The 246,470-nt window shown below is 47.3% G+C and overlaps 4 protein-coding genes across 13 annotated transcripts; 3 read left to right on the plus strand and 1 right to left on the minus strand.

Moving 5' to 3' along the window:
- Positions 1–119,928: 119,928 nt before the first annotated feature.
- GDPD2 (glycerophosphodiester phosphodiesterase domain containing 2) lies at positions 119,929–131,273 on the plus strand. The gene is made up of 16 exons (XM_030967543.1): positions 119,929–120,140; positions 122,582–122,730; positions 123,799–123,902; positions 123,975–124,068; positions 124,353–124,412; positions 124,755–124,853; positions 125,200–125,293; positions 125,701–125,846; positions 126,332–126,414; positions 126,938–127,088; positions 127,607–127,822; positions 128,726–128,877; positions 129,208–129,355; positions 129,572–129,654; positions 130,086–130,114; positions 130,427–131,273. Exons 2-16 carry the CDS (start codon positions 122,617–122,619, stop codon positions 130,477–130,479), a joined length of 1,626 nt encoding a protein of 541 aa, XP_030823403.1. The 5' UTR covers positions 119,929–120,140; positions 122,582–122,616; the 3' UTR covers positions 130,480–131,273.
- Positions 131,274–131,653: 380 nt separating this feature from the next.
- On the plus strand, positions 131,654–207,925 carry DLG3 (discs large MAGUK scaffold protein 3). 10 transcript variants are annotated; one of them, XM_030967411.1, is made up of 24 exons: positions 131,655–131,731; positions 133,780–133,911; positions 141,422–141,570; positions 143,518–143,667; positions 170,854–170,907; positions 178,976–179,026; positions 182,241–182,365; positions 182,823–182,992; positions 183,396–183,532; positions 183,837–183,981; positions 184,113–184,272; positions 188,015–188,171; positions 188,525–188,627; positions 193,840–193,954; positions 197,585–197,761; positions 198,410–198,485; positions 199,060–199,159; positions 201,807–201,848; positions 202,536–202,586; positions 203,358–203,459; positions 203,627–203,799; positions 204,349–204,458; positions 205,016–205,107; positions 206,746–207,925. In XM_030967411.1, the coding sequence occupies exons 1-24, from the start codon at positions 131,716–131,718 to the stop codon at positions 206,850–206,852; spliced, it is 2,694 nt and encodes an 897-aa protein (XP_030823271.1). In that variant the 5' UTR covers positions 131,655–131,715; the 3' UTR covers positions 206,853–207,925. The 10 variants fall into 10 exon arrangements, with proteins under 10 accessions (XP_030823275.1, XP_030823271.1, XP_030823273.1 ...); XM_030967413.1 differs by lacking the exon at positions 199,060–199,159 and adding an exon at positions 200,807–200,852; XM_030967415.1 differs by lacking the exon at positions 133,780–133,911 and having other exon boundaries at positions 131,654–131,731.
- A 5,714-nt stretch (positions 207,926–213,639) lies between these two features.
- Positions 213,640–240,446, minus strand: TEX11 (testis expressed 11). The gene is given in 30 exon segments (XM_030967614.1): positions 213,640–213,822; positions 214,861–215,025; positions 215,386–215,506; positions 216,394–216,502; positions 217,499–217,648; positions 218,016–218,088; positions 218,919–219,035; positions 219,583–219,653; positions 220,735–220,821; positions 221,401–221,441; positions 221,891–221,944; positions 222,074–222,159; positions 222,920–223,044; positions 223,798–223,929; positions 224,100–224,202; positions 224,490–224,627; positions 225,533–225,618; positions 226,333–226,484; positions 227,164–227,242; positions 228,921–229,002; positions 230,415–230,510; positions 231,275–231,332; positions 232,625–232,710; positions 234,924–235,004; positions 235,923–236,042; positions 236,125–236,205; positions 236,753–236,832; positions 238,014–238,098; positions 240,086–240,273; positions 240,364–240,446. Coding segments are annotated over 30 exon segments (2,949 nt in total). The 5' UTR covers positions 240,395–240,446; the 3' UTR covers positions 213,640–213,750.
- Positions 240,447–240,599: 153 nt separating this feature from the next.
- On the plus strand, positions 240,600–243,428 carry LOC115914708 (nuclear cap-binding protein subunit 2). Its single transcript, XM_030967382.1, has 4 exons — positions 240,600–240,759; positions 240,924–241,105; positions 241,858–241,996; positions 242,658–243,428. Exons 1-4 carry the CDS (start codon positions 240,673–240,675, stop codon positions 242,754–242,756), a joined length of 507 nt encoding a protein of 168 aa, XP_030823242.1. The 5' UTR covers positions 240,600–240,672; the 3' UTR covers positions 242,757–243,428.
- Positions 243,429–246,470: the final 3,042 nt, after the last annotated feature.

Below are 246,470 nucleotides of genomic sequence, written 5' to 3' on the forward strand. Positions count from 1 at the left end.
CAAACTCCTTCTGTGCTAACATTATCCCCCAAAAATGGAGCAAAGAGGACAAACTGAAAGTGAGCACTTTCTATCTTTCTCTGAGGAAGTCCTAAGTGATTTTATAAAACTTGTTTTCAGCCAAAATAAAGACTTTTTCAGCTCTCAAAGAATATCTGATTAGCACATTTCAGCTGTTCTATTTTCCAGCTGAATACAATAAGCAAAGACAAGAAAAAATCAGTTTAATTAAATATGAAACAGTTATTGCTGAGCAATCTGAAATTAAAATAATTTGTCTAGTAAACAAGATGCACAACAACTAAACAAAATGCTAATAAGTTATAGGTCATGTCAATATATCCCTCATTAGCAATCAAAAAAAAAACCCCAAACTTAAGTTATTTAAGAGTTATTGCACTATTTCAAAGATAGCATCAGCTCCTCAGCTAACATTTTTTGCTGTGCATAGCCATACACCTCAGCATCACTTTAACTTGACAGAATTTCCCCAAAATGTAGATTTCTCACAAGCAAAGCCAAGCACTTTTGTAGCAGACTAGAAAGAAAGACATAAGCAACTGAAAATCAGCATTTGATAAACTGCTAACTTTATTCCCCAAGCTCTTTCTGCAGAATAAGATGGAAAGAGATTCCTCAGCATACCACAGAAAGTGACACATTTTAAACAGAGAAAAGATAAAGCATTCCAAGAATTTATGACCCCACAGAAGGTGGCTTACTGTTTCATTTTTCACCTAAAAAATAGCATTCCTGTGATCAGTATGTATTCAGTGCAGTGCTGGATGCAGTTGTCTATATTCATTGGATTTTTCAATGCATTACAATGTTGGGAGAGAAAGAGAACCTTGGGAAAGAAAGGAGGTATAAAATACATTTTAAAATAGATAGTAGACATTCCAAGCTGGGGTTTTTTTCCTTTTATTAGTGTGCTAATTTATATTAATATCAAGAAGGGGAAACTCCTCACCAAGGAATTTAATAAGAAAGTAATGATCTGAGAAATAATAGAGTGAAATACATACAGATTCTGTACTGTACTTTCTGATGGTTGGGGTGCCACCAGTCATGGAGCAAAAACCACTGAAAACACTGCAACCCCAGATTATCAGGGATTTTCATTATTTCAGTCAGTTCCATCACAGATGAGCCATGACTGCCAGAACCTCCACATGAAGCAGTGTGGCACAGTGCAGCTACTAAAGAAAAAGCAAAATGTGTCCCCAGTGTGATGAAGGCAGGACCCTGCCTGTGGCTGCAGGAAAACTGAAGCTACTGTTCATACTCTAAACCACACTGGCAGCTCCTTTTACTGTGAGTGGGAAACAAGTATTCCCCAAAGACTGGCAGGCCACTAACACAAGATCTGAACAAAGAAAAAGGAAATGTGGAAAGGGGATACCAATAAAATTCAGGTCTCATAACCATTGGAAAGAATTTCTCTTATACATCCTGCATATTGGAATCTGTTTTTTTCAATCTTCCACACACAGATTTTAATCATGGAGCAAAAGTGCAAGGACTATCTGAACAAAAAAAAAAATCCTGGTAGAAGAATACACAAAGAATGGCACACAGTTATTCCACTGACATTTAAGGAAGGAAAGCATTTAACATGATATGCTGAGAATGAAACCTTTGCACTACATAAAAGAACTGGACTCAGCAGTCTCTTGCGGCTCAGTCCTGAGCTGACCATGTTTGGATGATGTTCAGTCTGGTTGGAGGCAGGGCTGTGCTCCTTTCCCTGACTCCTGAGTGCCCCCAGGCTCATCTTTCTCACGCCCAGCTGGTCCTGCAGCTCTGCACATTTGTTGGCTATCCGACACTGGAAATGTAGATTTGACACAGACCTGGCGTCCCACACACGCTGTAGAAGGAAGAGCCCTGCCCCATTTTTCGATGTGCCTGTGTTCATTCCATCATTTCCATTTCTTGGCCAAACCCATCTCATTTCATTGTTGTGGGGCAGTCTGAGCCTGGCTCAGCACTCAAACATTGAAAAGCACGTGGATTCAAACATCACCTCCAGCCTGGTACAATTCCCTCCTACACAAATCTGATCACCAGCCACTGAAACCAACTCCCAAACAGGCTCCAAATTCTCCTAATGCTGACATTTCCAAATACAGCCCTCAAAGACAGAACACCTCCAATACTCTAAGAAATGATACAAATAGAGAGAGTGGACCCTTTTTAGCCTTATAGGCTGATTGCTAAATGTTCATTTTACCCTGGTAGTCTTAATCCTATGGGTCTGCAAGCTTTTGTAATGCTGCTGCTACCAATTCAGAGCAACTTTCATGGGAAATGAATACATTTTGCACAATATCTTCAACAAATTTAAGCTAGCACTTGAAGTGGATATTATGATTGCATCAGTTCTACTCAGGTTCAAGGCTTATATCCTTTTATAGTTTAACTTTAGATAAGAGAATGAACTTCATACAAGTATATGCCAGTATTTATTACACACTAATTTTTAAAAGGCTTAAATAATTTATCAAGGTTTCCTCCCTAAAGAGATGTGTAATTTCATTTTTAAACTGGTCATCACAAAGAATCCAAACACACATTTTCACAGAGATTATCAAAGCATTCTGCAACATGGAAATATCTTGCAGGAGGATCTATAAATGTTTATCTTCTGTAAGCATGGGAAAATAAAGGATTTTGGTGCTGGAGGCATGGACATATTCTTAGGCATATAAACATTTTTGTGCTGAAAAGATTAGGGCTTAAAACAGCAACAGATGAACTGCACTGATACATTTTGGATGTCATTATTTCCCTTCTTAAAAACATAACTCCAACTAAAAATCAGTTCCAATGTAGATTAATTATAATCTGATTTTTAATGGATAAGTGAATACCAGAGTGGATAAAACTTCATACTTAGAGCTCAACTCCTCCATACCCAGCCCTGGCAGCACACAGTGCCCAGCACTGGCACACCAGATAAATTTAGTCATCAGTGGGAGAAGTCCTAGCAAGTTTTACCACTCTGTCATGAAGATTACTTCTATTACGGGGTTTAGCTGTGTTTTTTATTGCTCTAGCAGTTATAAAAGATTGGCTTATACAGGTTTATGTCCAGCATTCAGAGGTTGTTTTGGAGCCCTGGTTGTACCAAATTAGTCTGGGGACTGAGAGGTGAAGCATATTTCAAATATCAGTATAACTTTTTTTGTGGCAGCTGTATTACCCCTATTTAGGGAACAGCTTTACATGACAAAGCTATCAAAAGTGAGAGCACAAAAAGAACAGTTATCTTGGAGATGACAATAGATTTAAAACTGTTACAAATACAAAGTATTTCATTGATAATAAATACCATGGACCTCAAAAATGAGAGGTTAGCTTATATTGTTCTCAGGGAATATTTAAGCCACGCACATGAGAAGCACACAGCCCAAAAGTTTCAAAATGAGCAGGGAAGGCCCAGGATCAAAAGTTTGCACACCAACAACAGGACCCCACTGACAGCTACAAATATTTACTCTCTGCTTCTTCCTTTGAAGCAAACAAAGCTTTAGCGTGTTGAGGAGCAGCTGTCTCTCTGACACACACAGAGCACAGAAGAATTTCACTTCAAGATGAACAAAGGATTACAGGATTTGGCTTTTCTTTTTAAGTTGCTTTTATTACAGAACAAAAAAATCTATAGGTTGGTCTGCAGCTGATGCTGGATGTACAGATGTGTACCAGAGTTATTACTACTGGGATTCAGTGTTCTGCAGCAGATTACATTTCCTTATCTAAATGAAATTAAGAAGTAGTGGATAATACACACAAAGAAGGATTGCATCTTAATTCCCATACTAAGATTCCTTTGGGGTTTTATGCCATTTACAACAGACCTTGGAGATGCAAAACTTGTTTGCAGTCTTTTACATTGAAAATGTCCTGGTTTCCACAAGTAACCAAACAGATTGAGGAACCAATTGCTTTGAAACCAGCAAAACATGATTTTATTAAAAATATTTAAGGAGAACTTCAAATATACCTCTACAGACATTTCATCCACCTCCGCCATGAATGAAAAATATGATAATGCATTACTGCCTGTATAATTCAGCATCATCTGCTTGCTTTGCTTCTTCCCACTGACAGCCAAAAACCACAGATCTCTGAGTAACAGCAAGGCTGTGGAAGGGACAAACCTGTATTTGAACCTCTCAGTTGTGTACTTCAACATCACCCGCTCCCAGTCAAGCCCAGGAGAATTCAAGATGCTCATCAAGCCTACTCTCCAGGAATTCATTTCCATCTATCTCCTTCTGGAACCAGCTAATGCCAAGCTAGCAGCAGTCTTTTCAATGATCCTCCACCACCTTCCCACTTCATCCTACTCTGCTCACAGACTGGAGGACAAGAGAAGCCACCTTAGCAACGCTGGCACCAAAGCTCAACTTCCCTTGGCTTTCACCACACCCTGACAATATGTTCAGGGTCACAGATTTTAAAATTATGACACCTCCACTAAGAGTGCGATCCCTGGTGGGTTTTGGTGGTCCAGGGCCACATCTACAGCCCCAGCTGAGCTGTACCTCAGCCCACACCAATGAGTGTGCAAAGCCCACACCAGCACAGCTCCTGGGGAGAAGAGGGGATGTTTGGCCACCTTTGTCACCTCCCAGCCTGCTCAATCCTCATGACAAATATTGATGAAGCTCTCTTTCCACCAAAAGGAGGGGCTTGCTGCCAAGAGATGGAGAATACAAAACAGAAACCCGGAATACCACTAATACAGGCTGCAGTGACTGCATTGAAAAAACCTCAAAGATAAAGGCAAATAAATCAGGTTTGTGAATAGGACCTGAGAGACAAGCAAGCAGGACAGGCATCTGCAAAGGAAGGATAAAAGTCGGCCTCAGGGAGAGCATGGGAAAGCCTCCAAACAGCTTCTTGGCAGGTCCTGCCTCTCCTGGGAGGAATGCTAGCCAGCAAACCTGGGAGGGAAGAGGAGAGGAAAATTGTGTGGGGCTGTGAGATATTTCTTTTTTCCAAGAAACTGGACCCAGATGCTTCAACTTAGTGACTTCTGAAGCAGACGCTGAGGAAGTCACATTCTAAAGGGGCAGCTTTCAGTGCCTGGTTAAAAGGGAAATGATCTTACAGAGGGACCATTAACTCCTAAATGTTCTTTATCTGCTGTAGAGATGTTCCCTTAGGAAACAAAAAGAAATGCAAAAGCAGTTGGGCTCAGAAAAAAATGCCTGCCTGTAATTTACTGTCTGTCAGGATTATCAGCTACCTTTTTATTCTTTTGTCAATAAAAACTAAGAGTGAGGCCACATCCACAGAACATTCATAGGTACTTGGTTTTCACTGTCCTTCACACTTATTCTTACCTACCACTGAGCAAGACAAATGACAATTTTCATAAGACTTCTAAGTACCTAGCAAGTCCAAAATGTCTTATAATTAAAAAGTCAATTAAGTGCAAGCATGTCATATGTTTGGCAACATTATGATGACAAACTGACAGCCTTACCCCTCAGAAGAGCATTTGGCAGCAGCTTTGCCCTCCTGCTGTATTGTGGGGTGAGAACATCTTCAGGGAATCCAGCTCAGAGCCACGGGCCAGCCCATAAATGCAGTGCTTCAATGTCTGCCTCACAATCTGCTATGCACCATTCTCCAGCTCCCCAGACATGTATTTCATAAAAAGTAAACTACAATTTTAATAAAAACTCAACATTAAGACTACTTTGAGCAGAAAATTCACCCATTTTTAGAGTTGCTAGCTTAAAATTAACACCTTCCCAAAGAAACAGCTAATTCCAAGGAAAGCAGCAAACACAAAAGTCAGCAGCAAATTCGAAACTCAGTTTTGTCACATTTTCCATGCAGAAATAGCTATTTTGTCAATGTCATGAGAATTTGACATTGATGAGTGAGAGTTTGACAGGACACATTTCATGCAATTTTTGCCTTTAAAATGCACTTTTTTTTTCCTAGTTATAAATAGACTCAAAACCTCAGAAATTATTTCTGTTATTCCACATCCTTGGCAAGTTTTTGCCAGAGCCTCAGTCCAGTGAATGCAGCAGCACCAGGGGCCAGTGCCCAGGTCCAGGGTGGCCTCCACACCCCCTGTGCCCCAGCCATGCTGGCAGGGACAGCCAGAAATTCAGCTGTTCACCAGGAGCTGGGGTTCATGTTGTTTAAAGACAAAAACAAAAAACAAGCAGCAGTGTTACACATTGATTATCCAGCAATTAAGTCCCACAACAGCAGGTGATTTGCTCAAATCAATATAAGGAATCATTTGAGAGATTATCAGTTAAAGAACATCTCAATAAGAATAAAACAGAATGCCAGCAAGACAGTAATGGTTTGGGAAATCACACTTTTCTTCCCTTTGCAAAGACTTGAGGTTAGGCCCAGACTGTGCTGCCTAGGACAGCACTCTTCAGATGTATTTTAATTGTATTTATAGGAAATGGCCATTTGAACATTGACTCTCATACCCTTCCAAAAAATTACAAGCCCATAAGTCAATGGTACTGCATCCAGTGTGATGATAATAATGCCAGACACAATAGATTTGTCACCTGAAAAACTTCTGTTTCTAAGAAAAAGGCTTTCAAAATAGTGGTGTCCTGTATCTTTAATTATTAACATTCATAATCAAGAAACTTTTCCCTTCTCATTTGCAAAACACACTGCCTGAAGTCAAAGCACACTAGCACAGCAAATTTCACCCCAGAGTGACAACTCCAACTGCTGTATTCTCTACTTCCAGGAACAAGGCAAACTACATCAGTGACTGAGGGCAGGAAGACCTTATTTACTAACAGTGGAAATTCACTTTGTCTTCCAGTCCCTTGGACAAAACAGCAGGCAAAGAACAGCAGCTGCACAAAGTCTGCAGGCTAAGAAATGCCCCACGCTCTGGTAAAAACAAAACATGAAGGACAAATAAAATCTGTGGACTCAGTAAGAACAAAATATACAGTGGAAGGATATTGCACAAACCCTCACACTGCTCTCTCCTGCAGCCAACACTTCTCACAGGTGCTTTGCGCACAAAAATTTCAGCAAAAGAACAATATACACATTAGCAATAAACTACATAAATATACACTACAATAATATAAACTACATAAATGTTTGCTTAGTGCCTGCAGTACAGATAACCCTAGAGATTAAGCACCACGCAGCCCTACAGAGGCACCCCAAATCTAAGGGATTTCTGTTTGAAGTGGAGCTGAAATTTGCTAGGAATCACATATTATCAATTGTAGGCACACAACCATTACCTTCCCAGAAGGCTGTGCCAGCTTTGTGAAGTAGAAAAAGATAGAATTTCATTGAGGAAAAAGCAACCAAAATTCTGTATTTTAGACACTTCAAATGTTAAGTTATTAAAATCTTGGAAAAGCCAGATTTCAAAGACAACCTGATAAATGGCAGCTGATATTTGCAGAAGCTACCATTACCTCCCAAAATCTCAAGAAAAAAAACTGCTCCCAAGATTTTAGCACATAAAGTGCAGACAAGCTTTAGAAGGAGCTCTTCAGCATCAAAAGAATTCCCAAACAACACAACCCCTGAAGTGCACCTGCAACAAATACTCGGAAAAGAACAGCATGAGTGATAACCACAACAAAACAAACACAAGGAACAAACCTTGGTCAAGGAAAGAGCAGGTTTTACCCAAACATAATAAAAAGTTTAGGGATGGAAACTGGAAAGGAAAATAGCCCTGCTCACTGGTTCATTCCCAGTTTGGGTGCTCTCAGGGGCCACTCTGCTGCTCAGGACACCCCAAGAACCCATGGCTCTGTTTCAGATCTACACTGGTTGGGGTGCAGCTTCACCAGCACCATCACCTCCTAACATTCAATTCTGTTTGTCATGTTCTTTTAAACACACAGACTCCTTTATTCCCACTTAATTTTATTTCTTGTATCTGCTTCATTCCCTGGAAGCATCTCTGGGGCAGTTTCTCTGCAAGGACTGGTGCGGCTGATTGCACATTGTGCTTTTGTTATCTGACAAGCTGCTTTGCTTCTTCATTCCTTCTCATTTCTGGCTTGTTAGGTTCTTTTTTCCCCCAGCAGGAGGGGGCACATTAAGCCAGTTTAGTTAAATTTATATTATTCTTACTCCTATAATACCCATGTGCTGCACTTCAAGAGCCATTACTGTTGTTAAAAGTACTGGCCTTCAATATTAATAGCATCAGCCACACCAGGTCTTCCCAAGGTTTTGTTAAGGCAAATGAAACATTTTAAAGCAGATCAAGCAGGGTAGAATACTGTTATTATTATTTTCCTCAAGTACAATTCTGTTTGGCATTAAAATGTCATCAGTTTGCATTTTGTGACACTGCTGAACTGACCCACACCCTTTGCTCCTGCTGAAGCTTAAGTTTTTTAGTAAATTTTAAAATCTCCAAGGCAAGAATTCAGCCTACCTCTTCTCAAGGCAAGTCTGCCTCGTGAGTATTGTATTTCAAAAATCAAAATCACTTTCTGCTTTCCAAAGCATGTGATTTACAAGCAATTAAGGAAGATGCAGGACACAAACTGCTGCCACGTGGTCATGGGCAGAAATCTGTCTGTGAGGAGCTGGGAGGAGGCTCTTACAGGGGTGATGCTTTCAGCTGAGCATGGTATTGACAGAACTCTGACATGGAGAGTGCTTCCCAAAGGGCATTGATGCACAGGACATTCATTCAGTTTTACCTGAATAAATGCTGTATTAAAAATAAATTAGCTCCAATCTCAGAACTGTGACCTTAATATAAAATCCTGCTTGCAACACACACAGTGACCTGTAAATCTGATGACAGTTGTTTAAAGGAAAGTAAAATCTGGGAAAAAGAAATCCTCTTTGTTATTTTATACCTATTAAAACTGTGAGCAACATCTAAGATCCCTACAGCTGAGAGTTGTGAATGAAAAAAAATATTCATTGATTCTTCCTTTCTTCACTTACTTAATATGTACATTTCAAAGGGTTTCTTTAAAGACAGTTTCATTACTTGCCCAGAATATTTAGCTACAGATTTTGCACTTGGGATAAAACATTCATAAGCATCAGTGAGATAATTTTATATATAGTTAAAAACATTACATCTAAAACTTCTCCAGCAAAGATATATGCTAAGAAATATCAGTTTAAAGTTATTAACAAAAACAATAAATCAGACTAGCAAAGAAAAATAATTATTTTTTTAAATCATTGGATGCTGGAGCAATCCTGGCTGGTAGAGTCTGGATCCATATGGAAAATATCACCTAACAGTGTGATGAGCCCTCTGCAACCATCGAGTCCAACATAAATCCAGCACTGCCAAGCCCACCACAGAACCACCCACCCAGGTGCCATTTCTAAGGATTCCAGAGACACTCTACCACTTCCCCAGACAGCCTTTTCAAGTGCTTGACAGCTCTTTCTGTGAAGAGATCTTTTTCCTAATATTCAATCTAAAACTTTGGAAGGATTTTCTCCAAAGCTCCCTCACATTAGTGACTGCCAAGTGCTTTGATTTTAAGGCCAAGAGTAGGGAGTCTAAATATTTAATGAGGTCTTACACATAGTATAACCCAGAAATCTTTAATCAGAGTCTCCTGCAGCTACCCTGGAAGTCAGTAATGTGCTGACCTTCAAAATGGATATATTCCTAAGGACTTCTAGTGATAAAGACCCACTCTGTCCTTATGTAGGATTTTTTCCGGGGTTACACTTCTTCCAACAAGTACTGGCTTAATTTTAGTTTCCAGCCACTGATTTATATAGTTCCACTTTTGCCTATTAGTTTAAAAAGCCTCCTGCAGCCATAAATCTCCTGCTGCAGTGTTTATACAGTTCCAATAAGTATCCTCTTAACCTTATTTTAACTAGACTGAGCCTCTCGTTAAAAATGAATGTTTTACAGACACCCAGTCATTTTTGCAGAACTTTCCTAAGCCCTTTACGAATTTCTATAATCATTTTTTAAAACGTGTTGACATCAGAGAGGGGCTGAATGTCTGAGCAGTTGCCATCAGCAGGGTGCATGTGAGCAACAATCCCTCCCCCACAGGTACAGCCAAGGGCCACATCCAGCCTCACAAAGCTGGAGCTCACACGTGGCTGGGTTTCAGCCTGACATCCAAGACCCTTTCAAACATCATGGCACTCCAAGATTGAATCCTCCCACCCTGCAGATGCAAGCAATTTTCTTCGTTCCTAAATGCATGACCATTGATTTGGCTGCATTAGAATGCACAGGATACTACACCAATTACAATGGGCTTTGAATCAGACTTCAAAAGAAAATGTGCTGTGAAAAATGGGCCTTTTCGAGGAGCAGAAGACAGGCATGTTAAGAGCTTATTCCAGCAGCATCCTGCAGCAGGAGGTGCTTATGGAGGTCAAAATGCTGGTGTGCACCAGGAGCCAGCAGGAGCATTCACACCCCAGCCAGGAGAGAAGCAGTCAGGAACGGTGAGCTGCCACCTTTGTGCTGACAAGGAGTATCTGCACCTGTTAGTACAGCCCTGTGGAGGCCTGCCAGTTTCTGGCAGTGTTCATGCACAAAGTACATCCTATCTCATCTATTTTAATCATTGCAATAAGCTAACGAGAAACAAAAAGCCAGCAGAGCTGAATGGAGAGATTCCATCCTGCTCTGGAAGGGCAGTGCACAGATAGAGTTTTACAGAATAGAAAATGGAAACCCGTTTTACTTGGGATGTGAAACCCATTCTAAGATGCAGAGTTGTGGGTATTTTCACGAGTTCCAGAAAAGATTACTATTCTTGTACCATATAAGCAGAAAATCAGCAAGTCCATGGTCTGATCGCCCCACTCCACACTGCAGAAGCTCCTGCTGCTCCCACCTTCCAGGCTGCAGGCCTTGGAGGCCCAATTCTCCTATTTGAACATGACACAAGCCACAATGAATGATGAGTCCCTTTCCTTGAGTTCAGGGGGCTCTGTGGCAGTCCTCAGGCTATGGCTGTGTGATTGACAACATAAAAAGGAGTTTCTGAGACCAAAATGTTGTGTTCCTAAAGCTGCAGATTTAAAGAGTAGCTGCAGATTTATGTGAAAGAACTTCCTGACACTGATCTCTTTCCAAATTGATGATTTTCTTTTAGGGTTTTTCAAATGTAAAGTAACAGCCATTTAAAAAAAAAAGTGCTCTGCATCTCTGCTCTCCTCCCTCTTCCAGCTCCTCGTTTTCACTGGATGGAGAAATTCTCTCCCCTCTGCTAAGACAAGGTTTTCCTCTTCCTCTGAACATCTTAGCATCCATCAGAGACACCAAACAAGATGTCCCCACAGCCTTCTCCACCTTGACAGTTCTTGAATTCCTGTACTGTTTGCCAGCAAACAAGTAAACTTCAGCTTTTTAAATAGCAATAAATTCTTCACTTCTCCCTGTCCTCTAAAATACCATGTACATTCACATCTCTCTCAAAGCAGTAATTGTGCAAGCTAGTAATTCTTAATAATTACAATGAAGATGCCTAGACTATTCCTGGCTACCAAAATTGAAGTTCTTATAGAGATGCAAATATATTATTTTTAGAGATGCAGAGCCACATTTTATCTCACAGTCTAATGGCTTTTCCTTAAAGGGTTGCAAATTTTCTTGTGCACTGTGTTTTGTCCTGCTAATGTGGCACTTAGAAAATGGGGTTCCCAATATAACAGCATCTGTAAAATTTCTCAGGGGAAAGGGTAAACTGTTATTTAGGTACTTTTGCCTCCACAAAAGTAAGCTTTTTTCTTATACTGATGTTCTTCAAAGAAAACTGTAGGGATGGGGCTGAGAGAAGGAAGATATTGCCATGAGCAGGTTCCAGGGTGCAAATAGAATGAGAAATATTGATCTAATCAGCCACTCTTCTTCATCGCAGCAAAGAAAAATTGCCTCACATACTTCCATGCTCAGTGATAGAAGTCAGCCCTTTGCTCCAAGGTACAGTTTGTAGTTAACCTGATTTTCCTGGAAACAACATCTTTTCTGTTTAACTTCTTTTGCTGCTGTTGTGAATCTATTCTTTTCAATATGAATTTTGCAGACAGGCTTTTACACACAGCCCAAGCTAGTTCTTTTGAAAAAGGCAAAATATCCCTCCTTTCCTATGAACAGAATTGCTGTGGGCACAACAGCCTTAAGGAACACCAGCCAAAGGAAACTCCTCTCCAGGGGTGCAACAGCTGGCTTCAGCAGCTCTTCCAAAGCCTTCAGGCTGCCATCAAGTGTTGGTGACCATGTGGCCTCTCCTGACACCACATTGAGTGTCTAGCAGGACACATGATGAGCAAACATTCAGAGCTGAGGATGCTCTTTAATGACAGCATTGTTCATGCACCTGACAGTATTATAACTTGAGTTAGGCTGGGGAGTTTCCATGGAAACAAAACATGACACTAAGAAATAAAGCAGAAAACAGATTTGGAAAGAGGGTCCCAGGCTGTAGCCCACTGACAGTCTGGAGGAACTCCAGCACTTGTCACAGCAACTAGAGGAGGAAAATAGGAATAAAAGAATTCCTTATGAAATGGTTTCATCCTGTCACGTTTCAGAGCTGTTTTATTGGTGATGAGCAGTTTGGGCAGAAGCAGGACAGCCTGTACAATGGGCAAAGGAGGAAGCAGTGCTCAGAGCTCAGCCACAATCAGCAAGACTCAGCCCTCCCAGGTCACAATCAAACACCTTAAAACATGTTCAAATGCTCAAACAGTTCCAACTACCCCTCTCCAGTGTGGTTCAGGAGCTGTGATCTCAGATGTCCTGCTGGCAGCCTGTTGAGAAACTGGCTTTGCTCAGGCTGTGTGTCCCAGATGAACAAGTTCAGTAACCCTTGTGTGGAACCACCAGCCATCACTTCAAGGCATAGGTGCAAGATGACTGATAATCACTGCCACCACTGCCATCATCTGCTAGTTCACCACAGAGCCAGAATTTTCATTTGACCCAAACACTTCACCCTGACAGAGGAAAAGGTTCACTGAAAGGCAGCAGTTAAGAGAGAAATGTTGAGCTCTAATGCTTCCATTACAGCCAAAAGCAAGTGAAGCAGCATTCTCTTTCTTTTCAAACACCTCTACCACCTAAAAACTATTTCCAGGAGGAGCTGCATGTTGTTAGGATTAACCTCATTGCAGTCTGGATAGAAAAATGGGAGCTCTAGCCCATTTTTGCTAGAAACCCTATGTATAAGGCATCAGGCACATTGAGTCAGCGTGCAGTGAAATTGTATTTCCCCCAGCATTAAACAATGTCAGGCTGGGACAGAGCTGAGCAGCCTCCTCCTGCTCCCCAGCTCAACACAGACATCACACTGACAGAGCACAACCCTGTGCTGCATCACCAGCCCCTAAGTCAGCTGCAAAAAAGCTATTTTCAAACCAGCACAGCTCGTGTTTGCCTGGGTTTTGTAGCTTCACTCCTGAAAGCTGCATGGCCATGGAGTCCTTCAGTCTTCTGCATTCTGAGCAAAGACAGGCACACTTTGACCCTTATCCAGAGAGCAATGCAGAACTCAACAAGTCAGCATGAGATTTTTCTTAGAAGCCTGATAAAGGACAAAAAGTTCAAAAAGGAAAGAAGAAGAAGGTCCTGACTTTAGACTCATTCCACCTACAGCAAAACTTTCACTTGAATGGTTATATGTACTGTTTTCTTGCACTTGTCTGACAAGTTACTCCTCCTTGTGCAACAAATTCTTCTTCGAAAATAACACTGCCAACAGTTTCTAAGAAATATCTGCACAAGACAATACACCCTTAATTTCTGAGCTCTTTGTAACTTCTTACTCAACTCCTGTTGAGACATGATCATGGCTCAAGTGTGACAGGTCTGCAGAAGGAAGGTTCTTGCAGAAAAAGCCTGGATTGCTACACAGAGAACTCGGTGATTTCTCAGCTCTGCCTAGGTGCCCATCCCAGGCATGTTGTGTGTCTCAGTGCTGTGCATGCCTCAGTTCTGCAGGGGCAAAAGGAGATCAAAGCCAATGTTACCAGCAGACCTCCCCGAGGCATGGCAAGATGACAGGCCCCTGGGATAGCCTTGCTTGTACTCACCCTTGGCCTTTCTCATTCTCTTTGATTGTAAAAGCTCCTCTCTGGATATGGTACTTAGCACAACAAGGGATGTCACAGCGTGTGTGATGTGTGTGACATACAAGAAAAAAACACAATGAAGTCAAAGACACTTCAAAAAAAAAAATCACATCCCATTAGATTTCTTCATAAATACCAACTAACACATCCTACAAAAATCACTGGGTTTTCAGTTCTGTTTTGAACTGGAACAATCCATTCCAGTTTAACTTTCACTTTTGCTAATGCCACCTGAACCTCCATGGACCCCAGCCTAGTCTTCCTCCCAACCCCTCCACCTGGACCACACATTTCCCTCTCTTTGGTCCAGCCAGCACTGAGAGTCATATTCAGGGGATTGTTTACATTATTCACATCATCCAAACTGCACTGCAGGACATTAACCACATCCTTGGCTAACAGCTGCCTCCCTTGCAGGAAAAGCAACAGTTGTGGGGAGGGCAAAGAGGAGAGCTCCCTGATTAGGAGCACCACAAAAGGAGTTTAAATCCACAGGATCCAAAGAACTTTGCACACCTGTAAGGCCTAGGCCCAGCACTGATCAGGCCCCTGACCATCCTCTAGCAGCTCACAATATAACACATTCAGATTATGGTTGAACAACAAGTACCACATCCCTGTTTAAGAGATGCATGAATTATTGATGATGTTCAGGAGCCCTATTAAACTGTCTAGTGGGCCAGCAAGAACATTCAGTAGTTCAGACGCATCAAAATGAATAATAAAGCTTTCTATTTTGAAGTTTGGCCATTAGAGAAAAGAACCCTGGCAAATATATAATTTTGTGTAATTTCACTTGGATGCTCACTGTAATAGCCGTAGTATTTATGACACCATGAGTCATAACCATACACTCTTTGGATAGCAAAGACACCATTATCCACACTATTTAAAATCAGAAATGCAGGAAAATATTCTACTAAAGGCAAGGCCTGCTTATTTGCCTTAAACTATAGGCTTAGCTTATAAATATGTACTATTTCTCTATGTACATCTGTGGTAACCATGATAGGCGTGTAAATACGTGTTATAAAAGGAGAGTTGTAAACATTATGAGAAACACCTTCCAGTAATTCTTTAGATCCTGCCTGTAAAATAGAAAATCCAATTAAATTGCCTTCTTCTTCTTCTTCAAACAAACCCTTGTCATACAATAATTAAATCATAAAATAAAGCCTCTCAGGAAAAAAAGACTATTGCACATTCAGAACATGATACCCACTCGCATTCTGGCAGCATTTGTGTGTTTCACTGAGTGCAACGACAAGACAGAAAACAAAGTTATCTCTTTCTTTTGAATGAGGGGCAGTGTGGGCTAAAGCTGTTTTGAGGGACATTTTCAGCAAATTTGAGACAAAGGAGATTTTCCTCCATTCAGCTCTGGCAGATATTCAGCTGCAAGCTGGAGAAGTTCCTGCACCGAGGGTCAGCATCTCTCTTTCCTTCCTCCTCTTCACCTAAAGCGTGGGAGACTGTGGTTCCTGAGGATGCACCCCTTGCTGATTGCCAGCAGAGTTTTCACAGCTGCCAGGGACCTCTCCTGGGTATGATACTGCACACGGCCTCTGGGATTTCACACATTTATTCAGTGCTGTTGAGAAGCACTCAGGGTAAACCTGAGCAGTAAAATATTTATTCTGAAAGACCCAGTGTCTGGATTCAAGGAACCTTCCAGCAGTTTGAGACTCAGAGTCCACCTCAACCACTGCAGTTACAGCAAAACAGTAATTGATATTTGGAGAGATGTTGTTACATGATATTCAAAGGCATTTAACAGGATGTAGCTGCTATGTAAATATTGCATCATTTTTCTTCGCAATATGCTTATAAAACTTCTCTTTTTAATGTCCTTCCCCGTTTGCTTGCAATCACCGTCCACATAAAAGTCACTAACTTGGGAAAACGTTTAATCTAGAGTTGTTATATTCTATGTCAGGCCTCAGAGATTACACAGAAATGAACCACACCATCCCAAAAGTCAACTCTTTGCCTCTGCAGAACTCTACCCTGAGCAGCAACTGCCCCAAACTCCAGAAAACAGATTACTGAATCTGTAAACACAGGACACTCTCAAAAGCTTTCCTGATAGTGAAGCAATTGTTAACAGGCAATTTTGCCTTAGAAGACACTAAAAGCTGAATGCATTTCCAGAATTACACGTGCCCCAACACTGCCATTGCAAAGCATTTTTATATAGCAGTGCAGCACAGCTATTATAAAAGATGACATCGACTGCTCCAGGCAATATTTTGTCCTTGGATCTTCATCTTTTCCAGAGTCAGCATCCACATTTGAGCAAAACAAGAAAAGGATAACAGGGTCTGTTGTACAAAAAGAGCTACCTGTTTCTATCATTGTTACAAAATAAACCCCTCATTTCTTATATTTCATCTCCGATCAAAAATCTGTCATCCTGACAAAAACTGAACTATCTTAGAAAATTATATCAAGATTTTCAAGCTTGACCTCTTAGCTACCAATCACCCAAGAAACTACTGCCATTATGACATACATCCAAGCCCCTTAGGATGCTTTTCATACTATTAGGAAGTCTAGTGTTCAATTTCAGCATTTTCTCATTTTTCCTCAATCAGCCAGAAGCAAAAAAAGTCCCTGAGCGACACAGAGCAAAAGAGAAAATTCTATCTCAGTATCCACTTTTCTCACAGAGATCTCAAAAAGAAATCAGAGGTGAATATAGCTCTATAATTATTATTCACAAAGTGTTTCCAGTGAGCTTTTTCCTCATCTCTGGGAGATGCAGTGTTCTGCATCAATGTCAGACGACATGGCAAACTCACTTACAAACTCTATAAAGGGTTGTGAATTCATCATTGCTTGGGGCAGTGATGTGGCTGGTAGTCATTTCCTGATCAAAATTATCTTCTGGAATAGCCCAGGACATAGAATATACAATAAAATACTGATGCAGCTGTCGAGTAACACTTCTTAGAGATTAAGAAGAGATTGGGGGTTGTTTCTTTACTTGTTTATGACAGATGCACTGAGAGTCTTTCATTTAGGGTCTGGAGTTAGTTCTTCCTTCAACCACAGCTGATAGTCAGATGACAGAGCATTAAAGCTACAAGCTTGTAAAGTTTTAAAAAGAGATCCATAAAGCACTCCACAAAAATTTAAATATTTCCTTGTCGTACAGGCAGGTAATGTAATTTATTTTGGCTTCATCCCTGTCAGGGGGAGCTGAGGAAAGTGAAATCCAGAAACATGAAACAGGTTCAGTTTTCCATCATGCCAGTTTATGTGTGCCCATGCTATAGCCAAGGGATTCTTGTGATGGACCTCACTGGTTAGGAAATTTCATTCAGAAAAACACATGCCCAAGTGCCATCCAACAGGCAGCAGATCTGAAGGAAATGCAGAGACTCCCCAAGACCTGCCACCAGAATAATGAGCTTGGCTGCATAGCATGAGACACAGGTCTCTTTTTCCCTATAAAATGTCAGTACTGTAGAAGCAGTAAACACCCTGTGAGATTAATGCAGTCATTTCACATTGCTCTGCAAGCCACAACATGAGTTAGATGTCAAGGCCGAAACTTGTATTGATTAGTGAAATATGAGCTTTCCTAATATTTTGTAAAAATTGTGATATTTTAAAAATGTGAAAATACCTGTAGAGATTTGTACTTGGAAATTTAATAAAACCTAGGAAGTTAAACACCTTGTACCCTCAGGAAGAGTGGCAATGTTAAGCAGCCCACTGTAGAAACAGCCCCTAAAGTTTGGATAGGTTTAAAAATATCTGGTTAGAAAACAAATCCAAAATGTATGATTCCACTTATGAAAACATAGGAATTCCCTCAGTCTGGTTATCTGTGTCCTGGCACCTTTTCATTGCCTGGGACAACAGCAAAATTGCCTCTCCCCCTGCTGCACACACCCATCCTTCAGCTGGGTCACTCCTGGCTCAGCACTGGGGACAACTTCATGGGTGACCTTAGCGAGGGCATTGAGGGCACCCTCAGCCAGGTGACCCCAGTTTGAGTGGGAGTGCTGTGCTGCAGGGCAGGAAGGCTCTGCAGAGGATCTGGCCAGGCTGCCTCCATGGGCTGAGGTCAGCCAGTCCTGTCCTGGGTCACAACAACCCCTGCAGCTCCAGGCTGGGGCAGAGGGGCTGGAAAGGGCCTGGTGGGAAAGGCCCTGGGAATGCTGCTCACCAGCAGCTCAACAGGAGCCAGGTGTGCCCAGGTGGGCAAGAGGCCAATGGCACCTGGCCTGTCCCAGCCATGGTGGGGCCAGCAGGACCAGGACAGTGATTGTCCCCTGCCTGGGCACTGCTGAGGCCACTCCTCAAATCCTGTGTCCAGCTCTGGGCCCCTCACATCAAGAAAGACGCTGAGGGGCTGGAGCGTGTCCAGAGAAGGGAACGGAGCTGGGGAAGGGTCTGGAACACAATTCTGATGGGGAGCAGCTGAGGGAGCTGGGTTGGCCTGGACAAAAGGAGGCTCAGGGGGACCTTCTCACTCTCTACCACTCCCTGGAAGTTGCAGGCAGGGGAAGGTTGGCCTCTTCTCCCAGGCAATCTGCAACAGGACAAGAGGAAGTGGCCTCAAGCTGCATCAGGGGATGTTCAGGTTGGACATCAGGTAGAATTTCTCCACAGAAGGGGTTGCTGGAAGGGGCTGCCCAGGGAGGAGGTGGAGTCACCGTCCCTGAAGATGTTCAGGAAATTACTGGACTTGGCACTTAGTTCCATGGTCTAGCTGACAAGGTCATTCAAAGATTGGACTTTATGATCTTGGAGGTCTTTTCTGACCTAGAGAATTCTGTGGTTCTGTGATCATATGCATTTAATGAAGAGTTTAAATGGTAGAACAATAAAACAATCACTGTAAGTCATCTTCACCTACTAAGATAAGCATTTTAAAAAAATGAATTTTAAAGCCATGATTTCTGAGCTGTGAGGACAGATAGAGACATGTGAGCCCAAGCAGCCCAAACCACAACAGAAGAGACACCTGTAAGCACACAGTGCTTGCTGCTTCAGCAGGAGGGAGACAACATGTCCTCCTGGCTATCTCTCCTCCCAAATTAGCATCATTAACACAGTATTCACACCTTCTGTTTCCCAGCCCACAGGAGATTTCACTCAAGTGCTGCAGGCAGCCATAATATTTGCCCTGACACCAATGAAAGAGACAGGGGGAAGCCCTACCTTATCCATTGCAACTCTTTAGAAAATTACTTGGAAGTCCAAGTCTCTCCAGCCTACTCTGACAGGCTAAAGCAACCCAAACCATACAACACAAATTGGAGAAATAAAAAGAGAACTATCATAAAGTCTGCAGCCAGCAGCAGACAGGGACAAAGTTTAAATGTCCAGTTAATAGCACCTATTACTTTCAGGGCTCACCACAGACTAAAGAATTTCATCTCACTTTGAAAAAAAGTACTGTTCCTCAGGCTGAGGACTTCATCAAGCACTCCCATGGCCTGATGAAGTCAGGGTCTGTCTGTCCTTTCAGCTGCCACTCCTGAGTTCACAGTGGCACCACCCCAGTCAGTCCCTGCTGGGACCAAAGCCCCTCAGCAGTGGCAGCTCCAGTCACCCACCAGGTCCCTGCTTCTCTCCCTGCACACCCCACACACACAGACAGGTTTCCCTCACTGGCTCAACCCCAGGTGTCCCATAAAAGAGCCCCAGATACCTGAGATCATGTAAATCATTTAATCGTGGTACAGGATATGGTAACTGGAACTGGTGCCTCCAGGGAGGGACCCCAACAAAGGAATCCCTGGGCTTTTCTGCCCTCACACTGAGCACCCATCCCAAGGTGGCATTTAGTCTGGGGTCTTGCTGCTCTTCACCAGCTCCCGCAGGGTCTCAGAGTGCCAGGCCACCCCCAGCCAGCAGCAGAGGTGTCCTTTGTCAGTGAAGGGTCAATGGTGGTTCCCAGCCCCTTGTCTGGAGCTCCGGCCATCTCCCCACCCAGGGCACAGCCTGTAGCTCTCACTGCAGCTGCTCAGGGAGCTCCCTGCACCAGGAGTGTTCCTCAACTGTCAGCACAGCATCCTCTTATCATAACCATGCTCCAACCCAAATTCCAAGAATCTCACATTAAAAAATGCACACCTATCTTTTAATATTTATAAATGAGTACTTCAAGACAGTAAGACTTGTTTGTTCTAATTTTTGCACCACAAACTAGAAAGCATCTGCACTGTGAGATAGCAGCAATAACTCTGATTTAAGCAAATTTTGTTTGCAAGTAGCAAAAGGTTATCAATTCAGCAAAGGATTTTGCAGCATGCCCCCATAGTGAATAAATTCCAGAGAAAGAAAGAGTGGGGGCAATAAACACCTCCTAGGTAAAATGTCTATTATCTTTAGCATATTTATAATTTGGCTTAATGTAGAATTTGGAGATTTATTTTTGCAACATTTATTTTTATTCAGCTTTTACAAAGACTCACACTCTTTTTCTCTGCACCCTATCAGCATTAACAATCATTAAAGTATTATCAGCCTAACTTGCAGCCTGGTCTGACTTGGCAGTGTGATGAGCAGTGCTCCTCTGTGCTTTCCATTGTGTTTAGGGGTAAAGGCTGCTGGGCTGCAATTTGCATACATTAGATGAGCACAGGTGTCCCTACTGCTAAGGTACCAATAAAATATTCTTTTAAGAACAAAATGAATCCACTCAACCTAAAAAGGAGTCTAAAACGTTCTTAAATAATCATGGCATCTTCATTTTGGGAAAAAAAACCCCACTAACCAACTTTTAAGCATCCATGGCTTAAATATTATTAAGATTTCTAGAAGAAATATTCTTCAGCCCCAACATAGCCCATGTTTTATTTAAATTAGCATTACACCTAAGAGCTTTAGCACATATTTTCTTCTCAGGCAGTCCTTATTACTTTGTGACTGTTTCGTATCACTCCTAAATAACAGTGTCACCAGCTAAATGAATGGAGTGAGCCACACTTACAGATGATTTATACAGAACTAAAACATGTATCAGGAGGCATATTTCCACCCTGAGCCTCCGGATACAGCTCCCTGTGGCAGCAAAGGAGCTCTGTGCCTTTCTGCCCTGAATTCCTAACGAGATAATTTGCATACGTGCACACTCCTGAGCTCTGGCACGCACAACTTTGCACAAAGTTGGAAAGCTCCATCTGGGAAAGGCACACTATGTGCCTCACCCTGTTCTGAACATCCTCTGCAGCCTTCACTTGGCACACCAGAGGACTCCTCTGCTTCTGCAAGGAGAGGGGAGAAATCAGACAGGAAGAATGGTGCCCAGTCTTATTCAACAATCACACGGCAAGCATGGGAGCACTTAGAGCTGTGGGGACTTGTGGCCTCACCTCCATGGACAGAAGAACCCATTTCCTTACTGGTGTGGTCAAACAGTGAAGGGCTGGGTGCTGATGACCAGTCATACCAACTTCCCTTTGATCCTTCACATGTTATCCTAAAGAAGTCCCAAGGACTCCAAAAATTTTGTGGATAACGTACAAAGTAATAACCAAAAAAGAAAACATGTGAAGAAAATAAGCCTCTGAAAATAATTCTTTCGGGTGACGATAAATCAAACTGTGGTGCTGGATGCTGGAGTGTTGGAACCCTGGCTGCTGAGATTTTTGACTTTCTGGGCAGACAGACACTGACTCCCAAAAGAACACTACATTTGACCTGAAGCCATGGAGAAAGTTCTATCATTCAACTCTGGAAGCTAAGATTATGGGTGTGCAGTTTGATTAAAAGTGTATAATTTCACATGGTAAAAAACTTGGAGTTGAAGGTTTTAGAATATCGTAAAACATATAAAGCGAGATAGAGGTTTTAAAGCAGAGGCTGGTCCTTCTTCTTTACCTTCTTCATAAGTTTAAGTGGTGTTGTGGAGCAGTGATGGCAACAGAGGAAGCATCAGATGAAGGACTAGGAGCCAAAGGTCTAACACCTGCAGCATCACTCATTTAGCTGCTCAGTACCCTGGATAATATATTCTATATACTAACAGAGGTATTTTTAAATGCAACTCCAAACCCAGCATTTGTGAAATTGAAGTGCATTTTTCTACCTCCTTCACACAGTTCAGACCTTGTTTCAGAGTTGAAGGAACAATCTGTAAATAAAGAACCCCAAAGCAACCATGAAGATACAGAGAGAAAAGCCTCCCAAGCATTCCATATAACTTCCCCTACTGCTTTGGGTCTCTCCCTCCCCGGTGTGGCCATGATTTTCACAGATTTTCAGCATCACACTTATCAGATTTTATTGCAATCAGCTTGAACACCACAGGAATCTGTCAAGCAGCACAATCATATGAGGGCTCATAACCAAACACAAGGACTTTTCCCTTCATCTTGCCACACTGCAACCATCTCAAGGAGGCAGGAGGGAGAGAACACAAGCTCCTACTCCATCAGGTACAAGGAGTTGTGTGAGTAAACCTCAGCACTGGCTCAGAAGCAACAGTGTGGCTGTTTGTGCTAAGCTAAGCAAAGCAGTGGCACGAGGAAAGGCCAGCACACAAAATTTGCCATCTTGTAAAATTGTCCTTTCCTCACCCACATGGTGTTAGGCACAGCCCCCACTGGGCTGTGCTTAAACACACTCACAACAGTCAGGCAGACGTGACGTTGATCACTGCTGCCAGGATATATTAGGATTATTATATTCTCACCCTGCTTTTTACATTATTCTCTAAGCATCTGCTATTTGCCACTGTTGGAGACAGGATTCCAGGCTGTCAGTAATTGTCAGTGTCAAGGAAACAAATGGACTGCTCAAGAAAAAAACTGTGAAAAAAATGAAGGTGGCAAAAAGAAAGAGGAAGAAGTAATCAAGGTGGAATCATAGAGTCTCAGAGATGAGGTCAAGGGGTGCTAAATAAATAATAAATACCAGGGTGAGCACTGAGGGGATGGGAAATAGAAAACAACACTCCAGTGATTGGAAGAGGAAAAATTTTACTCTGCATTCCTGCTAGAAGGGAAGCACCTCAAGGGCAGAACAAGAGAAAAAGATGATCAAGCTAAGGAAAAGACACAGATGAGGCGAGGAGCTGGACAGGAGCATTTTGGATGGGCGACAAATATTAGTGCAGCATTTGTAAGTGGTGACCTGGACATGAGACCCAAAGCAGCATTACAGAGCAATTGCTAGAGGACTGACCTCCTAAGGAACAAGCAAAACCAAAATGTATTTAAACACCAGCAGAAGCCTCAGAACCAATGAAAACTATGGCAAAACAAGAGTGCTCAAAAACCAATTTTGTAATTTGCTTTATCTCCGTCATGGATTTTATGAATACCTCAACAGCAACCTGCTCAGTCTCTCCTGGAAACCATCACCCAGCGGCCACCAGGAAGCTGAACCTGAAAGCAGCAGAAATCATTGTGACTGCAGGGCCTCCTGAACCTGCATGTGATGGGAGCCTCCAGCAGCTGAATAATCCTGAATTTTTTTAATCTACTTAATAAAAGAGGGGATGGGGGCGAGGGGCTAGCAGCTGTGCCAGCACTGCAAACTTGTTTTTTGCAAACAGCTCAGTGACACATCACACACTGACTGTAAGAATATCATTACCTGAAATTACCACAGCACACTTTAAAGATCACTGATAATTGACGAGATGTAATTTTAATGAGGAACCATCAGTGAATACAAGTGCTTTTAACTGGGCCTACAGAGACAACTCTCATAGCCCAATGCAACTCAGAACTGGCTTAAGTGATAAACATTGCCAAACTTAGACAAGCAGAGTCAAACAACTCAGTCCTCTCTGTGTGCCCAGCCCCATCAGAGATCAGGCACTGTAACAGAGAAAAACACAAATCTACTTGTCTAGGATCAAAGAATGCAGTGGGGAAGAATCTACCCCACTTAGAGAAGCAGGAACTGTTATGTTGATAGTTGGAGAATTGAAAATATATATGGGAGTCAGAGCAGAAAAATGGAACACAAGGTCCCAGGGCCATGCTGGAGCTACAAGATCTAATGACACTGAAAACCACAGAGAAATGCATGGAATTGAAGTGCCTGAAAACAGATTGCATGGAAAGGGTTTTAATTATATGATGTCTTCAGCAAAAAGAAAGCTGAAAAATGATTTGTCCACATCATGGGAAATGATTTGCATTACCAGCAGGCTCCTTAATTAAGCAAACAAAGGATGAAGATGATTCAGCTTATGGAACAAGAAAATAAACAGATTGGATTTATTATTTTATAAATCTCCAGAAATAATTACTCACCAAAACAACCACCCTGAGGATACCTTTGAGAACCAGTTATCTGTACTCTTTAAATAAGCCTGAATATTCTTCTGAAAGGCAGGGAGAAGTTGCTGGGTGAAATTTCCTATAGCCTGTGTCACCAGGATGATCCCAAGGATCATGCAATAATTGCAGAACTGAGGACTGCCAGAGAATATTTGCCATATTCACACTACAGTGCTCAGACCTACTTACTTACATGAGGTTTTATATTTGCACACAGGTTTAGAAAATAGAGAATGAGATGATTAACATTTAAAAGCAGTTAAGTTATCAAGACAAGAGAGCTGTTTGGTACATTTATTCCAGCATTCAGCTATTTTATTGTTGTAAGCAGAGTACGTAGCACTGGGTACCATAAAATATAAAAAATCAGGCTTTTTCAAAGGGAGTATATATTAAATTTAATCCATAACTATAAGAGTTCCAGTAGATGCATGATAGCCCCCATTAGGAACATTAATATTACAGTCTTCCAAATAACAATGTCCACAATAACTGTGTGCAAACCACTATATATATTAAAGTCCAGATAATTAATATGCTTCTGCATTTTATTATTTTTTCCCTTTAAAAGCAATAGCTGTTCTAAAACCATATGTCTGCCTAGAGCTTCCTGAATGTCACAAAAAGAAAAACTGTGGTCAAATGCTGCAACTCTTGGCACGAAAGCACACTCAAAATTCCACATTTTGGCTGAAACAAGCCTGCTGGGTAAATCTCAAACATAAAATTCTTTATGGCACAAATCCCATTCTGCTGGTCTTCTCTCTGCAGCAGTAACTGCCTGCATGCAATCAAGGTGTTGGGAAGTGGGCAGGAGCAGAAGATCCACAACACCCACCGACACAAACGTGTATTTTCAGTCTGTAACTGACACAGATTTACCACCTTGGTTTCACCGTCAGCCTGGAACATACAAGTCTGGTAGCTAAAACTGCTATTGAACAGGAAGCATGACCAGCAGTGCCAATCAAAGAGATGGTTTATAGACTCAAGTAGCAATATCAGGTCCCAGTGAGCAGAAAAGGAACAGCACCTGCTCTTGGGATGCTCAGGAGCAAACAGCAGCACACGCTCCACAGCCCCACTCCATCACAAAGGCACTCAATTCAGCAAGGCAGGGTTCAACCTGCAGGGTCAGATCCTCCACCAAACCCTCCAAAGGAGCCTGGAGCATCCCAGGTGGGGCTGGTGGTTTGCTGAATGTGGCCTGAGAGCAGCTGCTGTTGTGGGAGGTTCATCTCTCCCAGCCCTGAGCCAGCCATGCGGGCTCCAGCCTGCAATTCACCTCATCTTACTGTGGACAGGGGTAGTGGTTCCCTCAGAGGGCTTTTTTCTCTGCTGCAAAGAAAACCTAAACATGAAGTTCCAACACCAATGCTTGCAGTGTCAGATTAATGCTCTTGTGTCTGTCAGAGCCAGGTAATTATATCTGTAATGACCAGTGAGATCTTCCACACTGTCACACCTAACAAATAAAGCTGGGACAGAGTAGAGAGAACAACTTTGCCACTGCTTGAGCTGGAATCAGAATATATTACTTGTTATCCAATATCTGTGGAGGAAAAAAAAAAATCAAAATACAGAAATCTGTAATAAAGGAACCAATTGCTCATAAAGGAACCAGAATGTGTCCTGCTGTCCAGAAGACCGAAGTGATGATCAGAGTGTGTCCTGGCTGTAGAGCAAATTAGCTGAAGTAGTCACTGTGCAACTTGAAGGCATGGACTGTGGCCCAGGAATGGAAAAACCTTGGTTGGCAGTGGAGTTGCTCTGTATCATGTCCTGGCTCACCACTAAAGCGCAGCTTTGCTGTGCAACCACCTCCCACCTCTCTGTTTTCCTCTTTATTGATTGTGCAGAATTCATAGAATATTTATAGCACAGGAGGAGCATCACAGTGATGGGGGGGGTGATGCCATTTCGCTAATGTTTGTTGACTTATGGCTAGAATGTGCAATTCACCAGCTGGGGAATGTATCATTCCTATTCATGCTGCACTGCTCAGAAGTGCTCACATTTCAGCCCATGTCAGCTGAACAAAGGTAGCCAGATCCTTGGACACTTGCCACTGCAGCTATGTAGTAGAATTATGGTGCCTTGAACATTTTATGATCTCTGATGATAGCAGCATTTACACTGGGCTGATGGTTCAAATTAATCTGATTTTCAGAAGTTACAGCATTTAATTAGGATTGGTAATAAAAATTACAGCATTGAAGGAGCATTATGACAGCATCTGTCCTGATCCGGGGGTGGGGGGAACCAGTCAGGATTTTTTTAAAAAGCAATAAATTAAATTTGGTTAGTCACAACCGAAGGAAATGACCTTCTGGAACAATAAACAATAGATAGCAACTGCCTCATCTTTGGGGTGGAAAGACACTTGATAATTTTGCACCTCAAAACATTTCTTTGATGTGTTGTAAAACCCACTCAACAATACAGATCCCTTTCTGCACATTTTCTAAGCATTTACATCCTAGAACTCCATTTTTACTTTTATTGCCTTTCAGACTGGTGAGAGCAATATAATGATTCATCATTAAAGTACTCCTTAAGCAGCTTTGTTCCTATTTGTTGCTATATATATTAAATAGAAATTGCTCTTTGAATTCACCTCTAAAGTCAGACTCAGTTTTTTATCTAACAAGAATGATCTCCAGTCATCATCTGAATCTAGCAAAGTGAGAAAACCTTTTGCATAATATAAATATCTGCATTCACTAAGAGGAGACTGATGCCACCACCTACCGTGAATGCATTTTATAAGTGGTACAAAGCCAGATAGATTTCAAATGCAGTCTCTTAAAGACACTCCAGGCACTCTCAGAAAGAAACAGTTTTATCTCCAACTCAACAGTTCCTGGACCACAGGCTTTACTCACCTGTAGCTGGTTTACAAGCAGCATACAAACCATAAAAAATGCAGTGGTTGCTGAAAGAGTGCAGGTACCTAAAGACAGGCCCTTGTTTAAATCCCTACAGAAACCAGGGAATCACTCCCAAGCACGTAGTTATTTCTTTGGCCTGTCTGTTGCCCATCTCCTGGCCACCTGTGGCTGACAAGCAGCACATGACTCACCAGCTGTTCCAGCATGGCTGGGCAGGCACAGCATCTAATGGATAAGGGCAGGCAGAATCTCCCAAAGAGCAAACCTGCAGAGATCCCAGCATCTCTGCTGCCAGGTCAGCTTTGGGCCCATAGGAACATCAAATTTAGCCCATTGCTGCAGAGGGGCGCAGGGGGAGCCCCTGCCCTCGGCCTCCAGGGTGGGCAGAATGTCACTGCCAGGCAGGGGAAGGTGACCAGTACAGCATGTGTGACACAAAACGCCAGCCAGTTCCCATTCAATAAATTATAATTTTTGAATTACCATTATTAACTCTAACAAATAGCTCTCAACTTCCACATAGTTAGAGTTTAATGCAGAACTTTAGTGCTGACTAGACAGGCTGCTCAGAAATAATCAGTGGTTCAAATACACCGGTTTGATTCCCTGAACAGATACAAGTAAGGCTGTAAGGAAGATATTCCCATCCACTTATTCAGAACACAACACATGGAAATATGCCCCAACATTTTGCTGTTCTTGTAAAAGGACCTTCTGAAAAAGACACTTGCTGGAATAGAGGCACAAAGATGACCAAAATAATTGCTGGCCAGCAAGTGCCCAATCCAATTTTGAAGTCTTGTTTAAGAACCATTTTGCTTTGATTCAAGCAGTTCTAATCACCATTCTGTCTGTGTGCAAACAGCAGTAAATGGGATGACTAATACATATTCTTTTCTAATGTCTCCTGCACAGACAATGGTGTTACTTAATGCCCACCACCTTTATAAGTGCTGTTTTTAGACAGAAGTCATTCAGATGACCTTATACCAATTCCGCACTGGTGAGACTCCACTGAGTGTTCATACATTTGTGTTTTCACCACTCCAAGTGAAGCCAGGAGATTTTTCTCCTCTTTGTGGGAGAAATAGGAGTTGCTATGGAGCACTGGATATCACCTAGTGTGTGGGCAAGAAGGGATCCTCTTCCTCAGGACAGAGAGCAGCTGCTTCCCAGGTATCATCACAGCCCCCATCCCTGGCAGGGATTGTGGCTTCTTGATTCATGCACAACAACAAATCCACCAGACCCACTTCCGCACCTCCAACAGAGAGGTCTTGCAGAGCAGAGAGGTTTTCTCTACAGGATCCCAGAGAAGGACCCACAAAAGTGTCCTGTTCTAGCAAAAGGAGAAGGAAACATGTTCTTAACTGCATTTAGGGCCAAATTTTAGAAAAAAAAACAGGAAGAAAAAAAGGCAGGGAGATTCTACTCCAGACTCTCACCTATGAGATATGTCAGTGCTGAGTCAAACACAGCACAGCCCTGGGGAAACTGAGGAGGCAATCACAAATGCTCTGACAAAAATGCTCAGGTAGCCACACATTCCAGCTAAGAGAGTGTTGCTACCTGAGCAAAGAAAACAAAAGTGACTGAAGAGACTTACAGTGCAGATGACAGTGCTGCTCTTTCTCCTGAAGAGTGCAGTCATGAATGACACATTTGTGCTGCCAGGGTGCCACAGAAACACTTCTGGAACTGTTACACAGCAATGGCACTGTTGGCTGTGCTGTATCAATAGCTCTGCAAGGCCAGGAGCAAACATAAACCACTCTCCATGGGATGCAGGTGTGTAACCCAGGCAGCACCTTCCCCTTCTGCACAGCCAGGCTTCCTTGGCAAGGTCTGCACTCAGGAGCCAACAGGCAAACCTACATATGTGGGTCAACCAGGCCAACAAAATCAGAGGTATCCAATGCCCAACACTCTGATTTTCCAGAAAACTGTACACTTTCCTTTCAGCTGAATCTTTACAGAATAAAACTCCCACTGGAGGTCTCAAGACAAACCAGAAAAAGCATGCCCTGATGGTGAGAAGGTAACAGTATTAGCTGCTGTTGATTTTGTTAGGGATTTCTCAAGAAGGCAACTTTCAAAACAAGCCTAAGTAAATTTCATGGCACTGACAGATTTTTTTCTCCCAGGTATTGGTGCAAAAAATCCTCAAGCAAAGATCCTGGGTGGTAAAGTAGTTAGAGTTGAACAAAACTCCTCTCCACAGGGCTGGGAAAGCAAAACACAAATCCCAGACTCATACACTGCTGCTTCTAAAACAAATTTCCTTCTCCACTTACGAACACCAAGATCAACCCTTAAGGACCTCAAGGTTCCCTCTTCCTCAGGGAAGATCATCACCTTTTTTCTTCCACTTAGTGTAATTTCACTCCTCAAAAAAACACCAGCTCCCTGTCAGCCGCATTTTCCCTCTCTGTGAGGGTGCCCTCTGTCCTCCCCACGTCCACAGGAGCAGAATGAAGGGACCTGTAGAGTGCACTGTGTCCCAGCTTCTGAACCAGAGCATAACCCAGCATACTGCAGCCAACCTCATGGAAAGGTCATACAGCAGGAAGAAGTAAAAGCTCCCAGGTGCATTTCACTGAGACAGAGGGTAGTTTGTTCCAATTAAGCGCAACAACTTTATTGCCAATCAGAAAAGGTATCACTCAGGTATCCTTTGCCCTCTCCTCCCTGCTGCACACAAAGAAACCACACACGTATTTTCTATCTGACATTATAGATTACAAATTAAGCCCTGTTCCCATGGAAAAAATTTAAAAATTGTATACCCCAGACCGAGGAGAGGACTGTATCCCCAGAATAGATCACGGCATAGAGCACAGGCAGCAGCACCTACCTCCGTGAGCCGACAGAGCCAGCAAGTCAACATAATTCCTCCTGGCTGGAGACATTTACCCCAGCTCAGACAGCCGGGGCTCTGCTGCCATGCCTGGAGCTTCGGACACACCAAGAAAGCATCTTCTGTGAGCAGCACGGCTCCTCTCACAGCCCCAACTGCAGCAGCGGCAGCCTGGCAGAGCAGCAGCAGTTGAATTGCTGCACATGTATCTCTGCAGATTATTTCCTGCTCAAACACTTGGCGTAAAAGCAGATGCTCTTAACCCTCTGGAGGCCTCTGCCTTTGTCCCCCCTCGGCAGAAGAAAGCTAGCAACTCCAAATATTCTGCGCTGAGGCCGGAGAGGAATGACCGGAGACACGCAGGGCATCTTCCGAGAAGTAGTCCCAAGCTCGTGTTAGTTGCAGTCACTTTGTGCTCGGGGAGCCAGGCATTCCCAGAGCAGCCCCCAGCATGCCCAGGCAGGCACCACACTGCATCACCCACTGCAGATCCCCAGGCTCCAGCCGAGCACCGCTCGGAGCTCCCGCAGGAGCCCCGGCAGGGTGGGGCGGTCAGGGGTCTGACCCTGCGGCTGGAGGCCACGGCCGGGCAGATGAGGGACCCGAGAGGAGCAGGAGTGATGTGCGAGCCCTGCAGGGTCAGGCACGCCGGGCTGCTGCTGGTGGCTCAGCGCTCTGCGGCCCCGGGCGCTGCCCCATCACCCGCCCGGCACAGGGCACGGCGCTGCCCGCTGGCACCGGCTGGAGAGCGGCAGCGCTGCTCCCTCTCACAGCCTGCGAATGTGACTGGAAAGCATGGCTGAAAACATGCTACAATTAACAGGAGGGAGGGAGATACTATTGCTCTCCTGCTAGTCTTAAAGGCACATTGCTCACATGTGCCTGTTGAGGATGCGAGCGCCCGCAGCTTCGGTCCCGGCTCTCACCCTTCCGCGGGCGGCCAAGAAACCCAGGCAGGAGCCCCGTCCGGGGGTGGGGAGGGAGAGCACCCCAGGAGTCACAAAGTGAAGGGGCAGGTATCAGGAGTGTCTCCATCAGGGGCTGGGAGTGAGGCCTGACACACCTTCACCGCTGTGCTGGACATCCAACCAAGCCCCTGCCACCCAGCCCGACTGCTCATCCCTGGCACTGGCACCTCCACCAGCATCCCAGCCCGACTGCTCACCCCTGGCACCCCCAGCAGCATCCAGTCAGACATGGGGCACACTGGCCACTGCCCCCCAAATCCCACATGGCACCAGCCATTGTCTCCAGCAGGCAAGGAGGGTCTGGTACCCCCCAGGAGCACGGTGTCCCTCTCTGGTCCTGGCAGGAGAGTCAGGTTAGTGGCACTGCTCCCACTGGCCCCAGCAGCAGGTGCAGTTTTGCACCTTGGTTTACACAGCAAGGATATCCCTTCTGCACAGCCAGAAGCTGAGGCACTGAAACCCAATGTGCCACACATCCTAAAGCTGTGATGAGTTCTGCAGGTCTTAGACTGCCTGTAGCATCTGGGGCCACAGCCCCAGGGCTGGGGCCAGCAGGCTGTGCACCAGCTGAATGCCACATATTGTCTCTTTGCTTCTCCTCATCCCCTCTTCCAAGTGCCTTGGGATACTCTGGTTTGTCCTTCACCGTGTCACAGCACAGATACAACAATAACAATGCCAGTAAGTCCAGCCCACATCAAGCTTTTCCCTCCCTTGCCCCTCAACAGCTGGCATCTGAAACTCAGAAATCTGCAAAGCAGGTGATTTACCCTATTAAAAATCCCCACTTTTTTCCCAGTAGCAGTTGTTGCCATAGATAAGATGCTTTTCTGAGCAGGACAAACTGGTGTGAAGCCCTGAACCTTGTTAAGCCTCTTTGCGTCACACAGCAACCCGTTAGCACCTTTGATTCTCCAAAGCCATGGAGACACCAAAATTAACCTGATCAATACCTGCCTCCATCACTGTTAGCAGTGGGGATATTTTAGCCTGAACACACAAAGCCAAAATAAATTACTATGGTGAAAAGTAAGTTAAGCACCCTGTAACTTTGTTCCTGAAAAATAGTCTGAAAGGGAAGGTACCCTTAACACAAAACCAGCAAATACTGATGCAAGAATGCATCACAGCAAATACTTTCTTTCCTGTAGTGCTAGTACAGAGGGGCTATTAAACATGATCCCCTGATGAAATGAGTGCAATGCATGTTTCACTGCTTCTAGGCCATGCAGCTTTGTGCAAAAATACCACAGTGAGTTAATTCAAAATTCTCTTTATTAAGCATTGCATATCTTAAAGAAAGGCTTTTTAACACCAGACCTACAAAACATGTATAAGTAGCAATCAAAATGCTAGGCAGAGACACTTCAGGCTTTATGCTCCTGAAGTTTCTCCCCTGAGTATCAAAGATCAAATTTGTTCTCCAGAAGATAGCTGAGGATTTCTTGAGTTTAATGCTTCCTGAGCTCATTGATTAGATGCAAACACAGCACAGTGACTACCAGCACATCACTACAAGTATCTGTCCTGAAAGAAGGCAGTCCTCTGCAGCACACTCAATAGAGAAATTCTGTGTACAGGCACTATTACTTCTTTAAACACAAGACCTGATGGATCAACCAACTTTAAATTCAGGGGAAATGAGTGCCTATTAAATTCATAAGATCAAATGCTCCTTTGAGTTATTCCATCCTGTACAACAGAGTGCTCTGGTGTGATAAACTCAGGTCAGCAAGGTCATATCTTTCTCTCAGATACCAGGTCTACCACTAAAAATTATGCACATACTTGCAAGGGTAGATTTTTTTTTTATTTGATTTAGTGTAATATGAGACTTCATTCTAAAAAATATTTGCATGTAAGGAAGACATCATATTGGGAAACGTCACACTACAGAAAGCTGAATCATTAAAGATGTCTGCAAACAACTGCAAGACCCAAAATCCACACCACAATTATACTAAACTGCATATTCCACCAAATATATGTATTCTAATTAGATAGACTGCACTGCAAATCATTCTCAAAGACTTTAAATGCATAACAAATAATTGTAAGCTTAAGAAATACAGACATCATTAGAGTGGGGGTTTAAAATAAAAAAAAAAAAAAAAAAACTTTGGAAGTCAGAAACCTGACTATAACTATTCCCAACTATCAGATACGTGTTTCCAAGTGTATTGCTACGTGATACCTGAGAAATAGCAACTGTAAAACCTTTTTGAAGCTCAGAGCTCCCAGCTGGTGGACGTGCCCATGCACACAAAACAAGCAACTACCCAAGAGACAGCAGGCACATTCAAGAGCATCCAGCACACTGACCCTACTGGGACTTATAAAAATAACAGCCTAGTTTAAATGGCTACTTTGGAATAAAAAAAAAAAACAAGCAGGAGCAAGAGAGATGGAGGCCTGGCAGGATGAAACTGTACCCACTTGCAGGGGTTCTGTAAATATTGTGGCTCTCTCTGCTCAGAAATCCCAGAATACTGACCTCAGCCTTCATGTTACAGAATTCTCATGCTCTACTGCTGACACTCAACATCTGACCTCTATAATTATTCTTTTACTGCACTCATATAGTGCATGAAGACTAATTCATCTTGAAATAAGTTGTTTGTGCCCTGCTCTTACCAAGTTGCAAAAAGATCATGGTTGGTTTGTGGCAGGTAAGTAAACAATTCATACATCATGTAAACAATTCATGTGCCTATTGTCAGCTCATCCTTCAGGTCACATGGAAAAACCCTTACAAGTGGGAGGAAAGGGCTCTGTACAGTGTGAAAAGCAATGTCAGCACAATCATTTCAGCCTTCTGGAGAGTGATGGGGGTGGCTGGAGTTTCACTTGGGCACTTCATGGGCACTTCATTTTAGTTTCACTAAAGCACTGCACTGGCCACCCCCTAAGGCAAGCACCTGAACTCCTGCAGGTAACAATGGCAAGAGCAGCACTGGAAGAAGCCAGGACACCCTGGGTAAACAACAGGAGGGAGAGGGTCCCTCCTGAGCCTGGCAGCCACCTTTCTTACACACAGTAGGAACCATACTCAGTACAGCGAATAGCTCCTCTACAGACCACGAACTGAAAATTTTGACCAAGTTAAAAAATTTGGAAAGTGGCGAAAGCTTCTCTAAGAAGGACATTTCACACACACGTCCAAAATCTGTAAAGGGTACGTGTCACAGCACATGCCATAGTCAAGATGGCCACAATACAGAATCTCAACATGCAATTTCAGAAAGCTTTAAGCATCCCCATACAAAATCACACCTTACCACATCAGGAGGCTTCAGGCATCTGCCCACACAGAGTAGCATGATCTCACCTCAGAAGGCTGCAAGCAACTGCCCTTCCTGTTCTTTAGCCCAGCCTTTTATCCCCTCATGTTGATGCATTGCACCTGTGTGCCCTCTGCTCCCTTTGATGATTGGTCAGTGGCCCTGGGCACTCCATGGCTCGTTGTGTAAATGCTGCTCACCTGCTGCTCACAGCTGTAGCCCATTGGGGGTGAGGTTCAGTCACAGCCCCATCCCAATCACCACAAACTGTGTGCCTACAGGTAATGCCTGATTCTGTACTCCCTACAAACTCTTAGCTACAAACGAATTTGCTACAAACTCTGGCACATGCCAAACCTTCCACCCCAGGGTTCTCTGAACTTGTTCTCCAGGCTGCCTAACAGAGCAGCTCCCAACATTTTGTACCACCAATCACTCTGCAGTTTTTTTATCAGCCCCCACCAATAACCAGCTACTGAGCACCTGCCATGACCCCATGGATGTCTGGAGTTCAGAACCACTGGATTGAGAGTCAGGGGGTTCCAGCCAGAAGAGAAGTGCAATAGCAGATACCAGAGCATAGAGTTTGGGAAGAAACAGCACTGAGCTTTAATACCCAGCTTGCTCAGAAACTACCTCCCAGCCAAACTAACAAAAAGGAGCAACCAAAGCATTTACAGTTTTGAACATTAGCCTGGTGAGCCATCAGTCCCGAGGTTTATTTATATTGGAAAAACTTCAGACGTTCAAACAAGGCATCAGCATCCAAGCAAGCCACACTGCCAGGCTGCAGCACCTCACTGGGACACATCACAGGACCAGTGTGCAGTGTTTACCCAAGGAGATGCACGGTGACTAGAATGGGAGTTCACTGCAGGGAAAAGCTAAGGACATCAGAGACCAAATATCCTTTCAAACACCCTATTTGCAAGACAAAAACCCACACTTTTGACTTGGCCTATTTAGAAGCAGATATTCCTGATTATGAATCTTTAAGATATCAGCATCATATTGTGGTCTTTTGCAAGGTTTTTTTTGTTTTGCTTTAAATCAGTATTTATGTTTTGCTTGAAAATATTCTGTTGTATTTAGATATTAGAATTCCACAGCCCTCCTTGTATCTGCGATTTAGAAATGGAACTATTTGCACTGTGAGTAAGGTTTGCAGAATTCATGAATGTGTTGGCAAAGAGTCAAAAGAGCATGTTTGGACAGCCTGGGGTTTATAAGGTCCCCCCAGCTGCCTTTTACAAGCTAGCTGGTTTACCTTTATCAAGGCTTCCTATTTGAACTACTTTTGAGAAGTCAGCCTTGATTTCTCTGAAATTCTCAAATGTATTTGAGAAATTAAACACTAAAATAGGACCACAGGAATAGTTCATCAGACAATAATCTTATATCTACTGAATGCCCTTTGTAGTCAGAGACAACTGGGCCGAACCCTATAGCCAAAATCAACTCTGGTGTCTACAAGTACAAATCAATGTATTCAGAATGAAGCTCTCAAAGATAAATCATCATTCAGAAATGGGGGGCCATGGCTCTGGCTGGTGGTGCTTCTTTCTGATTCAGTAATGAAAGAAAGGTAGCAGCCATGAATATAAACCCCAAAATGTGCCAAAGAGAAAACAGGTTGTAGCAAAGTGACCACCTGGATATTGAAAGACAAACTCTCCTGAGAGTCAAATGCAGCAAGAATGATTAAACATGGATACAGAGTCCAAACTACAGGAAGTAGATCCTCTGTTTCTTGGCGCAGGCAAAGCGGAGCTTAGAAGTATTTTAGGAAGGTGAGCACTGGTAATAGCTTTACTGTAGGACAACTAGGTTAAATTGAGCTGGGATAAAAAGGAGTGAGACTGAATTATTTAAGCTTCCTTTCTGGCCATATGTGCTGTGAACAGCTGATAAGTTGTAGGAAGAACATGCTACTTTTAGATCTCTTGACTTTCCTGTGCCAGGGTCCTTGTCTCTCTGCTGAGCAAACAGGGAACCAATGCTACTGCAACTGGGAAGCTGGGAAACATGGGTTCTCCCTCTGCCTCTGGTGCTGGCTGATGAGTTATTTTGGGCTAACCAAGTTCATAACCCATTCTTCAAAATGACCCCAAGATTCCATTCATATCTGGGAGGTGCTTTGAAAAATGCCAGTGCAGCTTATTCCCCATCAGCTCCTGCCTGCACCAACAAAGGCTCCAAAACCAGGAAGATCTGTCCAGGCAACTGTGATGAGCAAGCTCTGTGTTCAACTGGGATACACAAAGACCAGGGCAATATTGTGAGGAGAGGTCTTGAAGAAACACTGTACTAGTTAATGCCAAATGAGGAGCTCATGTGCCATCAGCTTCAGAGAAGAGCTGCACAGGCTTGGGCCCAAGAGCCAGGGGAGCACCCCAGCACCCAGTGGCACAGGGGGACACAGCAAAGCCATTGGACAGCTTCTGGCACCCTCCCCACCTCATCTTCCTTATGGGGATTTTATTTGTAATGAAATTTTTCCTTTCATCAAACATTTCACAAGATTTTATGGCCAAGTTCAATTTTTTATTTATATCTGTCTTACTTTTATACAGTTTTGGAAGAATTCTAAAAGGCTGTCACCCCATACCTTTGCCAGAATTTGATAAATATTGTTTCTGTTCAAAAGTCCACGGGAAGCAACACAGAACAAACCTGTCAAGCCCATGCTGGGACCAGCAGATTCACACCTCCAACTTCCTGTTCCACTTCTGGAGACCATATCTCTGATATGCAGCCAGAGGAAAATCCCCACCTTTCCTTTGCCTTGCTGTTCCTTTGCCTTGCTGTCCCAAATACCAGTTAAAAGGCATCTCCATGTGCAGGGTATAACATGTTAGCACTGATGACCTCATGAAAAGGGAACCAATTTCAGCACCAAAAAGCAGTTGGCAGACTGTGGAAGCAGTGAGGCTTCCCTTCACCCAGAACAGCATTGGGAACCTGCCTGCTAGGGGTGTCCCTCTGTCTCTCAGCTGCAGCATGAGCTTGTCCATGCTTTGGGCAGCACATGATGGAGTCAGAGCATTAAAGAGTCAGTTATTTAAACCTGCAAGGTCCAAAAACCCCGGCTGAGAAAGTGAGAGAATTAGATATCACAACTGACACCACAGCAGAGGAGGGAGACCTGCTCATGCTGGCTGAAGAGGGGATTTCTCATAGAGCAGCTGTCAAAACCTTGTTCTGAAATGGCTCAGCAAGCTCCACCTCAGCCTTGTCCTAGCCTGGACAGCTGGGGACAGCCCTGAACAATCTTCATTTTCCCCAGGAATTCCAAGAGCTCCTGTGCCCCCAGGGATCCTGCTGGAGCACAGGGAGATGACACCGTCCCCTTCTGCACCCATGACACGCGTTGAGGCCCTTGAGTTCCCTTTTTTGGGTTTTGAGTTGTTGCTGAAATGGCTTTTGAGGTATTAAAAGGTTTTTTTTCTAGCCCGGCACTCAAGGAAGAAGTTGAGTTTTTTTGTTTTGGTTTTTAAGGTTGTTTATTTTCTCTTTTTTTTTTTGGACTTGCAGAGGTCTGTCTGGCAGGTCAGGTTGAGGCACAGTGACTGCCCTCGTGGTAGTGTTATTTTTTTATACTAAAAACTACATGTCTTTTATTTACAATATTTTTTTACTACTTATCACTTATGTTAGACAGTTTGTTTCTATTTTAAACTAATCTAGAAGTGCTACTATTACAGCAGAAGATGGAGGACAAGAAGAAGAAGAAGGAGAAAGACTGGATATACTTAGATTTTTCTATTTTGTTTTTTGAACTCTTATTTTAAAATCTCTAAAATTTTACTTTTTGGCTTTGTGATAAATTCACTATTATTTTATTTAAACCTTTGTGGCTTGTATTTCTTCGCACAAAGTTGGTAATTGTTTTCACAGGTTCAAATAGAAGGCACAGGTGGTTTTGACTCCGTGCCAAGGTCCTTGAGCTCCCTGTAGTATAACCCCTTGGCAGGACACTCGCTGGGGAGCTGTGATTGCTCAGCCTGAGCACATTAACCCAGGAGCACTGCAAAGGTTTATCTGAACCGGGGCTAAAAAGAAAATTACAAAGAAGCTTTGGCAGAAGGGTGAAACCTATCATTAATTTTAGTAGTGAATGATCTAAAATATATAAACACATTGTCCTTTTATAGCAGGACTGGGTTTCTCTATTGCTGCCTTAAAAATGTCATGCTAGCTCCACCTAGCACACGGAATGCTTGTACTAGCACAGGGGAATTATTCAGGATTAAGTATGGCCACTTTTGTTCTGTTTGATCAACTGGTTATTTTTTACAATTCAGACTAATGCTTCCATTTAATTCCTTTCATCATCTCCCACAGGAAAAATATGGGCTTCAGCTAACCTCTCAAGGGTACATTTACTAAGAATGCAAAAGATTTTACAAATAAATGAGGGGGAAGGCTACACTTCGCTGTACATCACATATATTTTAAAAGTCCATTAGAGTCCTCTAGATTAATCATGCTACCAGAGCTCAGATGGGTATTTAATACAAGAAAAATTTTGTAGGTCAATGCAGAAACCTAAATGACTGATGCAAAATTGCCTGGACAATAAAAGTGTTCAGGCCACCCTTTGCAAATACTGCCCAACAACTCACACTTTCCAAGCCCTGCTGGTCCCAACTGGAGCAGTGTTATCTCATTTAAAGTTTCTGCTCAGTCGCTAAGCAGTACAACCACTAAAACAGGATTTCTGGAATATTAATGCCAAAGGAAGACAATCAAACATAATGCTGCTACTACATCCCACCTAATTTTTTTGTGATTGGCTCTCTACTAAATTTAACAAAAGAAATTGGCAATCAACAAACTATATTTTGACAATAGACAGAAAAGTTTTGGAGAGGGGGCAGTCCTTGAAGGAAGACATGCACTTCCCTACAGAAATCCAGGAGGGGTTACTGTGCCATCTAATGGGACAATTTCCCTTCTGAACAATGTGAGAAACCAAAAAATAAATCATTCAGGGGATATTTTCCAGTGTTCTGTTCACAAGTTTAATGAGAAGCTTTGCTGCCATTCCAATGGCTGGTCCCATGGGCCAGACTGAGCTGTCTGGGGCAAATTCTTTTTTGGCTTCTCCCTGAAGTCAGAAAAGGCTGGGAAGATTTGAGGGGGTCACGTGAAATTTAAGGTTTGCACACCCCTCCAATAGACTCAGGACTCTGTCATTCAAGTGATTTATAGCTCATGTCCGTGGGCTTTCTCATGAGAAGGATCATTACACTTTTTCTGCACAGAATGACAAACACACCCACAGCTGTGGCACTTCAGATGGGGCTGGAATGGCCCTTTACAGGAGACAGGGCATTCCCAGAACACCCTGAGCCTCTGCAAACCCACTCTGCCAGCCTGGACAGCTCTGAGCTCAAACACTCCTGGTTAGGGGCCATTCCCAGGGTCTAGGAACACAGAATTTGCTGAGAAAGCTGCAGACAAAGGGAGAATGATGGGCACGAGTTACTTGGATTTGTGAAAAAGACGACCTAAAGCAGATTGCCTTTTACAATTACACAGCCACAGGGAGACAGCACAGCAACAAAGACGTGGCAGAAACACAACAAAAGCCATCACACATCCTCAGTATAGTGCATTACCCACAGGAAGCAGGCTCCTCTGTACGTACACTAGCAATCAGACTCTCAATACTTTCATTTTCAAAGAAAACTAACAACATAGAGAAAACATTTTGAAGATTAGGCCTTCTGCAGAGATAAGAAAAAGAGCTGATATAGACCTTAGTCACAGCACTGAATAACAGCAAAAAGAGTCAGGGAAACACAGATCAGAGCACACTCCACCCACAGGGATTCGAATGGTGAGTCCATGCCTGAGAGTTGCACTATCTGTCCTCTGTGGGAACCCTGCTCCTGTTTTACAAATGCACAGCCCTGCTGCACACACGAGGAGCAGCCTGAGCCCATCTGCCTGGGGGGCTTTGGGCCCACACCAAGACACAGTGCCACCAGGGCAGGAGATGGGGAGTGGCTCTGCCTGCAGATGGGGAGGGTGTGTGCTGCTGTTCACAGGGGTCCCAGGACGAGGGAAGAGAGGAGAATCTTGACTCCATGTTTCAGAAGGCTGATTTATTATTTTATTATATATATTATATTAAAAGAAAATGATATATTAAAACTATACTAAAAGAATAGAAGAAAGGATTTCATCAGAAGGCTAGCAAGGAAAGGAATGGAATGATAATAAAATCTTGTGACTGACCAGAGAGTCTGAGACAGCTGGACTGTGATTGGCCATTAATTAAAAACAACCACATGAGACCAATCAAAGATGCACCTGTTGCGTTCCACAGCAGCAGATAACCATTGTTTACGTTTCGTTTCTGAGGCGTCTCAGCTTCTCAGGAGAAAAGATCCTAGCAAAAGGATTTTTCAGAAAATATCATGGCAACAGGGCGTGTCATGAAATGAGTGCCAGCTCCTTGGCAGGAGCTGCTGGGCTGCTGGGGTGATGCCACGTTGATAGCAGATGCTGCTAACACCTGTTGATGTGTACAGCCCTCTCTTTTTAAAAGCAGTCAGCCATGGGAGCCAGGGAAGCATGGGCCTTGTAGCACACATAATTGTTTTCCAGGTGCCAGTAAACAAAAGAAAACCTGTGCTGCAAGGTTACAGAGTCAGGCAGGACACAAAGGAATTTGCATCCAACAACAGCACCAGTCCTCAAGGAAAAGAAGCACCAGTCTGAAGCTGTAGGACCCAGAGCAATGAACTTGATTGCTTCCTGTAGAGCAGCAGCAGAGCAGAAAACATAAACCCAGTAAAGCTTCACAGGGAGCTGGGTCTAGCACAGAGACCAGACTTCATTCAAAGATTCATTCAAAGAATTTTAGCTCTTCCTTTTCCACATCACATTCTTGAATACTCCCTTTGCTCACTCTGCTTTAGAAACTCATTCTTTACTAAATCACTTTAAAGGAATATTATTTTTCCTAGACTGGTCCATTCAAATGGAATACTGAACATGGTATTGAGGTAGAAAGGGAACTGTGGCTTCCAGACAATAAAGCTTTCCTCTCCAGAGGCAGTGTCAAAAATAATCTCCAGACCTGGGCTATTGCTGCAAAGAACTCTTGCACCAAACAAGAGCTGTAGCTTGTCAGTCTACTTTGTATGTTAAGGCAGTCAGGATTCAGTTTGCAGTGGGCAAAATAAAGCTTGAAACAAATTTGTGTTAGGGAGTCCTCACTGTGCACCTCATTTCCTTGCTTCTTGCTGTATTCATGTTAATGTACTCTTCCTCCACTGCCAGTTTCTTTTTAAATACCCACTTGGAGCTGCTGTGATAAGGGGTGTTATCATTACAGATTCTCAATTATTCTTAAATTACGAAAACATCCAGATTTCAAATAAGCACTTTTTTCTTTTCCTTCAAGATTCTATCAAATAGTGTCCCAGCTAATTATTGTCTCCTGACTGAGTTTCAAAACTCAGCTTGTTTGATGCCACAAAAGCATAAATCCCAAGAAAAGAAAAAATCCCTGAAAATGCAGTCCTTTGCTTCTTTTATTTTAAATTGGTTTTGTGCCATCAATGAAATCATCCTGTGGAAAAAAAAAATTACATTCCAGCCTTTGGGGAGAGACTGAACAGAAAAACTTTTAATATGCAAAGTTCAAAAAGCAACAACAGAAAAGAGGCTTTTGGAAGGAGCACCTCTGGCTGGCCCTAACAATAGCTTTTGTCATTCCCGGGCTCCAGCAGCACAGTCGGCCAGCTGGCTGCATAATTTAACATATCATATCTTATGCATCTTGATCTTATCAGAACACTTTACAGAGGCTAATGGAAACGGTAGAATAGGCTTTGGAGACCTTCTACAGCACTTGATTTAAACTGCCTGGGTTTACACAGCATCCAGTCAATTACCTAATCCCATCTACAGACATCTACTGTCAAATGAAGCAGAAAGTAAAAGGCATTTCATAAAAGCATGGATGGAACAGACATCAGCTGACCATGAGCAGCACATGACTGTTCAGTCATTCATACAGTGATTTATTTAACAGCCTCAGAGTTCATATTTCAGAAGTCCTTTTTTCCCTAGGTTTGCTCCTTCTTCTAAGGCTTGCTATTGTAAAGATGACAGCACATTTTGCTAGCAAATAACTGTGAAACACATTCTACTTCAAAAGTTTACTACAGAAAAAGTTCTTGTATTTTGCCATAACTAACAAAGAACAGAAAAGTGCCATTTGTTTGTCTTTGGCTTTTATCTGTTAAAGCCAGACAGAAAGAATTGAAGGCTCTGAAAATAAAGCATTCATACTGCATACAAGCAGTGCTGGAATTACATCTTTTCATGGCTGCTTTTTTGACTCAAGCAGCAGTCTGGCAGGGCAGACATCATGCCCAGAAAGTTGTTTTTCCCAGGGTGAGAACAAACCCTTACACTCTAGCTGTTCTGACCTTGCAGCTTTCCCACACACACGGAAGTTTGATTGCATGATTTGTAGAACATCTCAAGTTGGATTTTTTTTTCCCCACCCAAAGTCAATCCCTGTGCCAAAAATAGATCAATGTGAATCAGCTGAATCTAGGAAAACAGAGAAAACAGGTCTGTTGCTAAGCACAATAACTTCAAGAAAACTGCACTCATTGTAACCCCATAATTATCGCCCCAGCTGTGCAGAAAATAATTATTTCTGCTAAGATGTGGCAACCTTTTGCAAAGATGAGACAGATACTTCCACTTTCAATCACCCAATGCAATACCTGCATTTATATCAAGATATTAGGGGACAGGTAAAAATTACTTGATTAACTTTGTGCATTCTTTTTATATGACTTTTTATATGACTTTTTATGTCCTTTACTGCATCTTGGCTTCCATATATGCCATAAATCAGCAAAAGGAGAGAGCAATAAAAATAGAGGGACACTGAAAAGATGAAGAGCTAATATTCAAATCCTCCCACAGAAGGCAGACAAACCTCCAAGGAAATGTGGGCAGATTCTTCTTGGTAGGAGGAGAATGAGAACATGAAAAATATCAGGCAACCAAAATAATGGAAAAAACCAAAAACATACATACATATGGATGGCCCTGGGAAACTGGCAGGGACCTCTCTGCAGGAGTAGTGTCTGGGGAAAAGATGTCTCAGGGCTTTTAAGTCAGACCATCCAGCCTTGAGGTACCACAGCCTGTCAACATCCAAAGCTAGCACAATGATCATAAAAGGGAAACAGGAACTAGGACACACTGATAAAAGCACTAAAATCGCCTTGAAAACACAAGAGCTAGGAGATTAGCAAGCTAAACAATACTTTTTCCTCCACGCTGTCATGGTTGATTGTTTAAAGCCTGTCAAAAGCTCCTCTGGGAAACCCTTCATAGATATACTGAGAGCAGTGGGAGAGTAGGGAATCAGTCAATATTTAATAACTTTATTACTCAGACAGTACCATACGCAATTAATTGAAAATTACAATGGCTTTTGGGGAAAAAGCGCTTTTCTTTTGCAATAACAGCCAAGGAGTTTGTAGTATTTTGAAAGGATTTTTTTTCTTTTTATTATTTGAAAGAGGCATACACATTTGCTAAAGCCATAGCAGAATCTTGAGGGCACCTCAACTACCAGAGAATTTCCAGCAATAACTTCTGTCACCAATGCTGGAAGTTTTCTCTTTGCCATCTCACTTTCTTTCCAAATCATGAGCAAATATGAGACTGCACTGAAATCATTAGCACCGCCCACCAGGCAGATCTGCTGTCACTGCACATTGCCTCTCTCCAAGACAGACAGCTGGAGGCTGGATCTGGACACCAGGCAAGAGCCTGGCAGAGCACTTGCAGCTCCAAATTCATGGGCTGCCTCAAGTTCCTTTCTCAAGGAAAAGAGACAACTTCTAAAGGAAGCCCATGAGCACATTCAGCTCCTACATCACGCTAATGGAACTACTTTTGGAATGCTGAGCACGTATCAGAAGTTCACAATTCTAAAAGAAAGATGGAACAGAGGAGAAAAAAAAAAAGAATAACATGGAAGCAGCCAAAAAGCATTTGGGAGGTAGACACTGTGCTGCACAGCAAGACATCCAAAGAAAAACTTACAGAAAAATGAATACCAAGCAGTGACATGTAGAAGAGCATGAAAAAGTGCCTTGGAAAATATGCATGTGCCTAACTAGTGACACAGACAGCTTCTGGAACTCAGTAGAGAAAGAAAAGGGGGAATAAACCCCAGCACCATATAGTAAAAATTACTGAATCTGGTATTAAAGTCTACCAATCAATGTAGTCACAGTACTCTCAAATACCACATCTCCTGAAGGTCTGGGAGCACATCTTTCACTGCTCTTCTGTATCTGTCTTCCTCCAGCAAACAACTGAAGAAAGTAATTTTATACCTTCTCTCCTCAGGCACCAAACTCTGAATTACAATATGAATTTAGGTCTTACCTGCTTCTGCTTGTCCCCATCATTTTCCAATGAGAAAGCAAAGCACTATCACTCTCACAAGCTCCTTTGATTGGCAAGTACTTGAGGTTTTCTACTGATCTTTAAATGCACTATGAATCTAATAAAACCCTCAATATCAGTACTGGAATATTTCATACACTGCAGTTTTATTTAATTTCTTGCTTATCTGACTACTGCCAAACAAGAGGATATTCCATGAAAGCTAATACAGCTAAATGAGACATGAACCATTCTCAGAACACCCTGTGTGTATTTTCTTGCACACATGAGTCCACAAATCCTACTGCTAGTTCTCAATGAAGATGTTTCGTTTGCTTTAAGTAATCTGACTGGAGACATTCTGCTTCAGAAATACCTCTATAAATACACCCAGGAGGAAATTTGACATATACAGTATAATTGCTTTGCTATCTAGACTTAATCCTGCATAGAAACCATCTGCTGCATTAAAAAAAAAAAAAAACCCCACAAACACAAAAGCTGAGTCAGATTCTTTTTGTACACAGCTTACTGTTTCTGCAATTTGTATTTTACACTGTGCACGTGTAACACATCACAAAGTGTTGATGTGTTACAAGTATTAGAAGTATTGTTAGAAGTGTTAGAAATATTGGTGTTACAATACTGCTTAAAAAAACCCAGACAAGCATGTCAAGGAGCAAAGAGAAACCAGGTGTGTAGAGAAATCCTTTCATTCTGCTCTGCTCAGGAAAGAACCAGAACCAAGAAAAGAATTCAGAGGAAACAGCCAGAAACATAAAATATTTACCTTACTAGGAAGAATGAAAACAGTGGGCTGCTGCACTGGGAGAGAAGACAAGGGAAGAGGAGGTGCTAAAATGGCCTTGCTCGATGAGAGAGCACAAAATATTCTGGCTGGAAGGAACAGCTCAGAGGGTCAAGGGCTGCTCCCTTCCCCAGTAATCCTTTGCCTTTCCAGAGGTGTTCAACTTGACCTTCACCAGTGAAGGCTCTAAATTTCCCTGGGCAGTAAATTCTGATGCTTTACTACTTTTCTTTAGCTTCACCCAGCATCTAAACTCTGTCTTCCTTGTCACAAGGAATATTTAAGTACTATCAGGCACCCCTGGAAACTCCCCCAGGAGGTTTTTAGGCTAGAAAAACTTCTGTTTGAACCTAATTACATGTGACCCTGCTCAGGTGCTGACTTACTGAGAGCCTTTGGTACTTACCTGGGGGGATGTGAAAGCCAGGAGTATTTCTCCATTCACACATTCCTCTCCCACCTGCTGGTGACAGGCTGCTGCACCCAAGTGTGACAGCAAACACCATGAGCACCAACAGAGCTTCAGGGAGCTTGGGGATGAGCAGGAGTCCTGGCTTTCCTGCCCTAAAGCACCCCCAGCTTCCTCTGAAAGGGGAATCACTTCCCAGGAGGGTGGACAGTGGGGGAGTGAGGAGCTGGGTGCTGTTCCCAGGGAGCACTGAACCATCTCTGCAGAGGCAGAGCCCTTGTGCTTCCACATCATTCCCCACTCCTCACCCTGCTCTTGTTCCTCCAGGTCTCAGCCAGAATTTAGCTTCTCTTCCTAGAAACTGCTCCTTCCCACAGATTGATGGGTTTTGTCTTGATCCCTAATCTTCCAAACAAAGGCTCCATGCTTCACTCCAAATGCAAGGCTCCATATATTAACAACTTACAAAAGCCATACAAAAACCTTTATCCTGCTGGAAGCAATAACCTATTGATTTAACATTTTGCTCACTGCTACCAACTAATAACAGGATGAAAGCAAGGCACTATATCACACATTGTCACCAGCAGCTCAGAACAAATCAGGTCCTTTTTGGATCAACAGAAGCATGATGCACAGGCTCAAATCACTTCTCCTCATCAGCTTTGAGCCCCATCCCACTGCCATCACCTGCATGTGACCAAGAGCACTCAGAGCAGGACTAATGGCAGATGGCATAATTAAAAGGCTTTGAGTCACACATCCATGAGTGTCTGAGTGCTAGGCTGTGGCAATTAGCATACTCACAAACAGAAGGTTTTGAAAGACAATCTAAATTACAGCACAAGATCTCCAAATTCAGTTCTGAAGCTTCAGAATAACCTTCCTGTCATTCCCAGATACCAAACAGCCATGCCCAAAGCTGGATGTATGTTCCCTCTTTCATCAACATATCTCTGCTCCTGCCTTGTCCTAATGGATGCCTTACCTTGAATTGTCACAGCTGATTACACACAGGATGTGACATAGGAGGAGAGGAATAATGTGCCCCCCTTTGATCTGAAGAAATCCATTCGTTTGGCTTTGGAGAAGAACAGGAAAACACAAATGGACTGAGCAGAAGTTTACTTGAATCATTTAGCATAATTATTGTTATTATTATTATTACTGTTACTACTATTATGATGATGTTTATGTTTACTTCCCCTCTCACTGAAGTAGCAAAAACAGCCCAAGTTAAAAAGAAAATTATTTCCTTACAGAAAGCATTTGGGAAAGCTTCCATAGGTCTTTATTTCCAAATTCTACAAAAATAAAATGGGTCAATTCAGTATTAGTTGGCATTGAACTATCAGTTACCACATGCTTTTCATCTTTCTTTTCAGAAATTAAGGACATGAGGAAGATCTTTGCTGCTTGGTTTTTGACTAAGCAGACTTTCCCCCCATATTGTTCTACAAACTGGATATACACAGATACCAGAATTATTTTTAAATCAAAGAGCCAAAAAAGGTAATTAAATCCCTTGTTAATTAAAATCTGAGCTAGTGAGCTTCCTGCTTACTCATGAGGAGGAGTAAGAACAGCACTTGGAGCATCACAGCTTCCTGAGGATTGTTCACCCTGGCCAGCAATCTCCCAGGGCCAGCAGATGTAAGAGTGGGGTGCATTCATCTCTTTTTGGGCACGAGCACATTCCCTCACTCTTCCAGCAGTAAAAGTTACACAAATTCTCCTGTAGATCTCTGGGTTGTGCTTCACACTCATTCCCATTTCTGCATTCCCACCAGGGTTCGTGGCACCACACACAGCTCAGCCAAGGAAGGAATCCAGCCCTCTGCTTTTATTTTTACCCGTTGTGCTTTCATCAGAGCTGGGTGAGTGAGGAACCATCTGCTTCCTTGGGATGAAAAGGCAAGAGAGGGAGCTACAGTTTCCAGAGGAGAGCATCTCTCAAAATACAGCATCTGTCCTTTCTGTTCCTCCTGATTTATAGGGATTTTGGTTTGGGCCAAATTCACAGCTACATTAGGAATGAGAAGAGCCTAATGTGCCACTGTACCCAGAATGAATTTGGCTCAGTGACTTCAGCTCATTCATTCTCAGGGATGATATTTCGGAGCACTTGATCCATGATGAATAGTAGGCAAATTTACACTGGTGCAGTAGGCGACTTTCTAATTTCATTTATGCTCAGACCATCCTGTTGCCTGGTATTAAAGAAGAGGTTTTAGCTGAAGCTATTTAGTTTGAAGGATTAGATAATAAGGAAATGTAACTTTGCTAATCAGAATTATGTTGTGTTAAGATTTTGTACATGAACTTTTGTAGTGCAGCACAGAATCACTGGACATCCAATCTGATAATCCTTCACATTTGAAGGCAACAGGAGCTACAGCACCTAATGTAGAGACAAATATTGACAGAAAGAATGATGTGAGGAAGCAGTCAGAACTAAAAATCTAATCTTTCTGACACATATGAATTTCAAGGATTTTTCATCTTGAACACTGATAGTGGGATTCCAGACACATGTGTAAGACTGAAAGGTTTTCCATATCACAAATATAGTCACTGTAAATGCAGTTCAAATAACAGCCTTGATCTTCTAACTCTCTACATTGTCTAAAATTTGAAATCATCTTCTTAAAGCTTCTTGGAGATCTTCCTCAACTTTCTTACTGAAAATGATCTGACAAAGCCTAATGAACAAATGAACCAACTTGCTATTTTCTTTTCATTTATTTCTGTGGTAATCAATTTCCAGATTTATTTATAATTGTGTTTCACATACATTTTTGCCTTTGCAGAGGAATGTGTATTATCTTCAACACTGATCTGCCCAAATTTTCAATCCTACATTCTTCCTGAGGTGATACCAGGAATGCTGTGAACAATGAACTTGTTTGGGGTGATGGAGGAGACAGTCAAGGTTGTCCACTTGCTGCTGGGCAGATGGCCCTGGAACCCCCTGACCCTGCTCCCCTTGCAGCTCTGCAAGATTCTGGACAGGAAAGTGCTAGTCCTGCCCTAGCTAATACAAAAAAGATATTTCTACTTACTGACTACTTATTCTGTTCTGAAATACCTACACTTAGAACAAAAAAGGCAGCACAAATAAATCTTAAGAGACAGTGCAGTGAAAGAAGAACTGGAGATGAGCAGAAGGGAGATTTGTTGTGACAGAGGCAGAATGTGTGCAGCTTGGGAGCAGATTTCAGACCCTGGCAGTATCATCTAGACCAGGATTGAACCCAAGTGTATTAGTAACAATCTTAATCCAGGCCCTTTCAGCAGGTGACAATGTTGATTCCAGCTAAACTGTGCCACTCACAGCTTCCAAAGGGAAGGCAGAGAGCCAGCAACCCCACCAACATAATCCACATGCTTGGGTCAAACCGTGGGCAAAATTCAAACACCTTGTCCAGCACTGGAGAACACTTCCTACAGTATTCAAGATCTCTGCATAGAGCTTGCAGGAAACAAGACCTGCCAAAGACCTGCAGCCAGCCCAAGCAGCAGCTGTTAGCCAGGACACGTGCCAGGAATGAGAGCCACAGGAGTCCTGAGCTGCACATCTGGGTCATCTTCCTCCAGAGCTACCAGAACTTTTAGAAAATTATTTTGCCAACAAAACTTTCTGTACATATTTTAAAAACTGCTTAGCAGGTGTTATGTGCAGTCCTGTCTTGAAGCATTAGTGTCCACAATTAACCCTCCTGGCCCGGCCGAGCCTCTGGAGTCAAGTCCCCGCCACACTTTTATCACCTCATTACTTAACTCCCCTTACTGCCAAGGGGATAAGTACTGCCTTTGCCTTTGTGAGGAGTGATGGAGGAAGCACAGCCCTGCAGCTGCCAAGAGAGCTTGCTGAGGTACTTTTATTGGCAGGACATCCAGGCATAAGTCTTACATGAGTACTGCAGGGAGGGCTGTATAGAGCACTCCTTACAACTTTAGGACACAGCAACCTGGAAACTACAAATCTGTACAAAACTGGGCTCCAGCACAATCATATTCATGATGCAGTGGTGGTTGGACTTTGCAAAATTACTTCATTTTAAAAAGCCCTAGAAGAATTCCAGTAAGTATATTTATTCCTGTCATTCATTAATATACCTGCTGGCTAAAAATGCCAAGGGACTTGCAGCATGGCAAATATGTTCTTAGGTATGGAAGAATCAAGAATTGCTGTATTCACTTTTGAAAGGTCTTGTCTAGCATGGTTGGAGCACAGCTGTCTGTGTTCCTTACTCTCTGGTAATTAATGCCACTGAGAAGTGACATCAATCCCACACACTGACAGAAAGCAAAGGAGCAAGACTGGCACTTGTGCCCTTCTCTGCTTCAAGGGGGACAGCTTTGAGTCTGACTTGATTCAAGAGGGCTGAGATAATAACAGGACTTGGGAAGGTGATTCTCTCTTGGGAAGGTGTCTGAACTGAGAAATTAAAAATAAAATTCCAAAGCAGACCTACAGCAAAAACATTAAATTTGTCCATTCTCAGTGATGGTAAGAATGGCAGTCTGGCACCTAAATTTACCTGTGCACTGCTTCTTGGTTCTGAGATAGTCTCCTCCTAAACAGGTGTGTCTGAAATAAGAGAAGTGCTTTCCCTGGACAGGCTTTTCCCCACCTCACTGCATCATCCTCTCCAGGAGCAGCACAGCCACCCTCCCAGGGAGGGCTGCAATGGACACCACAAGCCTGCAGCTGAGGGCACAGGGTGGAAAGTGCTGCTGAAGAGTCCACCCAGTGAGAAATGGCACTGGGAGCTCTGAGAGCTGTGCTCAGGGAGAGGCTGTGAGAAGGTCAAAGCACCAGAGAACCAGGGCACTGCAGCATCCTCAGCCAGAAACACAGAACCACCAACCTCCCACACCCAGAGGCATGCAAGAAATGGACAAAGTGCTTTCAGTCTTCCTGTAAGCCAGTGTTCTTTCTGAGCAGGTGAAAACACTGCTTACTAGAGATTAATAATTAGTCCATTTTAGAAGCACTAAGCAATTAGAATAATTTTGCACTAAAGCCATTCCAAATCTCATCTCCCAAAGACCCCCAGTTGCTTGGATTCCCACAAAGCACATTGTGGCTATAAAGCAATGCTGTTTGTCATGCACAGTAAGTCACACCACATTTTCAACCCTCCCTGCAAGCATCAGCTAGAAAATAACTGTGGGCAAACCCTCTGCAGTTCTGATTTTGGAAGTTTTAACTCCACAAAAGTAAATATCCCCCCCATTTAGGTGCAGACCCACTTGCCAAGCATGAGCTCAGCTGGTGTCAGACCCACTTGCTGTCTCTGGGGCAGACCAAGAGCCAAGGAGCTGCTGTGTGATGTCATTCCATGTTTGTCTGCAGTAAAGGCACTCACCCTGCTCCTGTCAGGAACATTCACTCAGCAGGTCTGCATGAAGGAAAGCCAGAAGATGAATTTGCCAATCTAAACCGAGTGATGCTTCTTGAGAATTTCCAACAGGCTTGCAAAAAAAAAAAAAAAAGGTTGGTCTTAGCCCTAATGGATGCTCAAGGTGTCCTGTGCTCCCTCAGTGTCACCAAGGGGGTGCTCAGAGAGCAGCTCCACACCAAGTGGCTTCCCATGCACTGTTCACACAGTGAGTTGTGTGTCCATGCCTGAAAATGAACTGTTAGGCAGCTGCAGAACAACTTTCCATCTCTGCCTCTCAGTGCCTTATGTCAGGTGGTCCACAAATTCTCACCTCTTCAGACAGCAGCTAGGAAATGAGCTTTTCCATCCTATTGATTTCTAAACTGCATTAAAAAGAACACATTTGAAAACCTTCCGTGTCCAGTAGTGATGACAAAAGCCATGCACTGCCCTACAGCTGTCCATCAGTTCTGAACTGGCCCTCCAGACACACACCTGTGTGGGTTTGCATTTACAGGAAACAATAATATATCCAGCTAAAAGATAAAGCTAAGAGAAAGATTTGACCTCACTGCTTATAGACAGTCAGGATGCAAATCACCATGGAAATCTCAGCAGCTCGTTATGAAGGGTGCTAGCTGAGGGGAAGCAGAACAGCCAAGAGTGATAAATAGATTCCACTGCAGCTCATGTGATCTGTACATTGTGAGTTTTTGTTGATACAGCTGTAGATGATACTGTAAGAGCTTTTTAAAACCCCATTCCCTGTAGTCATCTCTGGCTTTCACTATGAAAGGGAGTAAGAAATTCTGGAGAATCTCATTTTCAGAAACTAGCCAGGTCCCAGGAGAGCAGAGAGGTGTTCAAGACAAACAGCTGTGCCACTGGCCAGAGGATTTGCCATATAATTATTTTGGATTCAATAAGAAGTAGAGCAATTTATGTTAACCTTTTACTCCAGTTCAGTTTTGGCACCCTGAGGCCCCTCTCCAGGATCAGCAGTGATGTCACATCCAGTTGAATGTATTTGCTGTGTGAATACAGCACTATCTAAGGTGCATAAAATCAGAATTTCTCTAGCTCTAGTAGTGTACACCTAAATATAAATGACCAAGACTGAAAGTCTAGAGGAATTCTTGGGCTGTTCCCAGAGTAAAAGGAACTCAAGGTGCAGAAAAAGCACTGTCTATCTCCACCAGTCAGTGTTCTTTAATTCTGGCTTTCAGGAGTGATATCAAACACCTCAATGAAAAGGCTACAAGGAGAAATTGCTACTTTATGCAGTGAACTGCTGACATGCTTTAAAAAAAATATCCCAGCTTCATCAGCAGAGACACAATCTGGAAGTGCAGTTCAGCCCTTAAGGAATTTTTTATTATATACACAGGATGCTTCACAGTCTAAGAAATAAAATATTTTTACAGGATTCTCTTCTCTCTACAGTTAAGATTGGCAGGTGGGAAGGGCACCAGAGGACAGGTTTTAAGAACACGTTTTTCAAGGTTCTGTTCAAATTCTAAGCCATTCCTACCTCCCAAAGCAGATACATCATATTGAATCATCTTCTTTATAAAATGCACATGTAGTTCCAGAAAATGAAGAGTACAACAAACCTTCATTCTCAATGATACTCTGCTGTGAACAGGAATATTTTAACATACCTTAAACTGATTTAAGTGTTCTTAGATCTCTTCTTAAAAAATGCCTCTGAAAAATTTCTGTTTGCCAAGTCTTGATATTAATAAGTTGAAAACTGTCTTAAGACTATGATAAAGAAGAGAAAAAAAAACACAAAAGAAAACACACAAACAAAACCAAAAACTTGATTTTTTCCTATATTTATTTATTAGGTTATTAGCATTTGAAAGGCTCGTTCATCCTTTACCAGTTGACAGTGATGGACTCAAAACAATTATTAATGTTTTTTTAACTAAAACATGGGTCAAATCAACCCTGGGATCACTGTGAAGTGAACAGAACTACGTCAGACTTGAATCTCAGCTTGGTCTGCAGCTGGGAAGCTGAGAAAACAATGGATGTAATTCACAACTGGAGCAAAACAATTTCATGTCTCCTGGACTCCCCTTCAAAGTTATTCTAATTAAATTGACACCTCTTTCAGAGAGGCAACAAGTGCTGAGAAAAACACCTGTGATGCCTACAATTCACTGTCTCTTTCCCAGATCTCTCATTATATGGAAGACAACCACGAGCAAATATTTCCTTTTCTTCCTTTCTCAAAGGTCAATGGTTCCAAGCTAACTCACTTTATTTCATGCAAATATATAAAAGATCCTCCTTTTTTTTTTATTTCAGAGACTCCCCAAAGCTAGATTAAATAAAAAAGCACGGCTTTTTAAAGATACAGTGCAGTTTAGGGAACATTTCTTCCATAAATTCCAGAAGAGGTATGAAACTGGCTCAACAATAAAAACATCTCATCCATTTCCTTTGTCTTTCAACCATATTTAAGAGAAAAAAAAACTATTATAAAAAACAACTGACAGTTTTGTTTCAGTTAAATAGACAACTAAAACATCTGACCCTCTCTGGTGCTGTTTACATAAGAGACATATTTCAGTGTAAAATGGCATTTCTATCAGAAGTTACTTCCAGGACCAGGAACTCTTGGCACCAAAACCTGCTCTTCTAGAACACCTCATTTTAGAGTGCCCTTCAACAGCATCATATATAAACCCACCACTCACAGCAACCAATGGAGAAGCACTTCAGGGAATGGAAAATATATTATTATTAGCTAATCTACATTAATTTCATCCCAATACTGGGACACTTATTAGCAATCGCTATAAAGATCCTACTTGCAACTTCCCAAGGCATGCATTCCTTCACAAGTAGATCATTGTACATAATGAAGAGCACTTAATTTGCATCCCTTAATATCTCAGTAATTAGGTAATAGCAAGCACACATGACCAGACAGAAAGCTGCATCCTTCTGTTTCAGAATTTGTGGTATATTTCCTTTTCCCTTTCAGGTAAAGGGTCTGATAGCTGTTATTTTGCCGAGATAATAAAGCTTGTTTCCACTCTGAAATCTGGCAGCCCTAAGTCTAACATTCACCTTATTAAGAGCAAAAAGGCTTAAATCAGACACAGACATGGGATTCACCTAGGAATTGCTGAGACACTCCTGGAAAAGAAGCTTTCTATCAGAAAGCCAAAAAGGCAGCAAGCCCCAGTCTGTGTGCACCATCCTCCACTCAGCACGTGCACTTCCATGACAAGTGCTGCATGGAGGAGCCTGCCCTCCTTTTACCCTTTGAAAAGAACTCTCCCATTAATCTATTTTTACTGATCATCATCAAAAGCAAATCATCTTTCCTGAAACATTTAGCTGGGTAGCAGCAGCAGCCCAAGGTAACAGGATACAGATTGTTCATACAAAATACTCTTGTAATTATTGCCTCTGATAGTCAGCAGTGAATACAAGAGCTATTCTCATTTTAAACTAATTAACCGTGAAAAAATGTCAGGCTCTTATTATCAATCTCCATCACTCAGCAGGAGCAATCCTTACAGATAAGGTCAGAATTTACTTCCATTGTCAAAAGACAATGTCAAAGACATAGCATGCTATGGCATGGACCAGAGGAGACATGTCTGCAGAGCTAATTCCCAAATTCAGCTTCCTTGGGTGCCCTTGCTGGCATAAAAAGCACTGGCAGCTGCAGCCACACTGGCTCTATGAAGTTTCATGTGCTGGCAAAATACTGCAACTTTCTGGGATATTCATGTAGATTTTCAAGTAACCTACAGCTCCTGACAAGTTTGAAAAACCCCTACCTGAAGGAAAACTAGGATGCTCCTCCCTTTGAGACCAGCAAGTGGTGAAATCACATCCTTTCACTTCTGACACGGGCAGGGAAGTTCTGTCTGTGCTGCAGCACTCCCAAATATCTGTATTTGTCTTTCTGGTGCAAGCAAAGAGCCATGGATTAGCTTTAAGCACAGGCATGAGATGTCTGAGCATATTTGTGGGCTGTGCCCACTCTGAATTCTGAGCATCTCAGAGTCATAGATTACTTGGAGCCCCATACACCCAAAATCCAACATGTGGAAGTCTGAGAAAAGACTAAACTGAGACTCAGAGGTCACAGGCACTAAAGAGAGCAGTCACCATGCCAAGAGCTTTTGATGGCACATTAAAAAAGCAAGCCAGCATGGCAGTGGGCTGAAAAATTAAAGGTTGGATTCCCATGCAGTGGTATAACTCTGAGCACTGCCAGGTCCCCTTAGACAGTTTCTGCCTCTGGTTTTCCTGGATGTGGCCTTTGCTGCCTACAAACTTTTCAAAAAGTAGTTCAGGGTTATTTGCACATGGAACAAAACATTTCTGTGCCGCTCCAAATGATTTTCACTGCCGTCCCCAAGCACAACTGGTAGTCAGTCTACTGGTTTCAATAGAAGTGCAAGAATATTAACCAGTTGTAATATTTACTCTGGTTTATAAGTTAAATAAAATATCATACCCAGTAGGTATGTATCTAAAACCCAAAAGAGTCTCAACAAATTTGTAATTTCCGTCTACACTGATTTTTTTAAACTTCTCCAGGACAGATTAAATATCTCTGCCCTTCCATAGCCAGAAATAAAGTATCATTGAACACTTATTTTGTGTCACAATGAAATGTCAGAGAAAGCAGATGAAGTTTACTTACTTATTATCATGATTTGGATGGTTATTAAAACAAAATGCTCTGTGGAGAACTCTTTAATGGAAAAGCCCAAGTACAATGAACACAGTTTTATTAGATGTACTGCAGCTCACAGCCTGGATCCCCTGCTACAAATAGTTTAAAAGGACTAAGTTTTTTTATTACAATGGCCTGGTGCTAAAGTGACCTGCAAGTCACTGCATTTCAAGGACTAATTTGCTATGCAATCCCCTCCCTCTCTTGCAGTCTTGTTCTCAGGGTAGAGCAGAAACTGGAACCCACCCAAAGCAAACACTATAGATCTTTTTTGGCAGTTTTTATAGCACAAGTTTTATATGGAGACTACATGCTAGATGCTGATGCAAGCATTCTGCAGTACATGCAGTCTCCAAGACCTTCAGTTCTTGCAGACACTTATGCACACACATAAATGAAAGTAATTTCATTAAAAGCGGATGTACTGTTCTGATGAAAAACACTCTGTCTGTCCCTAAACACTGCAAGATTTGCAAGCCTACCATTCTGTGAAAATCTGGGTCAGACCTCAGGAACTAAATGACCTTCATGTACTTCAAGAAAAGAAACTGTGCTCTCTATGGGAGCCCCCCTTAAGTTCCAACTTCACTATTAATGAGGGAGAAATTCTCACGGCCCCTAGAAAACCTCAGAGTTGTTTAATGGCCATGCTGGCCAGACCTGCCTGGGCCATTAATAGCACCATCAATGGTCACTGATGATAACTTGTTCTCCTCAGCTGCTGAAGATGCTGGAGCACTCAGCAAGGCCAAGCTCAGCAGCATGGGCTGATTATCAGGAAGGCTGGAGCAGGGGCAGAGCCTCTACTGACAGGGTGCTGGAGGCTGGATGCTCCCACACTTGTGGAAGTCAGCTGTCAGAGAGCCACCTCAGCATGCCCTGTGACAGGCCAGGCCCTGCAGGGAGTGCAGGAGCTGTACTGCCAGTGAAAACAGACAAGGAAAGAGAAAAGTCCCATCAAGTGCCCGTGGTTGAAACATCCCTTGCATCTACCAACACTGTCTCACTCAGTGAGACACTGGGCTGTGCCAGTGAAGGGGTTTGCCAAGGGTCAGGCTTTGGGGAGAGCCGTGGCAGCATCCCCCTGCAGCCACACCCATTTAGTCACTCCCTACTAGGATATTTCTCAGGAAATGAAACCCCCACACATAAGGAAGCTAAATATTAATAACAGCCAGGCAGCAGACAGGTATCACCACATTATTACTCACATTTCAATGCTGAGAATGCAGGTGGCTGCCTCTGAATCCCCCGAAACATATGTTATGTCTGGAAGAATGAATCTCTGCTAGCACTTACCCAGTGAATGAAAAGCAGACTGTCCCTGCTGCCAGCAATGCCAGGTTGGACACGCTGCTAAAGCACAGGAGAAAGTTTTGGTCCCTCATGGCTTAGAAATGGCTTCTCCATTAATCTCCAGGGCTAAATAACAAGAAATCAGACAAGCTGCTTCTGGTCTCCACACCAGCTGCTTTCCACAAGGAGAAGCTGGTGCTCACCTGAAACATCCGCTCATTTCCACAGCTCCCACCTGAGGATTTTGGCGCCTCTTGCAAGCAGGCTCATAGGAGCTGGCCATCAGAGCTCAGCTGTGGTACAGACACCACTGTGAACTCCTAATGTTACTGCCATGATTGCAGCATTGGAAGCTGCCAGAACAACCAAAATGAGAATCTATTCCAAAGAGGGTCCACAGAAAGGCAGAAAGGTTTGTAAAGCAGTTACGACGAGATTGCTTCATTCCTGTCCTTCAAGGATGTGGTGAGAAGTTTTCATAGTTTTCATCGTTTTTTAACTATGAAAATTCACTTTTAAAAGCTGGAAATGAAGCTACTGAATTCCTTATGTGATTTTAGTCTCACAAATTTCAGTAGACTTTGGTAAATAGCATATCTCTACCAGGGAAGAAAATGTGATAATTTATAGCCCTGAACTACACGGTGAACATTAAATAAGCACAGTATCTGCAAACTCAAAAGGTCAAACAATCAGAGAATTTGCCTGCAATTAAATTATTTCAACTCTGTAGAATACATTTTTCTATAGTAGCAACAAGCTTTTACTCACAATGAAAAATTAATCTTAGAATCATTTAGGTTGGGAAAAACCTTAAGGCCATGGAGTCCAACTGCAAACCTAACACTGCCAGGGATATTATTAAAGTTAAGAAGTGGGCAAGTGTTGAATGCAAATCAACTGAAGACTTATAATTTTAGCACTGGAAACCACATATATTGGAACCAGAATACTGGAAGTGACAAAATGAGTGACAGAAGACACAACACATTAAAAATCACAGAAAACAATGTGATTCTAAATAAAGCTATAGACATGAGAATAAAATAAGAGAGAGACAATCTCTAAAATTTAGGAAAACAGTTTAAGAAATTCACTGAACTTGAGTCACAAAAATATTTATTTTCAGCATCTTAGTTAAAGGTGCCAGTAGACCATGATTAAAAAGAAACTGTAAAGTCTCTACTTCTAGCTGTGAGTCACTGAGTTCTAGAAGAGTAATTCCCAGGCAGTGACATTCACTCATTTCTGCTGTTTTCATACCAAATTACATCATGAACTGTTGAGATATTATTTTATATATTTGAAAGATTTCATTCAAAGGGAACAGGAATCTAATTTTGTAACACTTAGGAAAAGAATTTTCTGGTAAATTTGCATCATTTCTACAGACCTTGTAAAAACTGTGAAGTCTCTTGTTCTCAGTCAAGGTGAGTTAAGAAATCTCAGTGCTGATAGTTATTATTAATGAATTTTCAGCCTAGGGGACAAAAAAAAAAAAAAGGAAAATTCTATTTATATGAAAAATAGCGTGGAGTCCTTGTAATGTTTCAGTTCTATTGAAGTAGGAAATATATGTTAAGCAGCCCAAAGCCTGCATGGGCATCCATTTATTTTACTGGAAATATGTACACATTTGAGACTACCAAAGGTCAGAACAAAGTAATCAGGTTTCTTACTGCCACTGGACTGAACTCCATCGGGAATAATTTACATAACATTTACATTTTTCCCCAGGATATCAATAAGCCAATGCTAAAGACAGAATAGCTGCTGGTGAGTCCCACCTGCCCTCCTCAAGGATGTGAGCATCACCAGAAGTCCACTTCTGAATAAATGGAAACACAAACATCAGCTCCATTCACTGCAGCAGAAACTTAATTCTTTCAGAAATACTTCTTAATATAGATGTCAAGGGGTACAAAGACTTCTTTTTGTGCTGAAGTTCCTCCTAGCTAATTACAAGATCTGACAGCAACATCTTGTCTGATATTTGCCAAAGAAATGCAGATTCCCATCAAGGCTCCTTTTTCCTAAATTATGCAATTCTTTAGCTCTAAACACTCAACATCCCATAGAACAATTAAAAAAAAAGTTCAGTGGAGGGGATAGGAATAGATAAATCCATTGCAACACACCCCAGATAATCTTGCCATGCAAATTCCACAGTGTCACCATGCATTAGAGAAGCTACATGAAATTCTACTTTTCCCCTTAATGGGCTAGATATAGAGCTAAAATTCATGTTTAAGTTATGAGATACATCACTAGAAATGACAGCAGAACCCACACGTGTTCTGGTATGGGATCAGTAATGTGTTTTTCTGGATTTATGCACTCCATGAACTGAGGGGTTTGGTACACACAAGGGATAGGGGCAGCTCAAAGGGATGTATTTCAGTTTGTCCTCTATTTTTGAAAATCCAGTATTTCAGCTTAACTCTTGCCCTTCCCAAGTGATCTTTCTGGAAAGATCAGAGTGAGGAAACAAAGCAGCTTTTACAAAGCAGCTAAGTACATCTTTTCTTAATGTCACATTGCAAACAAAGTCATTAGAAAAGACTCTGTAAGTGGAAACGGAAAAAAAAAGATTGATTTATTCTGTGAAGTTTTAATGCAGTGAATCCAATCCTCAGAAAAACAAAATCAATACAAACACAATCATGTTTGGAACTTTCTACTTATGTAATGAGATTAAGTACTCTGGAATTGAAATTGTATTCATTTTGAATGTGGTGACAGGTTCAGATAAAAGTGTTTCAGAGATATATGAAATATGTTTTTAAAGTGAAATATCTTTAACACTTGGATGCATACTGTCTGAATTAAAGCCTTGCTGCAAAATGTACATCTATATTTCAGAATATATTTTTATATTAACAGGTCTGAGTTTCAAATTTTGTGTAACAGGTATGTAGGAATTTCACCCCTGAGAACCAAATATCTCCAACTGTCCTTTAAGCATTTAGAAGTACAAACAGTTCACATCATAGTACTAGAAATTATAACCAAATAATATAAATGTGTTTTTCCCAGAAACAGCTGTGACAGGAAAGACATTTCTCTAGCTAGACAACAATAACAAAAAGAAAATAACATTCTAATTCCCTACACCAACACAATACATTAGGTTTTCTCCTTTCACAGATGATTTACAATCAGAAATAGATAATAAAGAGCAGAGCCATGATTTCAACAATTCTATCAGGCAAAGGAGAGAGCAGGTGACTATATAAACTAACAGCTGTGTCATCTCAGCATCCTGCTGCAAGTAGGGGGATTTTCCTCTGAGCAATAGGTCTGCATTAAAGTTTCATAAGCTTATTTTAAGCTAGTCAGAATGACAATGCACATTTCTACATGGCCACATGGCTTTTGGACATGAATGCAGCCAGTTATTATTGACAGTGGGATTTTTGAATTGCTATAGAGACTTCATTGAATCACTGGTCATCAGCAATCAGTGATGGTGGCAGCCTAAGCAAGAGAAAAGAGTAAAAATCTGTGTACAGGCCTGATCAGACCATGAGAAACAGCTTTTATGAGGACTGGGGAAGAAATACTATGAAATACTTTTCTGGTTTATTTAGGACATTTCCCAGCATTATGGCACATGTGCATGAACACTGAAAAGGTGTGGTTAAATAGCACAAGCATGGGGTATTGGGTGGAACTGCAGCTCAGATTAAAGGCATTCAAGATCCTCCCTTTTCCTCTGTAATTCCACAGTCACTGATGCCTTGAGCAACGGAGCCAGGATCAGCAGCCACAGGTGCAGCCAAACCCCAGTTCAGCCCCAGATGAAATCCCTGATTGCTGAGCAAGGAGGGAGGCACTGCCACAGCAGGAGATCACCCAGCCAGAGCTGTATCCTAATGCACATGCACAAGGGGGAGGCATTGACCAGATTTATGTGCTGGAATTAGGCACCTTGAGGCTCGTCCTTCACCACCGAGCTCTGGGGGCAGCACATCGGGCTTCACACGGCTCAGGAGCTGTGAAATCACCTCCAGGGCCTGAGCCCAAAGCCAGGGGGGCTGGCATGGCAGGATGTGCTGTGGCACTGAGCCCACCCTGAGGGCAGCACCCCTGCCCAGGGCTGTCTCACACGCACAACAGAAACCTCCAGCAGCTCTGGGTCTCTGCAATAAAAGGGGAGCAAAATCTCTTCTGAACAAAGTCCCTCAAGAACCAGACTCTTTCAGAAAGAACCAGACCAAAGTCCCTCAAGAACCAGACTCTGTTTCAGAAAAGTACTTTTAAAAACACACACAAGAGAACCCATCATAGACCCCCATTACAAAAATTCATTTTTTTCTCTTATTCTATACTGCTCCTAACCACATTAGAGTTTTGGGAGATTTGCAGTAAAGCTGCTTTTAGGGTCCCCTCAATGACTGCAGACTGTGACAGCTCAGAACTGTGTTTCTAGAGCGTGTGAAATCCTGTGCCCAGGCAGGTGTCAGCTCTCTGTACCTTCAGGACAGCAATGACAATAAATTGGTTTCTGGATAGGTGTGCTCTTGAATTACATAAATTTCAGAAACAAAATCCATAGATTGAGGTGACAGAATTGTTAATTAGTGGGAAGAAATGGCCTGTCAAGCTTTCTGAAGGAAGTTTCAGAGCTGATGAGGCTCATGTTGCAGATATCACACACACAAAAAAAAAATCTAAAAATAAAAAAAGTATTTTAAAAGTAAGCACTTTATGCAGGCAGGTTAGGAGCAAAATACACGACAATGGGGAATTCTTCTTCTTCATGGGAAATTCTCTTTCCCCACCTGCTTGGTACCCATGTTGCCACCATGGCTTGTGTTAAAATAATCACCCTGAGAGAAGGAATCTCAGCATCACAACAGTTTGCTATTTCTCCATGAGCCTGTGTTCACTTCAAACTACAAAAATGACTTGGGTTAAGTTTAATCCATTCTTCTATGCTACCATGCTTCAGAAGAGAAGGGAATGACAACTCCTCACAGGCAGTGTAAAATCTAGAAAAGAATCAAACTCAAGGGTGCTAATAGCTATTTGACATTAAAAAAAAAAAAAAAGGCACCAAACAAAAAAACCCTAAACTAATTGTCATAAAAATCTCCCCATGTTTATGGCATGTTAAAGATCAACAGACTAAGAGATTTATATCCATGCTTATTTTTTGTTCCTTCACAATTGTTACCTAGATGCAAAAGAGAAAGAACTATTACCAGAAGTCAGGAGACCTATGATTAACATAATTACTTAATAAAACCCCCAAAAAGGAGAGTTTTAGGTTAGGGTTTGAGATACTTTCATGAACTAAAGCCTTTTGTCTTCAAAACCGTGCAAAGAACATAAATTAAGGGATTATAAATTTAAAACGAACAGCTTCCACTTTTATACTTTTTTTTTTGTCTTTGGCACCTGGACATGAAAACAGCAGAAAACTGGCCCTGCTTCATTCAGTAATCAGGCTGGTAAAAGAAAATTAAAAAAAAAAAAAACAAACAAACAAAGCAGAAGCAGAGTGTTTCAACTTCCCACTCTCTGATTTTCCACAGGAGCTGCAATTCCACTGATGCCAGAGCAGCCAAGATCAATTGATGCCACTGAAGCAGGGGACAGGTACTGGATGCTGGAAGATGCTTTCATATTCTATCCCAGGGGCACCACTGTACTATCATCAGTCCAAATAATTAGAAGTATTCTGATGCTGGCTAAAGCATTACCTGCATAATTTCAAATAAAGTAAATTTTCCTAGATAGCACTTCAGAAGGTGACTAATTCCTGCACCCGTGGAGATTTGACTTCCTGACTTCTAGATGATCTTAGCAGATTTAAACTATTTTTGGGCTTCTATCTTCTGTTCCTCAGGTCCCAGGGCTCAAGAAAAATGTGACATTCACTCAAAGTGAATTACTAACTTGATAAACAAAAATCTGGCTTTACACAGTGCAATTAAATTGTGAAACTCATTATCACAAGTTAGCACTTAGATGAGAAGCTTAAAAATAAATAAAGAAACAGGGCACTGCAAGGATCACCAGAACAGCAAGATTTAAAACAGTGAATGTTGATCAGTTTGGGAAAATATCTCCCAGGCTCCAAGGCCTCTTTATCTACAGTTGTTCTAGAAAGAGACACTCTGACCAGGTGGATTCCAGGAGATATGGTCTGATACTGGCTAAAATTCACCTTTTGAGACTCTGCCTTCTCAAAAGAAAAGGCAATATTCAGATGTAGCTCTCTGCAGCACAGCCAAGACTGCCTTTATCAACAAGAACCACACCAGTAAAATAAAGGCATGCATGTGAACATTTCTGGAAACTCTTTAGAGAGGTTTAATCACTAAACATAATTCTGCAAAAGGCTCCTCTTTTTTTTTTCTGTGGCAGTAAAGACCATCATCTTGCTCTTACACCATAATATACTCCACAACTGAAGAAAACTATGGCTTCTGATAAAATTTTATACCTATGGTCAAGGAAACATGAATCAGATCAGCAAAGCTGCAATCCCAGCTCCACACAGCATCTTCAAAGCTCCCCCCTTTGGTTTGCCAAAACAGCCCAGCAGTGAGCTGTGCCCAGAAATGCAGCCTGGCACCTCCCTGGGCTCTGCTCCACCCCCTGCCACCTGAACAATTTGCAGGTTTTTATCAAGAAACTTGTTTCTAGGACTGGTACACACTTTGACAATCCTCAGGCGTTAGCTGCTGTTCCACCAGCGAGGTTGGGCATCCTAATTACAGGAACTAATTTATTTTTGACATCTCCTTGCTGGGACCCAGCTGAAGACAGCTCAATGGGGTTGGGAGCAGCACAGAAATATAACGAGACTCACTTCAAACAGCAGCACTGAAACCACACACTGCAAGGACAGGTGCTCCTCCTCTCTGCTACCCAGTATTTGCCAGATAAAGTGGATCTTTGCTGCTCTGTCAGAAATGTAATTTTACAGACACTTCAAAGACCTTTAAAATGCAGCAGCCTCACTGCCCAAGTTTCACTGAAGTGTTCTGGAAAAGCATAGGTGCTGGAGGATGCTGGTTTGGGGCAGTGTGGAATGAAAACACAAGCTGATTTATTTCATTGGGAGAGAGGGGAAAAAGAAAAAGAATGAGATATAACAAAAGGGAAGGAATTATAAGGACTAATTTAAATTTTGAATTTTTTTTAAATAATCAAGCTATAATCCATATCATAAACAGGCATGGACATAACTGACCCTCCTGGCTGCCAGGACACGCTGATCCTCATATTTTACTATAATAATTCAAAAATAATGGTGTAAAACAAGTAGTTGGTCTAGAAATACAAATCTTAACTTCCAAACTAGTTTTGTTTGTTTTCCTTCAAACAGTTAATTGCAACAAGAAAATATGAGTTGCTTGCAGAACTAACAGTACTGGTAGGTTTGTGGCTCCATAATGTGTAACACATTGCTGGCACTAATGGAACCTTTGTTATATGTGGGATATTTCATATAAATTCCATGAAGAACTCAAGTGCTAAGCACATGATGAAACATTTCCCTTATGGACACTAACTGGGTTGCTTTCCTTTAATTAGCCATCTGCTTCCATGGAATTCCTCCAGATATTGTAAGCTGAATATCCATCTCTCTGTCAGGTTTTACAGTGATCTGACAACAGGTTAAAAAGTTACTGGGTGAACACAGAGGGACAGACTGACAATGTCTCCAAAAAAATTGAATTGCCTCAGGAAACAAGGCTAAAATAGATGCATAATTTATAGTTGCTTCTGAAGATGGGGCCACTGTCAAGCTATAATGAAGAGCTCATGAGTTAATTTGATTATTAAAAAAATACATAAATACATCAGCAGAAATGTATCAATGCTTCCAACATTTGTGGATTTTTGAGGTGCAGGCAAAGCAAATACTGCTCCCACAGATGAGAAGGGCTACTTCTGGGTGGACAGATGAGTTAGGGGGTGGTAGGTCAGATGTTTTAGTCCTTAAAAAAGTTTAGTAGAAGTTTGATGAAATGCTCAAATAAAACACATCCTGAACTCATCTCTACTTCACTTAGCCCACACTGAGATTCTTTGCTAACCCCCAGTAAGCTCAAAACAGCCATTAAAATTTGAGAGCAATCTTGCACAGTGCAGAGGATACTATTATTATCTGTGGTAACCCACACTAAGAAATGCTAAAAAAACCCTGCAGTTCATAATAGTTTAGACTATGGCACCATTGACGCACATTTTTCTTTTTTTTTCCCCCAGCAAAATTAGAATTCTGATAGGCAACAAGAGACCTCTTGCAGCTGAATGGAGATGCTGGAGAGAAACACAGTGCTTCTACCAGCTGGCAGGTCAGGCAAGTGTTCTGTGATCACCTGACTTTATCTTTCTGCAAAAATGTACTTAACTATTTCCATGCAGCTGCACTGGGGGTTTTAACCCCAAGAAACACACATGGGCTGTGGGACACAGCAGTGACCCAGCCTACACCACCCTTTGCTTTAAAATATGCCGTGTATTTTGACTTTCATAAATCCAAGCCAATCTATAGGATCATTGCAGCTTTGTCATGTGGTGAAAGGGGGAAAAAAATAAAAGAAATAACAGGGGAAAGAGGCATTTGTACCCACTGATCACCTCAGAGAACCACTGCACAGTTGTCACTCTGAAAAAATTAGTTCTGTCCTGCACAGGAGGAGAAATGCCAGAGTTTCTCTGTGAGTTCTGGTGGCTCAGCAGTTTGGTGTCAGTGCCTGGCTGGCTGCACTCTCAGCACAAACAGGTTACACAAAGCAGCAGTGCCAGTACAACCAAAAAACCCCTGCACAGCCATAAAAGGGGCTGAACACAGAGTCCATCAGCCCAGGGCTCCTCTGCCCCACAGCTGGGTTTGTGCCTGCTCTGCCTGCTGAGACTGCTCCAGTGCCTAAAGCCCCTCACACCTGATCAACCTGCAGGGACAGTCTCTCTCCTGTATTAACCTTGTAGAGATGATGACTAAATCCTCATTTGTAAGGCAGACCACATCTCTTCCATAAAGAGATCACTGCCAGACAGCAATACCACATACCCAGTTAATTATGATTTTTATAATTTGGGCTCTTAATGGTTTCTTAGTCAGAAAGCAGTTATGAAAAAGCTTTGGAACATAAATACTGCATAAATTTTCATAACTTAAGACAAAAAGTTGGTCGATGTTCTCTAAAGCTGACAAACTGCACGCTACAGTAGTTAGGAAGAGACCAGAGTTTATGTACAACCTGCATGCAAACTCCTATTGCTCCTATCCACTTCTTACAAATTGGCAATCACAGATGGTCTCATAACAGACTTGGAACAGAAAATAGATCTTTGCATTTGGAATGTGCAAGTTACACTTCTACATTAACAGATTTGTAATTCACAGCGTGACATTCAATGAAGGAAGACATGGTAAGGGTGTTGTACATTTTAACATACTTACATAATGAGCAATTATGTTGAATATATTCAAAAATAGAATTTATGTAGGTTGGGAGAAGTCCACAATTAGTAATAGCTTTCCCTTCTAGAAGTTCTGATACCTTGAATGGCTTACATGGATTTTTTGGTGCATTGATGCAAAACAATTTTCATATAACAAACACAGAACCCAACCTGAAAAAGTAACAATTTTATTTTGGAAATGGCATCATGAAATATTGTGATTCCACAATATTTGACAGAAGCATTGCTAAGAAGTGCTTTATGATAGCACATTGTTTTATTTTTCCAGTCATCTCAAAACTTCCAATTTTTTTCTTGTTGTCAGGAACAAAAATAAGGATCTGTTCCTTTTTCCTTGTTAGAAAGAAAAAAAAAAATAAAAGGACACAAGTTCCACTACTCTTGAAATCCTGCTGTGGTAGGGAGATGAGATGGCCTGAAGAAAAGAGGAGCTGCTCAGAGGGACACAGGAATGGACAACCTGGTGCTCCAGTGCCCTGGCCCCTCACCCCCTGTTACATTCTGCAATGCCACTGTCACCTGCCCAACAGCCACAGCAGCAACACCCAGGTTTAGAGTCAATATTTGAGATGTTGTTCAATTTTAAAATTGTTTTCTCCAGCTCTGGGCCACCCACATGCACTAGCCAAGCAGAGGAACAAGGGAGGGTGTGATTTTGCTGATGGAAATGAACAAGCTGCCTTTAACTTTGCTACTCTTTGGTGTCAATCATTCCACCTCCAAAAGTCTCACCACGCTGCATCTCAGGGATGGAGGACTGTATGGAAAATTTGTAATTAATCCAAAGCAATGTCACATGGAGACAAAGTGACCTTATTCCAATCAGTGAGAAAGGCAATATAAAACCCACCTGCATCTGCAGTCCCTTGCACAAGCTACTTACACCATAAATCATTTAGTCAATAATGATTCATAACAAAGAGAGCTTATTTTGGTTTTGTTACTTACAGCTTGAGCTTGTAAAATCAGGCACATGGCAGACAACTTCCTTGAAGCAGCTTTGGATACTGGAGTGAGACATTTTGTAATTTAACCAGATAGAACTGAAAAAGAATTCATCATTGCTAGTTAACCACAGTAATTATATGGAAACTGGACATGTTACATTCCTGGAAGGGACCACATCCTGCTGCACATCCCCTCCCCTCAGTGTTTTGCTCCTTGGCTTTGGGTGTACCTGCAGTGCCTGCAGCCTCTTTCAGTCCCCATCCTCCTGCTCTGCCCATCACTGCAGCTGCCAGCACCTTGGTTTAGGGGTTATTTTAACCACAACAAAGCAGCTTTGCTGCTTCTGTTTCCATGCTTAAGTGATTTTTATGAGCAACCCTTTAAAATACTAATACTTTGATAGATTTTTTGTTTGTTTGATTCTGTTCTTTACTGCACAATTGAGTGCAATGACTGCCAAGGTCCTCACAGGACCTGTGACCTGCACCAAAACCTGAAGTGATGTCAGGGCAGCTTATTTCCATGCCATGGTAGCTGTCAATCATCCCAGAAAATGGGATTGGTTATTTAACCAAGACTGGGCCTTTCTTATTTCAGGAGTAGAAGCACTGTGAAACCACTCTGGACTGGCAGCAATGCTACTTCTTTACGCTGAGGAGCTTATAAGCCACACAGCCACCAGCCATTTGTCATTTTCTCAGGTCAGAAGACTGCTTTGCACACAGGATTTAGCCCATGAGTCACTATTTGGCCTTCTGTTCTCTAGAAAAATCAATTATCAGTTCAAACTGCCTTTCCTCTGCGACTCCAAAGCCATAAGGGAAGCACCTTGGATGCCCTTTCTTTCAGAGCAGGAAAAAAGAGAGAACTACAGCAGCATTATTGCCCTCTTCCACCCTTTCCTCTTTATCAAGTTCTCCAGTTCCAAAGTGCAAAGAGCAAGAAGACCTTGGCCCTTGCAGCAATGGTCAGCATTTATTGCCAGGGCCTCTTCAACACGGATGATTACCTCAGAAGAGATAAAACCATATATAAACAATTATGTTTGGCTTCTGTGCAAGCAGCAGCTTTTGCCTGGGAAGCAAGAATTAAGTAATGTACCTCAAAATAATCCACATGAATAACACTTCGGAAGACTACTGGAAGCATATTAGGGGTACTCAGCACAGCTGGGAAATTCTTCCTCTCAAAGTTGAGTATATCCCTCAGTCCATTCAAAAGTGTCCCAAAACAATGAAGGGGTTGCACAATCAGGCCTTAATGTCCCCTCCCACCAGAGATGCACATGGAAGTCACATGTAGAAATGTTTTTCAAGTTAGCCACCAGTAATATCACAGAGTCTTCTTTAGCCACATTCTTCATAGCTGTGGTTACATTAGTAAACTTAAAATGTACTTTCCTAAGTTAAGCCAACTAATTTAGGACTGACAAATTGAATGACTCATTTCACAAATGTTTCACATTCATTTCTCAGCAAAATTAATCCTGAAGAAGGAAAGCTGCTTCTATAGTAGGTATTAATATATTTAGTATCATACTTCTTTCTCCATGCTTTGCCTCCTCAGTTTTATGTATTTTCCAAACCAAGGAACCACAATAAAATGTTGGTGTCAGTTTAAGCCTCAGTTTGGAGCACTGGGGAGTTTTCAGCAAAACTCCAGTCTGGTTAGAGATTTCCCCCATGTCCTTGGTGTCCTGAATTCACTGCTGACATCCCAGAATACTTTGTTCTCTACAACCTCAAAGACTTGTGGATTTTCACAGATAGAAAACAGACATTACATGCACTCTTACCATAGGAAACAATTGTGGGGGGACCCATCAGCCATCCCTGCTGCCCAGAGGCAGCAGATGAAGTGTCCCCAGGGGCATAGAAGACTCAATTAATCACCACAATTATACAGCAGGCAAATACAATTAGAGACAAATACTTCAGCCTGATTTCTCTGCTGAGTGTTTAAGCTCAGGGAAGCTGGGCAGGCAGTAAATACAGAACTCCACGTGTTTGATTTTATCAGAGATGGTAGAACATCATCAAACAGCTCACTTCCCAGTGAGTCTAACACATTTGCGCTGCAGGGTGGGTACCAGCCATGCTGCAGGGTTTTATGTGCATTTTGAATTGTCACTGCCAGGAACTTGCAGTCAGGAGTAGCAACAAGGAATTTTTGTGGAGCAGAGTCAGACTTCCATGCCTCAGGCACTGCTTTGTCTCCAGTCCTGCTCCCACATTCCTTGAAAGCTGAGACCATGGCACAACTCAAACACCAGCAGTTTCCCCTTTGTGTGCAGTAAAATTCACAGAACCTGGCTCCTAGGAGACCCTGGGCACACAGAAACTGAGACTTGTTTGCCTCATTCACTTTTAATCAAATTCTGCTGTATAATAATAATAATTATTATTATTACTATTACTACTACTACTATCACTACTACTATATTTCCATCATTGTAAACTTAATTTCTCAAAAAATATATATATTTTGTATGGGAAATTTCCCAAAATGCAAGACTTAGGGTCACCTTGTCCACCAGAAATCCTTGGTCAGAAGTTAAAAGTGCAGTCACCTTTGAAGCAGGTGCTCATGGCTTCTGCTGTGCCATGGCAGAGATTTCTGCTCCAGCATAACTCTGGCACTTACTATCTGTGCCATTAATAACAGTAAATTCAAGTATTGCCTGAACTGGACAGAAATGTGTTCTTGACTCCCTTTTGCAAACTGTTTTATCATTGCCTATTTTGGGAATAATTTTGAGTTCACTGCACATGTGGATCACAACACTAAGATGATGGTAAAGGTTCCTTTTAAAATCTAGACAGCATTAAGAAAAGGGAAATTTGTTTTAAAACAATACAATAACTTTGAGACAAATTCACTCATCCACAGTCAAATACAATTTCTCTTTGTTTAACATGCTCTCGCCTTGCCCTCCAGAATATCAAAAACCTCACTTTCAGGTGCATGTCTGCATGTTAGAAAAAAAAGACACACTTTTGTACTAAATTTAAAATGCTTTCCATGCACTTGGGAAATAGGAAAAATGAAAATGTACTAAAATACTTTGATGCAAAAAAAAAACAACCAACAGAACCAAACAAAAATTATTTTTAGCAACCTCTTCACTTAAACAGAAACAATTTTTCTCCTTCTGAGTGTCCTTCTGGACTCAGTACCATGAGATGAAGAAAACAAGTAATTTCAGAAAGATGGGATGATTCCTGCATCCCAAGTGTGTTTCCCTGGCTGGTGTTTGACTGCCAAGGAATTCTCTGCAAACATCCATACAGCTGCAGCTCTCCAATAGGAAACACAGATGGAGCTGGAGCAGGCAAGGCAAAAATAAAACCCCTACAAATCTCCCTGCACTCAGCGCTGGGGAATTTGTGCAGCACCTCCTGTGGTGCTGCTGTACACAGGCACGGGGGAGCAGAGAGAGGCAAGCACTGAATTAATGAGCACAGGCTGCTTTTCCTGGTCTCTCACAGAGCTTTACCCCTGCATGTTCAGGCCACTGACCCCAGCATGAGACCTCTTGCCACTGGAGGTACTACAGAAAAAAGCATTAACCAGACCAATCAATCCACCCATACAGACTTTAAAACAGGAGAGGGAAAACTGTCAAGTGATTTCAAAGACTAGAGTGAGTTTTGATTTGGTTTTTGTCAACAGTTCAGCTTGGAAACAGTTACCAAGGAAGGAAATGTTCGTGAGAACAAGGAACTGCATTTTTTGCATTTAGAGCTTTTCCTTTTAAAAAGTAAATCAGAGAAAATTTTCAGGACAGAGCCCCTCTTGTGCTTCCATCACCCCTTATAACCTTTCTCAAGGATTTTACATCAGATTGAGCCATTCCTTTATTGCACTGATTCTCCCTCAAACCATGCCCTAACCAGCCTACCTCTGCAAGGCCAAAACAGTAGGAAGGTGCTTTTTATGACAACATCAGTTTGCACAAAGCCGTTATCCTGTGACAAGCACAAAGCCAGCAAAGTGCTGATTGGAAAGAACTACTGCAAAGTTATCCATTTTAAAGGCAATATTTTATATAATAGTAAGATTAAAAATCAAGTCATATATCCAGCTCAAAGCTATGCCAAATGCAGAGAGATAAAGCATACAGACAAATATGACTGGCTTCCACACAAAGCTGGTAAGTTTTTTCTGAGAGCAATTCTGATATTTGAAAATATTTCTGAATCAGAATAAAGCCTTATTTCCTGCAGGAGCAAAATTGTAAGTAATAATCTTCTGGAAACTGTAGGGGCTTTTTTAAATAAATGAAGCACTTTGCTCTCCCAGGAACAGGAGCATCCTTCACGTCCCAGTTCTGCTGTGTCCAGAGCTCTGACTGCATTTCACTGCATCAGGATCTGCACCTTGCCCACAGTGGTGTCAACAGTGACCCACAGCCCCAGCAGACAACCTGAAGTAATTCTGCCAAGGTTTCATGGGAAGCAAAAGAATTTTTCTGCTGAAGACCTTTAGAGATGAATAAACCTTTAATAAAAATAATAATTTGAAAAAAAAAGCTTTAAAGCATTTTCTTGAGAAATTCATGAGAATTCAGATTTGAAACTTGCTTTCAAGTCTGGTGAATATAAAGTTCTTGGATCTTCTGAAATACTGCAGAACCAAAACTGCTCTAAAGGAAGCCACCAATCAAGCATATATCCCAATTTTTTCAAATACAAACCACTGAAAACCATTTGCTACAGTCCTGACAAGGAATGTCAGCCTTTTTGCACAAAAACCTCGAAGGTTTGTCCAGAGACACTTTCATCTATCAGTGTCCATTTGAGAAGATTAGTCAATCAATCCCCTCTGTAACAGAATCTAACGTTAAATGCTTCTTAATTTTAACGGATTTCTTCCCCCGCTTTCTTCCCCTTCATGCCCAGAAGAGAAGCACAGACAGATATTTCTTGTTACTGTTACTAAGCCCATTTCTTTATCCCTGTGGTTTTCTTTTCCTCATTCCCTTTTCCACTTTGTTTCAAAGCTTGAATACCTCTCTATTTACCCTGTGTGTCCACAGTGCTCCTCAGCAGGGCTGTGTTTGAGTCCTTTACCTTGTTATTGCAAGAGTGACACTTGCTTGCACTCACTACAACAAAATTGCACTTTAATCAATAAGGTTGTTCCTTTTGCAGCCCTGGCACATTATCAGGACGGGCCCCTGTGAACAGCAGAAAATATTCCTTATTTGTCCCTGAGATGAGGTGTTCTCAGGGCTCAACAGCCTTATATTAAAAGCTTTCCCTCACTGTTAACTGAATAAACTAATAATCTTTCTCAGGTAAGAGACATTTGTTTGGATTTATGAAGATATAAATATCTGCATATGACAGGGCTATCCTCAGTACAAACATTTTGTATGGATTTTTGTCTTTTGCTGTGTCTCATTTCAAGTCCTTCCTCCTCTTCCTTTCTGATTCAATCCAAGATTCAGCTCTAGATTCCTTCCACCAAAACAGTAACTGCTCTTTCCAGATTGGAAAAAAAATAAAAGAAACAGTGTGATGAAGTCAAGAAAATAATTTTGGCTAAAATCTTTTCCACACAGAGGAATCATGTGCCTCTAACAGGAGAAAGTGAATGCAGGGATACTGAACAAGTAATTCATAGTTCAGAGCCCAACCTGCAACTCTATTTTGCAAAGGGGCCTCCAAACAAGATTTTTCAAGCACAGAGAGTAGAAGTACAGCAAAGTTCTAAAAATTTTATAGCAGTCCTGTGGGCAAAACTAGTTCTGCTTGTCCTTCATGTTGCCCATCAGGAAAGTTATCAAATGGTGGGAAAAGGCTTTAATGTTCATGTAATAGCTGAAGGCATCACACAAATCTAGTAAGTCTGACTGCAGAAGTGAGAACAAAGAGTGCTATCACATTCTGCAGTCAGGTCACTCCACTACTCCAGATAATCACACTTCTTTCAGGTTCAGGTTTCTTACAACTGAAATACAGTCAGAGGTGTGATCTGCAGTGACAATTTGCTGCTAGACACAAAAGCATCAAGAATGGAACAAAATAAAACAAGAGAAAAAATATCTCATTTTTCCTTTCTTATTTTGGAGGTAGCCAGGATTATTATTGCTTTATCAATTTATTACTGCTTCTTCCTTTCTTACCACTGCTGCCAATGAATCACCAATTGCAATTTGTTTGCTCTAAGACACATATTCAGCAGAAGAGTTGTCAAACACTGGCACTGGCTGCCCAGAGAAATGGTTGAGTCACCACTCCTGGAGGGCTTTAAAAGAGATGTAGATGTGGCCCTCGGGCTCATGGTTTAGTGGTGGGCTGGGCAGCTCCAGGTTAATGGTTGGACTTGATGAGCTGGGAGGTTTTTTTCCACATAAACGACTCTATAATCCTATATCTACAACTTTGAAAATGGATTGTCCTCAACTCCAGGTAACTAGGAAGGCTTTGTGGCTGGATCTACTCTCAAATATGACACAATGTAGGTCTCAAAGGACTGCATCAAAGGCAGAAATAGGGGAGCAGGTGTGGTATTCACATTCTCTGAACAGAGAGAGACACAATTTTCTCTCCCAGGATTTTTCCTGGGGAAGGCAGTGAGAGGCTCAGAGAAGAAGAGAAAACAATTCTTACCTCTATTCACTGCTCCTGTTTTTTTGCACATGTGGAATGTGTTATGGAGATTGTTTACCCAAAGTGATTTGGTTATTGGACACCAGTGAAAGTTGTTTTGTTTCCTTGGCCAATTGGGTCAAAGCTGTGTCCTGGCTGTCTCAGACAGTCATGGGTTTTTCTTTAGTATTCCTTAGTATAGTATGTCTTTAGTATGTAATTTAGTATAGCATTAGTGTCATATAGAATAGCTTAATAAAGCAAATTCAGCCTTCTGAATCATGGAGTCAGAGCACATTATTCCCTGCACTGGGGGCAGGCACAAAAGCAGCCCCTAGAGAAGGGATGAGAGCATGCTGCAAGCAGCAGAGAGCTCTGCACACCTGGCTTTACCATCACACACATCACAGCCTCATCTCATGCCAGGAGCAGCACTCAGTTCCTCACTGCAGCGTACACAGAGCAGAACATGGCTTGTCATCCACCTGCATCCTCCAGGCTGGGAGATTTTAGGCTCTACAACTTTCCCTATTGGCTTTGTTGTGCTGGCCAGTTCTCTGAAACCCAGTCTGCAGATCAGAAAACAGCTGCCCAAAAGAGTTCCCAGATTTTTCTCAGCTGCCCAAAAGAGTTCCCAGGTTTTTGTCAGAACTCTTACAGACAGAACTCTTTCAAATAGGCTCAGGTTATTGCAAGGTGCCAACATGATCTCAGGAACAAGGATGGGCTCCTGGCAGTGACAACTCCACAAGATTCTATAGCCTACCACAGAGCTATCACAGCTCTCCAACACTCTTCACTTCCTCTGTATTTGCATATCTTGCATATATTTCCATATCCTTATTTCCCTTTTTTATAGTAGGAGAAGCCTTTAAACCAATATTTGGGGTTATATTGATCTAACAATAAAACAGGCAAGAGAGCTCTTAGTATGTGTTTGGTAGTAAAAAGATACACAGATCATTTTCACATGCAGGATAGCAATCTAAAGAAAGCAATCCATAAAATAAAAGCACTTTTCTAAACATTAGTCCCATATCACATTAAATTCAAAACTTAATGTAAAGTAACAAATGCTGTGTCTGATAAGTAACATTTTTTCCATGAAAGCACTTGTTTCAGAGTTTAACATTTGGTAAAAGTAGTACATCAAATTCAGAAGTCTTAATTAGCTAGTCATGAGATATTGAATTTAACACTGTATATCCTCCTTTCAGCTCTTTCTAGGCAAGGTCCTGGGTGAGATTTGCTTATACAGCAGAGCAGAATTGAATTAATGGATTACAAATTCTAAAGAGGAAATAGATTTTTAACGGGAATCCTGAGGCTGGACAAGAGAAGCAGAGCAAATTGCTTTGGGAAGACAACCTGGAAGACTTAAAATGTGATCAAACTGGTTCATCCTTGCATCCTGTAACTGGTAAACAAACCCACAGTTACTAAAGGGACTAAGAGAAGTCCCTGAAATGGGAATATAAATTATGGATCCATGTAGAAGAAAAACCCTTGGGAAAATTAAACTATGATTTCTCTTCCCTTGTAATTTCCCAAGCCTATAACATTCCTGACAGGCATCATCGAGTTTCTACTTTAGGAAAAAGTTCTGTTGACAGATTCTTTTTGATATCCTTTTTACAGAGATGGGATCAGTACAAGGCACAGTATTCAGGATGCAGGTACACCAAAATCACGGGGCTTTTATTTTCTCTCTCCTTATAAATCCTAGTATTCCATTTGCTTCTTTTTGAGAGCTGCTGACACCTTCATATTTCTATTCATTATTAATTAATCATAAATAATATCAAACTTTAGCATTAATAGCTAATCCATCCATGCTAATAACAGAACCAAATATTCTCTGTTGTAAAGCCAAATAGCAAAACAATGGGAAAAAGCATTTTTCCTCTATGTGCTTTCTCAATAATGCTTCAAGACTATTTAAGTTTTCAGTGCAAACTTGAGAGGTGGGCACTGGAAGCTGCTCTCATCCCTTTTTGTTAATTTGAAAGAGGAGAGATTTACTAATCCTAATTTTGTCTGCTCCCAGCTGCTTCAGCACAGAGGAAAAAGCTGAACAAACTCATGTGCTGGGATGAAGCTTCATCCCTCTCAAGTTTAAATTCACGAGTTCTTGACACCAGCTCTCACACATATGCATAGCATCTATCATCTCCTCTCACATACTGGGAATATGTATATTGAATATTAATTTCACTACTTTTTCCTCTCTCCTTCTGTGAAAATGATGTACTTTGACCCCAACAGCACTCAGAAACAGAAAACAGAAAATATAAATTAGCCAGGACTCTCAATTCCCAAAGTTTAAAGCACTCTGGCACCTTGTATTAACTGGAAGACTTTCAGGAACCCAATTACTGGGGTGGCAGATTGCTGCAGATGATTCCTCTGCCTTAAACAGATTCTGTCTGCAAGAATTGATGAAACCCCACTCAATCTCACCTCTACCTCCTCCTTCCAACATGTCAGGACCTCCCAAATTCTCCAGCTACATGAATATTTGTTCCTCTTCATTTGGTTTTATTTGTCCATCTACATCCCTGAGGCATCTCTGTCTGACAAAGGCATTTGCATGGTTGCTGAATAGAAAGGAAGAAATGGTTTAAATTCCAAATAGTCTCTGCTTTTGTAGCAATGAATAGCCATGATTTTCTTCTACACCCTAAAATGCTCCAAAATATGGCTTTGCCCTGCCTGGGGTAGAAATAGTTCACACACCATCTGCCTACATGTTTCACATCTTCACCTGCCTTTAACTTCACTCATATCTCCTGACCACAACAAATCTGCAATCAGATTTCATGACAGCAAACAGAAATTGAAGTTCTTTGAGGCCACATCTATCCTCTGAGCCAGCAGGACAGGAGCCTGCCCCAAGCTAGAATATGTTTTGCCCCACTAGCCCGAGCTCATCTGCCTGGTGACACCCAGTAAAAAAAAATTTAAAATAAAATTAAATTTAAAAAATAAATAAATAAATATAAATAAAATGAAAATTAAAAATAAAAATAAACAGTATTTCCTGTGGCAGAACACCACCTTCACATGGTTTTGAGGCACAAGGAATACCGTGGGGGGATCTGGGGCCGTGCATTGTTGGACCCTTCTCAGCAAAACCACGGAATACAATTAAACGTTCCAGAGACTTATGAAAAAAACATTGCTTTCCAATAATTAACAGCACAAAACACTAAGAAGGATTGTTAAACACACTCTGGGTTGGGTTTTTTTTAATAAAAATAAGATAAAAAATAAATGGGGGGAAAACCAAAATTGGAAGAGTAATGCAAGCATGCATTAAAGACAGACATTAAGTTTCTGTTTCCAAGGACAAATCCATTGGTATCAGCAAGCCACAAGTGATCTGTACCAGGCATTGCTAGAAATTTTCCACTGCTGTCCAAAGTTCTGGAGCATCCCTGAGTCCCTGGGGTGTAACAAAGCTGTAATCAGGAGAGCAGAACCAGAGCAGCTGGCAGTGCTGCATCACAGGGTGCTTGCTGGGGAGCTGTTTGGGAGGCACAGGATTCCCAGGGCAGAGGGATTTCAGGATACATTGCAGATGGAGCTGCTCTACCAGTCATGCTCTAAAAGATCTTATCCAATTTGTTAAAACTAAGAGAGTGCTGGAACAAACAAGAAACCCCGAGGCATATTGTAGCAATTGGCACAGAAGTTGCAAACACTTGATCAATTCTAGTCCTGACCTCCACACTCAGAAGTGAAAATAACATTCCCAGTTTTCTCTGGAGTAAAATGTCCGGCATTACTACAACAAAAATTAAAATATTAAACCATGTAAATATTATGAAGTTAATGTCTTCCTCTGATGACAAGAGGAAAAAACATCTTCAGGCAATGCTTACAAATGTGACATTGACCCAGCAATCATCTATTAAATTAGAAAAATACTGCAATTGATTGAGAACACTTGGACTGCACTTCCACAGAAAAATCTCATAGGATAAAATATCTTCTCATCAGAAAGGACAGGCTTTTGGAAAGATGGTTTATTCTTAACAGAAACTTAGTGAATTATCAGGCTCTTGAGAAGATGATTTATTCTAAACAGGAACTTTGTGAATTTTTTCACTTCATTGATCAAATTTATCAAGAAAAAAAATCCAGTTATTATTGATTTATTGGCAGGTCCTGGAGACCAGTAAAAGTATTATTTTGTATCTTCCAGACCAGGAAGATTCACAGCTTGAAAAAGCAACCTTCTGTCACAGAGCAAGTAATAGATTAAATATGAGAAGAGCAATATGTTTTTGTCATCAGAACTTGCTGCAATGCTACATTCAGGCATCTGAAGCATTTTTCAGCACTGCAGAGCATATTAAGAGATTAATTCATGTCACTACACACTGTATGACATTCAGGGTAAGTAATTTGCAGTAGATACCAAGTTTCCTACTTTTTTTGCACAAAGTTAGCAAACTGAGCTTGTAGCAGGGACTACAATGAGTCAGAAATGTTCTGGGTTTTGGAAGAAAATGTCAATCCAGTGAAATGGATGTTTAAAGGGCCATTTGTTCCTCCCCAAATTTGAGGTCATGCCCCTCTCCCCACTGTGCTTCAGGGCAAAGGAGGACTCACAGGAGGCAGCGCAGGTGTTTCTCTGGCTCCAGGTGCTTCCTGTACTGGAAGAACAAGAATTCCTGGATCTCTGTGCACTGGTATCATGGTTTAACCCCATTCTGAAACTCAGCCCCACACTGCCACTTGCTCAATCCCACACCAGAGAATGAGAAGAGTGAGAAAACATAACAAACCAGAAAATCAAACCTGCAGGGTCCATCATGCCATACCTGTAAGTTTACCAGGAGCTGCATCAAAGCTCTGGGGCAAATTCAGTGGATGAAGAACTCACACTTCAGAGGATTTTATCTCTGCTAAACACAGTGTACACTTGCTTGGAAGGGGGTACATTTCTCCTTGATTTACCCATGTCAGTTAAATGTCACTGATATCTTTGGCTGCCAGAAGTGGTAAATAAATGTGATAAAAAACATGTACAGCCCAGTCAAATGTAGCCTCATTGCAATGAATCAAGGGAAATATTATGAAAAATGTTTGAAATCAAGCCAAGGATATCAACCCATTACATTTTAGTAAATACTGTTATTTTACATATTGGCACCATTTCATCCATATTATAGCATTTTACTGATGATTTTTGTCACAACAGGTTTCCTTTATGTAAAATTACACATTTCCCAGTGATTTGATCTCTGACATGTTTTGTATTTGAAAATTTCCATTTGTTTTGGATAACAGAAATAGAGCCAAATTAACCTGGGCAAAAACTTGGCAAAAGGCAGAAACTATTATTGTCAAGTCCAGGTAATCCACATCTGAAAGCTGCTAATCAAAACTGCACAAGCACAGCAAAAATATTGACTGTTCTTCCTATTACCTCGCAAAAATAAACAGATTTGTAGCTCTGCTGAGATCTTTGCTCATTAATTCCCTGAGAGAGTTAAATTTGATAACTGAATGTTCTAGTCATACATTATTTTGCCATGTTATAAAATTCCCAAGTGAATTAATCTAATCATGAAAAAATCCTGACCAATAGAGGTTAAAAGGAAAAGCCATGTTTCACAATCCTGTAGAAAATCTAGTAAATATTTTTTTTTAAATCTGCTTGTAAAAAGGTTGTAAGCTAAATATTTGTCCCTTGTTCACCCTCCCAAATCTAAAAGCTTTGATGTATTTACATTAGAGATATCAATTTTCAAAGCATATCCAAAGACATATTTAAAGAAAATGAAGGATAAGTATTTCTTATAAAGATCTCATATCTGGGATTGAATAGGGCTGAGCCCTAAATTAAAATACCAGAGACAGCTGGTTAAAGAACAGCTCCTGAAGCTCTGAGGCAACAAATTCCTGAGTCTCCCTTGCATCACCAGGATTCTCTCTCAGGCAGGAGCACAAATTACCCAGCATCACCCAACCTCTCCAGGAAATCTGGACATGGGAAGGCAAGTGGGGTGGCACTGCCACTCCTGAAACTCCAAATGAATTGTCTAGGGCTGACCCAAAAGTGCACATGAACTCCTGAAGGAGCTTGGACTAAAGGAGAAACTGAAAAGCTAAAAAGCTTTTCTGGAAGAAAAAGAGGAAAAAAAAAAAAGAACATATCACAGAGATGTAGAAAATACTACAAGCTGCACACTATGGGCAAAAAAAATTGGATTCAAAAGACAAGACAAACAACTTTGTGCCACTGACTTCTTTCTCATCTTAAAAGCAAAACCTCCCTCTGCAGAGTTAATGAATGGAGAATCAACTGACAGTTGTTCTAGTTGTTCTGCACAAGGCTTTACAACACGACCTTTCTGAAGCCATGTAGCTCCAAGACACTCTTTTAATTGAGCACAAAAAGAAAGAGTTCCTGATTAAGAAAAAAAAGTCAAGAGGTTGTTAAATTCTGTGTCCAAATGTGAAAAAAAGGTCAAAACATGATCAGAGCATTTTTTTGTGTCTTGTAACAGCACTCTCTGTTCAACAGGCTTTTCTGATCAACTTTTTCTCCTTTAGAAAAGTCCACGCTTTATTAATTGCATGGCATGTAAGATAAAAGAAAGTAATGATGTATGTGCTCTGAACAAGCTGAAAACCATGAGTCAAGGTTTCTCTGAGACAGAAATCAATTTTGTGTAAGTCAAGCCATCACACCTGGTTTGATCAGGCAGGGTCTTCTTTGATGGTAGGAAACACCAGAGTATCGATGTGCACACAATCAGTCTCAATGATGAGGTTCCCTGTTAAGCACAGACCTTGAACTTCTGTGGGTGGCACCTCACCAAATTCCCCACCAATTAAATAGAAAGAGTCTATCTATTAAAGTACCACAAATCTCTAGGGACAGGGAAGGCATCCTTGAGGATGTCCCATTACACCATTGCCCCGGTTTTAGACTCTTTCCCAAGCATCCTTTTTTGTCTGCCATCAAATAAACATGGGATATTGGGCTAGACCAACCTCCAGCTCAGAATTGACACAATTGTGTGGTCAATTCTTATGTGATTAAATAAGACCTATTTTTTAAGTCTTAATCCATACACTATTTAATTTACATGAAACCAAAAAGTCTCCTCTTTGACGTGCATTAGAGACATTTGAAGATCCCTTCCAACCCAAACTATTCCATGACTCTGTGACACTGCAGGTGCAGAGTGGAACCCACACAGAATATATAACAGGCTGCAGCAATGTGGAAACTGGCCCATCCCCAGGCAGCTGCTGGCTCACTGGCAGACAGGCAGCCAGTGCCACACAGGAGGGGTCTGCAGACAGCAGGGAGGAGGAACAGAGATGATCAGCACGTTCCCATGGCTCACAGGAGATGGTCTGTGCAAAGAGGAGCAGCATCCTGGCAGACAGAGGGCAGGGAGCTCCTGTTGAACACCACAGTGGAGAACACTGAGTTATGCATTGTTTACTTCTTCTCACTTTCACCACTGGGTTCCCATCAGCACCCTCTAAGGCATAAAAATGACAAGTCTTAATCATACCTTGGTCATCTTTCATTGGATTTATCAGTGAAACTGAGCCTTTACATACACAGGGGATTCAGTTCACCTTGGGAATATAAAGCATCACATAATTATCTTTTCCTTGCAGGGCACTAATAACCAGCTATGCCCATGAAGAAGAGCTATTGCACTGCACACAGACTGAGCTGCAAGCTGTCCCCTGCTTGTGAGAATGCCCCATGTTGTGTTCTCAAGCAGAGCCATGTGGAAAACAAGGGCAGGAATTTTTGTTCTGATGTTCTAGATTGAGCCCCACAAGATAAAGGAAGAACTTCAACTTCCATATATCAAGAGCTACCACTAAACCAACAGAATAGTGCAAGTATCTTAGAAACTAGACAACCTATAAAAAGTATATATAAACCCCATTTATATGTAGATTTAAGAGCCCAACTTTATCACCCACCTTAAAAGTGCTGGCTTCTTATCAAATCAGTAGCTGTTCTTCAGCAGAAGCAGAGACATTGCATGAAACATGTTGTGATTTGCTATGCTCTGTAAATATAAACTAAAAAGGTATAAAAAACATGCTTATGAAAAATACATAGCCAAAAAAAAGGAAGAAAAGTACACATAAACAAAACAAGTGAGATATAAATGCAAATGATGCTGCAGAATTTAGGACATTATATATAATAAATAGATTTAACCATTTATACGGGATACTAAGAAAAACCTCACATTCTATTGTTGACAGATGAAGAGGATTTAATTAACAGCAGGGGAAGTGGAGGGCAAATTATCACCAGTTTGATGAGAAAAAATTATTTTTAGTCAAAAGATTTAAAACTTCGATGAGTGTAAATTCTCCTGCTTCATGTCTTTATTCAGCTTCTCACAGATGGAAGGAGGAAATAAAATGCTCTGGGGGAAGCTCTTCTTTTATTGCTCCAGCAATCCTTCTCATGTCCTTCCTTCAAAAACTGGTCCAGACTTACCAGAGACAGAGTGCAGATATAGGAGAACCTTGCTTTTATCTCATATGGGAAGTCCTATATCAAAAAATCCTAAAAATGAGAAATCCCGAGACCTACAAAATCTTTGTATACTCGAGTGTAGGAATCCAAATGCAACAGGAAGAATTAACAGAATTCTTTTTTTATTGATTTCTGTGGACATTACATGGGACCCCTGAGACCACAGCACAAATGAGAACTGTAAAATATATTCACAGTCCTGTCAAAACCTGAAGACTAATGACCTAATATGAAGTCGTTAAGTCGGTGATACAAAGATATCCATCAAAATTTTATTCAGACGTGTGAACACTTCAAGTGACATCAGGGTAATTTGAGCTTGTAAGGCAGTAAAAGGAGGTGTTCCCTTTTGCTTTTCAAGTCCACGTGAACATTGTCATCTTCTACAGGCAAGTTATGATGATGGGGAGGAAATTCAATTCACAACTGAGAAAAATGTGTAAATCCACTGGAAAGTGAAGCAGAGAGAAAATTCTGAAATTCTGCAGGAGCCTTGGGCACAGCTGCTGCCCATGGTGCCACTGCTCTGCTCTCAGGGTCCCACAGCAAGTCCAAAGGATGGGGTAAAAGTGGTGACTGGGGGAAAATGTGCCTGTAAAATTTCAAATGGCATAAAAAAATAAAACATACAAGAGTGGCCTAAAACAGGCTTTAGAGTAAGTGGATGAAACCATTCATTCTACAAAATTACTTTGCTGTCCTTTGGTTTGGGGCATTTTTGTTGAAGTCACTTTGTAGCAAACAAAGATCAGAAATCTCAGTTCAGTTTTGACTTTCTGCCCCTAAGGTAAAACCACCAACCAAGAATTTACAGTTATAACAAAATTCCCCTTATTATGTTGTTTTAACATAGGATTTGAACTCCAACCTTATTTTTATAGCATGATTCATTAACTCTTATGAAGTTCCCAGGGAAAGTCTATTTTCCATCCTTGAATTTTCCAGAACTAATTTAAAAAACTTGAATTTACCACCTCAGAACTAAAACCAGAATGATTACACTAAGGTATACACAGAAACCTTCCCAGATATTCAGATTTCTCTGTACCTGCTCATCTGCCAATGCAGAGACCTCCAGGTCTGATCTAGACATCATTTCAACTCAGATTGCATTGTGGAGATTTCATGGTGTTATGCTGACACCTGACCTGAAATCACACCACAGAAACACTCAAACTCAGATGCACTTAAGGAAAAAAAATCACAAGTCATTCATTTTAAAGTCCTAGACAGTTGGGTTTTTTTCTTCAAAAAATTGCACTATATCATTATTAAGATAGCTGACAGGTTTGGGTATATTCTGTAATGATTCCTGTACATGCTCTCTTATCCCCCACCATGGGATGTTTGTTACAAGAAGAGTTTGCCTTAGCAGAGCTTCATTTGAAGAAGCAAGGAGGACAAAAATCAGGTTCAAGTTAAACCAGTCCTTAACAATTAACTTTTAAAGACTAATGCCAGCATCATAATTTAAAAAAAATACCTTTCTGAGTTTGATTTAAGCTCAGAAACAGGAACAAAGAAGATCTGTTGCCAGATTTTAAGGGACTTTTTATGATCAAGAAAAATTTGGCAGAAGTGTGAGAAAAGGTGAAACTGGCACAGAATTGCAGTGTGAGTATCTAAGAACCTCAGTTTGCAAGGGATCATCAGGCAAGGTTTCAGAAATAAAATCATCATATGTTACTCATAATTCTTAAAAGGTAATGAAAAATCCACAATATCTTGCATATGGCTTTTGAAAGGGTCAGATATTCTCTACTGGTCAAAATCTTTTCAAAATTTATAAGCAGAGGAGGCAAGATTTGGCTAATCTACAACATGGGCTATCAATGTCCTTGGCTCACACTAATGGCAATTTTTAAATCCTATCTGTAGGGAAAAAGGCACAAGAACTAAACCTGGGGACCAAACACTGAGACAGAGGAAAAATTAGAGGGAAATGTAATTTTGTCTGCAATGTTGGGCCTCAAACAGCAGTTCCAGAGTCTGAAGGCAACTCACACAGGCTTTGAGAACTGATTTTTAGCCCCATCAGGAGCAGAGTCAATAGCAATGAATCCTCTCTCTGAACAGGGAACACAGGCAGGTTTTCAGAAACTGTTTTGGGCTCTTATGGAAACTAACAGAATATTTTCTTTTCAACCAAACTTCACACAGTGGGGACAGTTGGCAGTGCTCCCTTTTGTGAAACTGGGTAAAGTTAAAAGCAGGTTTTGCAGACACTGTTGTAGTTCTTCAACATTTAAGCTACTTCACATATAAAAGTCAGTGGAAGCTCTTGCTTTCCTGTGAAATATTGCTCCAGAGAACATGACTGCATGTGTCAGTGGTTCCCTCCTGTTTCCAGGACTGAATAAACTATTAAAGTTTCAGTGCTGGCATAAAAGCTCTCTGAAAACATTTTTATCACTCAACATGTAGAATATCAATTCCCCTGAGGAGCCCAATTACAACTCACTAAGTTAAGCCAAAGCCCAGCAACAAGATGTTCACTTAAAATATCAAAAATAAGTTTTGCTCAGTAAACAAAGTGCAGTTGTGGACTGGTTCTGTTTCTGCTTTGTTTCCAAGTTACAGAAACAGGTTCAGCAGCAGCAGTTCTGTCTCACAGTCAGTCACAGCACTCAGAAAGGCTTCTGACTCTCTGATGTGATTCAAACAAGTTCAGTGACAACTGAAGTCTCTGACAGGTCTTCTCTCAGATTAGGGTGAATGAATTTTGCAGCTGCTTTAATGGCTGGTTCTGCATTCAGATTTTTCAATAGGCTCTATCACAGATCCCAACACGCTCATTCTTACCCAAAGAAACAATGAGTTTTTATCTCAGCTGTAAAATAAACTGAGAACAAATCTACTCAATATTGTGTAGAAACGGATTAAGTGAGGTCAGAATTAAATGATTAACATCTGCAAGACAGACAAAAAGCAAAAATAAAATAAATATTGTCTGTAAAAAAGAAAAGTTGATAATGTAAAAAGGAAGTCATTCTTTCCATTAAAAAAACTCAGCAGGAGATCTAAGTGTATCATCTAGACAGCTGTACTGTTCTGTAAAACAGATTCTCATGATGATAAGAAAAGCCTGACAATAATTCTCTGTTTTAGACAGGAATAACAATTCTTTTGTTCCACTTGCTCTTCAGCTGATGCCTTTTAAGTAGGGAACAGTAATTCCAGTTTTCAGGGGAAGCCAAAAGAGATTTACCTGATTTTCATCTCCTAATCAAAGCTGGCCAGTTTGCAGTGCAATCTCTATTTGAATCTCATTTGCCTAGGTGAAGATGCTTCATATGCATTTAGCTTCAGTTATTGTGTATTACTAAAAACCAAACAAAGCAGAACCATATTCTGCTTCCTTGAAAGCAAATGCAATCTCTTGCTTTGATTTTGGAGATAACAGCATCAGTTCCTGAATGCAGACAGGAGGTATTAATAACAAAAAACTCACTTTGGCTCCCTAAGGCACAGGGAGACACCACACAGACTTTTAAAGCCATTGACTGCTCTGACAAACCTACAGAAGAGCTCTAGGAAGAGTTTCAGAAGTGAATAAGAAAACCCAACCCAAACCAGCCAAACATCAGTGCACCCTCCTCAGCTGACTCCCATCAGAGAAGGAATGAACAAACACTTCTCTCCTGCACTTTGCCCAATAAATGTGGGATGTGGTGCAACCAAATGTAATTTTCCTTGCACCCATTACAGCCTGCCACTTCTAGCAAATCTTCATCTTACCTGAATTCTCTGATGTAAAAGTGTAAGTGCTACCATTTATCTGCTTCTTAATCATCACAGCATTTTTTAAATAACCCATTAGGTAAACTCACTATCATAACCAAGTATTTCCTTAGATACTTAGCTTTCTTGCACATAATAGAAAAGAAACTCTGGTTCTTTACTCACTGTAAAGTATACAAAACACTTTAACAAGTGTACAAACACTTTTGGATGATTATGCTTAAGGATTGTTTTAGGATAAACTAGAAGAAAATTAGGCTGGAACACTGCTTGCTATAACTCTATGTTTTACCACACAGGTCTTTTCCTCCATAACTACATAAATTCTTGACCACTAAGAGGAATTACTCATTCAAACCCAGAAGCACCTACACTGGCTTTAGAACTGGGGCTGAATTCAAATATTTCTTTCTCTTCACTTCAAATTTCACTGACATAATTCAGCTGAAGATAGACAAGTAGTAAACATTATGTGGCAAAATACCATATATGTGCTATTCATTAAGCAAATATTTTTTAGTTCAGTGCTGTTGTCTACAGCACAGCAGATCAAATCTAAGCAGTTCTGGCAGTGATCTTCACTATTCCACAGAAGTTTGTATACTACCACCAGCACCACAGTAATTTCAATGGAGAGGAAAGCCACGATAAGCAGGTGGCTAATCAGCAAATTCTATTAAATTATTTGGCCATTTCTGTCTAGTCCTGGGTGGATAATCATGCTTGTCAAAAAAGCTGCCAGTATGGCTGAGCATCCAGTTGGCAGGCTAGACCAATTAAGGAATAAGAAGATGAAGGCACAAGAGATATCTTAGATTAAATTCTGATTCCTGGCACATTTTATAGGAGATAACAGGAACACAAGGCAAAAGAACCCAGTCCTCAGAGGCTTTTACTCACACAGTAACTGTGTACTCACTTTGCTGCAGTAGCTTAACATATGGGGAAGAAAGAGAGTGGCCAGAGTCACCGTTTCAGCAGAGCAGAGGCAGAGCCAGGGGCAGCTCTGCATCCTTCACTCACCTCCTGCTCAGGCTCAAACTCACCTCTGCCTGCCTGGCTTTAAGTGTTAATCCCAACTCTTACCACTAGCACTGAACGTGTCTTCCTTTTAACTAAGAAACAAAATACACAGGAAGAAAGAGGTGCTGCAAACAGAGCTGGACTTCAGTGTTGATATCTCTGCTGGGAACTTGGAAAATCACCTCATGAGTAATGAATCAAGTGCACTGCTGGCTGCTCTCAGCAAGAAGGGAAGGGATCACTTTGATATGATCACATAAATATTCAGCAAACAAATGGTTTTTTATTTTCTGCAGAGCACTGACTACACAGATCAACTTTTAGTCTGATTGCTCCAACCACTGTACTTTTCCTCTTAGCATAATTTATATCACAACACAAGGATTTTAGCAATAAATTGTGCTACCTCCAAACAGACAATGATTAAATATGCTAAAAAGCTTTTAGGAAGTATAGGTTGAGAGAGTCATTCATTGCATTTACAGCATTGTGCTACAAAGCAAACTTAAAATGAAAAGTACAGTATGTCAAATAGAAGAAAACAATCTGTCATTTTATACATACTTAGGCAGAAGCTGAAATGCTTGCTCAAAAACTGACATCAAAAGTTCATTGCTTTCCAATGAGTATTCCTTGTTTCATGTTATGCTATTGCTTTGCAAAAGAATATTTTGAGAGGTATTTGGTTGTAGCATGAATTGCTTTTTGAATAACAGCTCCACATTATTTCAAGCAATTCTTGTGGTTTACACCAGCATGATTGAAGTGACTGGGTGCAAGATGAACACTGGGGTGCCTCTGTGCTGCTCTCTGCGAGTGCTTTGCCAGCTCAGTGAATCTGTCAATTTACAGATGATGCCTTAACCCTTCAAGAAGGACTTTGTTTGCAGAAACAATCTCGTTTTAAAAAGGTATACTCGAATTACAAACATGTAGCCATGTAGCACTCTTTGTGAGTCATTATCTCAGAAACTTAGACAGTTGTGAAGGGAGATGTGTCAGAGTGTGACCAACATTTCTGTAATAGCATTTTTCATGACAGCATCATCTATTTGAAAGAGCAGAGCAGATGTTTTCCTGTTTGCCCCTTGCCAAGCACAGAACCTCCAACTCCTTTCCAAAGTCTTGGGAAGGCAGGAGTTACAAAAGTAAGACTCAGCAACCCACCAGTGGGTTACTCCTCACTTGCCCTGAATGAATACACAGAGCAGAATACAGAAAAATGGGAGAATGGGACATGGGAAACTTCCAGCAGCTTCTCACAGGAGCCACCCTGTAACCCCTCCACTACCCAAAAACCTGGCCACACAAACACAATACACAAATATATCAGCAGCTGAGGACAAGGAGCAGAGCTCTCAGTCTGGGGTGTTAAGTGCCATCAGAGGACAAACCACACCACCATTATTTCCCCATTTCCATGAGATTTTAGTTAACCACTTCTCTGAATCCTACTATCCCTGCACAAACCACTGCTCTGCTGCTCAGGTTTCTGCCCAGCAGCTGCATCTGCTCAGAATGTCAGATTTCCTGCTGAAGCTAAAAGGGACCAGAGGAGAGACCTTGGCCCCACAGTCATTGCTGCCTGACCTTGGCCAGCAGTGAGGCAACAGAGGCCCAGCTCAGGATGAAAACACTTGGCACTGAGTCAGCCAAGTAGATCTATATGGTATTTTACTTCAAGGGTGTATGTGTTTTGAAAAACTGAAGCCTTTCAAGACTTTTCCTACCTAAAAGTTGAATATTAACACAAGGCAGGACAAGGGGCAGCAGGGCACTGAAACATCTGCTTGTGAAAGGTGTTCATTGAAGTCACAGCAATAGAACTTGTCAAAAAAAAGCTTCACTAAATATTTCTCCATACATTTTGCTAAGGCTTACAGGCAGGTACATGTTTAGATATTTTAAGAGTACTGGGAATGTTTTTATTAAACCCAAAACACACATCCTGTTCACTGTCATCAGCTGTTCTGATCAAACTTGCCTTGCTCTTCAATGGAGTCATCTGTCCTACAGCCAGAAAATTGCTTTCCTAAAGAATAAGAATAAACTAAATCCAAATGTAACATCCTTCCTAACCCAAAAAACGGCCAAAATAATTCTGCAAATTCATAATTCTCACTTCCTTGAGTTACAATCATTGAGGTTTCTCTGGGAAATCTCCACATCCCAGATGTAACTAAGCCCTAATTCTTAAAAGATCTGCAGCACCTTCCTTGGAGCACACAGTGAGTGACATGACTTTGTGAGCCTTGCCACAAAGCCCCAGAAGCACAAGGAGACTAAGCCTCTGCCTTGGGTCCCTGGCTCAGCAGTTCTGTTCCCTATAAATGCAGGAACCCCTGCCTGGGGCCAGCAAAGCCACAGAGCAGCAGGACTGAAGGGTAGCAGAGAGGGATGGATGTCTGGGGAATCACACATGTCCCGGAGCATAATCTGCACCAGGTCACCTCCACAGCACACAAAGCTTGGATTTCACTTTCTCATGCAAAATGCAGAGTTCATTTGGGGGCAGAGCATTAACTTGAGGCAGCTTAAAAGGTACATCAGCATCACTAAAAGCTGCTTGCATTTAAAGTCTGTGATACAATTCTTTTAGAGCAAATACTATTCCAGGGTTTGTTTCAAAAAGATTAAATTGAAAAATATCACAAGAAGTGATTATTATGCTAATAGTCATTCAAAATGCAACATGATTCTTTCCACACAAGGGAACTGGTTTGATTTCCCTTTCTAGCAGCAGAATTAATATATTGTTTTAAACATAGATATGCTTAATTTTAGAACATATGGACTCTGCCATGTGGTTGTTTACTTAAATGGGGTGCTTTAATTTGCTTGGCACTTTCTAATGTTTAGGGTGTCTTTCAGGATAAGGAAGAGATGTCTGGACACATTGTGGGCTAAACCAGAATATAATTAGAAAGCAAAAGCTTTAGGGGATCCTTCTTTATTATATCCACAACACTTGAACACATTATCTAGCTCTGTGCTCTATAATAGAACACTCAACATATACTAAGAGACAAACCAAGAATAAAAATAGCATCATGAACAGCCCTCCATATGTGTTTTCAGTGAGAAGCACCAGGCAAATGCAAAGAAGCTACAAAAAAACTGACTGCATATTTTTCATACATAAATTCTGTCCTATCTGTTCAGAAAAAACAGTTAACAGATCCCTTAGGAGCTCCCAAGAATCCATGAAAAAAGAATCTATGCTAAATATAGCATTTATAAAACTGTTTATTCACTTATATAGGTATCTAGACTATTTTACTCAAGGATTCCCCTAAAAAAATGTTTAGATTTAAGCATGATAGAGTAAAATCAGCCACAATCAAGGCCTGCAGAATGCAGGTCATCTCTGTGTACCCTGGGACTATGAATGCTGTGGAAGAATCCAGAACCACACTGGTCACCTGTTTAACAAGTATAGACACAGTCTGACTTAGAGAAAACAAGATTAAATCCCTGATATTGCTAGACTAACAAGAAATTTGTTCAGATAACTTCTACACTGTGGAATTTGTATCCAATTATAAGACATGAGTAGCAGAAGTCACAGCTTCTGTGCAGAGAGGAGCTGGATGGAATTGTAATTGTAATTCAAAGTCCTTCCCAAAGAGGAAGGTAATAGTGTTAATGAAAATCAGCATATCAAAGTGTGTTTGCATATCAAAAGATAACTCAGCCCCAGATAAACAATGTTCATTTGCATTCTTACAAATTCCCAGAATTAATCAAGGCACAATATAAGATTTCCCTAACTTAATTAGCATGAACAAAAGGGAAGTGAAAGTCCCTACATACTTCTTTGAAGACTCATTAGTGCTCACCAGCATCCTGATAACGTTCAAGTGCAATTAGAGAGGGGTACCAGAGCAGAATACATTTTAAAGAGCCCCAAAAGCAGAGGACTGATGCTGCCAGAAGGCACTGCAGAGAAACACAATGTGAGGTAACAGCTTCATGACAGGCATACTCTCTGCAGAACAGCTGCTTTTGTTTGATGCTTTTTTTCCCCCTGTAAATTTATTCTAGTTTTGTAACCACTTCACTAAAATAAAATTTACCGCCCTGGTTTTTAAATTGTCAGCAAGAGGACCTCCTACTTACTTTTTACTTCTTTGAAATTACTGATATAGAGATGCAAGGACATCCTGTAGCAGCCTGAAACTTGAGACAAGTTTGGAAAGTTGAAGAGATAAAGTGCATGTCCCACTAAACTGAAGTGCTCAGTTTGAGAACTGGGATTGCCCAGTGGTATCTCCAAGACTTCACTGTGAGATATCTCATAATAGATTCAGTGCATGAACTGTGACAGCTGTGAAAGCTGTACCATCAAAACAGGACAAAAAGTTTAAACAAGAAAAATATTTATCAGTAAAATCTTTTCAGAAGTCCATGACTAAGCAAGTCTGAAAGGCAAAAGAGCATCCCTGACTCAGAGCCCTGTCCTCAGAAGATTCTCCCTTTCATCAAGGGTGCAGGAAGCACCAGTCATGTGCCCTGTTATTTATGGATGAACAGTGCTTCTTTGGACTTCATTCAAGCCCTTTAATTTATGGATAAGAAGTTTTCTATTCAATAAAGCATTTTGGATTTTTCATATTTGGGTTAGGATTATGTGATGTAGTCAATTTAAAACATTTGCAAACCTCTGAGAATATTGATAGTTTCAGCCTCCAATTCTTCAGTAAGATATTCTATATCTATCCCATCACTTCCCTCAATGAAGAAGTAGAAATAAAAATTGGTACTACAGTAACTGGAGAGTGACCTCCCTGTCTTTACCTTGACCCATGAGCTGCTCCATCTGCATTTCTCCCCCTGCCCTGTTGAGGAGGGTGAGGGAGAAAGCGGCTGGGAGTGTCTGGCAGCCACTTAAGGCTGAACCAGCACATGGCCAGAGCCCAGATCTCACAATTACAGCAGGATGGCAGCTCTGGTGGTGAACTATAGGCATGAGCCAGTCTTGCATTGAGAACTCCAAGGCCAATTTATTGCACTATTGCCACTGCCTGCCTCTTGCAGTTCTCACACATTCCTGAAGGCAAGAACTCATTTGCTACTGAAAAGGAAACAAGAAATAACATTTGTGTAAAGGATCCATTGAATCCTCAGTTATATACTCACACAATTACTCTGCCTGTGAATAATGCATTCCTTGGTGTAAGGCTGGGAGCTGAGGTGTATTATAAAAGAATGGTGGATGTGATGCTGCATAGGAGTAGGCCTGAGGACAACATATATACAAGATATTTAGAAAGCATATATGGTTTTAAGCAGATTAATTACTGTGACTTTAGAATACAAACTGGGGGATCTTTAATCCAACAACCAGACATTATATTCCTGCAATTTGGTTTCATGAACTCAACAATAAAAATACAAAAAATAAATGCAAACTCCAATTTAACTAGGACCTGACAGAAAAAGCTTCAGAGTAGTCTCAGTACTTCACAGTAATTGCCATACAGAGGTACTAGAGATACCTACTGTAGCCTGAGAAATTATCCTGGTAATCATGCACACTGCAGCAGTGCCAAGGAACTTTACTGGGAACACCTTTGTGCTTCATTGGACACAGGAGTGCACTTCTGCACTCAACCTCACCAACACCCCTCTCCAGAGTGCTCTAATACACACTGTAGCATCTCAGAGCATGGGAACTGAATCTCTTCCAGCTGCACATGGCCTAGAAATTCCCTCCAGCTGCACCACAAACCCAGGCTAGAGCTAATCAGAAGTTTAAAAAAAAAATACAACCAAAAAAACCCCACACAATCTGAAATGCCCATAGCACAGACATCCAAATGCTCATAGCACGGACATCGAGCCCTGAGCAGTTATTATTCCACACTCTCTGTTCTGCACACTGCAAAAGCAGTCTGCCCACGATGCCCAGTGCTCCCACGGGACTCTCCTGCCCATTCCACACCAAGTGGCTACTCCTCATGGGTCCACAGGGGCCCCCATCACCTTTCCAAGTCTGTGCCAGGCATCTCCCCGATGCAATGCCATGAATTTACCCACTGATCCATGACACCACACACAGCCCACCCAGGGAAACCCACAGTGCCCAGGTGTGGGGTCCCAGCACGCTCACAGGTGCATTTCTGGACACAGCAAGCCCTGCAGGTGGGACTGCCCAGTACCTTGCTGCAGCCAGGAGAATTAAAGGAGTGACCCATTTCCCAGAGGAAAAGCTGCTCTGCAGTGGAGTGACTGGCAGGCAGCTGGAGCAGAGGGCATCCCTGAGCAGCCAGCCTGGCAGAAGAAAAGGCAACAGAAATTTCAGCTTGTCAAGACAGAAAGAATCATATTCACAGTGTGGGAACAGGGCAAAAGGCTCACTCTAAGACATTTAAGTCAGCAATTATTCAAAGTATCCTGTCTTGAGCCACAGGCCACGGAATGACCACTGTATCACAGAGAAGAGAGTGTTTTGTACCGTATCAAATGTTGTACAAATGGTGCCAGCATTCAGCTGTAACTTGAAGCCACTAACTGGCTTTTCAGCAATAATGGCTCCAAGCTATTTATCTAGACTTGCTAACAAAAACAGTCAAGACAAAACCTTATGAGATAATTTAGTCTCTTTCTTTATCAAGTTTATCCATGCTGACAGCAACAAATCCTAATTACTTCAGCTAAGCCATTTTAATTGAAAGCACAATCCTAGCCTGCTGGATTAGTAAAAGAAAAAATAAATCATATGTCAGTGTGGAAGAGAAATTTTTTTGAGGACAGCTGAGTGGTTTTGTTGTGGATATCCAGTATTTTTCTGCAGTGCATTAATAGTCATTTATTTATCATAAAAAGACATAACAAAAATAGCAAATGGGTTAGAAAGCCATGAACACAATGTAAAGAGAGAAACTGGCAACTCAATCTTTCTGCCAGAGAATGTTAAAATGGCAAAGAAAACATAAAACCCATTAAGTATAATGGAACAGGAAAACCAGCAGTACCAAACAAGAATTAAGAGTTCAAAGATGTATGATCAATAGAAGGATTTAAAAGGAAAGAAATAAAAGCAAACCAATAAGATATCAATAGCCAATATGGTTAGAGAAAATAAAAGTGGTGCATTTAAGGGAAATGAAGCATTTTAAAATATAGTGAGAACAAAATTAAAGTAAGACAGATTATTGTCAAATAAATAAATGCAGTTGATAAAATCCTAAACAAGGATATAGACTAAGGAAAGGTACAGTAGATAATTGTGGACTCCTTTTTTAAGCAGACATGTGTGTCCTGCCTCTCACACACACAGTACAAAGATTACTGTCTGTGACAGAAGGAGGAACCCATTTAGACTCTGCATTTTCCAACTGGCACATCCAAAAGATTTGCATCTATGAATCTGTAAAGCACCACTCAGATAAACAGAGAAGGCCTCTAAATTGAATATGAGTCAGCAGTGCCCTGGCAGCCAGGAGGGACATCCCTGTCCTGGGGTGCACCAGGCACAGCCAAGGGGGCGACTGTCCTGCTCTGCTCTCATGGGGGTGGCCTCACCTCAAGTGCTGGGGCGGTTTGGGGTGCCACAATACAAAAAAGACATTAAGCCATCAGAGAGCATCCAAAGGAGGCCATAAGGATGGTGAAGGGCAGCAGCTGAGGTCACCTGGCTTGTTCAGCTGGAAGAGACTGAGCACAGACTCACTGCATTACAGCTTGCTGATGAGGAGGGGCAGACCCTGATCCCTCTCTGTGCTGACCCGTCACAGGCCCCGAGGGAATGGCTGAAGCTGTGTCAGGGGAGGATCAGTTGTGTATTAGGGACAGGTTCTTGCCCCAGAGGGTGCTGGGGCACTGCAACAGCTCCCAGGGCAGCGCTCACAGCAGCTCTGGCAGAGCTCACGGAGCCTTTGGACAATGAATGCTCTGGGGCACAGGCTGCGACTGTAGGGTGTCCTGGGCACGGCCTGGAGCTGGCCTCGATAGTCTTTGTGAGCCCCTTCCACCCCAGCATATTCTGCGATTCTGTGAAATTCCAGTGTTTAATAAATCCAATAAACCATTGAATTTCACAAGGCTTGAAGGACTCCCTGGGTAGTTTTAAGATGTAAAACTGGCAAGGACACCCATGGAGTTACAGTCTGTATAACACATTAGTCTACAGAACAGTAACTGTGAATCTCATCACAAAAAAGAATCAGAAGCTAAAGTGTAATTAATGACAGTCAACATGGTTTCATAATCTTTCCACACCTTTCTAAATCTTCTCAAACAAACCTGTAAAGCTGACAAGATAACTCATCTGGTAGATCAAGCTATCTTGACATATACTTGAATTTTTTCAAACTGTTAGATTTAATTCCATATAATGTTGGCACCAGACACAGTCTGAGAGGTATCAGGAAGGATTACAGAGCTCTGGGAGGAGCAGTAAATGACTCTGGAGTGCAGGTGACCTTTTCATCACTCCTCCCAGTGAAAGGGAAGTGGTTTGAAAGGACAGTCCAATCTGCCAAGACAAAAAATGGTCACAGGACAGGCGCCAGAGCCAGGGCTTCAGCTTCTTCTTCACCCAGAGGATGGGTGGGCACTGGAACAGGCTTGACCAAGTGCTGCTGAATATTTTTATGAGTAATATAAAATCTTTGCTAATAAAGTTGGCAGCTAACACAAAGTTCAATACTGTAAAAATGAAGACAGGTAATAAAAGATACAAGACCATGTGAATTGCCAACAGACTAGTCAGAATCCATCTAAACCTGCTGTAATACAGCCAAGCTCCAGGTAGTGGTGGCAGGATTACAGCAGACAGACACAGTAACTTGCTCAGACTGACCTCAGGGCATGTCTGGAGCACCCTTCATAAAATGCAGAATAACTGTTAAAATCTGGGTAATGGCAGTAATTATATATATAACCCTAGTAAAACGTTGCTGGAAAACTACATCCCTTCAGAAAATGAGTTGCACAAAGGGCAGAATAACACAGGAATGAATTCAAAGAACAGATATAAGAATAACCTGGAAAAGCAAACTTTACAATGAGGGGCATAAAAGCTTAAGGCATATAAAAAAGATATGTGACTGCCCTATGGTAATTTCACAATGAAGTAAATATGATGGTGGGGAATTTTTCCTTCTGATGCAAATAATAATAAAATCCAATGGCTTAAAGTTTAAACTTGTAAAATTCAGCATGACCAATAAGATGTAATTTACCAATGTAGGTGAGCAGCAGCATATATAAATGGAAAATGCATTGAGGAAATTATATCAGTTCAGACCATTGAAGCAGTTTGTTTGAATTGATCTTTAGAGGTGTGAATTAATGAAGCAAACTGGTGTTTGAGCTGGAATCCTGAACACAGACTGTGAATGTAAGGGAGTACCCCAAGCAGCAGGAGACAGAATGGTCAGTAGATGAGTCCCTGCCATGCTGCTTTATAAATTCCTCTCATTTTGTAAAATCCTGCACCTACTCATATCCAGAGCAGCATCATTAGGACTCACTATCACAGGCAAGTAACTAATATTTGGTGAGTTTTATATTGCTGTAAAAAGGATAATCACAGCTGAGAGGAACAAAGCACGTAACATCTGATCCATCCAAATAAAAATCTTTGAGCAGTTCATTTAGATACAAATGAATTGCTGCAGAAATGCTGCCACCCAGCTGTAAAAATGCACAGGGAGAGACTCAGCTCCCAGAACAACTCAGCTAAGTGGAAAGCTACTCTAGTTCACTGAGTTTTTAGTTATTTGAGCCTTTTCTTTGCAAAGTTCAGTTAAAATCTATTCTGCTACAAAAAGGCAAGTATGTGTATTTGCTTACAATATACAAACTAGGTAATCTTACAGACTCTCTAAAAACTTCTGAGCACATTAAAAATGTACATCTGATGCATTTCCTATTTGTTTTTGCACAAGAAGGCCCTTTTCATCTAGCCATTATATTAAAAAATAATTATTACAAGCCAGTGTAATTTAGACAGTGGCAATGCACCTCACTTGAAAGAAATTGAAGGGTCCTTTTTAAAGGGGGGAAAATAAAAAGAAAGTTCAGGCCCAATTTTCAAATGTAATGATATTTAGCGCACAGTAAAACCAATCTCATTAGCATTATTTTAAAAAGTTCTATTGAGAAGGCAATTTCTAGATGAAATTAATAACTCACAGATGACTATGAATGCCTGAGCAGTGAATAGAGTCAGATGTTTTACTTCCATGTCTCTCCTACATAATGCAGAGAACAAATAACTAAGCCTCTAACACATTTAAATACTAATTCTGAATTACTGTATTCAAACCTGACATTTAAGACCAAGAAGATTTTTGGGGTTTGTGCTCTTGACTCATTTAAAATAAAGATCAGAAGTCAACAAATGAATAGTGAGACCTGAATTTTAATTTACTTCGCTCTGCTGAGTAAATCATAGAATCATAGAATGGCCTGGGTTGGAAGGGACCTGAAGAATCATCCAGTTCCAACCCCCCTGCCTTGGGCAGGACCCCTTCCACTAGACCAGGTTGCTCAAAGCCCCACCCAACCTGGCCTTAACCTGATAGAGAAATGACAGGGGCACTAGTCCAGCCACAGCAAAATACTGAAATTCAGAAGATATTAAGACCATGAAACAGGGATTAAAGGCAACCTTTGTACAGCTCTCCCACAAGAGCTTTCCTGGAACTGCAAACATTAAACTGCTCATTTTAGCAAATCTTGCCACGTAAATCCAATATACTTCCCCCTCTAAATTTATTAGGGAACAAGCACAAGGAAAGGGATTGTAGTGGTTAAGTGTTCTGATCATGTACAGCACAGAAGACAACACCCTAGCCAGATTTAACCTAACAGTGGCAGAGTTGTCCAGACAGGTAAGGGGGGAGTGCCAAAGGACCAGAGTTCCTCCACAGCAACACACACCTTCTACCAAGCAGTTTTGCAGAACAGAACCACTGCAGAAGGTCTAAAACTCAGTAATCCAAGAGATCTCTTCTAGTCTAGTGCTCCTGCAACACTTGAGCTTAATTTAATAAGAAATAACCTATTAGTGCACAAGTGCCTGCTCCTCTTCAGGCTCTTTAACAGGCTGCAGGCACCAAGGGGAAAACACTGCAGATCACAGAGAATAAATGCAATTCCAGCAGTCATTCACACACTAACTCAAAGGGGTCAGGTTTCAGGCACAGTTCCCTCCATGTCATGCTCAATTCATGAAATTCTTATTTCACATGGTCACTGCAATTGTGTACAGCAAAGCTTTGTTCCCTTCTGCTAGAAGGATTCCAATTGCAATGCTCATTAACTGGTCACCAGTGAAGTAAGTTTTATCTAAAGTTTTGTCTCTTCCTAACAAATGGAGTGATTAGCAATAGGATAATAGACTAATGTCACTCAAGAACATAAAGGGCTGTTTGTACATCTAAGTAGAGATAATTACTCACAGTAACAGGACTATTCAGGCTGTTAGTGCACCTACTCAATTGTTACCTTTCACAGGAGGGTTTAGGCACATGGCTGTATCCAGGCAGAATCACAGAATGGCCGAGGTACCTCTGGATCCTCCACACAGAGCAGTGGCAGAGCAGATGGATCACTTTGTTCAGATGAATTTTGAATAGCTCCAAGAATGGACATTCTACAGCCTCTTTGAGTCACCACCTCCAGTGTTCAATCACCCTCAGAGAAAAAAAAAGTCATATGTTTAATATCCTATATTTCAGTTTGTGCTTACTGCTTCTTGTTTCATTGCTTATTGCCTTGTGTTTATTGCCTCACTGAGCACCAATGAGAAGAGTCTGCCTCCATCATCTTTACTTCTCCCACCACCAGGCATTCATTATGCACATGGGTAAGCCCCTTCTTTTGCAGGCTGAATAGTCCCAGCTTTCCCAGTGTGTAAGATGCTTCAACCCCTTCCCCTCCCTGGCTCTGCACTGGACTCACACCAGGGTGTCTCTTGTACTGGGGAGCCCAGCCCTGGACACAGTGCTCCAGATGCAAACTCACCAGGGCTGGGCAAACAGGAAGGGTCACCTCCCTTGGTGGGCTCTCAGCGCCCTTCCCAAAGCAGCCCAGGAGGCTGCTGCCCTTCTTTCCAACACCTGGTTGCTCACAGTTAGCTTGGCATGCGCCAGGATGTGTCTTTTATCTGCAAAGCTGCTTTCCAGCTGCTGCTGGTACACGAGGTTACTCCTGCCCAGGTGCAGGACTTTGCATTTTCCATTGCTGAATTTCATGAGATTCCTGTCAGCCCATTTCTCAGCCTGTCCCAGTCCCTCTGAATGGCAGTGAAACACCTGGTGCACCAGTCACTCCTCTCAGCTTTGCATCCTTTGCAAAACTGCCCAGGGGTCACTCTGTGACGTTATCCAGGTGAGGAATGAAGAGCACTCCTGGCCCCATCACTGACCCCGGGTGCACCACGAGTCACTGGCCTCCAGCTGCACTTCCTGCTGTACATCACCACTCTCCCAGACCAGATCACACTGTGCTGTGAATCATTTTGCTTTCTGAAAGGCAGCACATTTTCAGCAAGGCAGATGACAAGTGAGTTTCACCTTTTTGTACTCTAACCTGACAAGTGGTGAGTCAAGGCAATGTCATTAATTACAGTTCTGTTGACATTTCCATTGCTTCCCACCATTTTAGAAGCAACCCATAAGCATCACACACATCTCTAAGATCTTTGTTTTGCACAAAAACTTGCATTATCCATTTCACCAAAACAGCAGGTATTTATCAGTGGTGACAGCTTCCATCCCATGAACATAATTATCTACAACGCAGCAGTTCAGTGGGATATTAAAGACACATAATGACACCTGTACACAGCATTCAAAAGATGGACTCTGCCCCCCAGAAACAGTATGACTGCTCTGGACTCAACAGCACTCCAAAGAACAGGTGAAAAATTCCACAGCAGCTTTTTATGGACAGGAAAGAGCATATCCAGAGGCAATGCAGCCTCTGCAGATGTGTCTGTGGGATTACACCATTTTGTCTCATACACTATTTCCCCTGACTGAAAACCACAAGATTTTTCTCCAGGAAAAGATGCTTTCCGGCTAGGCAAAACTGATTGGCAGAACTTATCCAGCTATTTAGGAGTTCAGAGCTAAGCAGTTCCTTTTGGAGTCTTAAATCATTAATACAGCATCGGGGTTTGGAGTTTTCTTTTACAACAAGGATCACTTTGATAGAAAAGTGGAATGAAGTAGGTTAAAAACAGACAGAAAAGAAGCATTTTAGTTTTAAAAAACAATGCAACTTCTAAACCCAGGAAAATCTGCCTATTTTCTACTATTCCTACAGTTCAGGAGATAAGCCACAGCTCCATCACATTTCACACTTGTGGCTTTGGGCAGTCAGCAACTTGTGTACTCAATTACAGAACTTTTGGGAGCTCTAGAACTTCTGTTTGAACTACAGAATCCCATAATAGAAATATCTTGGATAACCTAAAACATGGATTTTAAACATAGGGTGCTGTTCAACCCTTTTGCCCACATATAATTCAAGTTACTTAACAGAGTATTTCTTTATGCACCTATAACCCAAATTTCCATGTATATGAAGCAGAAAAACGTAGCCATATAAAAGAAGGTATTCCAAAATACACAGATACTATTACAGAAATGCTTCAGAGATGAAACAAGAACCTTGTTGATTTTTTTTTAACCAAAGCTGTGTTGCAATCTGATCTATTTTCTGAACTTGTTTTCATTAGTACAGATCCTATTTAGCCGAAGGAAATAAAGGTCAAGTGACATATGGTCCCACATGGCACAGTCCAAATGAGCTAGAAGGAAAGACATCTTTTTCACTTCATTTGTTGATCCCATTTCCTTTGACACAAGCAATGCTTTTAACCACTACCAGCTATGTTGAAATAGTGCTCCCACAAAGACAGAGGAGCAGAGATCTGCAACTTATGCAAGCTCAGAGTTAAGGCAGAACTGCTGCTTTTAGCAGCCCTGTAGTACAGTATCTTAATCTTTTTAAGCAATAAAAACCCTCCAGCACACTGATCAAAAACCACCACATTATGCTGCTACTGAAGCTGCTTTATTAAATCAGAAGATATCCAATAACAGTTGGAAAAACCCCCATCCACTGCCCATGGGGTGTATCATTACTGGGAGCTATGACAGAGCACCATGTAACAGCAGGGCCTTCCACAGCTCACACCTGGCAGCCCAAAGCACCAGGATCTATTTAACCAAATGAATCCAGCCCTTTGTTCTGCAGCTCAAAGCTTCTGAAACACCCTGTCTCACACAAACCCCATGAAAATATTCTTTTCACTCACATTTAAGCTATTACCTTAGTCTGTCACAACTTTCAGGCCAAAAATCACACATCTTTCATTAACAGGTTTTTCAGATTTTCATTTACATGGGTGGCAACAATCCAAAAGAATCCATCCATTTCTACCTACAGTTCTGTTCATAAATCCTGCAATTGTGGTGCATAATTTTTGTTTCTTGTTATTTCGTGCTTTTTTTTTTTTCTAACAGATCTGTAAAGTTGTTTTGCACATCTGGAGAGTTACATTAGACTCCCACAGTCTGTGTGCCTGTTCCAAGGTGATATTTAGACAGGGGTCTTCCCACTCTTCTCTGGTAGCAAAATTTTATTTATCAAGATATCATCCCCATTCACTCTGTGTTTGTTTGAACAGGTTTCATGATGGTGCTTAGGCTGTAAAATGGATAAGGTGTATGAATATATTTAATTTTTTAATAGCAGTCTTGAAGATAAGACTGTAATCAGAGAACCTGCATGTTTGCAGATCAAAACCAGTTCATTAATAAAGTAGGACCTGCTGTTTTAAAAGCAACTAATGGCTGAGATGTACTTGAGCTATAAAACCCAGAAATGTCCTCACACACATGCCCTTGATTGCTAGCTTTATAGAATTAAGTAATTGAATCAAAAATGCATCCATAAGTAGATTTAAAACATTTCTAAGTCTTCCATTAAAAAATAAATAACTCATCTCCCAAAATCAGCAAGACCAGGAGATGAAAAATGTTCTGCTCTAAGACCATGCAGTGCATTCTGTGAAGGCACATTCCCGGTGTCCACACCCTGCAGAAGTCACTGCTGGGACCAGAGGAACGCTTTTTAATTTTTACATTGATAATATTTCTTCCCACTGCAAAGCCCCCACTTTTTAATTAGGAACCTTAGCCAGCCAAGTTCTTTGTAGTTTTCTTTTTATCACAGAGTAACCAGGAGCCATCTTAAGCACCATGTCCTAGCCAACTTCTGCTGGGTAATTGAGGTGCTGTGCTGCACCCCACAGCCATCTCCCAATGCTCCTGCACTCCTGCCAGCACACCTACAGACTAAACTGAACTTAAGCACAGCAAGCCACTTCAGGATGAAGCTGCTTCTCCACTTGAGACCATGGGATCAGGCCAAATGATTCTTCTCATCAGCAAGTAGAATCCTTTATAAGGTTTGCTAGCTCATAGAGTAATGCTTCCCTTTCACTTTTAAATTACTTCCCACTTGACATCTTCAAGCACCTCTGTCCCGGCTTGATTTTTGTTGTTTAAGGAAATTCAGAGATCTGGGCTAGGACTGAGAGTCTTTGTCTTCCAGACAACAAGTTAGACAGCAGCAAACATGGCTAAAAGGTGACTCCTGTAGAAACAACCTGGAAATTCCCAATGAAGGATGCCCCCTGCAAGTGCTTATTTGTCTAAATGCCACAGCATGTAGAGGTAGGGAGCACCAAAAACCTCTCTTAAGGAAGTGCAGTTTCCTCATCCTGGCTGATGCAAGCTAAATTTCCCAACATTTCATCTCTCCCTGCAGAAGGCCATGTTCTTGGAGAGCACAGCCACATTGGTCAGAAGCCACTGGAGCTTTCACCCTCAACACACTGCCCCAAGAAAACATCATCAGCCACAGCCAGTCCAGAATCAGCCACTTCAATCCAGAGCTGCTGACACCTTGGCCTCTGTGCACATTGAGCCGATTTCCACCAATGAACACTCCAGGCCTGCCTTTCCTGCATGCACTAGAACCAAAGCTTTTATGGGATCATCTCAACACCCAACCATTAAATCTAGGGGACAACACCTCACTTAAGAGGCCATCTCCAATGTCAGAGCTCATGAGCAATCAAAGGCAGCACAGTGGTGCCAGGCTGCAATAAACACACCTGGCCAGGTCACTGCAATCCCCTTCCTTCACAGCCCCCATGGTGCTGGTCCTGGGGAGCATCCCAGGATCTGTGTGTCTCATGCCAAGACTTTGGAAAAGGACACCACACAACAGGACTTACTGTTCCCAAAGCAACTCTTCAGTTGGTTTCAGCTGGGCTTAAAGGGAGAGGAATTGTGCAGTTTTATTGAGTAGTGTTATTCTGTGTTGGTATTTTCAAAAAATTACTGGCAATGGGACAGATATTAGCATCCCCCACAGTTGCTGTTGCCAGATGTGGCTGACAATCTTTTGCTGCCTGTTTTAATAGTAACTGAAGCATTTGCAAGGCACTTATATTTTCACATTTTTCTCCCAGCCTCCACTAAGGGGTTTAATTCAGTTCTGATTCAAAGACCAAGAGAGAACATTCCAGCTTAAATATCTCCACCAGATACTGGCTGTCACAATAAAGAGTTGCAGAATTTCCCAGCCCTTGAGAATGAGCCCCCAGCACTGCAGGCACCAAATCATACCCTCCTGTTCATGAACTGTCCAAACATCATTGCAAAGGCAGTTAATACTTGTGCCTCCTTTGCCTTTAGTAGAAGACTTTTACAGACCTTCTTGGGGCAACCTATTTTTAGGTTGATTTTTAACTGATTTAACAATGCCTTATTTATTTGTACCCACCTGTACTCATGGAAATGCTGTCTTCCAATGTGACTTTTTCCTTTCTTTCTGGTACTTAACTCCTTGCTGTACCAAAGAAAGCAACCAAACTCCTCACCTTTTTTGGTAAGTTTTACAGGCCAGGATTTTCCAGTTGCTCATGAAACAGGCAATTCACTCCCTTGGTCATCTTTCTCTGCACCTGTTAAAATTAAGAGTTCATTACCCTTATGTACAGTGTAGAGGAAATACCCCACTTGAAGGACTGCAGCTGCAGCCACTTCACATTAAATAAAGAAATTTTGATATTGATAAATGCACCCAGACCTCACTCTCCTGTTCAGGACATCACTCAGGGAATTTCCATAGGTGCAAGGAGCTGCTGAGCATTCTGTGCTCTCATCTTTTGAAATGTTTTCCCTCAGGCACATATCATGCTAAATAGAAATGGAGATATGCACATGGCCAGCTCAAAGCACAGGCTCAATTTGAGGAATTCCTTGATTTGAGAAATAATCCATGTCCCCAGTTTTACAACAGGTTTCAATAAGAAAAAGATCTGGCTGTGAATGTCTCATTGTGAGGCCACATGGTTGCTACTATTAACTTAAGAACTGAGCAATTAAAAAATTTAAATTGACACCAGCTCTGTGCTTGAATGAAGAGTCAAGAGTCTTGTCCTTCTCAGCTTCCCTAGGCAGGGAAAAAAACAGACACAGTAAGGAACTGCTACTTTTCATGAGACCAGATCCTCCGAGACACAAAGTTTCTGCCAAGTCCACATCCAGATGGAGCTCTAAGCCCGAGGCAGAGAATTGCTTAATAGCCATTTGTTGGCGTTAAACCTTCTGAGAAGCAGAGCTTGGTCAGTAGTGCCTGCAAGGCTTTAAGAAGGAGCAGCTCTGGCCTCCAGCACGACTGTCCCCCAGTGTGACTACTCAGCATGACACGGCACAGCGGATCTCAGGTGCCCTGAGGGTCAGGAACCTGACTGCTCACCCACTGGAGCAAAGCACTTGGAAGCAGCAGAGCACAGGCTAACTGCTTGCAGAGGATGCTACACAGGCCACAGCTGCTCCTGCTCTGACCTCCTTATCCAGCCACTCTCCACTCCAGTTTTTCATTAAGTAGAATTTATACAAGTAGAAAGACCAGGATAAACAAGGGCAAGAACGTCTGTCTCCCCTGCACAGCCCGGGAAGTGCCATTTCCCTGCAGTGTCGTGTGAGCAGCTCCTGACTCAGCCATTCCCTGAAGAACCTCTGGGTTTGTGGCATGAGAACACATCGTGCTGCACGCTAGGCCATGCCACACTCCACTGTTCCCAGCCTCAGACACTCACTTCAAAAACTCCATCCTTGCACGTGACAATGAGGTGGGGAAGGTTTTCATTAGCAAGAATTTATTTAGAGAAAAAAAATATTAATAGGACAGAATTTGTTTATCCTGAGATGTATCTTGAACTGCCAGAAGATGCTTCCAAGTAACAACAAACTCTGAAGAGCAACGTTTCAAATACAAATAAAACGCACACTTGAAGTCCCTCCTCATCCAGTGCAGCGTCTCTTTCAGGGAAGGCACATTCCCTACCATGTCTGGCTTCTCAATGCAGAGCTATGATCAAACATGATAATCCATCACCGTGCTCTCAGGGTACCTACTCCAAGTTATAGATTTGCTCTAGGACGAAAACAAAAACCTACACAACTTTCCAAACTTCCCTGGCAAGAAACTGTTAATTTTACATGCTATTCATCTTTGGAAGATTTAGTCTGAAATAAAAACAACAGCTGGCCTGATGCTGAAAACTGTCATACAGCTCAGTACCATGGGGACCACCCAGTCAGTGATAAAATGTTTTATTATACCAGCTAGAGCTGAGAAATGTAAAAGCAGTTCTGTAAATTTAATCACTGGTTGTTGGAAGAGCTGAAGAAAACTTCTCCATTTGTCATCTATGTTTCAAGAGGAAAAAAAGGCTGGCTTATAAATGATGGGCTGCAAACACTGTAACGAGTTCTGTAAATTCAGCACCTTTCATGAAATTTCCATTTTAATTTCATGACTCAGAGCCACTCAGCATCTCAGGTGGGATTAGTCCAGTGCCTAATGCAATGACAGTTCTAGCAAAAAGTAATACATTATGTTTTTACTCACTTTGGGATTTTTGAATTAGCACAGCATGGTGCAGCACAAACATACAATAAAGTACAAATAAGTAAACGCTCCCAAATCTCCTGCTAATATTAATAAAAATATCAAAGCAGCACATAGTTATGTTGTTTTATTCAACAGTCCAATACCACCGTGTAAGAATGCAATTTATTCAGCGATTTACTCAAGAGACTCCTGAAAGAATAATACATTCAGAAACTCCCAAGATACACTCACCAGTGGTGTTTGAAGATTGTCTATTTATATTTTACAATGTCTTCACAGAAGAGAGGTTAAAATGCCTGGCTGTGTCTCCCCTGCCTTGCAAACAGGGAAAAACACATCAATACTGCTCTGAATCTGGCTCCCCCACTGCAAGTCAGAGAGCAACTTGCCCTGATGAAAGCTAAGAAACAACACAGGAGTTGAGCTGAACAATTTCAACATAAAATATCTCGCTCTTGGGGTAAATTGAACAGCAGTTTAGCAACTGTGCATAATGGCAGGCGTAATGTGCAAGGTTAAGAGGCAAATCAAGTAAAAGACAAAAAAAAAGTAAAATAAAACAGTGGGGATCTCAGACAGGCCTGATATTTCTGGCAAAACAGTTCCAGCCCTGGTGCTTCATCACAAACCTGACAGCAAATCCAAGGAGAGAAACAAGTAAGGACTGCTCCTTTTGCTTTTTATTACATTTCTGCTGCTGCCTCTTTATGAACTCCAGGATATTGCAGGTACTTTTGATCTTTATACTATCACCACATTAACACACAGTGTATCACACCCCGATGTCCTGACCCTGGAGTAACACAGAAACTGTTGCCCTGGGTCCATGGCTCAGCTCAGCTAGTTTCAAAGTAATTTATATCATTAATAATTCACATACATCTTCTGTGAGCAGCAGGTACAGCACATGCTCCAGGAATGGGGCTCCTTGCAGGAAAAGTCATGCATGGGTGATTTGCCTACTTTGTAGGCTCAAGAAATATACTGGGAACTTAGGGACATGAGAGGTACTCCTAACCTCAACACTGTCATATTTATACAGAAAACAATGATACTTGTTGCATAACAGGTGAATTTTCAGCATGAAAGCAGTGCTGCCAGTTATCTGCACTTTAGGGAACAATAAATGATCTTAAGGACCTCTGCTCACCCAAAGGCAAACAGGTCAGGTACAAAGCCCTGTTCCTGGGGATGTGCTGCCTACAGGAACCAGGAAATGGAAGAGACAGCTAAGGAGAGAAATGGAGCAAAACAGGAACACTCAGCCACCCTCAAGACAGCACGCCTGCCAGCTTCCATTCCTGGCCCTGTGTCCTCACATTCCCCAGATTTTAGGGAAACTTTCCTGTGTGACCCTTCAGGTGCCACTCCTGGGGTCACAGTGTCACCACCCCAGACTGTCCCTGCTGGGACTGAAGCCCCTTGGCAGTGGCAGCTCCAGGGACCCAGTGGGTCCCCACCTGGCTCCCTGCACACCCCACACTCACACAGGATTCCTCACTGCCTCATGGCACAGTAACACAAATCCAGCTCGAGCTGGTGCTTCCAGGGGGGAAGCCTGAACAAAGGAATCCCTTGGCTTTTATACTCTCACAGTTTTTGAGTAATCTGGGCTCCTCCTGCTGAAGCAGCAGCTCCTGCTGTGTCTGAGTGCCCAGTGACCACCAGCAGCACAGGTGCCTGTCCCAGCACATGCAGAAGAGTAGGCTGCACACTGCCAAGGGCTCAGCACTCGCAGAGTGCTGCAGTGCTCAGCTAGACTGGCACTCTGCAACATTCAGCTGACACCTGGTTCTGGCCCATCTGGATTCTCATGCTCACATCAGTGCTGTGAGAGGAAAAAAAAGAATGGCATCACTTGACAAGGAGAATAGAATCAAGAAGAGCCATGATAAAAGAATGATCATGAGGAAGGAACACAGTACTGTGTGAGAAGCAGAACCCAATGATTAGACTAAGATACCAAAAGGTGCTGATCTCATTGCTTTCAGTGACTAAGAAATTCATACTGTTCTTAAGTGCATTTTCTCTGATCTTTAGGTGTTTAAACAGATTCAAAGATCAGGTGCTTGGTCATTTACTGGCACATAAATCCCAGATAATGCCTGCATCCTGAACAGTTACTTCAAGTGCTGAAGTGAATCACAACCATCTGCCCACTGCAGCAGGGCCCTTGGCTGCACCTGCCAGTATCATTCTTCCCAAAAAGCCACCCCCTGGCACTGCAGCTCCATATGGACACACCACCAGCAGTAGCTTGTGCTCCCAGGCAGGTCCTTGTAGCCCCCAGAGACTGCCTGCACTCTTGTTTAATTACATGTTGCTGAGGCTTAACTCACCTGAATTCTTTATCATAGAATGGTTTGGGTTGTAGGAGACCTTAAAGATCACCTTGCTCCAGCTCTCAGGAAAAACCACACACTGAATTGGCATTGATACCAGACTCCAGAACAGAAAAATTGCTTGATCTTCAGGCAAAAATTGCCAGGTCTTCAACACAACATCTCCCTACCACAAAACCTATTTCAAGTTCAGAGATCCTTTCATTGAAACTCTTCAGTCTTAAGGCACTGTGATTATTTTCAAGAATTATGAGAGTTAGATCCCCAGCGTGATGATGCTCCATGAATCAAAAGAGATTGCCTCTCTCAAAGTTGCTTACAAATGCTCAGAGCACCCAGGAGCACAAAATCAGCTGGAGTTGGACTGCACAAGAATCCATCTGAGCCTGCAGCCAGTGCTGTCCTGTGCTCTGAACTTGGCTCAGAGCTCCTTCTCTGCCTCCCCAGCCCTGGAGTGCCAGTCAGACAATCTCATTCTTACCCTTTTCCCCAGGAGCCTTCTCTTTCCTGCATGAAGGCCACTCCAGCATTTTGGAGAACAGTTTCAGCCTTTTTTTCTCTCCAGCAGCATCAGCTGGGACACAGAGATATCAGAGTTTAGCAGTGCCTCCCCCCAGGCCCAGCCTGCTGCTCCAGTGGCACAACACATCCACCCACAGGGATGGCACAGGAAGGCAAAGGAACACTTTGAAACTTGTGTGAGAAAACTACCAAATACCTCTGCAATTACTACCAAATACCTCTGCAATTACTCAGACACACTTCTTTCAAAAAAAAGCTACACCAGCCTATCACAGATTGTGTGGGAAAATATAAGATTGGTTTTAATTTTAAATACTGAGTTTCTTAACAGATTAAAAACAGAGATGAGCAAATATACTGCTTAGTGTGTAGGATTTTAAATGGTTTCATCCTGGTAATTTCCAGGCAAGTACAATCAAGTAATAATACAAGAAATAATGCAAGCCGCTCCTTGAAGTTCTGGATAAGAAAAACTTCATTTCGTCCTTAAGAGCAAATGCTTTCTCAAAGCCATCAGTATGATTTGCCTTTTGATGCAGAATAAGTATCTCAGTCTGGTTTTTAAGACCCTGGCAGCTTTCCAAGATTACTTATACTTCTTTCTAGTTACATATGTCTGAAATTTTGTACTCAGGCTTGTTTTGAGGGTTTCTATTCAAGCAGAGTGGTCTCAGGTTACAACTTCCTTCAAATAGGGGCTTGATTCATTGATTTTATTGCTTAATGATGAATTGAAAAATAAATAACCCAAGAAAAAATTTTTGTCAATACTTGAGATGTTGGCCCCTGCCTCTGGTAGTGACAGATTAGGCTGGAATCTACTATTTGTCCATGAATATCCTATTAGTGTAAGAGGATGCATTATAAGTCTTTCTGTTCATTGTTGACTTTCACTGCAAGAAGTGTTATTTATTTTGCTAGAATCTATGAGAGTATCTCTTGTGCCATCTGGCAACCTCATTTGCATGCTTCACATTGATTATAGAAACACCATTAAGTATCTGTTTAAGTCTCCTCAACACAATGCTTTATATTTATTATCAGAAACTGTTCTGATCACCAGCAGTAAATCCATATTCTTCCCAGCTAAACATCATTTCACATTCCATTTAATCTCAGATGAGTTTCTTCCTATACACTCAGAATACAATTTAGGAGGCAGGGGATTTTTAGGGCCCTGGCTTTCAAGCACACACACAGCTTCATTCACAAAAGTCAAAACCAACTACCTGAGAGATGTGAGGTTCCTGCTGCACAAGGGAGCCCCACAGGATCCACACCACACACTTCAAGAGGCAGCAAGGGAAGTTTATTGCATTCATTGCCACCACACATTGGCAAAACCAGGAATGGCCTGTGCTCTTCTACCAAAAAAACCCACCTTTGTTCTCAGCAACCCCACCTGCACTGCTCAAGGATTCCCCATGGTCTATAAAAGGGATAATAGGCACTTGTCTAAAGGGAACAGGAAAGGACAGCCCTGGAACTTCATCAACACAAGACACTGGGGTAGGAAATTAAAGAGCCAGAAAGAACCACCTGGGTTACCAGTCCCCTGCCATTTAGGGAGCTACTCCAAATGCTTCATCCCTCTGTGACTGAATGCAGCCACGTTCCTGAAGTGACAAAATCACCTAATTTAGTATTTGCAGTCAGGCTGTTACCTGCCACCTCTGCTTAAGTCTCAACAGATTTTGAGTAAGTTTGGGTTTCCTGTGTTTGTGTTTTGGCATTTGGTGGGGGTGTTTGTTTTGTCATGTGTTTACATGTGTTTTACAGAAACAGAACACACAACACTTATCTAGGCTTCACACAACAGAAAAAAAACCTTCAGAAAAAAGTAATTAGAATATTTCACAGAAATATTAATGGTCACATAACCTAGCTCTGTTAACCAAGTGACTAACACCCAGGGAGACTCATTCAGAATTTAACATAATATAAAACACCTACATCATGCACACAAAGTAGTGAAACATGCATTATTACTTAAGTAAATCCTTCTAAACTGCTGACTATATGTTCATTAGCCAAGAGCCTGGACCTGAGAAGTTAAAACACTCTTGGCAAACACCCCCAACACACCAGTACCACACAACTCCATGTGGTCACAAGTCCCCAACAACATCCATCTAAGCTTTGCAGCTTTATTCCTGATATCTCATCACACAGCTAAATCCTCCAGCAAACTTTCAGTCACTGCTGCATCCCTGTTGGGGTTTGTTCATTTCAGATTCATCCTGAATGCATTCCCCTATGTTCTCCCTACCTACCATTTTTTAATTTGTTTTGCCAACCAGCATGTTGCTTCCTTCCATGCCAGACTTCACATGTAAGGGCTGTCTCAAGTACTTGCTCTAGTTCTGTATAACCCTGGAGAAGCCACAAACAAAGCCTGACAGTAACAAAACAGCCCAAGTGCCAAGACAAGCCCTCCATGCTGAGCCAGGCATATTCTCAGCTCCTCACAGCCATCTGTCAGTAACTGCACCTGATAAGGCAAACAAGTACCTGAGGCAACAATCGCCTTCCTCCCATAGCTGCACATTTCCTACAGCTCTAATGCAATGAGGTACAAGCTGTGGTACCTTCAGTGACAGCTGCAAGTTTATGAGTGGCATTTTTCATCTCAACAACCATTTCAGCCATTGAAGGTCCTCCAGGGCTTGCTGCATAACACTTTTTCCCAGGTGTGCTTCTTCTGCTCACAGTGCTGGAGTTCAGGATTTCAGGCAACAAACTCTCTCATTTCAGCATCACCCTGCAGTGATCAAGAAGGGAGATCAGCCTCTACATCAGCTTCACCAATTCCAAACCCATCACACCTTTGGTAAGGCACAGACCAGCCCAGTTCTGCCAAAGAAGAACAGAAATTCTTCTGGGCACTCAAGCACCTTCTTCAGATAAGGTAAGCTCCAGAAACAGCCCTTAGATCCCTGTGTAAGTATCTAACCCAGAGAACACTGCACAGGGATGCCTACAGGTGCTCAGAGAGTATTAGTGCATGTGTGCTGCAACATAGGAGACAAGAACTACAAGTCTGGTTTTACTTCCTAATGCAAAATACATTCTGTTCTGGACACAGGATCAAATACTTCCTTGGGTTTTGGAGCAAAACTCAAAAAGAACTTGGAAAAATGCATAAAGGGGTATTTTATCACAAGCTATGTTGTGAGGGAAAGCAGTTGGCACATTTTTTTAAGTGCACAAGCTGTAACTGCATGAATTTGAATTATAATGAAGCTGAGAAAAAAAGGATTAAAGACACACACATGCTGTTTTAAGTACACTACCTCCAAAGTTACTCTTTAACTGGTCTTAATAACATCTGAATAGGCGAAGCTTTTACTGACTCAAAAGCAAAGCTACCTAGAAGCATGATATAATTACTCTATTACTTCAAATCATTAATTAGAACTTTATAGGAATAAGCTGGTGCGATACCAGAAAACCAACTACAAAAAAAAAAAGTTTTATGCTGTATTTTCTGGTGCTAACTCTTCATCAGAACAGCTCAGACACAATGCCAAGCCTCTCCATGCTATCAACCTTTACACCTGAAAAAGCAGCAAGAATCGCTTGCAGTGCAGTTTTCAGAGGATACAAACCATAAAAGGTTAAACTTGAAAATGCTATCCTCAAAACTGCACAAACCCCTTCAGCTGCCTGAGGCAGACACCTTTACCCCTCAAAATAAGTATTTTGGCAATAAATACTGCATATTGGAAACTACAGGCAGCCAAAAGCTAAGCCCCAGAGATACTGATTACACAGTAGCTCTGAAAAAAATATAAAGAAAAATAATAGAAATACAGACCACTAGCTAGAAATCCCCCACAGCCCTTTGCACTAGTTAAAGGGTCAGAAGAAAATTCACAGGGTATTAGCTAAAAGAGAGCAATTACAGAAATTCACAGCAGGCATCTATAACAGTTAAGTAAGAAAATGCATGCTAGTCAGTACTAAAGCCTTTCTTCTTTAAGAACTGCAATATTTTACCTATATTAAATAAATCAGAAGAACTTGTACCTAAAGATACTTACAGCCAGAAAAAACCTTAAAGAGGTATAAGACAATAAATCATATATTAAACCATCAAGGAAACTATACTTAAAGTAGATAAATAACATTTAACTAAGTATTCTAGACCCAAAATATTAGCTTTATAAATAAGAACTACCTCTCTTTCAGCAACAGTACATATTGACTTCACTATGACACAGCTACAGCACCAGCCACCTAAGGACATACAAATCCCACACCTCCACCACATTGCTGGCCACTCCCTAGCCAGGGCCCTTATATAAACCCACCCTTAGCACACTTCTGGAGGCTGCTCCTATAAATTTGGCAATGGCAAACAGCTGTTGCTTCCATACAGTAGAGAGTGAAACAAGGAGTTGCTTCTGCCTGGTAAGTGGTGCTGTTTGGGGCCTTTTCTTTATCTGGGGGCTTCTTTTTGCGGTTGTTTTTGGAGGTTTTTTTGGCTGTAGTTTTAATTTAGTTGTTTGCAGTTACTACAAAGCACAGAATATAGCTACATGTGTGAGGAACTGGCTTTTATGGAAGCATCTAATATAATTAATTGTTTCTCTGAAGGCTGCAGAACAGGCTGTAATAGCTCTGCCAAGCTGTCTAATAGCAACAGCTTCTGGATATTAAGAGAAAAAGCATAGTAGCACTGCAAGTACAGTGGGAGTATTAATGACTGCAGCACTTTGTGACTCACAGAACTTCTACTCACCCTCAAATGAGCTTGCTGAGAACAAGTGATAGTAAAATAAGTGTGCAAGAGGGCTTTGTGCTCTGTGCCTGGATTTGCAGAGAGAATGGAATCCCAGGAGTGGTAAGGCTCATAAGGGATCTGAAGGGACACTCCTTGGGCAAAGGACTGACCTCAGCCAGGGTTTGTGGCAATACTTTTAATGCAAAGTAAGTAACCAACGTATTCTGTAGCTTGGGCTGTATCCTGACTGGTCCTCCTTATAGCTTGAGAGTTGAACTCCTTGTCAAGCACTTCAGCTCACTTTTGACACAAATGCTGCTGCAGGGTTTTATTCTGTCAGACAGCTGCTGGGTCCCCACTAATGCTGTAACAAAGTTTGTGGCTTCACAGTAACATCAGTGAGTGGTAATGACTTCATGGGAGGCTTCTGAAACCATAAGGAGAGAAAGGCAGCTCAAGCAACAAATCAATTTTGTGTTCCACAGCATGACCTAACACAGTGATCTTGCAGCTGCTTTTACATGCTGAAAGGGGGGAAAATGCTGTTCTACAGTAACTATAACTCTGAGCAGAAATTAGATGCGTGGCAGGAGCAAACACTCCACAGTAAAGGCTTATGCCAGTGCAAAAATAATGGTATGTCTTAAAACTTACTAAGTAAGCAAGCATTAAAAACCCTAACTGCAAATGTTTTTGTAGTAGAGCAATGGCAGTAAGTGGCACATAAGCTGTTTTATTGACAGAGTAAATATTATATTTTTTCCTGGAAAAAAAACCACAAATATTGATCATAAAATAACACAGACCACTAGTCAAGTGCTTTTCCATGCAGAGCAGGTGAAACCAGATCTACAGAATATCAGTGTTGCCACATTCAGTAATTTATGCCTACAATTTAACTTCCAGTAAAGTTAATTATCCATATAAAGGAAATGGACTTACCAGAAAAAAACAGTTGTGCTATAATTACATTAGTTGACTTCCTTTGTATAGATTACACAAAACACAAAGATATGCAGTTAAGATGCAAAATTGCATGTGAGTATAGCCTGAGCATATCTTCTGCTGCATCCTAAGTTTAATACCTAAGATTTGCCAAGTTTGCTATTCTGTGACTTTAGTTAAGTATGCAATAAGGCAATTAGGAAATGACAAATGATAAACATCTTCAAATTCTAAACTAGTTCAAGTTCCAAAAAAAAAGAGCTGCATGTGAACAAAACCAAATATTTTGGTCCTTGAAATCATGAATGAAGCATGGCATGTGTTACAAGATATAACTATCAGAATCTGATAACTGATTTTTTTATTTTAATGAAATCAGGAGTTGCCTGTTTGAATTATTTTTGTTTTTCTCTTTAGCTATGACATTAAACTGCCTAAAAATTATTTCTGAACTATATTTTTTAGTATAAAATTTATTGAACATTTTAACTGTTGCTTATCCTGACAAGAAGGTTGAGAGGCTGGACAGGACCCAGGCATGTGCACTCACAGCCCAGAAAGCCAAGAGTGTCCTGGGCTGCCCAAAAAGCAGCAGGACCAGCAGGTCAAGGGAGAGGATTCTGCCCCTCTGCTCCACTCTGGTCAGACCCCACCTGCAGTGCTGCCTCCAGCTCTGGGCTCCTCAGCACAAGAAGGGCATGGAGCTGTTGGAGCGAGTCCAGAGGAGGCCACCAAGTTGATTAGAGGGATGGAACACCTCTCCTAGGAGGAAAGCTGAGAGAATTGGGATTTTTCAGCCTAGAGAAAAGAAGCCATCTGGGTGACCTTATTGTGGCTTTCCAGTACCTGAAGGGAGCCCACAAGAAACATGGAGAGGGGCTTTTCACAGGATCCTGGAGTGCCTGGGCCAGGGTGAATGGCTTCAGACTGAAAGACAGGAGGTTTAGATTAGATGTCAGGAACAATTTCTTCACTGTGAGGGTGGTGAGGCACTGGCAGGTTGCCCAGAGAAGCTGTGGCTGCCCCATCCCTGGAAGAACTTGTCAGGTAAGATGGGGCTCTGAGCAACCTGGTCCAGTGGAAGGTGTCCCTGCCCCTGGCAGGAGGGTTGGAACTGGATGGTCTTTAAGGTCACTTCCAACTCAGGCCATTCTATGATTCTATGGTCCACTGTGGTCTTGTGTTCTCTGTAACTTAATAAATCTCCATAAACCCTTGAGAGGTGTTGGATTCCTACCAAAACAGTGGGGCTAAACACTGCACTGGTGCAGTGCCCAAGCTGAGATCTGCTGTTACCCTGTGGCTTGAACTCTTAACACGCCTTAGCATTTGATTCTCAGGGCTCCTATCACTCATCTCAATTACAACAGTTAGTGATTAGCACTCCTGAAAATCTGCTCCATGCTGTTTTCAAGTACACAGGAAATTAAACCTTTAAGGACCACCCATGAAAATTTTGGGTCAAGTGATTTGCCTTGTATCATACAAACTCAGTGATAAGAGCTGAAATAAGTACAGTCATCCACAGAGATTTTTTCCTCAAGATCAATAATACTCTCACAATCTGCATTCCTGAGCTCCTTAACTAAGCCCACTTCTGGAGGGAAAAAAAATCTAATTCAAAGCCTGCTCACCACAGACTTTAATTCTTTCTAAGCTTCTGGCCTTTAGGAAAAAAATTATTGAGACTACTGCCATGATCATACACCCTCCCCTTAAGCAGGCAATTTATTGTCTGATTAGTTCTTTCAAACAACTTAATTTCTTAATGTGCCCGTGCAGGACAGCTTCAGTGTGTAGCAAAATCTATATTAGTGCAGATTGACTTTAGATTAATGATGGAGATTGTTGCCTTGGTCTATCAATTTTTGTAGATCTGCTACTAGCTGAGGTGGGAACACAGTCTGTTTCACTGGCTTTTTAAGTGTTAAAAGCAGAGAAATGGTGAAACTCTGAGTTTTTGTTGTCTATTACAAGCTGAAAGAGTGTGAAATAATGTTAAACAAACCTGTATTGCCTTCTCCTTTTATTCCTGGTCCTGGGTCCTAAAGGAGGTTACGTGAAGGGAAAACATTCCCTAAAACAGTCCATCTTTAAAAGGAGTATTTCTGTAGACTGTGTGCAGTGTACAGCAAACCAGAAGTAACTGAAATAATGGCTTGCCTTTTTTTCCTGAAAAAAATAGTTTGTGACCAGTTCAGTGGACAAACAGGAACCTAACAGGAAGCTGTTAAGTCACTCACATGTGCTGAAAATACCTGTTCTACCCCCCAAGTTTAGAGTCTAGGGAGATAACATCATCTGCACTAATAAACTAACAACTTTCTCTGCTTATTTAGGCCATTCCTCTCCATGTTTCTGTCTGTTTGCCATAATCTAAAAGAACACTCACAGATTAACTTTCTCAAGTGAAGGCAGGACACAAACTCCATTTACATCAATGCAACACTTGATGTTGTACCTGAGCTCATCCAACTGTATTGAATTTTCTGTCTTTTTCACAACTAATTCTGATGCCTCTGACTTTTTAGTGAGACAGGTAGAGCTCAGCAGCTTGATTATACACTCTGGTTGTTAGCTTTAACTGTTCATCTGTGACTTGTCTCCTGGAGATCAGTCTCAGCTGGCAGGAAAGCAGATGCCTGTGTTTATGTCAGTCTGCTGGGTGCGGGGCTGCGACCCCGAGTGCAGCTCTGTCCTCTGGGTGTCAAATCTGAGCTCGGCTTTGTGCTTTGGGTGGCATCCCTGGGCTCAGCCCTGTCCTTTGGGTCACACCCAGAAACTCAGTTCTGTCCATAGGATCACACCCCTGGGTTCAGCCCTGTCCTTTTGGGTCACACCCATAATCTCAGCCCTGTCCTTTGGGTCACACACCTCGGCACAGCCCTGTCCTTTGGGTCACATCCCTGTCCTTTGGGCTCAGCTCTGCCCTTTTGCACAGGCCGATCCTCAGGCGCTCCCGCAGCAGCAGCGCGGGCCGAGGTCGCCGTCTGGCGGCCAGGCAGCGGCAGTGCCCGCGCGGCTCTGGCAGTGGCCAGCATGGCTCCCGGCCCTCACAGGCAGCGCTACGAGGCCGCTGCCCGGGCCCGGCAGGGCTGCGTCCCGTGGGGGATCAGGACCCGGCTCCGCTCGGCCCCAGCGCCGCTCCCGTCCCCTCAGCCCCGTGCCGGGCGGGAGGGCCCGCGCTGCCGCCCTCGTGTGGGCAGAGGCGGCGCTGCAGGCGCGCCCGGCGCTGCCCGGGGCCGGGGCTCCCTCGGCGGCGCCGGCCGGGAACGGCTCGGCTGCCCCGGGGCCGGGGCTCCCTCGGCGGCGCCGGCCGGGAACGGCTCGGCTGCCCCGGGGCCGGGGCTCCCTCCCGGCGCCGTCAGACGGATGCCCCCGCCTGTCCCGCTGCTCTGTCTGCCCGGGATGCCTCTTCCATAAGCTTTGCCTCACGCCACTAAAATCCACAACTTTTTCATCTCCCGGAGCTCTGCATCAACCTCCCCGCCTCCCGTACCTCTTTGGTCTCTTTATTCATACTCGGTTTTCCCCTACATGCTGCCTAAGGTGTTTTTTTGGCTTGAGTGATCCTTCACCTCACTTCAGCGCTCACTAATTCATGTCCTCAAAACCTGCAATCCAATCCCTGACAGCCAACTTTCTGTCCCATAAAATGGGCTCTGTGCATCCCAAGGACTTTCCTGGGGCACAGGTCTGCTGGGACGGCTTATGCCCACAGCTTTGGTCTTCGTGTAAGCCATGCGGCTGATCTGTGCCAGAGTCAGCAGAACACACGATGTAGGAGGTGAACCTCACTGCCAAACTGCTCACATCTCACAAAATCTGGGTCTGCAGGGCTGCTCGCTTGTCTGGGGGATATTCCTGGCCATTGCAATGCTTTCAGCTTACTCCTTTGGGTGCAGAGCAATGGGTGTTTCTGCACAAACCCTCCTGCAGTGCCCCAGACCCTCCACTGATAAGGCCTTAATCAGCACATTCCATGGAGCGGCCCAAGGAGTTGTGCCGGAGCTGTTAACAGCAGTGCGGAACAGGATCAGCCGAGGGCCGAGTGCTGAGGCTTCTGCCTAAATTGGCAGTTGCTATGTCACTGCAGAATGCCATCACCTCCCTGTAAATCAGCTTTCTCAGGTCCTCTGCAAGTGGCAGAAGATCAGAGGGGTCCCCTGAGATCACAGGCAATGATGGATCAATTCAGTGACGCAGAAAAGTCTGAGTGCCCATCGTGCAGCCTGGCTCACCAGGAGCAGAGAGCTGGAGCAGAGGCTGGAGGGGACAGCTATGCTGTGCCACAGGGAGGGAGGGGGAAGGTGGAAGGCATCAGCACATCCATCTTCAGCTGGCATCAGGCCTGTCTGGAGCCTCCTTTCATCTGCTGCTTTAGCAAAGTTCAGATGCACTCATTCGGAAGGATTTCTCTCGGCTCAAGGCAAGAAAAGCACTTTTACTTCTGTGCTTCTGCCTTCAAAGCATGCCCCGGTGTGTCCGCCGGGCCAGCCGCGGTGACCTGGGCTGTGTCTGTTCAGGCTTCCTCTGCCGGGAAGAGAAAAGTCCCCTTTTGTCCGAGGGGCTCCCGCAGCCCCTCTCTCAAAGGCGCGGCGATGCACGAAGCTCTGCCTCCATCTCCCGGGAGCTCTCCCTGGAGTCTGGCCCTGCCTGGACGTGGCCTGCCTGCAAACTCCTCCGCGCTGCGACGCGTGACGGCCCCGGGGCCCCTTCCCCCTCTGCTCGGGGCCCGCCCTGACCCCAGCCCGGCCCCCCGCTCCGCTCGGCTCCGCTCGCAGTCTGCCCGCCTCTGCCGGCCTGTGCGGACCTGCCGGGCCGGGCACACCCAGCGGGGTGTGAGCGCAGCAGCGGGAGCCGAGTGCTGGCACGCATGGGCCCGGGAGAGCCCAGCCCCGCGCTCACCTGGCCCGGCTGCGGGAGCGCGACATCCGCGGGGAGCAGGTACTTGGGGCTCCCCCGCCCTGGGGATGCTGTCCTGGGCTGGCAGGCGGCACGGGGAGGGCGTGATGGTCCCGGGAAGGTGAGGGGGGAAGGAAGGGGATGGCCCGTGTTGTTCCCACGCTCTGGAGAGCAGGGACGGGGAGCGCAGGACTGGCTGCCCGGGCATGAGACTGAGAGTGGGGGATCTGGGCCAGGCTGTGCTGCTATTGATGTTTTGGGGTCATCTTCTGCTCCGTGTTGAGCCCGTGTTCTGTCCTCCATCCTACGAGGAAAGGCAGCAGCGGGGTTAGGCACCAGCTCCTGCCCGGTGGCACACAGCCTGGGCTGGCTCAGCTCGGCTCCTCCAGGACAAGGGAATCCCGATCTGCATATGGCCACCAGGTTGTCCTGTGCCAGCACAGAGGTGCTTGTGAGGCTACCAGCACACGCTGCCGTGTCGGTGACTGTGGCAATGGGTTTGTCAGCCCTTCAGATTCCCTGTGCCTCGCACACAAGGGCTGAGTGTGCAGTGGGGGTTGTTTGGGGGGAGCTAAAGGAGGGTGCTTCCAGCCATGATGGAGCCCCAGCTCCCACTCTGCTGCTCTCCCACTGCAGCTGGAGCAGAAGCTGAGCAGGGTCTGTTGTGTGCCTATCCCTGCTCCGTCTGGGATGTGTGCCCTGCCATAACCACTGATGCTGCTGCTGCTGCTGCTGCAGTCACACTCTGAGCTGGAGAACAGGGTGGCATTTCTCCTCCAAACCCTCCGGACAGCACCATTGGGGCAGATTTGTGACCAGTCCTGTGCCACTCTCTGCCAAGCTCCAGTCTTGGCAGCAGCAGTCCCTTGGAGCAGCTGAGTTGCAGCTGGTGCCCACAGCCACTCCTCCTGTACTGTGTACCCTGCGTGGGAGCCTGCCAGGAGCTGCTGACACCAGTGCCCTGCCCATGTGAGCGGTGACAGGGGACAGGGTGACTCCAAGGGAAGGCTGTCTGAGCCCACTGGTGGAAGTGGTGACTGTTTCTGGTGACAGCAGAGGTATGAGCCTGCAGCCAGAGACCCGTGGCATCCCTTGTGTTAAGGCTGACTCCCTCAGTGCCATCACTGAGCAGGTCACAGCTGCTGGTCTGGTGCCTGGAAGGTGGAGGGGGTGGAAGATTTGGGACTCTGTTTTGATGCTCATCACCCTCTGTGCCTTGGCTGGCTGGACTTGCTGATGGCAGCCCCCAGACATGCCCCAGCCTGCAGAAGCTGCCTGGCCAGGGATGGGGTCCTGCTCTCAGGGTGCTGCCTGCCTGTGTGTGCCCCTGTGCTCTGTGTGGGTGCTGGGGCAGGCTCTGCACCCCGGCCCTGGAGGCCCCCATGGGATGGTATTTAGGAGCAAGATGACAGGCTGGGTGCTACCCTGTTCCAGGGGCAGACCAGCTAGGGCATGGCAGAGGTGCTCTGGTCTGGCTGGCTGGGCCAGGGAGGAGCTGGGCTAGCTCTGCTCCCTCTCTCCACAGCCCAGCCTGGAATGGGACACAGCTCTGTGAGGCACTCCAGCACTGGAGAGGATGTGGCTGGGAGGATGTGGTCAGCTGGCTCTCATGCCTGGCTCAGTGGTCACAGTGAAATGAGAGCCAGGCTTAATCTGCAGGGTGATAGTGTTGCATAGTGAGCCTGGCCTCTTGGGGAGGTTGGGGCGAGGAGGAGCAGCTCCACAGCAGCACAAGCAATAGTAAAGATGGGATTTCTCTGGATGGATCAAGGAAGATCTTGTTTTGGGCTCTCTGCTTCTTCCAGCCAAGCACCAGGAATTTGGGGATCACAGCAAAGCATCCTGGCTCTGTCCCCTTGCCAGCCTTGGGAACTCAGTGGTGGCCCTGCCCTGGAGGATCTCTGTGACTGTAGAAATTGGTTCCCCCACAAGCACTTGGACCAAAGCCATCCAGTGCCTGCTCAGCTGCGGCTTCTCCAGCCACATTTGGGATTCCTTGGTGTGCAGGTTGAGCTCAGGGGCTGCCAGGATGGTGCTGCAGCAGCAAGGACCTGGACCTAGGGATCAGAACAGGAACTTCCCAGGCCATGGCATGGCACTGGACAGTCCTTGCAGGTGGGGAGGCCTGGGTGCAGTGGTGCTGTCACGCTGGCTGGCTTGCACAGTGGTCCTGGCTCCCAGGCAGAGTGCTGAGCCCTGGGCTGGGGAGCAGGCCCTGCTCCCTGCCAGCTCCAGGCTTGTTCCAGCTTGTTGGGTGAAGGGTCCCAGCACAGCCTGCTGAACAGGTTGGGCTGCACCCTGAGCTGCTTCTTCCCCTGGCACCAAGCCTTGTCTGGGGACACAGCCAGCAGCCCCACTATGTCCCAGCACTCTGGGCCACCTGCCAGGGTACCTGGACACAAAATGCCTCAGTGCTCAGTGCACGGGGTGGGGGCAGTGTGCTGGGAGGTCTGTGCCAACACACTGTGTCTGTATCCCCACAGGACACCTGACCTTGGCTCTGGGACAGTCTGCTGCCATGGCAGACCCCCCTGGATGCTGCTCTACCTGTGCCACCTGCCTGCTCTGCCCCTACAGCTGCCAGTGGATCACTGCCAAGAAGGAGAAGAGGAAGGGCCTGAGAACCACCAAGGTGATACCTGAGTGATGCTGAGCTGGGGCTTGCCAACCCCTTTGTGGGAGTCTTAGAGTGCTGGCTGGGGTGGGGAAGGGCTCTGGCTGGGATGCTGAGCCCAGACACTGAGCTGCTGACCTCTTGCTGCTGCTCCTGCTTCCCAGGGCCGAGCCCCAGGAAAGCTGGGGTGCTGGCACCCTCGCTGCCCAGGAACTGTCCTGGCCTGGAGCAGTGGGAGGATGATCTGTGCTCCTGCTGGGTGACGAGAGGGGTAGAGCAGCATTAGCGTGCTCTGCAGTGGGGCTTGCACGTGCCTGGGGCAGAGCAGAGCCCTAGGGCTGGGCTGGCAAGCAGGTCCCGGGGCACCTGGCCAGGCACGTGGGAGACACAGTTCCTGGGCTGGGTGTGGCCCCACCAGGAGGGTGTCCCCAGCAATTTGTAACCTGGGAGTGGTGAGGCCCTGGGATCCTCTGAGGTCTCCGACTCCCATGGGTGTGGCTCTGCTGCGGCTTGTCCTGTCTTGCCTGGAATGTACGAATAAGTCCGGGTTGCTAGGTGTCCCTCTGGCACCTGTGGCACCCCTCACCTCCCCCACACACCTGGCACTAGTGGCTGTGGACAGTGTAGCTGGACCCAGCCTGCAGACTCACCACTACAAGGGCAGTTCTGAGGCCCTGCACTGCTCTCTGCCCAGCTCACAGATCATGCAGCTAGAAGGGAATGGGACCTGGCTGCCCACCCCTTCTTGTGTCCAAAGTCCCAGCCTGTTCCCATGGAGTGCTGCATGGGAAAGGAGGCAGTCTTGCCACAGGGGCCATCCTCCCCAGCCTAGCAGAGGCAGATTTTTAGTTTGTTGTAGGACATGCTGATCCATCTTTCTGTAGTGTAGGTCCAGCCAAAAGAGCCAGCCAGGGTACCTCTGGTCCCTGTCCATGGCACAGCTCAGTGCCTGGACCCCTGGGCCATTCCTGCTGTGACCCCCTGTGCTCCCTGCTGCTGGCTGGGTGATACCCAGGGGTCTCAGCAACCTGCCCAGGGGCTAGGAGCCCTGAGGGTACGTGTATAACTCTCATCTCTGGCTTTCAGTATGACTGCAGCTGGTTCCTTTTCCTCTTCTGCGTCTTCCTCTTCACCCTGGTGTGGCTCTACTTCGCTATCATCATCCTCAATGATTTCCACAACTTCAACGAGTGAGTAGAATCTACATCCAGCCTTGTTCCCCACGTCACCCCTGCCCCTCTGACCTTCCCCTTTGCTGGCAGATTCATCTTCAGGCAGAAGAAGCTGTGGCTAGACTGGTCCCTGGTGCTGCTCATAGCTACAGCTGTGCTGATCAGCTACTCGTCTGTGCTGCTGGTGAGCCCTCCTGACCCTGCTGGGCTGGGGGAACGGGGCTGTGCTGAGCCCAGGCTGCCCTGAGCTGGGGGAATGGGGCTGTGCTGAGCTGGAGGAATTGGGCTGTGCTGAGCACAGGCTGCCCTGAGCTGGGAGGAGCCTGCAGCATCTGGGGCCGGGTCAGCCTGAGCACGGGCAGAGCCCCTGCCTGTGCAGGGAGCCCGAGCTTCTCTGGGTGAGTCCCATGCTGTGTGAGGGCTGAGGTGTGGGGCACAGCCCAGTCTGACAGCTCCTTGCCCTTGCAGGTCCTCGCTCTGTGCTTGCAGCTCTGCGGCCAGCCCTTGAAGCTACACTGGGTGCACAAGGTGAGAGACTGGAGGTGCAGGGAGATGGTGCCTGCCCTGGCTGCCCTTGCACCTTCAGAAGCTGTGCCAGCCTGCTGGGGCTGTGCATGGCTGCTGTGACCCCACGGAGTGGCTGTGTGTCCCTGCTGACCAGGGCTGCAGCTGTCAGTTCCTCAGCCACACGTGTCTGGGATGGGAATATTCCCAGTGCTCAGAGCATGGAGCACAGAGCTCAGCTACAAACCCAGATGGGGAAAATGGGTATCAGGGCTTGCAGGGGTTCTTAAGGAAGGGATGAGGAGGACTCTGCCTGGCCTGCAAGATGCTGTGTGCTCCCCTAACTGCCCTGTGCATGCCCCACAGGTCCTGCTGATCCTGACTGCCCTGGTGGTGGCTGCAGCCTTCACAGGGCTGGGAATAAAGTGGGCAGAGGAGTGGAAAAGTGCATGGATCTCCCTGCAGGTGAGTCACCTCCATAGCAGGGACTCTCCCACTGTACCCATAGCCTGACCTGTGGCCTTGAGCTCAAGGGAGCTGACTGAAGTCCCCAGCATGGCTTGTGTGCACTGGGGGTGAAGTCCCTTCTGCCCCTGCAGTCCTGTCTGGAGCAGCTGCCACCAGACTGATGAATGGTGGCTGGACCAGAGCAGGGAGTGTGTTCTGTCCCCCAGGAGCCTGTCCCTCCCTCCCAGCGCTGTGGATCTTCGAGCAGTCCTGGCTGCAGGGGCAGATCCCTGGCATTGGGGCATGTGTATTTTGGAAACAGGCACTGGTGCTGGCTGACACCTTGTGTTTTTTGCCTTCCCAGGCAACAGGTCCCTTCCTGCACATTGGAGCTGTGGGGGGAATGACACTCCTTGCCTGGCCCCTGGCCAGCTTCATCTACCGCACCCGCAGCACAGGTAACCCCTCTGAGCTCTGCACTTGTCCCCTTGGCTGGTGCCCTTTGTCCTGCCACCCAGCTGAGCAGCACTGGTGGCAGAGTGGTGCTCAGGGAGCAGTGCAGTAGTGGGAACAGGTCTCCAGTGTGGCAGTAATGCCTGCTCCTGGTGGTTTGTCATGAGCAGCCCTTGTTGCAGCTTCAGCCCCCCCTGCTTTGCAGCTGAACGAGGCTACAGGTGGCAGAGTGCTGCAGAAGTGCTGAGTTGGGCAAGGGCCAGCAATAAATCCTCAGTGTTCCTGAGGCTGAGGGTGCAATGTTTGACCTAAGGCAATGACAGGTTAATGCCAGGTGAAGCAGCCTTGGCTTATTCCTAGTGACCTGCAAAATACTTCCTCTGTACCTCATAATTTCTGTGTGTGCCTGCAGGTCTCAGGGTGTTTGTGCTGCTTGTGTACTGTGCAGCAATGATTGCCCTCTACCTGGCTCCCTTGGGAATCACCTCCCCTTGCATCATGGAGGAGAATCAGCTGCCCCCCAAGCCAGCCCTAGTTGGCCATCGAGGAGCACCCATGGTGAGTGACCAGCACCTAGCAGTGGTCAGGGTGCATGGCCAGGCTGCTCCACTAGGAGAAGCCAGGCTGTGCCTGGCTGTGGGGCACAGATCCTTGTGGCCACAGGCCTGGACAAGCTGTGGCCAGACAAGGACTGTGCTATCCCCACAGCAGCAGGGCAGGTGAGGCTTGGAGGCTGGGTGAGCACAGGGTGAGGAGGGGATGCAGCAGCTGCAGGACAGAGCTGCTGCCTGAGCACTGCTGGACCAGGAGCGTGCAACTCCCAGCAGAAAGCCTGGCTGTGTAGTGTGGGCTGGGGAGCAGGGACCAGGCAGGCTCTGTCTGTCTACCCCCAGTCCTTTTCCACCCCCCCACCATGCCCAGGTCACCCCAGGCTCATTGTGGCTGCCCTAGAGCCCGGCCAAGCTGCTGGATGCCTCCAGGCAGGATGAGTGCCTGCCCCATGCTGCCCATGCTCCCTGCACTAACACCATTCCTTTTTCCAGCTGGCCCCCGAGAACACCCTCATGTCACTGCACAAGGCAGTGGACTGTGATGTGCAAGTCTTTGAGACAGACGTCATGGTGAGGTAAAGGGGCTCAGAGGGAGGAAGGGGGCTGTGTATCCTGGGATGTCACCTCGCACAGGGGGCATTCTGGAAGACACCTGGAGGACTGATAATAGCCTGCATTTGCAGGCAGCCCTGTTCAAAGGGCTCTGCCACTCCCACCTTCCCAGTATGGGACAGGCTCCAGCTTGGTGTCCCAATGATCTGGGAGAGGTTGATTCTGCTACTGGGTTTCTGTGCTTCCCATGCAGATTGCCTTCTGGGGAGGGAGGCTCCATCAGGGGAGGGGTACTGCTTGGAACACAGACCCTGGCTCCAGTTCATCCCATGCAATCCTGTTATTGGGACAGCCCTTTCAGAGAGCAAGGAACTACTGGGTTGGTGGCTTGGTCTCTAGGTGCACATTTTTGTGTAAAAAAAGGGCCACAAGTAGAATAAGGGTGGGGGTTACTCTGGCAGGTGGCTGGGAGGGGTAGAAATGCCAGGGCAGGGTAGGAGACAAACAGCTTACAACACATGGCTTTCTTCTGTGCTCCTTTGCCAGTGCTGACGGGGTCCCATTCCTCATGCATGACGAGGAACTCACCAGGACCACCAACGTGCAAGCTGTGTTCCCTGAGAGGGCTGCCCTGAACAGCACTGCCTTCAACTGGACAGACCTCCAGCAGCTGGATGCTGGCAGCTGGTTTCTGGAGGTCAGGAATGTCCTTAGGGTGGCTGGTGAGGAATGGATGCATTTTTGGGTGAAGCATTAGCCCTGCCCTAGGGCTCCAGAACCTTTCCTGGTCCTAGCAGACACCTGGACAGGGTGCAGAAGCCTGCACAAATCCCTTGGGTGCAGTTATGCCCCAAGCTGGAGTTTGTTCTGACTCCTCGGCTGAGCATGGAGGAGGCTGCTTTCAGAGGGGATGGCTCATGTTTGCTCTGAGGTGCACAGCCTGCCTGGTCTTGAAGGCAGCTGTGGCCAGGCTCTTCCCAAAAGGTGACTAACTACTGCTGAGCAGCTTTGAATGCCCACAGGCGTTGGGGCTGCTTGAATTCTGTTGTTAGTGGGGAGAAGGGTACAGGTGCCCGTGGATGTGCACAGGGAGGTTCCCTGTGCCTGTGAGCACTGGAGAGCACATGGAGAGGCCAGTGTAGGAAACTGAGAGAGACAGGCACCAGTTTGGATGTGGAAGCTGACAGGTGGTCTGCTCCCCTCTCACCCTTGCAGCGGAGGCCATTTCCCACTGTGCAGAGTCTTTCTCCCAGTGATCGCCAGGAGGCAGCTGAACAGAGGATCCCGTCCCTGGAACAGGCTCTAGAGGCAGCCAAGCACAGCAACCTCTCCATCATGTTTGACCTTCGGCCTGAGAACCACAGTGACTACCAGAACTTTGTCAATGTCACCCTGGGAGTGATTTTACAGTCAGGCATCCCGCTGCAGCAGGTGAGCTGGTCACCACCCCAGCCCTGCCAGGCCCTGCTGTCACACCCCTGCCGTGGTGGGAGGTGCCCTGCCAGCCACACTGACCATCCCTGACACCCCATACACCCTGTCCCTATATGTGATCCCTGCTGGGCAGCCCTGCCCATGTGTGGGGTTCTCTAGATGGGAGAAGTTACCAATAATTAGGGTGGGAGAAGTTACCAATAATTAGGGTTTAATGCCTACAGCTTCAGACCCCTCCAAATACTTCAGACCCCTGCAAATACTTTGGTTTCCCAGCACTGGCCACCCTGGTGTGTAAACAATGACTCAGGCTAGGGAGGAGACCAGCGCTGCCAGCATGAGCAGGAGTACAATGCTGAGGGTTTCACCTCCCCACACTCCACCACACCTCTCCCTGCAGCTCTGGGACTCCTGCTGCACCCTCCTGTGCTCCCTTTATGCTTCCTCCAACCCCTGCAGCACAGGATATGTGCTGCCCTCAGGGGACAAATCAGCACTCAAATCATGTTGCTTGGCTTTTTGGGAATGCAGAGCAGGAGGGGACATAGAAAAGACTTGTGCTATAATGGTGATCCGAGGTGCATTCTTGCTGCAGAGCTGGGGATAAATGGATTCACTTCTTGAGCCATTCAAAGACCCAGAAAGGACTTAACTGTTGCAGATTTCCTTGGCTGGAACTGCTTTCTCCCTTCAGTGGGACCTGTGCTTATTGCTTGGCTGGGGCAAGCTCTTAGGAGACTGTCCTGGCTGAGATCCTCATGGAAGAGCTGAGTGTGCAGACGGGGCAGGAAGCAGCTGTCTAAGCAGGCCAGGTGGGCCTGGACCTGCGAGGGAATATTGGAAGAGAGCAAACTCTCTGGAGCACCTCTCCTCTGCACGTGCTCTCTGGCTCTTGCCTAGGTCCTCTGGCTTCCAGATGGGTTCAGGGAAGATGTCAAACAGCAGGCCCCAGGTGTCCAGCACGTCTATGGCCGGAAGAGGGTCGAGAATGAGAAGGAGCCAGTGCTGCATGTCAATCTGCCCTACCAGGACATGAGCTCTGAGGAGATTAGGTGAGAATGCTTTGTCCAAGTACCTGGCAGCTCTGGGGGTCTGGGGACTGTCCCACGGGCCAGCAGAGGTGAGGGTGCTGAGTTACTGGTGTGCTTCTGGGAAGAGCTGGGAGTGTGCCTTGTGAACAAGTGTCCCTCTCAGGCAGGGCTGGTGCAGAGGATGGAGCTGGCTTCAGTCCTCTGCTCTGCTAGCAAATCTGGATCTCCAGACAGTTGCTCCATGTGGCTGCAAATGCTGAATCATTTCCCAAATGTACAGCCCCCTCTGGCTGTGCAGAGTGTGGTGGCACCCTGCTGTCTGCTACTCTCACCATGGCTGTCCCCACACAGGCAGTACCGCCGGGACAACATCTCTGTCAACTTGTACGTGGTGAACCAGCCCTGGCTCTTCTCTGTGCTGTGGTGCTCAGGGGTGAGCTCTGTCACCACCAACGCCTGCCAGGTGCTGAAGGAGATGGAACACCCCATCTGGCTGCTGGCAAGTGACCCCTCCATCCTTCACCCTGCCCCACAGCCCTGTGTCCCAGGCGCTTGTGGGTCCTGTGCAGCTGCCTAGAGGGTGACTTGTGCTCACTGCTGTACTGGCATGGGAGCATGTGACCCTATAGAAGGGACTGGTGGCACAGCAATCAGGGCTGTGCCACGGCACACCACCCCTAGCTGGTGTTCAGTGGTTTGTCTCGTTGCGTTGCAGCCCAGCAGCACATACTTCATGATCTGGATCGTTGTGGACTGTGTTTCCTTCCTTATCATCATCTGGGCCTTCGTCCTGATGAAGTAGGTTTGATCCCTTTTCCCTCCCGAGGCAGCTCTGTTGGTGGAGGCTGTAGTGTGCCTTGGGTGGCTGGTGCAGACCCAAACCTGCTGCCACTCCTCTCTGGACTCTGATCCTGGGGGGGTCCTCTCCTGTCTGGTTAAGTAACACAGAAGTGTGTGGGGGCAACTTTCATCTCCAAGCTGCAGCTAAAAGTCTGCCCTGGCCCTGCCTCAAGCTGCTGTATGCCTTAGTTCACACTTGTTAACCCACTCTGCACCCCAGGGCTTGGTGGGCTGAGGCTGGGGGCTCCTGTCCTTTTTCCCAGTGCTGCAGGCACTGAGAGCAGTTCCCTCTGGGACTGCGGGGCCCCAGAGCCTCCAGCTGGCAGCTCAGGGGAGGGCACGGTGGGACCAGACTTGCATGCTAACATCGATCCTGTTCCATCTCCTAGGAAATGTTCCCACAGGAGACGGCCAGCGGGTGAGTGCGCACGGAACGGGAGCTTCCCTCCCTCGGAGCCAGGCTTTGCCTCTGGGACTCTCCCTGACAGGCAGGCAGCTTTCCCAGCCAAACGTGACGGAGTGGTTTGGGATGGCTGGGGGAGGGAAGGGAATCCCAGCCCAGGGAGTTCCTCCTGTCCTGCCGTTAACAAGGTTAACAAGCAGCCCTGTGGGACAGCACTAGGGAATCCCACATTTCCCGAATATCCTCAAACCTGCTTTTCAGGCTGCTCCGCCTGTCGCTGCGGGACTGTGGCTGCCCACAATGAATGCTTTTTCTGTGTCTCCTCAGAGTCTGAGACGGATGTGCTGCTCACAAAGATCAACAGCTTGATGCAAGAGTGACGCCTGTGTCAGCTGTGGGGAAGGGCAGCCAGAGCCCTGCACAGCTCAGGCGGGAGGCGCTCCTCAGGCCAGCTTCGGGGCTCCTTTCCTCCGAGCCTCCCTTCCACCGTGGCCTTCCTGGCTCCTTTCATGGTGCACAGCTGCCCTCAGCTGAAAAGACTTGGAACTGAGTTCTCATTGCCCACTAGCAGGGAGGAACTAAAGCTTTGCAGGGGTGGCCTAGGGGCAGAATATTTATCCAGCAGTGCTGGAGCTGAGACCTCTCCCTTGGGGTTTGGACAGGAGCGGGGATTTGGGTCACTGTTTGGTGCAGGGGAAGGGCTGTCTCTGCCTGTTGTCAGCAGCTCTGCAGCCAGGGATGGGACACCTGGTTTAAGGGCTGTTCCCCTGGGGGCTGCCCTGTCCCATGGCTTCAGGAATAGGAAGGGGGATGTGGAGTGGCTTTTCAAAAGACAAAGGGAAAGCCGAGCTCTTCACCCTCCCATCCTGGACACAAATCGTATCCCTGCTGCTGCTGGTTTCATCTTCACGGGACAGGGTCCTGGCACTCCGTGCAGCAGTTAATGCCTGTTGCTCGGGGAAGAGAAGGAGCAGGGCTGGGGGTGGTGGGTGTCAGGGGCTGGCAGGACCGCGCTCACGCTCCTGCTGCTGCTCCAGGGCAGCAGGGGGAGCGGTGGAACTCGGCATCGGTCACGTTGCAGCAGGGCCTTGAACAGGGAGAGGGGTACCGTGTCACTTTGACTTGTTGCTGTCTATTTATGTCAATAAAGCAGAGGAGCGGCAGACAGAGCCCGAAGGGGTGCGGCGGGCACGCCTGCGTCCTCCCTTCCGCGCCTTTCCCTGCCGGCGGCGCTGCCGGCCCGGTAGAAGGAGCCGGCGCAGCCCGGACGGTACCGGCCCGGGGCGGGCTCGCTCCGCGGCGCCTCCGTGCCACCCACCGCCGGCGCGGGGAACGGGCTGGGCCCTCCGCAGCGGGCGGCGAGGGAGGCCGAGCGGGGCGCGGCTCCCGGGGCTCAGGCCGAGCCTGCCCGGGGCTCGGAGCGGCGGTGGCGGGGCGCTCCCCGAGGCGGTGCCCGGGGCTCGGAGCGGCGGTGGCGGGGCGCTCCCGGAGGCGGTGCCCGCGGCCGGGGGGCGGCCCCGGCCGGCCCGGGCTGGGCGGGGCAGGGCGGGGCGGGCGGCGGCTCGGCCGCTCGCGGGCTGGCGCGGAGCGGAGCGGCCGTCGGCCACGGCGGAGCGATGATCCGCCGGGAAGGTAAGGAGCGCACTGCCCGGCCCTGCCCGCCGCGCCGGGGCACCGCGGCCCCGCGCTCAACAAGTGTCTGCCCCGCTGGGACCGCGCCCGGTGCTCCGCGTCCTGCCCGGCACCTCCGCCCTCGCTCCCCAGCACAGGCGGCCGAGCGAGGCAGGGGTTAAACCCGAGGACTGGGCGCTCTCGCTCCACGCCCTGCTCGGGCCGTGGACACGTTGTGCTGCCGTGGCTCAGAGTGGGTGGCCGTGGGATGCTCTGCTTGCAGATCCCTTGCGTGCTGCGGGGAGGAAGGAGAGCGGCTGGGGGGATTTGGGCTCTGCCAGAAGGGATTTCCTGTACGTGGGACCTGCATGCACCTTGAGGCACGTGGAGATGGGCCCTGGACACCATGTGCTATTTCTTGGGAGCTGTAGGAAGGGTTCTGTGGTCTCCCTGCCTGGCTGGGTGCACAGCACTTGCCCAGATCGGGAGGCAGCAGTGCCCTGCTGTAGCTGGCTGTGACCCGCTATGGGTGGCCAGCAGTGCCCTGCTGCAGCTGGCTGTCACCCGGCACGGGTGGCCGGCAGCACAGGGGTCAGCGCGGTGCCTGCCGCTCTTGCTGCACAGCCTGGGCTGTGGTGGGAAGTTCACACCAGGTTCACAGTCTTTGTGTCCTGGTGTAGTGGCCCCAGCTCTCCATGAGCTCCTTTAGTTCTGCTGATAAGGTCAGGAATGACCAGGCAGTGACATCTCAACCCTGCTCATGGTATGCTGGGCAGTGTTTGAAGCCACTGTTTAATCTTGCAGAAAAGGAAGCTCTTAGTAATAGCACAGGGTTAGGATTGCCACAAAGCTCAGGGAAGTCTCTGCTTTTCCTGGAGCAGGTGTGGAGCCCAGCTCCAAGTCAAAGCTGTTCACACTTCCCCAGACTCCTTTCCCTGTTCTGCTCCCACGATGAGTCAGTGTGGTCTGGTGACACAGGCAGGAGGACCCCCTTTCCCTTTCAGCCGAGGAGGAGCTGGAAGGCTGGGCGAGCTGGGACACCAGGTGGCACGTACCCGAGCAGACACTGGCCCCCTTGTCTGATGACCTGAATTCTCGAGAGCCCTGTGATGAGCAAGGTCATCCTTTCTGCATGAGTTCCTGGCTTAAAAGATGAGTCTCCAGCAGTGGCGGGACAGCTTCCCTGCCTTCACACACAGACACTCTTTGTCTTCAGTCTGCCTGGGTGACAAAGGGAAACATCCACTGGTGGGGCAGGGATGGTCTGAAGGTCCACAGGAGCTCACCACCTGCCTGAGACATGGGTCACATCTGAGGTCGGGGCTGCACTGGCAGCTCTGGCTGGCTGCCCAGAGAAGTGTGGAGGTGTCCAGGCAGGGAGATCACAGCTCCACTATTTTAGGTCCAGGGTTTTCTCATAGCTATGTCTAGCCCAGTCAGTGACCAAAATGTTGCTTCATGGCAGCCTCCAGCTCCCCTCCTCACCAGCATCTCCCCTGACCCCAAGGCATCGTGTTCCTGTCCCACTTGTCTCCTGCTGACCCACGGCTGTTTGCTGCTTTGAGCAATTCTTGTGCTTCACCCTGTAGCAACCCAAGTTTTGCCTCTCCTGTAGCTGAGCTGTTTGCACTACGTGAATGGGCCTACGCTCAGCTTTGCTGCAGCCATCTGGCCCTATGTGGGAGGCTGCAGCTCTGCAGTAGTATTCATAGCCCTGTGCAACCAGAATGTGTCCAGCTCCTGAACAGCTTCTGTGCCTGGGAAGTGGAAGAGGTGTTCAGCCTGCCCAGTGCCACAGAGTTCAGAGTCAATCTGATTGTAGCCCCTGATTTTCAGGGTTGGTGGCAGAACTACCTCTCCTCCTGCCCAGGTCTCTGCTGTGGGCCCTCAGTGGCTCTCAGCAGGGTTAGCTTTCCCAGGTGTGTGTAAGGAAGGCTGCTTTTGTTGCTGTGTGACTTTTTAAAATCCAGACTGGAAGGCAGCTTGAGGCATTATCCCAGACTGCACTCAAGCCTTTCCATAGCATCCTACAATGCTAATGCCTTGTTACTCCTGTGTCATCTCTGCAGACACTGAACGGGCAGTGGAAATTCTGACCAGATACCAAAGCACCCTGCAGTCCCCGGAGGAGCAGGAGTTAAAAGCTTCCATTGGAAAAGTTTCGCACATCTTCCAAAGTGAACTCTTCCAGGCTCTGCTGGGTAAGCCCCTGCCTTGCAGTCCCTTGCAGTCCTTGTGTTTAGTGGGGTTTCCTGGGAGCCTGATCCCACACTGGTGCCTGGCACTGAGCAGTGCATTCTGTGGAAACACATGGCATGCAATGCCAGGGAGCTGGGCTGTCTTTCCCCTCCAGGGCTTAGGCAGGAGATACCAGGGCTGCAATCACTGGGTGTTTGTAGAGAACAGCATTCCTCAGTCTGATTGAGGACAAGGGGTAACACCTCCTTGATCAGGCCATGCCTGTTCTATCCAGCACCTGCTAAGGGATCCTGCCCTGCTGTGAGTGCTCTCTGTGCGGTACAGCCCAGGTGTGTCCAGGAAGGAAAACTAGATTTTTCTGTCTTTAAGAGAGAGCCCACATGTACCCAGGCTCCTTTGGGGCACTCGGTCCTTTCTTGTGCTTAGACCCACCAGCACTTGTGAGAAACACACTGTTCCAGCAGTTCCATTTCACACACGACTTAACAGCAAGGCTTTTCTTGGGGCTGGACACCAGAAAATGGCATTTTGAGCACTGTATAAAGTTCTCCATGTGGAATGAGACAAATGGAGCTGAAGTCTTTCTGGACTAAGAAGCTTCTCTGTGCAATACAGCTATCTTGCTATTCTCCTTAAGTTCTGTTCTCTGCGGGCCTTGGGAAATGCGTGCAGCCCTGGTGGTTTCTGTTCCTGGATCTCCTGGGAAAGAAGCTGAGTTTCCCTGGTGGGATGGAAGGGAAAGCACCCCAGAGGCTCCCCACTCTTAGAAGAAGACCCAGGCCCCAGGGTGCAGAGCTCCACATGTGCTCTGTGGCTCACTCTCAGTGCATTTTGACCCAAGGCTGTCTCAGCCCTGGTGCTCCCCCTCGCTGTTCTCTTGGCAGCTCTCACCTTTTCTTCACACCTCTGCAGCCTGAGTTCCACTTCTGTGCCTGCAGAGATGAGTTGCCAGCAGCTCCTCTGTGCATCAGGTTTTCCATTGAAGATGAAGTAATGCTGTGTCCTGAGTAATTTTATTCTATCCTTTTTTCTCAAATGCTGTTGGAGCATCACCTGGAGACTTCCAGTCAGTCCCAGCATGTCCTTTTAAAGGTCTTGTGCTGGAATGTCTGTGCCAGCAGCAGCACAGGCATGTGCCAAGGGTGCACTCCCCAGGACAGATGGGCCCCATACTGGCGGACCCAGTGTACATCTCCTTTCTTATCTCTTCATTTATACAGCCTTCTCTCTAAATGATCCCCAGCCTGGAGGCAGGGATCCCCAGCAGGGCTGTGACCTTGACCAACCTGACATTAGCCCAACACCCCTGGCTGCTTTTGTGTGCTGGCCAGTCCTCCCTGGGGCTGTGTGAAGGCAGCAAAGCAGCTTTCCCAAGGCCCAGGGCTGCTGCTGTTAGTGCAGAAGTGCTGTGGAGGGAGTGTAGCTGCAGAGAACACGAGCTGGCTGCAGCTGCAGGCTGGCAGGCGGATGCTGCAGCGTCCCTGCTCCCTGCTCTCAGCCGTTTGTCTTGGTGTCCTATCAGCCCTGGCACGAGGGAGTGCTGGGAGTGTCTCCTGTTTACTGGTGACCTTTTCAACTGGTTTAACAGGATATTAATTCCCCGTGCCAGAGCGAGCCTTTCTCTGGATGTGTTTACCTAAACTAGGAATTTGCATTAATTACTTCCGCCCCCCCTCCTCAGCTCCCTCCCTCTGTTTCCCCTTGGAGTGTGGGTTTGTGATTGTCTCTGTCCCAGCATGGACATTGTGTCTGGCTGTGTGCTCACTGTGGCCACACACAGCTGGCACACACTGGGTTGCCTCATGTCCATATCTGTACCCACTGGAGCACAGTAACAGCACTGCAAGGATGATGGAACATTTCTATTTTCATTTTTATTTTCACCCCTCCTTTTCCCAGTGGGCCACTGTGTCTCTGTCTGAGGTCTGCTCCGAGTCACAGGGCTGGCTTGGTGTGGGAGGAGGATTTGCAGGAGAGTACAGACACTGCTCAGTGCAGAGCTCCCATCTCTCTGCCCCACACCATGCCAGAAGCTTCTGGCTCTGGAGAGGCTTTAGCTGCAGAGCTCCCTCCTCTTGCAGCCTTTCAGCAGCACAGCCCTGCTTTTTTCAGCCCCTGGGGAAGATGAATGTGTGAGCATGGTCCATCCCTGTCCTCAGGCCACCTGCTCCTGCAGGTAGTGCTCTCCTAGAGCACACACTGGCTGGTTGGAGTTAGAACATCAAAATGCATCAGGCCATAGTAGAGCTACCAGCAGTGCCAAACATCATGGAGTTTGCCAAGTTAGTCCACGTGAAAAATGCCAGGGATATGACTTTCTGTATGCTTTTTTATTTTAAAGAACAAGCTGGTTTGGGGTCTCCAGAGGCCCCAGCCTCTGCTGTGTCCAGGATGCGTCAGTGTTGTGTTGGATGGGTCAGTCACTGTGATCATACCCAGCACTGCTCTGCACATGCACCATGCTCTGCCAGACTCCTCTGAGCATGGCCCAGCCCTTTAAATCCTTGTGGCCACCTCCCTGTCCCTGGCTCTGCCTGTGCCGGGGGCACACTGCCCGTGCCAGGACAGCTCCTGTCCCAGCGGTGCCGCGGCTGGCTCGGCACGGCCCCGGCGCTGCGGGAGCTGCTCTGCTGGAATGTGCCAAACCCTGCTCAGCACAAAAGAAATTCCTTGGCTGTGCAGAGGGAAAACAGGCTGTGCTGGCTCCCTTCTGCTGGCCCCTCTCTCCGTGTCTGAGGCTGCGGAGCCAAGTGCGTGACTTGCAAGGAAACAGCCCAGCAGAGGGGTGCTCCCGGAGCCTGGGCTGGGGCGATGGTGACCCCGTTTTCCCTTTGCTCCGTGGAGCCCCTCAGGGAGGTGCTTGGTGCTGCTGGGGAGGATGGGGCTTGCACACAAAAGCAGCTCCCTGACCTTTCCTTCCCAGAGCCTGAAAGCAGCCGTTGTGCCCTTTGCAGTGGGAGAAGCTGGACAGGCAGGGTTTGTGTGTGTCCAGCTGTCCCAGCTCCCAGCAGCTCCTCCCAAAAATCCTCTGGGACTCAGCTTCTCTTCTGTGCCTGAGCACTGGCCAGTGTAGACCTCTGTAGGTCCTGTCAGCTCTTGGGGCTCCCAGTCCTCCCCTGCAGCTCCTTTTACCCTGCAAAAGATTCCTCATGAGCATCCTGATGTGGTGAAGGCAGAAGGAGTGGCAGGCAGTGCTTCCCTGGGTGCAAAACCCCAGCAAGACCTGCCTGCTAACAGCACAGCTGGCGATGGTGTAATGGCTTCACCGGGTGGCTGCAGGAGCCAGCGTGGAAAACTGGAGGAATCTGGAGGCTGCCCAACCCTGAGGACTCCTCCTCTTGCAGATTGGCCCGTAGCAAGGATGGAAACTTGCCGCTTGCTTGGAAAAGATCAGCTGTGGCAGCCATGGGTGTGAATGGCAATGGGTCTGCTGCAAGGCTGGGGTTTCTGCTTGGGGTAAATCTGTGGTGCTGCAGCTGCTGACAGTGCACACATTGGGGAAGAAATGTCATTTTCTGGAAGTGCATGTGCTGGCTGGCACAAGGGCACTGCTTTAGTGCACAGATGCTATAGAAATATTTAATGACATTTATTTGATGTGTTAACCCCAGGAAAAAATTATTCGAAAAATTCTAATATCTGTAAATCTTGAGTTACTTTTTCTTATTAGATCCAGAACAAATTTGCATGTCATCAGACAGAAACTGGGCTGTGAGACAGAACATGCAGCTTCATCTTTTGCTACCACAACATCCTCTTATGGAGGTTTTTCAGGTAGTGCTGCTCTTAAAGTGCACAGGTGAGGCAGACTTACTTGTGATGCTCATAAGAAGTGAGAGAAACCAGCATGTATTTATATTATCTTAATGCCACGTGCATGTGTCCTAAAATGTACTTCTGTCCTTTGCTGCCTGAACCCTGTCCACCAATCCTGAAACTCCTCTAATCCCTGGTGCCAGCAACAATTCTCTCTTCTGGCAAGCACCTAAACTGGGCTGAGGGTTTTGGAGGTGGAGAGTGGCTGCTTCAGGGGACAAGTTTCGTGCCCTTCAGGCTCCTTGCCAGCTGGGCTGCCCCAGGCTGTGTTCCTGCAGCAGATGGATGACAAACGGGGGTGCCAGCAGCAGCACACCCCCACAATGGAGCCCTTCAAATCCTGTTTTCATTCTTGCAAAGTTTTGTGTGCTCCCAGCGTAATCCGTGCAGCCAGAAGCTGCTGCTATCCTGTTACGCAATTATTATTTTTATAACCAGAGGGAGAGATGTTTTAGCACGAAAACAAAGTCCAGTGTCTCTGGCTGTGAAGTGAGGGCTCGCTGTGACCTCGTGTCTGGTTTGGGAGGTTTTCAGGGGCAGCCTGGGGGCTATAGAAGGGGTGTCCCAGGTGCAGTTGGTACATCTGGGGACTCCCCCTCCTCCCATCATTGCCAGCTGTCTCCCAGGGCACAGGGCAGAGCCTGGCAGCACAAAACAGCATTTCCAAAAGTGGCACTGATGCCAGGCAGTGGCACGGTGCTCCCTGCACTGGGGCAGCCACAGAGCCTGGCTGGGCTGCCCTTGGGCGCCCAGCTGCTGTTCTGCCAGTGAGTGAGATCTGTATCAGCTTTGCCCCTACAGCTGGGAGCTCACACACCAGGCAGCCCCTGGGAGCTCAAGATGGGGGTTGAAGCTGTTCTTGTCCCATCAGCATCAGGGATGTGCTGCTGCAGTGCATGGGCACGTGGTTAAACACTGGGAGAGAGGATGGGGAATTGTGCCTGGGCGTGCAGCCCTGCTCTGCTCTGCAGGGTGGGAGCTCCAGACAAAGTTTATTATAAAAACCCTCCTGTTGAGTCACAAGGTGAAGAAAGGACACCCTTCCTTTCTAAACTCACCCTCAGAGAGGAGCCTGGGTGCAGCTGGATCCAATTTAGCCCCAGACTTTGTCAGTGGTATATGTCTAAAGGATTATACAGGTGTAATTGAACCTTTATACAACTTTGTCTGACAGGATTAAGGATGATAATCCCAATGTATTTATACAAATATATCAAATTATTTGTTTAAATTTATTACAATAATGATAAGGATTAGAGAAAAAAAGAGCTTAATCAGAATTATTTACTAAACAGTATGGGTAGCTATAATTACTAGTGTAGTGCACTGTTTTTGAAGCAATATTAAAGCAATTATATTAGAGCTAGCTAAACAATTACTAAGTAGAGATTGATGTCACTCACCCACACCAATGACCAAGGGCAAATCTCTGACTCAGCCTCGAGGGGTGTCCCCACCCAAGGGAAGGATCTTCACACACCTCAGGGAGGTATGATGGAAGTTCTCACTGGCCTTTTGTAGTATAAAGTGATTGACTGTCAGTCATGTGCATTTTTTAGATTATTAGTCAACAAAATGTGCTTTGTGCTCAAAAAGGTGCGAGCAGCTCTTTCATTTCTTCTTCTCACCACTCCTGACTCTCACTTCCATATCAGAGTGCACATTCTCGCTGCTCCCAGCTCCAGTCAGGGAGCATGGCTTGCCTGTCCTCGTGGTGAGGTCTGACAGTTTGGTCAAGCTGGTCTCAGTATTTTTCAGCACTGAGAACAGCAGACCCTCCTCACTTGATCTTATCCCTGCTCAGCAGACCCTCCTCTCTCAGCCTTTCACTGATGAACCTGTGAGACAAATTTGCAGCTGCTGTGTCCCTGCTTAGGCAGAGCACCCTGCTGCAGCCAGGGACCAGCCTCAGGCAGTGGCCAGCGTGTCCCTGCTTGCAGTGCCAGTGCTCACCAGATTTCCTGTTGAAGTCTTTGTGATGTGGGTGTTTAATACCTCATGATGCCATGCTGTGGCATAGTTTCAGGTGAGAAATCACAGACTGGAGGGCAAGTGCAGGTGCTTCATCCCTGCGCTCCCAGGGAGTGCCATGGGAGTGGCCACATCCCCCTCAAGCTGAGCGCCACAGCTTGCCCCTGGGGTCACTCACAGAAGTGGAGCTCTCCAGCTTCCTCCAGAGCAGATGCAGGTACAGAAAATAATCTCAGGTTCCTGCTGTGTCTTTTCCTGCTTCAAGTGCTCATTTATGCTGCCTTGACTTTTTGGCCCTGCAGGCTCTGCCAGGCTTCCTGTTTCCCAGGTGCTTGAAGGGATTTATGACTTTTTTTATGGCTTTTGGAAGGCGTTTACCAAACTCTTTTGGCTGACCTCTTGGAGCTTTACCTTTAACCTGACAGCATTTACCATCCATTCTGGTTTTCTCATTTAGATGCAGCTTCAGCAGTTTAGATGAATGTCTTCTCATTTTCAATAGCCTCTTTTCCTCTGCAGTCAAGCCTAGCTTTCCTCCCTCTTGCCTTTACAGTATTCTCCAGCCAGACACTCCATGTCTGTTCTCATGTCCCAGTGGGTCTCTCTAAATAGGCTCAGAGCCTCCCACAAGTTTTTGTTACCCCTTTCAGTTTCTTCATAAAAACAGGTTCTCACTTTTGATGTAGTTTCCTTTTTGAAATTAAAACCCTTCTGCAGTGGATATGTTGACCACTCTGGAGGTGCTGGCTGTGGAGATAACTGGGGGCTGCCGGGGGCCAGCAGCTGCCTGAGTGTGCAGCAGTGGGAGCTTCCTTAGGGAGGAACTCTGAGCGCACTGCAGAACTTCTGCTCCCTGGAATCCTCTGTGTGTGACCTGGAGAGGGTAAAACCCTCCTGGCTGGGCTGGGAGAGGGGCTGGGCTCTCAGAGCTCCTCTGGAACTATACCTGGGCAGCTGCTCTCAGGCCCCAGTCTTGCCCCATAAGTGTCTCTGGAGCAGTGAGAGCTGGTATACCCCATTTTCATGGCTCTCTCTAGAGCCACTGTGGTTTACAGCAGCAGACTCAGGTCCTTGGAGCCCAGAATGAGGGTGCCTTGATACCTGTTGTGGCAGTGTGCAGGTGGAAAAGGGGAGATACCAGGGAGGGAGCTGGGGTTAACAGAGCTGTAGTCATCAGCTTTAGGGCTTGTACACTGAGTGCCCTGTGGCTTCTCTGCCTGTCCCCCTGGTAAGGGAGCCCCTCCACAGGGTGGTGGGGGGCTGTGATGGGGAGGGAATAGCCCATCAGAGTCAGGGCAGGCAGGGGCTGCCTGGTACAAGAGGCTTGTCAGAGCAGCAGGGACAGGGACCATGCCTGGGGCTGGCACAGCCTGGAGGAGAGCAGGATGGGCTGGGTGTTGGATTGATGCTGCTGAGCAGAGTTTGCTCTTAGTCAATGTGGACTGTATGGTCACTGCTCTGTGGACATTCCTATGCCTTCCAGAGCCACGGGCACTGCACAGTGAGCCAGGCACCCCACTACACCTCCTGCCTTGCACAGGGGGAGTGGTGGGACACACAGCAAGCACAGGGGGCCAGCAGAGCCCTCTCCCAGGGTGCCAGCCTCTCACAGAGGGCTCAGGGCCTGGGGGCAGAGTGGAGGTCACAGGTGCTGCACCCCACAGGCTGCTGTCAGGCATCAGGCTGCCCCCTGGTCCTGAGGATGTTTCTCCTGCTGTTTTGCAGATATCCATGAATTCTACGATTTCACGCTGCGCTCTGCACCCGAGCAGTCTCCGAGCCTGGATGCACGTCATGGCACGGCCAGGGAACAGCTTGGCGACAGTGAGCCCAGCTCCACAGTCACACCCAGAGAGCCCCAAAACCTGCCTGAGGTAAGACCCAGCCTTGTGGTGCTGCAGGGCCAGACCCTGCACACTCCTACGCTAAGAGGGACTCAAGGGGCACATGGGCTGCTGGCCACCACCCCCTGCCCAGCTCAGATCCCGGCTGTTCCCACACATTCTCTGTGATAGCTTGTCTCATTAATGAGGCAACCTCTCTGGTTCACAAGTGTTAATTGAATTACTTGTAATGTGAACAGCTCCAGCTCCAGCTCTGGCTCCTGCTCTGCAGTTGCAGCTGGATTATTTGCTCCTGTCTGACACTGTCTCCCATGGAGGCATTTCAGCTCTCTGATCCAGCCACTTTTGATAAGTGAAGTAGGTTGAGTCTTTCAAGTTTCCCTTTTCAGGATTTTTTCCCAGCTTTCAGATAGCTTGTGTCTCTCTTATTTGCATTCTCCTCAATTTTCAACAGCATTCTAAAAGATACAGCACCAGGTGGAGAGGCAGGAATTGAGCAGTAGGGTCTCAGTTATCAGAAAGGCACCAAGGTAAATAAAATTGCCTCGTGTCTTTGCAGGCTTTCTTTCCATCCCCCACTTACTGCCTCCATCCCCCACTCACTGCCCTGCCATGGGATGCTGTAGGATCCCCCTAATCTAGTGCAGAAATGCAAAAATTCAGGGATTCCTCCTTTCAGTGAAATAACCCTATGAGATAAACACCATTTTCTGCCTCAGAGATTGAACTGGCTTCCCATCATATACCTGGGGGTACTCCAAATTTAAGTGTCACACAGGGAAGATGGAGCTGAATGATATCATCTAAGGAAGAATACTTTAAAGGAGTTTGGGGATAAAGAACAAGGAGGACAAAACAGCCCACAATCACTGCAGGAGATATTTGTGTTCCTCTGACTCAGGAGCCACTTTAGTCACATTTTGTCTTGACCCCCTTCACATTGCCAGTCCCTCTAGTTAAAGTCAAACCTGCAACTCTAGGATGTGTTTAAGAACAAATTTTTAGTGCTGTTATGCCATAAGCAGTGGGATCCTGCTTTGGTTTTTTTGGGTGTCCTGCAGCTTTGATCTGCCCAACAGTGAACTCTGCTGGCAATAGCCACCAGTCTCTGTGGCCAGGCCAGTCAATGAATCCCCAAGACTGAACAAGGACATTGAAAAATCAACGTGGAAACAAGCAGGGAAGCAACTGTGGGCCTTGCACAGCTGGTGTGAGCAGTGCCCCTGCTCCTTCCACTGTGCCCTGTCTGTAAGGGGGATGAAAAAAGCATCCAGTCGCAGGGCTTCCAAGCCACTGACACCATCCAATCCCTCCTTCTTTCCCTAAAACAATGTGTTTGAGATGTCTTGTGTTGATGAAACGTGAAATGCAACCCAGCAATGGCACAGTCGCAGAGTCTGGGGCCAGCAAACCTCCACCACTGCTTGCAGTGATCCAACCAGGCAGGCTGACATGAGAGGAGGGGATGCCCATCAAAGGCAGCATTCCCCTTGCATGGGCAAAAGCTCCTTTTGGCCCTTCCAGAAGCAGTGGAGAGCCTGGAGGCAGCTTGTGGTATTCACATGCCCTCTGAACAGAGAGAAGCAGAGAAGAAGGCAAACACGATTCTTATCTCACTTGCTGTGCCTGTGTTGTGCTAAAGTAAAATGCAATATGGAGATTGTTTACCCAAAGTGAGGATGTTTTGTTCCTTTGGCCTGTCAGGGCCAAGAAGTGTGTGTGTGTCAGGACTATCACAGGACAGTCAGGAGAGAATCAGAGATGAGTGCAGTTCTGGGCAGTTGTGAGCAAGAGTGAGTGCAGGCAGATTCAGTTTAGATACAATGTACACAGTATAGTATAATAGAGTAATTCTTTAGCCTTCTGATGATGGAGTCAGGTGCATCATTCTCTACCCCCTTGGTCGGAGTCACCTTTGATTTACAAAAGCAGCTGCCCTGCCCTACCCACGTGTCCCCCCACTCTGTCTCGTTTCAGGGCTGCTCCTGGGACCGTGAGCAGAGGCTCACCACAGGGGACAGCGCTGCGGGGACAGCGCCACGGCTGGTGCGGGTGACAGCCCGGCGGACAGAGGCACCAGCCAGTGTCTGCAGCCTGGTGCTCAGCTCTCACAGCACCCTGCCCCAGGTGAGCCTCCGTGCGCCCCACGCCAGCTCCCGCCCTGCCTGGCACTGAGGGCACAGCGCCGGAGCCGCGCGCTCCCGGCACCGCGGGCGCGGCGCGTCCCTCCCCTGGGGCTGGCACGGTGTCCTCCTGGCTGCTCTGCTGATGCTCACACCAGAAAATCGAGCGGTCACTTGTGCCAGGGGCTGGACAGCGCTGAAATCATCCCCTTGCCTTAGCAGTGGTGTCAGCCCTCAGGGCTGGGAGGGCAGGTGGATGTGGCGCAGGAATAACGAGGCTGCTGGAGCTGGAAATCCTCCCAGGCCCGTCCCTCTCGCCCCCGGCGCTGGCACGCTCCCACGTTGCAGATTTCCATATTTTTTTCTCCGAGCTCTTAAATGGCAGGTCCGTTCCTCAGCTTCCCGGGAGCTTTTCTCTGCTGTCTTATTTACTTGGAAACACCATTTATTTGGATGTGCATCGTAAAGCTCAGCCTCCACCTGGTGCAAGAAAATCCTTTGGGCTACGCATTTGAGGGGAGTTTTAGGGATGAGTGAAGGGCAAAATGCACTTTTGGGAAGGATGAAGTGGCCAGGAAGAATGGAGCTCACCACAGATTTAAAATTATACGAAAATGTTGTTTTTCTTGGCAAAGTTTGAAATAATGCTTGTTTGCTAAGTCTAAGTATTCTTCCAAAGTATTTTAAATACAAAAATTGCACTGCCTCTCTTCTGTCCTTTTTTAAATGTTTCCCTTCTTTTTCTGAACTGCAATAAAATGGGTAACACCCCATTTTTTCTCTTACTGTTTAATTTCTCCTTTTCTCTTGTTTCTCTCTGCATTTTCAATCATTCACCATATCTTTAGCAGTTTTTGAAGGGCGAGACAGTGGTTTTCTGAATATGACAAGAAGATGAGCTTGGCTGCTGATTTCCATTTGCCAGTGGGTGGGAAACACCGCCACAGGGGAATCACAGGGCAAAACCCATGAGGGGGTGAGAGCCTGAGCAATTGGGAACAGATTCTGTTGTGATTTTAAGGGATTTTCTTCCTAGCTGTCCCAGGCCATGAAGTACAGCAGCTCTTGCATCTAGCCCCAAATGTCTGGCTGAGTTGCAATGTCTCCTTTAGCAGCAGACACCTAGTTTTGATTTTAAGGCTTCATGCAATGGGGAATCTGCTCGGTCCCTGGCCTGGCTGGCCTGCTGATTATTTATCCTTCACATTAAAAATCTGTATTTTACTGTTAGCCTGTATTTCTCTTGGTTTAGCTCCCAGCAGCAAGGAAATTTTGCTGCCTTTGTTTGCTAGGATGAAGGACCTTGGCAATCAGAATGTTCCCAACATGTAGGTATTTATAGATGCATCTAAGTTCCCTCTTAACTTTCCCTTAGATAAACTAAACAGATTGGCTTCTTCACTCGCTCGCTGTTGAGGCAGGTTGTTCCAGACCTGAAATAATTCCTGTCATTCTTTCCAGCCTCCTTCTTTCCTAGCCTGTGTCAGCATGGGGCCAGTCCTTGGTGCCAGGTGCTGGAGCTTGAGGGGTCACCCATTTGCAGGGGCTGCAGCCGCCAGCCCTGAGGAGGGGCCACCGCCCTGAGATGGAGGAACAGTGGGGACCTGGGTGGGCAGACTGGGACTCTGGGAGCACTGTGCTCTGGCAGGGCTCTCATCTGCAACCTCATCCATCCCAGAGGATGGTCATTTCACAGCATGGCTGCAGGCAGAGCAGGGAGCTGGAGGTGAAAAGCTGTGAGGATGGTAGTGTTCAGTGCCATGCCTGTAGTCCTGCCTGAAACTTGGCTTTCTGCAGAAACCCAGCAGCTTTCCTGCAGACTGGAGCCAAGCAGTGCTGGAGAGCTGCAGGCTCGTGCAGAGCTCCTCTGCAGCAGCCCCTGTGCTGGGATGCAGAGTTCTTCATCACAGTGGTGAGCCTTTCCCAGGATGTCACCTTCACTGCTGAATACAGGCCTGGCCCTGACAGAGGGAAGCATTTCCAGCAGTTCCCCAGCAGACAGGATCAGGTGTCTGGGGCAGGCTGTGCTGCTGGACCACAGCACAGGCCCTGTTTCTCCTCCTTCACTCCTGCATGAAGGCTCTGAGGACACCTCAGCTCCTGCCAGCATCAAATCCCGTGTCAGTTCTCAACAGCAACAGCATGCAGGACAGCACCAGGGCTGCACAACGCCTACACACCCAGCTCCTGCCCTGCTCCATGGGGACTTACTGCTTTCCAGCCTTCAGGGTGTGCTTTTTATGCCACAGGCATTTCCAAAGCAGGTTTCAGAAAAATACCTGAGCTGGCAAATTGCATTTGGAAGAACCAGGGAACATTTTATGAGTTAATGATAATTCATGCTAGGGCAGAGGGGAGCACCAGCTGCCACCCTGGTGCCATCAGCCCAGGAACAAGAGCTCTAGTGGACACCCTGCCACTGATGAAAGGCAACACAATGAAGTGGCTTTTCCTACCTGAAGTAAGTGCAATTCTCTTACTGCATCCATCAATGTAAATAAGTTTTCCACTGCCCTGGCTTTGTCCTCTCCCCTGCCCACAGCTCTCCACAACAATGTTAACAGAGCAAAAGCTACCGTGACCTGCTTCAGCCAGGAAGATGCATGTCAAATAGATTGCCTCTCCACACAAATGCTTCCAGGAACAGGAAATTTCTGCCTGTGTGTGAAGGATATGGGTGTGCTCTGAAGAGCCCTGCAGCGTGCAAATGGCTGCTACAAAGGAAGAGGTGCCGGTAAATACAGCAACAACATGTGCTTCCTTTTGAGGCTTGGTGGGCTGAAGCCATCTCTCCATGGCAAAGTGGGTGTTCAGCTCTCAACGGGGCAAGAGCAAAGGGACTTTGCTGGATAAAAAGCCCTGTTGAGGCTAATAGAGGCAAAACCCTGCCTGAGTTCTGCAGCTCGTGGGGTTTTATTTGCTGAATCCTTCATTTCAGCCTTTTCCTGAGCCCTGTGGTGGCCTCAGCCCGGCTGCTCAGGGCTCATGAGCTGCGAGAAGACTCAGGAGGACGCTCCCGTGGCCGGTGTCACTCGCCTGCTCTCCCAGGCTGCCGAGGAGGCTGCTGCTCTCCGTAAACGGCGTTTTCATCCTCAGTGCGGGCAGCAGCCAGCTGTAAAGATAAATGAAAGAGGAACAATGCCGCTGATGAGCAGAGCTTTGCGCCTGCGAGGAAGCGCCGCTCTTCCCCTGCCACCCTCTCGTGCTCCCCAGCGCGGCTCCGCAGCCGCCGTGACTCCATCCCTGTCACCGCCAGTGCGGGGCCGCCCCTCCGCCTCTGAGCATCCCTCCCGCCTGCCGAGGCGTTCCTCCGCTCACAGCTCTGCCCTGCCTCGGCCTGACAGCTGACACGGAGCAACAGCAGGTCCTGATATGATGGAGAGTGCGAGAGCTGCCTCAGAGGACAGGCATTCCATGCGTGCCCTGCAATCCCCGGTGAACGGGAGAGCTCGCTGCCAGGGGTCACTGCTGCTCCGGCTGTGTGCGGGGTGTGCGGTGCCTCTGAGCCTGACGTGGGCAGTCTGAGCTCCAGCCCGGCGGGACTGAGGCCAGAGATGCCCCGGTTCCCCTCCCTGTGTCCCAGGGAGGGCACAGCTCCGGCAGGAACGCCCTGTCGGGGTGTTAGGAGCCCTCTCTGCGGCGGAAGAAGATGCATCCGTGTGTCCATAACCCACGGCTCGAGTGCCACACAGGTCCATGGAGCTCCCTGGGGCGTTTGGCAGAGAAAGGCGAGCTGTGCCGCCAGCGTGGCGACCGGCTGGCTGCTTCTCCGTCCTCCTCTCAAGTGTTTTTTCCTCTTTCCCAGTGTGCCTTTGGCCGGACCGAAGGGCGTTCCCGTGCCTGCACCTTTGCCTGGCGGGAGCGGAGGGTCAGGATGCGATGGGCGTGTGGCAGATGCTGCTGCTGCAGCGATGCCTGCTGTGAGCTCCCTGCTCCCCTGCCTTGGCTGCAGCCTCGCCGCTCTCCATTTTCTCTGTGAGATACAGGAGAGGGGAAGCACCACGGAGCTGTTTGTTGTTGCGTGGAGCGTCAGGGAAATGAGGCAGATCTCTGGTGTGGGCGAATGTCTGACAGTGAATGCAGCCCCGGCAAGAAGCCCCTGTCAGGTTGCTCGGTTGCATGTGCCCTGCTGTCCCCACCACCCCATGCCCTCTCTGTGGGCTGACTGGGCAGGCAGCTGAAGCCATTGCTGCAGGCCAGACTTCACCAGGCCACTGCTTTATCTCGATCTGAGCCCGTCAGCATCAGCCCTGCAACCCCAAAATCCCAGGAAGTGGCTAATGCTCAAGCCATGGGACCACAGAATCAACCAGGTCCTGGAGGAACTCTCTCCTCCCCATTGCATCCCCATGCAAAAGGGAGAGCATGTTTATTTTAGGAGAAGCAGAGAAGAAAAGCAGCAGCCCCCAGCCCAGAGGCTGCTGCCCAGTGTCACTCGAGCCACTTTGTGCCCAGAGGTTGCTTCAGGGCATTCAGATGCTCTCCAGCGATTTTGTGTTTTGACACTGCAGACACAGGCTCAGAAGCCAAAGTGCTGAACTCAAGAGGGTGTGTGTCTGTAGTAACACACACAGACTGAACCACACTTCAGCCCTGCACAGCAGGGACACCCAGCTGGGCAGCCTGTGTCCCAGGGATGCTGCTGCTCAAAGAGGGGGTCAGCAAGGGCTGTGGCAGGAAGAACTGTCACTTCAGTGGACATTTTGGGGTTGAATGGCCTCAGCTTTACTAGAGGCTCTTGCTATTCCTGCTGGAGAGATGGACATGCTTAGACTTCAGTTCTCCCAACTCCATATCTAGCTTCAGCAAAGGATGAAGAAGTCAGTAGAGCCACCAGGCTGTCAAACCAAAATCTCATGCATGGTCACCTACTCCTACTCGGGGACATTTTGTCCAAAACCAGCAGCAAAAGGAAGATCCTTGCAGACACAAGGTGTTTCTGGCTGTGCAGCATAGGAAAGTCTTGATGGATGTGGTGTCTCCATTCACCCAAGTCATTGTCACTGTTTTGAAGGTATTTGGATGGTGTGAGTGCATGCAGCTCTCCCCATGCAATGGCAGAAAGGGAACAGTGAGGGGGAGGCTCTAAGGAGTGTCCAACAGAGAGCCATGCTCCAGAGCCATCCACACAGGCTTGGAGTCCATCCATCCATCCATCCATCCATCCATCCATCCATCCATCCATCCATCCATCCATCCCATCCCATCCCATCCCATCCCATCCCATCCCATCCATCCATCCATCCATCCATCCATCCATCCATCCATCCATCCATCCATCCATCCATCCATCCATCCATCCCATCCCATCCCATCCCATCCATCCATCCATCCATCCATCCCATCCATCCTCCCTCCAGCTCAGTGCTTCAGCTTTGCCTCCATGTAGTGTCTGTGTCTGCCTGTCCCCAGGGGAGCACAGCTGCTGGAGGACTTGCACACTGATGAGATTCACACTCAGGGGTTCCATGTGTAGCTCTGAAATCAAGAACCAAGACCATTCACAGGCATCTCCAGCAGCATGGGGACTGATCAGGGGCCAGCCCCATCGGTGCCTTGGCCAGGAGCTCAGCGAGCTCCTGCACTGCCTCTGCTGGGTCTCTGCTCTGCTCCTCACGTTTCCCAAATGTGCTGATGCAGGATCCACACAGCAGCACCAGGTTCCTCCTTTCCTGCTCTGCCTTGTCAGGTGATTGACCATATTCCTGCTGCAACCAAAGTGCTGGAGCCTGTCTCCTGTAGCACAGACCCATCAGGGGCTCAGGAAATGTGGAGCCCGAGCATGGGATGTGCCACCCTCTCTTCCACCCCTCCACATTGCCACCCCAGCACCTCAGGAGGGTGAGGACAAATCCCCCAGGTGCATTTCTGCAAAACAAACAAGCTCTCCTCGCCATTTTTATAGAAACAAACCAAGCTTGAAGGCAGAGCCTGGCAGGCCAGCTGCTTTCTATCTGGAGTGCTGGAGCTGGGGGAACGTCACTGCATCTTAATGGCATCAGGCTGGACAGAGATCAGGATTCTGGTGGCAGAGGCAGTACTGGCACTGTTATAAATAAAGCAGCCACGATAACTGCTCATGAAGGTTTATGGTCTTTAGGATTTGGAGGATCAGTATCAAGCTACGCTGAGAGATGTATTATCCTCAGCATTGGTAGGAGCTGGGGGAAGTGCAGGGGGAGGACAGTAAATGAGCGTGGGTTTGGAAATCATCCCTCTTGTGAATCCAAGCGTGAGCCCTTGGAAAGGTGTTCTCTGCTGTGTGCTGTCTCCTGTTGCCTTGCTCTGCCTGCTCTGGGAGGGTTAAACCATGCATGGCTGCAGCAGTGGCTGCATTTCAAGCCAGTCCCTGTCCTGTAGCAGGAAGCAATGATTCACCCCAGGGCAGCACCTGCCTGAGCCTTGCAGGCACAAAGCACCTTGTAGGAGTCTCGCTGCCATCGCACCTAAAAATTATTCCAAGTACTGAGGCTGAGGCAAAGCCTCCTGCAGTCTGTGGCCTGGATAGCTGTAGGGGCTGGCAGTGCTCAGGTACACCAGAGTCTGTGCCCAAAGCACTGGCATGGACACCATCCTGCCTGCCAATTCTGCTTGCCCAGCCTCACCACCAGCTCCCCACCTGCACGTGTCCAGGAAACACGGCAGTGTCCTGCCAGGCTGTCCTCCCCTTGAAGGGGTATTTTTAGACCAGATCATTTCACAGCCTGGCCTAGAGCAGACTGAGGGAGGAGCAGTGGAGAGCAAGGAGGGGGAGACCTGGAGTGGGTTTATTGCAATCTCACTGTTGCACTGGTCATTCCCTCCCCTTGGCACGTGCTGCACAGCTGTTTCCCCTCCCTGCAGGGGTAGGTTTTGCACAGCTGAGTCTCGCGGGGTGTTTCTGCAGGAAGATTTCGTAAGCTTTAGTGCTGTGCTGCTGTGGGAGCGCTCCTGCCTTCCTATCTGGCCTAGAACATGATGGGGTGATGAAAGAGCTCTCCCAGCCGCCTGCTCTCTCTCACACCATGGCTTGGCAGCCCATGGCCTTGGGGGGAGCTCAGCCCCACCGTGTGCTCTGGCAGTGTGGGTGTCCGGGCCCTGCGGCCTGGCCATCCCTGCCCAAGCCCTGCACTCAGGGTGAGGGAAGCCGGCACATCACCCTCAGCACCACCGCCCTCCGGGGCTTGTGTTGCTAGCGTGTCGCTCGTGAGGAACGCAGGGCTGTGCCTGCCCTCAGCAGCGGCTCCTCATCCCCCGCCTGCGGCCCGCTCTGAAGGTCACCTCGGGGCTCCCGAAGCGGCCGTGTGGGGACGGACGGGAGGCGGCGCTGCGCCTTTAAGAGGGCCCCGTGCGCGGGCCGCGAGCCTGCGGCACGTGCGCTGATTGGTCGGGCGGGCGGCGCGCGCGCCGGGGGCGGGGACAGCCATTCACAAATTCGCGAGCGGCTCCTCCTCCCTTAAAGGGGCAGCGCCCGGCCAGCCGGGCGCGCTCCTCCCGTGCACCGCGGGCGCCCGTGGCTCCAGGGGACACCGGCACCGGTTTGTCTCCCCGCGGCTGGGCAGGTTTCCCCGCCGGGAAGTGTGTTCTGGGGCAGCACTGCCCGCATGAGGCAGCAGCATCCCTGTGAGTCACTGGCCGTGGGCGGTGGGAGGTGCGGAATGGGCTTTGCTCCATCTGGAAGGGGCACATTGGAGCAGGGCTGGCATGGGGAAAGGGGGAATGCGTGTTCCCCGCAGAGTTCCTCTTATTATTCCCCAGGCAGGATGGGAATAATCGAGGAAGGGACATCTCTGGGCCCTGATGGGGAAGGTCCCTCTGGGCAGGTTTGTGCTGCCCAGGTAGCCCCAGGTGTGGGCAGAGTGCTGCTGAGCCCTTGCCTCCCTTTCAGAGCCACGTGTTGACCCGCTCCAGGAGAGTTCCTGTAGGGATGGCTCCTGGTGAGGAGCCCTGAGAGTCAGCCCGTGGGGCTCTGTGGCTCCAAGGTCATTTCAGCTTAGGCAGAGGCAGCCAGGAGATCTCCACAGACAGGTACAGCCCAGGCTGGGGTGTGTTTGATTCCCACTAAGGCTGAAGTATGTGACCATACCCAGGGGCAGCTTGGGACTCGTGAAGGATGCAGGGAAACAGGATTTCTGGTGGTGTCACACTAGGCACAAGCCAGATACCAAGGAACAGGACCAAAAAAATAGCAACCAATTCTCTTAAAGACAGTGAGATCTCAAAACACCTTGCTGTGACCCTGGTGTGGAGTGGTGGAGTTGTGCCCTGGTCACAATGTCAAACCTTCCCTCTGCTCTGTCATTTTCTGGAGGAAATGAGGCACACACAGGAGTGGGCACCGCAGGCTGTGGGTAATTGACCCAGCGCTGTAATTCCGTGCCCTTGCAGCAGCAAGGCTCCCCCTGCTGCGGAGGAAAATGCATCAAGGCAGCCCACAGCCAGCCCATGCCTCCAGTGCTCCAGCCCAGGGCAGCAGCATCTCTGCCAGGGTTGGGGAGAGCAGCTGCGGGCATTGTGGGGCTGTCAGGAATTCCATAAAGCCTGCTGCGTTTGGCTGTTATTAAATACCGCCTCCAGGCTCTCCTTTACAGGCAGGGAGCCTGAGCCCTGCTGGAAGGACCTGCTTCAGGTCTCCATCACTCCTCTCCTCTCCCCCAGAACACCATGGAAGATGTTTAGTTGTCGATGATGTGAGTTGCAGAAACCAGCCAATGGTGCCTATTAAAGACTGTCATGCCATTGCTGCCACAAGCAAGGATGCAGCAACTGGGCAAAGTATCAGGGATCATTAATAGAATAAAAATGGTTTTGCCCTGGAGGAGAATAATTTGTTGGGCATCTGCCCTGAGAGTGCTGAGAGCTATTGGTCCCTTGGTATGGCTGGTTATTATTATCCCAGCTGCGCTTTTCCCAGTGTGAATTGCTGCTGGTGGCAGGAAGGAGCAGCCATGGAGTGAGATGTTTCTTATCCTGCCCCTTCCCACCCAGCTGTGACTGCACAAACGCTCCAGTGCCCACAGGGGCCTCCAGCCCTGCTTGCCCACAGCAGCTGTGCACCCAGCTCTGCAGAGCACCTCTTCAAGTTCCAGTTGAGAAGCCCCAGACCCAGCAAATGGCAAGTTCCTGCTGGGTGGGGTCTGTGTTGGTGCTGAGGAACTGACTGTCAGATTGAGCCAAGTTCAGCTGGTCTTTGCTGCTCATCTCCTCCTAGCCTGCCCACACAGATATATTTCCCTGGACTGCATGTGTGGGGTGTCTTTTTGCAGGTGATTGTGATGGAGAAAGGTTCCTCCCCCATGCAAAACTGTCCTCCCCTTCCTCCTGAGCATTACAAAGCCTCCCTATCTGCACCCAGGCTCAGAGCAAACCTGTGGCTTTGGTTCCACTGGCAGGACCCAGCTCCTCTTGGGTGACAGTCAAGCCCTCACATGGCTGCTGTTTCTGTGAGGAACTGGCTGCCTTCAACCTGCTCCATCCTCCCATCCCCTGCTCCTGGAAGGGCTGTAGGTACAGCCAGCATCCCCCATCCTGGCAGGGCTGTAGGTACAGCCAGCATCCCCCATCCTGGCAGGGCTGTAGGTACAGCAAACCCTCACACTTGCCTTCCTCTTCCCGCAGGACTTGATGCGAGAGGAAGGCAGCGGCAGCAGGGGCTGAAATGCGGTGACACCAGACCAAACCTAGCTCTGTGCCATCTCTGTGCCTTGTAAATAGCATTATCTCCGGGGATTTCTTGACACTTTGCTGAAATTAGCACCTGTAAAAAGAGCAGCTGCCAAAGCAGAATTTAAACAAGACCGGTAGGAAGAGGGTAGAGAATGAGAGAGCTCTTGAATCACTTCCCTCCATGAAGGCACCTGCCTGGAAATCAGCTCCCATCTCCTCTAGCCCTGCTCAAAGCTCACATTACTGCAGCAAGATGCCCACAGCTGCCTCAAGTGCTGGGCACCGTGCCTGCCCTGCCAGACACAGGCCTGGGCCCCAGTGCAGGTGCCCACTTCACTTGGTCTCCCAGCAGAGCCACCTCCAGTTCCCAAAATGCCACCACTCACTAAAACAGGCTGGAGAAGTACAGAATGTGGCCAACCAGCCCTGGCCTCCTCTTGAGCTTGATTAGCTATCCCAAGTCCTGTGCAGCATTAGGGAACGCTGCAAGCAGGAAGCAGCAACCATGGATTGTTTTTTTCCCTTTTAATTTGGGTTAGCAGGTGGCACATGCAGTTCATTACAAATGCACAGGAATGAAACAACTCTCGTGGCAGCTAAAATGGGAAATGTGGGGTTTGGGATGGGGACATGCAAGCAGGTAAGGAAGGACTCTAAAGAGCTGTGGCAGCTGAGGCTCAAAACCCCTCTGTTTGTAACTGGCAATGAGGCACTGACAGATAAGGGAGCTGGGGGAAGTGGTGTGGGGTGGAGGCTGTAATTCTGGCCCTCCAGGGCTGGCAGTGAGGGTGTTTCCCATGTGGGCATGAATGGCTGTGAAGGCTGCAGAGACTGAGCATAGAGAGGACCTGACACCTTCCTTGTGGAGGATGCACCAAAAAAAGGAGAAAAAAATGGGAGGGAAAAAAATCAAATTAAGTGCTTCTCTTTATTGTTCACCCAGCTCCTTATTAAAGCATTTTTCCCTAACAGCTCTTGTCCTTTGCTTCTGCACTTCCCCCCTGAGTGAATGGCCGTGTCCTTGCCTGCCCCATCCCAGGACAGTGACAGGGGATGTGTCTGGAGCAGGACAGCTGTGAGCAGCTGCGGTGACAAACTCTGCTGGTGCAGCTCCCTGGTGCTCTCCTCACACCCAAGGCAGGCTATTGCAGACTGGGGCTCCTGCCTGACCTGGGCCCAAAGGTGGCTCTGGGGAAGGCCATGGCAGTGGGTGGCCACTGCAGGGCCCCTGGAACCTGACCATGCCATGCCAGGTGGGAAGCACAATGGGAAGGAGGTTTGCAGTGGGGTGGAGCAGTAATTAGCCATGCCCAGATACTGAGCACATCTCACTGATGAAGTTATCTCAGAGGTGCCAATGGGTGGAGGGCCAACAAGGAATTCCTGTCCTTTTGCTCTCATGAGGGAGACACTGGCCTTTTTTACAAGGCTTTTTGCTCTACTTTGGTGCAGCAATCCTCTATCTCAGCTTCCGTTTGGCCCCAGTCCCTCCTGTCATTCCCATCTGATGGCACAAGGATGGCCCCAGTCCCTCCCTCCCTGCTGGCTCTATGGTGTGAGAAAGAAGTAGAAGATGTGGAGATAATCCTAATTTCTTAAAACCTGAAGTGTAAACTTCTCTCTCAAAGCCAGCACTGCACACTTCCCTGCCATGCACTCAAACGCAGTTTTTCATTGATTAATTCAGAACAAGCTTGCTTTGCATGCAGGCATCCCACACTGCCCTGCCCTGGTGAGCTCCTGGGCTCTGCAGTGTGCTGTGGCACTGAGCTCTGCACTGCAAACACTGTCTGGTGTGCAGCCATTGGCTTCACTTGGTGCACCTCTTTAGGTCAGTGTCATGGTGCCCCTGGGGCTGGTCACTGTCCAGAGAGAGCCCAGGGGAGCAGCAGGGTGAGCCAGCCGCAGGGTGAGCCAGCAGCAGGGTGAGCCTCACCTGTGGAGCTGTTCCTGAGGGCTCAGCAGCACTGCAGTGCTCAGCTGCTTGGGGAGGACAGGTGCTCCAGACTTGCTTGTCCAGGGACACTATGACTGTCCTGAGCCTGCAGCAGGGAAATCTCAGTGTCTGAGCCACTCCAGCCTTCTGTGGCATTAAGCCACCTTGTGATTGAGGTGATCTGAGCAGCCTAGAGACAGTGACGTGCAAGCAGTGCAGGAGAGGACAGGTGCTGCACTGTGCAGTGGGGAGCATGGTACTTGGGGGCACCAATGCTGATTATGGGGTGTCTTCTGCCCCCTCCCCTTCACCCAGAAGCAACCATTTCACTTGGCTGCTTGGGAGCAAGCCCTGCAGGAGCACCTCTGCGTGCAGAGGTGAAGTGCAGATGTAATTTTGTACTGCAGTTTAGAGCTGAAGGAACAGGGAGTGGGCAGGGGCATTTATCTGACCAGCCATCATACACTTCCTCCTCCCACAGCCCTGCTCCTGCCCAGGGCCATATTACACCAGCTGCAGGAGGCCAGGAGGAGCCTTGCTGACCTTGGAACCTGAACTGAGGTGTTGCACCACCGTATCTTGTGGCTCAGCTTGTGGCCCCCTCCTGCTTGTGTCATTTAGCCATATCCTGTGGGAGCCCAGTGCACATTTCATTGCTCTTCTACATATTTATGTACCATTTTTTTAAAAAATAGTTTTTCACCCACGCTAGTGTTTTTTACAACCTGTAAGCATTAGGAGGCCTGGTTCAGGTTCTAAATGGTCAGATGTGGGGGTTTGTAATGGTTTTTTTCTCCCTCTCTCCCCATCAATTTATCTGGATGGCTCTTCTGAAATTCTTCCAGTCCTGCACTTCTTTGCAAGAGGTGAAGGACTGGTGTAATGGTAATAGAGCTGTACTGGGAGCAGCACCCCTGCCCTGCTGCACCGGCATTTCTGCTCTCCTTTTGCATCCCCTGATGGCAGTGTGTGGAAGGCCCAGCAAAGGCCCTTGGGGTTTCTACACCCTCAATGCACCTGTGGCTCACGGGGCACTGGCAGCATCCCCAGGGTGCTGTTCTGGATGGAGCACGTGTGGTAACACTTCCAAAAAAACAACGTACGAACTGATACAGAGGTGCTGCTACCAGCCTAGCGACCAGTTCCGACCTGGAAAAATTATTTCGTACTCCAGTGCGGCCCGCAGCTGGAGCAAAGTGAACCCCTTTTGGCGTCCATCACAAAGCTGGCAGGGCTGCCACGGCCGCGCGGGGCTGGAGGAGCGGCCGGCGCTGCCCAGGGGCTGCCCGGTGCGCCGGGAGACGGGAGAGGGCAGCCGCAAGGTGATGCGTGAGGAGCGCAGCATCCTGCTCCTTCCGATGCCGCCTGCGCGGGGGCGGCGCGGCCGGGGCTGCCCGGGGCTGCCCGGGAGCGGGGATGGGCGCGGGGATGGGAGCGGGGATGGGAGCGGGGATGAGCGCGGGGATGGGGCTGAGCGGCGCTCCCGCCGCCGGGGCGGAGCGCGGAGGTTCCGCCGGCGCGGATTGGCCGCTGCGGGGGAGGGAGGGCGAGGGATGCTCCGCGCCGCCGCAGGTGCCGCGGTCCCGCATCGAGGCGAGCCGAGCCGGACCGGGCTGAGCCGGGCCGGGCTGAGCCGGCCCATGCAGCGGAGCGCCTCGGAGCTGCTGCTCCGCGCCCCGCGCCGGGAGCGGCCCCGGCACTGAGTGGCGTTGCGGACGATGCCGCGGCGCGCCCCCGCGGAGATCACCGCGCTGTAACACTATCCCCCTCCCTTCCTCTTCCTCCTCCTCCTCCTCCTCCCACGGGGCCGGGGGCGCCGAGCGGGCGAAGAGGCGGCAGGCGCGCCTTGCGCGGGGCGGGGGCCGCTGCCGCCCCCTGAGCATCCCTCCCTCCCTCCTCCCTGCCTCCCTCCGCCCCTCCGCGCCGCCTCCCTCCCTCCCTCCCTGCCGGCTCTATGGTGTGAGGGCAGCGATGCACAAGCACCACCACTGCTGCAAGTGCCCCGAGTGCTACGAGGTAACGCGGATGGCGGCCCTGCGGCGCATGGACCCCCCCTCGTACGGCGAGTGGCAGCACGAGCAGTACGGCTACGGTGGCTACGGCTCGCAGACCCTGCCCGCACCCGGGGGGGCCGCGCCCGCCGCCCGCGGCAAGGCCAAGCTGGGGCCCCCCGCCCGCGACCCCGCCGCGCTGAAGCCGCCGCCGCCGGCGCCGGGGAAGAGCGCGGCCAAGGTGAACGGGAGCGGCCCGGGCTGGTGGCCCGAGTGCACGTGTTCGAGCCGCGACTGGTACGAGCAGGTACGGGCCAGCCCCGGGACGCGGCTCCCCGGTGCGGGACGCGACGGGGCGGGCGGCGCTCGGGGTGACGCGGGGTTCCCGGCGGTTCCCGGCTCGCTGCAGCATCACCCCGGGGGCGTCGCGAGCAGCCGCCGGGGATGCCGGGGCTGGGTCCCGGCGTCGTGGCTCGGGTCGGCCGTCGGAGTGGGTCGGGCTGGCGTTGCCGTTGTTGGGGCTGCCTGCTGCGGTCCTGCCCGGCGTGGGAGCCCGGCACTGGAGCAGCCTTCCCGGGGCCGAACGGGGCCAAATGGATCTTGCTTGGCGCCAGGTGGTCGTCGGGCGTTGATGTATTTTGGACGCCCCACCTGAGGTGCTCGCCGCTCGCGATGCCTGAAGCCGTGGCAGCACCAAGGGCGTCCCATCGGGCTGTGTTTGGCAGGCATGGTGCCCGCTGGGCAGCCTCGTGGGTTCGCGGTGTTGCTTGCCAGCGCTCCCAAACTGTCACCCACTCTCCACTGAGTTGTGGTTTCCTCGCTCTGCTGCTACGTCCCTGCTCCCCGAGATTATTACGTAACCCTGCTCTGGTCTCTGGCGTGCTGTGTGCATTCTGCCCCATTTCACTGCCTCCATTTCTTCCCACACATTCATTTTATTAGTGTTCTCCAGGACCCATTCTCGGGCTGTGTCTCTCTCCCCTAAATGGAGAGACCAGTCTTGTTTTGAACCCACAAGCCAGCTTAGAAAATGGTTGGATCTTTTTGCAAAGCATTAAAATGGAGGCTAGACCCTGCCTGAAAAACAATTTACCCTGCTTGAGAGAAAGGCATTTCACTTTGCTGCTTCTGCTTCTTTCATTCATTATCTTCAAACCTCACATGATTTCTTATTGATCCTTCTAATTATTATTTCAAGATGCTGTAGCAGGCAGACACACGGGAATCAATGGAAATTCTCTCCTCCTCTGCTCTCGGCAAACACAACCCTCTTCTTCCCTTCCTCTGTTTTTTCTTCATTACCGTCTGTCTGTAGCTCTGGTTGAAATAATTAGATTCATAGCTGATAGCTCAGATTATATTTACAGAAGGCACCAAAAACTCCAGCCAGCTTCCTCTGAGCCTGTTCCTGCTTTCTCTCTCTTTCTCTGCCACTCTTTGTATCAAAATCAGCCTCAGTTCTCTCTTGCCTGCTGATTCCCGGCAAGCATTCTTCCATCTTTCCTCCACTATCTCTTTCCTTCCCTCCATCCAAAGCAGCAAGCTCGGGGAGCAGAAAATCAAAGCATGTTTGCTCCCTCCTTTCTGCTCCTGCTTGCATGAAAGGTCCGGCCCAGTATTCCTGGTAAGACGATTGCAAGCAGCGAGAGAAGGAAGTGATGCCAGCTGCATTGCTGCCGTGGCAGGCTGGGCAGGGGAGCCTTTCATGTTTTTGCAATGGTGGAAGAGAAATCATTGTCTCTTTGTGGTGCTGCCATGGAGCTTGGGCTGCTCGGCAAGTCCGCGTTGGGAATCTCTGCTCTGCCTTTGCCTTTCTGAACATGCAAAAAAAAAAAAAAGGGAAAATCAAAAGCTCCTCGCAGCATTGCAAGCAACAGAGGATGCCAGTGTTTGAGGCTGTGTGAGCATAGCAGGGTCTGCATGTAGAATGTGACGTGTGTGGTGTGTGCAGTGCCTGTATCAGAGCAGGCAGACGCTCCCCGGTGTGGAGCAAATGTGTGCTGTGAGTAAAGCCTGCAGCAAACGCCTCAGCAATGCTCTCCTCCTCATCCTCCTCAGCCAAGGATGCCTGAGCCCCCAGGAATCCATGTTCCTCCCAGCCCAGTGCTGGGCAGAGGGGACAAAAGGTGGTAACATGGAAACATCTAGGCATGGCTTGTGCCCAGGCAGGCAGGTCCAGTTGCTCTGGGAGGCCGGGAGGTGTTGGGCTCTGGGTAGATTTGGCTGGAGGTTGCAGATGCAAAGCAATCTCCTTCACAGGCTGCCTCCGTTTCCAGGAGAGCCTTGGCTGGAGGCAGGGCTGCCATTTTTCAGGGCTGTCCCTTTAAATGAGCTCACTGTCCCTGAAAGCACTTCCAGCAGCTGAGGTGGGAAGGGGTGCCCAGGCCAGGAGGCTTTCCCGGGTGAGCAGGGATCTGTTACCCTCATGGGGAGCTTCACCAGCTCTCATTTAAGCTTTTTCCCTCCCCTTGCTTCTTCATGCAAGCAGAGAAGCGTGTGCTAGTGCTCTGACATCAGGAACGTGCTCCCAGTTGCCGATGGTGCTGTATGTTCTCTGACATCATGGCATACTCACATACCCAGAGCAGCTCCACGGCATGTGAGACGTGCCCACACGTGCTGCCCAACACACAGCACGGTCCCAACGTCAACCTGCACCTCCTCCCACTTCCAGCCCCCGTCTGTTCTCTCCTCCTGCCTCTCCCCTTCTCTAGGACACATTTTAGCTTGCTCAGGCAATGCCAGTAACTGAGAATCCCCAATCCTCACCAGAGGGAGGGAGGAAATCTCAGAGGTCTAGGTATCTCACATCGTTTTTGCTTTGCTTTTCTTCTCCCCCCAAGATGTCTCCCATTTCTTTTTCCTTATCTATCCCTGTTCCCTGCTCATTATTTCCCAGCCCCTGCACTTGATGTCATTGTTGTCCTCCATTGTTCCCATCACTATCCCTCGTGTTGGCCCTGTGCCCTCCTTGTCCCCCTTTGCTGGCTGCTGGGGAGCTCAGTTCCTCCCCTTGCCAGACTGGGGTGACAGGAGGACTCCTGGCTTTGGGGGAGGACCAGCAGTGTGACCCAGGGAAGCATCCCTGATGTGCAGCACCGCTCAAAGCCCTCCTCTGCCCTGCACAGTGACCCACAGCCTCTCAGGAGAGGGTGCTCAGCTGCCTGCCCATGCCCAAGCCCTTTCTCCAGCCCTGCTCCAAGAGCTGAGGGTCCAGAAGCAGCAGCTTTCCCTCCCACAGGGAATGTCCAGCCCTGAGTCTCAGCTCACTTCAAAGACTCTGGTGCCAGGCACAGTGACCAGATCCCCATGAGGGTCTCAGCAGCATTTTCATGTGCATTTTGGGTGCATTTCTGGGCCATGGGCTGGGGCAGTGCCCAGGGCAGTGCAGTTCCCTGGCATGTGGTGAGGAAGTGCCCTCTGCCCCCAGGGCTGCCCCAGGTTTGCTGACCCTGCTTGGCCAGGAATGCAAAGTCCTGCTGCCCCCCTTTCTGTGGTCCCTTTCTCCTCTTGGGGTGGTCATTGCAGTGAGACCTTGACCACCTGCAGATGCCTGGAGCATGCCAGGCTTGTGTGGCCTCCACCCCTGGCAGAAGTGTTTCATGGCCAGGCAGGTGGGACGGATCTTCCCTGCCCACCCTCAGCAGTGAGCATTTCACAGATTTTCAGGGTGGTTTTCAATGCACAAACGTTGCTTGTTGAGCTCCTCCCATGCCCTGGGCAGTTACTGCAGTAGGTGGGCACAGGACAGCACATCTTGGCCAGAGCACAGCCTTTGCTGGGCCTTCAGATGATGCTGGGCTTGGGGCTCCTGTCTCTTGGGGCAGGGGTGGCAGGGGGAGGAAAGAGCCGTGGAGAAACCGTGGGGGTTCAGACCAGGATTCTGAGTGATGAGCAGGTATGGCTGAAGGAAGGAGGGAGAGCGCCAGGGGGGCAGGCAGAAAGCCAAATCCAGGTTGGTTTGTGGGAATACAGGTTGGTTTGTGGGAATACAGGTTGGTTTGTGGGAAATGGCTGAAGCCCCAGATGTTCCCTGGGGAGGTGCGAGGGAGGGTGAGAGGAACAGGGTGCCGGGGACATGGAGGCAGTGGAGGTGGTGAGGTTGGCAGGGTGATGTTGCTATGGCTACTCCCGTGCTATTCATAGAAGAAATTAGCTAAATCTTTGCACTGAAACGTGGAGGAGGAGAGAGGAGGAAGGCGTTCTCCGTGTTTGGAGGGAAGGAGAGAAGCCAAAACAGGAAGGGGGTGAAGTTTTCCTTCTTTTCTCTGTGCCTGCACTGTGGAGGGGCATTTCAGGGAAGCATCACTGCCTGAGCTGCCCAGCACTGGCAGGATGGGAAGGATGCAGGCAAAGAGGAGCTGTCCCATGGGAAAGTCCCCCCTGCAGAGCTTCCACACAGAGCCCCACGTGGCAGGATGAGTTCTGTACCGTGCCAGGAGCACAGGAGACATCCTTTTAATTAAAGACAGCCAATCTGTGAAAGGTATTTTTGGCAACCTAAATGTAGATGCAACTGTAGTGAAACTTGTCCTTTGCGTCTGGCTCCATGGCTGAACACAGTGCTTGTCTGCTCCTGGCCCCATCCATCTGCTCAGCCCCTGCTCTCTGGTCACTGGTGGGCCCCCTGTCCTCCCTCCACCTCCAGCATCTCTTCCAGCATGTCCCCCTGCCAGCCGGAGTCCCAGAGAGTCTTCCCTGTCCCTCACTCCTCATCACACTCCACTCCCTTGTGAGAGTTTGATTCCCCTTGCACAGACCTGTTTGTCACCTCCTCACTCACGATGTGTAAATCTGCGTGTCTGTTCCTAATATATCCCCCTCCATCTGATCTCACCTCTCAGCTTGTTTCTTGGGCATCTCCATCTGGTGATCCTGCCGTCATCACCCAGCTGAGTTGCTATGAGCAGGTGCTGAGCTGCTCCTCTTCCCCCGAGCCCAGCCTCACACCCAGCCTCGCACCCACCCTCGCCCCTTGCCCCCTGGGAAGAAGCTGATTTTCCCCATGCTTTTGATGTTCCTTTCCTGCCCCTCAGATGAAATCAAGGCCTAGATAATGCTTTTTTTAAAGCCATGCCCCTTCCCTGTGCCTCTCCTGGGAAAACCTTGACACACAGATGCTGAGTGAGCTGGTTCTCCTCACCCGCCCCAGATCATCCCGTGTCCTGCTGTCACCCATCCCCTGGAGTGAGGAGAATCAGATGTTCTCAGTGCTCCTTCACTGTTGAATTCATTTAGGAGTTAACAGCTGAGGACATTTTTCTCCTTAGTTTATTGATTCACCTGTAAGGCTTCCCCCCCTTTCTTTGGGCACGTGAGTCCCCTGGACAGGGGCTGTGCACTTGTGCTTGTTGGCTTTTCTGACTCATCCCTTTAATACAGTAAGGGATAATGCTGGAATTAGAGAAGTGAGTTGAAGGACTGAGCTTAGCTCCTCTCCAGCTGGATTACTGACTGCCAGCCAGCCCAGATGTGCAGCCTGCAGCCCCAGAGCTGTGCCTGGCTGCTGGCTTTGGGGTCCTGGGGCAGCACAGGAGAGGGGCTAGAGCTGGTGTCTGACCTGGCTGTGCCAGGGATGTAGCTGCTGCTCTAGAGGCAGGGTCTGAAGCCACATAGGTGGGAGAGTCCTATCAATGCAACATGTGGAAGAATAGCAAAGTAGCTGCCAGAAATGGGAGGATGTGGCCCTGCCACCCTGCTGGAGGAGGAGGAGGAGGTGGAGAGTGCTTGGTGAGGCATGCAGGGCCAAGCACAGGCATGTTTCAGCAGGGGTGTGTGCTGTGTGGAGGAAGTTGCTCCTGGAGAGGAACCTGGGGGCAGCAGGAAGCCCATCAGCCTCCACTGTGACAGCACTGCTGTCACTCCTGTAGGAGGGATGTCCATGCCCCCATGGCTGTGCTTTCCACCAGCTCTTCCACCACCACTGGGACCTGTCTGAGCCCAGTCCTGACCAGTGCAGGCACTCAGCAGGGTCATCCTCAGGGTGTGGGTCCCACGGGGAGTTGGATGAGAGGGAAACCCAGGGACAGCTGTACCAGAGGCCAGCCCGGGTAGCCCGGTGCAGGGGAGGGTGGCAGGAGGCAGCAGAAGCTGTCACTGTTCCTGGAGAGTTGCCTTGTTCGGGTAAGCCCCTCGGCACGTCCTGTGCTATTATGGGAGGAGAGAAGCTTCCGTTCCTTCCAGAGCTGTGAATGCTCATTTACAGAGGGGAAGTCATTAAGACTAATCAGGAGTAATCAGGGCCGTGCTGATGTGCCGGCCCCGCTGTGCACAGCCCGGTGCAGGATGCTCTGCAAGGGGACCTGGGCTCTGGGTGCCAGGGGAGGGCAGGTCCTGCACTGCTCCTGTGGGGGGCTGGGGGGCTCTGCCACCCCAAACCCCGTGTGCAGGCAGGAGGGACAAAGAGCCTGGGCTCAGCCTGGCAGCTGTGATGCGGGGATGGGTGTAAGCCCTGCTGTGAGGTTGTGCCAGCGCTGTGGGTGCAGTGGGCTGTGCTAATGCTCACAGCTGGTTTTAACACATGCAGAGATGGGATGATGTAGGGAGTCCTCAAGGGCCCTCGTTGCAAATCCAGCAATATGTTGTGAGCATGTATCAGGGACTTAGAGATGAAAACTTTTAATACAGTGTTTAACAAGTTCAGAATACCTGAATTTGGAATGAACTTTGCAGTTTAACTTGCAGAGCTCGCTCGATGGGGCTTGCGGAAGAGCTGCTCTGAGGGTGTAATTATTTTTGGGAACATGTAGTGCTTCAGAGCACCCCAGACCAGGCCCTAGATACCTTCTTGTCACCTTTGTATTAACTAGAATTTTTCTTGAATCTCTGTTGATGGATCTTGGTTTGCTTTTTTTCCCCACAGAAACAGGTTTCTTAACACTTGTTAACTGGGCATGCACTGGAATGCACTGAAAAGAAGAAATTAGGATGTTTGAATCCCAGGAACCAAAGAAATCTTTATTTTAACACTGTTCCTTATTCTCTCTTTTTCTCCTATACATATGTATTTGTCTGAGAGGAAGATAAAAGCATGTGACTCTTTCAGATAATAACAACTCTTCCTGTGCAAAAAGGAATCAAGTAAATTTTATTTGGTACCGCCAGGTCAAAGAGGAGCTACTGAAGTCCAGAAGCTCTGCAAATTGGGTCACTTATTTTAGTGGGCTGAGCCTGGAACAGGATGTCTAACTTTCAAGTTTGAACACCCTGGCCTTAATGGTTTCTAAATGGAAACTTATATTCGACAGAGCTTCTCTTTGGGAAGCTTTCTTCCTGTGCTACCGAGTAAAGGCTTTTTCCAGTCCCTATTTAAGCTACTCTTAAAAAAAAAAAAAAGGCACCAAAACAAAGATTAAACCTTCAGTAGCTGCTTGTGTTCACATTACACTTGGGGCACTTCAGTGTCTTTGCCAAAGCTCCTTGTGAGCAGGGACCTTTCAAGTCCCGTGTTCCGTGTTTCCGGCTGGCCACGGTGCCGAGGGCAGGGGCTGTGCTGCCACGGCCCCAGAGCCTGCTCATGCCCCCTGAACAGCCCAGAGCAGCCTGGAGAGAAGGGCTGCTCTTGCCTGCAGGCCACCAGGCTGGCTGGGAGCCGAGCACAGGGATGGAGGCAGCAGCTGGCACCTGGCTGGATGGGACTGGCACAGTGGGTCCCATCCACTTGCGCCTGCAAGCTCCAGAGTCAGCCCCAGCATCCTTCCCTACGTCACTGGTGCCACATTTTGAGCTGGGCAGGAGGGCAGGGGCCAGGCTCAGCCTGTCACTCCCCTTCATGCAGGCACGCTTGTTGGGTCGTGTCCTCCCCCTGCCCAAACCATGTCAGCCAACAGGTTGCTCTTGCAGGAGGTGAGAAAAAGTGCAGAGAGAATTCCTTTATCCAGCCCAGTTAAAAGGAAGGCCTATTCATCTCTGGCCAAGAACTTCTTCAGCCGCCTTAAGTTTCCATCCTCTGTTTTCTTTTGCTGCCTTTCCCTGTTTCCAGCTCTGTTGATGCTTCCAAGCAACCTCAGCTCTGGCCACCATGTAAAGCCCAGGAAAACAAAGAGAGATGAGCACAGGGATCTGTGAGGATGGGACAGCAGTGTGGTACCTTTCCCCTTGAGAGTGGAAGGGTTAGGTCAAAGCATGGATTTGGTCTTGAGATGTCAGAAAAGCCCTACATCTCATGGGGCAGCTGGGAGCAAGCTTCAGTCTGGGAAGGGATGTGCCATGCATTGCCTCTAACAGGAGGACTGTGAGGTGGCTTCCCCAGGCACAGCCAGGTGAAAACCAAGGGGGATCAGGAGCAACCTCTCTTCTCTACACATCTGCTGTCCAGCAAGAGCAGAGCCAGACTCATCCCCTCCTTGCCTCAGGGAGCCTCAAGAGTGGGTTTCTGTCTGGCCCTGACCACAGGTTCAGGTTGCTGGGGAGGAGCTGTGTCCTCTCAGGTGCAGTGGGAGCCACGTGTTGGGCTCTGGCTCGGGGCAGGAAGGAGCCCAGCGTTGGGAAAAGCAGCATGTGGGCACATGTGGGCAGCAAGGCTGGCACAAAGCAGATGAGCGTGTCAGTGCTCACCAGGGTGAGAGCTGAGCTGGGGCTCTCTGTGTGTGCTGTGCAGGCAGGACCTGAGCTCATTCCTGTGAAACTGATTCAGCAGCTTGGTGCAAACCCACTCCCCACAGGATCCTGTTGGTGTCTGAGCGTCCTGCAGCTGACCCCACTGCCTGCAGGCCCCTCGGTGCCCCCCAGCCTGTACCTGCTCGTCCACAGCCAGAATTCAACAGGGCTGGGTCCTGCCACAGAACAGCCGCTTTCAGAGCTGGAGATGCACAGCTTTCTCCATGCTTTAACACCCTTTAAAAAAAATCAAAGCAGATGGAGCTGGACTACAAGCAGCTCAGTGTCAGCCCTGATTAGATAATTCTGTTGGGCATTTCCCCACTTGTGACCTCTGCTCTTGAGAGCTTTTAAAGGGATGTAAAAATGGAATTTCACTTATCTTCAGAGCCACTTCCCTCTGAGTGCTGCTATTATACCTCGGATGATATGAAACAAAGGATATTAAAAGACAGATTGAATTTTCACTCTGATCCAGTCTGGGGAAACAAAGGAGTTAAATTAGTGCTTTGCTTCTCATGCATCAGCCCAGTGTCTCAAGCAGCCACTGTGTCCTGCACATTCCTCCTTGCATCACACATGGGACACACCACCCTCCTGCAGGGAGCAGCTCTGTGTGTTTGGCTGCTGTTTGCCATCTCTGGAGGCTGCTGTTGTTCCTGCTGCTGGTTAAGATGGAAATGTGTTTATCTGTGATCACAATCCAGTTGCCCTTGTCCTGGGACATCTGTAGCACGTGTATTTTGCCTCCAGCAGGTACACATCTCCTGACCTCTGTGGGCTGGCCCCATGCTGGTTCTGTGAAGGATGTGAAGCTGGAAGCTTTGGGATCTCAGTTCTGGAGGCATCATCTTGAACTTTCAGTTCAGAGTCTCCCTGCCCAGCTCCTGTGTGCCAGCCCTGAGAGCAGTCCTTGGGGAAATGCCACAGGGCAGGACCCAATCCTCAGCAGCAGGCTAGTGAACCTCCATTTGCATGTAATTGCAGCTTTTCTTTTGCTTGGAAGTTTTGGGAAATCATCATGTTTTGCAGTTCCTACCTTTGTGCCAGCAGATGACAGCAGTAAAACTGAGGTGAGGGGTGATAGCTGTAGATGTTTGGGGCTTTGGTGCTCCCAGGTGACTGTGTTAGTGTCACTGGGCTGCCACTTTGGGCCCAAGTGGAGCCCAAATAGCAGCAGCTCCTCACAGATCTCTACCCAAAGGGAGTATCTAAGGGTGCTTCTGAAGGGCCACATCCTGTGCCTGAGATTTTTTCCAACACTGCTGCCTGCCTGGCTGCTCCCTGCACGTGCTGCAGTGGTATTGCTGAGCCTGTAGAGGAGGAGACATCCCTCCTGCCCTGCACACAGACCCACAGCCTCCTCCTGGCTTCAACCACAGAGGCAGCCCCACACAGGCACGAAGCTCTCCCAGGGCTGCACAGGGAGCCAGTCCCTCTCTGGGGCGGCTTGGGGCAGATTGCTGCTCCCTCTGTCAGCTCCTGGGCTGTGGCTGCCACCAGCACTGCTGCGCAGAGCTCTGTGAATGCAAGGCTCTGCTTCTCTCAGCCCCTGTGAGACCAGAGAGCTCTCGAATCCTGACCTTCAAACTTCATCCCCCTTCACCATGGTTTCCTTTGACTCCTGTTGCTGCCCAGATTTTCTCAACAGCTGTCCTCTGCCTGGCTGGCTTTGTGCCCAGATCAATCTCTCTGCAGCTGTGCAGTGCCCTCCTCACTGCCCAAGGTCCTCCTTGAGTCCCTGCAGCCTCCATCCCCTGAGACCAAGGGCCTGATGGAGAGACTTCAGGGCGCCTCCAGCTCCGCTGCCATGGAGTGAGAACTGTAGGCCTTGGACCTCTTCTCTTTCTATTTCTATATATATATTATATATATCTATTTCTATAGATATATATATCCATTCTAAATCCCCCAAGCGCAAACAGGGCTTGGTAAATAATATTGTGATGAAGGGGTTTAGATGGAAGAGATCTGACAGCCCCCATTGAATGTGATCTAAATGCACAGCCCTGTTCCCTCTCCTCCCTGCATTGCAAGCCCATGCTCCTTAGGGCATAAATTACTTACCCTTCCCTATAGAATTGAAGGCATGGTTAATTCACCAGCACATTCCTGCTGCCCAGCAAAAAATTATGACTGTCTCAGTCCTCCCCTGGCTAGCAGAGCTGCTCAGTACCTCTGCCTGACTGGTGGAGGGAGGCAAAAGCTTTTATTTTCAGGTGCTCTGCTTATTTCTGCTTATTAGGTCTTGTCTGTCTCTTCAGTAGGACAGGCAAAGTGCAAATATTGAAATATTTGCAAGTGGACATCAGAACTAATGCCCGAACACCTTTCCTGTAGTAGCTGGAATAGCTGGCTGCAGGAAGCAAGTGGGGATTTCCTGGTCTGAGTTCCTCCTGACCATGTGTGACTTTGTTTTAGAGCAGCGACTCACACTGGGTATCTCCTGGGTCCCATCTGGAGCCTGAGTGGGAAATTGTGCTCCTAGCAGTATTCTGAGATGTAAAAAATCACTAGTGTGGAATGGCTGCAAAGGATGCTCGGTGCACAGGGAGCAGGCTGAACAAAATATGTCCTTAGGGCTCACCACTGTGTGAGAGAGGCAATGTGATGTGTGATTTTTGGGCTATTATTAATTCAACAAAGAGTGCAGTGGGGCTCAGTGGAGGACTTGGGCTGGACCTGCAAAAGCCTCTATAACATTATTATATAGAGCACTTCTCCCTGGGAGGGATCCAAAGCATCATTTGTGCAGTTGAATTCTTTTTATAAATCATGGGGCACATGATGGGCTACATTCACTTAGGCTGCCTCTTCTGCATCCTTCCTGGAAACTCATCTAATAAGAGCTGGCATCTGGATGTTCAGACCTTGATGTGTTACCGGTTGTTAATTGCTGGCAGTAGAAGTGCTTCTTTTCTGCCTTGAAATGTGGAATCCCTTCCTAGAATTGCACTGGGGACTAATAAAAGCCACTGCCAGGTTTAATATATTCTATCTCTCAAATTATCTGGATTAAATACAAGGGCTGTGTACTGCCAGAGAGGGGATATTCCCAGTTTAACATTGCTTCTGGGACTTGGAGATCCCAAGACACTGGACCTGAAAATTGGGATTCTCTTTTGTGTGGAGGAGGGGTTTGGCAGGAGTGCTTGGAAGTGGTCATATTTGCCTGGGTTAGAGAATTAATTGCCATAAAAACTATGGTTTTGTAACCAATAGTTACAGCTGCAGGAAAGATCAGAAAGCATCTGAATAAATCAAGTTAACTACCTCCTGCTCCATCCATATGAGAGCAGAACCTTCCAGGGCAGGATTTAAACCACAGGCTGGTTGGTCCTTAACTCTCTCATCCACTAATTGAGGAGAGTGAATAGTCAGAGACAGTGTCAGCTAAAACAGGACACGGTGGGGACTGCGGTGCTGGGGTGTGGGGGGAGGCTGGAGTGGCATTCACAGGCTGCTCTCAGTCAGGGACGGGCAAACCCAGACAGGAGTGATGAAGAGGCAGCTGGCTCCTGTAAAAACACCCCAGATCAGAGGCTGTGGGGCCGTGTGGTCCCACACCCTGTTAATGGGCAGACAGTGGTCGCTGGTAGGTGTTTCACCAGCCCGCCTTGCCTGGCTGGTGTTGGTGATACCCCAGGCAGGCTCGCTCCCCCTCGCCGGTGGTTCCTGTCTCATCCGGCTGCTCTTCTCCTCACGAGCCCGAGGATGATGAGCTCCAGCCCCCCGCTGACCTTCCAGGCCTGCCCTGCTCCGCCGTGTGCGGCGGGGAATGGCAGCCTCGGCATCTGCCTCCCGCTTTGGCCGCTCCTCCCTCAGCCCCAGCGCCCAGGGAGGCTCCGGGAGCCCCCGCCTTCAGCAGCGGCGGCGCTGGACAGCTCCGGGGCGGGACCCCTCACGGGCCCGGCCCTGCTCCTCCTCCTCCTCCTCCTCCTCCTCCTCCTCCTCCTCCTCCTCCTCCTCCTCCTCCTTCGGCCCCTCGTTCCGTCTCGTGCCTCCGGCCGGCCGCCCTCGGTCCTCTCCGGCCGCTCTCGTCCCTGACCGCCGGCCGTCCCACCCCGGTTCCTCCGACCCTCCCGTCCCGTCCCGTCCGTCCCGTCCCGTCCTTCCCCGTCTCGTCTTTCCTCGTCCCTCCTCGTCCCGTCGCGTCCTGTCCCGTCCGTCCCATCCCGTCCTTCCCTGTCCCTACCGGTCCCGTCCCGCCCTGCCCCGTCTCTCCTCCGGCCGCCCCATCGTTCTGGCCGTCCTGTCCTGTCCCTCCTTCCCCGTCCCTAATCTCCAGCTGTCCCGTCCCATCCCTCCCCTGGCCTCACCCGCCCCCCGGCCTGCGGCGCTGCACCTTCTCCCATCCCTTTCTCCGCCCGCCCTGCCTCCCTCCGTGCCTGCCCGTGTCTGCCCTGCCATGTGCAGCGAGCCGAGGCACAGGCAGCCCTGGAGGAGGGACCCGGGCAGGGTTACCGGAGAGCCCTTCAGGACAGGAGGATGCGTGTGCTGCTGTCAGGATGGGCCGAGGCTGCCGAGCACAGCAGTGATGAGGATAAGGGACCAAATGCTGTCACCTCTCCCAGGGCATGGCGGCCCTGTGCTTAGGAGGAACAGCAGCTGTTGGAAGGTGCTTGGTGTGCTGGCAGTAAATGCCAGAAAGGCTTCTTTCCCTACTCCTCATATCTCCTAACACCTCACTAGTGTGAATTTCACGTAAATTTTGGGAGTCTGACACAAGCCTGAGAGAATTTCCAGTCTTCCCTGTGTCCCTCCCAGCAGCCAAGGCCGTGGGGTGTTTGGGACACGCCAGCCCCGAGGACAGGAGTGACGCCCAGAGCTGTGCTGTGGCCCTGCCCCTGTCCCAGGGCTGTTGGACACCTGGAGGAGGGACAAACAGAGCCCTTCCCGAATGTCCCAGTGCTGCCTGGCCTGGAGGGTCCGTGATGGCATGGCCAGGGGAGAGGCAGTGCACCACAAGGGCTGGCTCCATGGCTCAGCTTGGTGACATCCCCCTTTTGTCTCCTCACAGGCCAACCCCGCTCCCATTATGGTGAACACTGACTCGCTGGAACAAGGGCTCTCTGTAAGTCTCCCGGTTTCGTTTTGCTTCCTTTGATCAAGTGCTGCATTTTCCCTGCTCAGCAATGCAGGAAAGACTTTCCCAGCTCAAGGAGGCCCTGGTAAGGCAGCAGAAGATCCTGATACCCACGCCATGTCCCCACAGCTCATCCCACCCCAAACCTTTCTGGGGCTGGGTGACACAGCACAGAACCAAGGCCAGCAGCAGGCGGTGCTGGGGCTCCTGCACAGGGAGGTACAAGGCAAAAAGTCTCAGCAGAGGAGCTGGGGATCCCAGATGGTTGTGCTCAGGGTTAATCATACAGCCATTTCCTCTGCCCCTCATACAGGGCGGTTGAGAGGCTGTTCCTGCACTGCCTCAGCCTCCTTAGGCAACCTCAGGAGGGGTGCAGGGCTCTCTGGGTGCTTGCTGGCATCTCCCTCACCAGTCCTCAGGGCAGCAGGGCCCACCAGGTGCTGCTCCTCTCCCACTGAAGGCTGCCAGCAGCTGAGCAGTGCTTGGTGAGTGTTTGCAGCATTTGGCACCGTGTAGTAGTGATGTAGTATAAGATAATCCTCCTCAGTTTGTTGCAGACAGGGTTTGCATCCTGCTACTTCTGTCCTCAGAGCACTTGTAACTCATTCCTGCGGGGCAGATGAAGGGAGCAGGGTGGCCAGCATGGGTGTCTGGCCAGCAGCACTGGCTCTGTGCTGTGGGGTGCTTCCCTTCTTTGCCCAAAGGAGCCCAGCTCACAGCTTGCTAGGGCTGGGTGCTTTGCATCGGGTTTGCTTCTGATGCATCAAACTGCAGCTGCCTTCCAGAGCAGTGGAGCAGCGCCAGGACTCAGAGCTGGGTCCATCTTTGGAGTCAGGCTAGTGGGCCACAGGTGAATTTGCCACAGGTGACTTCTGGGGGTTGAATTCCCCCTGTAGAAATCTGCAGATCCCACAGCCTGTGGTGGGGTCAGTGCCCATCAGAGCTGCACTGGGCTGCTTGAGAAGAGCTACAGAAAAGAAGGAGAGCCTGGCTGAGACCTTTCCAGCCCTGGCTGTATGGTTTAATTAAGCCTGAATTAAAGCCACCCGACACTGGGGAGGAAGGCAGTGCTGCATCTCTCAGCATGCTGGTCCTGGGTCCAGCAGCCTTGCATGAATGTGGCAGAGGGGAGCAGCTGTCCCCAAAGGTTACCTTCCCCAGACACATGGCATGGCAGGTTGGAGGTTCTGTCACTGTGCAGGGCACCGTGCAGGGCAGTGCCACGTTGCAGCTTCCTGCCTGCACTCTCCTGGCTGTTCTGCAGGGAGCTGGGGGTGACAGTCACTGCTTCCATCCATCCAAACTCAGCAGAACATGCTGGGAGCAACTGTCCTGCAGGGGTCCAAAGGGCCACCAGGTTTAGCTGTGCTCTGCTGCCTGTGATCTGGTGTGTGTCACCACTGGCTGCCCAGAGCAGGGGAGACTGCTCAGTTTGATTCCTTTCAGCATCCAGCCTGGAAACCCTCTTGCCTTCTACTTCACGTTATACCAGGAAACAGGCCTGCTCCATCTTTTCCTTCTCTGGGGTGCTGCATTCCTCAGGCTTCAGAGAAAACAACTCCCCAAAACCTCAGCAGTTTCCCAGGTCGGCAAAGGAGCCACACCAGGAGCTTGCTGCAAACACCAAAATGCCAAATCTGGAAACATGAGGTTTTTTTAAAAACCCAAAATCTGAAGCCCATTGGTACAGTATGTATTTGGAAGGGTTAAAGTCACATCTTTCAGTCTTTAATTACTTAACTATTCACTGCTTTCCTTAATGATAAACAGATGGAAGTAGTCTAGTTCCTTCCTGTTCTAGTTCCATTGATTGCATTGGACTGGCTGTTGGGCTTGATTTGGCCCTGACTGTTTATCAAGAAGTCTGTTCTGCATTTCAATGTCCCCATCCACCCACTTCCATCCCCGGGAGCATGTAGCACCAGCAGCACTCTGAGGTGGGGGCTGCAGCAGTGGGGTGACTGGGGCTCAGTGTGTGGCTTGAGCAGAGCCCAGCACCCCCAAACCCAAATAACCCATTATAAAATGCCTGCAGTATTAAAATCATCCCTTGATGATTTTAAGGAGAGTGCTGGAGGGCATCACCCATGCTCACAGTTTCACATCTTGGTGTATTTTGCCCATCATGTCCATAAATGTGGAGATGGAGAATCGGAAACAGAGTTTCCATGGCAGATGAGGTCTCCACATTTCAGAGCTGCCTCTCTGAAGCTAAAACAACTTCTTGCTGCTAGGTAGTTCCAAAATGAGCAGGGAAAGTCACTCCAAAGCCCTTAAGGAGTGGAAGGTTTCAGAGTCAGGTTTTCAGTTGAAGGTTTTCAGGTTTCCTTGGAGCTTGATTCGGTGCCTCATTGCCCAGCAGTGAGGTGCCATCACCCTCAGTTGCTTAAAAGCCAGGAGTGAGGAAGACAAGTGCTTTCCAGGCCTGATTTCAGCCAGTGAGTCCCTCACACCTTGGTCCAAGTGCTGCCTGGGCACATCCCAGTGCCAGTTCCACAGGCAGTGTGGCTGTGCTGTCCTCACAGCTGTTGCTGGGGCTCTCAGGCTGCAAACCCTTTGCTCTGCCCAGCTCAGCAGGTTGGTCCCCACAGCCCTCTGGCAAAGGCTGACCACAAACAGGGCATTTATCCACTCTGTGCACAAGACCAGCACTGTGGGCGCTGCACACGAGGGGCTGAGGCCAGGGGGTGGCTGGAGAGGAGTCAGTAGGTCTCAGTGCTGCAGCAGGACACATGGACACGGGCAGGTGAAGGGAGGCAGCTCTTGACCTATTTTCCCTGGGCCCCCTGCCATGTGCAGGCAGGGAGAGCTCTCCTGTGCCAGCACTGGTGATGCCTGTGCCAGCGGGGAGGTGCCCATTGCACCTGCTGCCCTGGCACGGGGCTGCTCCCCTTTCCCCATGCTGGGGCAGCTGTGGGGCATTGCCAGGTGCCCTCCACACCCAGGGCTGGCTGGCACAACCAGGGGCTGGCTCTGCAGTCTTCAGACCCTCTCCATTATCTCGATAAAGGGCTGCTCCACCAGCAGGTGCCAGTGCTCACATCCCAAGCACAGGATATGGGCAGGACCTTGCTCCAAAAGGGGCTGTGAGCAGTGTTATCCTTCCTGCAGGGAATTTGCTCTTGCAGCCTGGTTGCCTATCTGGGTTGCATTTGAGGAACCTGATCTCTGCCTTATGAATCTGGCCTTCTTTTTATTTAAAAAACAAACCAACAAGCAAAACCACAAATAACAGCCAACCACCCCCCAACCCAAAAAACCCACCTCAAATCCTTACTCTGCAGCAAATTCCAAGGGGTGTTCCACGTGGGCTGTGGCAGTGTTGGCCAGCAGAGCCTGCAGACAGCTTGCAGTAGCTCTGGAAGGTGTGTGCTCCTCTGTTTATCAGATGAGTGTTCGCTCTGCAGCCTTCTGTTGATGAGCTAAATGCCGTCATCCGTAACTATTTCCCTCCTGCTCAAAGGAGGAGAGGGCCAGCAAAGGCGCCTCTTCCTGAGCCCTCAGGTGGGCTTGTTGCACAGGAAGGGCCTGGGAAAAAATACCCATATTCTTTTCCATGAGAAACCAGGTGGTGCTTAGGATCAGGATGTACTGGGAACAGCTAATTGGCCCCTGACACTGCTGTGAGCTCTGCAGGTGTTACCCGAGGATAGCAGGGTGTGGTGCATCTTCCCACCCAGGCACCTTCCCTCTGGAGATGGCCCCAAACAGGAGCTGGGGAGGAGCACAAGGCACTGGCAAAGGACAGGGGGTCAGTCTGTGGCAGAGCCAGGTCCTGGCAGCTCTGGTGGTATCATGGGGAGGTTTTTGCCATCAGTGAGTGACTGGTATTTGATTTTCCAACGCTGGAACGTTCGCTTTGTTGGCTTGTTCCCTTGGTTACGTGGTATATATTAAGTTCTTCATTTGCCTCCTTATACAATTAACTGGCATTCCATTGCGTGAATTTTGAAAACACAACCAGTGCTAAAACTTCACAGTCAGGCCTGGCTGACCCCAGCAGACAGACACAGCACCAAGCAAGCCCCTACACCGCTGGTTCTCCCGGAGCAGTGCAGAACACTGCTCAGCATTGGCAGCCTGGGGATTTGGGGAGCAGGGCTATCCCAGCTCAGCAGCCTGGCAGCACTGGGGTGAGTGACAGGGTTTGTGCTGGGCTCTCGGTGCAGCCCGGGTGTGTGACAGGGTCTGTGTGGGGCTCTCAGTGCACCCCGGGTGTGTGACAGGGTCTGTACTGGGCTCTCAGTGTCTGTGCCAGGCTCTGGGTGCAGCCTGGGTGTGTGACAGGGTCTGTGTGGGGCTCTCAGTGCACCCCAGGTGTGTGACAGGGTCTGTACTGGGCTCTCAGTGTCTGTGCCAGGCTCTGGGTGCAGCCTGGGTGTGTGACAGGGTCTGTGTGGGGCTCTCAGTGCACCCCCGGGTGTGTGACAGGGTCTGTACTGGGCTCTCAGTGTCTGTGCCAGGCTCTGGGTGCAGCCCCGGTGTGTGACAGGGTCTGGGCTGGGCTCTGTTTGGGGCTCTCGGTGTCTGTGCTGTGCTCTCAGTGCACCCCGGTGTGTGACACCAGGCTCTGTGTGGGGCTCTCGGTGCAGCCCCGGTGTGTGACACCAGGCTCTGTTTGGGGCTCTCAGTGCAGCCCCAGTGTGTGACACCAGGCTCTGTGTGGGGCTCTCAGTGCAGCCCCGGTGTGTGACAGGGTCTGGGCTGGGCTCTCAGTGCAGCCCCGGTGTGTGACACCAGGCTCTGTTTGGGGCTCTCGGTGCAGCCCCAGTGTGTGACACCAGGCTCTGTTTGGGGCTCTCAGTGCAGCCCCAGTGTGTGACACCAGGCTCTGTTTGGGGTTTCAGTGCAGCCCCGTGTGTGACACCAGGCTCTGTCTGGGGTTCAGTGCAGCCCCGTGACACCAGGCTCTGTGTGGGGCTCTCGGTGCAGCCCCGGTGTGTGACACCAGGCTCTGTCTGGGGCTCTCAGTGCAGCCCCGGTGTGTGACACCAGGCTCTGTGTGGGGCTCTCAGTGCAGCCCCGGTGTGTGACACCAGGCTCTGTGTGGGGCTCTCGGTGCAGCCCCGGGTGCCGCTGGCAGCGGCCGCCCCGCGCTGGCTCTGAGCAGGGCTCACAGATTGTCAGAGCTCTCTGCAGATCCCATCCTGCAGGGATGTGTACGCTGTTCCCTGCGCCCGTGGGTGTGCATATGGCTGCCTGTGTGGCAACTGTGCTGAGTGCCAAAGCACAGGGGACAATGTGTGTAGTAGCAAAGGGTGCCAGCAATCTGAGCTGCTGGAAAGCCGGGGAGAGGCACCCCACGCACCAGGATAGCAACTGCAGAGAGGGATGGGATGGGATGGGATGGGATGGGATGGGATGGGATGGGATGGGGTCTGTGCTCAGGGAGGGGTCTGTGTGCAGAGGGAGGCTCTGAGGGGAGCTCTGAGGGTGTCAGGGGCCAGTGAGCTGGCTGCACTTAGGATTAGTCAGTATGGGAAGATGAGAGGAGGAAGAGCAGCCCATGCCCGAAGGGGAACCTGTGGCAAGGAAAGCAATGCCCCTCTGCCCACAGGAGCACAGCACTGTGGCAGAAGGTGGCACTGGCCATGTGTCCCTGACCCTCTGAGGCTGGCTGGCATCCTGCTGTGGGTTAACCCCACCACTTCTGGTGCTTTTCTGCTGCAGGATCCTCCTGTAAGAGCTGGCCAAAGCCCTTCCCAATGCGCTGGGAGGATGTGAGCGTCCTACTATTGGAGTATCTGATGTCCCATCCCTGAACTGTCCCCTGAAATCTTCCCATGGCTGAGAGGTACCAGGAAGAGGGCACATTTAAGGAGGGACAACACACCCAGCCTGTGTTCCCTGGACCCTCATTCCCATTTCTTTGCCCAGCCTCATCTTTGAGGTGCAGTACAGGGTGTGGGATTGCTTTGGCATCCCGGGGCAGGGGATGAGGGTGTGTGTGTGTGTCACAGGTGGCACAGCCCTATCCCAGGTCCTGTCCTGCAGCACTGCTTCCCTGCCTGGGCCCCTGATTGTTGGTGCCTAGAAAAACTCCTGTTTCCTCTTCCCACCTATCAATAGAGCCTCACCCAGCCTCGCTGGGTTTTCTTCTGTGGTGTCAGACGATGGCTTTAGCATAAGTGATGGCTGCTGTCCCCTCCATGGAATGCCCCAGCACTCTGGGGGTGTGGAGCATGGCAGGGCTGTGCAGGTGGCAAGGAGCTGGGAGATCAGGACACAGCCAGCATGCTGGTGCCTCGTGAGGAGAACTGTGTCCAAACAAAGGCATGTCAGCTCCCGTTTGGGATACAGAGCATGTGGCTCCATATGATCTGTGAGCCATCAGTTAATGGTGGATGTAAAATCCAGATGAGGAACCCTGCATGTTGTCCAGAGGCCACAGGCAGAGGCAGGACTGCACAGTGAGAGAGGGGTTTGTTTGCCTGCTGAGTGCAGGTTCCACTGCCTCTGCCTTGTCATACAGAACTACCCATGTCCCATCCCTTGTTCCTCAGAATGACTCAAATTATGAGGTTCAGTCCCCTCCAAAATAAATGTCAGTCAACAGTGTGCCCTGGTAGCCAAACAGGCCAGCCTTGGCCTGGGGTGCAGCAGGGACAGCATCACCTGACGGGCCAGGGAGGGTTGTCTGGCTCTGCTCCCACTGGGGCAGCCTCACCTCAAGTCCTGGGGCCACAATAAAAGGATTTAAAGCTGTTAGAGAGCATCCAAAGGAGGCTGCAAAGGTTGTGAAGGGTCTAGAGGAGACCATATGAGGAAAGGGTGAGGTGACTTGGCTCATTCAGCCTGGAGGAGACTGAAGAGACTGAGGACAGACCTCACCAAGGTCTGCAGCCTCCCCCTGAGGGGAATCAGAGGAGCAGACACTGATCTCTCCTCTGTGGTGCTCAGTGATGGGACCTGAGGGAAGGGCATACAGCTGTGTCAGGGCAGGTTTAGGTTGGGCATTGGGACAAGGTTTTTCACACAGAGGGTGGTGGGACACTGGGCAGGCTCCCCAGGGACTGGTCACAGCCCCAGGGCTGCCAGCACTCCAGGAGCATTTGGACATCACTCTCAGGCACAAGGTGGGATTGTTGAGGGATCTGTGCAGGGCCAGGAGTTGGATTCCATGGCCCTCTGAGTTCCCTTCCAACTCAGTTTTCCTTGGAACTGTTGCTGCTAAGTGTTGGATGTTTCAGTAGCCAATTGCATTGCAAATCTTGCTAAATTTTAGACCTTGGCAAATCTTTCTGGCCTGATCCTGATGATCTGGAGTGAAACTGCTACATTTTTCCTGTGCACTGTTGATTATGTGGAGAATGGATTTATTTTTTTTTGAGTCTACATTTACCATTTTACAGGCTACAATTGCATCCCTTTTTGTTTCTATTCATTATGTTTCCAAGAGCTCTGCTTTGATACTTGGGGTATGGGAGACTTTTGAGCGTGGGGATCAGTGTGGTGTACAGCACTGAGACAGGCTACACCATTTTTGTACAGAAGGGCATCACAATGTTTTCACCTCTTACTGTGCCCCACTCTCTCACACCTTGTTTCCTTTGCACCCAACTAATTTCGTAGAATAAATTATCCTGAATTTCCTGTTAATACAGTCATGCTACGAAAAGATTTAAAAAATATAAGCTGCTAAAGGTGTTTATTATGTTATTATGTACAGACATTTTTTTCCCTTTAAATGGACCGACCCCCTCTCTCGCCTTCCTCAAGCAGTGAATTCCTGAGGTTAATTATATGCTGCGTAACAAAGGTGTTATTTCTTTTTGTGCCTTCGGTTCTGTTCCTTTTCATGGCTGGAGAAATGAGCTGGGAGAATAAAGGCTTTGCACAGAAGTGCATTAAAGTCAGTGGGCTTTGGCTCATGCCCAGAGAGAAAAGCAGCACATGGTTTAATTCCAGGGCAGGCTCAAGCAGTTGCATTTAAGGCTTTTTCAGCGGTGATGGTGCAGCTTTTAGGTTGGATTCTTCATGTTCAGCTACCAGAGAGGAAAAACAAATTCCCCCAGGAGCAGCAGAGAGTCGTAACATGCTGTCTCCCTCTCTCCAGATGAATGGCAGTGATGGGATGTTCAAGTATGAAGAGATTGTCTTGGAAAGGGTAAGTACTGCTCACCCACCCACCAGCAGCCTCCTCCCCCTCGCCCACCCCCGGCACAGCTGCCCCCCACACGTCCCTGCACAGCCCATGGGAGAGCCTGGGCTCTGTTCCCTGCTCTCTTTCAGGGGTGTTACACCTGCTTTGCCAGCCTGGCTCCCACCAGGGTGGGCTTGCTGCTCCCCTCTCCCCCTGCACACCCCTCCAGAAGGGAGGGAGGAAGGCTTCTCCCTTGCCTCCCTCTTTCACACCCTCACCCCCACAAACTCATCAGTGCAGAGCATGGGGGGGCTCTTTGTCATCGCCTTTGTCACAAAACAGAGGTGTGGGGAGCTCTGCTTGTGCACCCCACAACTGGGCACAGGGACCAAAGCCACCCTGCCAGCAGGCCCCCATCACTCTAGGGCACACAGCCTTGGGGAGCTAAGCTGCAAGAACAGGTTATTTAGTGAAACAAACCACAACCAAGGAAGCTCCTGTTCAAGCCTTTTCTTTGTTGGCAGCACAGAGGTGATGGCATGTGCCACACCAGCTGTGGCTAGAATTAGCTCCCCCCATGTGTGGGGTTTATCCAGGAGCAAGCCAGCACCACACAGGGCACCAAGGGCTTTCTGTTGCCCAGGAAGCAGCAGGGGAGGAGGGATGGAGAGGGAGCGGGAAAAGCTGGGCCAGGGTTTACTCTGAGAGACAGGCACAGCCCTGCAGGCTGGGAGTGGCTGTGGTGGGAGGCTGCCCGCTCTCCCCACAGCCCACCTTCCCTCCCCACAGCCCACTTTGCCTCTCCACAGCACACCTTCCCTCCCCACAGCCCACTTTACCTCCCCACAGCCCCCTTTGCCTCTCCACAGCACCCCTTGCCTCCCCACAGCACCCTTGCCTCTCCACAACTCCACACCACATCTTCCCTCCCCACAGCCCCCTTCTCTCCCCACAGTCCCCTTCCCTCCCCACAGTCCCCTTCTCTCCCCACAGTCCCCTTCTCTCCCCACAGCCCCCTTGCCTCCCCCTGGTGCCGTGCCGGCGGCTCGGCCTCGCCGCGTGGCCGGCATTGCAGGGGAAGATGCAGCGCTCATTATTCTGTTCCTCTGTGCCTTTAGTCATCTCCCTCCTTCCCCTGGCTCTGCATCACAGAGGTGGGTGGACAGAAGGTTATCTGGGGCTGCCGCCTCACCCACCGCTTCCCCGGCGTGCCTGACGAAACCAGCCCAGAGGTTCCTTCCTTTTTGGGCTCAGTGCTTCTTGCTCCGAGCCCAAGTCACGGGCAGAAGCCTTGTCTCAGGGATTCAGAGCATCCTCTGCCCTCAGCACATAGTGGGAACAGGGAAAGATCTGGCAGGACCACACAGAGAGGCAACACTCATTGATGCCCTCATTTCAAAGCCCCGAGCAGCAATTCATTCTCCAACAGCAAGGAATCATGAGGGAATCTCACTGCTTAGCAGCCTGGGCTAGCATGGACCATACCCTGGTCCTTCACCTGGTCCCTGCTGGGATCCAACAGTCCTGTCTTGATGCAGGAGAAGCACCCTGGTGCCTGCAGGTGAAGCTGTCCCCTTGCTGGGGTGTTTGGCTTCCAGAACTGACCTCAGTGTACCCCAAAATCGTGGTCAGTCACTGTTATTAATCCTTGTCTTTGCTGTAAGGACAAGCATAAATGCAGCAGCATTTTGGGGGCAATAATAGCAGAAACACAATCTGCAGAGGGACATGGCTTTGTGTTTACCCACCACACATGTGTCCACAGCAGGAACTGCCCTGGCATCAGGCCATCAACCCTGATGTCAGCTAAGAAATCCCTTGAATCCTTTTTGAGGTTTATCAGAACAAAACTTAACGCCTCCCAGATCATTTCCAGGTTTTGTAGCTAACCAAGGACCTTCCATAGACAGGCACAACTAATGGCTGGAGATCATTTTGCAATCTCACCTGCCTTGCTGCAGCCTGGCTTGGTCTCTGACAGTAAAGAGCTTTTTTGAGCTAGGCACAGGGTAATCAGAGCCCAGCACAGAGGAAAGAGAGCAGCCTAGACCCTTTACTGTTGAATGCCTCCATGTCACATGCCAGCCAAATCCCAGCTGGGCAGGGAGCATCCGGGAGCGCTGCACAGTGACAGGCATTGGTGGCTCCTGGTGCTGTGTCACGAGTGTCACCAAGCCAGCTCTGTGTCTCTGCAGGAGCTGAGGTTGGGGCAAAATTGCTGGGGAGAAGGGCAAGCCCCAGCTGGCTGTTGGTGCTAAATTATCCTGGGGAGATGGAGTCCTCAGGTCCCCTGGAAGAGCAGAGCATCCCCTCATCCCCCACTGAGCACCAGGGCCATGGGCAGCCAGGAGAGCTTGGCCTGAGCCCACTCGTGTATGAGAGAGGCAGGCACAACTGTCTGTGACTAAGTGTCAGCTCTTCCACATGAGGAAACAAGGCAAGAAGCCATCTGATTTTCAAGGCAGAGCAAAAAAGGCAGGAATTGTCCGCTTGCATCAAGCATGGATCTGGAAGCAGCGCCTGTGAGTGTGTCACTAATGAGGATCCTGCAAGTGGGAGAGGTGGCACAGGGCCACAGCCACTCAATCCTGAGGTGCTGGGGGGATGGCCTGGAGATGAGCTGTGGTCCCTGCATTCCCCCCAGGCAGAAATGGGCAGGAGAAGCTCAAGTGATGCTCCAAGCATGTCTGTGAGGAAAAGGAGACAGAACTGGAGAGCCCACTCCATCCTGATAGCCACCTCCACGCAAAGCTGTAAATTTTGTCATCAGCGTTGCTGGTGCCCAGCTGGGCTTTGTGCCAGGGCTACATCCCAGGGTGCAGAGGGGCAGGAGTGGGATGCTGGTGACTGGCACAATCCCCGCTGCTCTGTGCAGGCTGCAGCATCAGTGTCTCCTCCTGGGGAGCAGCCAGCAAGGGGAGGTTTTCTCCGCCAAGGACCACCTCCTCTTCCCCCAGCTCCCCGCCTGCCTCGCTCTCTCCGTGGAGACGCGGTGCTGAGGGAGGTTCCCACTCTCCCTCCATCTGTTCAGTGCTCCACGCTGCTGCACCGAGGAACGCCAGCCTCTCCTCCAGCAGCATCCCTGAGCTGCCTGAGCTGGGCACCCCTAGCTGGGAGAGGTGCTGTAAGGGCTCCTCCTGCGCCCCAGGCAGTCCCAAAGCTGGGGGGAACCGTTTCAGGAGGGCTGGCAGCAAGCAGGTGCCCATGGGGGAAGGACTCAGCGTTTGATTTCCCACAGGGGAACTCTGGCCTTGGCTTCAGCATAGCAGGAGGCATCGACAACCCACATGTTCCAGATGACCCGGGCATCTTCATCACCAAGATCATCCCCGGGGGAGCAGCAGCCATGGATGGCCGTCTAGGGTGAGTACAGGCCTGGGGGAGCAGCCAGGGTGTCACCCAGCATCTCTGCATGAACCCTCTAGGCCTAACCCCTTTTCTCAACATGGTCCTTGGCCTCCATATGTCTCTTTCCCACAGCCAGATCCCCTCAGAACAGGGCTATCCACCATCAATTGGCCACCAGCCTCCTGTCTGTAGCCACCCATCTTCCCCTCCCTGTATCAGGCTCGTGCTCCCACCCACCCCATTACAGCCCAGGGCAGGGAGCCAGCCTTTTTATCTGCCATCTCCATCAGGGTTGCACTATAGGGACCATCCCCTCTTTGGGAGGGACCCCTTTCTCACCCCAGCAGGGTGTGGTCTGCCAGCCTGAGCAGCACTCATTTGGTGGCTGGAGGAGGGTGGCACCGGGTGACAGAGGAGGGTGGCATGGGCTGGTCACTCCCCAGGGATGCTCAGGGCCTCACTGTGCCCACAGGGTGAACGACTGCGTGCTGCGGGTGAACGACGTGGACGTGTCTGAGGTGGTGCACAGCAAAGCAGTGGAGGCCCTGAAGGAGGCCGGCCCTGTGGTGCGGCTCGTGGTGCGCCGCCGGCAGCCCCCGCCTGAGACCATCATGGAGGTCAACCTCATGAAGGGCCCCAAAGGTGAGCCCTGAGCTCTGCTCGCTGGGCCAGGGTGCCCCCTGCCCCACAGGACCGTGTGGGGTGACCCTCGGTGTGAGATGTTGTGAGGTGCAGGGCAGCCTCACGGGGATGTGGGATCAGGGTGGCACCGCTGCAGTGCTGGATGCTGCGGGGTGGCTGAGCAGCGTGGAATGCTGTGGGACAGGGGGTGTGGGATGGAGCCACAGTGCTGTGGGACAGGGGGTATGGGACAGACCCACAGTGCTGTGGGACACAGGGTATGGGACAGACCCATGGTGGCCAGGCTGGGGTGGCCCATTGCCTGCTGGGTTTGGGCAGGGTGTGAATCCCAGTGAGGCACAGGGGCTGTGGTCTCTGTCTGTCTATCTGTCTGTCCCTCACCTGCATTCTCACTCTCCCTCAGGCCTGGGGTTCAGCATTGCAGGGGGCATCGGGAACCAGCACATCCCTGGGGACAACAGCATCTACATCACCAAGATCATCGAGGGAGGCGCTGCCCAGAAGGACGGGCGCCTGCAGATCGGGGACCGGCTTCTTGCGGTAAGCCCCCTGCCCACAGCCAGCTGTGAGGAGAAGCTGAACAGCTCCCACTGCCATGCAGTGTTGATCCTGAACCCCAGCACCCATCCTGTCAGCAGCTTCACCCCTCTTCCCTGGGACTCCTGCTGGGATGTTGCTGTGGGAGGGCAGGCTCAGTAATGGCTGCAGGCAGGAGGGCCAAACCCAAGGCGATGGCACAATGCTTCTGGAGCTGCTATGGCACCTCCCCTATGGAAAACCCCTCCCGCAGGGCTGCCCTGCTCCCTGCCCTCCTGCTCAGCCGTGTCCCCTTTCCCTCTGGCAGGTGAACAACACCAACCTGCAGGACGTGCGGCATGAGGAGGCCGTGGCTGCCCTGAAGAACACCTCTGACATGGTGTACCTGAAAGTGGCCAAGCCTGGCAACATCCACCTCAACGACATGTACGCGCCCCCCGACTACGCCAGCAGTACGTACGCCTGGCTGGGCACGGGGGCTGGGGCACCTCAGCCTGCTGGGCTGGGGAGCAGGGCTGGGCTGGGCTCCGTGTCCTCACTGTCTATGCATTTCTGCTCCTGATGGCCTTCTCCTCCCCTGCAGCCTTCTCAGCCTTGGCTGACAACCACATAAGCCATAACTCCAGTCTGGGCTACCTGGGCAGCGTCGAGAGCAAGCCTGCCTATCCCCTCCCTGCCCAGGTGACTCCGTCGCGGTACTCGCCCATCCCTCGGCACATGATCGGAGACGATGACTTCACCAGGTGAGCACCAGGCAGCAGCATCCCCATCACGCTCCCTCTCATTCCCTCACTTTCCCTCTTGGTGGCTTGATGTCATTCCCACTGCCAGTGCAGAGCCTCAAAAGGCCATTTAGTGCAATGCCTGAGGTCCCCATAATGAGCTCTGTGCTCACCCCCTGAGACCAGCCCTGCTGTGTCAATCTCTGCCTTGCTGCATTCACTCCCTCTCCATTCCGTCTCCTACTCTTTCACAAGCCTTACACAACTGCATTTCAGCTTCATTCTCTTGCTCATTTCACAATAGCTGCAATACAAGGTGTTCCCTGCCCTGATGGTGCCATCCAGCAGTGCCACAGGCTGCCAGGATGTCCCCAGGTGGAGCTGGGACCGGGGTGAAGGGCCAGGGGGAGCACAGCCTTGCAAACAAGCCGTGCTCCCTGAGACTGGCAGCCCAAACCACCTGCACTCAGGTGTAATTCCAATGACTGGCCTGACAGCCTCCTGCCCAGCCCTGGCACAGCCCCTTTGCCCCAGTAGAATCCTTTGTGCTGCATGAACAGATTTGTTTCCTGAAGCGAGGAAATAAAGAAACATTGCTCTGAGCCTAAATGCAGTATTAAATTTCTCCAAAGCCTCAAGCTGAGGGTGGGAGAGAGAGACCTGGAAAGTGCTGCTCTACTAGCTGATTGTTACAGCTTCCCCACTTCTTGTCACAGCCTTGGGGCCAGTGCTCTGAATGTGTGTCCCCAGGGCCAGGACTGTAGGGCTTAAGCTGATTAATAAGGACCAGCACTCGGCTTAGGCTTAGGGCTGGCTCTGCTGTTTGGAGCAAGGTTGCAGGCTGGTTTTGGGAGTGTGCCTACAGGGGAAGATGCAGTAGCTTTGTCCAAGATTCTCCCATTCTGCAGCTGAGTGGTGGATGCTGGAGTGGGAGACCCTGACTGATCTGCTGCCAGGTCTGCCATCCTCCTGGAGAGTGTCTGCACTCATCTTTGTCACGGGGCTTTCTCACCTCCTGGTGCTCAGCCACAGCTGGGTGTCCCTGCACGCCATGACCTGTGCAGCACTGTCTCCCACCCTCCCCACCTCTCCCACTGGTCTTGGCACCATCAGTGCCAGTTCTGGAGCCTGTTTCTGGCACTGCATCCTCAGCAGGTGTAGCAACTTCTGTGCTGTCAGGGCACAGGGGGTTGATGCCACAGGCAGGAGCAGTGCTGTCTGCCATTACAGTGCACCACAGAAGGGGCTGAGTCACAATATTTGGAAAACACGCCAGAGACCCTGGTCTCAGCAGGGTGTCCCTTCTTGCACCTGCCAGCATTCCCATTTGTGGATTAGAGAGCAGAAAGAGCAACCCAGCTTAGGCTTAGCCAGTGGCAATGGCACAGTGATGGCTTGCCAGTGGCAGTGGTACAACAATGGTCCAGCAGTGGTTCACAGTGGCTTGGCAGTGGCAGTAGTATGACCAGGGCTTTGCAGTGGCCCAGTAGTGGCTTGGCAGTGACAGTGGCACAGTGAGGGCTCAGCAGTGGCTCAGTTGTGACTTGGCCCAGCAGTGGTATGATCAGGGCTCTCCAGTGGCTCAGCAGTGGCTTGCCAGTGACAGTGGCACAGCAGTTGCTCAGCAGTGGCCCAGTAGTGGCTTGACAGTGGCCATGACACAGTGATGGCTTGGCAGTGGTTTGTTGGTGGCTTGACAGCGGCCATGGCACAGTGATGGCTCAGCATTGGCCCAGTAGTGGCATGGCAGTGACAGCCAGTGGTTCAGTGGTGGTTTGACAGTGGCCATGGCAGAGTGATGGCTCAGCAGTGGCCCATTGGTGGCTTGGCAGTGACAGTGGCACAGCGATGGCTCAGCAGTGGCACAGTGGTGGCTCTGCAGTGGCCCTGATGCAGCACGTGCTGGTGGCCACTAGAGGATGGTGCTGCCTTGTGCAAGGCCCCAGTGCAGACAGGCTGGCACCACTGGGCTCGTGTGCCCAGACACAGCCCTGGCACCCAGCAGATCCACAGCCTGCAGTGGGCTCAGCACTTGGCTCGTGCTTCCCAGGGCAGTGCTGAAAGCCTCCTGTGCATTGCTGACCCCCAGGACAGCCCCATGGCTGCAGGTCTGCTGGCACCAAGGTTGTGCACTGGCACCAGTGTGGTCCAAATGCACTCACTGGTGTGGGGAAAGGCAGCAGCTGCCCTGGAAAAGAAGCTGTCCCCCATGAGGCTCTTGCCAGCCATTCCTCAGGAAAAGCAGAGTCCAGTATCCAGCCTCTCCCCCTCCCATGGCACAGGTGCTGCTTAGATGTGGATGTGGCTCCAGTGACCCTCATGTCCTGCAGCACCTAGGGCTGGGAACCAAAGAATCTGTTTTCCACCACAGCAACCCAGACCCAGCAGAGCCCCACAGGATCCCCTCAGCAGCCCTGTGCCGAGGTCCCAGTGTTAACACTGTGACATTCAGCATGGGATCTGCCTGGAGGGTCTGTGTCATGAGTCCTGTGAGGAGGAGGGAAGCCAAGAGTGCACATCAGGACTGACACCTTGATGTACCTGGCTGGGCTTCATTTCCTCCCCTCATTCTTGTAGGTTCTCTTTGCCTTCCACCAAACTGTCTGGTCCTCACAGGTGCTGGGGATGCTTTCCCCTACACTGAGTTGAGGATGTGCTTCCTGCACGCTGCTTGGGCAGCAGCAAAACCCAAGAGGCAGAGCAAGTTCATCTCCTGGTTGGAGGCAGGGTTTGCAGACCCAGAAACCTGACCTATTTCTTCCCCTGAGAGAACTCTAGCCCTAGGCACAGCTTTGCTGCAGAGGGACTGATGGCTGCAGCCCTCCCTGCCCCCTCACCACTGCCCCTAAGCCCAGCACTGGTAACATCTTGACGACTTGGGGTTGAGCATCTTTTGACTGAGCATCTCCATGGTTTTGCTGATCTCCTGGTTCTGGTGTGTTCCAGCCCCCCACCCCAGTGCCCCAGGGTTCTCTCAGCACAAGTCTGCCAGCATTTTAGGGTGCCTCACTCAGTGCCATGCCTGGGCTCCAGCATCTCTCCTAACACAGCCCAGAGATTTCCCTCTGATACCTGGCAGGTGATCAGGCTGCTGAGCTCCGTGTCAGGCCTTTGGTCCTTGTGGTACCCAAGGAAGTGCCCAGGACCCAGCCACAGTGGATGCACTGATGGTCTCCAGTATCATCTTGGCTTACAGTCACCACCACCTGTGGTAATTGTCTGGCATCATTTATTCCTTATTTCAGTCCAGAGCTTGAGCTGGGAGCTGCCATTGTTCCCATCACATTGGTTTTTTCTCCCAGACAAAAACTGACACAGGAGTTTTGCGATGCCAGGCTGTCTTTCTGCTTTTGCCTGCCTATTGTTTGAGCTGTGGCAGAATTAAGTCATCAAAAACTGTAGGACTTCTGTTGAGCTGTGCAGGGTCTCTGGCACTGGAGGGGTGCATGGGGCTGTGGAGGGGCTTGATCCCACCCTCCTGGCTCATGGCATCTCATGCCACCATGCAGTTCAGTGTTTCTGTGTGTCATTTCATGGTGGATGCTCTGTCTCTGTCCATGCCATGTCTGTGTCCCATGTCACTCCACCTGCCACCTCTTCTGGTTTATCAGTCTCCACAGTGCTGAGGGCTGAGTCACACCAGGCTGCACTCGGGTGACTCCAGCCCCACCAATGTGCCACGAGCCCTGGGCACAGGAGACCCTGTCACCAGCCTTGCTGCTCCTCACCCTGATGCCTCCCTGTCCCTTATGTGTCCTTCCAGGGAGCCCCGGAAAATCATCCTGCACAAAGGCTCCACCGGCCTGGGCTTCAACATTGTTGGGGGGGAAGATGGCGAGGGGATCTTTGTGTCCTTCATCCTGGCTGGAGGCCCGGCTGACCTCAGCGGGGAGCTGCGGAGGGGAGACCGGATCCTTTCGGTGAGTTATGGGGCACCCACTGCCTGCCCCTCCATCCTCCCACAGCCCCGGGCGGGCAGGGTTCTGGGGATTCATCCCGGGTGCCGGTGGGCTGGCACGGCCCCGGGCTGCCTGCAGTGGGGGCAGCCCCGATGCCTGGGCTGGCCGGGGCAGGTATCGGGGATGCCGGTGCTGGAAGTGCCGGTACCGGGCGTGGTACAGCCGGTGCAGTGGCAGAGTGATGCGGCTCTGAGGGTACCGTGAGTACCGTGGGTACCGGTACAGGGGCGGGGCAGCGGGGCCGAGGCGCAGGGCAGACCCCCGTTGTTCGTGTCCCATGGGTCTGGCTCAGCGGAGCCGCTGTGTCCCGGCAGGTGAACGGAGTGAACCTCCGCAACGCCACCCACGAGCAGGCGGCGGCGGCGCTGAAGCGGGCGGGGCAGACGGTGACCATCATCGCGCAGTACCGGCCCGAAGGTACCGCCACGGGAGATCGCGCTCGGCACCGGGAGCGGGAGCGGGACCGGGACCGAGCGGGACATGCAAATGAAGGGTGTGGTTATGGAGATGAGGCAGTTGTGATATGCAGATGAGGGGGCGGGGCATGTCTGGCGCGCGGTCCGGGGGCCGGGTCGGGGGGCTGCGGGCGAGGCTCCGCCGGGGGCGTGGCCCGGGGGCGGGGCGGGTTCCGATTGGCGGGCGCGGAGGGGGGCGTGGCCGCGCCGTCCCGCCGGCCGTGCCTGCGCGGCTTTGTGTGCGGGCTGGGGGGTGCGGGGCCGCGGCCGCCCCGCCTCAGGTGAGCGCCGGGCAGCCCCGCTGGGACCCCACCGGCAGCGGGGCCGCGGGGGGCTCCACGGGCCGGGCTCGTCCTCGGGGGAGGGGGAAGAGCTCTGCTTGCCGGAGGGCGTCGCCGCGAGGCCCGGCTCCGTGGGGTCCCGCGGGCCTTGCGGGAGGGACCCCGTGGTCGGGAGAGCTCAGGGGTCCCGGAGGGCGGCCACGGTGCGGGCGGGGCTGGAACCGGGGCGTCGCTGTTGAGTTGGGGCTCGTCCCCCCCTGCGAGCATCCCACCTGCGGCGCCGCCCCAGCCTTTCGTTATCGCTGGGTTCGGATTCCCCGGCAGCGGCCGGGGCGGGTGGTGCCGCCGGGGGTAGCGGGAAGGCAGCGGGCAGTGCCCGCACAGAGCCTCGCTGAGCGGCTGGAGCGTGGCCCGGGGCTGGGAGGGCGAGCGCCGGGAGGGTGCCCCGGCGGCCAGCGGGGCCTGGGGCTGCTCCCGGGGCTGATCCCGGGGCCGCACCGTGCACGTGCCGGGATGCCGCCGTTCCCGTCCGCTGGAAAACGCGCCTGCCCTGGGCCCCATTGGCTTCCTCCACCAGCTTTCCCCACCAGCTGCTCTGGTCCCCTCAAGGAGGCCGATGTGCCCCCTAGGACATAGGAGATGCCCTTCATCTCGTGCCTCCTGTGGCATCGCTGGGCGAGGTCCCGCCGGTCCCGGTGTCCGCTGTTCCTCCGTCCCAGGGCAGAGGCCATTGGGGTGCGGAGTCATTGGTGCTGCTCAGGCTCTGCTGTGGGTGTGGGGTTTGTTTGTTTTGGCTTTTTTTTTTTTCTTTCTTTCCCGGAAGAGCTTAATGTTCTCGTATTTCTGGCTCCCTTTGCCACTTGAGATTTGGCAAAGACGCCAACCGACAGTGATTCTTAAATGTCAAACTGGACAAAATGTTTTGAAACCCCCTTAGACCGAGGCGGAAATGTCAGTGTGTTGTAGCTGGTGACTTTCCATGTCCGTGATGGTTCCTGGCACATGTGGGCAGCAGCACCCGGCACAGGGGCTGCAGCCATCCCTGGGGGCAGCATTGTGGCTGTGGAGTACAGGCTGTTGTGACTTGGAGGTTGCCCTCAGTGCTCCAGAGGCTTGAAGGGCTGGGAGTCATGGAGAAAGATCTCCCTGGTGGATGTGAGCCCCCAGTGTGGGTGAGGCTGGACCCACTCAATGGGCTGTGTGCTCTCAAATGTTTGCTTTTTCTGTGTTTGTCATGTGGAAAGAGCAGGAGAGCTGGGTTGTAGGATGCCAAAGGAGCAGATGCTGGTGGAAGGGGGATTTGAGAAGTTCTTCCCCGCTAGCAGAGGTGGAGGATGGCACCTGTCTCTGTACCTGAGCATGGGCAGGGCTTGCCTTGGGGTGCTGGGTGAGCACAGTGTGCTCTGTGCCTGACCTCACTGCGGTCCAGGGGGCAGAGAGGCTGCTTGTGCAGGTCTCAGGGGGTGAGGAGCCCTCTCTGTTTTGTCCTGCCAGACAAGAAAGGTTAGAAAGGGGAGCTGCTGTCCTGCCTTTCTTCTGAGCACCAGCGCCTTTGACCACTGCTGCCTGCTGTCGAGGAGGGGGAGTGATGGTTCCTCAGTGTTTTTGTGAGGTCTGTTCCCTCTGAGCACTTCTCCCCTGACCTTTGCCTGCTGCTGTCACCAGCACTTGGATTTAGCAATTCCCCCTCCTCACGCCCCATGCTACAAAGCTTTGAATTCCTCACCTGAAAATACAAGAAGTCACATTATGGCCTTTCTCTGAGTCAGTCTGTTCAAAGGGGAGTTCCAGGGGTGTGCAATGAGTTATAAAAGCTTCTGAGCTTTCCCTGTGGCTGTGCTTCCTTCTGCTTTCCTAGGCCTGTGCAGAGGGAAGGTGTCTGGGGTCAGGGTGCTAAAATACTGGGCTGAAGCTCTCAGTAGTTTTTGCAAATGGCTGGGCTGAAACCTGTGACTGAGCATTTCTGGGCTCTGCTGATGGCCTGGCCTGGCAGAAGTGTTTGGATCCAGGGCTTTATCTGTACTCAGGAGTTGCTTTCCCCTGGCTGCCAGTGTCTTTCCTTTGTACCGTGTCCTGGTGCCCAGCTGCAGACCCAGGGCTTTGTTGGCTCTGCTGGGCGTGTTTGCAGGTGTGTCACACAGTGTGCTGCTGCTGCTGCTGGCATCCTTGGGCAGGCAGGTGATCCCTGCCTGTTGGCAGTGGTCTGTAGCATGTGCGCACTCAGGGATCCCACTGGAGCTCACCCCAGGGGACAGAATCAGCCCAGCTCTAGGAACACCCACACCCTGGAAAGGGAAAAGCAGGGGGAGGGTGCAGGGGTGTTTTTATCGAGCTGCTGAGTGAGAAGAGCAAACATCCTGGCACACAGTGCCATGGCACTCGGGGCAAGAGGTGCCAGCTCACCTGTTACATACTTTGCAGTGTTGATAAGCATGTCCTGAGCGTGTTGAGCACTGTGGGGATCAGCCCTGGCTCACCTCCCTGCTGCACCCTGGGCAAGCTTCCTGCGAGGGTTTCAGCTGCACAGGAGGTGTTCCAGAGCCAAGGTGGCCCTAAGTTAGGGAGCAGAGGCAGGAGCACTCCTTGCTGGGGGTGATCTGCTGGTAATTGTCTCCAAGACTGTTCCAATGTGCAGTTAAAGGGTGCCCATGGCACCTGGCAGTGCCCTGTGCTCAGTCCTGGGGTAACCTTGTCTCCCCTGCTCTGGGAGGGAGGCAGTGGGTTTGCTTTGGCTGCTCCTCCACTCTCTGCCCTCCCTCAGCTGCAGCAAATCTGGGTTGGTGGCTCCTTGCAGACCCTTCCTAGGGCAGGACTGTGTTTGCTCCATGGGGGTTAAAGCCAGAGCCGCCCCTGTGTCCTCCAGTTTGCTGCAGCCAGCCTGGTTTGTGCTTCTTGTCGTTTTACCACCCCTCCCAGTAGTGTGGCCACTCTAACAAAACTAGGAAAGGCCCTTTCCATGGAGTGCCCCAGCTGAAATGGGGACATTTGAGAGCTTTGGGCTGCTTGCAGAGGGATGCACATGCCATTTCTGGCAGCGCAGTGGCACCCACAGGTTGCCCTTCCAACACCTCCACCCTGATGCTGGGGTGGAGAAATCTCCTTTTGCCCTGTGTTTCCTGCCCAGTCCCAGGCAGTGCATCCTCCACACTTCTTGTAGAAAAGAGTGTTGCAGGAGGAGTGAGTCTGTGCAGCAGGAGCAGTGTTCCCCTCAGTGTGGGGCATGCAGGGAATCTGTGCCCCAGCAGGGTTTGCCATGACCTGGCTGGGGACAAGGGCTGTGGCGGTACCAAAGAGGGTTTAAAAAGAAGCTGTACCCACTTCTGGCAGATGCTCCTCTGGGATTCAAGAGCTTATGGGTATTGCAGGGCAGAATGAGCTGTGTGGGTCAAGAGATGGAGTGGGATGGAGCTCCCTTCCCTCTGCTGAGAGCACAATAAAACTGGTGCTGCTTGGGTGGCAGAACTCGGTTTTCTTGTGAAATTAGCATTGTCCACGCCTTGCTGTATCTGTGTTTCCCTCTGCCAGCAGGAAGGCAGGTGAGGCAGTGGGTGCCCCTTGGCGTGGGGCAGCCAGGGGCTCTCATGGTCCCTACATTAACTGACCCTGCCTGGTGTTACAGCAGCTCTGGGTGTTACACGGCAGGAGAGGAGGCTTTGCAGGGAGTTTCGTGTGTGCCACTTGGCAGTTTTTGTGTGTATTGCTTTTTTTTTCCCATCCTTAAGTAAAAATGTATCTTTGGCAAGTGGGTGTAGCAGGGGTATCCCCAGGCTGTAGAGTCAGGAAATGCCGAGCTGCAGCTGCACCATCCCATAACCCCAGCCCTGCTTTTGTCTGCACTGACGGTCCATGGGAGAGGGGCTGTCTCCCAAACAAAGCCCACAGAGCATTTCTGAGCAGTGTTGCTGCTCCCCCCATGTGAGGTGGCGCCACAAGCCCAGCGCAGCTGTGGCTCTGCTCCGCAGTGAGTGCTTGCCTCAACAGCTGAGCTGCCATGCTCCCCTCCCCAGAATTAAAACCCAAGCCACATCTAAACCACTGGGTCGTGGACAAGACTTTCTAGGCAAGTCTTACAGCACAGATGAGCCTGGTCCTCTCTCACCTGTAACTGCCCAAGGGACAAAATGAAGGCTGTGAGGCAAGGTCTGGCAGTGTGGGCTGTGGCAGTGCCAGCAGCTTTCCTGGAGCCACAGCTGCACTTTCCCCATTCGGCCCTGGGTAGGGAGGCCTGGAGCCTCCACCCCTGCGTGTCAGCCCGACCTTTACACCCAGCTGGAGGCTGAAGGTCGGGCTGCTGCAGCGCTGGGTGCCGGGCTGGCGGCTGCTCCTGCCCAGCCGCCTGGCAGGAAGGTGCTGGTGTCTTCTGGAGCGTTCCCCAGCTCTTCCTGCACGTCTCTGCTGCTGGGATGTAGAAGCAAAAGGTGAATTCCTCCTCCCTTGTCCTCTTCCAAGGGCAGGCACTTTGTGTTTTGCCTCCCTTTCCCCATTCCTGCTGAGGAGAAGGTGTTTGCTGCCAGCAGAGCGGTACCTGGGGGCTCCCCCAGCGGCTATGGTTGTGTCTCACTGCTCCAGCTGGTGGGCAGTGGTCTGCTGGAGGGGCTCTTGCTCTCTCTCCATGTTTTGAGCTGCTCTGTAGGTCATCAGCTTGCCGAGTCCTGCCATTCCCTCCAGGAGCTGCAGCTCAGCAGCAGCGGGGGTCACAGCAGCCACTGCCCGAGCTGCTGTGTGGGAAGCTGTGGCGGGGTTGGGAGCAGCTGGAACCCTGCCTGGACTCCTGCACGGCTCTGTAACCTCTTCAGCTTTGTGTGCAGGGCCAGACAGGCTGGTGGGCAGGATGCCTCGTGGGGATGAGCCCTGGGCCAGCCGTGCCTGCACTGAGCAGCCCTGTCCCCGCAGAGTACAGCCGCTTCGAGTCCAAGATCCACGACCTGCGGGAGCAGATGATGAACAGCAGCATGAGCTCGGGCTCGGGCTCGCTCCGCACCAGCGAGAAGAGATCGCTCTACGTCCGGTAAGGCTCCGGCAGCGACCGGCACAGCCCCGCGGGTGGGGAGGGCCGCAGGGGTGTCACAGCTCAGCCTGGGCTGTACAGAGCCACGGGCACGTCCCTGCAGGTGGCATGGGCTGCAGGGGTGGTCACAGCTCATCCTGGGCTCTGCAGTGCCTCAGAGCTCGGTGTGTCAGGGACCAGGGGGATGAGTGCCATGGATGCATCACAAAGCCTGGAGGGAGCACCAGACTTGTGCACTGGCTTGTCAAGGCTGGGTGCTCGCACGCCTCTCCCAAGGTCTGCTCCAGGTTGGAAAGCAGTGGTCTCTGCAGAGCCTGGGTGGCTGCTGGCCAGCCCAACACACTGAGGAAAACAGGGAAATGGTGGGCATCCAGCCCTGCTTCTGCCTCAGGCAGCTCGTGGCAGCTTTCAGGGCACTCTGCTCAAACCAGCTAACAGGCTTCTCTTTGTCTCATCCTGCCATCCCTGTGGCAGGATCTGGCTGGAGGGGAGATGAGCTCTTAGGAGGATTATTGCTCTGAGTCCTCAGAGCACTTTTGGTCTGGAGCCAGGTGCAGGACAGGCAGGCAGGGGTTAAACAGCCATGCAGCTCAAACTGCTGCAAGTCCTGTGTGGACAGGACAATCCCTACCTGCCTCCTGCCACCTCCTGCCTGCCGCAGCGCCAGTGGGATGAGCGCTAATGAGTAATTTTAACTTGGTAATTAAAATAATCCTGTAAATCCTAGCCCTGCGCAGCCTGCTGCAGGTGAGGCTGGCAGGAGCAAGGGATGCTGCTTCTCCTTCTCTGTGAGAAGGATGGCAAGGACCAAGGCTGCATGAGCCTCAGCTGCATCTCCCACTGCATGGCTGCTCCATGCAGAGGGACTTCAGGCAGGGTGGATATGTTGCAAGCCTGGTATGGCAGGAGGGGAGAGCTGCAGCTCTGGGTTCCTGCATTTCACACCTTCCCACAAGTCTCTGCAGGCGTCTTGCTTGATTTAGCATCCCAGGGCTTCCTGGGGGTGTGCGACAAGCTGGGTGCAGTGTTGAATAAACATCATCTTGTTAGGCCTCCCCTCACTCCCCTGCTGTCCTGTGGGCACCCTCGTGTGGAGGAGGGTTTAGGCTGGGTCCAGCTTGAGTTGAGCCTGTTCTCTGCCTGCAAAGGTGCTCATGTATCAAAGTATTTCTATGAAACAGAGGGCTCCCTGTTGCCTCCACACTACTTGTACCATTTCTTAATTCTTGGTGCATCCCCCCAAGAGGCTTTGGAGGCCTCCACAGCACTGTGCCCCTCGCACACATCCAGGAGGAGCTGGGCTGTGCCTTGCTGAGAGGGTGATCCCAGGGGAGAGCTTTTCCCCAGTGTGGCCCATCACAGCACTCTGCTCGACACACACCCTGCAGACGTGCTTGGAAGAGCTGCTTGGAAGAGCTGCCGGGTGCCCGGGCTGCCCCAGCCCTTCTGGGCGGGGTAGTTTCAAGCACAGTTCACCCGAAACCAGCAGAGCTGCTGTGCTGTGGACAGGACATCAATTACAGGACTTGCTACCCAGCTGCTTGAGTCAGCCCTGTGTGGCTGCATTGCAGCCTGTGTGCTGTGGCAGGGCTGGAGCTGGGCACCCCAGTGCCTGCTGGAGCTGATTTGGGGGTGCTGGAGTGCAGCACAGGCAGGGGCAAGGCAGGCTCACATCCTGCCTGTCACCTCCCTGCAGTGCCACAGGGCAAAGTCTGCCAGCGCCGGGGCCGTGCTGTGCTGGGTGGGGATGGAGGTCAGGCAGGCATTGTGCCTGGGCACCAGGAGGAAGCCATGGGAGTCCTTGGCACTGCTCCCCTGCCCTCCAGCCAGGCCATCTGCTCTCCTGGCTGTGAGTGCTGGGAGCTGGCCTGGGGACAGAGCGGAGCTGCCGTCTGCCCCGAGGGGCACCGAGCCACGGTGGGTGCTGCATGCCAGCACAGCCAGGGGCTGCTCTCATGGAGCACCGTGCCCTGGGTTGCCAGGGCCTCCTGTACTGGCTCTGCAGGTGCCCTGCCCCTGCAGAGACCTTGCTCTGCCTGTCCTGGGTGCTGGTGGCTGCTGCTGGAGGAGTACAGGCCCTGTGCTGCCCAGGAGCAGGCTGCACAGAGTGGGCAGGGAGGAACATGGGCCCTGTTCAGGGCAGGCTGCTGGAGTGGGCAGGGCTCCTCACAGCCTGCCTGCCTTTGGAACCGGCCTGACCAGTTCCCCAGGGCCTTGGCCAGCAGCACTGACCTCACAGAGCCTGCCAGCCACATGCAGCCTTATCTTCTGGCCTGGAGCTGCCTGCAAGGCTTGATTACCTCCGGCCAAAGCATCCTTTGGGGCTCTGCTGCCAGCTCCAGCCACCCTGCCCTGCAGAGGGAACAGGCACAGGAGCTGCCCTGAGCAAGCTGGGCAAGGAGAGCAGATCCGGTGGCTGAATGTATCTGGATGCTCAGGGCACTTTGTGTCTTGTCCCAAAGAGCCCTCCCCATGGGGCAGCCCTTCTTCTTCCCATTCAAGACCCAGCCCCAAGTGCCCTGAAAGGTTTCATAGCCCAGCACTCCCCTGGCAGAAATGCTCTCCAAGCTCTGCTGCTCCCCAGGGACATGCCACATGGTCCCACAGCCCTTCCCCTTACAGTGTGCATTTAGACCCGCTTTGGAGTCCCCACAGTGGGAGGGGGTAATGAGCAGAACAGAGGATGTCTCTCCTGCTTGCAGAAGGTTTATCAGGGCTAGGATTAAACCAGCAGCAACCCAGTGTTTGCAGTGCCTGGGCTCATGCTGGGCTGGGGGCCAGTGGGGCCATGTCCCAGGAGCAAATACAGAGGTTTTGCTGCCAGTACTTTTAGTGACTCGTTCCTTTCTTTGTCTTTTTGCAAGTTGATGCATCAAAGCAGACACAGTTTGTGTGATCTGACATTAGTAGAACGAGTTGCAGGTGAAGCCTCTGGGAGCAGCTTATGGGCACAGGCTGCAGTGCTGTGTGTGATGTACGTGTGCAGGAAAAGCATTAGTGCTCCTCTAGTGAAAAAACAAAATCTTTTCTATAGCTGGTTAGTTTAATTTTGAAGATAATTTTAAACTCAATAAACTGTTCTCAGGGGAGGTGTTTAGGGCTATGGAAAGGATCAGTTGTGGAAGCAGATATATATACTCTGAGATTCCTCATTCACAGGCTCTGTACATGAATAAAGGCTGTACTCAATGCTGTGGTGGTCTGGTGGTCTCTGCCTGTGCAACCACCCACCAGCAGTGGGGTCTGATATTCCCCATCCCATTCCCTGGCCCCACAGCCATGGAGGGATGGTGGGGAGCAGCCCTTCCTCAGGCTGCTGCTGTGGGCCTGGCCTGCTTACTAACCACAGGCACGTTCAGTGTGGCTCATGTGCATCCTGCAGCTGAGGTCAGCAGGGAGTTCTCTCAGTCCAATCTCAGTCACTGTTCCTGCCTTGCACTTCTCAGGGCTGTGCTGAGCCTGCCAGCCCAGGGGTGTGCAGGTGGCTGCCAGCCCTGCTCACCTTGGCAGGGCTTGGGTTAAACTTTATCAGGTGTGACGGTGGCAGTGCCCCAGGAGGGTGGCACTGCTGCTGCCCTCGCTGCCTGGCCATGCTCAGAGAAGGCCTTGCTGCTCTCTGCCCCTCCTCAGAGCCCTGTTTGACTATGACCGGACCAGGGACAGCTGCTTGCCCAGCCAGGGGCTCAGCTTCTCCTACGGGGACATCCTGCACGTCATCAACGCCTCGGATGACGAGTGGTGGCAGGCCAGGCTGGTCACAGCCCACGGCGAGAGCGAGCAGATCGGGGTCATCCCTAGCAAGAAGAGGTGAGTGTCCCTCAGCAGAGCTGTCTCGCTTGGTGAGCCCAGGATTTCCCCAAGCCCTGCAGCCCCCAGGGCCCTGCTCAGGCTGGGATCTCCCTGTGGTCCCAGTGCACCTGCCCCCGTGCAGCCTGCAGGGCAGCTGGGTTGCAAGCTGGGGCTCTGTGCAGGTCTCTCTAGGCAGGTTCTCTAAAACTGGGGAGACTCCAGGTGAGGAGGGGAGTGGTCAGCCCCCTCTGTGGTGCCTGTGGGGTGGGGAGTTGGTGTTAGCCAGTCTGGGTGTCTGTGTGAGAGCAGAGGCACAGCAGCAAGGGCTGCTCCTTGTGTCCTCTGTCAGTCTGTCCAGCTCTGGAGCCAGGTCCCACTGTCAGGTGGGAAGTCACAGAGAGCAGAGGAGCTGGCTGCTGCTGCCTTCAGGTCTGCAGAGCCAGCCTTGAGTCTGTCCCCATATCCCTGTTGGGAAGGCTGGCTTGGCTCCTCTCCTGCTGCTGCCCAGACCCTGGGCAGGCAGCCCCACATCTGACCCTCCCTTGGAAGGAGCTCCCATTTGCCAGTGGGATCACCACCCAAGGGTGCCTTTGGCTGCCTGAGGAGCCACATGGGCAGCGTGGAGGGCACATGGATGGGACTAGCAGCTCTTTCTCTCCTGATCAGGGTGGAAAAGAAGGAGAGAGCACGGTTGAAAACAGTGAAGTTCCACGCCAGGACTGGCATGATTGAGTCCAACAGGGTAAGTGCTGATCTGGGGCTCAGTGGGGCACCTGGAACTGGTAACTAGTGAGGGCAGGATGAGTCCCAGCAGCAAAAGCTCCTCATGGGGCAGCTCAAACCAATCCCAAGGCAAAGAGCTGTGTGACTGGACCTGCCCCAGGCCCACATCTGCTTGGCACAAACCCTCCATGAATATGCAGTGATTGAGCAGAGGAGCCCAGGATGGTGTGAAAGCTCTGGGAAGGACCCATGTTTGGAGTGATGGGGTGGCAGAGCTCATGGCTTGGAGCTGCCTGAAGGTAGCTGCCCTCACACCTCACAAGCAGTGCCTAACAGGCCAACAAGAGAGGAAGAACAGCCTGGCCACTCCTGCAGAGCTACTGACTGCCCCATCAGCTTCCCAGCATCCCTACCACATGTTTTTCTCCATGCTTAATTTTTTTCCTGCATTACAGTTCTCACGTAATCTCCATTATTTCATTTGAGGGTGACTGCCCTGCCACAGCTCTTCATTGTCTCTCCATTTTAATTTTCCCCACATGTGTTAAACACCATTGTTTTTTCTGTCCTCCTTCCACCTCCGTGTTCTTCAGTCGATCAAAACGAAACGTAAAAAGAGTTTCCGCCTCTCTCGAAAGTTCCCATTTTACAAGAGCAAAGAGAACCTGGCCCAGGAGAGCAGCGGACAGGAACGTAAGTAGCAGCTGGCCAGAGAGGGGCAAGCCTGCACCCCTCAGCTTCCCTGCCCTGAGGGAAGAGATTCAGCACATGTCCCTAGCCAGGGGTCCTGGCACCTGCCTGTATTCAGGTCTGTGCTCCACAGTCGTGCCAGCAGCTAGGGAGAAACTGGAGCTGGAAATGAAAGCAACAGCTGCAGTCTGGCACTCTCTTCCTTTCTCTCATGTTCAATGTCTTCATCTTTTCATCCAACTTTACACCCACCCAGCTCCCTGCTCTGCCTCCCCCTGCTCTCCCCCCTTTGCTGCAGGCTCTGCTCCCTCCCTGTGCCTGCTTCCCTCCAAGTGAGGGGCTGGCTGCCTCCTGCAGAGCTTCTCCTGTCCCTGCCAGGGCTCAGGGCTGGGGAAATCCCAGCCCCATCTTCCCTAGAAGTGACTTACAGCTTCACATTCCCACTGGAGAGCCCTTTCTGTGTGGACACGGGGAAGCCATGACCCTGCTGCCCACCCATGACTGAGGCACATCTTTGGTAGTTGGCTGCAGATGTTGGGGGTCCACAGCTCTCACCACCCTGGGGCTCCCAGTAAAGGCAGGGTGTTTATCTTGTTGCCCCAAATCCTGATGTGGGCAGCACTGGAGCTGCTCCCCAAACCCAGCCCCTCCTCTGAGTGCTGGGCTGCATCCCCTCCTTGGGCAGGCATCCAGCTGGCAGTGCCCACACCTCTGGGAAGGGGCAGTGGGCAAGGCAGAGCTGTGTCTGTGCGCCAGTGCCAGCACAGCAAGCACATCCCCTCCCCTCTGGGGCTGTCCTGGTGTCATACAGAGCCAGGAGTTGCTGCTGGGCTGCTCCAAGGGCTCCCTGCATCCCTGTGCTGCCCATGGCAGGCTGGTGCCAGCTGGTTTTAGCAGACAGCCCAAACCTCTGGCTGTGCTGAAGGTTGTCTGTGTGTCTGCCTGTCTCTGGTAGTGCCTGCACATGGCTGGGCTCCAGTGAGATCAGTGCTGAACCTGGGGCTGGCTTTTGGCTGCCCTGCAGTGAGATGACACAGCATGGGGATGGGGCAGGCCCCTCTCTACCTGCCTGTGTCACAGGCACACAGCCAGCTCCCTCCCTGTGCTCTGCCCTGTCCATCCCAGCTTGCCCTGGGGGGTCTCTGCCTCACATTTCCACAGCCTGTGCAAGCATTGTGGTGTGGGGCAGCTGACACACACAGCTGGGGGAAATGTGTCCTCCTGCCACGTGTTACAGGACTGTGTGCTGTGCTGGGGAGGCACAGAGCCACTGTGCCCTGCCAGTACACCCCATGAGGAGAAACACTTCAGCCCCTGTGCCAGCAGCTCAGGGCTGCAACTGCTTGCTGCCAGCGATGCTGCTGTGGCTGCCCTGCCCTCCCCAGGCCCAGGGTGGCTCCTGGGGGCTCTTTGGCAGAGAGGGTGAGCTTGGGGGGCGGCGGGGGTCCGGCCGGACAAGGCAGGATGTTGGCAGAGGGCTGATGGTGTCAGCTCTGAAGATATTTAACCTCACTTGCAGTTGCAGCTCTGGGCCGTTCTGCACTCCTGTCACTAATGCTGGTCTGGCTCTGTCTCCCCCATCCCTCTGACTCCCCTTTCCTGCGCTGTCTTCTCTCCCCCTCTCCCCCTTCTTGCTGTCTGTGAAATCAGGACTTCCCTGGGTTAAGTGACGATTATTATGGAGCAAAGAACCTGAGTAAGTTGAATTCCGATGCACATTGTTCCCTCTGTGTGGCTGTCGGTGTGCCTGGGGCAGCTGTGCTTCCCTGGCTGCAGGGCAGGAGGAGCCCGGGGGCTGCGGGGCTTGAGGTGCCTCTGCTGCACTGGGACGGGGTGGGGGAGCTTGTGTGGGGGTGTTGGCCATGCCCTGAGTGCCTGCTGCACCTCCTCATCCTCTTCCTCCTGCTCCTGTCTGGGTTGGTTGGTGCTTCAGCACTCGGAGCCACTTCCAGTGTGGGTGGGAAGTGGCCATGGTGGGCCTGCTCTGAACAGGGATGGTGACAACATTTTGAGGTGTTCCCACCTTTCTCTGGGTTACCACATGTGCAGAACTGCAGAATAAGGAGAGGAGCCCCATGGGGTGTGAGTTCCCTGCCAAGCTCCACACCCCCAGGCAGTGCAGAGCCTCACTGGGGCAGGCAGCGGCCAGCAAGCCTCTGTGGGGTGGTCGCAGCACTAGGATCAGCCTGAGCAAGCAAAGCCCCAAACTCTGTCCCATTCTGTCACTGTCTCGTCTCTGTGTGTCCCAGCCCCGTGCCCCGAGGCAGTGGATCCCCTGTCCCCATCCCTGTGCCAGCACAGCCGTGCCCTCCCTGCCCGCTGTGTGCATGCTGCACTGCTGCCCTGCCAGCATCCCCTGTGCACTCCACCTTCCCTCGGCCTGGGGAGCCTTCACATGTGCCAGGCAGGCCCTCCTGGCCCCTCTGTCCTCTCCTGGCAGCATCCCCTGCATGTCCCCGGGCCCCCAGCCCAGGGTGAACGATGCCGCCCTTGCCCACGTGGCACAGACTCGTCCCAGTGGGTGCTGGGCTGCAGGTTTCTGGGGAGCCATTGCTGTCCTGCCCTTGGTCACTAGTGCTGGGTGACAGCTGGGTGCCCCCTGCCTCCTGCCCAGGCTCCTTCTGAAGGGATCTCTCTGGTTGCTTTGCAGAGGGCGTGACATCAAACACCAGTGACAGCGAGAGCAGTTCCAGTAAGTGTGTGTGCACCTGCTCTCCCACCCCTGTCCATGTGTCTGTGTGTCCGTGTGTCAGTGTGCATGTCTGGGCACGTCCATCCTGTCTGCCCCAGTGCTGGTTCTGTTCGGAGGCTGCTCCTTCCTGCTGGTGACACTGAGATGCTGCGGCCAGCTCCCTCCTCGGTGCAGGGACAGCAGGGGCTGGCAGTAGCAATGAGCCTGCCTGCTTCACTGCTCTCTCCTGGCTGCTCCAGGGCAGGGTGGTGGGCTCCCAGTCCGTGGTGATCCCCCATCCTCAGGCAGTAATGGCCAGAGGCCAGGCCTGTAGCACAGATGGCTCCTGGAGCCCAAGCCTGTGCAAGAGTGTGGGATCCAGCTGCAACAGATGCTCTCTTTGTCCCCAGAAAGTCCTCTAAATACCTGCAGGGAGGACACAACATCCCAATGGGCTGGAGCCTGCAGCAGTGGGGGAGGGAAAGAGGAGGCTTGACCCAGAGCTGGGACATGAATAATTAAAGTGGCTCAAGGGCACATAGCTGCATGCCCGTCATGCTTCACATCCATGGGTGGAGTGAAGGGGACAGCCTGAAGTGTCCCCAGGGCTGTGGGAGGCTGAAGGGGCAGGAGCCAGCTCCTCACAGCTGCAGAGGGGCTGGAGAGCTGCTGCAAGTGCTCACCTCCATCCCCCTGGCTCTGTTGCAGAAGGACAAGAGGACACCATCCTGTCGTACGAGCCAGTGACGCGGCAAGAAAGTAAGTCCTGAGCTGAACTGCCCCGTGCCCACTCCAGTGGGGCCACCTGTGTCCCCAGCACAGCCAGGGGGTCCTGTGTGCCCTCCCTTCCTGCCACAGCAGCAGGACACAGGGTGGATGCAAGAGGAGTCCCGTGTGTTGTGTGCAGCAGGGGAGCCAAGTGTGCACGGCCTCCACTGCCCAGTTTTAGTCAACAGCAAAGATTTGTGTCGTGGTCTGCAAGACCACGGAGAGACCGAGAGCTAAAACTGAGCTCAGCTTTAGTCCTCAGCTGAGGACAAGATTATCCCTTCCTGGCTCAGACCAGGTCCCTGCTGCAGAGCAGAGCCACATCCTGCAGCTTTTAACCCTGCTTGATGTCAAACCTTGCAGACCCTTTTGCAGGCTGAATAGTCCCAGCCTCCATGGTCTGTCCTTGCCAGGAGCTGGATCTGACCCTTAGGCTCCCCTCACTCCCCCAGCTCCATGGCATCCTTGCCCAGCTGTCCTGTTGCCTGGCTCCTGCCCAAGCAAGGGAGCAGCTTTGCTGATCCATGATCCTGGAGACCTGCAGAACCTTCCCTGGGGCCACACAGATGGTTTGGGTCAGATGGGAAGGACATGTTGACCATGCCCAGGAGGAGATAAGCTCACACAGAGGAGGCACCTTTGGGTGCCTGTGTGAGCCAGAGCACCACTGGCAGCAGGGAGAGGGCAGGTCGATGCCAAGAGTGGCAGTGGGGTCAGCTCATGCAGCACAGGTGGGGCTCAGATTGTGGCTCTCGTTTGCAGTTCACTATGCCAGGCCAGTGATCATCCTGGGCCCGACCAAGGACAGAATTAACGACGACCTCATCTCTGAATTCCCACACAAGTTTGGTTCCTGCGTGCCCCGTAAGTCCCAGCTCAGGGCCACTGCTGGAGGGAGGGGACAGGGGTGGCTCTGCTCCTTGCAGGGTCCTGCCCATGGCGTGGGGAGGGGGCTGGGAGCACAGGGTGGGTTGGTCCCTCCTGGTTTGTGGTGTCACTCTGGGCTCACTCTTGGTTCCCACTCTCTCCAGACACCACCAGGCCTCGGCGTGAGAACGAGGTGGACGGCCAGGACTACCACTTTGTGGTGTCCCGGGAGCAGATGGAGAAAGACATCCAGGACAACAAGTTCATAGAGGCTGGGCAGTTCAATGACAATCTCTATGGCACCAGCATCCAGTCCGTGCGGGCGGTGGCAGAGCGGGTGAGTGCCAGGTGCCATTCCTGGCACTGGGATGCATCCAGCAGCTCCCCTCCTTCCCCCCTGGTGTTAATCAAGGGCTGTAACCACATTGAGCAAGCACAGCACGATCCTCTCCTCCCCTCCCTCCAGAGTCCTGCCAAGCCGTGTGGCTGCTTTTCTCAGCTGTGTTACTGTACCTCAGCGTGGTACCTCTGTCATCCAAACTCCACCCAAAAGCCTGGCACTGCTGGCCCAGCCTTGTGCTCAGGAGCTCACAGGATGGAGATACCTGGGTATCTCAAAGCAGCAGCGTTCCTCTGGAGGAGTCCTGGAGCTGCCCAGGGCTTGTAAATAGTTTCACATGTTCAGACAAAGGCTCAGTCCCTTTGCCTTGTTGCTGTCCTGCCCTGAGCAAGCAGGAATGTGAGGCCATTGGGAGCTGGCTTGTGTCTCAGGAGTGGGGTTCATTTCTGTGGCTCCTCCCTTTTCAAGCACATCTGTATGAGCAAGCTGTTTCCCACACAGAGTGGAGTGTGTGGGTAGGTCTGATCCTGCTTGTCTCCTTTCCAGGGGAAGCACTGCATCCTGGATGTGTCTGGCAATGCTATCAAGAGGTTGCGACAAGCACAACTTTATCCCATTGCCATTTTCATCAAACCTAAATCCATTGAAGCCCTCATGTAAGTGCAGCACCGTGTTCTGTGCCTGTCCTGCTGCTCCTGGCCCTGGGTAGAGCAGGCTGGGAAGAATGGGAGAGCTGAGCTTGCAACTCTTCTGAGCAGCCACAGCAGCAGAGGGTATTATCTGTGAGGAGAGTCAACAGCTTGAGAGTGACCTGAGATCAGAAGGAATTCTGCTGGCACCAAGGGGCCTGGGAAAAGCCCTCAAGTCAGAAGGGGTCAAATTGCTTATTTCTGTGTTTTATGGAGATGAGAAACCCTAGGCAAGCAGGGAGACTTCTGCAGCAGTCTCACAAGTTTGAGGGATTGTCTGAGTTTGATTTCCCTTCCATGCTGTGGTGCAGGGGCTGGGGTAGGTGGCAGTGGGAGGAACTGGGGGAGGTTGAGACGGAGGGCCAAGGCAGCCTGGGGTCTGTGGGGAAGGGAGCTGGGTCCTGCACAGCTTCCATTCCTGTGAGCAGAGGATTCCCAGGCACCCTGGCTCTGTGGGCTATTTTTGCTTCTGTTCATTGCTAAGAAAAAGAGCTGAAAAGTTTCTTATTTTTTGTGTGTGGCAGGGAGATGAACCGGAGACAGACATATGAACAGGCCAACAAGGTCTTTGACAAAGCCATGAAACTTGAGCAAGAGTTTGGAGAATATTTTACAGGTGAGTGTCCTGAGCAGGCTTGTATCTGATTTCCTTCATTTTTCCATCCAGCAGCTGTGACCTCTCTGCCAGCACTGTCCTACTGCAGGGTCATGGGAAAACATCCAGCTTCATCAAAGCAGGAAAGAAATGGCACTTTGCCAGGAGGGCTCTGCAAGGGGACTGCTCCAAGATCAGTGGATAGGAGTAAACCAGTCATAGAGGAGGAGACAAGTTGTCAGGCAGGATTTTCTGAGTTTGTGAAAGCTTATCACCAACTTCAACAAGAATAAAAATCTAAAAATCCCCGAGCAGGGGAAGCACAGGGTTTCAGAGTGCTACAAGTCTACAGGAACTAAACTCCCTGCATGGGAGAAGAGGGGAGCATTTTCAAAAAGAGAAAAGAGAAGTTTCTAAAGAGGAAAGATTAAAAATTAGTGACCTAAATGGTGCAGACAGTCCTGAGTTATTACAAAACATCTACCAAAAAAGACTGGAAGTTTGGCTTGCTTCCTAAGTAGTCTTTGCTCAAGAGCCAGTTAGGGGTTGCTGACACTTTGTGCCTGCTGAGATGAACTGCTCATAACACAGGCATCCTTGTGCATTAAGGAACTAATGTTTGTAACATGATTAATTCTGGAAAACCACAGGCAGGTGAAGAGGCAGAGGAACTGGTCTTCATCCTTTTTCCAGTGCAATAGCTGTTTCTTCTGAAGTTGAGGAATGATAGTGTTGCCAAACTGTGCATTACCTGCCTAACAGCTACTGGGAAAAACCCCAGGCACGATGTTTTCCAAGAATTGATTTCAGCTGGGCAAATAATGGGGTACAAACACAGTGAGCTTTCCCCAGACCTCCTGTCCTGGGCTCCAGAGCTGCTGGCTGTTTTTCCAGGAAAACAGGCCCTCAACATGCCACTGTGCACTTGGAGGGTGAGTTTGATGTTGACCTGTGAAAAAGGAATGCTGTTGGCTGAAATGTGTTGTAAGAACTGGGTAATGGGCTGAGAGATGGTCACTGCCACAGGTTCTGTGCCAGCACCTTAGAATGAGGGAGCAGAGGTGCTGGAGGATGGTCCTGGCTGGCTCACAGAGGCAGGCTGGATTACCAGACAGCTTTGGCCCTTCTTGAGCATCTTGCTGTGATGTAGCAGCACAGGGGAGTGCAGGATGGGGCAGGGGCTGCTGCTGGGAGCCTTTCCCAGCCTGAGAGCTCTGTGTTCCCACCCTGCAGCACAGGAGGCAAACAGAAGGAGCCCTCAGCAGGCAGCCAGAGGGAAATCCAGAGGGAAGGGAGGAAGCTGGCACCTCGGGAGGGGTGCTTTGTGCACCCCATGAGCTGCCCCAGCCCTGCCTTCCCTGCTCTGGTCAGCGCAGCCCCGGTGCCTGACACAGTGTGCAAAGCTGATTAGCAGCCTGGTGTGGAGAGCCCAGCCAGCCCTGCACACAGCCAGGAGCTCTGCCAGCTGGGATCAGCACTGGCTAATCCCCACTGAGGTGCTGCTTTAACCCTCTGTGTCACAGGGCCCAGGGCAGCTCCTCTGACACCGCCTGGCTCAGTCCCTGCAGGCTGTGCCCTCTGGGGCAGCAGGAAGGCTCTCCAGAACTCGTGGCACTGCTGCCTGGGGCTCAGGGTCTTGCTTGTTCTCTCCTCTTCCAGCCATCGTACAAGGAGACTCTCTTGAAGAAATTTACAGCAAAATCAAACAGATCATTGAGGACCAGTCCGGGCACTACATCTGGGTCCCGTCCCCAGAGAAACTCTGAAGATGTCTCCCTCCTGCTTCCCTGTGAGCAGAAGATCTATGAAGTCCCACCCATCCGAGCCCTCTGCCCCGAGGGGGAGGGAATGAAAACTATTCCTGCTCCCTTTTTTAGATCGTCGCAAAATTGAGTTTTCTAGTCCTGTTTCTTTTGTTGGGATGAACTGATATCATTCATCACGTGACTGTTCCCACCATTCCTGCATGGACCTTCCCACTGCTCCAGTAGAGACAGACAAGAACCCATTCAAGGTCGTTTTTTTATTATTATTATTATATTATTATTATTATTATTATTATTATTAACTAAACAAAGAATCAAGATGGGAGGAGGCAGCTAAGGACTAATGTAAGAAGACAAGTGAAACAATGGACTCTGAACACATGAGCTGGTATCAGAGCTCCAGGGGCATTTTTCCAAGTGTGACCGTCTAGCAGCTCTGAACAGTGCGACAGATGGGGCAGCAGAAAGCATTTTATTTATCTGTATATGTAATTTATATATAATATAGAGGAGAGATATTATATATATATTATATATATATATGTATGTGGACTAGGAAATCTGAGGGACCTCTCTGGAAAGGTGTTGTATTATTGCAAGGTTCTCTCAGTTCCTCTGTCCCAAGCACTCGGCGTAGGGAGTCCACTTGGGCAGGAAGAGCTCAAACGGTACCAGGTGCTTTGGAAACTTCTCCCGTCCAGGCCAGTTCCCTGCAGCCCCCCTGGGTCTGAGACAGGCCAGAGACTGGTACTGCCTGTGCAGGAGGGACCAGAGCAAGGAGCAGCAGCTGGCCTGCGAGAGGCTGGGAGACAGAGACTGAGCAGGAGGCTGCAAAGCAAGAGAATGGATGATGCTACATATTAAATTGCACATTGTTTTACACATCACCTTATGTGTTTGCATGAGAGGTTTCCTTTTGGTTCTATTTTTTTAAGCTGATTTTAAACCAAAACCATATTGTGTTGTTGTGTTGGCTTTTTTAATTATTATTATTATTATTATTATTATTATTATTCCATTTTTCTCTTGTCAATGATGAACTGAATGGGTATAAAATCCAGTTTTTTAACTTATTTTTTAAGCTGGCTCTATTGTAAATAGAATCTAGATCTGTGGTGTTTAGTTAAGAAATACTTTACTGGCCACATGGAACAAATGTACTCACTGTCCTGTGTTGCTGTGAAAAACCTGGGATGTTGGACTGGCCCTGTGCCTGTGGGTGCAGGTGGAATGACCCATTCTGGCTTGTGGCAGCACACTGGCATTCCCTTCTGCATTAGCCACTGGCAGGAAAAGCCCCCAGCTGTGCCTTGGATGGACCCTCCCATTTTCCAGATCAGTGACAGAATGAAACCCTTCTCTGTCCCCTGCTCCGTGCCGAGTTCCCGGCCCTGCTGGGTGCAGGAGCCAGGGCTGGCTGTCCCGGGAGGGGCCCTCCCTGCAGCAGAGGTGGCTGCATGGCCACCTTGCCTGGCTCTGACATTCTGTGTGAATCTGTGGCTGGAGCTGGGTTCTGCTGCCTCCCCCAGCCACCCCAAAGCCCTGAAGAGGTGCCCCAGCTGGCAGCTGAGGGGCAGAGCTGCCCCATGCCCTGGGCATGGGCATTTTCCAGGAGAGGCACGGAGACACTTGGCCCTAAGCTGAGACGTGTCTGTCTTTGAGGACACTTTGGCTTCTGTGCTTGAGTGGGGCTCCAGGCCCTTGTGTGGAGCTGGGGACACTCTCGTGGCCTTTGAGGAGTGTGTGCTGGGTACTCAGAGTCCAGGTCCCAGTGCTCCCACCTTACCAAGAGCTGGTGGATGCTGTTGCTCACACAGTGCCACACCCCACAGCACAGCAGGTCCAAGCACGCCCAGGTAAGTCTCCTCCTGCCCCTGTTTGGCAGGGATGGGCTGTGGTCCCTCTCCCCGAGGTGATGGCTCTGTGTGTGTCGGTCAGTGACACTGTCCCTGTGCTGCCTGGGGAGGAGCCTCCTTTGCCCGCCCTGCATCCCGAGGAGCCCTGCAGGGACCGAGCAACTTCTGGGGCCAGGAGGGGGCTCTGCAGGAGCCACAGCTGTGAGCACAGTGGAGGGCAGAAGGATTCTGCTGTCGCTGGGACCGACCCTAAAGGAGCACACAGAACTTTGGCAATGGGTTCCTGCCGGGCATCCAGCCCCTGCCCCACTGGTCCTGCTCCAGCTGCTATAAATGTCGGTCCCTGAAGAAGTGGAGTAAGTGAAACAAAAGTCCTTAAGGTGCTAGTCACACATTCCTATCTTTTTTTGTCTTTTTTTCTTTTCTTTTTTCTGTTTTTTCCTAATAGCCTGTCTCCCTCTCTCGAGTCACGTGGAGAAAAAGATGATGTACTCCATGGCATAGCTGACAGTACTGAATCAATCATGACAACAGTAGTTGGTTAACAGTGTTTCTTCCAAGGAGACATATATTTTTAATAAACAGAGAGTTGCAAAGAACTCTTGTCTTTGAGACCTTCTTGTAGAGTCCTTCATTGTGTACCAGATCTGGTTTTTTTTTGTGCTGGTGTTAGCAATTCTTCGTATGGTCTCTTTACGGCAAACTGGAGTGTTGACACTGGTTTAGGGGAAAAAAAATAGCCTTTTTTAGTATAAAAGGTGATGCCTGAGAACTTACCTAGAGGAAAAAGGAAACCCAAAAAAAAAAAGAAAATAAAAGAAAGGAAGTGGGCTTATTTAGAGCTGCAACTCAGCCACTGAAAAGTGCTTTTGGTTGGGTTGTTTTAACCCAGGTTAAGTCTGGCCTGCTGACACAACACCATAATGTATTCTGGATCATGGCTTGAATTCTGGGGAGGTTGCTTTACAAATAATAGGGTCCATGGGCTGCTATGTAATTGTTCTTGTATTGGATATAAAGACAACAAAGTAAATACATAGTCCAGCTAATGTAGAATTTCTTTTTAGTTTTAACATGCTGTTTAAATATCAGAGAGAAGAAGTTGTAAAGACAACTGGTATAATTTTTAGTACCTTCAAATGCAAAGAAAAGGAATGTTCACTGAGAGACAAATGTGGTTAAAGGAGTGTCACAGTCCTTTCGTGCCTGAATCTGCTTTGTCATTAGCTGAGCTGAAGGAAGGGTGAAGGGGTTTGATTTTTAAATACTAAATTTCTTTACTTTCAAACTGCACAGAAGAGAAGCAAATTGTGATTTCAGGAGAACAAGGATATTGTACTAACTGAGCATGGGCATACAGTTTGCTGACCGTTGAGTTTGTGAAGCTCACTGGACAAATTCAAAACCATTTAGAAACTCCTTTAACTGATCAGATCAACAGCCTGGTGCTGGTGGTTGTCCACAAAACACCGGAAGATTAAACAGTGGCTAAGCAGACCTGATGCTAGAATTACCACTCTGAAAAATCAAACTTTGCATGCATGCTGACAGATTTGGAGTCAGGGATGAAGCAGCACAGAAATATTGTCTGTTGTTGCTCTGCCCAGCCTGTGTGGGGCTGCAGACACCCCTCCTGTGGCCTGTCCTGAGCTCCTGTGTCACCTCATCTGCTGTGACAGCAAAACATTCAGGCTCCAGGGGGGAGAGGAACATGGGGCTGTCTTCCCAAATAAACCCTGTCACTCCTGTAAGGCAGAACAACCTCTGGAACAGAAACATCATGTGAAGAGAAAGAGAGTGGCTTGGAGAAGGAACTGGCTCTGTTAAAGCTGTAACCACCCGTTTTCCTGGCTAAGGACAAGTTGCTCTGCCAACCAGGACCTTTGCAAAGTTCTGACCCAGAAAATAGCAGAGCATTGTCCTGAAAATGGTGCTGTCCAATTGTGAAATGTAGGAGCTGGTTCTTTTCTCTCCTAAGATGCCCTGCTAAAGCTGCCTGCAACAGGCATGAAACTAATCTGCCCTAAGACACTTCTAGAAAATTAGACTGTAAGCTGCTTGTGCTCTAGAGAAACATGTCTGTGCTTCTGTCTGCAGCTCTGGGTAATTAGCTGTCTTAGCTAAGCAGGAGAGCACAGGTTGTGCTGTGAGGCTACTGGAAGAGGGGCTTTAAAGGAATGTAATTATAATTTTCTCAACGTTTTTTCTCCATTGATGGAGCTGTCTTAGATACACCCGTTGTTGCTAATGATGCTTGGCAGCACAATCTTCAAGAACTGCTGTTCTCTGCTTTCCTCAGGCTGTCACAGCAGGATTCATGGCACTGAAGCATCTGCTGTGAAGCAGGTAAAGTTATCTTGTCAAAGGTGTCTCTTTCCTTCAGGAATCCTTGGGTACACCTTGACCTTCAGTGTTTATTTATATCCCTTGCCTCCAAATGAGGGTCATTTGTTTACCCTTAGGGTTTTTAACCCTAAGGGAAAGCATCACACGTTGTTAGAGTCAATCAGTGCAGCATCTCTGAATGGTACCAGCACGTGGGAGCACCTATGGGACCTGCAATACCTGCTGGGGGCCACACCTGACTCAGCACGGGGGTGACTGTGCAATTTCCTCCCCGAGTTACAGTGCACTGCTTGACAAAATCTCCTGCCCAATCCTCTAATGAGCTTCAGCCCTCTTCCAATTACCTTCATTTCTGATTACTATGACCACTTCTAAGTGTGAGTGGCCAGGCCATCCCCTCTTCCTTTCCTGCCTCTCCCAGATGCTCAGTGCAGCCCCAGCGGTGGGAGCAAAGCTCTTCCCCCAGTGTCTGCTGGGAGGTGCACCCTCAGTGCAGAGCTGTGGAGAAGCCCTGCTCCTGCTGCAGGTGCTCTGGGTGAGAGGTGGTAGAAGGGGCTCCAGGGCTCAACAGCTGAGCTGGGATCTTCTCTGCCCTGCTCCAATCCCAGAACTTCTCAGCAAGGACGTTTTTCCCAGGGCAGGCTCCCTGTCCCATCAATCCCAGGTGTTGGTTTGGACTCATCCAATTCACACTGCAATTCCCTTGTGCCTCTGCACTGCTGCTCCTCCCCAAACGGTTAAGAACTCAAATTAGGAGGGGGAAAGGGGCATAAAATACTGGCAGGGGAAAAGGGAGGGAAGTCTGTGACCTCCTGCCCTGGAGGATCCATCTGTGTTCTCAGAAGCAGGGAGGGCTCTGCAGCACAGAACCAGGGTCCAGCACACCCTGGAGCTTCCACAATGATGTGTAAATAGGAAAGTACAGCTGCAATGCCACCCTCTGGAGCCATCTGTGCAGATCCAGGGATGAGCACACATCTCTGAGCTGAAAGAGAACAGCGATCAATGAAAAGGTAAGAATGGGAGAGGAATGAACAGCTCTGTTGGTTTTTTTACAGGTCAGCTGTTGCTGGTTTAGAAAACATTTATAAACCACAGTCACCCTCGATGGGGTGCTGAACTGTAAAGCACATTTAGCCTGGTAAAATAACCTAGACCAGAAAACACCTGCAAAGGTGTGATTGCACACAAACAACCTACTGGGAACAGCCACTGGAAATGCAGCTAATTACAGTCTGATTCAACTAGGAGAGGAATTCTTGCCCTACTTATAAACCCTTTGGTAAATACTAAGCCTGGATAAAATGTACTGTGTAAAAATGTGCAGGAAGAGATGAGTACTATCAGCAGAGTCTGAAACTTTTCTGATCCAGGCTCTTCAGGGCTGCATGTAGCATAAAAGAAATCAGAGTATCTGCAAGGAAAAAATTCAAACCATTCTGGCTGTAGGCAAAGCCACATTTAGTGTTTGCTGCCTTCTATGGCTGTATATAATTACCTCCTTGCACTTGCTGGGCAAACATGACCTTTCTCACCAGGTACAGTGTGACACCTTTACCTGTTTATGTGTGTGCAAGTCAGAACTGAGCACTAATTAAAGCCAGCCCAGCAGGCTCCAAGGAGATTCTGCAGGCAGGATGGAAACCTTTGGGTTTGTGGCATCATTTAGAGTCCCCCAGTGCTGTGATGCAGCATGGATCTCCAAAAGTGTGACTCCAGAAGAAATTTCTGTGGCATTTGAGACCTGGATTTTTACAGATTTAAAGGTATTTCTTGGTTAAACATGCAGCACACTGTGCATTAGAGATCTGAAAGCAGTGTCTCAGAGACCCAAACTAGGTCTAGTGAACTGATTTAAGCTCCCCATGAAATGGAGAATTGACACTAAACAGATCCATGCTCCTATTAAGGAGCTCCCCTGTGTGACCCTTCAGGTGCCACTCCCAGGGTCCCAGTGTCACCACCCCAGACTGTCCCTGCTGGGACTGAAGCCCCTTTGCAGTGGCAGCTCCAGTGACCCAGTGTGTCCTTGTTTGGCTCCCTGCACACCCCACACTCACACACACAGGATTCCCCACTGGCTCCACCCCAGCTTTCCACAGCCACGTCCCAGATGTGCTCAGACTTGCTGAGCACCTGCCTGGCCCAGGGTTCAGCTCTCAGTCCCTGCACTGCCAGGGACAGCTGCAGCTTCTGCCCTGAGCTCAGCACTGCTGGTTCCTCTATTCCAAGGGACTGTGAAACCAGCAAACAGCTCTGAACTCTTGTCCCCACTGAAATGGACTGGAAACTAAACAATCTGATAAATATTTATGCAGCAAGGCAGCTATGACAACCAGAGGAGATGGAATACTTTTTAAAGACTTTTATCATGCTCATTGCCATTTGCTACTAAAACCAGATATTTAAACCAACCTGTTACACAACAGCAGAGGCATCTCATGTAAAACTTAAATATTTATTTCTAACTGTTAAATAGCTCCAGAGAATGAAAATTATTCCCTAGAGGAAAACAATTACATTTATTGAATAAACACTTCCTAAAAAGTACATAACTTCTTTGCCAACAAGAGGGAGATCCTGGTTTCTTTCCCACTGCTCCCATGGCCCTGTGCCTTCACAGAGCTAACAGCCTCTCATTCAGCAGAACACTTCCAAGAGAGACTGCTTTCCTTTTTTTGTAGTTGTGGCTGACATTATTCTTCATTTGGAATAAATCCTTTCGCTCTGTCCAGCTTGTCCAGCACCTCACTATAAAGGCCAACCATCTGGAGAATATGAGCACCACAGTTGTCAACAAGGATGGATAAAAATGTATCATTTAACTAAATGCATCATTCAACACAGAACAGAACTAAGGGAATAGGTGGGAGACTACCACCAGCTTCTAAACCTAAGATTTCAAATTGATGTAAAGATTTTTGGCACAGGTTTAAATACAATGGTTTAGGAAAAAAAAGATCAGTGCAACCTAACAAAAGTGGTTTTGTTTACAGTCATAAAGCACAGTTTATGTGTGAGTCTTACACCAGCACATAAACCTATTCACCAAATCACAGATGTTGGGAGCTGATGCTGAGGATGGGGAATATTCTTATTGTCAGCTCTTATTGCTTTAACTGATGCATTTAAAATGGTGTAAGAGTTACAGCCAAGCCCTTGATTGCTCAGCTGGTACACAAGAGAATGAATGGTGACACCAGCCAGGCTGCACTGGGTTGCAATCTAGACAGGAGCAGCAGCCAAAAGCTGTAGGAAGAAGCTTACTTGTGACAGAGCAAGAAAAGTGTCATTGCAAAGTGTCACCTACACTTTGTAGGTGCTAGGCTGGAAATTTCTCCCTCATAGGAAGTGGCTAAGCTACACCTGAGGAGATGAGCTTTAGTGATTTTCTTCACACCATCTTAAACCCTATTTATAGGACATGAGATTACACTAGAAACCAAGCCTGAAAGTTTAGAACAGCTGATTTAACTAAACTGGTACAGCACCTCGACTTTAGTTAAAGCAGGCAAAGGTATAAGGTTCTCCCATGGCCACAAACAGTCAGAATTTATTTCCAGTCACCCATTTCCATCATCCTCCCAGTAAAAGAATGCTACATTATTCTCTCTATTGTCTATCAAAATTTTCTAGCCTCACTTTGAAAAAATCTTTAAGCACCAGGCTCCCCCAAAATATTTAGATATCATGATTCTCCTGAAACTCTAAAGATCATCAGTAGTGGTTTCTTCACCCAGATCCACATCTCAAATTCAGGCCAGCCAGCCAATCCCACACCCTCAAATCCCCCTGTGCACACTCACATGGCCTTCATAGGTCTTCTTCAGAGAGCCTAAGTGATTGAGGAAACGCATTCCCAATCCACACCACTGCTCAGCTTCCTTGTATTTACCAACAGTATACTGAAATATTCCTGTATTCCAGGCTCTTGTCATCAACCAAAGGATCTCCATCTCTGGGTAAGCATCCTGAGGTAGCAAACAAGCAGCAGCACCTCATCAGAAAATAGAATCTTCACTTCAAAACTGACAAGTCAAGAGTGTGCTAGAGTTTAATTTTAGAGTAAGAAAACAGTTGGGTTCTTTCATCCTAAGCAAAGAGAGAAAAAGCCCTTACAAAATCCAAGGAAATTTGTAATGCAGTCCTAAATATCCAAAAGACCTTTCTTTTGAGGCAATTTCAGTGTATCTTTTACTGAAGAAGTCTCAGCAGCTCCACATATAACACTATGTAATGTTCATTTTACTAATTATTCTCAGTCGAATGAGAATTTTTTTCAAACATGCTCAGGAATATCTCCCAATCTCTTGGTTTCCTGTTCAACTTACTGTGCTGCTGACTACACTCAGAGCATCTTCAAAGTAGTCCCACACCTCCTGCAGCACACAGGTATCCAAGTCTGTCAATCCAGTTGGCAAAGAGATGTTAATCAAACTGTGTAAGCATTTGCTGAGGATTGAAAGAGACCAAAGAGGAAATATTAAATACCATGTGCACAAACAGTTTTTAGTATGAGGAGCACACTGAGTTATGTCTCTGTGATTGTCAGACACGTCTACCTTGGTGCTTAACACACTCATATCCTTGTAGCAGAAACATGCATTTTTGTACTATCAGATCTTATTCATACAAACTATGAAAAAATAGAGTCAAGAGCAATTAGTACTTAATTATTTTCATTGCTGGTCTCTACAGTAACACAGAAGGAAAATCACAGTATATCCTAGGGTGCTACACATGACAGCAAGAACAAAGTACTTTTTCTAACATCCCCAACAAGAGCTACGTAGGCAGCATCCTCAGAAAATCAGTAACAAATACTGAAAACAGCTCTGGCTTTCTCAATGTGAAGTGAGAAAGACAATATCAACAGTTCCTTTGCCAAGTGCTTACTTCAAGGAACTTGGAAAGGATAAGTAACACATAAATATGCTAAATAAATCACATATGTACTATGTGGCATCACTACCTTACAACTCATAGCTTTCTTCTCAACCCTTAATCTCTCTTCTCTGTCTTTGAAAACAGAGTAACATTTGAAATGAACATCTTCCCCACAAGAAACAACCAGAGACCTCTTCTGGATCCAATTTTCATTTTCCTTCCTCAATAGATTAATTTATTGGAAACAGGAAGGTGTCAGAAAATATGCCAAGTAAACAAACTGCAGCTAAAACATCTGTTAGGCAGTCATCATTCAGAGTTACATTGGTTGGTCAGCAAGAAGTGGAACCTTGCATATAAAGTAAAATCCACTTCTTTTCAAATTGCAGGCTATATTCCCAGTCAGCATTTCCAGTCACAGGCTCATGGCAAAGCTATGTGATAACACTAACCTAAATTTCACAGCATCAATGACAGCCTGCTTTCTGTGAAGGTTTAGTGCACTCTTGAGAGCTTTCTTACACAGTACAGGATACCGAGCTGGAGGTTCCATTGCTAATGCTTCAAAGGAAAAGAAAATAGAGAAGAATAAAAGATAAATTACTGAAGTCAACTTCAACCTCTTAGGTCACTAAAATAAACTGCAGCATGTTGCCAGATCCCTTGTGAAAAATATCTGCTTAATGGGCTGGTCACCAGCTGGTGCTTCTCTCTCTCTTTCTTACTCAGCACCTCATCAATGAGGACAACAAGGCAGAAGCACAGAAAGTTTCAGAATTCTCTGCTCTTTACCTCCAGTGCAGTAATACAAAACAATTCTGGTGAGGGACACTGTCTAAAGAGTTTTGTTTGTCTCCTTGAACACAAAAATTCAGATGGAAACCTTATGCAGGAGCAGGATTTGAGAATGGCATCTCCAGGCACTGGAGTGTTCTCCCTCAGGGCAAGGAGAACAGAAGGTGTTTATGCAATCCTATGCAATCCTACAGGACACCCTCCAAAGACTTGCCACGGTAGTTCTAAATGCTCCTCATCTTTCTTGGATCCTGCTCTAGATTCTCAAGCACATTTTTGTGACTAGGACTTTGCAATGAAAATATGGCACAGCGTAGAGAAGTGCTATTTACAAATTAAAAACTATAAAAACTTTAGAGTTGAAACTTAACATTATCTTAGTGGCTTAAATATACTTAAAGTATCTATCCAAAGTCCACAGCCCAAAACTTCTGCACTGGGGCATGAATCAGTGAGGGTCATTCTCTGGCCTTTGCCAGATGGAGCATGTAAAAGTTTATCTGAAAAACCCCTTCCAGGCTCACAAGCCATATGAGTGTCTCGGGGTCTAGAAATTGAAAGATATCACAACTTTCTGGTTCATCATCCATGTCATCTGTCATTTCAAAACACAGCTCTCCTAACCTTGCTGAGATCCTAAGCATCTTTGCTTCAGGACAAAACAGATATGGTTAGACCCATTTTCTGTAGGTTGTACAATACAAGATAACCCCGGTCGCCTCAAAAGAAAGGGAAAGAGAAATTAACATTCTTTGTCCTTACATGCAATGATTTCAAGTGTCTTGATCTCTATTTGCGGTTGCTCCCAAACTGACTCCATAAGATTGTGAAGTGTTGGATCATTCAGTTTGGATCTTGCTTCAAATTCATAAAGCAGCAACAACGTGTCTGTTGGGTCTTTAGCAAAATCTCCTACAAAAGAGACAGGATTGCCTATATGTAATGATGAATTTTCTCTAAGCCACAGAGTAATTTTTGCTACAGGTAATTTTTGCTTCTAACAGGCAGGAAAACCATCAAGGCACTCAGACTTAACAGTAGAGTAAGTGGAATTTGCCATTCAAGGAACCTAAAGGAATTTTTGTACCATAATCCTACCAAAAAAAGTGAACCATGCATCTGGCTAGGCTAACAGTCACTTAACACCTCAGCTGTTATCATACTGTCATCTATCTACTCCAATAACCTCCATCTGACACAGCAACTCCACATGCTCTGTATTTTTCATTAACATTTTGACTAAGAGTTACATGTGCTGAACACACACTTTGTGGCTTACCTGTTAATTTCAGCACCTTCCATATCTCCTTGCATGTCTGAAGATGTTGAAGGGCTTGACTAAAAAGCTCCGCCTATTTTACAAAATTAAATAAGTTTTTATTGTCATAGTTTTAAAATCAAAAGGCAAAATAAATAATTATATCAGAACCAGCTATAAAATAAATTAAGAATCAGCCTAGTTAGTAAATTGCCTATACCAGTTACTGGGGTTTTGAGGGTTTTTTTCCTCTTTTTCAAAGACCTCCATATCTCTGACAAAGCCACTTCACATTGGCCCAGAAAGAACCATCCATCCTCCTGTGGGATATAACTGTTTTATCTCTCAAGAATAAAACAGTGCTATTGAGACTGACAAGCCACTAAATGCCACAACAGAATTGCTGTGCATTGCCCTCCACAGAATTTTCTACAATCATTCTGTACCAGACTTCTGTACTTCCTTCACAACCTCTGTGTTTTCCTTAATCTTCTTATCACAGTAAGCACAATGCCCTCTTCCTCCCACCCACAAAAAGATGTACACATTAAAAATAAAAAAAAAAAGGGAGTTTTATCACAACCACAGTGGTAACTACTTTCAGCAACAGAAGTAATTGTCTTTCTGACTAACCCACATTTAGCAGCAGGCTCCCCACAATATATATCTTGTAGATTGAAATTCCTCTTAGAAGTTACTGCCATGACCCTTTATTTATACAAACCAACTCAAAGACACTGAACTAATTTACAGAAATTCAACACTTACAGTTGTCTGTAAAGGTACATCAATTCTAACTATGAAATATTCCCCTGCTTACATTCTCAATATCCTGTTCTGAGTGAAAAAACAGGACTTCAAAATCAGAAAGAAAAAAATTGCTACTCTGGTGCATTCAGAAATAGTTAAGAGGCTTTGCCCTACCTGTTCTGAAGGTGTTACTTGTTGTCTCCCCATTTCCAGATCAACTGCAGCTGCCATTAGCAGGCATGTCTTCTGAGCAATTAGAACAGCTTTGTCAGAGGGACAAAACTGGGACAACTGACACCAAAAATAGGAAAAGGTAATGAGAATTTTACCCATATAAAGCAATTTGCTTGTGAACAGATGATTGCTGACCCTCCTCTATGACACTTGTAGGAATCAGTCATGAGTAGTAAATATTAATATTGTAACTTTACTGGTATAATTATACAAAAGGATTATTTAAATATAAAGTGCAAAGCAGAGTTGGAGTCCCCTCTCTACAAGCACATATGAAACTGACAGTGTTGGTAGAAGTCCTGCATAAAGATTAGGACTCAAGTACTTAACATGTTTGTATTAATGATACAGTCTACAAACATCAGAATCCATTTATTTTAGAAACTTCTCATTGAAATCTTATTACATTCTTAAGAAACAGAATGTGAAGTATGATAATAATGCACACATTTTATATCACAAGTCAATCTCCTGGTGACAAAAATGCTCCATCTTCAGAGCATACAAGCATGTCACCATGGAGACACCCAAACCATGGATGTGACTTCTACAAGACAGATGAAAATATTCCTCAATTAGAAACACTATCAGCAAGAGTAAATACCTTGAAAGACAGTACAAAAAAATCCCTCATCTTTTCAGGGCTGTCTTTGAACTGTACAGCTAAGTTCCAAGCTAACAAAGACACAAAAATAGAGACTAGAATAAGAATCTGCATAGCTACATGTGTGCCCATCTAATCTCTAGCAATAAGCAGTTCAGGTCCTACAATTCTATTTCTGAACCAATATGTCATCAACAGCTCATTTAACAACAGCAAGAAATACTGTTACTAGTGATTTCTTAAAATAGCTAATTCATGCTTCCACATTTTGCCTTCATAATTTCACCAAAACCAAGAACCCATTTTAGCACACACCCTGCCAACAAAAGCATGCACTGGGAAAAGCATTTTCTTATATTAGTTAACAAAGCCAGCATATGAGGGCAAGTGTTGTACAGTATTCCCAAGACAAATAAAAAAGCAAAAGGAGAAAAAGCCACAATGTTTTGAACCATTCCTCATTTTACCCCAGCAAGGTCAAGTACGTGGCAATTAAGCACACAATTCTGAGTAATAAATGGATGAGCATCTAAAGGCAATCAAATTATTCATGTATGAGAGCTTGACCCAATTAAATGTTTAGATTCTACAGCAACTTTCACATTAATTTATTCTATAGGAGAGGTTTTTGTAGTCTCTGAACTGTTTATCCTGTAAGTGAGAATGCTGCCTTTGAAAGGTCCTGATTCCATTCATGCTCATGTCACTGTATCTGACCTCTGCTGCTTCTCCCCCTCCCTTGCTGCTCTTTACTGGAGCACAGTTACACTGGGAGGATGTGTGCAAAAGCAGCTGTCTTCTGACACTGATTGCAACTGTTTGCTCTCCTCTATGTTCTAACAGAAGCAAGAACCTGAAAAATTGGTTCAACTTGTGACCCTATGCTTATATTTTTATTTATAGACAGCAAATGCACTAATCCTTTACCAAAACAGTGTAACAAAGACTACAAATGAGGATCCAGAGACAGCTCTATGCATAAAGCTTAGGGCAGCCCCACGGCAGCTGCATTTCCCACTAGAAACCACTTTATCTGTGATAATATTTGCTGTTTGGATTTCAGTCTCTAGTGCAAGGCAAATTCCAAGGCTGCAGATTTAAAGGACCAGTAAAGAGAGGGGATTCAGTTTAGATTTTGAGAGAGCAACCTACCAACTTTTCTAAACCAGTGAGCTTCAAGGATCCTCATGTCCCCTGTAAATTTCTCTTCTGTGAAAGACTCAGCAAGCTTCTTATGAGCTGCAGAAAACACAATTCAATACAAAAGTACCACTTTTGGAGCAGAATAAAAATATTTCCAAGACTCATCCTTGCACTACACAACAGAGGTTTCCAAAACACCTGTGTAATTCCTGATGAAGACTTATTCTCACAACTTAAATCTAATATTCTATGAAAAGCAGCAGAAGGTGCCTCAAACAGCATTTTAGAGAAGATGACAAGTACTGCTCTTCTAAGTTCACTGACACTGAAGTCTAATGCAGAGGAGTTTTACTTAATTTCACAAGAAGGGGGTTTAAATTTAATTACAAGTTTGAGGCCTTTCTTCTAGGAACCTTTTATTGATTTAATTCTGCTCTTAAATCTCTTCTACTTGCAGCAGTACTGCAAGCTTTTGATAGCAAAACCTGTGGCACTGAGATCCAACTTCACAATACTATTGAATCTCCAGCTCTAGTTTTCATTGATTTCACTGGGAAGTTCAGAGCCTGGACTGAAATAAGGAGTCTAAATATTTCATTGGTATGAATCTAATCATATCATAAAATGTTCACATATGGAAGAACTCCAGAAAATGCAAATAAAACAAAAACATACCCAAGTTCAAGTAAGTCAGTATGGAGTTGATATCTTCATCTCTAGAATGGAGAAGAAATTCAGTTTTAGAAAATTGATTAATTTTTTTCAACAGAAAAAAATCAGAACATATTATTTACGTTGGAATATATTTTCTCAGTTATAGATAGATCCACTATTCTCACTCCAAATTTTGGAAAGATATCCCACTAGTGTCAAAGTTACAGAGATTGCTTAGCTCACAACCTCCATTAAAAATGCCTGACATATTAATATGCATTAATAAAAGAAGAAGGCAAAGAGCAAATATTTAAAGAAAAGTTTAGACAAGTTGAAAATATGTTCCTATGTGATGTCATTAGGTCAAGCTAGAAAGTCATCTGAGTTGACTTTTACTAGCATAAAAAATAATCTCTTGATTACTCTGCAAGAAAAAATGCCAAGAAAGAAAACATTACACAATTTGAACAACATGTCCACCATAAGAAAACGGCTTTTCAAGGAGACGCACCTTTTCTCTGCATTTTCTGCCATGATTTTTGATAACATCAGACGGACCAAACATCTAAATATGAGAAAAACAAGCAATGAAGAAACAAGAGTTTTTTTCAAAGGTGTACTTTGCCCTGATTTTCCTGAAAGAATCCCACTTTTCTTCCTTATGCCTCTCCTTGTATGTATATTGAATTCTTACTTCAAGGATGTAAATAACTGTCGGCAGTCTTGTAAATGTTCAGACAAATACTCCAAAGCTTTGATAGCCACAATTTGTTGGTCATTCTGAAAAGAATTAAAACATGTTTTGTATATACTGCACTACCTCAGTTACCACAAAAGATACCCAAACCAAAACAACAACAAAAAACCCAAACAAAAACAAACCCCAAAGCAACCACATTTTCCAAGTCTGTGCAGCCCAGTAGCAGGAAAATGAACAAAGGACTGTGCACAGAATTGCCTGAGAGTGCAGAGAAAGCTCTAAGGAGAGATCATATGATTCCCTGCACAAAGAGCCTGTGGCAAGAGCAGGACTAGTACAGGTTGGTGAGGATTTCATGCCTCACAGGGCTGGGAACAAAGCCCTGATAGCCTGAAATGCAATCAGCCAGTTCAGACAGTGCTCAGGCCACCAACCAAGAGGCAAACAGGAGGGACAAAGGACTTTCATCGTGGATTTACGTGTATTTTTACGCAGCTTCCCCCTCTCACATCAAAGATCAAATCCCAGAGGCAGAAAAAGATGAAACATTTTGCTAAGGAGAATTTTACAGAAATACACAATGTAGTATCCAGATGCCAACATTTGTAACTCAGAATTATTTATTTTTATGTAAAAATTTTAAAAGATACCATTTCCTTCTACATGAAAATAATTTCTACTTTGCATTACACAACACTTTTGAGTGAGATCTTTGTTGTGGAAGCATGAAATCCTAAGAAATCCATGAAATACAGAGAAATATTAAATCTAGGCCAGGTTAAAGAGGTTACAGCTGTCCTACTTATATCAATAAAGCAAAGACAACATTATCTGCTCTACCTCTAAAGCAATTTGGGCAGCTAAACTCAAGAGGTTGCTGCCTGTATTTTTATCCACTCTCAGCTTGTCTTCATGTTCTGATGGCTTTTCTGCTAGTTTCCCCATTTCAATAACAGCTTCCATAGCTGAAAGAGACAGAAGGAAAACCCAACATTTTTATAGAAGCAATTGGAAGGTGCAAAGTTCTGTTTTAATGATTTATGAAAGGCTATATTTTTTTTTTTTTTTAATGAAAAGCCAAGACACGAAAACCTGAGCATAGCAGCACTTCTCCTCAAATACACATTTCCTCCTAGGGAGGTGCCAAAAAGCTTTCAAGTTACTAATCTAAGGAAACAAAGATGCCATACAATTGATACTCATCTCACATCCTTAATTTTATTCTGCTAAGTAACTGTTTGTTACCAAAGACAGAAGACTTTCTCTAATACATTGTCTGGGCATCATTCCAAGCTCCCACAGCTTGGCTTGTGCTAAGGGTGCCACTGCTCTTATGTTCACACTGTGCTATGTTTCCCACTCTATATTATGTGAGCAAATTATCCTGTCAATAAAATTTGTATAGAGAATAATTAAATGGCAGAGAACTCATTGGAAAATAAGCTCTGCACATTACTCTGTATTCTAAGTAACTATAGACTGTATTTCTCCATTTTCATTACTTGAGCTAAGATCCTCATTAAAATATGAAACAGCAGAACTCATTATAAAGGAGAAAGAGGCTGCAGAGATACAACATTCTGTAAGTCATCTCAATAATTCATGTATTTCTTGGTAACTTCAGGCTCCATCTGTCCAGAGAAGTTTAGAGCAGCAATAATGGTTCCCTTAAGTTTCATATTGTATATGCATACTAAAAAGTATAGAATGATTCTCACCCTGGGATGTTACTAGAGCTTCTGTCCATGGGAGGATTATCCTCCCTAGACAGAGGCTCCATCCAAACAAAACCAAATATAGCAATGGACTCTGCCTCTTACATATTGTGTGCTAAAAAAAACTAAATCCCACTTTTACAACTTAAATGTACAGCCTGACATTTTCAATGACTTTAGGGACCCTTCTTCTAGATACCCTCTGTTGTGTCTTTCTCAAGATGAACAGTCCAAAGCTATTTATATATTTTTTAATATATTTGGCATGTCTCCTTGTAGTAGATCCTTTAACTTTTAGGTTGTACCTTTATCAGTATCGTTCTCCAACACTGCAATCTTATAGACACTGAATTTAGTAAAGATGCTGCTTGGATCACACCTTTCTGCTTGTTTAACTGCCTCTTTAGCCTATTCACAGAAGAGATTAAGGGAAATCAGTACAACATCACCTTGAAATTAGTATATAATTTGCAATAGAAAAGAAATAAAAATATACACAAAACATTACTGGTTACATTGCTGATATTTATAGAATAACTCAAGATGTTTGACAGGGCCACATCTGCCCTTGAAACAAAAGTGATGAGACCAGAAGACAGCACCAAAGGCTTACCAAAAATGAAAAAGCCAATTCCTCAAGAATAAAAGCAACGCAAATAAAGACATAAGTAAGTATACATATGTATTAACTATACTTTGTCAACTTGTTTCAGGTGAAGATAGCAAGAAGCCATGTTCCTCTGCAGCTTAGCCAAGTTCTGATCTATCTGCCCAGGTGTATAGAAGCTGACAGAATAATTGTACCAGTGAAGGGCTTCAGAATATCTTTTCTCCTGGAAAATATAAAAATCAAATAAAACCCAAACAAACATGGCCATATTTGGGTGATTAAACAGCCTATGTTTTCCCAATTTTTTTAAAAAAAGGTCACAGCAATGAAAGATTTAGATAGTCAAGTGTATTCTAGTGCAACCTCTAGGTTGTTCCAGGTGCAGAATCCAGCACTTTCCCTTGTTAGATTTCATACAGCTGGTGAGTGCCCAGCCCTCTAATTTGTCTAGACACTGTGAGAGACAGAATGCAAAGCTTTACTGAAATCTAAAGAGATGACATCAACTGGCTTCAGCTGATAACAATGTGGATGACCTTGTCCTAAAAGGAAAACAAGTCTGACAAGCAGGACTTCCCCCATCATGGACTAGTGCTGGCTGTGACCAATGACTGCAATGTCCTTCAGGTGTTTTTCAATAACTCCCAGAATAATCTCCATAATTTTACCAGGCATTGAAGCGAGACTGACAGGCCTGTAGTTTCCAGGGTTGTCCTTCTTGCCCTTCTTGAAAATTGGGATAACTTTTGCCAGCTTGCAGCCAACTGGGAGCTCTCCAGATTCTCAAGACCATTCAAAAATCATTGAGAAGCCTCACAGTAACACCAGCCAGTTCTTTGACTACTCTTGGACAAAACCCTTCAGGCCCCAGAGCCACATAGGAGCCAGCTGGAGCAGGAATTCTTGCATTAACTGTTCCCATGCACAAACCTTAAGATGAAGCTACCTGAAACTTGATTTTGTAATTGAAAACAGCACCCAGATGGATGAAAATAAAACTAGTGCCAGCTGGAACAAGGCTCTTAGTAACAGTTTGCACTCTAACCAAAAATAGACATATCAAAGAGGTCAGAAAAAGAATTTCATTTTCACTGATATAAATAAGAACACTACTATTTGGTCCCAAACCTCATAATGTTTGGCAGCTCTGTCCCACAAGATGATGTGCAGCTGATTCAAAGCTTCAGGCAACAGCTGTTTGCCAGTATAATGACCTGAAAAGATACTGCAAATCATCACTTTACAAGAATTTTACAAGAACAAGCACACTGAGAGGCATCTAAGTACTATTCTACAGCCTGCAACAAAAAACAGGGACACAGCAACAGTTTCAGCTAGGAGCCAGTGTTTCATATCCTGTTTATTTAAAAAAAAACCCAAACCAACAAATCAACCAAGCAAAACCCAAAATACCCAGTGGGTAAGAGAAAAATATTTTCATGCTTGAACAATGTAAATGTAGCTCTTGGTCCTAGCTAGATGCAACATGAAATAGGATTTGTTTTACAGTAGATCTGTAGTCAAAAAGTACTACAGTGCTACAGGTGCAGCAGACCTGAAAAATAAACTGTTATCCAGCTGCTCTAACAACCTGACTTACACTGACAAACAAAAATAAATTGGGCTGGATGGACAAAGTATTAACATTACATAGAACTCCTGGGTAATGTTTCTAATCCCACATGTATCAGTCACACACAGTCTACACTCAGAAGGAGGAATTGCTCCAGCAAATGAACTTAACCCTAAACTTGATCGTGACTGTTGTTCAATATGGAAGTTGAGAGCTGCCAAGTAAAAGAAACATAATGGAAAACAGACACAGAGAAAGAAAAACAAGGATAAGCAAAAAAGTGAAAATTAGAATGCAAGACTTTAGCCAACTACATCCAGCTTTCAGTAAACAGCAGTAAAAGATGGATACAGACCTATAATAACTTCTTCAATCTTTTGCTTAGCGAGCAGCTCCCTCTTATTCTGCAGCAGGAACTCGATGTGGAGCAGGGTAATTTTTCCAAGGTCAGGTGAAGATTCAAATCGTTCAGGAACAGATTTCAGAAAATCAAAACCAACTGATTCCCTATTCACAGAGATGCATTTTTAAGAGGCTGCACCAGAAGAGCTGTTAATTTTCCATTCTAGAGATTAACATATTCACACCATACAGCATGTTTGTCATTCAATCACACCGACAGAATGAATCAAGGTATGAATTTGTTACAGTTCATCTATTCAGTGGCAGCTTCCTCTTACCACAGGCTTCTTCCACTGTATTCATAAGAGTTTATTCTTCACATTTGCATCAAGATACAAGCATATACATACATAATCATGATGGAGCACTTAACAGGGTAAAAATTCGTGCCTCAATTTATTTTGCAGTAACTTGTTATCCTTCTACTGTTTTTTCCCAAGAATGGTTCTAGGGCTCCAAAGTCATTCTGATGGTTGGTTAGAAAAAAATGTCAGTCTGATGATTCCAGACATTTAATAAAACTAGATAATGAATCTTAATCATTCCAAAGTAAGTCTACAGCACTGCAAATTGCCACTACACTTATTTCATACTCTGTTCTGTTGCTACCATAATCATTATCTCCTTGCTATAGAAGATAGGCTCCCTCTCAAAACCTTTCACCTTACCCCATGAGCTTTTATTTGAAATAAAGTTTCATTGTATAATAGATGTTCTTTGTTTATAAAGAAAAACCCAAAACCTCCAAACATTGTGTTTACCCCACTTAGAGATGCTTTCATACCTTCCATGCTCCAGCAGCAGTTTGGCAGTATTCAAACAGAAGTCTAAAGACATCTCAAGGTGTGTGAATTCTGCAAGAGCTAGACAGAACACAAAGCACTTGAGATTATGTAATTAACTTAGACACTTAATTGCCCAATTTACCACTTATCTCTTACACCTTCTTTGAAAGACAGAAACAAAACTGAAAAAAAAACCAGCAACCCTATAACAAATGTACAACAAATGGAAGAATAATACCTATTGTGTTTTGACTTTCACTGTACAGTTAATGCAGTACTACAGAAAGGTGACAGGCTGATAGCCCTGGAATTCCAGCCCTCTGTCTCTTTAAACAGGAACAGCATAAATTTTAGTAGAACTTTTTCTTTTTTTTTTTTGCCTCAAGCTGCCTTTTATCCAAATGTCTCATCCTTATCCAGCAGGAACAACCTAACACTGAGGTTAGTGCTCAGGCTGGGTGTGGTATCATATGGCACTGGGAACTACTTCAGCATGATGCCCTGAGCATCAGCTGTTGGACTGACTGGGGCTGATAAGCAGGTATCAGTTTTACACCACTCAGATAAAGTTTTAAAACTGTTACTCTGTGCTGAATGGTCAAGAACAAAACAGATACATTTGTAGCTTGGATGAGATCAGAAAAGGAATACACAAAGACATGACTGGAACAGTTGTTAAAAGAAGCATTTGAGGGCAGCTGATGCAAGTGTGCAACACAGGATTTTAGTGAAATGCCTAAAATTCAGCAGGAATCTTCACTCAAAAGACAGAGAGCACACACTTTTCTGCCAGCCATACAAGACAAGAGACATCCACTCATTAATAAACGTGCTTGAAAACTGACTGGAGGCTTAGTGTTACTAAACAATAGCCAAGTGTGTTTTGATAGGCAATGCTATGGTTTCACAATTCAAACTGAAGAACACAAGTCAGCTCCTGTATGTTTATTTGAAACTGTAAGATTTAAATGACTGGCTACTTGAAATCTGGCTAAAAGCCCCAAGGAGGAATGTGGAGTTACCATTTCTGCTAGTCTGACAGCATTCAAACCCCTGCTCTCTGCAAGAAATTCCTCATCACATCCTACATTTCTCAGATTATTCATTACAGATCTGATGCTTTCCAACCCTGAAGCGTACAAAGCCTCTGTTCCTTAAGATTTCATTATTTATGAAAATAAATTTCTCTGACACATTAATTACCCTTTCTATATTAAAATCTCCCCAAAAACTTTCTTATCATCTCATTTTATAGCAGAATCAGTTCTGCTCAAGTGATAAATGTGAGGAATAAGGAGAAAAGAGTTTATTTGACTTAAACATACTCTTGTAATACAGGTTTATAACAACACACTGATCAGTACATGATATCTCTTGGTCAAAATCTGCAAAATCCCACCCAGAGAACAGCAATGCTTCACCAGCCTTTCTTCTGTGCTGACTGTGTAAGTGAATGCACCTTCACCCTTCTCCATAATCTTATGCATATGTCTAAATAAACTGTAGATTTACATTCCTATATTTTCACTTTCTTCCTTCTAACAGCCTTCAGAGTGTTCCCCCTTCCCTATTTGCAGCAAGGCTATTTAAATTAGCATCCTCTGTGAACACTGAGTACTATGTCTCATACCTCAAAACCAAAAGGACATTTAGTTAATACAGATTCTGCCAAAACCACAAAATTGTTTTTCTATGTATGACACATGCAGTCTCCTTGGATATGGAGTAATATGAAACCTAGGGAGAGCTGTGATACCTGAGTTGATATCTTCATCTGATGCTCCACTTTTAAGAAGAATTTTAACTTTCAAAAAAAACCCTGCTGGGTGCAAATTCTCCTGCACAATGAAAAACAATACATTACTTGGACAGCTCTTTGTAGAACACAGATCCTGTGAGAGCACAGCACATTCATAATACAGACAAATATTAAGGAATCACATACTCCCCACTGAAATCTTCACTTCCATTTTAATGACTGAAGCAAATGGTAGGCAATGAAATGTGCATCTTTATTATTTATCCTTACACCGCCAAAAAACCACAAGGATTACGAAAGCAAAAGATGTAAAATTCTCAGTTTGTTGTGGCTCATTTTTGATACTTTTAAATAGAAGCTGAACATTACTGAATGATAGAAACATTTCCAGCTTTCCTGTGTGTGAATTGGCTGGATTAATCTAGAATTAATATGAGTAGATTCAAAGTAGTTTATAAAAATAAGAAATTCAGGAAATACAGTCCTCATTGGAAATAATGAGGACTGTATACTAAAGCCCTCACTAAAACAGTGCATATTTCAGGTTCTAGAATCAACATTTTCTTCTGGTTTTCCATACCCTCACACAATATCAAAATGTACATTATCAAAACTTATGATAAAAACACTTTCTAGCTCAAAAAGCTTTGCAAAAGTAAACAATAGAATAGGACAAAAGGCTTGGATACTGTATTAGCACATTATTTGCATAACTAAAATACACTGCCTTTTATCCTGATCTCATGAGTATATGCACTATGATCTGCCTGCAAATTCAGGCAGCATGCAGAAATTGAATTTCAGCTTCCATTTAAAGCAAAATTTCACACTTAAGACTTCTTTTGCACAAAACAGAAAATGAAATTTTTTTAATGATCAACCAAAGACAAAGCGGAATTTTTCAGATTTCATTTACTCCACACTGACCTGAATAGATAGAAGCACAAAATTAATTCAAGTCTCTCTGGGAAACAGAATTTGTAAAGGATTAAGAGACCTCACTGTAATGGCTGCTTAGAGAGGTATGAACTTCCTTCAGGGTAGCTGGTATGTTTATACACCTCATTTTTCAGATCTGCTTGCATGCCTCTGCCTGGGTGTTGCTTTGGGGATCCCCCAGACAATGAGGTAATGGAAAGCATTTTACTCTCTGTGCTTTAGCTGTGGGTTTGTGGTTGTCCCAGCTGCCTGTCTGTATCAACTCACACATCTGAGAAATTTTAGTCACACCATCATCAAAGCACCTTACTACTAACACATAGAAGGCAGGAGGACAGCTCTACTTCTACATGCAACAAAGTATTTCTCTACAAAAAAAAAAAAAAAGCTGGGAACACCAAAATATCCATAAGAGCATGGAAACATAAAGCAAACACACCTCAATCTGTTGTCAAGGATAACACCCCAGTGATTAATGTGGTCCATATTACCAGGTCAATAAATGCTTGAGTTTCATCTATTGCAATCTTTAAATGCAGCAAAAATTAGTACCTGATTTGCCAAGCTTATGGCTTTCAATGCCTTGTCCAGGTACAGGCTGCAATCCCACTCATAATAGGTTGTGGCTAACAGTCGCAGCACTTTAGCCTGGGAACAAAAAAATAGCCACATACAAACATACATATGAACACTTAAATTCTAAGGCCATGAAAAAGAAAAGCTCTTTGAGGCAAAAAAATCCTGCCTGGTATCAGACATATAAGGTGATTTCTCACATCTGAAATATATCCAGTCTTGAAGCAATGCAGTACACAGAGGACATGAATCAACTAGAATTCAGAGAAAAACCAAAGGGTTGCAAGGAAAATCAGATAACTGGAAAAAAAAGAATGAAAGAAGAAATTGAAATAACAGGAGGTACACGCTCCACAGTGGAAAACAAACAAATAAAAAAGCAGGACAAAGACCTACATGATGATGGACTTCAAACACATAAATTATTTACATAAAGAGGAAGAAATTAAAATCTTCATATCTGCAGTCGGAAGTAAAAGAATAAACTGACTTCTGAATGAGACAGAGAAACATCTATCACAAATGACACAGCTCAACTGATGATGTATTCAAAGAGAAGAGAAATGGAAGAAGAGATGCCCTTTCAGGATCTACTTCAGCCTCTTTCTTCACTTTGATTTCTGTGAAATAGTAGAATCAAATGTGATTGAATGGCACTCATCAGTGACTGATACTTGTAACAACTGAACTTTAAACTCTGCCAAACTTCACAGCAGACTACTAAAAAGGAGACCAAGACATCACTGGGCAGGTTTGCACAGAAAAGGCAGATAATACACTGGAGTCAGTTTAACAAAATGCTCCTATTTGTAAATAGAAATTTCTCTATTTCTTACCTGCATTTCTTTGCCAACAGAATATTTCATGTCCATCTTCCCAATGTCATAACTCTGGCTATCAATGATAAATGGAAGTTAGAATTAAACAGGATGACAGAGATAAATTCAGTCAGTCTTCTGATATGTTCAAAATTCCTATCCTTTCACAAAAAATAATCTCAGTAGCCACTTTTACCACAGAATAGAAAATTCTGGGTTCCTTCTACCCTTACATTAAAAATTGTACTCAATCACTTTCTTCAACTTGTTGCAGCACATTCTGTAACATCTTCTATTCAAACATTTTGGTAGGTTTTATCAATTTTAACCACAGAGATTTTGAAGAAGCGAGTGTTTCCATTGTCACCTGGAATACAATATGGCAATACACAAAATCTATTCATGACTGGTCTCCAGACCACAGCACACCAACAGCAAAGACAGAACCTGTAACTCGTGATTCCCCATTCTTCTTCTAAAAGTTAAATGCCAGAACAAAGAACCACCCAGGAGAAAACACAGTGATAATTCCACAAAACCAGATTTGATTATAAATGCTGTGAATGAAGAACTGTTAGAAAGAAAAACAGTAACTGGGCTCTTGTTTTCTAATCTAATATATTCTCAGACCAGGGAAATTTTAACCCACTAGATGGAGCCACACTCTTTCTCCAGATTATTATTTGCACTGTGCAAAGCTTTATTTCCTCCTCAAATTTTGTCACCAGGACTCGGTATTTAATTTTCCAAAGGAATAAAATATAAAATAATCTCCAAAGCACCAGATGTAACTAATTCTGAGCATTTCTACAAATCCTCTTTGACAACAGATACAACCATAACGATTTGGAATTTGATCTGTTGCCCTCCATTCTATTTAAAAGAACAACAAGACATTAACACAAATTTTCTGCAGTGAGGCTGTTACCATGGCATGAGGATGCTCTTCCTCACAGCCTACATTTCCTCATCCTTAGTAATACCACAATAGTTATTTGGATCCTACCCAAACCATCTCAACCCATTCCTTTTTCACCTTGATGTTTGTGCCTTTCATCAGTCAAGGACTCTTCAGAAAACTAATCCCTTAGGAGGAAGGGCTAGGGAGAGAATTGGCAAGAACCACGAGAAGATGACTTTCATTCTAATGGCATGAAAATCCATGTGGGAAAACAGATATAGATTTTAGGCAATAGATTGTACAACCATGACAAAGTATCTGCTCAGATCATTTGGTTCAGCTAAAATCTTGTATTCTCACATTTTTAATGGACCTCTACTTTCCTTTGCTCCACCCTCTCCTTCACACAGGATTTTACATCTCAGAAGCAAGGGTTTGGGTTTGTTTATTTGATTTTTGCACATTACCTGAGCCAGAAGGAGCTCTGTTCATATCTCTTCCATTCATAGGTTTCCACTCCAAAATTGTAACAGAGGATTGACAGGTAACAGGTCTGGAATAAAAGACTCCTGCTTCTATAATGTTCTTGTAAAACATCATTACATCTGTGGCACTCCACTCTCAGGTTCTTTAAAATGCATTTTACTTTCAAGATATATCCACTGCTATCACTTCTGGCCTTTTGCAAGGGGATGCTGATGATGACTAAATGGAATCATTAATTGGATGGGAAAGTGAAGTATCATTAACCAGACCAGGACACACAAAACAGCAGGATTTTGGAAACACATAAGGAACACAGAGTTCCTCAATAAATTACATTGAAAGCACTGGAACTGTGTAAATTAAACAATAAAAATTGAAATTTGAGAGGAAAAACTGTAATACCATAACCCCCATTTTTTTTTAATAACAAAAAAGTTTTACATAATTAAGTGAAGAAGACTCTACCTGTTTCATGGCAGGCTTCTTCCCAGCATTTCTCTTTGGGGTTAAAAAAGGATTACAAGATTTAAAAGAAAACTGCTTTTGAATGCTTGGTTATTCAGAGCTTTATCAGTCAGCCCTGACAACATCTGTTCATAACAACTTGTCATTTCTTTGAAATTATTTGCAGCTGTCATATGTCATCCAAAGAAGAGACAAAAAGTCATTTTATATGCCAGCAGGCTGCCAATATTTACATCCATTTTGCCTCTGCAGTATATTTTTTTCCCAAATATAAATGATGCTTTTTGCAAGGGACTGCAGATTTCAAATTCTCAGACAAAAATGAGAAGGGTAGGACAATATCTTGCTTCAATTTATTTTTTTTTCTTGCAATCCAGAGGCAAAAGCACAGACTAGGTATACACATAAAGACAAAAGAGATCACTCTCAGATATGAAACTTTATTTTTCACAGGTTCATTCGTGAATGTTTTCTTTCCAGGAAAGAAAGTTTCCTGTACTGATCATTGGTTCATAGACTATCAAGGATCCCAATCCTCTCCAGCTGATCTCTGGTACCATACAACACAATAATCTCCCTGTGTTACTCTCCAGGGACTCTCTGGTGCAATGGGAGCCTGGAAGAGTTTAGGATTGAGAGCTACCCAGTAGCCCAAAAGATTTGGATTCACTCAGCAATCACTAGCTCTGTCCATTTTCCTCATTTTTTAAATACCACTTTTTAAATCAGAAGTAAATTGTATCACTCTCTCATGGTCAGAAACCTTTACCTTGTCTGCATCAGTGCTCCTGCTTTGTGAAGAGCTTTCATCACAAGAAGTTGAATATTATTTAATGAAGGAGTTCAAGCAGAAAGAATGAAATTAATTTAGAATTAAATGAGAAACAGGAGGGCAAAGATCCCCAGTGAACATTTTCAACAGTAAGAAGTTCTGTACTTATAATTCAAATCAAAGCTAGACCCCTGCAACTTAGTCACTCAGATACACTTGAACATGGCCTGCAGATGACAAAAAGCAATGTAAAATCAGTTGGAGTTTAATTGGTTAAAAACACAAATAAACTCCCACAATGTTTCCCATATTTTTCTTTAAGAATTTGCATCTGCTCCTTTGAATTCTATTATCTGTACCAGAGAAACAGGAACAAAATGTTTCTTAAATATTGGGAAAACATGTAAACAAATGAAAATAAATGTCAGGAAGTTTATTCTGATATAACTATAATAGACTTTTATCTTTGCAAACAAAAAACTAATCTGCACAGGATAGTTTGTTTTCTCTGTGAGACAAGAGCTACAAAAACCACTACAAAAACCATTCATAGCTCTACAGTTTCATGAAGATGAAGATTAGTACTGATGGTAGTGATAGACTTGCATATCAATAACTTTGTAACACAGCTCTTCTCTTGTCCCATCTGTCCCCAGACAAATGTTCACACGGGTACAAGATGCAATATACAAGATCAAGATATAAAATGCAGCTGGTTCTGTAGAGAGTAGGTGGTATATTCAATTTAGAAATCTTTTTGCCTTGCTTGCTGATTTGTCCTCTCATTGTTTAGGAAAGCGTTTATTATTCTATTTCAAACTCTAATCTAAGAGAAGCAATAAAAAATGCACTCTGAAAAAACTCTGCTGTTTCCACACAAAATTTTTAGCAACAAAATCTGAAAGAGGCAACCAATCGCAGAAGAGATCTTCAATTCAGAGTACTTTTCAAAATTTTCTATGGCTTATGTCATGCTTTAACATATAGAGAGGGAAGTGGGTTCTCAAAGTTTGCAATGATAAAGAAGGGAAGATTTCACTTACTTCTTTTGGCAATTTCATCAACATATCTTTGCAGCGCTGCACACACATCACCGCTTTCTGAAAATCCCCTTGAGCAACTGCCTGAGAAAGCAGCAGAGCATGCCAACAAACAGTTAGTGTGCAACTGCTCTTTAAAATTCACTAAAAACCTCACTCTTTAAAATAGGACTTGGGCTTTTCACATGCAGTAAAGCTAGGTTTGGGATTAGGTATCTGTCCTTGCAGTGCTATAATAATTCTGTCTATTTTTCCATATTGTCAGATGATCAAGAGATCCAGAAAATCACGGCAGTCCTTAGGTAGTGTGCAAAGGCCAGAGACATGGGACAGATCATTCACGTGATACAAGAGCTCAGCAAAATGTATACCACCTCTCCTTTTGTTTCCATGATCAAATTAAAATATGGGGCATTGCTTTGTCCTGTTTAGGGTAGCTCCTGAGAATTTTGGAGATAGCACTTCAGATATTGAGGTCAGTGGTGTGATCAACAAATGCAGGAAACTACACTCTCTGTATTTGCACTTCTGTGTCTGTAATGCTCTGTAGGATTAATAGAGTTCTCAGGCACTTCAGAAGGAAAAACACTTCCTCTCAAAACTTAGAATTTCTAAATTACATATTTTAAATTACAGTTATTTGCCTTGTTCTCCAGTCAAGCACAGGACACTGTTGGAACTGACCCATGTATGATTCATACAGGCAGCTGTTTATTTTATAAACAGCCATGATAGCCAAATCACAAAGCAACAAATCTGAACTAGAAGAGATAAACACCACTGCAAGAATGACTGTGATAAATGAGGGAAATTAAAAATCATTAAATGATTGCAACACTGAATGCAAACATGAGATCTGCTATCTTATATCTAACTGAAGGAAGTCATTCCTCAGCAAGTCCTCAATGCCAAGCATTCAGGTATCTAATAACTGGGTCAGAGTTTCCCTCTATACCTCTACAAGGTATAGAGGGACTCATAAGGAAAATTGAGAACACATACTGATTCAGCTTGGTAAGAGAGTACTTTGAAAAGGCTCTTCTCCACATCAGCTCTGTGCACTTGAATATCTGTTTCACCCTCGCTCCCCTTCCGTAACTTGGCATACAGCTTTTCTATACTCTGGAAAACAAAGTGCAGGCATCACCCATGGAACTTACAAACAGGGGTGTATGTAAGAAATCAAACCTGGGAAAGAACTTACATTCATGGCATTCTCTAGAAATCCATCTGCAAGACCAGCTTTTCCAATATCTATCCATCCTTTCCCAGTTTTCATAGACATCTGAAGGAGGAAATAGTCTTTTGTGAAAATGCAGTCACTTTCAAGAAAGGCAATGTAAGATCTCATCTCATTGTAGTACATATCTAACACAGGACAAGGGTATGTCAGCTCTGTAATTTCTGACCAGCAGCTCTCACTTCTGAATGAACACTCAGACACAGAATAAGACTTATGGTGGCCTACTAGACAATATTATAAGATACTGAAATAAATACATGTGCTCATAACATATTTTCTCTGTGAGAAGATGGGATGCTAACCACACTGTCCAGACATTCCTAGCTCCAATGGCTGAGCAAAGTATCCCTGTAAGATACAGGTCCCACTTCAGCATGCACTTTGTTTTCTTAAAAGGGAAAAAATGGGATCATCAATCTTATCTTTAAGTGATGAGAAGAGAGAGTCAGCAATACTCCTGCCAAAACACCAGTTACCCTTCCAGAACTAAACGTACACTTCACTCCCTTTCCAAAGCAAATGTAATAAGATTTGAAGACTTCCCTGGGGGATCAACTGTATTTCATTACACATCCACAATTAGCCTTACCAAAATCTGTCTTCGAATAGTTCCCTCCGGAGGATCGCTGCCCTCACAAAGGCAAATCAGTCTGCAGGCAACAAACCGCACTGCAAGAAAACGGTGCAGGATTCAAAAGTCTCCTTTTCTCTACTTCTTAATTTTTTTTACAGAAAGTCAAGCCCTGCCATATCTGAAAGACTATCTGGCATTTTAAATCACAAGACAGAAAAATGTGAAAGCTTCAGGAGTCAAAGCAATCTGAATTTTAGCCAAGATGTTTAAAATTGCTTTTCAGACAGTAAGAAAAAAATATATATTCTCATTAAAATACCTATTAAACAATTTAGAGAGTTTAAGTTAAATACATGGTATTCAAAGATTTAATTACATTGCAGGTGCTTACAGTAACATTTCTTGAAAGCCTCAAAATAGCCTTCAGCAAAATAAGGAAATGAAGTTTAATAATCTTTACAGTTTCAAAGTAAAAAGCAAAAATATTTTCAGGCCTTCCTTAGACATCAGCGATAGAAAAGACACTACTTAATGTATTTAAAACAGCCTCTCCCTGGCCCTTCAGCTGTGATCTGAGAACATCATGCTCTACTTTGTGTCAACTTACCCTTTTCCCCTTACCTGGTGTAATTTATATGATGCAGATTATACATCATTTTGACTATAATCCCTCAAGACAAGAATGTAGGCCTGACTCTGCAATCCCACAGAACCACAGAAAGAACATGCTGAGGGAAAAGACCAAAAGCTCATTTCTGCTTTCCCCCAGCCCTGCTCCTGGCCCAAGAGAACCCAGGAACTCTGAACCTGGTTAAAGCAGGTCAGTGAAAAGAGGATTTAGAAAGTTTCTGTATGTAAACATGGATGAGATAGTTACATTTAAAAAACAATCTCACTTGATATAAATTAAGTGACCAACAGTCTAAGATTTACATCTATGTTATTTCAATACATTTTTATATTTGACCCATAGCATCAGAAGGCAAATTACAGCTTCCTTTGGTCACATCACCTATTTACTGGTGCTCTGGCATGGAAAGGGGATTGATAAGAATGCCTACACTGATTCTGTGTCACAAGAAGATAACTATTACATCAGGATGCTTCATCTTGAACTGTTTATACAAGCCCACCAGTACATTTTTCTCTTTCTAGCCCATGTCTGCAAAGACTCAAACAAATCTCCAGCCCTGTTTATGTGCCTGCCAGCAGAGAGTGTTTAGTTTCCATGCTGCAGCACACAGAACGCCCTTAGGGAGGTACAGAACATACGTACATTTGGCTCTTTGCTCATCACTGATAACAGCACCCGTGTGTTTGGTCACTGTCCAGTTCCACAAGCTGACTGCACTCTCTTCAACCTGAAGAGGAGAATTCCACTCAGTTTAACTTTGTCCTGGATGTGGATCTCATTGAAATTTACCACTGGAAAAAGAAGCATCTTTCATGTGTTTCACAGGAATGGCCTCTCCACATGTTTACACAACTCCCTTTTACACCAAAGGTGTGAGTTTTCCATAAAACTGTCACAGGATCCCACAGGGACCTGTTGGGCAGTGACCTGAAAACAGGCATGCTGAATGGATGGAGCATTTCTTCACCTAAAATCTGAAGGGGTTGGAAAAGAACTCCAAGCATCTTATCACATTTGAGAACTATCTGTAGTAAGGCTTCACCTCTTTTGCACATCAAAAAGAACACTAAGTAGCTTAATTACTTTAAATACCTACACTGGGAAACTTTAGATATTAGCAAACAAAAAACAAAGGTTACTGACTATATGCTCTTGTTAAAAAGATACAGCACTACATAAAGGCAATAAGCTGCTTTAGCAACCCACCCTGAGGGGCTGATTTTCCATCACTTTATTCTACTTTTCATGACAGATCTTGCCTGTGAATACATATTTGCCTGTCTAGGAGAGAGTTCATAGCCCCTCTTATTGAAGTGGCCAGATTACAAATTTATGATTTCTCCTTCCTTCAAAAATAATTTAGCCCAACTGGTTGAGGAAGAACTGAAGGATACCACTTTTGTCCTCTTGTATTTCTTTACACACTGTACTATTGGCACTTTCTGTTACAACTCTTGCTAACTTATCTCACTCCTTGTTGCCAATTTAGGACTTCCAAAATCAATGTTCCTTAGCTGATAATTGCTACTTATTAAATGTCTCTTGAAAATATAATTTTAGAGGAAGAAGTTGGACAATATCTCAGCTGGTCTTTTTCCTTATTCCAGATTCATGTATTACCAGGTTTCTCTTTGAAAAAGGACTTTTAAAGTAGATGTTTACTTCTTTCTAAGTACTCCTCTAGGAGAAATAAACTAAACATTATAAAAAAACACCTGATAAACTTTTACAATGACTGAAAACTAGTACCTCAAAGGTAATATTGTGTACTGCAATATTGTTTACCAGGCTGTTAAATTACATGCTTGCTTGTTTTCTTCTTCCTTGGGTTATCTGCTGTCACTATGGGAATCCACAGACAGGGTGGGAAGGACCTCTCCTCTGATGCAGTACCAAACTCTTAATGCATCAGTGCTCTGTGCTTGCATTTGTACTTAAAATTACAACCACATACTACTAGTGGTTTGAAATAACAAATACCTTAACATCATCAGTAACCAGTAAAACCAGTAATTATTCCCATTATTATGATAGAATGCTTTGGGTTGGAAGTGACCTTAAATATCACCCAGTTCCAATCCCCTGCCACAGGCAGGGACACTTTTCACCAGACCAGGCTGCTCCAAGCCCTGTCCAATCTGCCTTGGACACTTACAGGGATGGAGCAGCCACAGCTTTTCTGGGCACCCTGTGCCAGGGCCTCACCACCCTCTCAGTATCTTACTAATATCTAATCTAAGTCAACCTTCATTCAATATAAAGCCATTTCCCCTTTTCCTGTCACTTCAAGCCCTTGCCCAAAGTTCTTCTCCAGCTTTCTTGGAACCCCTTTAGGCACTAAAGGTGCTGTAAGGTCTCCCCAGAGCCTTCTCTTGTGGCTGAACTCCATCTGTCCTTCCCAGGAGAGGTGCTCCAGCTCTTCCATCACCTTCACGGCTCTCTCCAGCAGGTCCACATCCTTCTGATGTTGGTGGCCCCAGACCTGGACACAGCATCCAGCTGGGGTATCATGAGAGCAGAGTCAATGACACACACACTTTTACATTCAACATCATTTCACATTGACTTTTAAAAATAACATTTCCCACTTTATTTCGGACTTTCACGCTATTGGGGCAAACGACGAAGAAGTGAACTGTTTTCTTTACATTTCAGTAGTGCTACACTTGGTGGGAAGCAGCAGCAGCTGGTGTTTATGGAGCTGCAGCACCAACCTGTGCCAGGGCTGTGGGGTGTGGAGCACATGCACCCCCCGTTTCGTCAGACGGGCTGGGAGCGGGGGGCTCTCCCTCCGCCACCTTCCCGTCCTCTTCAGAGATGCTCTCCGCCGCCTGGAACAGCTCCTCCGTGAGGGCGGCGATGCGCGACGGCGCTTCTTCCCTCAGCAGCTCCCGCACCAGCGCTGAAAGACAGGAGGACAGTGGGGCGTGACACACAGCCCAACATCAGCCGCCAGTGACGGCACTTATCGGGAAGGGAGAGCACACGGGACCTTCCACGGCCGCCGCCCGCGGCCCCGCCATGGCCCCTCAGGGAGATCCGTGACGGGAGCACAGCCACGGGAGCAGCGCCCCCGCACTGCGCCTGCGCGCCCCAACCCAGCGCTACCGGCGGGCCCCCGCGCCGCCGATTGGCTGCCAGGCGATGGGGCCCCGCCTCCTGCCCCGAGTGACAGGCGGCGCGGCCAATCGCGCGGGGCGGCGGAGCGGCGTCCGTCGCGCGCCGCTCGCCGCGTCCGGTGCGCGGCGGTTGTGGAAGGATCCCGGCGGCGGGGCCGGGCGGCGGGGCCCGGGCGGGCGCGATGTCGGGGCTGCTGCACACCACGCTCAGCGGGCTCAACAGCGACTCGTACTGCGAGATCAGCCAGTACCGCGATCAGCACTTCCGGGTGCGCCCGGCGCGGCGGGTGGCGGGTTGCGGGGCCCGGCCGGGGCGGGGAGGGCTGAGGCCGGGACGAGGCCGTGCGAGGAAGCGGGCAGCGGGAGGGCACGGGGCGGCGGGAGCGGCACGGCGAGCGCGCTGAGCCCGCGGCGTGCGCCTCTGTGCCCGCAGGGTAGCAGGCAGCTGCAGGAGAAATCGCTGAAGATTTCCTCCACGCTCTATGTCGGCAACCTGTCCTTCTACACCACCGAGGAGCAGATCCAGGAGCTCTTCTCCAAGTGCGGGGATGTCAAGAGGATTGTCATGGGTCTGGACAAGATCAAGAAAACCCCCTGTGGCTTCTGCTTTGTAGAGTATCCTTTCTGGTTCCCTGCTGTCATGTACGGGTGTGGTTGGCACCTGTAGTTCCTCTGCACAGCAAGCGTATCTGTGCTGCTGCTGGAAAAGTGATAGCCAGGTGCTTCCTACCAGGCACATCCTGTCCATCCTTGCACCTTCCTCTCTGCACCCTGAGACTGACTCTATAATGGTGCCATACGTGACAACTCCCACCAGGGCTGTATTTTCTGGAGGTGGAAGAGAGCCCCTTTAATTAATTAATTTCTTTAATGCTTTAGGGCCAAAATGAGAACTGTTAGTCATCAGCCTGACATCTTCCATGTCCAGAGCACGTGTTTGCTTTCTCATCTCAACTGCACACCTGAAGGAAGTAGCAGGATAAGCCATGGGGGCATTTTCAAGCAGAGGGTACACGCTTATACAGGTTGTGCCAGGAGCTGTCTGTGCAAAGCTCTCCTTTTGTTCTATTTCAGTCAAGTTTTACATAGTACAAAAAGGCTGATTTCTTGCCCTTAGCAAGGCTTTAATGTCTTTGTTCCATTGTCTTGTCTGTGCAGGTACTCACATTAAAGTACAGAATCCTTTCTGAGCATTAGCTGGTCTTAGCTTGGATTTACATGAGTGCAGTTTTTGATCCCATAGAGAAGAGCAGAAAAGGCTGGAAAGGCAGTGGGGAGAGTTCAGCTTCTCAAATACAATACTTCCCTCATTTTTTTCCCTGTGCCCAACAAAAAGCACCCTGAGTTGTCCTTACAGAGTGCCTCAGGTACTACACGAGGGCAGATGCTGAGCACGCCATGAGGTTTATCAACGGCACCCGGCTGGACGACCGCATCATCCGCACGGACTGGGACGCAGGGTTCAAGGAGGGGAGACAGTATGGGAGAGGAAAGACTGGAGGACAGGTAAAAGCAATGCCAGTTCATCCCTGAATTCAGTCCTGTAAGACTCTGTGTACTTACTTGCTGGTTTTGTCTCAGGGAGAACAATGTGCAGACTGTAAAGACCTGAGAACCAAGGTTACTCACTCCCAGGTTGTTTTGGTAATTGACACCTGGTGATAAAGGCTGGAAATAGAACTTAAGGCCACTTTTGTTTAGAACTCCAAACTTCCTGCAATGCAAGCAGAATGTTCCCTAATCCAAGCTAGTACCCTTGAAATGATCCAGAATTTGAGTAGAGGGAAGCAGTGTGGCTGCCAGGCCAATCTCATAACACAGCAGTTTCCCCAAGGGCAAAGATGAGGTTTAGATGAGATAAAGTGTTCTGAAGGCCAAGCCTGGCAGTTCAGAAGGGCGTACTGAAAAGCTGAACAAAAATATTTTAGAGTCTTCTTTGCTTCTTACCTAAAAAAATCTCAACAATCAAATATATCCTTTTTGGTCATTTTCTCCACCATTACCACCTTTTTGGTGGATTAGTTGAAGAGATCTCAGACGAGTTGAAGTGCTTCTAATGTGAACTTCAGTTCCCCACCAGCTGAACAAGGAGGGGATGATGATTCTGAGGTCTGGCAGGGGACAGGGAGTGCTGGCTGTTCATGTGTGTGTTGTTGCTGTGCCCCAGGTGCGAGATGAATACCGGACAGACTACGATGTGGGAAGAGGTGGCTTTGGCAAGATCATCCAGATGCAGAAGGCAAATCACCAGCCTGCAATCTATTAATTGCCTCGTGGCTCCTAGCTCATAGAGGGCTCTGTCCTTCCAGAGCTAGCCCTGTTCTCACATTTGGGATCAGGGTATGGAGTGAGATCCAAGTTCCAGCAAAAGGTGACTCTCCTTAGACTGTGGATATACATGTGTTCATTCTCCCTTCTTCCTGAGCTAGAGAGGATGTTCTGTGCTGATACAGGGCAACAAGGGGAAAAAATGGACAGCTCTGTAGGATTTTGGGCAAGAAGAAATGCAGCATGTCACACACACCTTATGCTATGACATTCTCTTCATGTTGCACTTAAGCAGGTGGCTTCCTCCAAGCTGCAACTGCAGCTGTGGTTGCTTTCAAATGGAACTTTTTTTAAAAGCTTACCACCATTGGAGCCCTCCAGGTGCCTGGGCACCTAGTGAGGATGCACAAGAGATTCAGGTTTCTAATTTACAACCTCACCTGCTCAATAAACAGTATCACTGTTTGAATGAGGGAAGTGGACAAGGTCTTACCATCCACTTGGAGGTGCTTGTCTGCACATCTAGCCCTTGGGTTGGTCAGGGCCTGCAGAGCATTTCTCTTTGTGATGCCCCCAGTGCTGCCTGGCTTTTCAGATCCTCACTGTTCGGTGTGATTTTGTTAAAAGTTTCTGTTAATTTTTTTAAATAAACAGTTGTATTTGGTCTGACTGAGAAGAAGGTAATTTTACCCCTAGCAGCCTTGGAGAGCTGTGTTTTGTATTGGTTGCTAGGAAGCTGTTGATAAAACACCAGTGTTTTGGCTATTCTTGAACAATGTTCCCACAGCGTCAAGGCTGTCTGTAACATTCCCACCTCACCAGCAGGCTGGGGTGGGAGCAAGATCTTGGGATATTCCAGACCCTATGGCATCTGCTCAGCAGTTATAGCTAAGAGAAGGGACATGGGGGCATTCCTTATTAAAACATCTGCCTTCTGGAGCAGCTGCTCCGTGTACTGAAGCTGTGCTTCCCAGGAAGTGGCCGGACATCTCCTGCTGGTCAAAAGTAGAGAACAAATATTTAGTTTTCCTTTGCTCCCACATGCAGCCTTGCTTTTGCTTTATTAAACTGCCTTTATCTTGGCCCACAAATTCCATTCCCATCTTCCTTTCTCCCTGCCTTCCTTCCACTGAGGAGGGGAGTGAGAGAGCAGCTTGGTGGGTACCTGGTGTCCAGGCAGGGTCAGCCCAGCACAGTTTGGTGCCCAGGGTGGGGCCCAAGGCAATGGCTGTTCTGTGCTAAGTGCGCTTTAGCCATAGTAGTTACTAAGTAGGCAGCTCCTGTTGGGCCACAGTGTTTGTTGGCTGCATTTCTTATCTCTTTACTTTGCTGGGCTTTGGGAACATGTTAGTACAAACCATGGCTCTGTGCTTTGCCCTGGCACTGATGGCCTTGCTCTGCTGGGGGAGCTGCCTTGTGGAGAGGATCCATTTCCCACTCCCACCTGGTGTGGGTGGCTTTATTGTTCCTGCTCAGCCTTATGTGAGATATTAATTAACACAGTTGGCATATCATGGGGTCTGTGTAATCTGGTGTCATCCTGGTGTAAGAGAAGACAATTTTTGGGTGAGTCAGTACTGAAATGTGCCCTGAGGCAGCTGGTCCGTGGGTGGCAGAGTGTGTGGAAGGATTTGGGCAAATGCCTGGGCTAGTTATCACCTCCCATAGCCTGGGACTACACCTGAACAGGCAAGTAACCCTGGCAAACTGACATGCCAACTGACAGAAGGTGCCTAGCCCAGTGAAAACCAGCAGCTTCCAGCACTGTACTGGGCCTTGGCATGTGCCTGCAAAGCCCAGTTCAGGGCTGTCAGAGGGCTGTGGTTAACTCAGGGAGCCCAGCCACCTCTGAGAGGAACCTGACTGAGACTGGGGACAAACTCCATCTGAGGTGATAGTAGAGATGGGCCCCAAACAAGAACAACTGCAGTTGCCCCAGTTGTGGAAAAAACCCAGTGGACATGGAAGTCAATGGGTCTGTATCACCAGTTATTAGGGGAGGAGGGAGAAGAAGGGTTCCATCCAGAAGCTGGTCCTTGAGAAAAAATACAGGAAGGAGCAAGGGAATTCAGACAAGAAGCAGAAACCACCCAGTCTGCCCTCATCAGAACTTTGAGACATGTGGAAAGATCACAGCCATGTGGAGTCCTTAATGGCTGCTCCCACCCTGGCATAACAGGGCCCGAAGTCAGCAGGAAGGTAGGGAAGCCCAACAGCTGTTCAGCTCTTGGGAACAAAATCAGGGATGTCACCACATGCCTGTGGATGTAATCAAGATACCAACTATGTCTCCATCAGCTAGCAGGGAGGAGACACCAGCTTTCCCAGGCTGTGGGGAAATGCATGTTCCAGGTTACTGTTAGCTTGTGAGCCCTCTCCATGGAGTAACCTGGACAAATCACAGAATCACAGAGTGGGTTGGGTTGGAAGGGACCTTAAAGACCAGCTAGTTCCAACACCTTGCCATGGGTAGGGACACCCCTGAGGAGGAAAGTGACACAAGTGGCTTGGTGGGCACCTGGTATCCAGCCACTCCAACACTGAGTCCTGCAGCAATTGCAGTTTGTGTGTCAAAACCACTTTCTCTGTGACACAAACTGGGTGGGGACACATCTGTTGGTGTCTTAAAGCTGCTGTCACTTGCAAACACAGAGATGGACATGAGGAGGGTGCATGAGTCTTACCATGGTTCTCTGCACTTCTGTCTTGCTGGCTTTTCCTCTTCTGCTGTGCAGTAGCTCAGGGCTGATGTCAAAAACAAGTTGCTTATGCTCTCAATCAGACCAGTCCTTATCTTTCATAACAGCAGCTTGAGAAAATTCAGGAGAATTTTCCCTGTCCTGTCATCTGTCCCACAATTGGAGTAGCCTATAAAACATAACAAATGCTTAGTGATCACTTCAGAGGAGGGAACCAAGAACTCCCTTCCCTGCATTTCTTCCCATTTTAAGATGAGCATGGCCAGCACTCTCTAGCCTGTTCGTATGTCCAAAAAGATGAGTTCTAAACCCTTTTTGATCTGTCCCCCAGAACCTCTCAGGCAGGGCAGGTAATTCCATTGAACAAGTTAAATTCTGTCTGTAAATTTGGTTTGTATTATGTAAACAATAGCAGCTGCTCCCTGCTCAGTAGTGTGTCATGATTTTTCATGCATTATCTTGTCCAGGATGATAGAAACTGTTGCACACCTATGTGCAGACCAGGCAGTTAAATTAGTTTAACACTCACATTACACCAAAGTCTTGATAACTGAGCTGGGAGGGATGTTACATTTAGTTTGTCAAAATGTCTCCTATCTGTTTGTTTTGCAAGTCAGGTAGCTGTGCCTGTACAACTGCCACAGGTCTTGAAGGAACTGCATGTTTATTCTTCAGCAGGTTTAAAAAATGTCAGGATTGACCAGGCCATGGTGCAGGCTGCCCTGAGATGCAGTGAAATGGAACAGGACATTGGCATAAAAATGGAAAAATAAGAGCAGTCATCTGTCCAGCCTTGCAAAGCACCATCAGTGTGAGGTCCTGTGTGGAGAATATAAATTAGAGATTTAATAATTGCTTGGATAAACACAGCAGGAAAATGGGAAAGCTTAAGGAGGACAGGGGGATGTAACAGCCTTAAAACTCTGTGATTAGCAAGAAATCTCTTGTGTATGAGACTGGGAAACCAGCACACCTGTGCAGCCTTTGGTGATCCTTGATGGTGGCACAGAAGG

This window comes from Camarhynchus parvulus, chromosome 4A (genome assembly GCF_901933205.1).
Source record: "Camarhynchus parvulus chromosome 4A, STF_HiC, whole genome shotgun sequence".
Classification (NCBI taxonomy): domain Eukaryota; kingdom Metazoa; phylum Chordata; class Aves; order Passeriformes; family Thraupidae; genus Camarhynchus; species Camarhynchus parvulus.

Bases quoted from the DNA above. Each gene is read 5' to 3' on its own strand.
- GDPD2 (XM_030967543.1), top strand. From the start codon at position 122,617: ATGGCAGACCCCCCTGGATGCTGCTCTACCTGTGCCACCTGCCTGCTC. The intron at 125,294-125,700 runs GTAACCCCTCTG...GTGTGCCTGCAG, and splicing joins CTACCGCACCCGCAGCACAG to GTCTCAGGGTGTTTGTGCTG. The intron at 127,823-128,725 runs GTGAGCTGGTCA...GCTCTTGCCTAG, and splicing joins CAGGCATCCCGCTGCAGCAG to GTCCTCTGGCTTCCAGATGG.
- DLG3 (XM_030967411.1), top strand. The intron at 170,908-178,975 runs GTAAGTCTCCCG...CCCTCTCTCCAG, and splicing joins CGCTGGAACAAGGGCTCTCT to ATGAATGGCAGTGATGGGAT. The intron at 188,172-188,524 runs GTGAGTTATGGG...GTGTCCCGGCAG, and splicing joins GGGGAGACCGGATCCTTTCG to GTGAACGGAGTGAACCTCCG.
- LOC115914708 (XM_030967382.1), top strand. From the start codon at position 240,673: ATGTCGGGGCTGCTGCACACCACGCTCAGCGGGCTCAACAGCGACTCG. The intron at 240,760-240,923 runs GTGCGCCCGGCG...CTGTGCCCGCAG, and splicing joins ACCGCGATCAGCACTTCCGG to GGTAGCAGGCAGCTGCAGGA. The intron at 241,997-242,657 runs GTAAAAGCAATG...GCTGTGCCCCAG, and splicing joins GAGGAAAGACTGGAGGACAG to GTGCGAGATGAATACCGGAC.